Source organism: Pelmatolapia mariae, linkage group LG5, assembly GCF_036321145.2.
Source record: "Pelmatolapia mariae isolate MD_Pm_ZW linkage group LG5, Pm_UMD_F_2, whole genome shotgun sequence".
Lineage (NCBI taxonomy): Eukaryota > Metazoa > Chordata > Actinopteri > Cichliformes > Cichlidae > Pelmatolapia > Pelmatolapia mariae.
This window is the reverse complement of record NC_086231.1, coordinates 19,000,001-19,212,500: the sequence shown is the minus strand read 5'-3', so window position 1 is coordinate 19,212,500 and position 212,500 is coordinate 19,000,001. Positions and strand designations below refer to the sequence as shown.

At 40.9% G+C, this 212,500-nt stretch overlaps 10 protein-coding genes across 28 annotated transcripts in view; 6 read left to right on the top strand and 4 right to left on the bottom strand.

The window, feature by feature from the left end:
• LOC134627699 (uncharacterized) overlaps positions 1–4,620 on the top strand; it is a 10,362-nt gene extending 5,742 nt beyond the window's left edge. Inside the window, exons 11-16 of one of the 2 annotated variants that reach the window (XR_010093930.1) lie at positions 229–282; positions 366–420; positions 501–602; positions 761–799; positions 890–2,348; positions 4,517–4,620. Coding sequence is in view for 1 of the 2 variants with exons in the window: in XM_063474032.1 (XP_063330102.1) it covers positions 229–282; positions 366–420; positions 501–602; positions 761–799; positions 890–1,461 (822 nt within the window). In the remaining variant the exon portion in view is untranslated. Of the gene's footprint in view, positions 1–228; positions 283–365; positions 421–500; positions 603–760; positions 800–889; positions 3,010–4,516 lie in introns of those variants that run through there. The other variant, XM_063474032.1, reaches the window with a different exon arrangement.
• Positions 4,621–6,514: 1,894 nt separating this feature from the next.
• Positions 6,515–55,381, bottom strand: erc2 (ELKS/RAB6-interacting/CAST family member 2). Of its 5 annotated transcripts, none has more exons than XR_010093926.1 (21): positions 55,255–55,380; positions 49,740–50,547; positions 36,140–36,163; positions 29,713–30,147; positions 29,295–29,369; positions 26,931–27,086; positions 25,947–26,114; positions 25,310–25,477; positions 24,351–24,488; positions 22,241–22,381; positions 21,852–21,992; positions 20,296–20,331; positions 17,854–18,056; positions 16,032–16,154; positions 13,544–13,667; positions 13,288–13,448; positions 12,410–12,557; positions 11,224–11,832; positions 10,692–10,759; positions 10,400–10,573; positions 6,515–10,283 (listed from the first exon to the last, which is right to left on the bottom strand). XR_010093926.1 is itself a non-coding variant. In XM_063474031.1 (20 exons), the coding sequence occupies exons 2-19, from the start codon at positions 50,409–50,411 to the stop codon at positions 10,733–10,735; spliced, it is 3,549 nt and encodes a 1,182-aa protein (XP_063330101.1). In that variant the 5' UTR covers positions 50,412–50,547; positions 55,255–55,381; the 3' UTR covers positions 10,412–10,486; positions 10,692–10,732. The 5 variants fall into 5 exon arrangements, 1 of the variants encoding a protein (XP_063330101.1); XR_010093928.1 differs by lacking the exon at positions 16,032–16,154 and adding an exon at positions 14,040–14,051; XR_010093929.1 differs by lacking the exon at positions 16,032–16,154.
• A 9,538-nt stretch (positions 55,382–64,919) lies between these two features.
• Positions 64,920–148,668, bottom strand: bsnb (bassoon (presynaptic cytomatrix protein) b). 4 transcript variants are annotated; one of them, XM_065470847.1, is made up of 14 exons: positions 148,358–148,668; positions 139,084–139,474; positions 119,861–120,649; positions 84,834–85,598; positions 76,491–82,784; positions 72,394–74,479; positions 71,192–72,036; positions 70,793–70,904; positions 70,543–70,689; positions 70,335–70,390; positions 69,977–70,088; positions 69,181–69,382; positions 69,009–69,073; positions 64,920–68,271 (listed from the first exon to the last, which is right to left on the bottom strand). In XM_065470847.1, exons 1-10 carry the CDS (start codon positions 148,534–148,536, stop codon positions 70,350–70,352), a joined length of 11,649 nt encoding a protein of 3,882 aa, XP_065326919.1. In that variant the 5' UTR covers positions 148,537–148,668; the 3' UTR covers positions 64,920–68,271; positions 69,009–69,073; positions 69,181–69,382; positions 69,977–70,088; positions 70,335–70,349. The 4 variants fall into 4 exon arrangements, with proteins under 4 accessions (XP_065326919.1, XP_063330098.1, XP_063330099.1 ...); XM_063474028.2 differs by lacking the exon at positions 69,009–69,073; XM_063474029.2 differs by lacking the exon at positions 69,009–69,073 and having other exon boundaries at positions 72,394–74,476.
• Positions 148,669–151,744: 3,076 nt separating this feature from the next.
• On the bottom strand, positions 151,745–160,293 carry bap1 (BRCA1 associated protein-1 (ubiquitin carboxy-terminal hydrolase)). 2 transcript variants are annotated; one of them, XM_063474026.1, is made up of 17 exons: positions 160,082–160,293; positions 159,790–159,819; positions 159,641–159,695; positions 159,415–159,547; positions 157,910–158,029; positions 157,659–157,720; positions 157,396–157,538; positions 157,004–157,082; positions 156,784–156,907; positions 156,273–156,414; positions 155,998–156,173; positions 154,972–155,105; positions 154,391–154,854; positions 154,032–154,264; positions 153,757–153,849; positions 152,894–152,966; positions 151,745–152,544 (listed from the first exon to the last, which is right to left on the bottom strand). In XM_063474026.1, the coding sequence occupies exons 1-17, from the start codon at positions 160,116–160,118 to the stop codon at positions 152,411–152,413; spliced, it is 2,232 nt and encodes a 743-aa protein (XP_063330096.1). In that variant the 5' UTR covers positions 160,119–160,293; the 3' UTR covers positions 151,745–152,410. The 2 variants fall into 2 exon arrangements, with proteins under 2 accessions (XP_063330096.1, XP_063330097.1); XM_063474027.1 differs by having other exon boundaries at positions 154,032–154,261.
• Positions 160,294–160,714: 421 nt separating this feature from the next.
• Positions 160,715–174,442, top strand: rad54l2 (RAD54 like 2). 6 transcript variants are annotated; one of them, XM_063474020.1, is made up of 23 exons: positions 160,715–160,853; positions 162,379–162,486; positions 162,727–162,925; positions 163,074–163,377; positions 163,466–163,602; positions 163,699–163,842; positions 163,940–164,172; positions 164,293–164,475; positions 164,615–164,748; positions 164,823–165,019; positions 165,447–165,789; positions 165,898–166,075; positions 166,217–166,447; positions 166,557–166,675; positions 166,927–167,045; positions 167,325–167,424; positions 167,522–167,727; positions 168,128–168,303; positions 168,975–169,171; positions 169,262–169,446; positions 169,532–169,621; positions 169,704–169,799; positions 170,954–174,442. In XM_063474020.1, the coding sequence occupies exons 3-23, from the start codon at positions 162,778–162,780 to the stop codon at positions 171,964–171,966; spliced, it is 4,533 nt and encodes a 1,510-aa protein (XP_063330090.1). In that variant the 5' UTR covers positions 160,715–160,853; positions 162,379–162,486; positions 162,727–162,777; the 3' UTR covers positions 171,967–174,442. The 6 variants fall into 6 exon arrangements, with proteins under 6 accessions (XP_063330090.1, XP_063330095.1, XP_063330094.1 ...); XM_063474025.1 differs by lacking the exon at positions 162,379–162,486 and having other exon boundaries at positions 163,702–163,842; positions 169,707–169,799; XM_063474024.1 differs by lacking the exon at positions 162,379–162,486 and having other exon boundaries at positions 163,702–163,842.
• A 47-nt stretch (positions 174,443–174,489) lies between these two features.
• Positions 174,490–177,128, bottom strand: LOC134627099 (transmembrane reductase CYB561D2). The gene is made up of 3 exons (XM_063473031.1): positions 176,756–177,128; positions 176,635–176,672; positions 174,490–176,551 (listed from the first exon to the last, which is right to left on the bottom strand). Exons 1-3 carry the CDS (start codon positions 176,886–176,888, stop codon positions 176,048–176,050), a joined length of 675 nt encoding a protein of 224 aa, XP_063329101.1. The 5' UTR covers positions 176,889–177,128; the 3' UTR covers positions 174,490–176,047.
• A 4,293-nt stretch (positions 177,129–181,421) lies between these two features.
• Positions 181,422–189,043, top strand: rassf1 (Ras association domain family member 1). 2 transcript variants are annotated; one of them, XM_063474018.1, is made up of 7 exons: positions 181,422–181,552; positions 182,474–182,973; positions 185,171–185,295; positions 186,201–186,257; positions 187,844–188,135; positions 188,221–188,336; positions 188,415–189,043. In XM_063474018.1, exons 2-7 carry the CDS (start codon positions 182,682–182,684, stop codon positions 188,562–188,564), a joined length of 1,032 nt encoding a protein of 343 aa, XP_063330088.1. In that variant the 5' UTR covers positions 181,422–181,552; positions 182,474–182,681; the 3' UTR covers positions 188,565–189,043. The 2 variants fall into 2 exon arrangements, with proteins under 2 accessions (XP_063330088.1, XP_063330087.1); XM_063474017.1 differs by having other exon boundaries at positions 186,201–186,305.
• A 7,364-nt stretch (positions 189,044–196,407) lies between these two features.
• Positions 196,408–199,127, top strand: tusc2b (tumor suppressor 2, mitochondrial calcium regulator b). The gene is made up of 4 exons (XM_063473030.1): positions 196,408–196,557; positions 197,164–197,408; positions 198,110–198,230; positions 198,327–199,127. The coding sequence occupies exons 2-4, from the start codon at positions 197,260–197,262 to the stop codon at positions 198,390–198,392; spliced, it is 336 nt and encodes a 111-aa protein (XP_063329100.1). The 5' UTR covers positions 196,408–196,557; positions 197,164–197,259; the 3' UTR covers positions 198,393–199,127.
• A 3,420-nt stretch (positions 199,128–202,547) lies between these two features.
• hyal2b (hyaluronidase 2b) lies at positions 202,548–208,898 on the top strand. Of its 4 annotated transcripts, none has more exons than XM_063473027.1 (4): positions 202,548–202,674; positions 204,143–205,126; positions 206,099–206,188; positions 206,278–208,898. In XM_063473027.1, the coding sequence occupies exons 2-4, from the start codon at positions 204,173–204,175 to the stop codon at positions 206,665–206,667; spliced, it is 1,434 nt and encodes a 477-aa protein (XP_063329097.1). In that variant the 5' UTR covers positions 202,548–202,674; positions 204,143–204,172; the 3' UTR covers positions 206,668–208,898. The 4 variants fall into 4 exon arrangements, with proteins under 4 accessions (XP_063329097.1, XP_063329098.1, XP_063329096.1 ...); XM_063473028.1 differs by lacking the exon at positions 202,548–202,674 and adding an exon at positions 203,529–203,675; XM_063473026.1 differs by lacking the exon at positions 202,548–202,674 and adding an exon at positions 203,529–203,767.
• Positions 208,899–210,129: 1,231 nt separating this feature from the next.
• Positions 210,130–212,500, top strand: part of abhd14a (abhydrolase domain containing 14A) — a 6,747-nt gene continuing 4,376 nt past the window's right edge. The window contains exons 1-3 of the mRNA XM_063473024.1: positions 210,130–210,496; positions 211,223–211,503; positions 211,661–211,776. Coding sequence (XP_063329094.1) covers positions 211,241–211,503; positions 211,661–211,776 — 379 coding nt within the window. The 5' untranslated portion in view covers positions 210,130–210,496; positions 211,223–211,240. The remainder of the gene's footprint in view (positions 210,497–211,222; positions 211,504–211,660; positions 211,777–212,500) is intronic.

The following is a 212,500-nucleotide window of genomic DNA, read 5'->3' as shown; positions in this document are numbered from 1 at the left end:
GTGGTCTTAAACTTTTGATTGGGATTGTATGCACTATATCAGTTTGTTCCAGCTCTTAATTGAAAATAAAGGACATTTGCAATGAGTGAAGTACCAATATTAGTATCAATGTATCTGTATTAGACAAAAATAAAATATGCAGTTTATATTAACTGAATTCGAACTAAACCAGTGTCTAGCTGAACACCCTATTTTATAAACTAATAGGATTTGCAATTGTTTCATCAGGTGAACACATTTGTGTTTGAAAATGTACCCCTCCGGCCCTTGCCGTGTTTAATGGTAAAGTATTCCAAAATGTATAGACTTAGTCATACCTGATTCCTGCACAGAAGTAACTCCTTTGTTTTTATTTGTTTGTCCAGATGAGAGTAAAGGGAATGGAACATGACCTAGGTCCATTTTGTTTTGATGACAATGGTAGGTACATGTCACATTTTAAAAATTGTAAAAGAATAGCATTCTTCTATTTTCTGAAAAGGGATTTTATTTTTTCCTAGTTGCAGCTGGCAGGTGGCGCTGGAGTCTCCTAGCCACTGCTGTTATGCTGCTGGCTTTCATTACTGTGCTGTTGTTATGGTCCTTTCATAAATCTATCAAGGGTAAGTTTGAAAATTTTCTTTTCTTTTTTGAGTTAGTAGTCTAACAATAACATCACGTATTCACGGTGCAGCGAATCAGTTATTTGTGAAGAGATAAATATCCATGTAGTGATAAATCCAGTGATTTAAATTTACCTGTACTTTTCTTACTTTTATAGGATGGGTGTGGAGCTGGCAACACGGTGGGATAGTAAAAAGTGAGGTTTTTTTTCTCTACTTTCACTAAAACACACACACACATACACCCACAACAATACAATTCTGACATTACTTACTTTTCTCTAAAGTTGGTAAGATGCGTCATGTTGTCCTGCTGAGTCCCCCAGACGTGGATGATGCCACTTCTAAGTTGGTGTGTCAGATCGGGTCCACCCTCAGCGACAAGGGCTTCAGTGTGTCTGTCGACCAGTGGAGCAGGAGGGAGCAGTGTAATTGGGGGCCTCTGCCATGGCTGCATTCACAGCTGCTGGAGCTTAACAGCCTGGGTGGCCGAGTTCTGCTGTTTCTGACACGTAGAGCCTTGGAGAGAACCGAAGAATGGATGCACTGGAACAAAGATATTATCAACGAAAGCATGGGGTACAAAGAAAATGATCTACCAAAGCTGTGGTCACCTTATTCTGATTTGTTCACAGCCTCCCTGTTCCTCATTCAAGCTGACAAGCTCCTTGATAGAGCTGGTAAACGTTTCGTTCTGGTGAAATTTGATTCCCATCCAAGAGAGACTCACACCAGAGACAGGTGTTTACCAGAGCTTCTTCAGGGGCTGCCACTGTTTAGTCTTCCCTCTCAGACTCAGTCTCTCCTAGCTGAGCTAACTGTGACAAAGACAGAGAGAGGATCATATGGAGGAAGGTGAGGTACTCCAATGGCTAAAAAGGGACCAAGACCAGCAAGAAGGCATCATCGTGTAAATCTTTGAAATCACCCAAATGTACTTTAATAAGCTGTATTGCTTTTGTGTGTACATGAAGAATATGTTCATCAGAGTTGGCTGCCATGAAGATGATATGCTAATGAAGAATAAGACTCCCGACTCAGTGATAAGTGATACAAATGCAATCAACAAATTCCATACAGAAATCATAACCAATAATCTGTTGTTCTAAATCTCCACATACCTTCAAGCCTTATTTTTTTTAAAATCTGCTTAAGCAGAAGCAGCTGCTGTACCAGGACAGTGTATACAAACTGACAGTATAAACTAAGTCCTGACATGTCTTGAGAGGATTATCTCTGTACAGAAAGACAACGGCAAAAAATCTGGATGAACTAAGGTTCACTGTTCATTTTGGTCTTTTCGGGGATTTTTTGAAAGTAAGAACGGTTATAGTCTTATTGTCAACGCTGCAAAACTGTAACTCCTACAGACTAAAAATAACCGTGCACGGTAAGTCTGTCCACACCTGTCTATAAATATATTTGCCTCTGTTTTCGTTTTTTGTTTTTTGTTTTTTTGTTTGGTTTAAAAGCTAAAACACATCGAGTTGTGATTGGTCTTTGGAAGGACAGCGGCTCTTATTGGGCCAGTGTAAGGACTTACTGAAGTACTTGTTATAAGTATTACCACATTCCGTAAGAGCGGTGCCTTGGGACGAATATGTGCTCCGCCCGCGCGGGAGGTGTGGGTTATTCTCTGCAACCGAACACAACGCAGCCAACAGCCGGGTCATGTGTCAAGCGGGTCTGTCTTGGATTCACTCCTTTTAAAGTTTACTGCCCGTTTCACCCTATAGCAGCGCGAAGGTAACGAATACTCTTCATTTCAGAGTCAGTTTGTTGCTGGTCGTGTTGCCTGTTTTAGTGTCAGATTTTCTGTCGGCTGATATATTTTTTTTCAACGTGAAACATGAAGAACCAGAGACTGGCATCAAGGCTACTTTATATTTAGAAGCACGGTAACCGAGTACGTCCGGTTTCTTTTGGTTTTGTTTGTTTGTTTATGTTAATGTTCGTTTTTATATTGAACCAAACAGTGGTGGAACAAATAAATTAACTAAGAATAAGTTAATCTCCTTTATATGGAAAACCCTAATTAGGGCGTGTTAAGCAATGTATTGTGTTATCCCAGCCAATACTGGAGGTTTTATTTTTAGACTTTTTGGGAAGTAAAACAAAATGTATTAACTTTCTAGCTAACAATTTCTAAATAGCAACTTAATATTTTCTGCTCAAGTGTGGCGTATACTTTGCTACAGCTGCAGATAATATTGAGTACAATGTAAACAATGTAACCACTCTACTGGGCAAACTAGGTGATGACATCATTTCTAAATTACCACAAGCCTCTTTTTTCGGCATTTAGTTCAGTAAAAAATCAATTAAAAAAAACAAAACAGTCAGAACATATAAGACAACAAATACATTTGATATGATATGTCTGTGATGTTCCAGTAACTGTTGATAATAGCAGTTAATTGATATATCATTCAGAACTGTAGTAGTATTTTTGTGTATTTGTGTATTTTTAAGCAACCTTTGTTTATATGTAAAACTTTAATATATAAAACCTGTGTCAAAACAAAACAAAAACGTTCGTGTTATCTGTGAAATATTGTGAAGCAGTGTTGGAGACCATGAAATATAATTGTGGAAAATAACTGATATTGTCATGAAGTAAACAGATAAATCTCACTTTATCTCTACTAACACAAGCACCATTTCGTAAAGACATGGTATTTTGGAGCAAATTCATAGTTTCATCTTCTGGCCAGATGGGCATGAAGAATCTCCACAGAAACCTGCTTCAGGGTGTTTGTCTATGGAGTCTGCTGGCTGTTCAGGTGAGCAGTTGTCCAGATAGCTGCAGTTTGTGTTCAGGGCCAGAAAATGACCAGTGTGAGGAATGCAGAGCTGGATGGACACTCCATAATAAGAACTGTGTAGGTACTGTATACAGAGCTTCATTCTGAAGTCAAGACATTATCACTTATATATTTAATTTTTTAAAAAGGTGTTTTTACATTTTTAAATGTTGTGTTTTAGACATCGATGAGTGTGGCACACAGCTGGCTAACTGTCCTCCAAACAGTTACTGCTTTAATACAGAAGGATCCTTTGAGTGCAGAGGTCAGTGCCTTAGAGTTGGTGTTAAAGAAACTATATGTTGTATACTCATGCAAAAAATTGAGAATTGAACCTATTGTTCACTTGCCATCAGTGTGTGATTCATGACATCAGCTGCTTATTATTTGCAGCAGCTTAAGAATGCAATGCAGGCAGTGGATTAAAAAAAGGAAATGACCCCTCTTTTCTCAGGCTGTGACGTGGCCTGTGTGGGCTGCATGGGTAGCGGACCAGCACGCTGCAGAAAATGTGCTTCTGGGTACAGACTGACAGGGTCCAAGTGTTTTGGTAAATACAAGAGAATAGTTTGTGCATGATATATGCATGAGTTCCAAAAATGCTGGAACACTGTAAAACTGGCCTGTGCCATATCGTGTTGTAATAAAATACCTGGTATGATTCTTTCTCACAATATAAAAGTGTTTTGTTGTTTTTTTTCAATATTGTTGCCTTAAAAATAGTGAGCACAAAAATGAGACAAGCTCAGGCATGTTTGAAGAAAGAGCTTGTATGTCAGCTTCCAGTGAAAAGAGTACACTGAAAAAATATGCAAGAAAATTGTTCCCATTAGAGGTCAAAACAACAAAACTTGAGGCAAAAACACCATTGACTGCAACCGACTGACTGCTATGAAGGGGAAGATACTAGTAGCTGATCAAATGTGAACCAAAAGCAAACAAATGACTCTATAAAGCATCACTAGTTATATGTGCTAGTTTCACTCTATATGACAGGCAGAGCAAATAGTAGGTGAAAAATAATGATGCAGTTAAATGGTGGAAAAGTAGAGCTCCAAAGCTCTAGCTGCTTAAAAAGTCTGACCATTCTGATGCTATTGTTTTGCTCAGATATAGATGAATGCAGTGACCGTGTGCTTGCCTGCCATGGTCTCGATGAGATTTGTACCAACACAGAAGGATCTTTCCGTTGTGACTGCGCTGAAGAATTCATCCGCATGGACAGTGTTTGTGTGAAAAAGCAGTTGCCTCGTGAGTGCCACCTAATGTTAACCATGGACACTTACAAATACATGAACAGAAAATTTGCTCAAAGGAAACCAAACCTAATTCTTCTTTTCTCCCACCCTTCTCCTGCAGATTTTGAGGAGAAAGGTCTATTTGAGGATATCCAGGATGATGAGGTGGAGATACTGAAGCAGATGTTTTTTGGGGTGGTCCTTTGTGCTCTGGCAACACTTGCAGCAAAGGGAGATTTGGTCTACACATCTGTGTTTATGGGAGCATTGGCAGCCATGGCAGGTTACTGGCTTTCTGATCGAGGAGACCGATTGTTAGACAGCTTTGTAAAGGGACGTTAGAGTTGCAGACTTTTGCAAAGAGAACTTTACAGGAAATGGACAAACCAATGTGCTACCGCATAGAGTGGCCTGGAGTTTTGCATTATTTTGTATTGTGTGGAATATAATAAGTGCTTTTAAAAATTTCTTGTTTGTTAAAGTATATAAACTATTACTTTAAGTTTATGCTGCTTGTAAATGTGTTTGATGCAGGAGGGTGACATTTAGTGTGCCTTATCTTCTGCAAGACTGCAGATTTTTCTCAGACTCATTTAAAATGGTTTTCCATAAGTCAGTGTGTGATATCATGGTCCTTATGGAGTATGGAAAAGAAAATACATTTGTGCAGTGAGATTCACAAAAGGTTGATTCAGTTAAGCAGCTAAAGAGTTGAAGTGCATTTGGTGGTAACATCGTCTTATTTCTTAGAATAAAATTACAGATGTCTTGAATTCTACGTGCACATTGCAGTTTTAGTGAGTTTGATTACGGAGATTCAAGTAAAACCTGTTAAATCTTTAAAAGTATTGGCACAGGCACCCAGGAAAAAACTGACTTTCATGGTCTCAAGTATCTTTCTCACAAGGACATTAATGAAGCAGGAGACATCTAAATTCCACGGTGAATGTTGGCTCACTTTACACAAGTAAGAGCCAAAGAATCCAAACTAAAGGCCTAAACAAAGGGGGGAGAAGGTATCTTAGCAGAAGGCTTAGGAAGAAAGCCATGTGTTTAGATTATTATCTGTATTAAACAAACACATTAATGTTGTGCTCCTGCAGCAGTCCAAGGTAATGACCATGGGCAGTTTTCCATATAAAATGCTGCTGTTATTTGTATGTACTGCATTGGAAATGAGCCACGATTGGGGTTTTTTCTCTGTATTTGGAGCAGCCAAAATACAATGAGAGGATACATTCACCACCTTTTTTTTTTTTTTTTTAGGTACACCTGTCAGCTGCCGTTTATGCAAATATATAGTTGGCTAATGATTTAAGTGACTTTGACTATGTCAAGGTTGTTGTTGCCAGACAGCCTGGTCTCAGTATTTAACAAATTGGTGATCTATTTAAAAATTTCCAACATAATCATCTCTATAGTTTACAGACGATGGTCCAAGGCATGTGGACCCCAGCTCAGCAGCCAGACCCTGAACTTTAACATGTAGCAAAAGCAGCGATGAGCAGTTAGGCTGCTGCCTCCATTTCTACCTGTTCATGTTTCTGAAGTCAAAGTCTCTCTGTGCTGGTTTTCATCTTTGCTTTTTGCTGTCAGCACAAACTAAAGGAAAGATTATGTGTCCTCATTAGGATCCTGATTTGTGTTGGTGTATGGGAATTTGTAGTAAAGCTGTTATGTTCAATGCTTTCCATGTGCACATTTTTTCAAGGTATAAATGCTCAAATAAATACTTTACACACAGTTATTCTGAATCAGTCATCTTCAGTGAGCATTAAATCAGGTTTTAACCTTAAGAAGGTAGACAAAGTTTATGTAGAAAGTAGCAACTGTTTAAGTGATTTTAGTTGAAAAATCACAAACGCAGACAGAAAGAAAGTCACCTTTATTTGATGGATATAAACAAGCTGGCCAACACTCAATAGTAATATTCTGATACAGCACATACAATAGCAAACTGGGGCACTGAGGACAGCCTCCTATAGTTTTTATAAAACAAAACATTACAGAGTATCCATGCTTTTTTTCCCAAACTTACTCAATCTCACTTTTTTTTTCATTTAGGGACTTTCTCTTTATAAAGTTGTTTTTGTTTAGTTTTTTTTTTAAATAGTTGTATCTTGTGCATTCACACAACAACATACACGCACTCATAAACAAATAAATTGCAGTTATGCACGCACACATCCCTCTTTTCTGAATGCATTTACACCAGCAACTCCAAGAACATGCTGCACTCTCACAGAACTGCACAGGCTGTCTACTAAGGGGACACAGTAAGTGAGACACACATCACTCTCAAACACAACATCACACCGTCACAATGCACGATGCAGATGCAATTAATGTATGAGGAATGATGCTTTATGGGAGATTAGCTCACGTTCACACGAATAATCATTCAGCATGCTGGACACACATTTAGTTTGCTCCTAGGTTTTTACTGTACACCTCAAAACATTTACCTATACAAATAGTACAGTCTCAAACTGGCATGTTCAGTGCACTGAAACAATAGAAAAAATAAAGCTAACTTAAATACAAAAAAATGAATAATAAAAAAGTAAACATAATATTTGTTCCGTCAAACAAAAGCGTTTCTGGCATTGGTCACAGTGATTTGTTTAATCCAAAGTTTTCAGTGATATGCAGTAGAACAAAAACAACCTGTTTACAAGAATACAGTGAAAATGTAAGGTAGGCTTTTTTTTTCTTTTTTCTGAAGGCTTTTGAAAATTACCGGTGACTTTTCAAGTCTTTCTACACAGCTGTTTCTAGGCACCGATGAAGCCTTGCCTTCTCAAATCTGCCACACACTGAAGCGCAATGTCAGATTACTCTTGCGTCTAAGCTCAGGAAACCAGTCCCAGCCTCTAAGCCTTGGTGTCTCCGAAACCTTTTTTTGACACAACAGTAGAGAAATCGCTCTGCATAGAGAACAGGAGATTATCCTTACATCATCACTTTCAGTTGGCACATTATGTAAAAATCGACATGCATGGGCACAATTGAAACGTCGTCTACCATGTAAATCATATGTTACTATTTCATGGTAGGAGAACTCCCTACTTCAAGTATTCAGTAGATAAGGACCTGAAAATAGAGGATTCATACTTCATCCCCCTCATGGTGTAGTGAGAGGATTGTTGCTCCTCTGTCTGTCTGCATTGTCTTCCCTTTTGTTTTTTTTTAAACATCCAAGTCAGGATTTATCTTAACATTTGTAAACACAAACAGCAAAGTTTCACACGGTCTGTTGGTTCTTGGTTAGTGGATCGGAGCCGTAACGGTGGGAAGCAGACACATAAAAGATGATGCACAGATCACCTTGGAGTGATGAGTGAATGGAAAGACATTTATATACAACAACCAACACTTGGCCATAAAAGGGAGACACACAGGCACCATGAGGGTTAGAGAGAGGAACTGGGGATTGTAACAGTCTACTTCATTTTTCCACTATACTGTAACAATTTGTGTGCGCGTGTGTTTTTTTTTCTACTTGGTTAGCTGTCACAGTCACATACATCATCACTTCGGCTTACAAGACGACAACGACGACAAACACACGAAGGAAATGCATCCAGACAGAGTCACTCAAACCTCCGGTTGGGTGATAACTGTGATAGTCCTCTCACAAGTGCAAGCTTCTGACTGCTGAGTTCAGCAGACATAATCTCAATGCTACCTGTGCGAGCTGCAAAATTAAAAAAATAAATAAAGTCGCTGTTCAAAGTCGTCACCACAGGCAAAGTGGTCTTCAACTGAGTTGTTTTTCACATTAAGAAAGGAATGTAATAATGTCACCTTTTCTAAACTTCTAGATAGATTTGGATACACTTCTTTGTTTCCCATAAACTGTCCTAAAGCTCTTAATTTTTTTCTATTTGGGCTGTCCTGTATTTTCAGACAGGGAATGTTAACTTTGCTGCTGAGGGGGGTTTTCATATACAGTACAAATCAGAGGAAAATCACACCGCTCAACGCTCTAAATAAGACATTTCTCAGACCTCCAGCCAGATAGAAAAATAACCATGAAGAAAAAAGAAACATATATATATATTATATATATATATTTATATAGTATCTTGTCAGTTTGAAATGATTTTCTGACCACATATAGACACACTCTATAGATTTCTCTCTATATGTATAATATATGCATATCTATCATATGTGTACAGTTTTTACGAGGCACAGGCCACCTTGTTGAGAAGGAGAAAACAAGTCACTATGTTTGGGGAGGTCACACAGACTACTGCTGGAAGAGTACAAGGGAGAGGGGAGCAGGAGCATACTCTAGGTCAGACACTGGTGTGTCAGTGGCTCCAATAGACCTGCAGGATAAACATCTATTGGACACTGCCTTCTCTTTATAGTCTAGAATGATGCTTATAGTAGCAGTATTTGCTGAGGGACCTAGCATCTGTGTGTGGATCACAAACCCCTTTTGTCAAATCATATGTACAAAGAACTCCTTTACAGTTGTTTATGAAGCCCATTGTGGGATCAAGTCCCTTTACTGTAAAAGGACTAAAAGATGCTCTTTACCAGGTCTTCTCACACCGTTTAGTTTGAGCACCAGCAGAAGCACCATTAGTAAAAATTCCTGCAACACAGAGGAGGTGCATAGGTGCATAGTCTCAGAAATAATCTAAATAATCTGATCAATATATTCTGACCACTCCCTTGGCTGCTGTGATTGGACAATTAAATCATTTTGACTTGATTTAAGTAAGGATGGGAATGCATTCACTCTATGTTTACATCTGCATAGTTTATTTCTTTTTTTGACTACTTTTGATTAAAATGAGGTAAGATGAAGATAAAATCCAGTGCAGCCACAGCCTTAAGGCTAAAACTAGCCAGAGAACTGGAAGGCCCTGCTTGCGCAGCCACAGAAACCTCTTGATGTTGCAGGCAAGGCTCAAGCCTGTCATCAGTCAGATCAAAGCTCTTCCTTTTACCAACAAGAAATGACAAAAGAAACCCTAAAACCACTTAATCTGGATTGTGTGGAACATGCTAGTAAAGGGACACCACGTCACATTTAGAAATGCTGAAGAAATGCATGGCAGGTAAAAAGGTTAAAAAAAAAGAAAGAAAAGAAGAAGTCACTGCGTGCCACGGAGGGAAAATATAGCTCAGCAACACAATCTGATGATTACAACACGCCGAAGGTCATGACAGCCAGGCAGAGGGGTCAGATGTCACCAGGTGAGTCAGGAGGGCAGTGAGGATTGAAAAACCATGACAAGAGTCAGGCGGAGGAGCCAACCAGAGCCAGAGGAGTCAGTCAGGCAGGTGAAACAGTCAGCAAGACAACCATGATCTTGAACCAGTCAGAAGAAGGAGGAAGGAAGAAATACTGGGCTGACAGACAGTCGTGAGATCTCTGCTGGGTGGATCAAGAGAGCGCCGTTGGCCTGAACTTGTGACAGACAGGTGAGTTGACCTCGGTGTAACCTCTGATACAGTGCTCCCATGTTAATCACATGTCCAAGCAACAATTAGACACACACAGAACATCTCTTTCTCCATATCGTTCTCTCTCCTTCCACTTCAGTTGTGAATATCTAATGTTGTGTGAAGTGGAGTGTGTCTTGTCCTGTTCACACCAAGAAGAGCTCCCACATCACCTTAAACAGAACATGAAGGAGACAGTGGAAGTTTCAGTTTGGAAAGATTTTTTTTTAGTGTAATTAATATAATGTTCACTACAGCATGTCTATGTGTGTCCAAATGGGTGAAATACCTGCTCAGCTGTCAGTCTCTATGCATGACCTGCACACCTGAGTTCCCCCTCCTCTTCCTGGGAAAAAAAAGGTCCCGTTGCTGGGTACTGATTGAGTGGAGGTAATAAATATTTAGTTGGGTAGTGTTACAACATCATGGCATGGCTGTGCTCCTCCAGTAGTGACTGAATCATCTGAATTTGAAAAAAAAATACAAAGTCTATTTCTGACAAACATGCTGAGATTTTTACAAAACACCGCAGACTCTGCTGGCAAAGAAGTAAAATTAAGAAAGTCTTAAATATTTCTCACCCCTCAAAACAACATTAGAGCTTTGGTTGTCACAGCAAGGATTATGCCCAAATGCCCTCCTCGTCATCCTGTCGTTGGCAGCGTTATGCATGAGGAGAAGAAAGCAGCAGAAGCTGTTATGTTGCTTTTATTCAAAGCAACATGGAGAACTGGAGGGACTGAAACTGTGTCTTATTTATTAAGACCAACATCTGGTGACTGGAGCGATGTCAGCGGTTAATTCTTTGTTCGCTTACTGTCACAACTATTTCTCTACAACAGAATTTTAACATTGCATCTATTGTCCAACTATTGTGCTACTGTGTATTTGACAGTCTGTCAAAGCAAACTTCTAACCATCATGGCTGAGATTATCACAGATATCTGTGTCACATGTCACAGTATGTAGCTTGTGGCATTTGTTGGTCACAGTTATTAGATTAACTGAGTTTTAGGCCATTTTTATTTTTCCATATCAAAAAGACTTCAGTGCTGACCTTTGAAACATGTTGTAAATAGCATTTAATAACAGAGATAACATGTGTGATCTTACCTGGTCTGGGGAAGGGCGATGACCAGCATGCGGGGGTCCTCGGGCTGGTCCCCCGCGATGGTGGGGCGAAGGGTGACGTGGATGTTGGGCATGGTGAGGGTGTTGGGGATGCTGAGGGTGCTGGGGGTGCTGAGGGTGTGGATGTTGGGGGTGTGGCCCCTGTTGTGGAGGTCCGTGTGGGTGCTGAGGGTGAGGGTGCTGCGGAGGCAGATGCCCATGTGGGTGCTGTTGAGGATGCTGGGGGTGCTGTTGGTGAGGGTGCTGGGGCTGTGGAGGGCGTGGGTGCTGTTGGTGCTGGGGAGGTGGCTGGGGGTGCTGAGGATGTTGCTGGTGAGGAGGGTGAGGGTACTGCATCTGTGGCTGCTGTGGGTGTGGGTGTTGCTGGGATGCCTGTGGGTGCTGTGGGTGTTGCAGGTGCTGTGGGTGTTGCGGATGTTGCGGGTGTGGCGCGTGTGGATATGGAGTCTGTTGAGGGTGGGGAGCGTGGGGATACTGGGGCTGGGGCTGAGGTGGAGCATGTGAGGGCTGAGACTGGGGGTGGTGAGGAGCATGTGGATGATATTGCTCGTCTTCATAATTGTCGGCTATCAGCTTCATTCTGCTTTGTGTCTGTAGGAGGAGGGCAGAGGTCAGTGCATGACGCTCTGCAGTTGGCAGAAGTGAGGAGACTGCACACTTACAGTACATGGCAGCAACTTGTCAGTAACAAAGTAACTGTCGCTGTCCTAATTCATAACATAAAAATCAGGTTGTATTAAATAAGGCTTAAAACTACTGATTAAGATGAGCGACAAGTGTCACCTCCTACTGGCAGTTAGAAAGAATGTATAACTCTTAGACACATCTACAATGGCTTTAGACCTAGAGGCTTCCTCCATTCTTTATACACCGTCTGTGGTTAAACTACAGTACGATTCCAGGTGACCATCCACTGTTCAAGGATCAGTTTACGTGTTTCCAAGGTGACATAAGACAAAAACTAGAGACAGAAAAGTGGCCAGATTGCCTCTGCCAGAATTCTACATGTATAAATCATACTAGAGCTGTACACTCTGAACTTGTAAAGTGGTCATGCAGTGATAACCTTGTAGAAAACTGTTTAGCTGACTTGTGCAGCTACATTTTTTATTTTGGCAACAAGCATCGGCAGAGAGAAATTTCCTTGGAAGTATGCTGCAGTACTAACATGTTGTTTGAGCTGGTGCATCAGTTTGTCCCGCTCCCTCTTGAGGGCTAGCACCTCCTCCTGGGTCTTCTTTTTATTCGAGGCAGACAGTTCCAGCAGTGCAATATTAGCATCTTTCTCACTAATTGCCGCCAGCAGAGCTTGTTGTCTGAAAGAAAAACAACATAAAACACTACAGTAGTATCTCCAGAAAGATTTAGCTATCAGATAGAAGGCCTCACATTTGACTCTAGAATACTTTGATATACAGAGGTACTCATTATCGACTCAGTGAGTACAAGGTGCCCAGACCCTGCAACTGAAAAACAAGCCAAAATCATCACCCCAACAACACTGTGCTTTAACTGGTTATGAGGTGTTTGTACTGATATGTTGTGTTTGGTTTTTGTCAAATTTTGTGCTAATTATTATTACCAAACATCGCCATGTTGATCTCATTTGTCCAAAGGACAGTTTTTTCTTAAGATGCAGTTTTACGATGTGTGCTGCCATGTTCTTTGTTTGAGAGAAGAAGCTTTCTTCTGGCTCTCCCATACAAGCCATACTGTCATGAACTTCAACATTTAACAAGCTAACCGAGGCCTGTAGAGTCTGAGACTTGGGGTTATATTTTTCTGCAAATTCTCTAGACATTATCTGGCCTCAGGGTGAATGTGCAGCACATATTGACTTTTGTGTAGATTTAAGGAGCTTGTCTTCTCTGTCGGCTGTCTTCTCATAAAGACGGTGGGGAAGGAAAAAAGCAAATGAGCTGGATTACATTTTGAGAAAAGAAATTAATCCAAGGCTTAATTACAAGAACATTTTTTAAAAAGGAGGTTGAAAATGTAGGCCACCAATCTGATTCTTGCTAACAGCAAATCTCAGAAAACACTAACTTCATTTCAAGGATCTCCTCCAGCTGTTTCCTGCGTTCTTGTCTCATGTTGGTGAGGTGAGTGTCCCTCTCCTGTAAAGACTGCTGTGTGGAGGAGAGACGCTGCTTGGTGGCATCCAGCTCTTGCCTCGTCCTTTCTAGCGTGTTCATTAGCTCCTCCAACTGACGTTTGGGAAAATAAGGACACATATCTCATTAGGTAATTACTAAACTGTGTATCATCAGGGGTAAATATTTGTTTTATTCGGGTACATCACCTTCAAGTGGTGACCACCATCTATGGAGCTGTCCTTACGAGGGTCCTGTCCCAAGCCTTTCTTGTCACCTTGCAGCCCCAATTTGATGTTCGAACCCTTTTTAGCTTGATCTTTACCCCCTTGTCTGCAAAACCACAAAATTTGTGCATTTCCATTAAAAATAAATAATCTTGAAGTCAGTAGAGTTATATGAAAAATAGGTAGACTTATGAACTGGGTGCATTTTATACCCAAAACCACAACAAAAATGTGAAACACAAAACAAGCAAAGCCAGTACAGCAATGGGCGATCATGTCAAGTGCATTTTGAATGTATTCAGTTTCAAAATAGTACCGCTCATGAGATCACCAGGACAACAACAAAACATGAGCATCACAGATGTAGCGATAGCTTCATGTTAATTGTATTGCTGAGATAAATCACAGGTTTAAGCACCAGTGTTAGGATGGAGTTAGGAAGAAATGGAGATGTAATGGGAGCAGGGGCATTACTTACCTGGGAGCTAGACTGCAGATGGGGAAAGGAAAAGGCAGAAGACAAGGGGTTGATGGAACGAGTGGAGAAGACATTGGAAGCAGGAAATAAGAGAACACACAGGAAAGTAAAAAAACAAACAAAAAACAAAACAGACACATTAGAACCAGAACATAAAGAAACAATCACAAGAAAAAAGTACAGTGAACCCAGAGGAGATCACGCTGTGTTCATTGCTCATCAAACAACATGGGAAATTACAAACACGCCTGTGGCAGTCACTGCTCTGCAGCCTGACACAGCTAATGCAGGATGCACCTTCTCTGAAAACAAGGGCCCATGTGCATCTTCTGCCAAGCCTGGGAGTGGCAGACATGCATTGAGTCAGGCAAAAGTTAGCCGGGCAAAAATAAGAGGAGAGGACAGGTTTGAGAGTTGAGCAAAAGGAGAGGAAGCCAACGGTGGTTTGATCAAGTGGGCAAGAAGGGAGCTAGTGGGAGAATCAGTTATGGATGCAGGGTTGTTCAGACAGAACAGACCTGACTGAACTGACACACTTCAGGACTGAGGGCTCAGTCCAGACCCTACCTACTACAGCACCTCACACTGAGCGCGTGTAGACGTGGAGCACAGCAGCTCTATTCATGCAGGCCACTAGGGCTGATCTTTTCCTTTAGTATCTGGTAGAGCAAGCTAGGCAGGGCACATGGGGGCAGGTTGGGATGGAAAGCAGGAAGAAGGGGGCACTGGAAAATAGGGTCTGTCAGGTGGTGTTAATGGGATATGAGGGTGCAAGGGTGGCTGGGTCACAGAGGGTGACTTGGGGTGAGGCGAGCAGATGGGTGGCTGGAATGAGAAGGGGAAGCGTGCTCGTGGCAACAGCAAACATTAGCTGAGGGCAGACACTTATACAATAAGCTACTACAAACAACCAACGCCACAAAAAGACACAAAAGGGTGTATATTTGTGTGTCTTAAAGTGTGTTAGCAGGAAGCTATTTCCACAAGAACACAAGGAAGTATAGAATGTATAGCAAGTTCAAATAAAATGTAAAAAAAGTAAAGAAGTCAAAGCAAGTGGGTAAATCACACCAAGTTCTATAGATAAAGGTGCTGATGCGTGCATTATTTGCAGTATTAAAACATTTACAGTATATACAATGCATTTTTAGTTAGGGTTACAAATGACAAAATATTTGCTTTTAAAACTGCAATTTTTATATTGACAGTTTGCTGCAACACCGGTGTGACTGAATTTACTGTGTGACTTTACCAAGCATCACCACGGAAACACGCCAAAACAGGAATAAATGAGTGTAGCATGTGGCGCAAATAAATGCCAAGCAATATATGCCTATCTGGACATATATTAACAACATTATGACCTGATGATTTGCATTTATATGAAGTACAACCCTTGATCTTTAAGGTTTGAACTTCATATTTGCTTAAAATTTCACATGGCTCTTTAATTTGCTGTGATTGCTCATACAGCAAAATATTTGTGGACTTTTTTCCCACTTTATATCATCAGTGCACAGATAAATGAGTTTTAATGATGACTGCTGCCCCAAAAATAAACATGCAACACAAACTCCTTCTCCCTTACACGTGTATACATGCACACACACACACACACACACACACACACACACACACACACACACACACACGCACACACACACACACACACACACACACACACACACACAGTCACATGCATAGAAAAGCTCCTTAAATGATCAAAAAGCAGTCACGGACACAGATGCAGACTAGAAAGCAAAAACATTCTAAAGAAATAAAAGCAAAATGAATCCAGGGATCTTTGTATCATGTACGCAAGTAAAATAATGGACTAAAAACAGACTGTGTAACTCTGATACAAAGATTTTTGAATCCTTCAAACAGCAGGCAGACCCAGGCACACAGGTGAAACCAGATGCAGTTGCGGCAGTCGCGGTCGGAGACTTTAACCACGCAGCCAAGCCTTAAGTGCCAGGGCAGAGCACTCACTTTCCCAGGAAATCCCACACCATGCCCCCTATCTGCTGGGGAGCAGTGGACACAGAAGGGAGCGGGTCAGGGGGAGCTCTGCCACCGGGACGAGGGGTGGGGCGGGGGGCGGGGGGAGGGGGGCTGGTGTCAAAACAGAGAAAGATTTGCAAGGGAGATGAAGAAAAGATTTTGAAAAATCAGAATCAGATTTCAGAACAGAAGAGAAGTAGGTTGAAAGTTGATCCATGGCCAGGGGTAAAGAGAGGGGCAGGTGAGCATGGTACAGAAGAGAGAGAGGGAAATGGGATGGAGAAAAGTGGGTAAAGATGGCAAAAAAAGGAAAAGAAGACGCAATTAATCAAACACCACTAACAAAGTATTACGACATTAATCCTATTATGATCTGAGAAGGGAGTATATAAGTGTTTTTAACACTAAGCAGTGGCAGGGGAGAAGGGCTGTGTGGTCCTCATGCAGATCAACCAATCCCTATGTTAGTCTCATCTGTTTGAATCTTGTCCAGGTAAACGACAATGATCTCCTTCATTAGACAAACCAAAGTGCAAATAAACTTGCAGTACTGCTCCCAGGAGAGAACCAGAGAGGCCACCTGCTTTATTTCTGCACTCCATTAACTGAACTCAGATGACCTCTTCCGAAAGAGAAGTGACTGAGTGGAGCGTTGTTGATATTTATAAACAAAACCTAAACGTGTAAATCAAAACTGTGTGTACAGAGCGCATTATCCAATACCATCGAGTGCAGTGCAGTATGAGAACATCACAACTGAACATAACATGGAAACACTATGAAAATGTGCACAGAGCCACATGGAAATTTGCCCAGCATACGCCGAACACAGAGAACTGTAAAGCTGACAAACAGATCCATCCAGATCAAGAATAGACTGCTCAGAGCTACTCAGCACAAACACTGGCACACTGTATTGCTTATGGTAATACCATTAGAGAGTTGGGTAACCTAAATTACAAAATAACCTAATTTATCTGAAGATAAATGGGGTTTTGTTTGCGATATAGAGAGTAGCAGATTTAAAACCATCTCTTTATGCCTGGTTACTTGTTATGATGTGAAACAAGCCACAGAAAAATACATTTTTTTGTATCATACACAACGTTTTGAGCATTTTAGCCTTGGCCATTTTTTTCTTTCTTTCTTTTTTAGTGACGTAAAGGGGGACTCACTTTTCATGTATAATTTTACTTCCAGCAGATCTGACTGACTTGTTCTGTATTTGGGACGCTAATTTACAAAATTTATCTCATGTTGTAACTTATACGAGCTAAAACTAATAACACAGACAATAAACTCATGAAGAAAATGTCATTTTCATGAGGCCCTTTTCTCATGCAGTCCTTTACAATTGGATTTCTTTTTGAATTGGCCAACAGAAAGAATGGTGATTTAAGAAACACCTTTATTAGTGTCCTAAACCTGCTACATCCATCTTTTATATACAGTCTATGATCATACATGAAATAAACACACCGTATGTATGTATTGAAAAGTTTGTTTTTCCTTTTCTTTACTTGTTTTCTCCCAGTTTTTGTGTTTTTATATTCCCTATATTTATATTGTATATAAATATATTGACAGTTTTGCTCCAAAGCTAAGTGGAGAGCTAAAAAAATAAACAAAGAATGGATGTATCAGGCATTTTCAGGCAAACATGTTAAATTACCTAAGAGGTTTGCTAAAATTGCAGGCAGGTATGCTAATTTTATCTTCATAGATGTAACAATGGTCATAGAAAACAGAGTGTAAGTTAAAAGGGAAGGATTAAAGCAGTACAGGCTAATATGCAGTCAGAATTAGTTACCTTTCCAACTCAGCAATTTTCTTGTCCTTATCATTCTTTTCGGTTTCCACCTCTCGCAGGATGTCCAGAAGTCTCTCCACCTCTGCCTGAGCCTTATTGGCTTCATCTTTGTAGTAGCTCACCTCCTTTTCCAGCAGTTTCACCCGGTCCACATACTCTGGGTTCCCTCTGGAGCCCGACTGCTGCTCCACTTCATGGGCTTTCTGCATCAACATGCCAAGAAAAGACAAATACGAACATGTACACGCCCAAAAACACACAGTTAACAAAAATATCAACACAGTATCAACAAAAGTGTGAAGCGCAGAACGTTTTACTGTCAATGAAAGAGAGATACATACAGTACACTGTAGTCCATCAGTGACTTATATTATCTACGTCTCTTGCACTGTCCCTGTACTTTCAAATGAATAAAGCCGAGGCAAATGTTGTGGACGAGGGCATCATTACTGGTACTGGCTCATTAGTTTTAACAAAGCTATTATTTAGCTCCAATTAAATGGTCCATTGAGACTCCCGGTCACTTCATGCACATGGAGTAGAATACAGGACTTCAGGATAGTCTGTGAGAGTTTTGTATGTCTATGACAATAATAACAAATCATTATAAGTTAAGCACTGAATTGATTCACTGGCTATCAAAATCAGAGGTCTAGTTTTTGGACAGCAAGGACATCTCTCCACTACAGTGGTACACAGCACCCGAGACAATATACAGCCACATATGTTAACACATATCGCAGAGTTACACAGAGCCATCCACCAAAACACTGCAGTGATCTTCAACCACGGCCGATACCTTCGCTAACAGCACCACACTGAGACAAAAGAGAAGCGTGGCAACACTGATACTGACAACATGCACAAAGGTCGACCAAGTCATGCAAACCCAACAAAGCTGCACAGTCTTTGCAATTGTCAGTCCAAAGAATGAAGAAAGAGAAGCAAGGGCGACCAAGTAAATCTGTTCTAACTGTCATATTTTATGAATGAGGAACGATGCTAGAGTTTAGCTTAGAGGAGATATACATAATTTCATTTAAGACCCAATAATCCTAGTTGAAATTTATGAAAAATAACTACAACAGACAGTTATTGGACAACAAATTGCCCTCCATATGGCCCCTGCAAATATTGCAATGAACAGTATACTACAGAAGAGCATTTATAGGAGGCTATAGGAAGGAAGCACTTGACGATTTGAGGATTTTCCAGTTCAATTACTTTATTTATTTTCTGTGTTTTTATTCTGTTTTCCTTATCTATAACATTTGTTTAAGAACCTCTGAAATTGCCAAGATCCACAAAATACATGAAAGTGGATCAAGTCGGGGAGATGTCAATATTATAATTCACTGTCAAATAGTTTGATATTTTTGAGGATTTTCACAGAGATGCTAAAACACACTGAACTGAAATTCTGTGCTAAAAATGTAATATTTAGACATAATTCAATGACAAATATGTATTAAAGAAAGGTTTGTTCACTCTGTTTGCCTCTTTTAATTTTTTTCACTGGTTATAAGTGCACCAAATATGAGGAAACTTGAATGCCATGTCCTGTGACTTCAATTGCATAAAGTCTCTGAAAGTCCTAATGAAAAGTTTATTATTAATTTGTCACATTCCCCACATGAACGTCTATGACAAAACACATGTGTGCTGCATTTGAGGTCAGTGTAACCTGTACAATTCAGTGAATGTATGGGTTCCTGTTGCCACACAACTTCCCAGATGAGGCCTTAGTGACTAAAAACATTACCATTAAATGTAGCTATAGATACAAAATTTTACAAAAATGTAAAATTTGTTACATTTAAATGTTTTTTTGTGCTGTGGAAGAATATGACAGTTTATTAAGTATAACCACCGAAAAACTATCTACAAAGCCAAAACTTAAAAAAACAACAACTTCACACATAGTTAAAGCTAATGCAGTCTAACAGTCCTGCAATTAATCCCAGGTGTGTCCTTACATGACACAGTGTAATGAGGCTATACTAAATCATAGGAAGACTTTTACATGTAAAATGTAATTAAAACAAAGGGCAATAAACAGCTGTATAAAAGAAAATTAACCCTCATAAAGACAGAATTTATTGCAAGATTGTTGTTTTAGTTTGAGCTACATATACTTAATAAAATGGCAGAAGAATCTATATTGAGCACGTTCCAGCAGACTAAGTAAGCCTTCGGTTCTACATATATGCAGCACCAGTTTCACCACATATCACAAACAGTTACAGGATGAGCACAGTGCACAGGACTCTGACTGCAGCTCATTATATCAGTACAGTGCAATGAACAACATGCATCCTGGGTGGGTGAAAGCAGGACCTGTGCTGGGGTTTGGCACGATCACCATCTAGCATATTTCAAGGAAGTTATCAGTGTCCTCATGCTTTCAATATGTGCCTCAGAGAGCTCAGGAGAGGGACTTACAGGAGTGTTCATGTGACTGAATAGCTGCTCAGCTTGCTACATTGCAAACAGAGGGTTTGAGGAAGGAACAGGAGGGAGGCGGGGGAGTCCCGGGAGAGTAAATGTCAGGATTGAGTTTGAGCCAAAGAGAGAACAGCAGGATCAGACATGGTACAATACATGTTTGACAGATAAGTAACATAGTACACATGTTGTTAGGCTAACGGCAACACAACAGAGACAAACACAGAGGAAGAGATGATACAGCGATAGTCTCAAGAAGGAGAAGAAGAAGGCAAAGGGGGATATTTAATGACTGCCTGCTACTTGCAACATCCTTAAAAAGCATGGCTGCCTGTTACAGGAGACAAAGCACGATGGCAGCCATTAGCCTAATGAAGTGTGCTTTATATAAGGTCTGTTCACATTTCTTGTTCAGGTCCAAAGAAACAGCCTAATGAAGGATAACATGTTCTCAGAAGTGAGACCTCGGTATTCTTTTTTTTATACTGCTACTTTAATTTTTAAATGGGACAGAGCTTTCTTCACTAAATAATCTGTGATCATACCTAATCTTCCCTCAATGACACAGGCCAAGATCAGACCAGCAGGAAAATATGAACAGAGAAAATACACTGCACGTTAATTTGGCCAATCATTTCTACAAAAGGAAAGTATCCTTTTTTTCTTAAGTCTGTAACTGCTTAACAGTCTCCACTGAAGTGGTCCCTGAATTCACAATGAGCTCATTCCTTTCTTCGCAGTGGACACTCAGCTCTGGCTTCTTATCTACGGTTCAGTGCAATTAAAGAGAGACATTGCTACAGTCTTCATTCAGAGTACAGAAGCTCTCTGCAATTCAGACAAAGAGACATCCATAGAAAATGTTGCCGTACTAACTGCTAAAATGGTCAGCTTTCATCCAGACATTTCTGAAATCATCAGCGGAAAGTCATCATTTATATATGACCTTCAGAAAGAGTAGCATTAGGCTCATTTTTAAGTTCTTTCTTCACAGTGGAGCACTGATAGCAAAACAGTGTTAACCAGTGTTAAAGTCCAGAACATGGCTGCTGTCGAGCTGTTAAACACAGGTTTCCTGAGCACATGAAATTGCTTAACTTTATATAGAGATTGAATAGTACAATCAAAAGCTTAGCAGCAGCTCCAACATGAAACTTGTTGCGGTGTCGTTTTCCCAACACGTGCAAACCTGTATGAGTCTGTCTGGTATAATGCTAGCTTTACTACACTGTTTGACCCCAATTCAGGATTTCCGGCTTTTCCACCTTTACTTGATTTCCCTCTAACTGAAGCACAACAGATCTTTAAAACCAAAAAAACTGAATAATTAGGATTGGCTGCAAAAAGTAACTGTGTAAAAATGTGCATTAGATAAGCCTTCTTTTAATATAGATGGCTGTGGGAACCATAATCTGTAATTACTTCTTTCAAAACAACCTGCTAAAAAATTCTCTACAGGTTAAAAACTGTGAATTGCTCGTCTCTTAAAATCTAAATTAAAATTTCACATTATAGTGCGCGAGATGATTCGGTGGTGAGAGATGCACACCTACCTTCTGTAACTGTGTCTCCAACTTACTACATTCCTCTTTTTTCTGCTCAATTGCAATCTCCAGTGACTTGAGCTTTGAATCCTTCTTGAGGCCAGAGGATGCCAGGGATGATGCGTGTTCTTTCAGATCGATGAGACTGGACTGCAGGTGAGTCAGGACAGACAGTTAGCAGCGCTTCAAACCAGGCAGGCCAGCAGAGTGCCAGCATGTGCAACAAAGTTACAGCGCCTGAGGCGACTGCTTAAATGGCACCTAAAGTCCTACTGAAAGATAGTGTTTCAATATTTGCTGTGCATAAAAAAAGGTGCATGCTCTGCAGCAAAGAGAAGGACACAGTCATGTGTACACAGCCCTGTAGCCTTATAGAGAAAATCTCTTTGCTCACTGACCTCCTTTTCTGTTAGTTCTATCTGCAGGCTGTTCACCTTCTCCTTCAATTCCTTGTTCTCTTTCTTATATGATTCCACTTCTTCCAGTCGTTCTCTGTCTTCTCTCTCCCTTTGGTCCTTCAAACGCTCAATAATCCTCTCCTAACACACAGAAGCACAAAGAATTAAAACTCTTCATATGACTGAACGGTTAAGAGTCTATATAAACATTAAACTGCTGAGATGTTCATTTAAGATTGTCCCAGCTCAAATCAGAGATTTGTATCAGTTCATTCCTTTTAAAAAACAAATGTCTCTAGTTATGTGAAATTAATATCACACATGAAAAATACAGTTATTAAGAAATTAGACTAAAATTAAGCTAAAATGCTGAATCAAGCTAGATGCCGTGCCTGGAATTTTACCCCAGTGCTACTTTGTTATTTTTTCCTTGTATGTTTTTATAAATAAAGATGTAATCATCAAAATCTGGTTACCTAAAAATTGAATAAAACACTAGTGCAGGAAATAAATAATGATATCTAATGCAGCTAGAGGATTACATCAGCTCTTTCCTCAATTATACATAAATCTATGAACTGTAATAGAGTTACTACTGATATTTGGTGAGGTTCCACGATTTTTAGGAGGATTAAGAAAAGTCAAACCTGATGGAGCTTTTTAAAGCACCATGATGGGCTTCACAAACAGCCTTAGTGCAGAGCAGGGCACAGTCGCCCTGCTGTGACATGTGCCTTCATCTCTCTTCTTTGATATCAAGGAATGTAATAACAGAATGTAATAATAAATGTTTTAATATTTTATACTATTCACACTTCTGATCTCGTCACAATTTCAGAAGTTCTGTACAATCACTCCACAGCAACTATATGCAACTTGTAGTTGTTTAAAAAAAAAAAGAAGAAGCAGAAAACAAGAATTTTTACTGACATGGTTCATTTAGAGGAAAGGTTTAACATATGTGGGAATTTCACCAGCTACCAGCTGACTAAGCTTAATATGAACTCTGGAAATAAGAGGAAGCATTTCTGTTTGTGTCTCTTCAAATTCCCCTTATGAGCAACTCTAAAGTTCAAGTATCTATGACAACACCGAAGCTTACATTATTCTCTTTAAAGAGTGTAACTTTTACTAAATTAAATAAATAACTGTGTATTTCCCAACTGGTTGCAGGTTGTTGCTTGCTGTCGCTATAACAGGCCAATTCACTGGTTGTTAGGAACAGTGCAACTTTTCCCTGTTGAATCCAGAATTGGATTTAAAATCCCTTTCCTCGTATACAAGCTCTTGAATAATCAGATCCCAGAATCTGTGTCTCTTTTCTTTTTCCTCACCCCCAAACAGTCACAGCAGATAGCTGTCCGTCCCTGAGCTGAGTTCTGCTGGGGGTTCGATCCGTCCCACTGTCGACAAGCGCCTGCTTTTACGAAGTTGTCTTATTTTTTGGGGGGGGGGTTTCTCTCTAATATTAGCTTACAATATAAAGCACCTTGAGGTGATTGTTGCTATGAACTGGCACTATATAAATAAAATTGAATTGAACTGAATTTAATTGAACTGATGGCGAACAAGCTCCTTTTCTACTCTGTGTGGCACTTGCAGTGTGTTCAAGTTTCACTAGAGCCCAGAGAGAAAATGTTGCAGACAAGTTGGAGCCACCCATACAACCGCTGGCAATGTGCCAATCTGCTAGTGACCAAACAACCACAAGGAGGTTTTTGGTGCAGCATCCTCTTTGTGATCAGTGTCCCTTAGCGACAGCCAGCAACCATTTGCTAGTCAGTCAGGGAATACAAGTTTGCTTAGGACCATGTTACTGCGACCTAACAGAGATATAAAACGTCAGGAAAAAAGTTTGCTAATCTCAATTTCATCTGTCTTGTCGATAATGATGCTAATGTTTGGTCCTTGTGGTCTTCTTGAGAGCATACAAGAAAAAAAGAGGTCATTCACATCCTGGATTTTGAATGAATGATTGTCTGAAACAGTCACCTGGAATTCCTTCCACTATATACATCCTTTTGATAATATGATAGTAACTACAAACAGATAAAGTGTCACAGTTCAAACAGTGTTACGGGTTCTGTGGTATAAGGGTGGCGTGATCTACCTTCTCTGACAGCGCCTCTTCCAGGGTGGCCAGGGCAGTGTCTGTGTTACTGGAGTCGGTCTGCAGAGACTTGACCCTGTCCTTGAGGTTCCCCAGCTGCTTGTCTTTGTCCCGCAGCTGCTCCTGCAGGTTCTCAATCTGACTCAGAAAAATAAGAAAGAACAAGGAGCAAAACACACGATAAAAAGCACAATCTCCAAACCAGCGCAACATTTAAAGTCGGTATAGCTGCCATTTTTTTAAGTCTCTGAAGCTTAACACACTACATAAGCAACACTGTGTACAATGTGAGAAGAAATACATCAAAAACTATCAGACCTTTAAGTTTTGAAAAGCAGAACTTAATGTAAACCTAAATATATATTAAATTGCTATCTGAGTAGTGCAGGACTGACCTGAATTAAGGTATTTTATTTATGATAATACAGGAAAAAACAATGATTCATAATTAATAAAAATGATGAAAAAGATAAAAGTGCAAAGATGAGAGAGAGAGGGGGTGTGATCAGACACAAGAGAAGAAAAACAAAACGGGAGAGCAGGTCTGGGTGCGATATGGAGTAACACTCTGTGAGTATTTATAGCACACACACAAATGAGAGCCAGTGAGGCAGAAATATCTTCTTGCTTGTCTTTCTATGGGCATTTTCCCCTGAGAGCATGAGACTCTCTCACACTTAATGGACAGAGTAACCTCCCAGCTTCATATTTCCACAGAGCGACTGGTTTAGTCCAGGACACGGAAATGTGACGAAACAACCCACACAGTTGCTGTTCATTTCAAATTTGTGACTAAATCTGGAGTAATTAGACATGCCTCCACAATACAGTGTGTTGTAGACAAAAAATAAACAATAACTCAAAAGCAGAGTAATGTGGGCAAGCCAAAATTGTGGTTAAAGTGTATTTCCTCCCTTAAAGTTTCTACATGGTGAGGTCTTCTTTCCTTCCATTCTCACCTTTTTCTGCAGGACATTAATCTTCCTTTCTTTGACCTCAAGCATGTCCTTCATGTCCCTGATTTCTCCGGCGAGAGTACCCTTCTCCTCCGTCAGGTCCTGCAGCTGCTTGGTTTTCTTGTTCAAGAAGGATTCTTTCTCCTCCAGACGTAGACGTAAAGCGTCAACCTGAAGCACATTAGTACATGTCAGAGGAAGCACACAAAGTGGACTAATTATCCCAAGTGTAGCATTATAGTTAAAAGCACTTTGATTTAATTACTTATAGTAACCCTGGTGAAAAAAAACAAACCAAAAAAACCAAAGGTGCTGGATGAGTATTTATTAGGGAAGTATTCTAATAATTCATCGCAGTTCTTTATTTATTACTGCAGATCTGTGATGTTTTCTGGTCTATGAGCTGTGACAGTACACTGGGCAACAGTTTTTCATTGGTAGTGACCTAGGTTGCACTTCACTTACTACAAAGCTTTCAAAGCAAACACACTGCTGATATGATTTGCTGTAATAAGCCTCGGGCCCAGGGCGAGCCTATTGTTTGCTCAGTTTGGCTAGGAGCTTGAGAATGTTTGTGAAGCGATGTATTGTTAAGTTAATTTATTGTACGTGTACAAATAAGTTGAGCTTGTTTTATTACCTCCGTTTGCAGGATGGCAGCACGTTGCTCCTTGGCAGTGAGAGACTCTTTGAGCACCTCGATATGCTGTTTGCAGTCTGAGTTCTGGTTGTTGAGGGTCTCTAGCTTCGTCTGCAGAGCCAGCAGTTCTGACTCTTTCTTTGACAACTCCTGCTTCAACTGGTCAATCTGTACATGAGAGGAAGCAGATCATTTTGACCCACCCGTTACGTGAGCAGTGTAACAATTTCACGCTCACCAATGGGAACGGCGAGCTAGTCTGCACAGCTTTCGCACTATTTTCATCAACACGCTTCTCCCTCATTAAATATGCATTTGGGACTAACTCCCCTGCATTCATCATATATTATACATCATTTCTATTCATGATTGATGAAAAGAAGTCTAAAAATAGAAGAACAAAACTGTGGCTGGTCGCTAAATAGGGAGAGAAAACGTAAACACTCCAAAGACACGTACGCGAGCCCCAGAAAGTCACAGACACACACACCTTGACACTATCACAGGTTGTAGGTGGCTGTGCTTGAGTGTATGACTCTAACTCTGATATGCAAACACAACTTATCATCACGGACCGGTCGGAAAACAAGCAGCTGAAGTCAGTTCAATGAAAACAAAGCTTTCATTGTGGCTTATCTTATTTTAGACTTGTGTTTGTCTTGTGGCCACAGATTAATAAAGTGATGTACTTTTTATGTGTAATTAAGGAAGAAAAGTGTTTTCAAATGTTAAAGTGTGCGTTTGCAGAGTTTGCATTTTTCCCACTTTTGGCACGGAGCCTCTTTCAGATTTTTTGCCGACAGGACACTTTGCTGTTCTCACTATGTGTTAAAGTAGCTTATTTATGTAACACAACATTTTTCAGTACTCTCTCTTCTGCACAGCTCTGTACCATGAACATCATGCCTGCCATTTTATATTAAGCCATAGTTTAACAGCGTCAGATTTTTCTGCATCTGCATGCACAGTGCAGTTAGTCTCTACCTTCGTCTTCATAAACTTAGAGTGGTTCTTGTAGACCTCCATCTGTTTGATTTCCTCTTCTCTGTCCTCTGTGTTCAGTAAGCCGTTTGCCTTCAGCATTTGAATCTCATCCTCCAGATCCCGAATGTTGCGTTCCAGAGAGGCAATTTTGGTGTCCTGCACACAAACACGCGTAGGAGACACACCTCAAAACCAGGACTGGCATGTCCAAAAGTTGCATGCTGCAAATAAATCTGAGCTAAAGACAAGAGTCCAAGAAACAAATGGAGGGTAAACGATTTAAAGAGAAATACAGACACAGAGACTGAAAGGGGGGGAGGAACAGAAAGATATAGTGAGATAAGCCAAGAATGGAAAAAGCTCTTTGGTCTGACTGAGAGCAACTGCAGTATCTGTCGGTGAAATCAGAAGCCTTCTACTCAGCTCCGTGCGGCAGCTCGGAGGATTAATCACCATTGGGAAATATTGAGCGCACATCCAGTACGGCGAGATCAACCAGGACCGGAGAGAAACGCGCAGGGGGGAAAGGAAGAAAAGTAACAAGCCGTAGCTTTTGCCGTAGATGCTTGCAGATCAATGCAGAATCCAGTCTCTAGACTGCGACTGTGAGTGCAGCTTTAGCTTCACGGCTTTTTAAATAAATAATACAACGTCTTTAAGATTAGCCATGGTCCATCTCCCTCTCCAGCAGAGCATGGAGCAACCTTGTTGTTCTCTGTCTTTCTCTCTTTTTTTGTGTCCCTCCTTCTTTCCTCTTAGTGACTCTGAACTTATGAACTTATGGCCATTAACAGGGGCAGTGATAGCCCGCTGCAGAGGAAGGTGGGAAATGTGATGAGGAATGATGAAGTACCAGACAAGGATCTGAGGGGTTAACGTCAATGTATGAGCACTGCACATTGTACATGCACTTCGCCCTGCTGCTGCTGCTGCACCTCACCTCAGTCTCTGTGTTACGAGACGAACATCAATGAACTAACACTGCTGCAATCGAGACAAGACATCGTACCTTTAAAGAAGAGTGATTTTATTCCATCCACATGTAATCACTGGTACATCGACCTGGTCAGTAAATCTTGCTCTTTATTTCCCTTTCCCTGCCTCTGTATGCCTCTCTGTCTCTCTATCTCCCTGCATACTGGCCTCTCACTGTCATAAACAACCACACCTGTTTCCATGGCAGCAGCAGGCAGGCTATATACCGTGCACTGTCTCTGGTGAGTGAGGAGGAGAGGGTGGGAGGGATGTAGGGGAAGAGAGGGAGGGAGGATTATTCGTGCTTCCATCAGCATCAACACAGCAGTGGGAGAGAGGAGAGGGGGAGAGATGCAGGGTCTTCCTGCACAGCACAGGAGGAGAAAGGAGGCGGGACTTCCCCGCGCGCCGTATGAAAATCAACAGGATCCTAGAGCTTGCACATCACATGACTAGGCTGGGGCCTGCTCGGCACGGATCCAGCCGAGCGAGAGGGGCTGTGTCAGCTCGGCGATGATGTCATGATTTATTTTGAGGAAGTGATGTCAGGCCTCTGCAGTGAGGCTGGTGGTGTCTACAGTGGTTCATTGGATGAGCCTGATATCGCTAGTGTCACATCCAGCTGCTGTACAACATGCTTGTGTAAAGAGGGTGGGGTCCTTCATCCTAAAAGATTCTCCATATGGTATGTTTTGTGGAATTATTTAAAATCCAAGATGCTTTGAAGGTTCGGTTCCTCATCCAGCATGAAACAGAAAATTCTAGCTATCCTTTTATACACTTTTTTTTTTTTGCTATATTTCAGCTCAGTAGTTTTTCCTCAGTTCAGAAACCTTGAATGAAAATTTTAAAACAATGCTCTGGAGTTACAATACTCGCCTGCAGAAAAATGAAACTGAAATGATAGAGCTGGAGTCTGGGATGTTTGCAAACAATCTGTCATGCAGAATAGAAAACATCTTGTCATGAAACTGGTGTGGTGTGTTACTGTCTGGGGTAGCTGGCCATCTGTCAAGCGAGCCACAATAGCTGAAATGTTAAACAGTAATATTGACTCTTGTTTATGTTTGCACAACTGCTTTGTGAGCAGTACGTGTGTGTGTGTGTGTGTGTGTGTGTGTGTGTGTGTGTGTATGTGTGTGTGTGTGTTTGTTAGAGTGTGTCAGTGTGTTGATGATTGACTCAGCTGCCGACAATCACAATCACAACAATAGATTTGGCGGAACAGGTTTCCATTTAGCCATGCAGTGGCAAACATGCTACAGCTGTGAACGTCAGTCAGTTAGGTAAATACAAAAATACCATCTGGCTTTAAACAGAAGCAGTGAAGCGTAGTTGATAATGGGCCCTGCTGTATGTGTTTATGCGCAGGCTGTATGGGAGTCTTACTTTCATCTCTATAATGGTCTGCAGGGCCTTAGTTTTACTTGGGTCCTGATGCAGTTGATTTCTTCTGTGCAGTTCCTTAAAAAAAAGACAACAATTTGTAGCAGCGGTACAGCAAAACTGATCGTGGTCTCCAATGAATAGCTAGATTATTAAAATTTCAAAAGCTCACCTCACAATGCATAAAAGCTTTATGCTTACACATGCAAAATATTTCATGCAACTGCTCTTCAGTTCTTTTACTTCATACATTACATAATTGTTATGATGCAGGGATAAGCAGCAGAGAAGAGAATATTGATTTTGTGACATGCTGCACTGCCATCTAGTGACAACAAAACAAAAGAACAGTTTTTTTTTTACTCTAAAACAGTGAATGCAATGACTTAACATCATCATCTTAACCCTCGACATATACTACCTCTCGCAAATGGATGTTTTCCTTCTCCTTTTGATCCAGAATGACCTCCAGGTGTCCCAGTTGCGCCTCTGCTTCAGCAATGCGCCGGGCTCGTTCTTGCTCCTCCTCCTCGGTTGCCCTGCCCGGGCCCGGGGGCAGCCCTTTGCTCTGTAGCATCTCAAGCAACTTCTTAATTGACTCATCTCTGGCACCCAGGGTTTGTTTCTGGGTCTCGATCCTCAGTTCCATCTCCTCTAGGGTCTTTCTCAGCAGGAAGAGCTCCTTGGCCTGTCTATCATGTTCAGCCTGCAGCCGCCGGAAGTTCTCCTCTGTCAGCTCAATGGTGGTGAAATGCTCAGACCCAGAGCGGTTACCGCTCTCCTGCTGCAGCAGGTGGTTGAGGTCTCGCTGTGTGCGCAATTCATCCTGCAGAGCTTGGATGGTCATCTGAAGATGCTACAAACACACACACATATACAAACACACAAAGAGGCTCACCAATTATTGAAATTATTTTTAGGTATAGCTCATAACACAACATTACGTAATAACACTACACATGGGGATGAACAAACAATCCCACAGCAGGTCGATCATGGGGAACACATGACTTACCTTGGCACGCTTTTAGATTTTAGGTTTATTTGTTGAAAAAGTGTGAAGCACGGATCTAATTTAAGTCCTGACTGCAAAGATTTACAGTTGTTGGAGAAAATATCTTTAAAAATAATTCACAGCTCCAAATATTAATTTATTAGTCTGTAAAGGGCTTTATTATACACAGAAACACCCTGGTGCTCTCACAGGTCTGACTTTCACTCTGAGAAAGCAGGGACCAAGTGCATGTACAATAACATGCACATTCAACTTTATGTAAACTGCTACATATAAGTGAAGAAAGTGTGTAGATGAACTAAAAAAAAAAACTGAACACCATGAAATTTAATTTAATTCTAAATCTAAATGATCATAATCATCTGTATTCATCAAACATAAAGTGAAATATTTCAAGCCTTTTTTGTTTTAAATTTGATTATTATCCCCTCCGTGAATCGCTACCTTATCGTGGTGGAGGGGTTTGTGTGTCCCAGGGATCCCAGGGGCTATGTTGTCCGGGGGCTTTTGCCCCCTGGTAGGGTCTCCCATGGCAAATTGGTCCTGAGTGAGGGACCAGACAAAGAGCGATTCAGAAGACCCTTATGAGGAAAACATCGAGGGAACAGTTTACCCTGCCTGTGACAGGGTTACCGGGACCCCGCCCTGGAGCCAGGCCCGGGGAGGGTGCCTGAGGGCGAGTGTCTGGTGGCCAGGCCTTAGTCCATGGGGCCCAGTCGGGCACAGCCCGAAAAGGGGACATGGGCCCATTCTCCCGCAGGCCCACCACCCGCAGGAGGTGCTGTAGGGGTCGGGTGCATTGTGTGCTGGGCGGCGGCCAGGAGCGGAGGACATGGTGGACTGATCCCCGGCTACCAAGACTGGCAATTGGGACAAGGAATGTCACCTCTCTGGTGGGGAAGGAGCCGGAGTTAGTGCGTGAGGTTGAGAGGTACCGGCTAGATATAGTCGGGCTCACCTTTACGCATGGCTTGGGCTCTGGAACCAGTATCCTGGAGAGGGGCTGAACTCTGTCTCAGTCTGGAGATGCCCCTGGTGAGAGGCGGCGGGCTGGGGTTGGTATTCTAATATCCCCTCGGCTTGCTGCCTGTACGCTGGGGTTCTTCCCAGTGGATGAGAGGGTTTGTTCCCTGCGCCTTAGGGTCGGGGAGCGGGTCCTGACTGTCATCTGCGCTTATGCGCTGAGTGGCAGTTCAGAGTACCCAGCCTTCTTAGAGTCCCTGGGTGGGGTGCTGGAAGGTGCTCCACCTGGAGACTCTGTTGTCCTACTGGGAGACTTCAATGCTCACGTGGGTAACGACAGCGAGACCTGGAGGGGCGTGATTGGGAGGAACGGCCTCCCTGATCTGAACCCGAGCAGTGTTTTGTTATTGGACTTCTGTGCAAATCACAGTTTGGCCATAACAAACACTTTGTTCGAACATAAGAGTGTCCATAAGTGCACGTGGCACCAGGACGCTCTAGGCCGCAGGTCGATGATCGATTTTGTAATCATATCACCAGACCTGCGACCATATGTTCTGGACACTCGGGTAAAGAGAGGGGCTGAGCTGTCAACTGATCACCACCTGGTGGTGAGTTGGATCAGGTGGCGGGGGAGGACGCTGGACAGACCCGGTGCACCTAAACGCGTAGTGAGGGTGTGCTGGGAACGCCTAGCAGAGGCCCCAGTCCATGAGATCTTCAACGCACACCTCCGGCAGAGCTTCAACAGCATTCCGAGGGAGACTGGGGACATTGAGTCCGAATGGACCATGTTCAGCATCTCCATTGCCGAAGCTGCTGCATTGAGCTGCGGCCGCAAGGTGGTTGGTGCCTGTCGTGGTGGTAACCCCCGAACCAAATGGTGGACACCAGAGGTGAAGGGAGCCACTAGGCTGAAGAAGGAGTCCTATCGGGCTTGGCTAGCCTGTGGGACTTCGGAGGCAGCTGACAGGTACCGACAGGCCAAGCGGAATGCGGCTCGGGCAGTGGCTGATGCAAAAACTCAGGTGTGGGAGAAGTTCGGAGAGGGCATGGAAAAAGACTTTCGGACTGCCTCAAAGAGATTCTGGCAAACCGTCAGGCATCTCAGGAGGGGAAAGCGGTGCTCTACGTGCACTGTGTATAGTGCTGGCGGAGCGCTGCTGACTTCGACTGAGAAAATTGTCAGGCGGTGGAAGGAATACTTCAAGGACCTCCTTAATCCCACTGACACATCTTCTGGAGGAAGGAGGAAGCAGAGTCTGGGGATGAGGGGGATGACCCGCCAATTTCCGGGGGCAAGGTCACTGAGGCAGTTAAACAACTCCTTGGTGGCAGAGCCCCTGGTGTGGATGAGGTCCGCCCCGAGTTCCTGAAGGCTCTGGACGTTGTAGGGCTGTCCTAGCTGCCACGCCTCTACAATGTTGCGTGGCGATCAGGGGCCTGGACTGGCAGGCTGGGGTGGTGGTCCCCATTTTTAAGAAGGGGGACCGGAGGGTGTGTTCCAACTACAGGGGGATCACACTCCTCAGCCTCCCTGGGAAAGTCTATGCCAGGGTGCTGGAGAGGAGAGTTCGTCCGCTAGTTGAACCTCAGATACAGGAGGAACAATGCGGTTTTCGTCCTGGTCGCGGAACACTGGACCAGCTCTTTATCCTCTCAAGGATACTTGAGGGCGCATGGGAGTTTGCCCAACCAGTCTACATGTGTTTTGTGGACTTGGAGAAGGCATTCGACCGTGTCCCTCGGGGTGTCCTGTGGGAGGTGCTACGGGAGTATGGGGTGTCTGGCCCATTGCTACGGGCCATTCGATCCCTATACAAGAGCTTGGTTCGCATTGCCGGCAATAAGTCGGACTTGTTCCCGGTGGGTGATGGGCTCCGCCAGGGCTGCCCTTAGTCACCGATTCTGTTCATAATTTTTATGGACAGGATTTCTAGGCGCAGCTAAGTGGTGGAGGGCTTTCACTTAGGCGGCCTCAGAATCTCATCTCTGCTTATCACGGATGATGTGGTTCTGTTGGCTTCATTGGGTGAGGGCTTCCAGCTCGCACTGGAACGGTCTGCAGCTGAGTGTGAAGCAGCGGGAATGAGGATCAGCACCTCCAAATCTGAGGCCATGATTCTCAGCTGGAAAAGGGTGGGGTGCCCACTCCGGGTCGGGGATGAGTTCCTGCCCCAAGTGGAGGAGTTCAAGTATCTTGAGGTCTTGTTCGCGAGTGATGGGAGAAGGGAGCCGGAGATCGACAGACGGATTGGTGCTGCGGCCGCAGTGATGCGGACGCTCCAACGGTCCGTCATGGTGAAGAGAGAGCTGAGTGTAAAAGCGAAGCTCTCAATTAACCGGTCGATCTACGTCCCTACCCTTACCTATGGCCACGAGCTGTGGGTAGTGACCGAAAGAACAAGATCGTGGACACAAGCGGCGGAAATGAGCTTCCTCCAAAGGGTGGCTGGCCTCTCCCTTAGAGATAGGGTGAGAAGTTCAGCCATTCAGGAGGGGCTCAGAGTACAGCCGCTGCTTCTCCACATCGAAAGGAGCCAGTTGAGGTGGTTCGGGCATCTGACAAGGATGCCTCCTGGGCGCCTCCTGGGTGAGGTGTTCCGGGCATGTCCCACCGGGAGGAGGCCCCGGGGCAGACCCAGGACACGCTGGAGAGATGATATCTCTCAGCTGGCCTGGGAACGCTTTGGTGTTCCCCCGGATAAGCTAGAGGAGGTGGCTGGGGAGAGGGAGGTCTGGGCTTCTCTGCTTAGGCTGCTGCCCCCGCGACCTGGCCCCGGATAAAGCAGGAGAAGATGGATGGATGGCTGGATGGATTTGATTATTATGGTTTAAAGCTCATGAAAATCAGAAGTCCAGTAAACTATTAAAAAACAATTTGTAATGTAGAAATATTTAATTAATGGAATATATGTTTATATAAATACTCAGTACTTGGGAATCCTTTACCACTAATTACTGCATCAGAGCAGTATGACACGGTTGTTCCACCGCTGAGGTGTTACTGCTCGGTTCCTTTGATGGCGGCCTTCAGCTCGACTGTATTTTTGGGTCGGGTGTTTCTCATCTTCATCTTAGATTCTCTGCGGGATTCGGGTCAGGAGAGTTGGCTGGCTAATCATTTACAGTAATAACATGTTCATGGTAGCAGTTCTGGCACTGTGAGCAGGTGGTGCTTTTCTGCAGATGGAAGCATAAAGTGTTATAAAATCTCCTGGTAGATGTCAGTGTTGACTTTGGACTTGATAAAAAACAGTGGACCAAAACACCAACAACATCGGCTGAGGACTTGGCACCCCGAGTCATCACAGAGTGTGCGGACTTCTTACTGGACTTCAAACACCTTCGATTTTGTGCCTTTTCCACTCTTCCCCCAGACTTCAGGACCTTTGCTTCATTTGAAAAAAAGCACTTTGCACGTCTGTGCAACAGCCCAGTAACACTGCATCTGTCCACTCCTCGAGAAGCTCTCCCAAGTTCTTGAATCAACTTTTCTCACGATTCTCTCAAGGCTGCTGTCATCCCTGCTGTTTGTGCACTATTCCTACCACATTTTTCCCTTGAAGTCAGCTATCCACGAATAAGCTTCAGCACAGCACTCTGCAACAGCCAGCCTTTTCTTCCGTGCCCTCCTGTGGTTTACCCTCCTTGTGGACGATGTCAATGATCATTATCTGGACAACTGTCAAGTCAGCAGTTGGGTTGTGTTTGCATGTACTGAACTAGACTGAGAGATAGACATTATTTATACTGTGTGAACAGTATTTCACTCAAAATGAAATCTATATTTTTCTTTATAAAGACCTGAAATATTTCACTTTATATATGATGAATGTAGAATGTATCAAAGTTCACCTTCAATTTAATCACAAAAAAATGAACTTTTCACAATACTCAAATTTTCTTAGATGCACTAGATCTTCAGACCATATGAGGGACATTTTTAGAGCAAATCAGCGCAGATATGGTGAAACTGATGAGGATAATATGGGATACAAAATTTATCAACTATACAGATTTTTGTTTTAATCTAAGTGTCTAGGTGCATTTGAAGAGCACACTCTGTATGCATGGTTTCATAAATCTGCCTTTGCCTTTGTGCATACACACAGCTTTATGCATCTGCCACCAGGACACGAATACTAAAAGGTAAAAATATCAGAGGGGGCATATTGTTACAATGAAAACATATGCAAACTAAGTGTGAAATTTCCTGGTAGAGACTGGCTGGGTGGATGAAAACTAGTTAAAATATAAAATTAATGAACAGAAGTTACAGTATTGATACCCCGTAGGGACAAATCAGCCATCTGTTGAACAAAGGTGTGCATGTTTGTGAATTTGTCTGTCCGTATTACATGATATCAAAACTATACACCATTCACATTCTTTTTATTGATTGGTTTTGGGTCTAGTGGAATACCTTTAGGGCCCAGTTTCTGTCAAAAACTGACTTCTGTTGAAATTTTCTTCCAGCAGAGACAGAGAGTGAAGCACAAATTACTCTTTGCTCAGAAAATAGCTCAGTCAGGATCTGAAGGAGTGGAAAATATGTGAAATCAAACCGACTTCACGGGGAGTCTGAGGTTTTAGGTTTTGTTGTACTAAAGGAGCACCAGACATTATTACATTAAACAGAGTAATCGCTTTGTACTCTTAAAATGAGGAAACATAAAGACCAGGGTTCATAGGACAAAAAGGGAGCCTGAAACACTGAAAATATTTAACTATCTTCTAGGAGTTATAGGATTCATAGGAGAAAGGACTGTATGGTGCAAAGGGATTGCCAGGTGTCTGAAAATACACGCCACACTGAAGGTGACTCTATGTTGTGCACTCAGCACGTGGTGCAAACATAGGGACAAACCTTGGTTCTCCTGGCATCCAGCAGCTGCAGAGCATGGGCAGAATGAACAGAAAAACAAATGTATGGTGAAAACACAGCGTCAGAGCTTGATGCAACAGAGACGGATGATCAACATAAACAAGTCAGAGATTAAAATGAGAGCTGCCAGTTTATCAGTCCACAGTCAGTAGTGCAAATTCTTCTTAAAAACAGACATTTTGGCTTGTCATAGTAGGAAAAGCAATGGAAAAAAATAATCATTTTAATAGTGACAGCATTTAATTGATAAAGGATGCTTCAGAGTCCTGAGCTGTACTTCCACACTTACACATATGTGTGTTCACATTAATAGCTCTGTCTATACAGAGTGCTCAGATGGTGTACACATAACCATCAAAAAGTTAGGGATGGAATTCTGTACACTTCTCATCTCACTGCGTGCTGAGACTTACTAGAGCTCAGCTATTTCTTTTATTTCTGCTTTTTCTCTCTACAAGAAGTCAAAAGTCTGTCCACAGAAAAATGATGACTTTATCAGAATGACCTTTCTGGAAAGAGATGAAGAAAAGATTGGAAATGGCTTTTAAAAAATGACTTAAGCATTCTGGTTAGCAGCAGTGATAGATGTACAATTAATAAAAGCAGTGTAAATTATGTTATTAATAATGATAATGATGAGATGAAGCATTATTGTAGAAAACTGCAGCTATAGAGCAAATACGCAAAACATTACACCAGCTTTAAAAGTACATTTTTTCCTCTTGCAATCTTGCAGCAAATATCTTTTTTGATCTTTGTTAGCTTATTTTACCATTTCATCAGAACTTATTGAAATAGCAATGAACAGATTAACCACAAAGTCACTAGTTGCAGTTTTAATTTTTAATAATTACAGTGTAACTACGTTATAATATATGTAGTACAGCCACCTCTTAATATAAATACAAAATTATCATAAATGTCACAAAACCTTCTCATTTGGCTCAGTATCTGAGCACAGAACTGACATGATACTGTGTAAATATAAAACATGTACTCTTCCAGCCATCAGGGGGCGGTGTTTGTGTCAGCATTCTTGCAGGACTGCTGCCAAGCACAACTCCCTTCAGTGAGTCAGTGCTGTTGAAAATATAATATATAAAACAGAGAATGAGGCCAAACTTTAAAACCTGAACAGTCTCTTAGTGACAAACACTTTTCAACACAGTTGAAAAAGTTTTCTCTCTCACAGAAATATTAATTTGCTATGTACATAAAAACATGTTAGAAATATATCTAATTTTTTGAACATGTAGAGGTTAAATCTCTGCAAATACTGAAACCCAACCGTTTATTTCTCCTCACATACTTTCTTTCTTATCCTCCCTCATTTCTGCTCCTTTCTCCTAAATTACCTGCCATCTTGGAACTAAACTGCAAAAGCCAGTCCAGTGAATCCATTTACATAATTGCACTGTGGGTTAAATTGACTGCATGGCCAATAATCACAGCAGAACTGTGGAAGTTTCTGTGAGTCAGTAATGACTCAGCGGATGTTCCCTTTTTGGTCACCCTCTCTCTCACGAGTAGGCTTCTGTTTCGCCGCATATCCTAAAAAATTGCTTCCAGAGGTTTCACCAGAGTCGCAGAGAGATGCTAAGCTTCCCTCTTCGACTGACACCTGGTGCAGCCGGGGGTAACTGGCTGTCAGAAATCTTGTAGTGCGGAAACTGGAAATCCATTTGAGAGAGACCATAAACAAGGAGTCCGATTCAGCCATTTTAAGGAATATATCTATAAAAAGGAAGACTTTGCTATATTGGTTAATCTAGAGAAAAAAGACTGAGATTAAGTGGAATAAGTTTCTTAAAAAATCTGCCTTTGCAAAATTGCATTAACCTGAACTTTAGACCTAACTCTACTCTAGCAATCCATCCATCCATTTTCCTTACCTGTTTCTCAAACTGAGGCCTATCCCAGCTACCACAGGATAAGGCAGGATAGGTAGACAGAAACTTACTACAGGCCCATGCAAAGAGTAACCACTGTATGTGCTTACTCTTTAGCACTGTATTATGTAAGCACTGTACTGTGCACAATACCACAAGGCAGCTTACAACTAGAGATGGACCGATCCGATATTAGGTATCGGTATCAGTCCGATACTGACCTAAATTACTGGATCGGATATCGGCCAGAAATAAAAAATGTAATCCGATCCATTAAATATCAAAAAAGCACCTTACAAAACTTGCGACACGGCGTAACTCGCCTCATAACCGTAGCCCGTCGGAGCAGTGTGGTCACGTGATAGAACGGCTGTGTGTATTTGTAGCCTCGCTACCAATCCAGCATTTCATCTCCGAGGAAGTTATCCCAGAGAGAAGTAAAGCAAGTGTGTAAGTTCATCTCTGAATGTTTGTAAAGCGTTCCCATGTTAAGCTTAACAACCGATATATGGAGTGACTGCCTCTCTCTCCCTCCCTCTCCTGCCGCTACTTCATGAAACTGCTTAATGATCAGCTGATCGGCTTTTCTGTCGCAAGTCCGTCTCTCTTCTTTGTTTTTGGCCCACTTTGCACCAGAAAGAGGAAACCAGCGGCTGAACAACAGCAGCACGTTTAACCTTGATAAGCTGTTGTTAGAATTTATTTAATATTACTTTCTACACCAGGATCCTTTTCTACTTCGCTGACGGCTGGTAACTGTGCAGGGGCGGATCTAGCAAAGTTTAGCCAGGGGGGCCGATAGGGCATAAACAGGGAAAAGGGGGGCACAAGGCATACTTTTCTTTCTTATTCTCATTTAAAATGTCTAGCTTTTAATAAATAATTATCTGAATCTTACACCCAAAGTTTTAATCTGATGTAAAATGTATAGAAGTCCATTACTGTATATACTAACTGTTAAGTCTAATATACCCTAGTAAGCTATACTACTTTTTTCTTTGGGAAAGAACCATCTGTGAATTCTGAAATTCTGTTGAAGAAAGATGTTGAATCTATTTAATTATTCTTGAAAAATAATTTATTTCTGTGCATTTTTTTTCACACTGCATCAAATTAAAGTTGATTACGTCGATTAAGCATCATGAGGTGGAGAGTGGGGGGTGGTTCCCTATTTCTTTTTTTGCTGAGAGTTTGCAACCCTATTAGTTAGGTTGCTTAATATTTCTGTTAAGTACTCTTTAAAATACCACAATAGGAAGGATGAAGTAGGTTTAAGTTTATTAGATTGATCAGTATTGCTGAACTATGAAATATTTTGGGCGCAGTGTATTTTTTACATACAGGTATAACAGAATAGCTTTAGTGTTGTTTATTTAAACTTGAGTATGAACTTATACAAAATGCAGCAAGATATTAAAAAACAGTTTTATTGATTAAAAAACACACTATATCGGATTCATATCGGTATCGGCAGATATCCAAATTTATGATATCGGTATCGGTATCGGACATAAAAAAGTGGTATCGTGCCATCTCTACTTACAACTACAGTAAGTATTCAATTCAGTTGTATTTATACAATGCCAAATTACAATAAAAGTTGCCTCAAGATGTCTACTGTAAGGTAAAGACCCTACAATAATACAAAGAAAACAGAAAACCCCCCAACAATCATATGGCTCCCTATGAGCAAGCGCTTTGGAAAAACTCCCTTTTAACAGAAGGAAACCTCCAGCCAGGCTCAAGGAGGGGCGGCCGTCTACCACGAATGGCTGGGGTGAGGGGAGGAAGACAGGACAAAGACATGCTGTGGAAGAGAGCCACACATTAATAATAACTAATGAGAGGTGTATGAAGGTGTATGAAGACTTTAAAACTATATTTTGTCATTTTGACATCTAAAAGTACTGTTGTTCTATAAGAATGTGCACATGATGCTCTTTCTTCATAGCTAAACTATCCAACAAAGGCTCAGGAATCTCTGTGAAAATACTGGCTGATTTCTAACATCCTTAACATTTTTTAAAGAGTTCTTCTCCTTAGCAGGGGCTGACAGGCGGCATCAAATAGTTGTAGCTGTTGGGAAAATTTTAAATGTGATCCACAATCAAGCACCTTTTTCCTCAACAGCAGATGTCAGAGGAGCCAGCCAACCTCCCTTTGTGCCCTGTTTAAAAGCACTAGCATTCCTGCTCCACCTCTATCACTTGTTGGTTTAACAATAAGGTGTGACCTTTTCAGACTTATACTTTGCCTCCATAAATCTTGGAAGCAGAGGAAACTTCAACAGAAACTTCTACTCTGCCCCGCCTTATTATTCTAACCAGTTGCCCACAAGGATGGGTGTTTACTAGGATAGCTAAAATGTGTCTTGCAATGAGTAATAAAAACTGTTAAAGCTACTCTACCCTCAGAATTATATTCAAAGCTGGTGGCATTTAGGCGGTTTTACCAGGTGGCAAAGGAAAAAGCTGCGATATGTGTGGCATACTGTCTGTGTATGTGTTAAAGAATGTGGGTGTTTGCATCTGACAGACAGCTTTAAAGTGCTGACTCGGAGCAGCCTACTCCTCACTACGTTCCTAATCTTTGTATTGTATGTCGTGACAGCTGACAATACACAATTACACCCACACGAGGCAAGCAACTGTGCATCTGCATGCAGCTACAGGAAAGTTAGGCAGCAGAGTAAAGGCACGAATCTGTGAGTCAAGGCAGCACACACAAGTGTGCAGCAAGATTTTTTCTATGCAGCACTACTAAAGATTAACCCTTGGTAGGGGAATTTCATTTTGATATCTTTCAATATGGATGTTTAAAGCTGTAGGCGTGATGGTTAAACATATTAGATGTTCTCCTCATAGTCAAGAACAGCCAACTATAATACTCCAGCATCATTAAGTTTGATAAAAACCAAAGACTGAGGAGTGATCTTCTACACTTGGGCTTTGTTTAATTAAATGAGTGTCAAAGTGTCACTGTGAAGAATGATATGAAGTTCAAACACAAGATAAAATTATTCATTTTAGCAGTTAAACTGTGCTCTGATGCAGATCTGTTCACTGTTGATGTAATATGCAAAAGAAGAGCAAATAATTTATTGATTTTTTTATTTATGTTTCTAAACTCATTGATAGCACACTGTTTATTAGTAGTACTATTGTTATCATTTTTGCTAGTATTTATTGGATAATATAATGCAAAGTTGCCATCCACATGTTTATAAAAGTTATTTATTAGCTATAACCTAATAACAATTCAGGGTAAACCAATATACACTGGAAACAGCCACTGTTTTGTTTTTAAACCCTCTGAGCAATAAAATACAACACATGTTAACTTTTGGCTTCTTTAACCGTTAATGTATTAAATCATTAGATTCATAACCAACGCCTGTAAAACTGATGTATTTGAGTGCACACGGGGGCACACGTAAAGGTTTATGTACTTACTTCTGCTCTCTTTGAGATAACATACGGGGGTGGTGATTACCCCAATCCATCATCATCAAATGACAGAAGCCATAATGAGAGTGCTGCTATCTATTTTTTTTAATTAAAGTTTATTGTAACTGTGTTTGCAGCCATTTACACACACAAACACACACACACATATATACATATGGAGAGAGAGAGCGAGAGAGAGATAAATATATAGCCAGGCAAATGTGATGACCTCATATTTTTAGCTGCTGAGATAATATCTGTCCACTTATGATCACCTACTACTGTAGGCTACTTCATTCATCACTGGAAGTGAAAAAGAACTCTCCCACAGGTATATCGCACCTTTTCTCTTTCTGCTGAAAGTGTGTCTTGACAGCAATGGTGAGAGAGCACTGTTGTTTTTTGTGCGTTTTGGGCAACACAGTCTGCTGTCTTTATGGATAACCCTAACCCCACATGCATCCGTGGTGGCGTATCAGTAAATATGGGGGTGACAGGATTGACTGAACTATAGAGAAGATCTCTCAAACCTACCAACAGTTCAAGAGTGCAGGAAGCTGGTAATGACAGTTGTCTCTCAAGATGCAGTACATAGATTTTCAGCACAGGAGAAAATCATCAAAATAATTTCTGCACTCTTGAAGTGCGTAAGTGCGGACCATTTGTGCATTGACCAGTTGAATCACTGATTGATTCATCAACACTGCTTGCCTTTCATTAATTGTCAGCGCACGCCTCTGCTAATAATGATTTTCAGTCCTTGTTGTAGTTATGGAATGAGCCTACGTTTTCTTAAATGTTCACAAAGTCTATTTTTTGTACAATGTTGCAATTAATTAACAATATAAATGAATACTATAGATTTATGAGGCAGGCAGCAGAAACCGTGGGATTACATGCACCAGACATCAAAAGAAGGTTTGAACCTGTGACACAGTTTGTGTTTCTTTACTAATTCTGTGTTGGTAGTGTAACGCTGAGTTCATGGGCTTTAGTGTATCCATTAGGCTCAGGCTTATGTGCTATGAATAACAGCAAGTTAATTTGATACTTCTTTATTAAATCGTCTTCACACTGATGCAAAATAATGATGTACAGTCCCATAAGTAATGATGGACTGAAGTGGATAATTTCACGGTCATTTTGCATGAAAAATCCGCCAGTCTGTCTTTTACTGAAACGTAAAGGCTGTGTTTAATCTACAGGAATGCTGCCAAATTAATGTGCTCATGATATGGTTTTTAATCAGGCATGAATTAGAAAAACAGAACCGCGCATGAGAAAAAAAGAACTAATGTACATTTCTTTTAAATGTCAGTTTTTTACCTCCAATAATCTATGTTACATTAGAGGAAATAAATATTTGATCCCCTGCTGAATTTGTAAGTTTGACACTTACAAAGAAATTAACAGTCTCTACTTTTTATGAAGGTTTTATTTTAATGGAGTGAGGCAGAATATCAGGGCAGCATAGTGGTGCAGTGGTTAGCGGTGTTCCCACACGTGAATTGCATGGGATCTCTCCAGGTACTCCGGCTTCCTCCCACATTCCAAAGACTGTTAGTGGGGTTAGGTGAAATGGTGATTCTAAAGTGCCCTTCAATGTGAATGTGAGAATAGTTGCCAGGGTTTACCCCGCCTTACATAAAAGTTATAAATTCATTTGCATGTCATTGAATGAAATAATTATTTCATCCCCTGAAACCAAGCCTTTGGGAGAATTCTTGCTCCCACAGATTGGGAGCACAATCACAGATACTCCTGCTCTAAACCATCTTTGCATAAGACCAAAGAGTTGTCAAAGGATGTAAGAGACAAGATTGTAGACCTGCACAAGGCTGGAGTGGGCTACAAGACCATCAGCAAGAATTATTGTGAAAAGGGAGAATCTGCTGATATGATTATTCACAAATGGAAGAAATATAAAAGAACTGTCAATCGCCTTCTGTTTGGAGTTTCATGAAAGATCTTGAGCAGTTGGGACCACAGTCATCAAGAACACCATCCGTAACACTCCACAATGTAATAGATCGAACTCTTGCAGCACCTGCAAGGTCCCCCTGCTCAAGAAGGCACAGGTTCTGGGCTGTCTTAAGTTTGCCAGTGAACATCTAAATGATTCAGAGAAGCCTTGGGGGGAAAGTGGTCAGATAAAACTAAAATCGAGCTCTTTTGCAACAACTCTACCTGTCATGTTTGGAGGAAGAAAAAATCTGAGTATGACCCCAAAAACATCCCTCCCACAGTCAAGCGTGGAGGTGGAAACATTGTGCTTTGGGGCTGTTCTGGGTTTTTTTTATTTACCTTACAGGACAACGTCACTGCATTGAGGGGTCAATGGATGGGGCCATGTACTGTAAAACATTGGATGAGAACCTCCATCCATCAGGTCATGGATGGGTCTTCCGGTATGACCTAAAACAGGGGTCGGCAACCCTGGGCACGCGTGCCCAGGGTTAACTGATCTGGTTAACGACCATAGCTGGACTGGCCATCGGGCGTGATGGTGATTTTTTGTTTTCATGGGCCGATGTTTTTTTTGTTTTTGTTATTGTCGTTTTTGTAACGGTATAAACAATGAAAGGTGGTGTAAAAATAACTCAGTTGTTTGGTGGTGGCTATGGCAGAACTTTCACAGAGGCCAGCAGGTGGATGAGGGAAAGGGGAGACAGGAGGAGGAGAGACCTGAGGCGGCCGCCGGTCCGAGTGTCAGGTGAACTGAACTTCAGGTAAGAAGTTATGACCTGCAGTCTATCTGGGTCAGATATAAACCAAGTTTAGGTGGAGTTTATTTTCGTTGTGCTGACTTTTTACAGTCAGTTACAGTAACTCGTACTGCGTACTAGCTAGCACGACGGAGTTGCTATACAGCCAATGGCTGGGCGGGTGCTATGATGTTACTGATAGTGAACTTTATTTCATTCATAAGGTTGCCAACCGTCCGGTAAAAAACGGAATCGTCTTGTATTCAGAGAAAATATTACACGTTTCGTATTGAGCTGAAAAGGAACAGTTTGTATCGGACTTCAGCTAGAATGGAAAAAGACACAAAGCTGCAGTTATTCTGTGTGTTTACGCTGCACAGCTGCCTCTTCTTCTCTCATTCTCTCCCTCTCCTGTTGCTACTTAAATCATGAAACTGATCAATGATTAGCTGATCGGCTTTTCTGACGCAAGTCCCGTCTTTCTTTGTTTATCGCCCACTTTGCGCCAGAAAGAGGAAACCAGTGGAAGTCGCGTTAAACAACAGCAGCGCTTGATCAGCTGTTGTTAGAATTTATTTAATATTAATTTCTAGTATCAGCTGATGTTTGCTGGTGCCACAGCCGTAAGCCTCTGGCCATGATATAGGTTTGGATATGTGGTGAGAGGGAAACGGAGATGTCCTTACTGAATTATCAGAGCTGAACAGGTGATGGAAAAACAGGTTTACCTTTTAGGTGACATGAATGAGTTGAAGGGAAGTTATGAACTGTTTCTGAGAGACAAATAACACCAGGATCCTTTTCTAAGTAGCTGACAGCTGGTAACTGTGCAGGGGCGGATCTAGCAAAATTTTGCCAGGGGGCAAAGTAGGGCATTAACAGGGAGAGGGGGGCACAAAGAAATACTTTTCTTTCTTATTCTCATTTGAGAATACGGTGAGAGGGACGTTGCTCGCTGGCAGTTTTTTCAATCGATGTTGAAATTTCAACATTCCGACACTTCAAATGCTTCAAGAGCTGTTCGCTCAGCGCAGCATCAACACCGCGGAAATACACGGATACACCCGTAGACTTGAGACAGAACTCACACTCTGTGGGGGTCAAAGTTTGCAGAACTACAAACGCAGCTGGTATCCATAGCTGTGCGTGTTCATGGAGCTTGCATTTTCACCTGCTGGACATCACTACCTGACAAGTTTAACTGTCTTCAGAACATTGCAGAGGCCTTGTTGATAGTATTTGGCTCTACATATCTCTGTGAGCAGATTTTCTCTCACACAAAGAGAGTTATTGCTAATGCAATCATATGGCACACTGACTTCCTAGGAAATTTTAGATGGCACTCGTCATCAGAAAGGTTGCTGACCCCTGACCTAAAACATATGACCAAGGCAACAAAGAAGTGGCTAAAGAAGAAGCACATTAAGGTCATGGAGTGGCCTAGCTAGTCTCCAGACTTTGAAGCTTTGAGTTGCCAAGCAGCTGCCAAGAAACCTCAAGGATTCAGAGAGTGTCTGTAAAGAAGAGTGGGCCGAAAATCCCACCAGAGATGTGTGAAGACCTGCTGAGCAACTACAAGAAACGTCTTATGGCTGTCTTACAACTGTGGTTGCCAACAAGGATTTAACTTTAATGTAATTTTTTTTCTGAATTTCTGGTTGATATTCTGTCTCTCTCCATTAAAATTAAACTACCATAAAAATCAGAGAAGATTAGAGTTCATTTCTTTGCAAGTGAGCAAACTCAGCAGGGGATCAGATCATTCTTCCCCCCACTGTATTTTGACATGCTTCAGTGTAATGTATTGAAATAACAAGATTCAAGTATGTTCCTAGAGAAATGCAAAACTGCAGTGTCATTAATTGCGTGATTACCTTTTATTTTCTGGCTTGCATTCGTGCATATTTTTTATTACTTTACTTGTTATGATTTTTCTGCACTCAAATCTCTGCTCTGAATCTAAACTGATGCGATTCTATAGAAAAAGGAGACTGTAACATTTCACTCTCATCCTAATCTTAGCAGCCTTGCCCTATGTAAACTGCATTTTCATCTCATCTTGTCAAAATAAAATAGGGAGACGGCCTCCTCATTTCAACACCTTCCTGTCGTGTGGATGAGGCAGCAGCCATCTTATGTGCTCTGATGGAGAGTGGCAGGCACGGGAAGGATCCATGGACACTTTAAGCAAAGTGACTATTCACATGACGCTGACTGTGACATGACTCAACGTGTCATCAGTACTTTGCTCATCATGTGTGTATGACAGCTGCAAGCTTGTTTGCTACTTAATGAAATGGGATAAATCAACAAGCTGCACTAATGTACTCCGTAGTGGGTTCACCTGAGCCATGAATCATACATACAAGCAATTAACTATCCCCTCCCACACAAACACACCCTGGCAATTAAACTTCTGTGCACACATTTACAAGCCAGCACAACTACAAAAGGAAGTAACCGCTAATTAAGAATGCAAACACACCCGTCCACTCACACCCACTACAAACACACATATGCGGAATACAAGCATGAATGCTTTTTCATGAGGTATTTAAAATATACTCCAACACTCTGGTGAGATTCACAAGTTCACACTTGTGCTAACACCATGTAAAGATTGGCATCTTCCAGCATAAAATAAGCAAACATTGCACCCATGCACAGACACAGAGCAGAGGGACTGGGAAGCTCAGCCTCCATTTTTGTGAAAAGCATTGATGCAGGCTGACTGGGTGGCTGAGCAGCAGTGGTCATGACTCAGTCAGATATGGTATGCTCTAGCTCACATATTTGCCTCCAGCAGCTCTTCTCCAGCTTGAGAGCAGCAAAACATTTGGTGAAATGGAGTCAAAAAAAAAAACTGTTTTATAACGGCCTCAGCCACACTACATTAAAAATGCACAAAACAGTCCCAGGCTAATCAGTAATCATTACCTCCAGTCATGACCATCGAACGTTTTGATAAAAGCTCTGCAGGCTACGCTTGGTATTTCACTCACAGTGAAATCTCTGCTTTACAAAACAGACAAAAGGCAAACTCTAATGCCAGAGAGCATGTCTTTAAAAAGTTTGTCTAAAAAAAGAAGCACATCCTCCCTTATTCTAGATTTCGCAAGATAAATAATGCATGGCATTTGCTCAAGCTAATAGAGGCCCAAGGCACCTGATGCAACTGTAAAGAGTTCTGCAAGACAGACGTAATGATTGGCCTGAAATTACTCCATTATTAATGAAGCAATTTGCTCCTCACTCAGCCTCTGAACAAGCCCAGTGGGTGTGACCAAAGCATTCCACTGCAAGTATGCACTTATGTAAGGACGCCTTGCAGCCCAGAAATCAACTTAGAACAGACCAATTATAGTAACAAGGCACATCTGCCTTTTATTAGCTGACATACTTCATTAATGAGCCCTACCAGGAGGAACATAAATATCACTCAGTGCAGGGGATGACTATGGACTGGACAAGGCTAAATATATTTGTGGCAAGTGAAAACCTATTAAAGCCAACACTGTATAGCCTTCATGTTCTACAGGACCAATCAGCCACTGCAATGTCTGAAGCCAGGCTAAAAATGCAAACAGGACTCAGTACCTAATCACACTGAATGTAAAGAACTGCTTTGGTCCTGTCACTGACACCGCTATTAAACAGGCACATTTGCATACAAAACTTGTTTCGATGTTAAATCTTTGACTTCATCCCAATGCGTGACACAAACTCTCATCAGTAATAATGAAGTAAAGTGGATAATTTCACAATCTAACCAGACAGTCTGCCTACTATTCAAATACAAAGGCTGTGCATAATCTACACAACTGTTGCCAAATTAATGTGTTGCAAATGATGATATCATTTTTATTCAGGCGTGGATTCAAAAAACAAATCAAGGAAATCAAATAACACCACACAATTCTTTTAAATGTCAGTTGCTGTGCTCATTCACACCCCAAACAAGTGCCCCTTTGTTTTTTTAGGAATCATAAAGAAAGACAAGAATCAAAGTACACCTGCCCCACACCCTTTATGAGGGTTGCTAGCAGGTTTAGGCATCCAGCCTGTGACGCATCTTTCCCTTTAGCCTCATGACACTGCTGTAACCACAAGAATAAAAAGTGCAGGCCCTTTTAACTCCAGTCAAATCAGGTGCGTCCAAACCGATTTGTTTTTTAAAGGGTTGTTCTTATACATAAATCCAAGCCGATGTGCTGACAGACAGTCATGTGACGGTCCTGCTAACACTATCCTTCTATGACCTTGAAGGGTGGAGAGACACCGTCTGCTGCTTTGAGTAATGAATGCCCCACTGGCTGTTTGTTATTTTAAATCACATCTCAAACTGGCACAAAGACGCCAGCCGGCTGGTCATATTTAACCTTTACATCACTGAGGTATTCTTCAATTTGCTGCATCATGTCACAGCCTGCCACAAAAAGAAAAAACATACTGTACGGTTCAGTCTGGCTAGACAAGCAATACGCTGACCTACTCCACAATCTAGTGCACTGTATCATCAGCAATGACATATCCAACTGAACCGAGGGCTTTATATCCAAATGTTCTCTCCGCACTATGAGTCAGCTAACTGTTTCTAATTTCTGCCACCAAGGTTTGACATAAAAATGATTAAAATCAGGGCGAGCATTTTCTCAACATGAAAGCGAGCGCAGCTGGGGTTTTTTTTATCCACCTTGTTTTCTGTAGATATTTGTGCGCTGCACACACAGGTCAGTGGAAAAGAAGAAGACAGCTGCAGGTTAGCCTTTTACTTCATTAACTCCAAAGTGGGATGAAAGCTCTCTTAAAGTGAATGCAGTGAAGGCCAGATGAACAGAGGTAAACAGCGAGAGATGATCAAAGCCAATGCGAGTAAAGGACAGACAGTGGAAAATGAGAATGACAGTGAAAGAGTAAGACAGATAGAGAGTGTTTAAGAGTCCTTGACAATTGTCTCTGGGCCTTGTGCCTACTCTTGTCAGGCAGTGATTTAACTGGGCCATGACTACACCCCCACACTGAGGCAAGCAGAAAACCTTTTGACATCTCCCCCCTCTAGGGCCAATCTGCTGAACCTTTAAAAAAATCCACTAAAATTAAGCAGTGCTGCTTCTATGCTGTGTGCAGGAAGTTCAGTTTACCTGTTGGCAGCGCCACTGCACTTTTAACTTAATAAGCTCAGATTTCAAGTATATTGTAAAAAACTTGATTAGGGTTTTGTATTTCCTGTGGCTGAGGTGACATTGATTCTGCAGAGGAGTACTAGGAGAGGAGAGTGTCGGCGTGTTAAATATTTATGCACAGAAATAACTCTTTCCAGAAAGGTTCCCACAAGTATTGAAAAACATGACTGCAATAATTCTCTGAAATCTTGGACTGAGGATGACTGTGGTCTATTGCAGAAGGAGAGCGTGGTGAAAGCACAGTCACAGCTCAAAAAGGACAGTACGTGAAAAAAAATAGAAAGGCAAGAGACAAAAGCAGCAACTGAAATTCACTGCAGTAATGAGTGGATTATGACAGCTACGAGGGCTTGTCTCACCTGGTTCTCCTCATGAGTGACTCTCATTTGTTCTTTGAGGATTGACGTACGAGCCGCCTCTTCTTTCCTCATTATCCTCTCCTTCTTCAGTTCAGGACTCCAGAAACTCTTGATGCTGTTGGTGGAAGATCCCAACTTACTGTCCTTCAGGTCAAGCTCCCGTCGCAGCATCTCATTCTCCCTCTGCATCTCCCTGAGCTGGGCCTGCATCTCCAGCAGCTCCCCACCACTGCCCCGCACTGCCTGCCTCAGCAGAGCAGAGGGCACCCCCTGGTGGTGGTGGGGGTGCAGCATGGAGAGGGAGCCCAGGTCACTGTAAGACAGAAGGTCAGCATGAGGCAGCCCCACAGAAGCAATATTGGGACTGCTGCCCATGGCTGTGACACGTCCCCCATACATGGCCCGACTGGTGGCGCGACCCAGAGTCATAGTGCCTTTTGGGTAGGTGGCAGTGGAGCCCACGCCCTCGTGGTCACTCAGGTACATGGGCCCCGAAGTAGCATAGGCAGCGTTGAGGGACTGGATGTTCTCCATGGAGAGCGTCTTGCCCCCCGCACCACCCCCGCTCCCACTGTGTGCCCTTCGATGGCCCAGTCTGGGGGACCTTGGTAGGTGCGGGGACCGTACGGGGCTGCTCTCTACATGGCCTACAGCTCTGGCACTGCCGTACATGTCCTGTGATTCGGCGGTGTAGCCACCAGAGGGGTCCTTAACAGGGGCGAGTTATAATGAGACTGCTCTGACTCTTAGAACTGCACATGGGTGACTTATTTCATGTCTGAAAAGGTGGAGTAGATCAAAGTCAGATCTGAGGAAACAGGAGAGAAGCTTCTGTTAGATAAATAACCACTATTTGTACGTGTCACATGAAAGGCACAGCGAAACAAAGCATTTACTATTACAAAAAAAAAAATGAAAACACTGCATTCAGAAAAGAATACCAAAACAGACCTGGCCTGCAAAATATTACTATGGATTGAAAAAGAACTAGTTTTATCATTTATTAGTTCTTTTAGCAGCAAATTGTCACAATTTATGTGACTTACAGGAATCTCCCAGCATCCCACTGGATTTAGCACTGTCCAGCAGTGATGTACAGTAAATCCCATTAATGATCCCAAATAAATAACGGACTAATTCAAACACAGGAATAATATATCACATGCCCATTCACTGATGCTTGCTTACTGTGCAGTAGAGTGAACAATGACATCCATGGAAAATTTACTGAGATACTAAAGAAACATCTTTTAAAACATCTAAAGTCATTTTTTTAAGGTTTTTCACATTCTAATGATATTGCTTTAATTAAAACTAATAGGGGCTATTAGTTGTTTTGTTTTATTATATTAAGATATAATGATAAAGTACAGACCCAATTAGCAGTGTTGATTCCTAATTAGCTCCTCATGCGAGGAGAAAAATGTGTTGTTTGGAAAGTGGTTTTAATGAGCAGTTAGCCCATAACATGTCCCACATACACAGAAGCATGACCGAGCATGCTTGTAACAGTATGAAGAGCATCACAGCACATGAACACAGAGTATCACAGTGCATCCAACAGTGCAGTCAATGCAATATCTAAAGAAATTGAAAAAGACAGCTAACAGATTCCATGGCAAACAGAACAGAGTAAAGCCCTGCAGTATTTTATTGTCTCATAAACGGATAATTTAACTCACACAGTAATATTCACAATAAGACTGTAAAGAGTTTGGGATTGAACGTGTCTTTGGGATCAGCACAATGCTGAAGCCGTTATCTCTTAACTGCCTGTTGTTATGTGCAAACAGTAAAGTGTGGATGGTTGTCTGACTCTCTGCATTTTCCTGTGTTAGACTGGTGACCTGTCCATCCAGGGTGTACGCCGCCTCTTTGCCCAGTGTCATCTGGCATAGACTCCAGACTGCAATGAAGAAAATAAATGGATATTTTTTGGGTTTCATTTTTTGAACATGTGAAGGGATTAGTATTAACTATAACAGTAATGCCATAGTATGGGGCCTAGTTTGTTTTTTGTTTTGTTTTTTCAGAAATTAAAAGACTGTAAAACAAAGCAGACATTACTGGCTAAATGGGAGAAAATGATGTGGGAGAGTTAATTTTTAATGGGTGTAATAATGGATGTGTCATTTTGTGCCATCTTTAGTTTAAATATATCACAAGATGTATTGCACTTATAATTTATTTAAACCTGATATGACCCATTATGTCCTTATTACACCGTAGCTGATATTTGGGGTCAAATACCTTATATAACTCTATATAACCCTGTATAACCCTATATAAGACAAACGTTAACTGAGCTTATAGGCATTCAGTGTAAGTTAAAAAGAACCAGACTCTTTCATCAAAGTGTCTCCTTTGGTGACACTTGTTACGCAGATCCAGTTGCCATGGTGACTATGCCTGGGCTAACAAAGATAAAGCACCTCAGTCGTCTGACGTAACGGTTGAACACGTTTCAAAAAGGTCTGGTTAAAAATTTTTTTTTAAATGTTTAATTGTATATGCAGCACAAAAATTACTTTAGGGTATATTCTGCAAATAATTCCATTTTTATTATCATGTACATTCTTTTATTTTACTTTGAAGGACAGTTAAAATGACAATTAATGGCACGGTAGAGCATATCGACAGGTTGGGCAGCGTATGAAATTCAATGCGATTTTGGATGATGGGGACCCTCAGCTGCTTTCACCGAAGCTTCATCTGTAAATCAGCGCCCGCCCAGCAGCGATCACTGCAGCCAGGCTGAGGAAGTGGAACGAGACAGTGTCTTCTCTGCTAGTTGTATTAAGTAACAGGTGTCTGGAAACAGAACGGGGCTGGACAGATATATGTATATATTTAAAAAGGGCAAAAGCAAATCAAATGGAATCTGTCTAAAGGCTCGGACAGAGCATGCCTTCAGATATTTCATCCATATCCTTTAGCTGCAAAAAAACCCTCTTTTTTAACTTTACATGCTCCAAGGGACACGAGCAAATTAAATGCAAATTTCAAATATGCTGACATGTGCAACAACAAAGCCTGCTGCTGTTATCTTCAGCGGTCAGCTTGCTACAGCAGCTCTGTGAAGTCTGGTTGGTAAATTTATGGGGAAAAAAACCCAACATATCCAGCAAAAGACTGCAGAGAAGCATCTTTTAACAAATTAGCACTGTCCTGCTAATGAGCCTCATAATCATTATTTTTTTGCTGATAGATGACACTGCTCAGAGTTGAGGCATTAATGTGTCAGAAAATATCCAGTGAATCAGAGTTTGTTAGGAAATATAAATGCGGGTCTCTACAGAATTAGGATTCTTATTTTAATTTGACTTGTGTCACAAATGATGAGCCAACAATTCAGGCAGTGACTCCAGCATGTTTCTCCCTCTGTAAGTTGACCTAAAATGTGTCTTCTTGCCCAACGCTAAAGCTTTTTAGGCTATCCAACTTCCACTCCGAGTTAGGCATATAAACCACACACGCAGAACAATGCTGAGAAATGTTTAAAAAAACATACAAACACAGGTTTTGAAAGCACAATAGACTGCCACCGCTAAAGTAAACACACCAAAAGTGTGTCTTTCTCTGTCCTAACAGAAATCAGCTGCTAGTGATAAGGCTTTTATATTGCACAGTGTTCCCTGTCCACCATATGGCACATCCCAAGCACATCATTGTGCCACAGTCATGTGTTTCACTCCTTGCACTTGCAGTGGTGGAATAGTTGGATGGAAATCTGTAAATTGTGGTTTGGTCATAGGACTTGCAGTGTAAGATTGCAGATAGTGAAAAAATTCACACTAAATCATCCATTTAGTCAATTTAGTCATTGTTGTTTGTTTCATTTTAGTAGCTGGACTCAAGCAACAGTTTGTATTTCTGTTGGTACACTGGTACAGGGAGTATCTATGACAAATACCATAACGTGCTGTTCTACCTTATATCCTGTGCTATAAAAGACTGTGTGGGGGCTCGTTTATTGTTGTTATAACCCTTTTCTAAAGGAAAATTGAATCACCTGCATCCGAAGCACACTGCTGAGAAAGCCAGAATGACAAAACTGTCAAAAAATGGAAAAAAGAGAGTATCGTATTTTTGCAGAAACAGTGATAATATAGAAGACCCTCAAGAGATGCCAGCTGATGACAAGCCCAACTGCAATCATCTACCTTATATGGATAACAAAAGGTTCCATGACAAATCAGAAGGGAAATCAGAGCTTACTTCCATTATGACACCAAACTTGTTTACAGACTTTATTATCCAGGCTTTCTGCTGTGGGCTTATTATTGCGATCATAAATATCAAACACGCGTGTTTTTGGAGGGTTTGAAACATAGATTATGCCACTGAGGTGACAAACCTAACAGCAAATACTGTCACAGTATAACACAGTAAAGAAACGATCAGAGAGAAATGGTGCGGAAACAGCAGAGAGAGTACAGATGTCCCGAAACAAAGATTTCACCACAGGGGATGCTTTGGCTACCTCTGGGGTCAGGGGGAGTGTTTCCTATCAGGCAATCGTGACATTTTATGAAAGGCTGCACGGGGGTATTTTGTTCTTACCCTGATAAAACCGATGAAACGACCAGCCTACTAAACTATATGGAGCGGCTGTGGTAATGTGAGGTCAGAGCGCATGTCAATGGCGGACAAAGAAGGACATTTTCTATAAATAGACTGTCATATGGGCCGATAATAGTTAGTAATTCATGTGAAGGCGGCCAAGCACGCCAACCGGTTCCTTACGCGAGCAAGTGCAACACATGCAGCCTCCTCATCATGTATTCTACTACAGAGCCTTGACGCCCCCGAATGCCTCCCACGGACTTCAACGCTTGGATGATTAGATGAGAAAATGTAGATGTCCACTTATCCACCAAATTCCAGTATTTAAGGATGGTCCAGCTTATGCTTCAGGCTCCTAATGGAAGATGTCACGGGCGGGGGGAGGGAAATGTCAAACACCCCGATATCACGGTAGCCTTCATTAAATCATAAGCGACTATTTGGAGCTGAGGTGTTTCTTCTTATGTCGCCTTATTGACACTGGGTGATAGGGGCTACATTTAATGCAGCACAGTAATACAGGAAGGCACGACCGAGCAATTGACAGCTCACTGGGCCTACATTTTCGATAGCTCCAGCGTGGTGTGCATCTGAATACACCAATGAAATATTAGTCTAACCCGCCGTGGAGAAAGCGATTGAAACCTTTATTTTGAAAGACTTCGCTGCTCTATCGCGTCAACACGGCTTAAAAATGCAAATTCGTACGTATCAAGTGAGCACTGACTGGCTATGCAATCAGCCACCACGGAATTAGGAGGATTTCTTTCTTCTTCTTCTTCTTCTTTTTTTTAAGCGCACACAGCCTGTGCCTTTTTTCCCCGGCAAGTCGTTCTCGAAACCCTCAAGAAGGCAGGGGGAAAAAACCCTTCGCGCATGTCAGGCGTTCATTCTTCTGTAATGAAAATCACAGATCTAATGTGAGGTAAAATAAACGCACGGGCTTTACCTTTATCGATGTTAATTCCTCTTCTTCGCCGCTCTAGACGGCATCTTGTCGCCTCCATTCACCCGAGCAGCCTCTCTCAGCATCCTGCGCTGTCATTGGGCAGCGGGCACGCTCTCTCTCCTCCTCTGCACGCCAGGGAGCAGCATCACCACTACTGCAAGTGGCAGCTGGCGGGAGGGGATGGGCGAGAGGGATGCGGAGAGCGGCCTGCGCTGAATCTCACAATCTTGTTGCTGAATGGGAATCACTTACCGTTCCCACCCACATTAGTAGAAGTTATTTGGATCTTGTTTTATTTTATTTTGTTTGCATGTCTCCCAGTGGCAATAATAGCGCATCAAACCTGCGTGCACAGGGGCCCGGAAGCACTTTGATGCCTGTCTTGTACCTTCAGATTAGTAGCCAGTCTGCATGCCTAAGCGCCGGTCTAACTTTGTGCTGAACATTGGGGGGGGGGGTCAAGATTTCTGTCTAAATAAATAAATAAATCTGGGTAAATTCCTAGATGATTAAACATGCAACTATTTTGCTGGTAATAACTGAAATGAGTAAAGAAAATCAACAGCCTATTCATGCAAGATAATTCATAATTTTATTGGGGGGGGGGGGGGGGGGGGGGTTATACTGGTTGGGTCTGATTTTTGGGGGATCATAACCCCCCAACCCCCCTGGAAATTACGCCCCTGTGCCTAAGTGTCCTTGGGTAAGATATCGAACCCCAAATTGCTCTGCATTGCATATGCATTCATCAGAGTATGAATGTGTGTGTCTGTCAGATAGACAGCACTTAAGTGTAGAAAAATAGCGCTTGTATGAGTGGGTAAATGAAGCATGTTGTGTAAAGCGCTTGGAGTGCTCAAGTTGAGTAGAAACGTGCTATATAAGAAACAGTCCATTTATAAAGATATGTTAAGTAGCCCAAAAAGGCTGGATTGGTTATAATATAAGTACAATAACACAGAGTCATAAAGATACTTGAATCAGGTCATCAGGTCACAGTCTGTTTACCACAGCAAACAAAGATATCTTGTTTAAAAAACAAAAACCCCACTGGAAATCTTTTTTTTTTGTTTGTTTTGGTAGTCAATCGCTTTTTGGCACATCACGGGCAGTCCACCTTTACATGCTTTAAACTACCCAAAATACAAGTGTGGTGGTTAGTTGTCAGCTGCTGCATTTACAGTGGCTTGCAAAAGTATTCGGCCCCCTTGAACTTTTCCACATTTTGTCACATTACAGCCACAAACATGAATCAATTTTATTGGAATTCCACGTGAAAGACCAATACAAAGTGGTGTACACGTGAGAAGTGGAACGAAAATCATACATGATTCCAAACATTTTTTACAAATAAATAACTGCAAAGTGGGGTGTGTGTAATTATTCAGCCCCCTGAGTCAATACTTTGTAGAACCACCTTTTGCTGCAATTACAGCTGCCAGTCTTTTAGGGTATGTCTCTACCAGCTTTGCACATCTACAGACTGAAATTCTTGCCCATTCTTCTTTGCAAAACAGCTCCAGCTCAGTCAGATTAGATGGACAGTGTTTGTGAACAGCAGTTTTCAGATCTTGCCACAGATTCGAGATTGGATTTAGATCTGGACTTTGACTGGGCCATTCTAACACATGGATATGTTTTGTTTTAAACCATTCCATTGTGCCCCTGGCTTTATGTTTAGGGTCGTTGTCCTGCTGGAAGGTGAACCTCCGCCCCAGTCTCAAGTCTTTTGCAGACTCCAAGAGGTTTTCTTCCAAGATTGCCCTGTATTTGGCTCCATCCATCTTCCCATCAACTCTGACCAGCTTCCCTGTTCCTGCTGAAGAGAAGCACCCCCAGAGCATGATGCTGCCACCACCATATTTGACAGTGGGGATGGTGTGTTCAGAGTGATGTGCATTGTTAGTTTTCCGCCACACATAGCGTTTGCATTTTGGCCAAAAATCGCTTGAACAGTGCTCCGTGGGATGTTCAAGGCTTGGGAAATCTTTTTGTAGCCTAAGCCTGCTTTAAATTTCTCAATAACTTTATCCCTGACCTGTCTGGTGTGTTCTTTGGACTTCATGGTGTTGTTGCTCCCAATATTCTCTTAGACAACCTCTGAGGCCGTCACAGAGCAGCTGTATTTGTACTGACATTAGATTACACACAGGTGCACTCTATTTAGTCATTAGCACTCATCAGGCAATGTCTATGGGCAACTGACTGCACTCAGACCAAAGGGGGCTGAATAATTACGCACACCCCACTTTGCAGTTATTTATTTGTAAAAAATGTTTGGAATCATGTATGATTTTCGTTCCACTTCTCACGTGTACACCACTTTGTATTGGTCTTTCACGTGGAATTCCAATAAAATTGATTCATGTTTGTGGCTGTAATGTGACAAAATGTGGGAAAGTTCAAGGGGGCCAAATACTTTTGCAAGCCACTGTAGTCTGCTGCTTTCAGTAGTAAAATTGTGTATTTAATATTAGATAAAAGTACAAATTGCAATCAAATTATTATATGACTGTATTGCACTGATTACATATGATTATATTGCACTGACCTTTGTTTAAGTACAAATCAGTTTAGATCATTGACAAAATATACCTGAACACTTTTTTTATTCAACAAGTAGTAGAAAGTAACTCAGTACATTTACTGAAGTATTCTAGGGTTACTTATGTATAATAGGACTCAAATTTGTGTTTTAATCACCTTTTTCTATTATTAGGGCTTAGGCTGTGTGACAGCCTCAGCTCTTTATAGCAAAGCCCGTATGTTTCTGTGACCTATGATAGGCCACAGAATCAGGATCACTCTTGCACATCTGATCTAGTTCATTCTTTCTCATCAAGCAGAAGAAACAATCTGCTAGCATGAAAGTGGATCAAGTGCATTTGATTACATATTAATGTCTGTTAGAGTGATTAAAGCCAGTCTAGGTTTGGTTTACGTAAGCTACGGGGCTTAATCAGAAAATCCATAATAAAAAGTTGTAAATCAGTCTGATGAAAGGAAACAAACCAAAAAACATGCAGACCACCCTTGAAAACATGGTAAAGCTTGGCAATTAGCTTAGCCTTGCACGAAGCTCAGAAACAACAGGAAACTGCTACCATTGCTGTATCATAAGACATAAAAATCCACTGCATTGATCAGCAACTCAAGGCCTCATTAATTAACTTGAAATTGGTCTTGTTTAATGTAGTGAAAGCTTTAAGCTTTAGGCGGTTTCTGCCTCTGTATTCAGTCAGAGGCAGAAACTGTTTCATCTGGTGCACTGATAATCTTACAGCAACAACAAAACTTCGTGCAGTAACGTTTTACCATACAGACAAGAGAGTGATATTAATCTTCTCTAACTCTCCACAAACACAATAGGCATGCCCCCACACCCTCTTTAAAAAGCAGTCCTGAACTAGGACAGATAATCTTTGTTTTTAAATCAAACCACTGGAAGAATCATAGAGCCAGAAAAGCACTGACACATTGTGCGCTCTTTTATAAAACAGTATTCAGCCTGCCAGCATTATAAATCAAATTTGCCTGAGGGTAACCACGAATCCGTTGAGCTGCTCTGACAGAGGAACCTACGCTGCAGCGGAACTCAATCTAAACCCATGACATCATACACTGTGATTTTACCATGAGGTGAGTGCGTCCTTCACATGTGTTTGAACACACAGCCCTGAGGGCTTTTCCAAATCCGAACAATTTCCCCCTGGCTCCTGTCTTCCTCCTGTTCTCACCAGCCTTCAGGCCTCCTGGAATTACAGGGACTTTCTCCAATTTTACATTGTAAACACTGACGCTAAGTGTGCTTGACAGGGCCCAAAGGAGAAGCATCAGCATTTCTGTGTCCTGAACACACAAACACGCCAGCTCACATGGTCTCTCTGTTTCTGAAGCTCTTTATTTCATGCGCACACGCCAGTATCCAGTAACAATAATGAGGGGAAAAGAGGAAGCAGTAAAACACCCTTTGGGCATGTTGACTGAATAATCTTTTCTTCTATCTTTCTCTGATGTTTACATTATCATATCTCATAACCAGCAGGACCCCTTTTGTGTTGTGAGTGCTAGCCATAAGGTTTATTTGCCTCATGTGTGACATCAGTGTCACGATCAGTTTACTCAGTATTTAAGTGTTTTAGATTTTCAAGCTTTGTTGTTTTAAATATCTGATGTGATTCTTGGCTTACTTAGAATTTAGACTGTTTCGTGTATTTCCCCACTGTAGTGCCAGTGCTGTTCTCAGTCCTTTAGAGTTTAATTCCTCCTTCAGTGTGCCATCCTCTTTTGTCAAGTCTCCTGTATTAAGTTTATTCCTTTGTCTGTTTTCCAAGTTGTCTCACTTCCTGCTTTATTTTGATAGTCCATTGTTCCTTGTGCTTTACTTTTAGTTTTTCTTCCCTTCTCCCATCTTCTGTGATTTAGTTCAGGTGTTGCCTCGTTCTCTCCATCTGTTTCCACTTCGCTGATTACCCTTCTGTCTGTCTGTGTGTATGCAGTGCCATGTGTCCCCTTAGTCTTTGTTAGAGTGTCTGTTCTCCTGGCAGTTCCCATTCCCTGTGTGTGTTTTCTTGTAGCTCATCATTTCCAGTGTTTCCCTTTTTAGACTTATGTTTTACCTTATTTTTTCTTGTTAACACTCTATTACATGATTTGCTTTAAGATCACCTCTGCCTGCCCGAGAGTCTGCATTCAGGCCCTCCTCACAACACTCAACGCAGTCTGTAACATCCACAAACCCATGACAATCAGAGCAATCTCTCTTCTTAACTTTTGAATTAAATTAGGTGAGTTTAAGGCCACGATCCCAAAGAATTTGCATGCACGGGTACTGGTACACACTCCTACATATCTTAAGTATCTCACGCTGCCCAAAATACAACCAGCACTGCATTACAAACAATAATAAGTGCCACAAATCTAAAAGTACCTCAAAAGCTCCATCACTCCATCACAATGTGGAAAGTTCACAAGAAACCACTAAGTTGTGAAATAATTACAACAAGTGTATTAAAATTTATTCTGAAATGTGTTATGGAATGTAAATCTGTAACAAAGACAAATCTTATTTTAAAAACATGAGAAAGGAATAAAATAGAACAAAATGCCAATAGTGAACCACTGAAAAAGAAAACCGCCTGTATGAGACACACACACAGGAAATACACATGCTGCAAGGGTAATGAAATGAAGGTGAAACAAATAAGGGAAGAGCAGGTAGTCGCACAGACAGGAAACCCTCATGGGCAAGAAGGGAAGTTTCTTAAATGAAAAGAGAGCTAAAAATAAAATAGGAAGCAGTAATAAAACTGTGAGGAAACAAAACAACATTCATTAATGCATATGGTATATTGATGAGTAAGCTTTGTGTGTGTGTGTGTGTGGGGGGGGGCGGGGGGTTGTGTGTGTTTTTTGTTTATTTTAGCTAACATTGTGTTTTTAGAGACAGTGGGGTTTTTCTGTGACTTGTTCTGATAACTCTGTATCCAAACAATGGAAACAGTGAGACAACTGAATCAAAACTTAAACCTTGATTTTATTAAAATTGGTTTATCTCACGCTACAAAAAACCCCAGACACCGAGAGCCAAGTGCTCACGAACATTATAAAGTTTGTGTGAGCAGTTTCATTATTACCCAGAAAGGGGCCAGTGTTCAGCTGAAATGAACAATTAACTGATTAGTTGTTCAAAACATTGTTGTTGATATTGTGAGTTATCTTAACTGCTTACGTTTTTTAAAATAAACAATCCTAAATGAAAACTAAAAACAACCCTTTAATGAAACTTTGTGCTGATGCTCAGACAAAACAATGCATTCAAATATGATGGATTTCAGGGAATATTGGTGGGAATTTTTTCACCCTTCTTTATCTTTACATTTCTGGAGAAACCTGGAGTTTCGCTGAAAGCTGATGGGTCGGTGAAACACGGCTGTCATTCAGAGTAGCACTATGACATAAAAAATATCAGAAATGTCCTTTTTGAAAAGTTTTTAAAATCAGTATTTGCATTGATAGGAATATAAATAATTGTACAAAATGTCACCATAATAAAGCTGAGTCTTAACGATTTCTTAAAAAATTTCAAAATCGAATCCTTGGAATTCTTTTTTTTTTACATATTCTATTCAAGCAATATGTTTTTCTCATATTTAGTTTTTCTTGATACAGTCATATTGTCTTACATCAAGGCATCCAGCACCGTAACAATAATAATTTGAGTTTACTTTTAAGTCATCAATTTCAATTCTTAAATTAAAATTAATAAAACTTAACCAATCAATGGCGAAACAAAGTCATCAGTCCATAAAGGCGCACAGAGAAGAGTTGTTTCATTATTTAAAGGTTATGTAATGATGATGCCATGCATAGGACTGCGAGCGGGTAGGTTGAGACTGTGACGGGTGAGGGAGGAAACCCTGTTTATTTCATTTCAATAGCCTGATTAATGTTGGCATATTTAGGGCTGATAGGGTTATGGATCTATTTTTTGATGGTTTCAAACACATCAAAGTCCTGTTAAGCGTCTCCTCAGACTATAAAAGTTTTTCTGTACACTTTTCATCGTACACTTGTCTGGTTTGTTGTGTGTTTAAAAGATTTAGAAACAGGGAGTGCTGCACTCACAGGAGATTTCTCAGAAATGAGTAGCACGGTGAATCAGTTTAAATTTAAAGCCTCGATTCCTGTAATCTTTGAGCCCGTTGAGTGATCGTAACGGTGACTAAATTGTAGAATGAGTGGCCCTCACTTCTGGTCACCCTCTGCTTCTACCTCCATCACTTGAGGATGAGTCATAAACTGCTTCTCTCAGGTCATGGCTGATGTTAATAACTGCTTAATCCTTGGAGGCAAAGGCTGTCGTCATGGCTTTCAGGAAATGAATGAATGTGAGCGTACCAATTATAGTTTAATCATTTATCACATATGCCCTTAATATGAGGACACCCAGGTTAAGTGACCTACAGTATAACTGGGTTCAGCAATAACAGGCAATTAATCAGCCTGATGTATACAATCGTTCATCTGTTCTGCACTTAGAGACTGGATAGAGCTGGCTCAAAAAGCCTCAAAGACCACCTCAGCGAGAGAAGAAATATGTCCATAAGTTACTATAGAGCCCAGCAGTGTCATTTATGATGTTATGATGTTAAATGTGTCCCATTAGAACTCCCTAAAGTTAAAAAAAAGGCTGGACACCAGTGATGTAGAGCTGGCTGCTGGACTTGGCAATAAATCTTTGTTAGGAAAAAGATTTAGGAGTTAAAGCTTTGCGGCGCTCTCACTGATGGGTGATATCAGCTAACAGTGATTTTTTTAGTCTTGTTTTAACCTTTGTGGCCCTATGGCTACATCATCTGTATCAAAGAGTATATCTTCTGTGAAGTCCACTCTATGCTTCCTCCGAAGTATCAAAGACTTTGATAATAGAGGTCCTCGGTAATGCTGATTAACAGGACCAATAGATCCCTCACTGCTGAGACTTCCGTTTTGTTTCTAGCTGGACTTCACATTTATAAAAGAAGAATATATCTTTTGTATCCCAGAAAACATGTCTCTTCTTTAACATGCTGCTCATATCTTAAACTTTGGAGGAAATGTGATGGTGTGTGTGTTTTGTGATCAAAAGATCTTTCATTGTTGCATTTGCAGGTCAGCACAGAAACTGACCTCATTAAACAAATCATTGACCTTTTTAGCTGTAAAGTTGGGTGCAAATTCAGTTTAATCCTTTCACATCCCAGTGTAGTCTTTGACTGTGAAGTCCAGCACAGTTATAATTGACTACCTCTGAGTCAGGATTAGCATCAAGGGCGTAGCACTGAAGGATGAGTTTAAGGTTTCATCCTGTTTTGCATTTAGAGGGTTCCAGTTGGTTATATTATTATTTTTTAAGCTATTCTCTTGCTTTTCTATTCAGAAAAAAACCCCTGAAGTGTGATGATTAAACACTCCGAATGCATGAATACATTATTTCTATCTGCCTCTCCAAACTCTAAGTAATAAAGTATACTGCTCAAAAAAATAAAGTGAACACTTGATTATCAACAAAGTCGGTTAGACTTCAGGGATATCAGTCTGTTCAGCTGGGCAGCAGAAGCTGATGTGAATCAATTTTCTCCTTCTGGCCAAACTGTCAGAAAGAGAAGGTGCCATGAGGGCTCGCTGTCCTTTACTGGGACCTGTGCTCACAGGTAAGGTAAAGCTCAATTGGTATTCATCCAAGAGCTTTAGAGCTGGCAGGTGCACCACTGGTGTCCTGTTCTCTTCACACATGATGTTGCAGGCAGCATAACATTTGCCACGTCATGTCCACACCCTGTAACGCCTGTCACACATGCTCAGTGTGAACCTGCTCTCATCTGAACAAGGCGCCAATGGCAGACCTGTCAGTTTTGGTGTACTCTGGCGTATGCCAGTCGAGCTGCATGATGCTGGGCTGTGAGCACAGGTCTCACTAAAGGGTATCACGATTTTTTTTCAGTGCTCATGTGGAACTTTCAATTCAATTCAATTCAATTTTATTTATATAGCGCCAAATCACTACAGCAGTCGCCTCAAGGCTGTAACTTTCTTACAGTTTGGTCAGAAACGTACACACGAACAGTCCATTGGAGTTCATTCTCCTGTTCCTCCTTACTCCTTCTACAGCCCTGTACTTAAAATGAATATTTTAACAACATCATAGAGAGCTTATCCACAAGTGCACATTTTATTTATTTTTACTGTGTGCATCTTACATTAAAAATTAAAATGACATTGACTCCAATTCTCTATCACACCAGTTGAGGGCAGTCAAGATTAGGAAATGTGGGTGTTGATTTCTTACTGTGTGGTATGGCGAGCTGTTCAGTGGGTGGTGTTTTATAGTAAGGTGATGGGCAATTCAGCACATTGTAGAGTAGTACACTATTGTGCTGCACCGCCATCAACTCAAGCACAATTCAGCAACTTGAATGCACTGCAACTTCAAAACCTATTTGGAGGACCAGTAAGTCAAACAGCGTTGCAGGTGAGGGCACATTATACCTATAAGCAGGATTGAAATAAACAGTGAACTATTATTACATGGATGATAAAAAGCCAGGACACACAGAACAACCTGGTTTCTCAGGTTTCAGGTAAATATCTGGCACAATGTGCATTTGAAACACAGACCATCCTTTTCATAGTTTTCTTAACAAATTTTAAATCCAGCAGTATTTCCAAGAATATTTGTTATTAAAAGGTACATTCTTCAATCTCAATGAGAATATCATGAATAAAAATCAGGATCTTCATCATGTTGTATCCTTCAAACCGCGCAGATGACACGTGACAAGGGCACACGTTAGCGACGATAGAAACTGTAATCGGTTTGTTCTGACATGCACACATGTGCAGACTCAGTCACGAATACTCACACACTCACACCTCCATCTCTCCCTATGCATTGGCAAACGCTCCACTTCACACTGATCCTTCCTCTCTACCACCCACACCGGGATAAGTCATCCCTGCCTCAGCATGTAAAGCCTAGTCTTATCTGAACAGTATCATTGCCTTCGAGGGTCTTATTCTTGATCTTTTCCTCTTCTGGCTAGCAGCAAACCTACCGCACAACTTGCCTACAACTATGAGTCTATATCGGTGTCTCACATGCACATACTCACACAGAGACCCCAGACAGAAATCACAATATACTCCTTTTCTTTTTATTCTTTTCTCCATTTGGAAATTGCAGGGTCAATATTTTCATTAATCACATTACTTGACATGATGCACCAAAATTTTACTCTGCTTACAGGAATACACTGAATAAAACACAAGGTTTCACAATGGATACACGACTGACATTTTGCCCATTGCACTTACAACAGTGAATGACATTTTTCCAAATTTTTAGTTTCCTTTTTTTCCCGTTGCTTCCCTTCGTCACCTCGCGGATCACACCCACCAAACTAAAGACCTCCTGATAGTCTGACAAAGGCATTCTGCTCTGCAATTGCCATGGAGGGGTTTTTTTTCTCCTCATTTAACAAATACAATATGTATAGAAACTCCACAGAGACTGGATATGTTTCTGAATACAAGTTTTGTTCCACTGTTGTAAACAGTCAATACAAGTCAGCCACATACACTATGCTTATGCAGTAATAATGATCATCATCATCATTAGTTTCATCGTCATCATCCTCATTATTGTGATAATAAATATTCTTTTTATACACAAAAGTTGGCAGCAAATACGGCATGGGGATGCACATGACAGCCGTACTCGAAACTCAAAAGCTGTACAGAAGAATGACTTTATATTTACAGTAAGAATGTGAGAACGTGCCCGTCTGCCCTTCTGTTAATAATGTTCTGTTTAGTATCATGCGCCTCGCCGTCGCTCCTCACCATGTTTTTATGCAAGTCTTAACGTTGTTCAGATAGAGGCACTGTCACGCAACCTCAATATTCCTGTGTTTCATCAAGCATCGAGTGCTGCCAATCAGGCTTGTGCTTTCAAAATGCCATGCCCTGATTTGTGAATGACTGGCTGAACATTTTACTCATTTTTATTCTCTACGTTGGCCTGTGAACGTCAAGGTTTGTTAGGCAAACCTCGGTGAAATCATGCCTTACCATTTTTTTTCTTTTCTTTTTTTTTCCTTTTTTTAAATTCAGGTACAACTTCCAAGAATATAGTTTCTAATCATGCACCTTTCCAATGGCTTGGCTGCTGAGTGGGTTAATCAACAATGAAATATCTGATAGAAGCATTCCATTCATCCTTACAGGTTATACTGACACCCAATATGTACATTGACACATATTAATGAGGAGTGCTGACCATCTGTATCACAGGTTTTATAGCAGCACAGACAGTTACTGCAAGCCAAACACTGAGGAGCCCAGGTCAGCCAAAACGCACAAAAACTGAATGAGGGCTTAAGAACAGCCAGACAAAGCCAAGCAAACCCATGCTTCAAAGCAACATGATGGTGGACATTCATAAAACCGACAGTCTAACACAGTTTACCCTTTGGCAACAAGTCCCCCATGCGGGGAGTGAGGGGTCAAAACATGCCACAAAAAACAAAAACAAAAACAAAAAAACAAACAAGAACTCTAGTTCAATATTCAATATTCAAATTCATACAGACAAGTTGCTAAGTAAAAACGTTTTCAGTACTTTTTTTTTCTGCTTTCGTAGTTCATAATTCTCTTGTTTTCTTGTGAGTACAGTGATGATAATAAACTGTTTTAGGCTGAATCACTTCCAGGTTCAAAATGAGTCATTGCATAGAACATTTGAATTGATAATTGCTTTTGTCCTCTCCTGTATCTGTCTGTGTGTGTAGGTGTGTGTGTCCGCATGTGTGTACATGTGTGTCTTTGCACAAATAGAGGCAGTGGCCCCAGCTTGTTAGTGAGATCATCTCGTTGGTGAATTGGTAACCTCATCAATCAGCAGGAGGTTAACAGGTCTATTTGGAGAGAACTCAATTAGCCTTGGCTCTGAAGTGTAACAGGGATGCAAAGTGTGTAACATGTGCAGTATGTGTGTGTGCGTGTGTTTGCAGGAAATTGGTAGAGAGAGAAAGAGAGAGTGAGAGAAAGACAGAAAGAGAAAGTGAGAGTGTGTTCGTACCTGTCTGCATGCTCTTATGCATCTGCATATACCATGCATGTTTGTACACGGTACTGTGATTGTAAACCCTCTGACAAATTGTATTACGGCTAGTTATTGACAGAAGTGTCTGATAATACCCTTCACTACTATAAACTACATTTATGTGCTATATAGCATTTTCTGCATGCTATTGCTTTTAAAAATGAATAAGCAAATTAATTTGATGCGAGAAAACAGAGATTCAAATAAATACAAAGTGAAAAATAGATAATATAAATAAAAAGTTTTACCAAAGTAAACCACATAACAAAAAAGTCACAGAAAAGTGATTCATTAAATACACAAAACGACAAATTTACATAATTATATCTCTTGTTTTGTCTTATGTACATACAGTAGTATACAGTGTAAAAACAAATGCATGACAATATGAACGTTTTCAAACATATGAGGTATACAAGTAAAAACGTACCGAATAAGGCTCTTCCATTCAGTGAATATATCAGGCAAACAAAAGTGAAAAGAAACTAAAAGATGAGCCAAATCAATGAAAAGGATAAAGTCCCAGAATGCTCTGGGGCTGACTACAACGATGGCTTTGTGATGGCTAATAAAGAGCCGTGGCCATTCTTTCATTTGGTCCTCTCATCCGTGTGAATCTCACACATGTGGGCACACCGGTAGTAATTTCCCTTCCCTAAAAACCTACAGCTAATGACTAGCGGCATCTTCGAGGTGGTGAAAAAGTATTGATATGGGCTTCTTTTTTTTTTTCTTTTTTGCAGTTTTTTCATTTGTGCGTGCATTCTCATGTCCACATTTACACAATGCATTCTGTAGACACTGAAACAACAACAAAATAAAAGACAAATAAAAACACATTCAAAGACAGGGTCATTTTCCCTATACTGGAATGTACTGTAGAGATCAGAGAAACCAAGCCTTGAAGAGTTTTAGCGGCGTCATCAGGTTGGTCGTCATTGTCGCGATATGCCGGTTCTGCTCCAGGTATGTGGTGCCTTTTAGGGCTAAGATTGGTCTCTTTGGTACAAGGTAAAACCTATGAAATCTGACTTCTTTTTCTTGATTTTCCACCGTGTTTTGCATGAAAATACTCTGAAGGCATCAAAGTAGAATCAAGTATCCTTGAAAGACATGAGTGGTGTCACATTAAAATCCCTGTAGAGGGCGCTGTGAGGCTTTCTTTATTGAGCTGCTTCAAAGGAGGGACACGCAAGCATGAGCATGCTGACTTTCCCCTATGATATCCACCTGCCTCAGTTAGTGGGGCTTTTACTGTCACACAGATCCCAGGAGGACTTTTTCTTTTTTCTTTTTTTTTAAAAAAAAGGATGGGAGGTATGACTTGCTCTTTCCAGTTTGCCTCATCCTCATTATTATTGACCATTATCCACCTGAAATAGAGACAATGGAAATGTTAATGTTGGCAGAAATAAATGAAACCTTAATGCACAACAGATGCTAGTTAAATTAAAACAATACAGTTAAAAGACAAATACCAAAAATTACGTTAAAAAAAAGAACATATTTTTGTAAAAAGCAATCACATAGTGACAGAGATTAAAGCTTTCTTTCTTCTGTTCATGTCACGACGCAGCCTGCCCACCACATCCTCCTTCACATGACACTCCAGCCTATCACAGCCCTGTTGGTCCTGGCAGTAATTCACTGAGCCACTGGGTCTGGTTTATCTCATCTCTACATATCCCCTCTGACTCCTCAGAGTGGCAACCAACAGAGATGACCAACACGGTTGCTGACATCAATCCAAACTCGACCGCAGACAGAATAAAAGCTAAATGATAGATCTTCACTCAAATAAGCTTCAACTTTGTCCCTGCGTGAGTTTTAACACAGGCAAAAGAGAAAAAAAGCGAGCTTTGAAATCTGCTTTATTTGCACTTTTGCAGTTCTGCTCCATTGAGCAGAATTTGTTCATTCTACCATGTAATGAATTACAATGAGTCATGAATCTGTGTCCCTACATGTGCTCTTGTCTCTGTGTGTCTTTGCGTGTGTGCAACTAAAGCCACGCCACAGTTAGCTTTCGCTGGCTAATTATAGCCCAGTGTGCTTGGCCCAGATTATTGGAGGTGTGTTTAGTTAGGAGGTAAACTATTCTAGTGCAGACCTCACTTGCTCTTGGTTTCTGCCTCTCATCTCTGCTACACAAACTTCAAGTGGACAGTAACAAAACTGTAAAAAAAAAAAATGCACATGCAAAGAAAAGTTAATTAAACCAGCAACACAGGCATACATTCACACACAAGAACACAGATGTGCAGCATGTGAAAGTGACTTGCCGTTGGTCTAATGAGGCCTCAGATGTCTTCGCAATCATCATTCTGGGACCGTAGTTCTGTATAAGCCTCCACTTACTTTCAGCCCTCTGCTCAGGTCTCTCAACACCGTGCTGACGAAGCGATCGCCCTTATTTAATCCACTTCAGTCGTGCGCCCATGTCTGGGGAATTGAGTGCTGACAAGGCATCCTTTGATTCCACCTCTGTTTAGCAATTCGGGGTAAAGGAGAGGTACCGCGAATCAGTTCAAATATACAATCAAGATATTTAATGAGTCATCACTTCACTTGAGTCTTCTCATTATGCAAACATGGACTATGCTAATCTATGTAAATATACCCTGATAGAACACTTAATCCATTAATCAAAGTGCGACAGCATTTTATGTTTTCACAGCTTGGAGTGTTGGTGTACCCAAAAAAAACCCAAAAAACAAACCTAAATGCATAAAAAATACTACCAATGATCAATAGAATAACATCTGCTGCATTTACTACATACAAAATGATCAAATCTTTAAATAAGTTACTATTATGACATGGTTTTCGACTGCTTAGTGGTGCTTTGTCCCCCCCCAAAAAAATCAAAGTCAACCTGTTACGCTTCCCTTTCAAATATACACTGTTAAAATGTTGACGCTCATATTAAACATAACAAAATTTAAACAATGAGGCCAGTGTATGTGTAAGTATTTTCTTATTCAGCCTTTTTTCAAGCAGACGTTCAATAAATAAATAGATGGAGTGTTAAACCCTTTAAATCCCTTTCAAACTTGTCCTAAAAGTAGAGATACTCACTGATGCATTCAGCATTCCTCCCTGTCCTCTAAAAAGTGAAATGTATTAAAGCAGTTTCATAGGTTTTTCCAGTACAAAGCTACCAATCCAACTTATTTCCACTCTGCAAACCCTGGAAAAAAGCAGCACAGTAGAAACAAAATGAACATGTTAAATAATAACCACACACATTTCCCTTTTCTAAGCAGTAACTATTCAACATTTGGAAGTGTTCCATCATTTCTGTTGACAGATGTCAGCCCGCCATCATTTCTCTAACGCAATCCGTGCTTCTGCCATAACAGCTTGAAAAACAACAAAAATGTATACATTTTTATAATTTCAACAAGTCTCTTATTAAGAACTATAGTTTCATTACCCTCCTCTCTACAGTTCACCAGAATGAAGTGAACTTCTTCCCAAGGCCGGACAAAGCTGCAAGAATGAGAAAAGAGAAGAAGGCAAATATGAAAAAACAAGAAAATCCAAGAGCTTAGTTTTAGCTGTAATAAATTTCTCTGTTTTACCATATCATAGCAAAACTAAACCAACTCTATTTCAATAAATCAAAGTATTAATGAGAGTACCATCTCCCAGTTTTCCTGCTTGCTCTGCAGCTCCTCCTTGCAGGATTTTGGTGAGAACATTTTCCCCTTCAGCAGGTGCCTGGCCTGCTGCAGCGCTGCCTATACCTCCCGGTTTGCTACCGATCCCAACGGGGGCAGCCTTGGAGCCTGCAAACAACAACAACAAAAAATCAAAATAATCATGTACTGTGTGCCATGTTTTTGCCTGTGGCGGTGGTTATGACATCTTGACAGTGATACTATGACGTACCAATGCCTGTTAGAGGTGGCGTGGCTATTTTGGTAGGCTGAGGTGCTATTGGGATTCCTGTTGTAGGTTTCATTCCTGTGGCAGCTGCTGCAGGTGTGGCATCCATTTTTGCCTGAACAAAAATCAAGACAAATACTGAGTACGGGAAAACTGAAACTGGTGAGTGGATTTCTGAGTGAGTCACGTTGTTCTCACACTTGCATTTCAGCAACAGCATCAAACAACAGCTTTATCCATTATGGCATTTGAAACCGTTTTTGAAAGCTGAATAGGACACACCAGTGCAATTCATTGCTTCTGTGGATTATTTAGAAAACACAACTACTTAAAATATGTAGCCATAAAAACATGTCAGTTGTTGTATGTGGGGAAAGCAAGGCCAGGTGTAGCTCTACTTACCGCTGCAGGTGGTTGCCCTGCTGCCGACCCTACTCCAGGCTGTCGTCCCTGTGCTGGAGCTTGGCCAGCTTTTGGCTGCTGCTGTGCTGGTCCAGCCCCTGCACTTGTTGGTATAGGCTGACTGCTTTGTATTTGGCCTTGCTGTAGTGGTTGCTGCTGCTGCTGCTGCTGTTGCTGTTGTTGCTGCTGCTGCTGTGCATTCTGCTGATGGTGCTGCTGCTGAGCATGTTGGGTACCATCAAGTGGCTCCGAGCCTGGATGTCTCCCCGACTGGTCCTGCCCACCTGACCGCTGCTGTCCAGAATGGCCCTGAGAGGGCTGCTGTTGCTGTGGTTTAGGCCCTGTTGCAGTGGGATCCTGTCTCCGGGACGTTGAGCGATCTCCTTGTCCCCTCTGACTCCTTCCTGCAGTGCCATGGTGATGACCGGAGTCACGAGAGAAGTCTCCTGAGTTCCGAGGGCTTCCCTGGGCAGAACGGGAGTCTGCACCGCTCCTTCTTTGTAAAGATGAGGAGCTCCGGCCATCAGAACGGCCGGATGGGTCTTTGGGGTGTGTCCTGGAAGACCGAGAGGACCTGGAGTCTTCTGTGGAGTGGCGGGAAGAGGTGTGTCTGCCAGGGGTGCTGCTGTGGTGACGGTGGTCCCGTGGTGTGGAGGATGAGTGGCGTTGGTTGTACTCATCCTGTGGACCGTATTCCTCTGGAGGCTCGTCGTAATCATGGTAAGTATGTTTACTACGTCTGCCTGTGGATGAATGACTCCCACTTCCATGATGTCTTGAGCGATCAGAACGGGCCTCCCGTGGTTTCTCAAACCAGTCAGTCTCCTCTTGACCCAAATGATAGGCTTTTCAAAAATCAATACAGACATGATCAGTCAATGTCAGTGGTATTACATTGGCGGGTGGAGTAGCATGCAGACTGATGACATGCAAAATATCTGGAAAGCCATGCTCCATATTCCAGAGCCATGCAGATGTTTAAAAAAAAACAAAAGGAAAAAAAAGCAGCATTCACGGCCCACCTCATACATAAAAACTATGCATGCAAAACATGAATATAAAACATTTTTGGCATTGTTTGTCAAAGGAAAAAAATTAATAAATAAAAATAAAAATGGTGATGTTCTCCAAACTTGGCATGCAGTCTTTTCAGCACACGGTAGAGGAACAAACTACAGCACAAATAATTCAGCACCAGTTACCTTCACTGTCAGAAACAGCACAATGCATGTCATCTACAAGATAAGGGTCATCTGGTTTATAGACATGACTCCTGGGCAGGTCCTTCTTATGATGGTCCTGTACATCTGGAAGTGAATGGCTGGAGCCGTACTGGTTTCTCACGTCATGGGCTTCTGATATGCCAGAGCTTCTTCCCATGCCGACAGGCTTTCCAACCGGACTGAGCGGGCTCTCCTCTTCTGAATTCTGGCGCATAGGAGGCCTTCCACTGCGGCTGCTTCTTTGAGATCGCTCCATAGCATCTCTTTCATACGATTTACTCCGGTGCCCTGTGGCATCTCTGGAAGAAATCTTGTCCATACCATATCCTGTAGACCTGGACCTACCAGAGCTATACATGCGGTCCTCTTCCTCAAGACCTTCACGACTGGTGCCATAATATTTCTGCTGGTCGTATGCACTTTTCTTCATCCCGTAGGTTGCATCATCCTGAAGCTTCTTGGATCTGGACACCACTGTACAGGAACCCCCTGTTGATGTTGTCATTGTGTAAGAGGCAAGGTCAGACTCCACATCCCGTGCTTCTTCAATAGGGGAGAATTTCGAAATTTTCTGCTCCATTCCCTGCTTCCTGTGTTTACTACGTTTAGAGGAGACTACGGCAGGGGCAAGATTCTTGGAAGTTAATTTGTGGCTGCTAGAGCTGCTGCGTGATGAGTGTTTATAATCATCATAGTAATAGGAAGAGCCTCCACTCACTGTGGTGCCAGTGCGACTGTCCACTGTGGTCTGGTAACCTGTGGAACTTATAGGTTTGCCATAAGCGTCCACGGGCTCATCATCTGGTCTTCCATATGCACTTCCTCGAGCGGGGCCATTCTCACTGCGATACCGCCCTCCGACTGGATGACCCAGAGCATCTGTGGGTTGCCCACTGTCTTTTGTCAGTTCGCTGATGTCATCGATCATGACATAGTTCCTAGGAATACTCTGCTCTAAGTTAGAAGTGTAGAGACCATCTGTAGCGTAAGCAGATGTGGGGCTCTCCACAGAATGAGTCAGGCCTGGCTCAGGTGGGCGGTATTGTCCATATGCATTGCCATAAGCTGAACCATAGCTGCTATCTGGAGCTGATGTAGCCACGGATACTGCAGGGTTGCTGATGACCTCATAATTGGTGGGAAGCTTTTGTTCAAGGTCAGCCAAAGATGTTTGCCTTGGTCTTTGATGGACTGTGAGGATCTCAGCCTGGGGCTGATAGGAGAGGCCAGGCTGGTAGGAACTGTGAGTGGGATAAGGAAGGCTCTGTCCTGGCATAGGTTGAGCAGGTGAATGGAAGCCCTGGTGACCATGCTGTTGCATGCCAATCTCTGTCTGATAAGAGGACTGGCCATACATGCGTGAGGAATAAGTTCCCTGGTTCTGATATCCAGGGCCTGGTGGGGGATGTGGCTGGAATGTTCCAGGCTGGGGTGCAGAGGATGAAGGGTACTGAGGAGGCTGGAAACCTATCTGTTGGTAAGTGGAGCCTGGTTGCTGTGTAGATGTTTGAGGGTATGGATAAGACATATAAGATGAAGTTGAGGGATACTGGGAAGTTGCAGTGAGATCATTCGTAAACTGACTCAGTGGGGCAGTGCTGGGCCTTGTCAGCAAACCATTAGCGTCAAAGGTTCCAGTTGCAGCTGCCATCCTAAGGTTATTGAGCTCGCTGTCTGACATGTAGTCTCGGGCATCACCCATACATCGCAGGTAGGCCAATTCTCTCCTCTCTCTCTCCTTCACCATAGTCTCCTTTCGTTGCGTAATGCCTAGCTCCAAATAGCGTAGCTTGGCGTCAATCTCTTTTTCTTCTTCCTCCAGTTCAGCCTGCTGCTTACGAAGCTTCGATGACTCTTGCTCCACAGCTTTTAGTTCGCTCAGAAGGCCAGCCTTGGTGACACCCTGGGCGGGTCTTGGAGGGACCCTCTGGTGCATGCCAGGAGAGCTGTACATTTGTGCTGGAGTAACAATGGGAAGTGGAGTCTCCTCTGGAGGGGGGCTGGGGAGAGTTCTCTTTACTTTCCTCATCAGAGAGTTCTGCTGCTGCTGCAGGGAGGCCATCTGCTAGGAGGGGCAGATACACATCAGCAAACACGGAGCTATAAACAGAATGTGTTTATGTAAATTAAACTCATTACTGTACACTTAGTACTCATAGAGAAGCTGCACACATCTTCATCTCTACACCGAAGCGAAGAACTATTAAGCCCTGTGTTTTGTCAGACTCCTTGACGTTAATTGAGCTATGTACCATGAGAGCCTGAACTTCATCAGTATTTTAATTAATATGGTTTAATTTCATTATATTTATTAAAACGTTCCACTGAAGCCAGAAATTGTAATTGAAATTTTTCATGTTATGCCAGGTTAACAATTTTAAATAAAATGTTTAGAACTAAAAGTCAACACAGCACCTCTATATCACACTACATAAAAATGTTCAAATGTAACCATGTTGTTTATTAAAACAGTAATATTAAAACCACTGTTACTGCAATGAACTAAGCATTAGTCTACAAAGCTATTATCTTAAAATAACAGCTATTTTTCTAAATTTAGGGCCAATAAGGGTCAATGACAACATTTTTGATGAAATATAATGTTGAACAAATTCTGTGTTTTAGCAGTTTAGTATATGTAAAAATAAGCAGATAATGGTTAGACATACTTTTCAAGCTGACCGGAGAATAAAATGAAGAATAAAATGAAGCAAATGTCTTCTGATTTCACTCCAAATGTATTTTCAGAAAAATGCAAATTTTCCCTTTACTGCTTTGATAGTTGCTGTTGCTGGACTTCTTTTACAAGACATAAATATTTATGCGCCTCATGCAAGTAAGAACAGTCAAACATAACAAATAAAACACAGTTTAAAAAGATATCTATGCTAGTCTTTTACTTACAAAACATTTGTGCTTCGTTGATCCATGATGGAGGGTTTTTTTTTTAGTATCCACAAGAGAATCGAGTATTAAATGTTAACACTAAAGATTAGAGGTATGAATATGAAAAAGACTTGGTCTAACTGCAGAGCGATGTTAATTTACTTTGACCAGCTGCTAACAATTAGGGAGCGAGCAAGGCAGCGGTGGGATTACTTCACATTGTGTCTCCCTGTGGCAAAACTTTAGGGTTTACCAAAAATAGAAAACGTGGCAAATAGAGAGAGAGAAAGAGACAAACGGACTAAAAATGTATAAAGGGAGAAGATAGGGGAGGAGACGTAGCAGAAAAGCTTTTCTGATATTGCCATCTGCTCTTATGAGATCATTCTGGTACTTTGTCAATGCCAGATCCTGTGTGATTATCCATGTCCATGTCCACACAAAGCATCCTACGACATCCTGGATACATATTAAAGGAAAAGCCTGAACCTTTGACCTTGCAGTCAGGGGATATACGGGCTATGTTATGCAAATTAATCTAAGAACTGTTATAATCACCTTTATCCTTTGATGGAGCATTTCTGTCCTGATGGGACAGGTTTGACCAGTATGAAAATGATGTAGATCATATTCTATGGCTTTAAAAGTCTTCAAATCTAAATTGAGTTGATTTTCGACCAGTTTGTTGTACATTGCTCTTTACCTCCCTTTTTAAAACACCAAATGAATGGAAAATATTCTGGAAGAATTGTGTTCATCCTTACCATAAAATCTCAACCTTGGAAAATGAACTCCAAGGTACACTGAAGCTGCTTTGACAGCATATGTTGGCGTAAACTATGTGTGTGTGTGTGTGTGTGTGTATTTTTTAATTCACGTAATGAAGTTTTAGTTTTATAGTGTAGAAAAGCACTATGTGACTTCAAACAGCCCCCAAAAGGTGCTCCTTTTATTTGATTGTATCTGTGCTAATAGACTCTTTTAATTGTAGAATAAATTAGTTTTGAATGCGTAACACTAATAACCACACATTAGTTTAACTAATTTCTAAAGTCAGATTTGTCTTGTGATTATACTCTTCAAACAGGCATTTAAATTTTTAGAATTCTACTAGTTCTTTGTTGTGTATAAACACTGATATGTTACATGCATGATAAACTCTGTTTAAATAAAAGGTTATGATTTTGTACCTGACTGTTGGACACAGCTTGTTGGTGATATGGGGAGAACCTGGTCTTGACAGGGTCCTCTGATGTAGGACTGAGAGGCTTTGGATCCGACATCGAGCGCTGCACACTTTTTATGGGTCTTGGTAGAGTCTGGTGGCGTTGGGGTGACTCGGCAGTGAAGGCCTTTTGCTGGGGCGTTACGTGGGCCTTGTTAAGCTTCTCCTGTGAGGCAAATGTTGTCTCTAGCATGCGATGAGGAGACAGCGGAGATACAGGGGAGTATAGCACTTGGGGAGATTTGGGGGGCTGGCGAGAATGAGACTCATTCTGTTGCTGCTGATAGCCGATTTCCAAGGGGTCTGGTTTCCTCCTCTCAAACTTAACAACTCCTTGGAGTCTAGGGGAGATTGGGTCAGATGTGTTTGCTCCTACTATATGCAGACTTGTTGAGTAGGGGCTGATAGTTGTGGGCACACTTAGCTGAGGGGCGACCACTCCCTGGGAATGAGACTCTGGTTCTGTTTGGCAGGCCAGACTCTCTCCTTTGTGCGTTCTTTCAGGAGCCGCAATGTAATGTAATAGGTCAACCTTTGAGGTTTCTGCCACTGTAATGTGGATTGCAGGCGAAACCCTGCCTAGTTGGTCAGGTTCTGTTTGGCATGATGAATCATTTGTGGTCTGAATAGCTATGCTTGCAGAAACCACTTTGGATGATCCTTCAGATTTAGCCTCACCGCTAGATTCAGAGTGCTTGGATGCACGTGATCGCCTGCGCCTTACGGGCTGCTGGTCCCATTCTGCCTGGTCCTCCTCATCAGTCTGTACACTGCAGTCTGCAATTCGCCGAGTTCTCCTGCGCCTGTTCATGAATCTTTCCTCTCCATCTTCGTCATCTGTTTGCACACAGCTGTCTGTAATCCTTTTCACAGAGTCCTCCTCTGAGCCATCCCTCAGCCGAGGCATGGAATTCTGCTTTTTCATAATCTTAGAGTCAACCTGTTTGTCACTGCTTTTTAAAGACATTTCAGAGGCTGAACTATGAATAGGTCGAGCTGCCACCACAGCTTGGACCAGCTGTCCATCTTGCCAAAACTGAACACTCTGTCCATCTTGCTGAATAACTCTACCGCTTTGGTCACAAATAATAAACCCTTGAGGGGGACCTCCTCCAACAACAACCCCTTGTATAGCACCCTGGGCAGATGTTGCTGCTGCTGCAGCTGCAGCAGATGCAGCAGCAGCTTCAGCCGCCGCTGCTGCCGCTGCTGCCTCCACTGCTGCTGTCTTTTGCCTTTTCTGCTCCTCCAACTGCTGCTGGAGCTGCTGCTGCAATGACTGGATTTGCTCAAGCTGCATTCTCTGTTGAGCTAGTTGTTCCCTTTGCATAATGAGCTGCGTTTCGCGCTCAGCTTGCTGCTGCTGTAGGACTTGCTGTTTGATCGTCTGCAACTCTTGGATCTCACGCTGAACCAGGAGCTGTTCTTTTTCTCTGTGACGCTGAAGCTCCATACGATCTCTTTCAAGCTCCTCTTGCAGACGTAACTGTCGTAATTTCTCTAGTTCAACCCGTTCTCGTTCTAACTGCAGCATGTGCTCTTGTTGCTGACTCAGTCTCTCATCTTCCTTACCTTTCTGAGCATCTGTGGGTGGAGAAAGTTTGGAGCTTGGTGCTTGTGCAGAACCATGTGGTGGTGCTTGCGACTGACTTTGCGGCAAAACTAACTGTTGAGGCTGACTGACAGGTTGTGCTTGAGTTTGGGTTTGAGTGAGGGATAAAGGCTCAGTTTGAGCAGGCAACTGCTGTGCCTGCACTGGCTGGACAGTTGGAGGCTGGCTTTGAGCTTGAGAGAGAGCTGTAATACTCTGTGATGAGAGCTTAGCGTGGTCTATTTGATGATCAGCTGTTGTGTACATCCCGGTGGCAACAACACTTTGTACTGCAGTTTGTGATGGTGCAATTGTTGTAACTGTTTGTGGAGCAACTGTTGTTAAAGGCTTTCCGAGGTACATTGGAGTTTCTTGGTGGGAGCTGCTTACCACGGGCATACTTCCTGATGGTGTGGCAGAAGTTTGATATTGGTTTGGAGGAGGGTAAGAATATGCTCCCTGCGTGGACAGAGGCATCCTGGGGGTCAACTGAGGCAACCTTGTAAGACTAGCCAATGGTACAGCGGTTACACCTGTAGGGTACGGTCTGTAAATTCCTCTTGGCATGGGGCGCAGGACAGAGGCAGGCTGTGTAGTAATTGGCAAGGTAGAGGCAATGGGAGTATTTATGGTAGAATATATCATGCCATCACCTCCCCTCAAAGCAGCAGGGTACAAGGCGCGTATACTAGCTTGTCTAGCATTTATTAGATTTGTTAGGGTTTGGCCATTTGCTGTTGGTCTTCCATCTGGTCCATAGAGTAAATTTGCCCTTATTGATGCTAAGCTTTGCTGGAGATTTAACCTTGCTAAAGGTCCACCCCTTCCTGCCCCATATGGTAATTCTGCATTAGTTCCATACCGGTTCCCATACTGATCCACTGTGTTAAGAGCTGCACACATGCGACTGATCTCCCTGGCAGTGGTCGCACTATACTGAGCCAAATTGGAGTCCTGTGATACTGTTAGGTCACGTGAACTGTAGGCATAGTCTGAACTGATATTTGACATGGAGCCATATCGGCGAAGGGGTAACGAAGGGCCTCCAAGATCTCCTTGGTGACGCAAGTCTGTGTAGGAACCATACTGTGCTCCCATGCCAAGGTATCCACCTTCATAAACCTGATTTATACTGCTAAGATCTACTGCCATACCACCCTGGAGATTACTCTGGTAGTGGCTAGCATCAGTCATGGAAGGCAGATTAGTATCCGACATGGATGGCTGTATTCTTCCTGAGGGGACTATGGGTGTTTGGTATGCTTTATGTTCGTCTGTCATTCCTTGTGTAACTTGAGGCTGGTGTTGCTGTTGTTGGCTAATGCTGTAGTGAGGTGAATGGGGAGGATGGGCTGCTTGAGAGCTTTCAGTGGTCGTGTTTTTATCTGAGGATACTGTGGTAGACTTCTGAGTGAGTGACCCTGAACAGGAACCACCAAAGGGCAATTTGTAAACAACATCACAACAAGCCACCTGGTTTTCTGGTTTGATCTGTCCAGTAAGATCCAAGACCTGAGGAGGGGGAGGAGGTTCCTCTCGCTTTATCAGTTGAGTCACTGTGCCACTTTGTGATGGATTACTCTCATCAAGGTGCACCATCATCACATGGGGCTTACCTGTGGATAGGTTCATTACTGTTGGCTTATTTTTTAGTTCTAAGGCAACTCCACCGTACAATTCGTGGGGAACATTAGAAGCAGGAGCCCCAGAAACTGATGGTGGAGCCAGTGGGGAGACTCTAGGTATGGCACTAGCAGTCACTGCAGGCTGGGCACTGCTTGTCTGGTTCACTACAAGGTCTTTTTTTATCAGCAGTGGCTGGACTTGATTAGCCAAATTATAACGAGCAAAAGAGGAGTGCTGCTGGTGCTGCTGGAGCTGTTGTTCCAGAAGCTGTTGCTGCTGAAGCAGCTTCTGCTGCTGTAACTGCAGTTGTTGCTGCTGTATACCCAGATTCTCCAGACAGGCATCGATTTTGGGAATAGATGGGTCTGTGATTGGTGGCTTACTCTGGGTTAAACAGACAGCTGATCCAACACCTTGCCCAAGATCCACACGGTTTTGTAATGGATCTCCATACACGACAGGCTGCTTTGGTTGGGATATGAATGTTGAACCTGCGACTGTGACACTCACTGTGGTTGGCGTTGATACAGATACGTGTGGTTGCTCTTGTGCATTCAGGTTCATGATAAGAGGCTGCACTGCTGTGTGTCTACCAGCCGGCTGCTCTGCTCCTAAAGAGTATCGTCTCGTGTCAGAGGCAAGGGATGTTAGGTCCATTCCCTGGTCTGTCATTATAATTGGAGCTGGCCTCATTGGGGCCCTCAAATCCACAACATTAGTGCCAGGAAGTGTTTCACCCTGACCTACAACCTTTGAAGTGCCTTGAATATTTGAAATTTTACCTAGAGATATCTCCACAGATCCAGCACTTATACCAACATTAACTTTTTCAACATTCTGAGCCATCTGAGAAGAATGTTTCAGGGACTGTTGAGATGGGTGTTTTTGAGGTGATGTTGGCGAACTTGTTGAAGAGGGATGCGAGCTGTACAGTGTTTTACAACTTGCTTGTGTTGGTGATGACAAAGGTGAAGTGGAAGAATTTACAGTAAGTGGCTTGGCAGGACTAGTTGTTTCAGAACCGAGAGTTATCACCATCACGGGTGAATCTTGGGAGGACTGCTGTCGTATGAGACGTGGCGAAACTGCTCTTTGAGGTGCCTGAGCCCCATGGGATGCTGCAGCTGATGTAGGACCACCAGGCAGAGATGGCAGTTGCCTGCCGCCACTACTAGTGGATCGCACAGATGGGGCATGAGTTGGACTTTGTACTGGAGAAGCAGTGGGAGAGACTGGGGGGCTAGGCCCTTTGAAAAGGGAAAAGACTCTGGAGGTCAGGGAGGATGTTCCAGGGTCAGATGGTGCCTGTGTTGGCCTCTGGGAGCCTACCTTGGTGCCAGCAGGTACCGGGCCACCTGTTTGGCGATTTGTCACAGTATGACTCACAGCTTTTGTTGTGGCAACTCCAACAACACCTTCAATTTTGGCACTCTGTGTCATCATCCTGTTTTGTGTTTCTTTTGAGAGATGCTGTGCTGCATGAATACCTGGAATTCTTGGATCACTGCCTGTTGTAGAGAAGGACATAGGTGCAGTAACCTGTGTTGGGCTTGAGCCAGGGGTGAGTGCAGTTCCAGCTTCAAGATGATGCTTATCATCAGACTGAGAGGTACTTTTCTGCTGATTAACAGCGTGTCCCTGCCTCTGCATGAGCTGTGCTTTCTTCATCATCTCCTCGTACACTTCCTCTGCACTTTTCAGTGTTTTATCAGATGGTAAAACTGCTGTCTTTTCTGTTGGAGAGTAGAGAGAAGTAAAGGTTGGAAGGTTATACTCATTTCCTGATTTGTAAAGCTTTCCACCAATTATCTCAAAGCCTTCTGCCTCAGAGTCCATAGAAGGTGAGTACTCCGAACATGACGATCTGTGAAGTTCCTCCATCTCAGCAGCCTGCCTCAGCTCCTCTGTTGGTGATGCATCCTCGATAGGAGAGAGATTACTTGGAGGAGTTTTGGACCTTTCTCTGCGTCTTTGGGCTCGTAGCTCTTCTTTATCCCTTTTTGTTTTTCGGGCAGTACTTCTGATCCTCTGTTGCTCTAAATCTCTCATTTGCTCCTGTTCTCTAAGTAGTTCTTCCTCCTCTCTAAGCTCATCCTCCTCAGATGAGTCCTCAATGGTTGGCAGCAGGGGCCCATGGGAACGATGGCGAGCCTTTCTCTGCTGCTTGGCCTCCTCTAGTCGTGCCCTACGGCTAGGGCTGCTGTCACTGTCATCCTCCATGGATGACACAGATGTGGGGGATGTTCCAGAGGTGTAGCTGGGGGTGGTGGCAGGCAGGGTTGATGAATACTCTCCTTTAGACCGCTCCTCTGGAGACCCAGTCAGACTTTCCATCTCTAGCTCTGGTTCTCTTAGGTCATGCTCAGTACTGAGCTCCATGTCTCGATTGTAGCTGTTGGTGTTATTTAGCTCAATGGTTTTAAAGCGGCGAAGGCCTCCAGCGATCACAACGTCTTCTTCTTCATTTGCCTTATAAGCCCCTTCTGAAACCTTGGCGTCATCCTCAAAACTATTAGAATGATGAGAGAGTCGTCGCCTCTCTTTGTTTAAGTCTCCACTTGTTTTATGTGACTTTTTTACTTTCTGATTTCCATAATCTTCTAAATCTTCTTCATCAGCACTCATCTCCATAATTTGCCTCCTCATGTATTCTTCATCTGTTAAATCTTTATGTGACTTCTTCTGTCTTATTGGCAATGGTGAGAGACCACTTTCACTGCTGTCCTCCACGTAATCATGCCGAAGCTTACAACTGAGGTCATCTTCTGATTCATCTCTTGCTGCATCATCATCGGGACTGATGTCCTGTCCTACAGACAGTGAATGTGGCCTGTGCTTCTGATCTGAAGCACTCTTTGACTCCAACAGAGGTTTCATGGAGCTCTCCAGCTTGGTGATTTCTGAGGGGATGGAAGCACCTCTTTCACTGAGCTTGATTCCTTCTTCCCGAATCTGACCAGTAATTTCCCCATGAGAACTGGAGATGCCATCTGAAGAGTATCCAGTGTCACTTAAACTCTGAGAACTTGATTTGTTGGAATCCTAAGAAAAGAGAGGAAGAAGAGAAGAGGTCAGAAGCAAAAAAGACATACTTTTTCCCTGTAATTAATTAATGAAAAAGTATATTACAAGCTTCAGTGCACATCTTGTATCCAACTATTTCATCCAGCTCATCAGTGACATTTCTATGAGCATTTTTGAAATGCTTAGGAGTAAAATTAATTCACTACACCTAATAAAGATGAAATAGTCTCTAATAGTAATATATTAGAGAATAATTAACTTGGAAATAACATACCCGTAAAGAGACAGTTCACCCCAAAATAACAATGCTTGCTTCATGGCGCACAAAGCACCAAAAAAAGTTGTCTTGATACATGGGGTTTTTTTGGGTGGCAGGCAAAAAAGGTTCATTTGAAAATCCAGGAGCTATGTCTCTTTCTAGAATGTATGACTGCACAACTAAAAAAAGACCACCGACCTTGGTGGGAGTAGTTCATTCTAGGAACTATATTCTTTTTATTGAACTACACATGCAAATAAAAAGAAACTATACATGCTGCCACACTGTCACAACCACAAGCCTCACAGTACAGGTAGATGTGATGCAGGTGGTGGATGCAGTGGGGTAGAAAGAAAAAAACTTCTTTGTGAAAGTGATTAGTGCTGGATTCACTATTTATTTAGAGTAACCAGGTCATGATGTCGAGAAACAGACTTTATTAGGGTTGAGTTTTGAGCACCACTTGGTAAGTGGCAGTTAGCTCCTTGATATTCACCAAACTATATGGTGAAAAAAAGTGGGCAGCTCGTACTAAAACAGTTTAGATGGAAAGTCAGCACTATAGGCCAGAGGAAACATAAATTTGTCTTTTTTATGTGTGAACTGTTTCTTCAATCAAACAACCAGATATATTAACATTTTAGGTTAAAATCAACCCAAATATTTACACTTTATTTCTTTTTGGTTTTAGAAATTAGGCAAATTTGCAAAAGTTGCCATTTAGAAATATTTATGCATTTGTACTTGTGGGGAAAAAAGACCAACTTAATTGCAAAATGTTTCTGTCTTATAGAAAAGAAAAAAGAAAAGAAAATAATTAGTGTCATTAGTAATGAATTATTTCATAGTTTATTATGGCTGTTGACTGTATCGTCTTGATTTGGGTTGAGTTTGCCTTTCAGTATTATGTACACACAGATGGATAAATACACTGACACAGCATGACTATAACAGACAGTTGAACATACAAACATTTACGGACAAATGTCATTTGATTACATGCTTCATTGCCATCTTTGACGCATTCTCCATTGCATTCTTCCAATCGCTGAAGAATAACGAACATGCTTAGAATGCTTAAAATATCATCACGTGTCACATTAAACGAACACAAAAAAAGTTCAAGAAAACCTGCAAATAAAATAAAAGTGGACAAAACATGGCTGCAGAACGAAGGCATGATCTGAATGTAAGAAATGGCTTCTGAGACCAATGATGACGATCATAAGGATGAGGATGAGGATGAAAATGACATAGATGGTGATGCTAAGGACATCATGATGATGAAAAAAGTCCATTAAAAGGAAATCATCTCACTGCTAAGTGAAGGAATTTCTATATCTCTATCTGTTCTTTGCCTCTCTCAAATGTAGTTTCTCACATTTATTTTCTCCACACGAGGTGACCTTAAAGTTGACGTCACCCTCCTCCGTGCCTTCTTAATGATGTCACTGGTCTTGATATCATAATAATTCCTAAATAAAACACTGATGCTGACAACTACCTTTTCGTGACAGCACTACTCTATTTTACGCGAAAGATGTTATGATATAGCACCTTTAGGTAAAGATGTAATTATTTACAACTTAAACTTTGCTCAGGATTAAAGAGATAATGATGATGATAATGATGAGTGGTGGAACAGATGAAGTTATGAAAATTATAATACGAACATAAAATCATAAAGAGCTTGATAAGCACAATAATTAAAAAATGTAAAAAAAGAACAACTTTTAATGGAGCAAAATAAACAAAAAATGGTGACTCAAGTGGAACAGGTGAAGGCGAAGAAGTTGCAGGTAGCTCACTTCATGGTGTCTTGACTTCTGCGCATCTTCAGGTATCTTCGTGTCTTTTGGAGAAGTGACAGTCTCTGACAATGCCTTCTTTGGTGAGGCTTTGACGTCTTCTTTTAGAGATTTAGATGCAACTTTAGTCTTCTCCTGGCTTTGCGGCTGTTTGCGGGCCTGGTTGTTACCTGTGGGTTTAGACTGAGTAGGTATGGTTTTTGAAGGGGTGGAAGAAGCCTTGGCATTGCTGGGTGCAGCTTTACCAGGAGTAGGTGAAGTCTTGGCACCAGAAGGGCCCTTAGTCTGAGCAGAGGGCTGAGCAGATACCTTTGTCTGAGTCAGCCCTTTGGCCTGGCTCGGGCCCTTCGTCTGGTTAGCTGGCTGAGCAGGGACCTTACTTTGAGCGTGTGACTGAGTAGGACCTTTAACCTGACCAGGTCCCTTACTCTGAGCCGTGGGTTGTGTTGGACCCTTAGCTTGGGAAGGTGGCTGGGTTGAACTCTTAAGTTGGGCAGAACCTTTGGTTTCAGAGGTAGGCCCAGCCTGTTTCACATTAGAGAGAGGGCCACTTACTTGGGGACCCGCTGGTTTCTGTTGTTGTTGAGGACCTGTGGCCCTGGGCCCTGATAGTTGATTGGGCCCTTTCTGTTGAGGTGGTTGTTGATTGGCTGGAACAGGTGACCGGGGGGATGCCATGGGCTGTGGAACAGGAGCCGGAATATCTCCCAAGCTTCCTGACAGGGCCCGCTGTGTCTGGCAGTTCAAGCATAACCATTCTTTCTTCTGAAAAACAAAAAGAAGAAAGCAGGATTTAGCCATGAAGTAAAGAAATCAGATAGGAGAACATGATTTTGTAGTATGTACATCAGCAAAACAAATTATACACTAATGCTAGTAAAAGAAACAATTTGAATTTTCTGCCACCAACAAACCTCAGGCATGATTAGGTGCTCATAGTAATATTTTCCAAAACACACTACTGGATTCTTATTCCCGGTGATTGATGGGTACAAGCATAAAGATCTGTCTGTTAGTTAGATAAATTAAATCCAAGTCATGTTTCTTCATAAATGGTCACGGTGTGCTAAGGACATGCTATAGCAAGTCTGAACAACTGAATATTTGAAAGCCTGTCCAAACAAGGCCTTTCATCTCTTCAAGAAGACTTAATCATTTGACAGCATTAAGCACTCTCAAACAGAGTACACAGAGAAAGAGTGCAGCACGAATACAAATGAACACAACTGTTATTAGATTGGACGGGTGCAACAATCATCAGATCTTTTATGGAGCCCACAGCATCTGCAAGAGCAGCATTCACCCTTCACAGTCATCCTCGCTAAGCCCTATGTTTGGAAAGAGGAGTGTGACACTGTTAAAAATCTAGTACAAAAGCCATCACAGACAGGATATTAACATAAACAGATTCAATTCCAGGTCAACACAACACATTGATCAAACTGCTCAATGGAAAGAAATGGTTCGATTACAGGTAATGAAAGCTGAAAATAGAGGGGAAGGAACTATGTTTGTAACACAGCCTCCTGTTAATGACAATCATCTGTGCCTCGGGCCTGAAGAATGAGCATTCTTGTGTCACCGACTTGTACAACAAAACAAATAACCTCATAAACACCTCCATTGCTGATTACCATCTGCCCAAATAAATCATTTCTTTTATTGGTGTAATACTTCAAAAGCATAAATACAGAAGATGGAATTTAACAACATGCCCGGTAACAGCTAATAAATAAAACAATGGTGGTAGGTGTGCAGTGACTGTATCAGAGGACATCTTTACCGCGGTGCAAACAGTCAAGATGGCAGAGAAGGTTGCAAATAAAACATTTATTTTTAACGCACCCTTACATTTTCATCACACTGCAATGATCAAATGGAAAAGGGAGTCATTGAAGTCACTGGGATGCTGTCTTTCCAGTCAAATTCAATTAAGGAAGGTAACATTAAGAAGAGATCCTCCTGAGTTATACAAATAAATGAGAAAAGCCCACGTTCCACGTAAGACAAAGAGAGACTGACAGAGACTGACAAGCATTTAGTCAGCAAGAAACATCCTATCAGCACAGTAGGGATCTTAATCTAGAGACCCCAGAGGCCAGCATTTGATAGATATGTCTGTAGCGATAAGGTCTGTGAGTACAACAGTCTGTCTTCTTTATCATTTTATACAAAACCTGTTTAGAGACATTGACCCGGCCCTGTGTAAGGGAGAGACTGATTGTTCTTCTTAGTGGTCCTTGTCTGTCCTCTATTAGAGTCAGTGGCCACAATGAATGGTGGCTGCATGGTCATGGACACCCTATTTGAAAAGTAGGATTAAAAACAAACTATAGAAAATGTAGGTATACCAGTTCAACTGCTCATTAATGTGAAGATCAATTCAGCCAATCGCGGGGCAGCAACATCAGAATATAGAAGAAAGGTGACTTCAGTTACTTTGAATGTACAACTACTGTGATTTTCTCTCACAACCATCTTTACACAGAATGAAAAGAACATATCTAATGAGAGGCAGTTCTCTGGGTGAAAATGCCCGTCAGCGGTCAGAGGATAATAGCCACACCGCTTCAAGCTGGAAGGAAGGCAAGAGTAAGTCAAATAACCACTAATTATAATCAAGGTATGAACATACACAAAACATCGAACTTTGAAGCAGAGAGGCTACATAACCACAAGACCTCACTGCATGTCACTTCTGTCAGCTAAGAACAGGAAACTGAAGCTACAGTTCACACAGGCTCGCCAACATCAGAAAATAGAAGATTGAAAAAATGCTGAGTCTCGATGGAGCCTTTATTTAGCTTGAATCAACGGTTCAAGCTAGCGGTGGTATAATTGTGTGGGCGAGATTTTCCAGGCACACCTTGGGCCCCTACTAACTGATCATCATTTAAACACCACATCCTACCTAAGTATTGTGTTGCTGTCCATGTCCATCCCTTTATGATCACAGTGTACCCATCTTCTGATGACTGTTTCCATCAACGTGTCATGTCACAAAGCTCAAACCATCTAGTCAAAAGTGGGTTTTTAAACACGACAATGACTTCACTGTACTCCAATGGCCTCCACAGCCCCTAAATCTCAATTCAGCAGAGCACCTTTGGGATGTGGTGGAGCCAGGGATTCACATCATGGATGCTATCATGTCAATATGGACCGAAATCTCAGAGAAATGTTTCCAGCGCCTTATTGAATTTGAGAAGTGAAGAATTAAAGCAGTTCTTAAGGCAAAAGCAGGTCCAATCCAGTACTAGCAATGTGTCCCTAATGAAGTTGCAGTAAGAGTATCCTTCTGAGAAATCCTCATTTCTTAATTATGATTTAATATAATAAATTCCTAATATAATACATTTCTCATGCATGTATGATAGATAAATAAAGACATATATATCTTATACATGTTGACTGGAGGCAATGTGATCGTTTTTTAAATCCTGTTTTTCCATGTGGACACTTTTACTATCTGCTCAGTGTAACTGACTTGTGAACACAAAATGATGTACAAATAATGGTTAGTGACATGTTGGCGTAGGTGTTAGTAGACAAAGCTACAGCTCACATTTAACACAACAGGATGAAAAGGATGAGGAGGTGGATGGGAAAAGAGGAAGGAGAAGGTGGTGCTGTAAGAATAATGATGCTGTTAGTGAAGACAATGTCTATTCAGGATATAGGTATATAATATTTGCTATATTTAATGCTGTTACTATATGCTGTTTATAATAATATATAATTATTATTTATCTAAGCTGAATTATCATCTATGGGAGGCCACTAAAGCTAACATACTGAAATCTCTTCAGTATACCTACATGCACATCCCAGCAGACAGAGCAACAGTATAAAGGTGGTGAGACAGCAACGTCACTGTACATGTACATTTGTAAATGCAATAACAGACATATCAAACTATAGCAGGGTTTACCTTTTTTTCCCTTTCTGCATGCTTAAAAAATGCGTGTGATTTACACTCAGATATAGCCTTCCAGCAGATTCTTTCCACACTGCCAACCTGAAAACCACACTGCATGCAGTGTGAATGAAGTTTCATGGCTTTATAAACACGATCCCCTTTTGTTTTTACTGTTCTTCAATTCAGTTTGATTTTATTTATTTGCATTGCACCAAATTAAAACAACAGTTGCCTCAAGTCAGGCGACGATGAGCAAGCACTTGGTGACAGCGGGAAGGAAAAACTCCCCTTTAAAAGGAAGAAACTTTAAGCAGAAACATGCTCATGGAGGGACAGCCATCTGCCACGACTGGTTGGGGGTGAGGGGAGGTAGGCAGGATAAAAGACACACTGTGGAAAAGATCCAGAGATTAATAATAACTAATGATTAAATGCAAAGTGGTGGACAAACACACAGAGGGAAAAGATGTGCACGAAGAAGAAGCACCATCACTATATTTGCTTCCTTAAAAATCCCTTTTTGTATTTGTGGTGCGTTCTCTTTAGAATACGCATTTGGATATCTGCGTGTCTATGTTTATAACATGTATAAAACATCCATAGCTGCTGTGGCAAGTCTTATTTCATTTATTAAGTCAGAAAGTAGTTGGCAATTCTTTAAATGTAATTAACTTAAAGGAGTTTTGCATTTCATTGTCATCTTTAGCTAAACTTGTATGATGTTTTGTTGGTTTCACAATTAATTTTGCAAAAACAGCCACATTTCAAAGATGACGCCTAATCAGTCAGGGGGAAAAGAGCTGTAATAAGTGGCAATGACCCAGCAAACATGGAACCTCAATAATAACTCAATTATGCAACATGAGTGACAAATTATGCAACTCCTTCCCTCAGAAATGATGCCATTTGAATCATGAATAGTGTGAAAATATGCAGTGCATCTTGGTTAATGCAGCACTAACAATAGTGTGTGCTGCAATCAAATCACTTTTATTGTCACATCACATGTGCAGGTACACTGGTACAGTACATGTGAGTGAAATTCTTGTGTGCGAGCTTCACAAGCAACAGAGTTGTGCAAAATACAATAATGTAAAACAAGCAAAATATAAAAATGGCTAATCTAAAAAGTAATAAATATATGTACAATATGTAAAGGTATATACATTACTGAATGTGTATACTAAATATGTTTTTCTACGTGTGTGTGTTTGAGTGTGTATATAGTATGTATATACATGTTTTACAAATGAAATAAAGTAAACAATAAAATAAGATATATAAAATATACAGAGGTTGGTATGTGCAAAACAGTGGTATTTATATACAGTATGGAGTGCATAATGTTGAAGTTCCAGTAGTGAGGGTGAGGTGTCTATGAAGTGTTCAGCAGTCTGATGGCCTGATGGAAAAAGCTGTCTCTCAGTCTGCTGGTACGGGACCGGATGCTGCAGAACCTCCTTCCTGATGGTAGTAGTCTGAACAGTTTATGGCTGGGGTGACTGGAGTCCTTGATGATCCTCCCCGCTTTCCTCAGGCACCGCTTCCTGTAGATGTCTTGGAGGGAGGGAAGCTCACCTCCAATTATCCGTTCAGCACACCGCACTACTCTCTGGAGAGCTTTGCGGTTGTGAGCGGTGCTGTTGCCGTACCAGGTGGTGATGCATCCAGTGAGGATGCTCTCAATGGCACAGCGATAGAAGGTCCTGAGGATGCGGGGGCTCATGCCGAATCTATTCAGTCTCCTGAGAAAGAAGAGGCGCTGCTGCGCCTTCTTCACTGTTTTGTTTATGTGTACTGACCACGTAAGATCCTCAGCCAGATGTACACCAAGGAAGCGGAAGCTGCTCACTCTCTCCACAGCGGCGCCGTTGATGGTGATGGGGGTGTGTACTCCTCTGCACCTCCGGAAGTCCACTATCAACTCCTTTGTCTTTGCGACGTTGAGGGTGAGATGGTTGTCTTGACACCAGTGGGTCAGGGCGCTGACCTCCTCCCTGTAGGCCGTCTCATCACCGTTGGTAATAAGACCCACCACTGTAGTGTCGTCCGCAAACTTCACAATGATGTTGGAGTTTCTAGTGGCCGTGCAGTCGTAGATGTAGAGTGAGTACAGGAGAGGGCTCAGTACACACCCCTGTGGAGCACCAGTGTTCAGTGTGATGGGGGATGAGGTGGTGCTGCCCAGTCTGACCACTTGGCGTCTGTCAGACAGGAAGTTAAGGATCCAGCTGCAGAGGGAGCTGCTCAGTCCTAGATCCTGCAGTTTCCTGTCCAGCTTTGAGGGAACGATGGTGTTGAATGCTGAGCTGTAATCTACAAACAGCATTCTCACATACGTGTCTCTCTTCTCCAGGTGTGACAGGGCAGCATGGAGTGTCAGGGCTATGGCATCATCAGTGGACCTGTTGTGGCGGTATGCGAACTGTAGAGGGTCCAGTGAGTCGGGTAGTGCAGAGCAGATGAAGTCCCTGACCAGCTTCTCGAAGCATTTGCTCACGATGGGGGTCAGGGCTACGGGTCGCCAGTCGTTCAATGAGGAGATGGTGGAGGATTTGGGTACAGGGACGATGGTGGCCATTTTGAAGCAGGCTGGGACTACAGACAGAGAGAGGGAAAGGTTGAAGATGTGTATAAACACTCCAGCCAGCTGAGCCGCGCATGACTTGAGGACGCGGCCGGGAATCCCGTCCGGACCAGTAGCTTTGCGTGCGTTCACCCTCCTGAAGCACTTCCGCACATCCTCCTCAGACACAGTGTGCGCACTGACGTCATCCGCGGTGCGCACACTGTCCGGTCTCGTGGTGTTCGCTGTGTCGAATCTAGCGTAGAATACGTTTAGATCCTCACACAGAGAGGCCGTGGTCTGCGGTGTGCTGGTTTTCCCTCTAAAGTCTGTGATCGTGTTTAGTCCCTGCCACATACTCCGAGGGTTGTCAAAATGTTGCTCCACCTTGTCCCTGTACTCACGTTTGGCTGCTTTGATCGTCTTCCGGAGTTGGTAATGTGCGTGTTTGTAGTCCGATGTGTTCGCGGAGGCAAAAGCGGTGCTCCGTGCCGCCAGTGCTGTGCGAACATCTCTGTTAATCCAGGGTTTTTGATTTGGGAAGGATTTAACTGTTCTGGATGGGACGACATCTTCCACGCATTTTCTGATAAATCCGCAGACTGAGTCTGTGTACTCATCAATGTCTTTAGCAGCCACGTGAAACATTTCCCAGTCCGCGTGATCAAAACAGTCCCGCAGCGTAGACTCCGATTGGTCCGACCAACGGTGCACCGCCCTCAGGGTTGGAGCATCCTGTTTCAGCTTCTGCCTGTAGGCGGGCAGGAGCAGGATGGAGTGGTGATCTGATTGGCCGAATGGGGCGCGGGGGAGGGCTTTGTATGCATCCCGGAAAGAGGTGTAGCAGTGGTCAAGAAGCCGGTCTCCACGAGTGCTGAAATGGATGTGTTGGTGGAGTTTTTGTGAGACTTTCTTCAGGTTACCCTTATTAAAGTCCCCAGTCGTGATAAACGCCACCTCTGGGTGTGCGGTTTCCTCACTGCTGATCGCGCTGTACAGTTCCCTGAGTGCTCGGTCAGTGTCGGCTTGTGGGGGAATGTAAACCGCCGTAATAATCACTGCTGTGAATTCCCTCGGTAGCCAGAATGGCCGGCACTTAATCATCAGGTACTCCAGGTCCGGTGAGCAGAAAGATTTGACCGGGTGCACGTTCGCATAATCACACCAGCTGTTGTTGATCATGAAACATACACCACCGCCTCTGCTTTTCCCAGTAAGCTCCTGTGACCTGTCCGCGCGGTGCACAGAGAACCCCGGTAGTTGTATTGCGGAGTCCGGTACCTTGTCCGATAGCCAGGTTTCTGTGAGGCAGATCACGCAGCAGTCCCGCATCTCTCGCTGGAATGAGATCCGTGCCCGAAGCTCGCACAGCTTGTTCTCCAGAGACTGCACATTAGCCAGTAATAAACTGGGTAACGGTGGTCTGTTAGTGCGCCGTCTCAGTCGAACCAGAACGCCAGATCTTCTCCCTCTGCGTCGGCGTTTGCGGCCTCCACGGGCCCAGAACAAAGGCGTCTCAGGTGAGATGAATGGGGGGTCTGCAAACGGAGGGTCCGTGTTGCAAAACTTGAACTCCGGAAAGTGATGAGAAAGTCCATCTTTTATGTCCAGTAAGGTTTGTCGGTCGTACACAAGGAGACATGTGCTACTCGTGAAAAAATAAAGAAAAAGTAAAATTAAACACAAAAAACAGCTGTTGCTTGGGGGAGCTCGCGACGAGGCTGCCATACTCGGCGCCATCTTAAACATATATGTATGGGCAGCGACATCATTTTTCAACATTAAACAGGATAAAGTAAGAGCCTGGAAAACACTTGGGTGCACCAAGAAAACAAAAACCACAGTGTATGACTGTAAGGTACTACATTACTTAACTTCACCGACTCAGTTTGATAGTCCGAAACCCAACAGAGTGCCTCAACCAAATATAACACAGCAAAAATAGATGTGATGGTTACATTTAAAATCTATCTATAATGCGCTATTTTTGCTGGTGCTATTCCTCCGTACAAGATAAAACCTTTGTTAATATGCCCGAATCCTAAAGGAATCTGCTGTCTCAACTGAGACCACAAAGCGTGGATGGAGCTACTGGCATGCCAAACAGACAGACTTGCTTTGTTTTCCTATCTCTCAAGTGCTCTACTGAGAAGCTATATATAAACAGGTGCAGTGCTCTCAGAACTAGCCATCTGTGCTGGTTCTTTCACAACAAGCGACTGTGTGTTTGTGGACAGCTAGTACATGCTGGGACCAAGAGACAACTACTGAAGCTATGCAACAACAGCTACAGTGAAGACATGCTATATGAGTGTACCTGCATATACACTTATATGATCACACAATTAAGCCAGCTAATAAAATTTCCAGCTTCTGAACTTTTGATTCACGTCTCTAACTTTCTCAAAACCCCATCTAATCATCCTTTTTACCCATATCACTTAAATGAGATGCTGAATAATATTTCTTTTCTATGGAGACGTTTTCTCTTCCTGCCATGTTGGAAGTGCCAAACTCTCCTCTTTGCTCCTGAATCAGCATAACACCACTGCGTGGGTGAAAGGGAAAGAGGAGCAAGGCCAAACCGGAGCAGGGAGTAGCAAATTATTCATGTAGAATGCTTTAGCTTGTACAGCAGCGAGTGTTGTGGGCTGTGCTTCCCACCTCTACCCACACTGTGTGGAGAAAATCAGGTCCGTATAAAAGAGCGAGCCTCTGTGCTTCAGAGACAGCCTTTTAATGCGTCTTGAAAACAAAACAGCCAATTCACTGTGGTAGTCTCCAGCAGCTCGATAAATACAAATTAAACTGTAGCCAAAAACTACAAAAGACACAAGTAATGAAATGTCCTCTTTAAGCTGGAAGTAATTAATTCTGAAAACAGCTTTTTGTTACTTTTAACTGCAAAGAAACTGACATACCTCTGTGCTGTTCTGTTGTTTGCGTTTTTCATTTGCTGGAACTCTCATTTTTTTTAGGGGATTAAGTGTGTGGGGGTTTTCTCTAAGGACAGCAGGCTCAGTTTGTTAGTGGGATTATCCTGTTAGTGAGTTGATAACCTCGTTAAATGGCAGGTTAAGATTAAGTTATCTGATCAGTGGACAGTGTACTTAACATTCACTCTGATCGGTGATTCAGATTTAGCCAACAGGACTACACACTGATTGTAAATTTGTAATTACATGCACATAAAAAGCATTTAATGTTTGTTTGTATCTGCTAAAGCTTACATGTGCCAACAAGTGATTTTTAGCAATTCGTTGACAGAACACATGTTTTGAATACATTTTGGGATTGAACATGTGTCAATCCCAAAATTGACACATGTTCACTCGCTACACTATACACAGCAGCTGTCAGCACCATTTGTTTTACTGTGTTTCTTGACAAAATCTAGATATGTAAAATATTCTCATTCTCATTCTCATTTCTCTGTAAACCAATAAAAGTCACTGAGAAACCCTGGTGGTTATACGACAGAAGGAATGTGCACTGAAAGAGATTTGTATAATTACAAATACTGTAAAGTATGTACTGTAAGTATGTAATGAACACAGCTGTTGTTAGATTGGACGGGTGCAAGTATGATTTAAATTTAGACACATTTTTTAAGACTGCTCTCACTTCTAGCAATACTAGTATGTGCACACAGTTTGAGATTCTGTTTTATAGATCATGCATTTTTAAATAACTTGAAAGAATATTTTCTTTGATTGAAGTTTGTCTGTTTGTATATCTTTTCCAAAAATTTCAAATTCTGGGACTGAAAAATCAATAATGTCAAAGTCAAATTCGCAAAAACTGCACTTCCTGGAATGGCCACTTGAGGACAGCACCAAAAACCCTAACCCTATATCCCACAGATATGTCAAAATACCCATATTTACAGGAGAAATAAACATATATAGTAGCCTGGTACACAAAATAAATAAATAAATATGTTCTGTACCATTGTGTCTAACTTGATTTTTAAAAACATACCCATTTAAATTTTATTAAGGCTTAAAATTTGCGTTTGACAAAGTTTAAGCCTCCACATTCCTGTATGGAAAGATCAGCCCTAATCTGTTAGAACCTGTGATCCAAAATCCTTTAGAACACATTAAGGGACCAAGTAAATTTCACATTTTTATTAACTCTCAAACTCAGAAATGCTGCTGTAGAACAGGGTCACCTTGCTACCTGAACAGAGATTTACAGATCTTGGTAAAAGACAGCAACACGCTGCAGATGATTCACAGCATGAAAGTAAATAAAAACCTGTCAATGTAGACTGTTGTCTTAGTTTAATATGTAGGAATCAATTGTAGCAGAATATCTATTAATTCTTTCTTTAAATTTGTGCTATTGCATTTTAAAATGTTTCATATTCAGTATTCAAGTAAGACCATTTGTATTGTTCCATTTGACTGCTATGTTTGAGGATTTCAATTTGAATTACCATTACAAGACTAAATACTCAGAGAAATACAAAAATTTGACTGATGCAAAGTGGAAAAGGATATATGAACCTTTGCTTGCAAAGCTGCAAAAGCAACAGTGACTTTTTAACAAGCTTTGCACATTCAGGGATGGAGCAGTCGAGACCAGCTTTGTGATTTCACTGAAAATATACCCCAAGAATAAAGAAGCATTTGAGAATGTTCCCCTGCCCAGATGACCTATGACAAGACAACAGTATCATGGCAAAATATGTAATAGAAACACCAGTCCACCGGTCCATGCAGAAGTTGCATTAACAGCAGGGGGAGGTAATATGTTTAATTAAAGCCACAAAGTCGGTATTGAGCAAAAAATGTATGCAGTGCACTCTAGGGTCTTTAAGAAATTGTAAAGCTAGGTGGCTAATACGTATTTCCATGTAAATGTGTCAATAATGTCTGTTTAAACACTTTCCCATTATTATTTTCATGTTGGCGTGAAATAAAATATCTCGTTCTGCTGTTACTGCAGCTTACTGCAACTTCTGCATGTGTATCCTTTTCACATTTTGGAGAGGCAAAGCGTGAAATGGGCACTGTGGACAAGCGTGTCAATTACACATTTTGCCATGATATCGTGTGAAACGAGATCAATGAAAAACACCGCTGCAATTCTGGAGCTTCAGTTTAAAAGAAAGGCGGACAATTTGGCCTTTTTTCTCCTTAGCTCTGGACACATGCTGTAATGTCTGCAACATAGCCAAGCTACTCATCTTTGTACATGGGATAACAAAAGAGTTAGATTATGGAGGAGCTGGCAGTAAAGCACTCAATGACAGGGACTGCAACAGGGAATTCATGGAGTTCATGCTCAATTATGTTGGGGATGAAATGTAAGAAAATAGGAATGTTGATTAAAAAGTGCAAAAATATTGTTTTTACTATTCCAATTTCACATTTCTGTTGCCTATTTGTAACATCTACTCTTACCAGTAGAGATAAAAGTCATATAGAACAGAACTGAGTTCAGCTTCTTGGTGTGGCCCTCCACAACAGTTTCCAAATCTGGCCACTTTTGGCACAATTTTGGATTTATTTTTTTTTAGAAGTCTACAATCAAGAGACAATTTTTTTAAAATGTCTAAACAGAGTGTTTACAGCAATTTGTTCCTCTCAAAAACAGGAGGCCACATTAAACTTTTAAACAGTTTTTTAACAAATGAAACCAAAAATAATTTAATTAAAATTATTACAAACAACAAGAAATCCAACAAATAAATAAATAACGTAGAAAAGCACGCAAAGCTAAAATTAACTTCATAAAAATGATGGGTGATGTCACAGTGGATACATCAATCTTTTAATATTAAGTCTATAGTTTTCTGTTAGCACTGTGTGCTAAATGCTCTCGTGGCCACTTAATCATTCCTGAAAAAACAATAACTGTGTTGTTCCTGCCTTGCTCCACAGTTGCGGGTCTCTTTAGCATGTATTACTTAATATATTTAGAAAATCAAGGTGTAGGTAGGTGAGTAGTAACTGTGTGAATCGGACTCTGTCATGAGACAAAGGTGCATAGTGTGAACATGGATGCTGTAGTAATGTTTCATCCATCCAGACAGCTCACAGTCGGAAAAGCTGCCCTTTCACTGTCAAAATAATGAGCGATTGAACAGTGTAGGTTACCACAAGGAAAAGGTCAGACAGATTGATCCCATTCTCTTAGGTTGATCCCACTCTCACTGGAGGTTGCTGAGACATTAAAGCCCTGATCACTCGCACAATGTGCGTACAGCATTTTTGTGCATCTATGGCTGCAGATGCACAAGTCTGTATTGAGATTTTGGAGCAGAAAGTTACAAAATAAAAATAAAAAATCATGAAAAAAAAAACAACTTCTATTGATATTACACTCATATTTCAACTTATATTACCCTGACAGCAAACCAGTAATAGGGACCAAGACTTACAGAGTGCCTGTAAATGACAACTAAAAGTACTTTAATAGTGCTTTTTTTTATTGGTGGCTCATTTACTTAAGAAATTAGCTTTCTGAATTACATACAATTACTTACAATTGGAGAGATCCGGTAAAACTCAAAAAATGCAACTCCAGGCAATAGAAGGATTCTTGAAGTAATAAAAACCAATTATGAAGCACAAAAATTTGTCTTATTTTGAGACAGACTTACACAAAACAAGGGGGGAAAAGGCATCTCTGCAGAAAGTCTACCACAATTGATTGTGGTAGTTTGAAATGAATGCAATTATACGGATGTGGATACACTGAAGACCACTTGGGGGCAGCAGAAACACAACACTAATACTATATTGCAGAACTGGTGAAACTGGTTAGCAACCAGCTGAGCAGCAACAGCCCTCAACATTATCCAGATCATTGGCAGTTATTTTTCTGTTCATCTGGTGAATCAAACAGAAACATTTGCTGTCCTTTTAGTCTTGTTTTGGTCTCCACCAACTCCTCAATGCCTTTTCTAAACAAAACAACAAAACTCGGGGGCACAAAACAATAATGACAGGTAAAGCCATACCAAAAGTTTGGGAGCGATAAATCACTCTGGAGTGAAAAAGCTTTACCATTGTACATTCAAGTTTTCACCTGATGCACTGTTGACACAAAAATATGAATTTACAAGGATTTAAGTATAGCTTTGTTTTTCTCTGTAATAACAGCTCATAAAATTGTAATGAGCACTTAACTAGGACACCAAATGTGCAAAACAATGCTGGATTATATGAAACAGCACACTGTAGAGTCATGGTAAAAAACTATTCTAAGACCCAAGTAAAAATGTTTTAGTCCTTACCAGATCTTAATATTAGGTACCGGTGAATACAATTCAGATTAGTGGGGCTTTAGTTCACTGAGGTTTGCAGGTATTTGTTCATGCACAGCTCTGATAAGTTCCCACCACAGCATCGCAATCAGGTTGAGGTCTGGACTTTGACATTGCAACACCTTAATTAATTTCTTTTTCAGCTATTCTGTTGTAAATTTGCCACTGTGCTTGGAACCATTGGTTTGCTACATCAATTCCAGACAAGCTTTAGTGGTCTGACAGATGGCCTCTGTCTTATGATGACTGCATTAATAGCAGAAACACCTCACATTTCACTTTAGAATACTTTGGTATACAGAGGAGTTCATGGTCTACTCAATGAAGTGCCCAGGTCTGTGTCTGCAGAATAAACCCCAATCATCACCCCTCCACCACTGTGCTTAACAGTTCATATGAGGTGCTTGTGCTGATATGCTGTTTTTGGCTTTGTCAAACATGATGCTGTGCATTATGGCTAAGCATCTCCACTTTAGTCCCATCTGTCCAAAACATATAGTTCCAGAAGTCTTGTGATTTGTTTGTTTTGAAAACCTAAGCTGTGCTGCCGTGTTCTTTTTACAAAAAAGAGCAAAGCCTTTCCAGAAAGCCATACTTTTTCAGTGTTTTTCTAATGGCACTGTCGTTAGCATTCACATTTTAGCCAGCTAACTGAGGCCCATTTTGTTTTTGGTTTTTTGTAGTTTCTCTGAGCAGTACACAGTTTAACCTTGGGAGTGAATTTGCTGGGACATCTACTCCTGGGAAGATTGGCAGCTGTCTTGAATGTTTTCCACTTTCTGGATAATCTTTCTCACTGTAGAATGATGGACTTCAAATTGTTTAGAAATTTCCTTAAAACCTATCTCAGATTGATGGACAGAAACAATTGCTTCTCTAAGATCACTGCTGATGTTTTTTGACCTTGCCATTGTATTAACACACCTGAATGATCCAAACTAGCAAACTGCCGAAACTTCTGGTTTTATAGAGGTAAACACACTTGCTGGTGCATTTGATTAGCAGCTGATACTTACACTCTTAACTCCTATGGAAACACTAAGGGAGGACTTAGCTTTATCTTGAGTGTAATGTAATGAGTGTAATGTGGCACTTGTTGTTGTTTCCCTAATTTTGAAAAATTACTTTTAAACTGTCTGCTAATGTGGCTTTAAACTGGCGCTTGTAAGACCTTTTTAAAAAGGGTCTGCTTTCTATTCATAACAGCTGCAGATCGTTAATATTTCATCCTTTTTTCCTGTTTTTACCCTCTTTTACAAAACCAAGTTGACAATTAGTTTCACTTTGCATATTTTGTTTAATCTGCAAATGAACTAATGAGTGCATTCTCTAGCTTTCTAAGCTTTTTTGACCATACCAGCTTTCAAAAAGATGTGAGGAGAGTTTAAAAAAAAAGGGGGGGGGGGATCCATGAATTTAAGACTGCTTCAAAATCAGCCGTTCATAATTCTTTTTGTTTAACTGTACTGAAATAGCTATGTGTGTGCATGTAAATAATGTCAAACCTACAGACCAAGCTGCTGGTGAGGTGAGATATGTGTGGAGAGATTTAACCATCCCTACCCATGGAGGGAGCCAGAGTGTGCACAATTTCAAGGAGAGAAATGGAGCCCCTGTGGGAGCATACACACCCACACAACAACATGAACGTGCAGAGCTGAAAAACGAACAGTACACTCACAAGCTCGCATTCGAGCATCCTGCTAAATATTGCACTTAGAGTAGGCTGCGTGTTTAACACCAGGGTTTTTAATTTTATCCTGGCTCTGATTCCCTGCACAACTGGTGCTGACATCTGCACGCCCCTTTCCTACTTTACTTCTGACACACTTATACATGCACATCAATCTACTTTAATGTGCTGGACAAAAAGAAGAGAAACACATGCGCAGGCAGCACTGTGTTCAATTTACACAACTTCTGTATACACCTCTTACTGTCAGCCAGCTCCCAGCGGGAGTCTGTGCCCCACATGGTCTCTCTGCCAGGAACTAGAACACAAGCTGTGAGCAAGAAATGTCAACTGTCATTAGATGCATTCACACACCTCACTGAGATATAATATTTTAGGTGCTCATTACGAGAAAGAAACGAAAAGCCCTATCCCAGACATATCCCTATCCTATCCCATTTCAGGTGGCCATTCCTTGACACAAGTCCTGGTCTTTGAATGTTTAAACAGCACGCTGTGGCTAATATATAAGCAGAGGATAAAGCCTGACATTTGTTATTGTTTAGCAGATCTGAATTATAGTGACTGTTTCCAAGCCAAAACAAAAGCCGCAAAGGGGGAGGCAGTGGTAAAAGAAAGATACTAAGTTGTGCAAGGGAAGTGAGGAAGTGGAAGCATGACAGCTAGTATTAAATATTCTCAGAAACACAGTCACGCATCGTGTGTAATCCTCCTCACCAAAGTTTTATTTAAAAACGTCAAACTTTGCCTATTGTCTGTTACATATTAGTTATTTCCAAGTAATTCAACAACAGCTTTGACATCTTTCCCCATCAAAACTGCCTTGGTCACTGGCTGAATATAAATTATTTGTGACAAAGCAGAACAAAAGCAGTGGCCACATCAACTATCAAAGAAACTACAGAGTACTGAAATTCAAAGCGTCGCTATGTAGCAACAAAGGCAGCAACCGTCATAATAATCCTTCGCGTTCTGTGTCTCGCAGAGATTAATGAGGCATACGACGGAGGAGGTCATAATTAATTCGTAACAAGTGAAGGTCATGGGAGCAGAGGGTCAGTGTGAATTATTAACTAACACGTGCACAGGGGCGAGCTGCCAAGCAGGTGTGAACAGGGTGAGCCTACGTTGACTGGGGAAATACATTACACACAGTTTGGTGCCCAGACATGTCGACACACATATGATCAGTAGCAGCAAAGGTGTAATAAACCCTGAGACACATTACATATGCACTTAAATAACAGAGACTTATATTGAAAAAGTTTGTATTCAGTCTTTTGTGCTTTATATATAATTTATTCCAAGTAGCCCCATAGCAATAATTACATTATCTTCAAGCAAAATATTGATGAGACTCAAAGATTAGCAGGGCAATCTATAAAAGCACTATTAGTTTATATTTCTAATGTGCAGAGTCTGAATGAACAGCAGGTCAAGATACTAAGTGTGCAATGGAAAGCGTGACTGAGCACATGTCCCAGCAGTGTGCCAGGCAGTGCCACGACTGTGACATGTCAGTAAGAGTCAGCAGGTATATAGGTCAATCCCCTGGGACTCCTTCAATGGGGACACGTGGTGAAGCTTGTGGATTAGAGAGGAAATGAAGGATCATCTACTGAGCAAGCAGGACTCAAGTACAGTCACCGTCAGTCATATACCATCCGACACAGAGGAATGGTTAAATGGTCATGACAAGGAGTTTTGCAGGTCTTCACATTATGTTGCTCTGAATGAATGCTGTTGTTTCAGTATTACAAGGCCAAACATCTGGTGTCTAAGTAGTCACTGAGCTGATTTTAGATTTGGAATAAAGGCAAAGGTTATACTGAAAGTGTGAATGCTGAATGCTGTTCAAGTTAGAAAAATACAAGAAGAGACTTATATTCAATGTAAGATAGATGATGTAGCAGGACTATCCATACTTGAAGTACTGCAAGAGTTTTCTATTTGTAGACGTGAAATGTAATTTACACTTACAAATAGATAGTTATACTTTTTTTATTTTATACACTTTATAAGCTTTTTTATAAAATGACTGTCAGATCCGCTGTTATTGCAATGTCCCACTCAGCTAAGCAAATCCCAGAAAGATTAAATTCACTACCTAGCAACCTCGCTTTGACATTAAAACCAGCTAAGATGATGCACAGTTCACCTGTTAGAGCAGGCGCCCATATGAAAACAGGCTACTGCAGGGGTCTGGGCTTGAGTCTGCTCCAGACAATTTCCTGCATGTCATCCCCAGCAGACTGATTGGAATATGATTTGAGTTGCAGGCATGCTTTTATCCACAAAAGCACTGGATAAACAGATGAGTCAAAATGACTATTTTGTCCCCTGTGAACCATGAATGTGCAAGATTTCACGTTAGTGTCATGCAACAACCATTACTGTCAGTAAATGTTTTAATGTGGACACTGGTTGGATAACTGACTGAAAATAGCACTCATGGCTAGCCTGGCAGAGTCATGCTTAATGTAATTAAAGTAAATACAGCCAATATATCTATTTTTTGCATAGATTGTGAATTTAAGCAGACCATAATGGCTTAATAACTTCACCACTAGCTAGACAGTAACATGACCAGTGTACAAACAAGCACATTACCAAAGTGCTAAGAGTGCAGGATAAATGTTTTCCAAAACAGTGGTACTCTATATGGGAAATAACTTTCTATGAGAGGGGGACTCATGGCCTCTCCAGCAGAGTGTGTTGCTGCAGGACAATAGTGCGTCATCTGCAATCAATAATGTGTGTCTCTGCTGTCCCTCTGGGAGCTGCGCAGCACTAGGTCAGGTCATGTTTCCTGCTTTTTATTTACATATTCTGTCTGTTTCTATTCATGTCAGCAGGAACAACAGGTGCTTTTTTTTGCCCAGCACACATGCAGACTTATTTGATTGGTGAGGCGATCTTGCCTCAGCAGGGAGCTTGAAATACAAAAGTGTCCAAAATGTATGTTTTCAGGCACAAATGTGAGCAGGGGAATGTTACCATTACCCTTTTGCCAGGGTTTTGTGTGTGGGAATAAGCTTTTCTTTAGTATTACATGAGCATTTGAAAATTAGGTGTTGTGTTAGATGATGTCTGCTTTGCAGCAGTCATTTGAACATCGGATCTATGTACTCCTTATGGGCCACATTAATCTGCAGCATAAAGTCTTGTTCCATTCCACTGCTGATGACAGACAGATCTGCCTCTTACTCAAAACCTTAGTGTACTCAGTCTTAGTCATTATTGAGAGTGAATTATATGAAAACTTGTGACTCAGTAACTTTATCTCAATCAACGTGTCCGTAAACATAACTGCTTTGACACTACTTTTAAAACTACTGGCTATTTCTGCAAAACCCTACATAATAACCACAAATTCTAACTTCAAATGTGAAAAGTATTATAATTGCGCTATATTATTTTAGAGTCTCTACCTTATAATGAGACGACTGCTTTTGTGAACAGGTTCTATATAAATTGAATTGAACTGAATTAAAATGAACTATGCATCTCATGCAAAAGAAATCAATTATTGCTAGACTCTGTGAACTCTTGTTCTTAAAAAATGTTTTGTGTCAATTTAATATCCACAAACTAGCAACTGATTGAGCACTAAAAAGAATATCAGTGAAAGACACTGTGAGGTTTTGGCTTGTTCTGTGTTTCAGGGCAATTAAATTTTGTGAAAAATAAAGCATTGATGTGTAGTTTTAAAAAAACGTGCATTTTCTTTTCCTCTAAACAGTTTAATACTTTTCAATTAAAAACAAATACATAAAAAGGTAACCTTGCAGTGCAGGGAAAAAACCTAGGCATTGTGGGTCAGGCCATAACTGCAGGCACATCACATGGAATATTGTTCTGAGCTCACCAGCTTGTCTTCTGGAGTGCTGTGTTTGAATGTACAGCACTCCTGTTAAACTGTGGTATAAAATTACAAGTTGAGTGCCAAGGAAAGAATTTGCATCCAAATTAGAACAGTTAGTAAACGTATTAGGTGTACGTGTTTATAGTTTAAGAGATACTTCTTCAAGCATCACTTTAAGCATTCAGGAAAAAAAGGCTTGAAAAGTCCAAGGATTTTGCTCCTCTCAATTGGCCTTCCTTTTAAATGTGATCTTATATCGTCTTTTGTTGTGGCAAATCTGTAAGTGCTTGTGGAGACAGTTTTCTGCGACTACAGGATTTCGGTTGCCCTAAGCTCAGACTCATGCTGTCAAGCTCTGTGCTGCTCTGCCTGCCTGCCTGTCTCATTAGCTATAGCCTACATAGTACCACCAGCAGTGGAATGTACTTAGGCGTTACACTTCTCCAAGACATTTTTTACTTCTACACTACATTTATCTAATGGCACTAGTTACTAGGTTCTTTGCACTTTTTTCATATAAAACATATAAAGACCTTATAAAATATGCACAGATTAATACAATTCATACAAAAACAATCAACATAAATCAGATTTATTGTTTAGTCTATTGACAGATAGCTGTCAGTTGTTTTGATAATGATTTAGAGCAATCTTCCAACACAGCTGGAGCACAATTCCAATATAATTGATCTAATAATTGTAAAAATATTCCACAGGGCTTTTGCACTGGGATAAATAATACATTTAACTGTTAAGTGAATACTTCCCCCACCAATGACCACCACTCAATAGGGATCCCACCCAGTGATTTTAAGCGAGACACTGCTGGGTTAAGTAGTAGCTCAACCCAGCAAAGTGGTGATAATACATTATGTCCATAATGTGTCAGACAAAGATGTAATTTGTATAGTTTTGCTTCCGTATGCCACAACAGTGGATTTTATATTTAAAAAATTTGCATTTAATTAAAGTACAGCTTTAATTCAAGGAATTTATAAAATTTAGCATTGTTTGTTTGCACTGTTCAACAATTCTAGCCATTTTTTTGCATTATGTCTCCTCTTATCAGAGGCTCAGAATTAATTTAACTGAGTTTCACAGCCAGCCGAGCCTTGTTTATAGTTGATTCTGTTATAGCTTTACACTGTGAAGTGTAAACTGTCATTTTAAATAGGAGGAGATCATCATTAGGCTGAACAAACAAAATAAACCTATCAGGGATGCACTGACCAGTTCAAAAACACCAAAAGGCCTGAAAGATGACAGAAGACAACTGAAGAGTATGATGACAGAATTATTTTCATTTTCATGATTAAGAAAAATAACTTCACTAGATCTAATGAAGTCAAGAACACTCTGGGCGTGTTATTGTCAAAGTCTATAATCATGATACAACTTCATGAATGGAAATACAGAGAATTTATAACAAGGTGCAACCCGCTGGTTACAGTGATTCTAAAAACAGTTCTTTGGACAGAAGAAATCAAGATTAATTTGTACCAGGATGATGGGGAGAAAAAAGTATGATATATTGCATAGTTTGTTAAACATGGTGGAGGCAATGTTATGGCATGGTTTCAGTTTCAGTTCAGTTTCAGTTTCAGAGGCAATGTTATAGCATGGGCATGTATGGCTGGCTAATTGAAGATGTGACTGCTGATAGAAGTATCAGGATGAATTCTGCTCTCTGCTCAGACTCAGCCGGATGCTGCAAACTGATCGGACGGGACTAAACAGTGCAAACAGAAAATGACCCAAAGCACACTGCAAAAGCAGCCCAAGAGTTCCTCAAAAGAAAGCAATGAGATATTCTTCAGTGTCAAAAACAAGTCAGCTAACCTCAACCCACTGAGAGTTACTAGTAACAAGCAATAACAAGTGATGGCACCTGAAGTAAAGGTCTCTCAACATATCAAGTAAGTAATATTTAGTATGTTTATGTTTATTAATGTTTATTAAAGTGGTCACAAAGTCCTGTGCACTAAGTAAATAAATAAGAAACATAAATAAGTGCCATAAAAGTTAAAAATAAGTTAAGATACAGAATAAATTTAATTAACGAAAGTATCAACAACAAACAAAAACATGGCTAAACAAAAAAATTTAACTACTTTTATTAGAAAAGGAAGAAGCATGGCATTTGTACACAGGCCTTCGTTCAATGCAAATGATTTTCACCAAGTATTAAAACAAATAATTATAATTTCAAATTATTTTAGTCTGTCCAATTAATTTTGAGCCTCAGATAATAGGGGACTGCATACAAAAATGGCTGTGATTCCTAAATAGTTAATTCAACACCTCTATAAAACCCCTTGAATTAAAGGGGTGTCTTTGTGGTGGTGGTGTGTTTGTCCAACCAATTATGGACTTGACTGTATGTACACATTTATGCATCAATTATTTACAGATTAACATACAAAAATACAATTCAATCATCTCAATATATGTCTGGTATTCTAAAGACTGCAAATTCTTTTATGCGCAGACAGTTACAGAGCTCTCCACACAAATTTGCAAATAATTCTGCAACAATAACATCCCGCATACTCTCATTTAGTTTCTTACCAGCTTGTCTGAGATTGGTCATTTGTTATATCTTCATGAGGACAACACTTTTTTAATTTGCTCCTTTTTAAGAGAAATCAGTTGTCCACTTTGTGTTAAGCCTTCCGCTGAGAACTTATGTGCCTCATTTTCAACTTTTGGTGGACAAAGTAATTGTCAGGTCTTGTTTTCTTTGGCTTGTTTAATAAATAGGAGCACTCATTTCATACGGTGACCTACAAAAAGGAGTAAATTCCCTCGTGTCTCTCCTGAATCACTGCAAACTCTCATACTCGGCTGGCTCAGCCAAAATAGCCTGCACCACTTAAAACTCGTACAGAATGCTGTTGGAGGGATTCATCTTCAGGTTGATATAAACATGTATAGACATGGTGTCTGTACATGTTTATACATGTTTAGTACATGTTTATACATGTTTAGTGTTTTTATTCATATTTAATGCTTCATGGAAAGTCCTTTGCAGTAATAACTGGCCCTGCTGACTGACACAAAGACATTAACAGATGTTTTGTGCCTTCTTCAGTCCTCACTTAGTCTGCAGCTGACTGAAGGATTCACTGGTTCACGACTTGCTCATTCTCCTCCCCACTCTCATTTTCCATCATAACACAGAGGTTTGATTTGTTCTTTATTTTATTGTTTTTCTTTTAGTCTGTAGCACTTCCTTTCACAGTTTGGCATTTTTTTGTGAACTGCAGCTTGGCCTTTTGTTGTTTTTGATACTTTGCCAGACATTTTCTGGTGCATTTCCTGGTGAATCCTCCAAGCTTATAATTATAATGTCTTCTTTTAGTTCCTGACCAAGTGACATGTACATGTACATCTCCTACTTGCCTCCAATCACAAAGTGGTAGCTCTTCCTGTCTTATTCCACTTATCCATCTTTAGAAAAGAAACATATCCAACTCTTGGTTCTGGTAATTTTTTTTATTTAACAGCCGAGTGTTTAATAAATGTTTTAACTGTCACACTCTTGCCGCTGTGCAGGATTCTCAAATTAAAGCCGAACGTGGAACTCTAATGTAGTACCCATTATTTCATTTTCAATTTAATCTCCTGTAGCACAGACCCCGAAGAACAAAATGTCCACATGCTTACAGTATGAACTGAACGCATTGTAATATAAAGTAGGGGGAAGGACATATTTCTATAAAAAGCCAGTACAGTAATAATGCTAATCTGTCGCCTCCACCCCTGCTAAATATAACTCAATCATCGTGACAGATTCTTTCAGTCCACCTCTTTCATCCCTAGAGGACAAGAACAATCTAATATCCTCCTTCTTACACTTGAGGAATTGTAAGACAGCATTCAAAGGATGACTGAGGCTGTTCTGAAGGCAAAAAAGGCATCTGACTGTTTCATTTCTTTCGTTTTTTCTTTCCTTTCACAGTTAAGCCTTTTAGCCCAGCTCTGTTAATTTGCCCTGAGAATATTCAAGATGAATTGCAGTGTTTATCCCTCTGCAATCTTGCTTTAAAAGCACCCACAGCGATGCCATACAGCTCAACTTAGTTTAGTGAATGCACTACTCTCTGTGGCCAAACTGTCTAACGCAGTCAGTACAATAAAGTCTTTGATGTGTCTTATTTTCACCTTCCTTCACTACCCTCTTCTGTGATTGCGCAGCTATATTTCTTGACTTACTCACTGCTCTGAACCTTTGCAGGATTTAATCAGCAAACAGACTTAATGTCAGCAAGATAATAAAGACACAGAATTGCAGTGTGGCCAAATGAGATTAAGTGAGATGCATGTACTAGTTGATAAGCGTATAGTCTATCTGCGGTAGCATCATAGAGAAGATGGGTTATGCCATGAAGATTAAAGAGTCAGATGCGCATTTTGCAAAAGACCTCAAAGGCAAATAAAGAATAAAGGTGGTAACAAAAACAAAAGTCACACCTCTAACAGTATTTCTGTTTTCCAAAAATGTTAATCAAGCTGCTGTCAAGCAAACCTATTTTACACTGTGGCTGGCAGCCGACGCTAGTCATGCGTCTCATCTTGTCACATATGTCTGTCCCCAGGACAAGTTAATCAGGCTCTGTGCTAAGTCCTGTTTTATTTTAGATGAGTTTCTGTTACTTCCTGGAGAAAGCCACAGCTAGCAGTCAAGCAAATAAAATTTATGTACCTCACATAAGACCTCAAAACAAGTCACTCAAGCTGTAATCTATCACCGGAACATAGTAAGATGACAACTTTAATGGAACACGTCCAGCAGAAATATGTCTGCTAATTCTACAGTAGGCTCACGTGCAGGTTGATGAGCCATCTCATATGCATCCGTTTAGCGACTGAGTCTGCAAGGCAGTATGAAATGTGGCTTTAGAAATGTATCTACATGCTTTATAGATATGATCTGGCATAATTTAGATAGGACAGACAAGTCTTAATGAACAATTTCAATTAATGAAAAGATTCACAATGAGACACAATGTGTGCTTTACCTTAGCTGTAGATAGCCTGGGCTCACACAGGTTGGATTAGATAAGAAAATACTAAACTTGACACATGTGACAAAATGTCCTGGGGAGAAAGTTTATGTAAGAAAAAGTTGCAAACTTCTTTCTCATGATTATACATTTAAGCAATTCAAGAGGCTGATGTGTCCATATGAAACACAGTATATTAAATTCATTGCTTTCCCTGAAGCCTCATCAGGTACCAGTGGAAGGGTGGCTGTCGAGAAGCCATTCATAACGCTTTAAAGTCCAAACCATGAAAATTGAGTGTTTAGTGAACCTTCTGGTGAAAAGTAAAAAGATATATAACTTTGCAAGTTTAAATTTGTATCATATTTGCTACATCATGCATTTCTTAAAAATGTATTCTGTAAAAATGTACAGTGGGAAAAAGAGGGAAAAAGAAAAATCACATTAATGATGTAGGAGTCTCAAAAGCTCGCAAAAACTTGCGTCAAATATAATATACTTGATTTTAAAGGGTTAATGCAGGGAAACAGAGAAAGGGCTGAGGTGTGCCAACTTAGAAAACAACTGGACTGAAAATTAGTAGCAACAGATCTGATGCCGTGATGAATCCAAATTTCGAATTTTTGGTTTAAATCATCATCAATATGCACAGAGGAGCTCAAGAGAGAGGTACAACAGTAAGTGTCTACAGCCATCTGTAATGCACGGTGGAGGCTCTGATGGTTTGGGTCTGCATTTCAGCCAGTGGTTTTGGGGATCTGTTAAACTTTGATCCACAATGAAATACAATCTCGAAAGCCTGTGATTGGCAGTGGCTTCACTTTTCAGCATGAGGATGAGCCAAAACACGCTGCCAATGCAATAAAAGCATACGCGGTTAGAAACACACAGTGGAACACTATCAGTCATGAATTAACCTCCCTAGAGTGCAGACCTTAATGTTATTGAAACAGTGTGGGATTGGCAGCCAACATCCAAAGTGCTTTGAATGTACTTCAGGAGACCTGAAAAACTGTTCCTGATGACTTCTTAAAGAAATGACAAGAAAGTTTGACGATATCGCCCTCTGTTTTTCCCTTCTTATACTGCATTTACATGTATGTTTGCACATTTCTCTGCATCTATTTCCCATATCCCCTGGTAAAATATAGAGTCACGAGTGGTGGCTCAAGTCTTTTGCACATCTCTGTGGCATTCTCTGAACAGGGATCAACTCTCCAACGATCAAAACAGAAAATACAATATCAAAAAAAATATATATATCAAAAAAACACAGCTTCCATCTCCCTCGGCAGCAGAGTCCCGATGTCTTCATTAATGGAGACAGTGAGAACACCATTTGTTTAGAAGAGCCTAAAGATCCTCAGGCTGCTTTTGCTATACTTGTTGTTGGGATGCTGTTCAGGGCAGCAGCCCAGACCATCACTAACTGATCTGGTCATTTCCAGAGCTACCCGACAGCTGCAGCACTGAGAAGATTAGCAAGGGGTTAAATGTAATATCTGAGCGATCAGTGAGCTTTATCTCTTTCATTTTGTCTCTCAATCTCCCGCTCCCTTTCATTATAGCTTTCCCTCTTCCTGGCTCGGTTTTTGTGTTCCCCTGACATACAACCACACATTCCTGTCCTATAATCTCACATTTGTGTTGCCAGGCTTTTAGTATTTGCAGCCTCTAAGCATAGCGCGCATTCAGCTAACCCCTCCTTCTTTCCTAATGCTAGCATTAGGGAGCAATCGCATGACTGAGGTGCTGAGGGGAAGCGAGAGCAGGAGCACCAATGAGGCGTGTGAAGTGATGTGTTGAGACGGGAGGGCCCAGTAGCAGAGATGGGAGGACTGCACTGGCCCACCTCTGTGGCTCTGACAGCGAGGATAGACCCAACACTGCCAGACATCCCTGGAGCATAGCTAAAGCTAGTTAGCATAGCCATCAGGCCTTGAAGATGATGAGTTTTGAAGAGGTGATTAAGCCAGTGCCGAGGCCCCTTGTAGGCTTCAAAGCACATTTGCTTACAAGATAGGAGAGAAAGGGCATTTGAAGATAGAACCAGAAGGTCTGAAGGGGTAATTCAAGTTCAGTATGGTCCATGTGCTCCTCATGTAGTTATTCATGAAAAGCACTGATACCACAACCGGTGCAGCCAGAGCAAGTTACAGGTTAAAGCTGATCTCAAAGACATCTGGAGACAAATTTACGTTTGCAATGCGCAGAAATGCAGCAGAATAATGCGGAAACCAAAGCAGTCCCAGTCCTAGCTTCGTGCTAGACATTTTCCTCTTATCTTTTTCTACTTTTTGTTGTTCTTTTCTTTACAATCGGGCAAAACAATGTTGCCATAAAATGTCAAAAATCTCAAAAAGACTTGAATTCTAAAAGCTGCTCTGGGAGCTTTGCCTCTGGTTGTCTCCATAGATCTGCTGCATACAGAAGTTCAGGGGAAGAGTACGCAACTCTGTCTGAGCACAGAGCCTGGTTCCAAACACATAGTTCCCAGGGATGAGAGTGAGTGGCATTTAAGCCTTCAAACCAGCGAGCCATCTGTGCTGGGTGCCACATAATCTCAACAGGAAACAGTCATGGCTGTACACCACATCATCTTCAAGTCATCCACAGCACAGTCATACACACTGAATTTTATCATACTGTAGTGTATACTGTACTGATCATAATTCAAGCTAAGAATGTACCCATTTATTAGAAATGCAGGGTTTATGTGATTAAGAACAGGGTATTTCCCTCTTACAGCCTCTTCAATACTAACATGGTTATCAAACAAAGTAAGAAATGGCATTGTCTCAGTTTAATCACCCAACAAGGCTTACAGTTCTCAGATGGCACTTATTTGTGTGGGTGGATCTTTACAATGGTGTGTTGGGGTTAAGCTCTTTACTCAAAGGGACCACCAAACTCCCTCAAAATGGATTAGTACTATTCCCAACTAGCTCCCTCTACGACCTACCCCAACCCCAAATCCCCACTCAACCCCTTAACATGCACACAGAAACACATTCATCTCTGTGTTTCTTTTTTTCCCTCCGTATCAGCTCCTTTAAGTACTCTCTTATTATGTGCGGAGGTTTAAAAAAGCTCATCCTTCTGTTGTGGCTAAATAAATACAACACAGACTAAATCAAGAGCGCTGAGTACCCATGTTGCAATGTCAACTGCGAGCTATTCAACCAGAAGCAATTGCCAGTTCAATCAATGTGTCAACAGAAAGCAGTTCCCAACTCCTTCGTGTAGACACGAGGAAGAGGAATGCAAAAGGAACGAGGAGATCATTGAAACGCAAAGAGTAGGAGGGTGCGTGCAAAGATCCATCACGAAGTGGAAAATAAGACAAGAGAACAAAACAACCAGAGCATCACAATGAAGAATGACGTGTCAGCAGGACAGTTTTACTGTATGTATATGGCAAATCTAGCCTAATCTGCATATAGTCACATATGAGAAATGGATGAAATATCATAAGGTATCATAAGGTACAAGCAAGCATTGAGGTATTTCATAATATATATGTACTTTTAGCATAAGGGCCATTTTAAGCTGAGGAGGACAGACGAATAAGGTGCAATTTCTGTTTGCTCTGTGTGTGAGCATCCATAAAAGCACGTGTCTGTCTTTGTGGAGCTAGAAAGTACCAGATTCTACTAGCATTTTATAGTAGTTAAGTAACATAGTTCAGTATATGAAACCCTAACCCTTTGTGTGTACAGTAACTACAAAATAATAATGCTGTTGGTTGTCCTTACTGACTCCACATAAAACATAAAACAAATATTTTTATGTTGTAATTTTCAACAGCCAGCTCACAAATTGAGAAATTAAAACTGTAAATTCAGACCTCGCTGCATGTAGCTGTAATCCCCATTATCGTGTTTCAGTGGCTGTGATTAAGTCATATTCACTCCTACTGGAAACGTGCAGGCGTGAACGACATGTGCAAGATTCATGTGGACCTGAAAATTGTAATTCTTCCTCCAGAACCTATCTGCACTGGGTTATTCTAGGCACGCAGCACTTGCAGTATAAAGGAATATGAGAATATTAAAAGGCAGCGAGCAGCTGATCGAGGCCGGGTGGGTGTCTGAATCTGTGATGGCGTACCATCATCACTTTGGAAGCAGCCAGGCTCAGCATGGCAGGCTTGGATGCCTGATGCCACCAGCCATCTGGCTTTGGATGAGACTCCTAAGGGAGACACAGGCTGGTGCCAACCTTCAGAAAACACTTCCAACATGTTTGAGAATAAGAATGGTGTGTTCAGCTACACTGCCGCTCTGTGTGAAAGCAGCAACTGTGTTCCTGCAGTCCGGTGACACATTCGCAAATACTACATGTTCTACATATGTTCACTGTATGCAGGATGTGCACTCAAGGACACTGGGCTCCTGTGGTGAAAAGCCAGAAAACAAGACCAATGATTTGTATAACTCATATGAATTTCATTCATGCTTAGCTCGCAACACAAGTCGAATCAAGTCTTTTTTTGTATTAAACATATGTAGAATGCAGGTGTCTCACCAATTTCAGCTCATGACTCATGTACAGCCTAACTGGATCTTTAGTGAACCACAACAGTGCACAAATAAAAATAAAATACTTCCAAACTACATTCTTGAGACATCAATCTACTGTCATTACATGTGCATTAAAACCATTTGTAATGATTACAATTTACGCTGCTTGGGCTGCTGGTGGGCCAGATCCACTCCTCTGGTGGACTGGATGTGGCCCACAGTTCATATGTCTGACAGTTTTAACAGCTAAAACTGCTTCTGCAAATTCACTTCATGTGTGAGCAGCATAGTTTATTGTATCCTCTGTGGAAGGCGCATAAAAGGCGCCAATTTACCATACAGGTTTTGCAGTTAACAGACTGCCTTTTCCTCTTTACTGCCTTGCTACAGCTGTGCATATTAAAGAATGAGACTGTAGCAGTGTATACTATAAGAGTAAATACTCTAGGACCAGTGCTGGCCATCTGGGGTGTCCTTTCCTCTTTAATTTATATTGGAAATGCTCATGTAAGAAAAAAACAGAATTTAGGCAGCTTGTAACAGTTCACAATATAAGGTGATGTAATTCACTTAAGCTTTAGACAAGCTTTACTCTTCTGACCTGAAAAGTCCTAAATTTGGGTACGATAATGGTAACAGGTCATGTGTCTCAGGAAAAATTCTTCTTGTATTCAAAACTTTGTGCACACTCAAAACATATTACACATATGTGTGTTTTGAAATGTGTTCTAGGAATCCTCTACATACCAGGTCAAGCCCCTCAAAGACTGTGACTTTGTTAAAGCTGAATATACAAACATTGGTAACGGCAGTCACAGTCACAAAAAAATCAAATCTTTAGCATAAAAGATGAACTTTGCTGGACCAAAATTTTTGTGCTTTCAAAAGGTGGTCAATAGTACAAGTTAATAGCAAATAAGCTATAGCATTACTGGTGATAACGCAAACATGAGTTAGCCACAGAAAAACCAACAGAAAAAGCAGAACCAGCCACCTTCTCCTTTCTCCCTCTTGTCTCTCTCTCTGGTTACCAGCCCGTGTGAGGTATCAGCAGTGACACATTAGAGGATGGGAGGTTGTGCTACTTATTGAGATCCCAACACTGTATACCAGGTATGATATAGTCATAGTGATTATTATGATACATATTATGTTATTTTAGTTGATATATACTGGGGAAAGGATGTTGTACATAAACCTGTCAGGGAAGAGGAAACAACGAAGACCAAAGAGACGATTCATAGATGACAAGAAGGTCTGACAAAGGAGCATGGTAGGGATAGGATGAGATGGAAGCATTATCCAGTGTGGTACCCCCTAAGGGAAGCAGTTGGGGGGGGGGGGGGGCAAGGTCTGGTAAATATCATATGTTGATGTCAAAAAGTTGATTATTAAATTCTGACTTTACTTCAGCTTTTATTAATTCTGACAACACTAACCACCGTGAACTGGAACCAGATCCAAAATAGACCACAGCTGAACTTTACTTTGGTGACACATCACCAGGATGTGCTTACATTAAACACAAGTCTGTCTGATCTACCTCGATACTCTAGAAAATTAGAGCATTAACCAGCAGCCGAAAAGCCACATTCCTATAAAAGAAGGAACAACTCTTTCATAGAGGCCTGAATATTTGTGTCTAAATGTCCAAATACTTATCCAGAAACAATAACTAGTTTCAGGACACCCGCATTTATGCATTCTTGTCTCTCAAACACAAATACGCAGACATGCACACATGCATCAACACACACTGACCCTATGTGACATGTGGAATCAAACACAGCTCTCTCACTGCTGCACACTGCATGAACTATTTATAATGTTCTCCTTCACTGAATTATTGATGAGCTATGTTTTCTGTTTCTCTGCACTTTTCTGCAGTTCTGTGAGAAATTTGCCCCTTTTTGACTAAATATCCACTCTGGGCCTCTTTCACATTATAAACAATGGGAACAATTTTAAGCAAACAGGGTCGGATGAGAACATCTAACCAACCGTGGGGACGGGGGGAAAATAGGCATATGGGGTAAAAACACAATGAAATCATGTTGTTGTTGTTTTTAAAGTAATGTTAAAGTGAAAATGCTGGGAAGTCAGAGGTAATTTCTTATGTCAGTCACACCTCTACCTGTATTTCGAGTCATGAAAGATCTAAAGTATGGCATCCACTCTGCCGTGTCTGCCTCACTAGCAGACTGTGATACCAGGAGGAGAGACAGAAGCACAGAGTTATTCAGGAGTAAGGACTGAAATCCAGTGTACTGTGAAACAGATTGAGCAGCAGACACTCCAGTGAAAATATTCTATGTTCTATTTACAGCCAAACTCTGGGGAGATGACAATGACACGGGGGTTTGTTTTAATCTCCTTCAGAAGCAATAAAGGGGGAGAAAACGTCCCAAAACAAGGACATCTTATTTACTCAGAGCCACACATGACTTTCAACACTAATTGATGTGAAATATTCCGCAATGTAACAAACAGTTGGCTTCCTCTCACTAATTATCACTGATTCTCACTTTCCTCCTCCTCCTCAATCTTTCACCTCTTTCCTTCCTCTCCTCCTCCTCCTCCTCCATTCTTCCACACGTTCTCGCATAGACACTGGCAATCATCGTCTCATCGCAGATTAAAAAGGGGCTTGCTATTTTTTTATATAATGCAGCTCAGCCTAATTCGCTCTGGATGAATTATGCATTGTGTCACTAATAATGTGACGGAAAATATTTTTTTCTTCCTGAATGCTTCCAGCGTTTTCTGATTTCCACAGGCTAGAATTTTTTTTTTTCTCCTTGCAAGAGAATATGCATTTGATAAATCTAACAATCTGTTACCGGAGATGGTTTGGCATGACGTAGGCAAGCGGCTGAAACAAATAATTCAAGAGTTTTATAGTTCCAATGAATTTAGGTAAATTTTCTCTCTGCGTTTCCTCTGTTTGCCAATTTCTAGACACTGTACTTTATTTGTGTTTTCTCTACATGTGTCCCGCTTTCAGTTAATGTAATTATCTTCTGAGCTGTCAACACTGTAGGAACAGTTTATTCTAAGTTCTCTGTACAACTGTAGCAGGAAAAAGAGACATCTTCAGATAATTGTATCAGTAAAAACCAAACTGCTCCTCTAAAAAATATGATGCAATTAAATAACAATAAAAAAACAAAAGCAGAAAAGAAATATAAATCTGGTAATGATGTTTTTATAACATACACCAACAGGCTATTTCGTTACACCATGCTAATACCAGGCTGAACAATGTTTTACAATCAGACTTGCCTAAATTCTGTGTGGCATGGATTCAACAAGATAATGGAAATATTGCTTAGAGACTTTGGTCCATGTTGACTTTAGCCATCACGGTTGCTGCAAATTCATCCTGAGTCACTGATACAGTACATAGCAAGATGGAGCCATGCTTTCATGTTGTTTATGCCAGCGGTCTCCAACCTTTTTTGCGCCACGGACCGATTTATGTCCAACAATATTTTCACGGACCGGCCTTTAAGGTGTCGCGGATAAATACAACAAAACAAAACCAGTACTGGTACCAAAAAAAAGAAGATTTATTCATAACACACAGGAAAAAACCAAGGGAAACCAAGTTAACGATAAAAACGATAAATGCTAAAACCTGCTAAAAACCCTGAAAACCATAAATTTCACAACTAAGCCTCAACTCTCGCAGCCCGGTACCAAATGACTCACAGACCAGTACCGGTCCGTGGCCCGGGGGTTGGGGACCGCTGGTTTATGCAAATTTCTCACTCTACTAGCCAAATGTTGAAGCAGAAGTCGAGGCACATAAGACCAGACAACCTTTTTCCAATCTTCTATTGTCCAGTGTTGGTGAGGCTGTGTAAACTGTAACTACAATTTCCTGTTCTTAGCTGACAGGAGTGACAGCCAGTGTGGTCTTCTTCTGCTGCTTCAAAGTTTGTGTTGTGTGCTCTTCTGCATACCTTTATTGTAACAAGTGATTATTTAAGTTACTGGTTTCAGGTCAATCTCTATAAACCCTTGAGTTTGTTGTTGAGGAACATTCCAGCAGTTCAGCAGTTTCTGAAACATTCAGACCAGCCTGTCAGGCAACAACCTCAATGCCACCTTAAAAGTCATTTAAATCCTTCCTTCCTCATTTTAATGCTTTTTTTTAAACTTCTGCAGGTCGTCTTGACAATATCTACAAGCCTAAGTATATTGAGCTGCTGCCATGTGATTAGCTGATTAGATATTTGCAATAACAAGCAGTCTTGAGCACAAACACCTGTGCCTAATGAAAACTAGTATAACATAAATAACAGCAAACACTATACACAATAAACTATTCATAATTTAGTATTTCTTGTTTAGCTAAAACCTGATAAAGCTGATTTCGTTAAACTCAAACACAAATCAGCACATTGATAAAATCATAGTGTCACTGTATGCATAAAAAGTACATCACATCATTGACTAACTTGCTCAAAATTATTATAGCTAATGAGCAACACTGTCATGACATTGAAAAACTGTGTGGGAAGAGGATATCCAGATCTATCCAACCACCAGCATGTCAAACAGACAATAATTCTAGCATATGACAGTTTCTTTAATGTGGTAAAGGCTGGGAGTCTGTTGGACTCGTGCACATAGGGAAGGCAACCTTCTTTAGTTTTGTTACCACTGCTTAGTTTAAACATCTCCATAATGCTGACAATTCTCCTCCATGGCCTACCTTCTATATCAACATGGCTCAAACTTCGTGTTGTGCAAAAGTGGTATTTGATGCATCGTATCGAAAGTTTTACAATTACAACAGCACAGCATCCTTAACCCCAACAGCTTTGTTACCACATCCTTGAAAAGAAGAAAGAATGGTTACAACATTGTCGGCGCAAAGAAACACTAAAGTTTGGAGAGATTAAGAGAGGATGAGAAGGAGGATATCTGTGCCAAACAAGCTGTGGAAATCAAGCTGAGGAACCAAGATTCAAAGTACAAAGCCTCACACCATGTCCAAATGGTTCTCACCCACTCTGGAGCGACCCACCTGCCAGCTCACAAGGAATGACAACAAAACCTGTTCACAGATTTGGAAAGAATGCTGGATTGAGATGCAGGCTTAAGCCTGCAGAGCAGAAACACAACACACCTATTAACTGAGTTCCTCCTAAAAGAAGAGCAACGGCAGTCTGAAAGTTTTTGCAGACTCTGAGCATCTCAGCATCCAAGCATGAAAGGGATGGCTGACAAACAAATTATCTCTCTGTTTCCATAGCAATCTATGAATGGCCTGTGCTACTGCCTGTGACAACCCGATGCCTGTGAAGACAAGACTCGCCCATAAAACGCTAGCGCTCTGCAGCAAGCCTGTTATTACTGCTATCATTCAATTGGACTTGATTTGCATAATTAAACTCTGTTATTGCCTGGCTCTGAATGCTATTGTCAGGTCCTGTTCTTACCAACCAGACTCCCAGCATGACACAGGACAAGGGGGCACTTAAAGAAGAAATATACCCTCAGGTGACCCTGAGATATGACTAATCAATACTAAGATTATCCATTAAATTGAATTTAATAAGCCTCTGTTTCCTGTAGATTGGTCATTTATTTCTGCGTTTCTCCAGGGTAGTCACTGATGAGGTGAGTCACAGCTTGGACTTCACTCTGCTAACCACATGAAAGGCCCTGACGAAGCTGAACGAAGCAGGTCCTGACTGTGAAATAGAGACAGGCAGGAGAAAAAGGAGAAGCTCACAGGCTTATGTAAAATATTGTTTGTGCAAGCTGTGAAAGCTCCAAATATCAATGAAGAAATTTTATCAAGTTAGCTATTTATCATTTAGTTATCATTTATAATAATGCCTTCATAGCTCTGTGTTAAAGAATGAGAGTGAGAAAGAGTGGGTCATTCTTTAAAAAAAAATACCAAGGAACAAGAGAATCAGAGTCACGGTGATTCTCAAGGACAGAATAAATGCAGCAATTGCTTTCTATTTGACAATCCCTGGAGCCGCATGCTGAATTCGTACAAACAGTCATCCTCAGTGAAATAAAGCTGTTCACACCAAGAACACACCAAGATGACCTGGCAGCATCAAGTTGATAACAACCATTGTAGCGAGTATGCAACAATTCAGCGTTTTTCACAAAAACATGCCATTTTGTGTTGGAAATCAGAATCTTACCTCAACTATGTGTGGAGTGGGATTGAATCCACACATGTTGCACACTTGGGACCGGCACTGTGTGCAGGTGTTGTAGTTGGGTTGTTCTGCTGTGTTGCCTATGTTGAGATTTGTTTTACAGAGGGGACAAGAGGCTTTGGCCTTAGAGGAGTCCGGGGGAGCATGCTGTTGCTGCTGCTGAGAAGGGGGTCGAGGCCCTTGTTGTGCAGACTGAGGTCCTGAGGGTTTACCTGCCCCAGGTCCTGGACCAGGAGGTCCTCCTGGTTTGGGGGCTGGTTTAGGGGGCTGCTGTTGGGGTTGAGTAGTCTCTGATATCAGAGTGCTTGCTTGGTTGAGAAGGGACGCACCAAAGCCAAACAACTTCCCGAAGGTTTGCTCTGGAGGTGGGGGCTGTCGTGAAGGGGAGCTTCCTGCACTGCGTGTCTGGTCCTGGCGGGGGTGCTGGGGTTGGTGGGCGGGTGAGCTACGGGATAAATCAGGCTGTGATGGGGCCTTGGCCATCCCAGGGAGAGGGACTGCCCCTGGAGGCAGCCTTGCTTGCTGCTGACCTGCGCCAGCTGGACCAGTCTGTTTGGTAGGGCCAGGCACTGGATGGGCCTGCAATGGAGGCTGCGTCTGAGGAGGTGTATGTGTCTGAGGTGCGGGCTGAGCTGAAGCGTTAGGTTTAGGTTCTGGATTGGTTGCATGAGAAGGAGAGTGAATCTGTTGCTGACTCTTGGAACGTGGTGTGGTCATATCCATCCCCAGTGCTCTCTGCATTTGACAGTTTAGACATAACCACTCTTGGACCTGAAAAAGAAAGAAAAACAAGGCAATGGCAGTGAGCTACAGTATCTTGTTTTCACAATGGGGTACACTGGATACAAAAATAGAAATTCATTTAATAATCAGTTTCCTGCAACTGCTGAAAGAAGGTTGCATTTTTATCTTGCTGGCTACTGAGTGATTTTACCATGGTGCCACAAACTGATAGCAAGGAAAAGTCTTGCAGGCAGCCTGAAATGTCCTGCTGACAATCAAGCCTCTTTCTCCATTACTCCTCTACTTCACTATGTCAACATGCTCTCCTAGTAGCAAGCCTGACACCCCTGAAAAAAGAATGAAAGAATAAGCAGCTACCTCACAGACCACCATTACCATTTACTCACTAGATTCTCTTCTGCGAACTTTAATGCCACATAAAAAGTGATTCACTCATCACACATCACTCCGTGGCTGACAGGTTGCTGCTAGTGGGCATTCTGGCTTTCAGTTGTTTTGGTAATTCTCTAATCTACTTACCACCCCCTCATGTGTCAATCAGCAGTATCATTCGCTCCTATTGGTAGTCACTTTAATTTCTCACCCCAAAGTTATGAAAAGTTAAAACTGGAACCAGCCATTTTATTTAGCCTGTTGCTGCAACAATCAGTGCTCTGCCACTCGCTTTCAGCATGGAAGCTTCTTAACTCCGTTTCACCCACAAAGGCAAACACATGAATGTGCTGTTGTTGACTGCAAAAGCAGACACAACTAAGTCTTCATGTAAGCAAGAGAAAAGCTGAAAATTCACTGCATTCATTTATGACCATTGTGTCAAGTCAACAATAGAAACAGCATCACTGGTAGCATCTTGTGCAGCTAAGGTCTGATTTAGGTGCCTGCGATATAACCTGTAAGAGTGGCCGATGTTGTTGGTATGATTTTTTTTGTGTGTGGCTCGCGTCCGGTGTTTCATACATAATGCTGGCCGATAGAAATCAATAAAATGCGTGGACTTTTTCCCACCTGTGTCCCCACTCTTTACCGTGGTTGATTCAAGTTTTTCCACTTCTTTGTAAAGTCCCTCACATCCATTCCGATAGTTTCAGCACTCTCTCCAGGAATTTGCCAACTTATGTGTGTCCTTATATTGATGTTATTCCTTATACTGAGATGATGGTTGTTATTCTCTCACTGATATATTTAAAAACTGCTGTGAAAAAGTAGTCGGAAGTGAGCAGGATGAATCCACAGTGTGCCAACCTGACGTGTATTTACATTTTTAGGGAGGCGCACGTCAAGTTACAGCCTATGTTAAGTGCATGGTTCAGAGGGGTTTGCACAGAGGCAGTAGGTTACATTGTAGATTTCCCACTGAAGTATAAATCACTAGCAGTGTGACGAACATTACCATTAGCTTTTTTATAAAGTGACCACCAGAAACTATAAAAGCAAGGACTGGGTGTGAGTAACTGTGTTTTCATGTCATCCACAGTGATTTAGTGAACCATAAACTCCACTAGTCCAATTTCTCTTCACTCTCTAAAGATATCCAAGTAAAATGAACTAAAAACTGAAGAATGCTTGTATGGGTGTGAATGTGAATGAGTGTGTTGATCTGTTTATGTGACAGACTGGGTGCAGTCCTTTATCCAGTGCATGCTGGAGTAGCCTCCAGCCTGCTCTGAATGGGAAATATTGTGTGTGGAAAATGATTCAACCACAAAATAATTGTGAATGGTGTAAAATATCTCATTGAGGAAGGATTTGAGTATCCCCATGCCTCCGCATAGGCATTTATTGCTACCCATCACTTGCCCATAAACAAAATGTGTGTGAAATAAATCTGACAAATGAGATGAACTCTGGAAATCCTCAGTAAATCACTGCTGCCCCTGATTTTATAATCTTCCCTTCCCCTGTCTTTTCTGGGAGTCTCTTTCCTTTTTGCTTTCTCATGATTTCATATTTGCGTTACATAATGTGGAGAGCTCCTCATTAAAATCATTCCTCCAATCTCCTCGTGTTTCTCCTCTCTTTGCCTCTTGTTTTCATTTCTTGTTCACTTACTGCTTCATACACACACACAAAAAGGTGAAAGCCAGAAAGAGGCGCTAGTGATGCCACATGGCCATAGACTGTAATTGGCATCCCGGTGCTCTGACAGCTGCCACACTATTGTAACTGTCTTGGATTCGTGGTCATTGCATAATACCTTAATGAATTATAAATGAAGGCAGCGAAAGGTTGTCTAAGGGTTGGGGATCGCTTGGAGGTCTGGGCCTCAAAGAACAAGCTGGGAGGGCTGGACTGGGGTTTTTCTTCCTTAGAGCTTAGGGTCAAAATTGCCTTTCAGCCTGTGAATCTGGATTTCATAAAGATTTTAGTTCAACTTCACCTGAGAATTATTTGAACTCTAAGAATTTCTAAAAAAAGTGTAATGCTAAAAAAAAGCCTGCTTAGGGCAGTCTGAAAATGCTTTTAACTAACAGTCTGTCAGCAGAGATGTTCCTGCTCCATTATTCCATAATTTACAATACACTCAGCACTACATGTGGCAGAGTACACATCACAGCTGAGCAGACTTCAGTGTGGATTCCAGAGGAGTTGTCACATTAACCCTCTAAAGCTTGAAACATGAAATAATTTCCAGAAAACATTTTTTTTTGAGAATGGATTGTTTATTGACCCTTCTGACAAGTAAAGAAAATAAATAAACATCCATTTGCACACATAAGTTTTCATTTTAATGGCATTTTTTTTCCAATTTATTGCTTTAGCATGTGCTGTGCAATTTATTTACGTTTTCAGGTGGAAAAAAAATCCCACTGATGATGATGAAGTCTCAAAAACTCATGTATCAAATATCATACACTAGAAAGGGGTTTAACTTGCTAACTAGTTTGTGAAGTATACTGATAAAATATTTATCAACAATGACTCTACAAGTTTCCTTTTTAATAAAACTTTGTACATAAGCTGATATCAGCATATGATAAATGCAGTAAATGCAAAGATTTCATACTATTTTATGCATCTCTTGTATTTATTAATGCATTTCTAAAGCCGTCTGATATCTGCCTGCATGTATTAAATCAAGATTAAGCAAAATTGTATCATACTACTAGATAAACTGGAGGAAGAAAGACATAATTTAGTCACTTCACAATTTAGCTATGAGTCACTGGACCTCAACTGTAGTATTGCCCCACATATTGTAAAGCAGTGACTCACTATTATGCTGGGATTTCTGGTTGAAGAAGAAGCTCTCTAACTTAAACCCACTCATAACATCCAGTTTTGCTGAAGCCTGATCGGACTGCACTCATTTCATTGCACTTCATTATTCAGTTATAATTATTCACTATTTGAACTGCTGCAAAAAATGAGATATGGGTAGTGATATGACTCACATCTGTCAACGCAGGCACTTTTTTTCTGCCTTCAGTGGTCAGAATTCTAGTTTAAATGATGTAGAACTGAGTTTGTCATATTCAGCACACATTGAACTCACCATTAGGTATGATTACAGGTGCAATACAGCACCTACAGTAACTATCCTGATCTAGGCAGAAGTACAGTAGTGCTGAGCTAGACAGCATTTTCTGTAGCTGTAGCACTTGCTAACAGGCAGCTGCTTCCTCTGGGTGGAGAAAAAAAAACAACCAATCGGGAGATCATGTGTGTTAGACACTTCCTCTGGCTGAGCTGGCTGGTTTCCTGCAGGCTCTATGCGCACATAAATGCCATAAAATCCTATTCTGATCCAACTCTTCTACACAGTCTAGTTTTTTATCTGCCTTTCTGGATCAAATTCTGATTATGCAAAGAGAAGCTTTCAGGCTGTGTTAAAAGTGAAGGAAATTAAAAATCTATTCATCAGTTCACAGATGAAACACTCATCAGAAAACTACCACACATATTATGACAAGCACGACTGTGAGATTGTTAACATGATTTTACAGCACTGCTTTAGTCATCGGGAAGAACTTTAACTCTTCTTTGAATCCCTGCTGCTGCTTTCTGACCACACCTATCTGTTCTGGTCATTGTAAGAGGCATGGGCTTGAAATTTTCAACCAGATGGGGCAGTAATAGACTACATTTCACTCTGCTTAACGGTCATTTCTTAATAACAAGGTAATGCAGTTTTTAATTTTATATTTTCTTATTCTTATTGCAACAAAATCTTCAATGAATCTATCGCAATAGCTCAAAATTTGACTGTTGACTGCTTTTAAATGTTTAGCAACCACTTCACCTGCTTTACAGTATTTCTTTATCTCTTAAGTCAGTCATTCGATCAGTCAGTCATTCAGTAAGTCCGTGTAGACAGAGTAAGTCACAGGCTCAGCAGCACCTTAGCCTACTGCCTGGCTCACTGCCAGTTCCTGGTATAAGGAGCGATCAGGCCATGGTTTTCACTGTCAATCAGGGAAACTGAGAAGCCGGGTGCAGAGGTGAATCCTGGGGACAGTGAAAAAAGCCAACACAGCGCCATCTAACACTGGACACTTTATCTAATCAGAGACTCGTGTAGAAACTCCTATTTATATGACAATTATTGTTATTGATATTTTTTTTTCAGACACACTATTAGGATAATCATATAAAGCTCACCAAGGGGGAAAAAAACACTCCGGAAAAAACAAAGAAAGCAGCTGCGCGAAGGGCAAGCAGCTATTTATCAATTTCTTCATGTCTCTGCTTGCCTCCGCCTCATCTCTCCATCTCATTCCTTTCTGCGTCCCCCTTGTTATGAGGCAATCATGTGGATCTTTATGAAATCTGATCTGTATCAGCAAAAAAAAAAAAACACACACACACACAAGCACACTGCACACTCTGTCTCCTCCCCTGCCTCTCTATCAGTTCTCTTTTGCAGTCCTCCATCTTTTTCTCCTGCACTCATCTTCATTTCTCCTTGTTATCTGCATCTCTCACATCCCATCACTCCATCTAATTTTCTTCTTCCAGCTCCGTCATCATCTGTGTGTTTATGACGACTCTCTTCAGGGCCAGAAATTCATACCCAGCTAGTTTCAAATGAGGGTAAATTTCAGAAAGCTAACTGCCACACTGCCAGGTAAATGTTTGTACCAAAATAGTCGCGTAACAAAGAACTATGCTGAGAGTGTCTACCTCTCATTTACGAGTGCGTGCTTCTGTCTTCTGCTGTCTTGGAGTCTGACACATATACAGACGTTAGAAGATGTAACACTGCATACATCACACAGGTGCACAAAGTTTCCCTGTTTTTCTTCTTCGTGCGTTCGTTGACAGGTGTGAGACATCATGCCGTCCATCATTCCCCGGGAAAGCTGGATAACGAACGCGCTGAGACACATCCAAACTTTAGCTGACAAAGATGCAGATGAAGAAAGCAGCTTTGTCTTAGAGATCACAATGCAGTATCACCATGCGGTATGTACAGCAGCTGAGCAGTGCAGTTTGGGGATCGGGACACTGGGAATGCAGTGGTTTATCAATTCCTTGCAAATTGGGCCAAAGACATTGAAATTCCTCCCTATGCCTCGCTCCCCCTTTCTCTCTTTCTCTCTGTCAATTTGTCTCCCAGCCTCTGCTAAACTCAAACACAAGCAGCTCTACAAACAACTACACGAGAACAGTCTCAATAAAACACATCTGTTTTACTCCTGAATGTTACCAAGCAGTGAAACAAAGCTAATGAAAATCCTGAGTCATTGTTGGGGAATCGCTGTTAAATTTCTTTTCATGCATACTATTCACCTTCTCTCACCAGGTATACTGGTGCAGTGTTAGGAACGGCAGGGAGTCATGGTATTAATAAGTATGCGGGAAAGTAGTGCAGAGTGCATAACATTAAATCGTGATCTACAGTAGAGGAAATCGGCATGATATGATGAACGCTTGTGCACTGCAATGCAATACCGTTCCCTTGCAAAAGATTTGTCGCTACCTTTATGAAACTTTTAATAGTCAGTTCCTTTGAGATTTTGCCACAGAGAGATCTAGACTCCACTCTGCAGTACCGTTTGAGTCTACAGTACATCATGTGTCATTATTGTTACTTGAGAGTATTACTGAAAAGCCAAGAGCATTTCGATTTTAAATGTTTCTGTCTGGATATTTCACACACAGCCAGAAAATTAGCAAGATTTGCTGCGAGGGAAAAGTTTCTGTGGTCCGACAGGCCATGCAACAAATGTGCAATAACAGTGCAAAGTACAATCCTGTTTGATGGCAGATTAAATAATCAGTAGAAGGCCTAAAAGAAGTCACTGTTTGCAACACAGAGTCACAGAATTATACCAAATTGCTGAAAATGATCTTTCTGTGTGTCCAGTTCTAACAAGGACTCTATTAGGAAAACTGACTAAAGATTCCTGTGCAATTTTTCCATACAGAAAAGACTACTGTAAGATCGACTTTAACTGCAGTAGGTTATGGTGTAATAATTAAAACAGTGTCCCAGATTTAGTGTCTGGCAGTTCTCGTTGCAAAATATTTTGGTATATGCAAAATTCAGCATGAAGTGTCTCAGCTGGATTCCTGACCTAGTTCCCACTGTTTGTCCACTTAAAACCAGTCTATGATTATATCCAAAAGCACAGTGTGGAAAAACAGCCAACCAAACCCTGACATAAGTTTAACAGAATAATTATTTAGTTATTTGAACATACGTGTTCACTAAGGAGTTTGTTTGTCACTTTCTTATGAAATGATTTGCAGTAAATAGGATAAGAGGTTTGCAAAGAAAGGACAATTACTTGAAACACTGTATGTTAAAATGTTTATTTTTGTTAAAATAAAATCATCAGGGTAACATCGAAATGTCCAAATATAACTGTTTGGAAAGATTTACATTATCACACCTTCTGATCCGTGTTCTCTATATAATGGTGTATGTTTGTCATGTATGTGCAGTTAGGATCACACGTTTTTGGACAATGACACATTGTTTTGTAATTTAGCCTGTGCACACTGCCACAGTGGATTTAAAATCAGACAATACAAATGTGACTGAAGTGCAGACTTGAAGTTTTAATTCAAGGGGTTTAACATTTTCAGAGGCTCAAAAGTAACTGGACAAACAAACATAGCAACCAAATGCTGTTTCGTCCCTTGAGACACTCTGCTAGGCCTTAATTGAGTTGAGATCAGGTGACTGACTTGAATATCCCATTTCTTTTTCTTAAGAAACGCTTGGGTTTCTTTTGCGGTATGCTTTGGGTCACTATCCATTTGCACTGTAAAGCGCCGCCCAATCAGTTTTGCAGCATTTGGTTTAATCTGAGCAGAGAGTATAGCTCTGTACACTTCAGAGTTCACCCCGCTGCTTCTATCAGCAGTTATATCATCAATAAATACTAGTGCCCTGGTTCCACTGGCAGCCATCCCCACACCATAACATTGCATCATTTTCTTTTCCCATCATTCTGGTACAAGTTAACCTGTGCAAATAATTTTTTCCCCAAACAAAGCAGGCTCTTTTATATGTTTAAAGTCTAATGTGGCCTTCTTGTTATCAAATAGTTGGTTGTAACCACTGATTCGGCCCTTTGTTGTAAAACCCTCTGTATTTGCACTCATGAGGGTGCCTCTTGACTGTAAACTTTGGCAATAATACCCCAACTTCTTCAAGAGTGTTCTTGACTTGGTTAGATGCTGTGAAGTTGTTTTTCTTAACCAGAGGCGGAATTCTGCAATCATCCACTTTAGTTTAGTGGCTGTCAATATATAGAGTGGCCTTTCAGGTGTTTTGGTGTTGATAAGTTGCCCAGTGCATTCAGTCTTTGTAAGAATGTATTGTACACTCCAATGTCCTGGGTTTGAATCCACTATCTGGCAGGGGACCTTCTGTGTGTCTGCATGTTCTCCCCATCGTGTTTGTGTGGGTTCTCGCCACATACTTCCCATGATGCACTGAGGGTTTCTGTTTCACTCACGTTTTTCACTCACTATGTGTTTATACATCACTCTGCATTTAATCATTAGTTATTATTAATCTCTGGCTCTCTTCCACAGTGTGTCTTCATCTCGTCTTCATCTCCTCACCTCAAACAGTTGAGGAGATGGCCGCCCTTCCCTGAGCCTAGTCCTGCTGGAGGTTTCTTCCTGGTAAAATGGAGTTTTTACTTTCCAGTGTCGCCAAAATGCTTGCTCAAAGGGTGCCTTTATTTTACAAGATTAAGTGTCTTAAAACAATTGTTGTTGTGATTTGGCATTATATAACTAAAATTTTATTGAACTGAAAATAGCCTATAGGTCCAAATGTGAGTGTGAACGGTTGTCTCTCTCTGTGTGTTAGCCCTGTGACACGCCTGGTAACCTGTCCAGGGTGTGTCCTTTGGTAGCCTATGGTAGGTAGGATAGGTTCCAGCTCCCACCCATGGCCCCAAAATGGATAAGTAGATGGACACTCCCGAACTACCAAATCTCTCTGACAGGTTTATTTCAGATTGTCAGCCTCCTTCACTTGCATCAACATCTCTGTTTAGAGAGCTCCAGTGAACATCTAAAAAGTGCAAGTTCAACACTTGAAAACAACCACACATCGAACAGTCAATACAACACTTTTGTTAAAAACCTAGAATTAAGGCTATAGAATTATATTCAAATATTGAATATTTGATTTAAGAAACACTGTGGTTGTATGCGGAGGAAAAACTACAAAATTTGTGTCATTGTCCAAAAACCTAAATAGCCAACTGTGCATATCATACTGGCTAAATGGTTATTTGAATATTGAATATCTCCAGCTGCCTCCCTCTTCCCGCTCCACCACAATCACCCACACATGCAGGGCCTTGGGGTAGGGGTGTGTCACCAGGGTGCAGAGGAGGCATCCCCCCCTCTGTCCCCTTCTGGCTGCCTCTGCCTCAATTTTATCTCACAACTTAGACATTCACATTACTCACACTCTCATAACACATACATATAGGATCTTGGGGGTGGGCTCACAACACGGACTCCAAATTACCATCAGGGTGTACACCTCACCCCTGGCGTCGTTGCCCACCTCTCAATTTTAAATACACGTAGACATTGAGGGCTATCAGGAGGGGCTATGCGCTTACCTGCTGCTCTCTGGCAGGTAGCTCCATGCCCTCCTGGGTTTTAATTGCACCTTAGAACACATATACATCAACACTACATATGAGCGGGTAGAGGGAGGTTTGGAGTCTTCTCATACCCCGGTCTCTGCGGCCTGCTGGAGCGGGGGGGCTAGGAGGAGGAGTTGGCCGTCCGACTGGGGTCTGGTGTGTGGGGCCTCCCTGCTGCTGCGGAGTCGGGGCAGTCTGCTTCTCCCCACTGCAGGGAAAAGGGTAACACCACCTGGGTCTGGGTGCAGTTTCCCCCTCCAGGGGCAAGGGTACCTAGACCCGGTTCTTAGAGTACGCTTGGGGAGTGTGATTGTGTGTACAGTGTCTCTTTATGTCTGTCTCCACGTTGGTTGAGTGTGGAGTAATTGCCTATGAGAGCATGAGGGTGGGAATGGATGTTTGTATTTGAGTGTGCCTGTATGTCTGTGTCTATATGTCAGGTTGGGTATCAGACGCCACCTCTCTGGGGACATCTCAGGCCCTCCAAGGTTTGGAGGCCTATCTCCCCCCACCACTTCCCCTGCCGGTGGCAGACGCCCTCAGACATCGGTGCGTTGGTGGTTCTTTGTGTCCGGGGGTGGGCGTCCGGGTACACACCGGCTCACTCCTTGGTGGCTGCTTATCGGGGCCTGGAACCTGGGGCTCGCTCGGGCCACTTCGGGGGTGGGGTGCCCTCGGCCTCTCGGCCTGGGGCTCGGTCACTCAGGCACAGCTGGCTGCCGGCGGAGCTCACGGGCACGTCACTGCAACCCCCCCTGGCTTCTGCTCCGCGGCTGCTGAGTGATCCCTCATCTGGGACTCTCCTCAGCTCTTTCTGGGACAGTGGCGCGGCTGCCCCTCTGTTGGTCTTCCTTGGTCTCTTGTGGTCTGGGGGCCTCTGGATGTCTGGAGTTTTGATCTCCTCCATACCTGCTTCATGCCCTGGAGGATGGGACTGTGGCCCCCCACACCCTCTAGCAGATCATTACATTAAGGAACCTTTTAAATACAAGCGCGCTCATGCTCACAGGTGTACACACAGGTGATCACACACACAAACTACACCCTTTTTGGCTCCTACCTCAAAGCACACTGTGCGCTGTCGATCTTACGTGCTGCACAATAATGTTTAATATTAAGTATTTAGTGTTATATTCCCATATATCATTGTGATGTTGTTTATTCTATTACTCTCGTTTTCTTCTGCTTGTTTTCTTTTTTCTTTCTCAACAGGTGATCCAGGTGATCGATATATGTATTTTTTGTCTGCTTATTTTGTTGGTTTTTGTTTTTTGCCCTTTATCCCCGTCCCTCTTCTCCGCTGTTTTTTTTTTTGTTTTTTTTTCCCCCTCTTTCTTTCTCCCTTTTCTTTTCCCCTGTCCCGTATCTAGCAAGTAAAAATAAAAAAAATAAAATAACATAAACAATAAAAGGTAAATCAAATGGACCATTACGGCAAGGCTGGGATGGTCCATTTGGTAAAGTAAATCCGTTGGGCATCTTTCTTCGCCTTTAGACAATAATTCTGATGGCAAAAGAACCAAACGGGACAGGTTTTAAAAAAAAAAAAAAAAAAAAAAAAAAAAAGAATATTGCGTAAGTATATGTATTGTATCATGTAGGTTAGGGTGTCACCAAAAGACATGCACTCCATGTTTTTGTTGAAAAATCTGGAAAAACATTTGTTGACTAGTAGGTAGACTCAGAAATAAATTCATTTCAGAACATGTTTTTTTTTGTTTTTGCTCTGATGTTATTTAGCATCTTCAAACTGAAGAAAATTAATCTCTCATCAAGAGCAAGACACACAAAGTTTAACAGCTTCATGGAAAGAATAATTTAGAAGGATCGAGAGAAAAAAAGATCACATTTACTAAAATTAAGCAAATCTTGAAGAGATTCCCCTAAATGGTATTTTCATACATGATTTATCTCATACTCTAAATCTAACCAAATTACATCTTGATTTCCTACATTAAATTCTTCACAGCTCACCCATGTCAGACAGAAGCAATGCTGTCGTTCACTAAAATGAAACTTTAATAGAGATTCATGAAACATTCTCATTGTGTTACACTTTGCCAGATCTGAATGTCACTGAATCTCTTGTGCCACATCATCCAGAGTTAGAGGGGGATTAGAAAAGTCTAACGCTAAATATCTGAATTAATTTGAGGGGATTAGGAACCGTCCTCTGCCTCCTCTGGGGTATAATGGACTTATCCTTCACTGATATGACCATATCACTGTATTTACATTTATATAACTAATACAGTACCCACTCAAAATGTGGCTGTTTCAAAAGGCCAACTGCAGCTTGCAGCTTGAGTGAGTGATGAATTCCTTTGTTGACCGAGGAATGAGGCGTGTCAGCAAACACAGTGCTGATTCAGGTAGCGTCTAATTATTTACATCGATATTTGACAAAATCTAGATTGTATTTAATGTGTAGGCTAACTTTGCTTTGCAGTTTTCTCTATATTTGCATGTAAATGTGTGTGTATGTGTACTGTGATTATAAACAAAGCCCCTAAATAAGCCAGTGGAACAGAGTTAACACAGACACACATATAACATTACTGTTTTATCAAAAGGACACAAATAAGCACGGTATTAAACAAAAAACACCCCAAGTAAGCTTGTGAAGCAGAACTGCCAAATTAGGCAGGCGCTGCAGAACAATCAGCTAAAAATATACTTTGAGAACCATGAATGCCCACTAATAACGTCCCTGAAAACATACAGCAACATACAGAGAAAACTATTTTTTCTGCAATGCACCAACATATCAGCCAATCCGATTGCCTGTGTTGGCCTTGCTGACTGTTTATTGGGCAAATAGAATAACATCTGCTAATGGCAAATGTCATCTCACTAAACACTAAGTGCTAATGTGATGAAAATCTGAAAGACCTTAAAACTTTAAAACAGATCGCTTGTGTTTTATAATAAAGACTTATTTGTTTCCTTGGCACAAATGGATGGGAATAAATAGCAACAAAAGTCACTCCAAAAACAAACATGCACTATATAGACTAAAGTACTACACCTTACACCCATGCCCAGAAGCTGCCGGCGCAGTTTTTGTGCTGATGTTAATGCCAGAGGAGGTTATTGAGTCAGCAGAGTGTTGGTGACTTTTACGCACTATGAGCCTCAACACTCAGCAACCCCGTTCTGTAAACACTTGGGCTGAGTTGCTGTGGTTCCTGAACGCTTCCACTATGCAATAACACCACTCACAGTTGGTTATGAAATATCTAGGAGGTAAAAAAAAAATCATCATGAAGTGATTTGTTTCAATGGTGGCATCATATTACAGTATCATGCTCAAATACAGCGAGCTCTCTAGAATGACCCATTGTTTCCCAAATGTTTGTAAAGAAAGACTTCATGGCCAGTTGTTTGCTTTTACACACCCATGGCAATGGCACAGTAAACAGCTGAATTCAAAGATTAAGGGGTGTGCCCCAATATTTTTGTCCAAATAGTGCAAGGCCTCAGCTATGGGAAAAATTAAGAATTTTACTCTGCATCTCCACAATTTCTAGCAACATAAAATTAAAACTATAATAATATTTAACAGTACACATCCTTTCTTCTCCAGCAGTTCTTTCAGTTTGATTCCTTGCATGCTTGTTTATTATTTTGTTTTTGCTTAACATTTAGCTCTTGTGCTTAGTTTCAGTTGTAGTTGGTTTGATTTCCTTTTTATTTCTTATTTTCTTTGTTCCCGGTTGTTTTCTTGTATTCTGCGCTCTCAGTCCTTGTTAGCTTTTGATACTTTGTTACAGTTTGTTTTCTATGAGATCCTATTAGTCCTCTTTTGTGAAGTGCTTTATATTCTGTGTTTCTGTTACTCACTTCCTGTTTTACTTTGATAGTCATTTGTCTCTTGTGCCTTGTATTTACTTCCTTGTGTTGTTTTAATTAGTTGTGTCCACTTTCCTCGATTACCTGGCCTCAGTTCTTTGTAGCATCATACTGTGTACCTGCCGTGAGTGCGAGAGAGACAGTACGCCAGTGTGTTTGTGTTACTCCGACTAAATATATAATCCTCTTGTTTTTGTTACGTGTGTGGGTGTGTGTGGCACCTGTGTTATTCTTTTGGATTTTGGACCATATTTGCCTGTTTCTGGATTCATCATCAGTTTGTTCAGGAGTCTGCATTCAAGCTGCTCTACACCATATGACAAATTCACCTTCCGAACAGGAAGCAGACTGGTTGAACTCTATTTAAGAAATATAAACAGTCACACATATGCAGATAGACTCCTTCTTTTATTCCTTTTAGCTCAGCAAAAAACTCAAGTAGCCCTCAGTTTGAAGAACACAGTGCACTTTCTAAAAGTTTAGAAGTAATCACAAGTTTAAGGTCAAACTGGGATCAATACCATACCTGAAACACTCACAACCCACAAAGCTGCCTTCGAGCACACTTGAAAATTACAGAATGTTTACTCATGACACTATGGACAGCTTGCTCTCCCCGGTTGGTGTCGCTTGAGAAAATTGATTTTCAGCCTTGGGATTAGAACTTTAGAGCATTAAAGTCTATTTAAACAGTCCCATGTCTGACTGAGAAATGTAGTGTTTAACTGTAAGCTTGTGTACAAAAGACGTCCAGCTGTGCACCCAGTATATGCTTTCCTGATCAGTTTGTGGTCTCAGTTTCTAGTGTCAAGGGTAATTGAATTTAGCATGCCTTTTAGAGGGATGTTTGTTTTTTTCTTTTGTCAGACATATGACTAGCCAAAGAGTATGTAGTGAGCCTCAGTTTTTCAGTCAGGCCTGTGCCTCACTCATTGTGTCCAGTTTCAAAACCAAGATGGCAAAAATCCTCCGTTTGAAGCTAGAAAGTGGGCCTTCACTAACTAACAATGACATTACCGCGGTAAGCTTTTATATCTAGTCTGTGGTTTTCAGTACACAGTGTCTACGAGGCCAGTTTTTAACATTGTCTGCTGTTTGGTGCCTAACAGATGTAGCACAGTGGGTTTCTCTCTTTTTTATATACTGAACGTCTGCTTGTTTCATCTGATTACTGAAGCTTTTTGTCTGATCTTGATTGGAAACATTTTATTGTAGAGTCCAAATCGATATTACTGCTTTTGGTTTGGTTGCTAAATCTATCTACTGCAACTGTAAACTGTGGCCACCTACCTGCTATATTTTAAACTCGAATAAGGAGATAGAGTGCTTCTGTGTGGGAGCATTTGTTAAAACTGCTCTTTCAGCTTGTGGGATTGTTGATAAAAAAAAAGAAAGAGAAGAACCTCCAAGGCCTTTCTGAAACAAAGACTTTAAAGAGTCATTGTTTCATGATTTGTTTGAAGAACGTTTCAGCTCCATCTCAGGGGTGTGTCTTCATCACCAAACTGTATGAAGAAAAAATTTAGTTTTCAAAAGCATCTTAACATTGTTTTCTGATTTGTTTCTCCATTTTGTTGTTGTTGGGGTATTTTTTTCTCCCTACGCTGAATTTATGCAGAGATAGATAGTGTCAGTACGAACACTCTGGCTATTATGGTTAATTTATGATGATGCTTTTTTTTCTCCTCCCGTTCTGTCTCCTCCTGCTACCGCACAGCTTTTTCAACCAGCTCTGTCTCCCTCTCCCTCTCCCTCCTTCTTTCAGCTGTGGCTTCTCAGGACCGGGCCACCGTTGCAGACAGAAGGAGGGTAGGGTCTATAAATAGAAATTGGACCAATTATGAAGCAGATGTTCCCCTGTATGGTGGTGGGAGAACACTGTCAGGGGAGAATGTCTGTGGTATTCTCAGTATCTCTCTCACTGCTCTTGTTCTTTGTTGTTCAAAGCCTGCCTTTAGACTGTCTCATTTCTTGCCTTTCTGGCTTTCTCGTTTTCTCATTTCGGTGCTATCTACGTCACATCACATGTAAGTCTTAGTTCACGTGCACGATAGCTGTCATGCCTGAATTTGTAGCTATCATGTCTAAATAAAACTTGTCTTCTCAGCTTGACTGACAGCCACGTAACAGATGCGGTCTGTGAGATCCATTTGTCGCTCGCTGTTTACATCCAAATTGCATTACCATCAAGAGGTAGTTTAACACAGCTCTGACGTGCATTGCAACAATTATCTTCACCCCTCAAAGAGTGAAGAGAGATTCTCTTTACAAGATAATGTGGCTTCTTAAAAGAAAATCCAGGCTAGCCCGGCTATTTGAGTCTGTGCTCAAAAATCCAAACATGAAATCATCCACAGCTATCAAGACTTTAATCGGCACTGCCATCTTTCTGTGATTTAATGGGAAATCCTCTTCAATGACAGATTTTTGCTCATATTATCCTGATAATCTGGGGGACTTCAATGGGTGTCTGTAAACTATTTGCAGACACACATCTCTTGCACAAGAAGTGATCCATGACTAATAGTGTGTTGTCATCACAGGACTAATCCTGAAACTACAACGAATGCGAAAATTCTTCAGGTAATTTTTCACACAAAACACCAAATGTTCAAATGAAAACAAGATTATAATCTTAGAAAATCTCAAAACCTTGTTATTATACAGGACAGACTATTCCTAGGATGTATGTTTATATACAAATATTTTACTATTAAGAATCAAGAGAATCCCTGTGTGGATTTTGACACAGCGTTGCCATGGCTATCCTTTCTCTGGGCCAGTTCCCATCACTGTAATCGTAATTCCTGTCATCGTCATCTTCTGCATTATCATCACCTTGGTTGTCATCAGTTTCCCTGATGAGTGATAAGGCTGTTTTAGATATGCTGCAGTGAGGCTGAAGCCAAATCCATCCTAAGTAGGTTAAGGGGGTAAATCTTCAGGTCTCCAGAGGCTGGACATTTTCCCTCCCTGTTTCTCTCTCTCTCTGTCAGGATCTGACAAGCTCACCAAGCCTGAGCTGAAAAGCACCCACCTCCGCTGTTCTCTTTACTGCCATGCTCTCCTTCACTCCCTGCCATGATCTATTCTTTACTGTCTGTTTCCACTTTGGTCCACGCTTTTTTCTTTCTCATCTTTCCATTTCCCACTGCTTTCTTCTTCCAACTTTTGCAGTCTCCTCTCTTATGCACCCGATGCATACATGTCATCAAGCTTACACACACCCGTTGGGCAGTACATTTACATGCACGCATTTATCGTTCAAAAAACCTAAACATTATATTCTGCATCCTAATATTTACTCAGCCTACGGTCGCTCTGATAGCCTGTAGGCCAGCGTAACTGACATTGCATCTTGGCTTCAATTTGCAACATGACTCAGTGAAGTTGATTTGAAACTTTGTGACAGATGACACAGCCACACTTGACTCACAGTTACAGTGAAGCATGGCCTAATTCAAATTAGGCAAGTGATTTATTTTCAGATGAAGGCAATAGGCTTTCTTAGCTACCTGTTAACAGTGATGAGTGTTTAGACGCATATGAATGATTGCGAATGATGGGATAATGTGTTGTGCTCCTTTTTTTGGGATGATATAAGAATCTGTTCAGATTTTTCAGAAGAGGCTCTGGGCATGATTAGGATGTGCTTGTCAGAAAGGATGAATGTATGATATACAGGCATAATATACTTCACATAAGTGTTATGTAAAGATAGATTAGCTGAATAAACAACAGAGTTTGCTCTAGAGGTAAGAGCTTCTGATTTATTATGGTTAGTAGCGGGTGAATAATATATTACTATGCACCTTAGAAAAGCGCATACAACCAGGTCTTTGCAGATGAAAGATTATGAGCCCACCAAACTACTAAATACTTCACCTATCAAGAGAAATCATGGCTAGAGCAGAAGTTCACAGCTCTCAAACAACATGCATCTAATTCACATCTTGACTCCCATTCATTTGGTGCAATTCAACCCACGAGTCAGTCAGAGCCAACTTGATAACAATAGTCATCAACAGCATTACTCATAAATGTCAATGAGAAATGACATTCAAAAGACAAATTAAACCAAATTGTAGCACCTGAATCACCCACTTCAAAAAAAAATGCATACACCACTATGACGTTACAAAGGGTGTACAGGAAAAGACTGGCAGTGCAGCAGCCAGAGACCATGGCGACAGCTGGTGAAATAGCTGTTGGAAAGTGAGCAGGTACTGAGTTAAATTACTGATAACCCGTAGGAGCAAAGGACACCAATGACTGACCTCCACTACAGCAACGAGTGAGTCAGTTTGTACACTCACCAGCCACTTTGTTAGGTACACCTGTTCATCATAAAGAGTCAATCACATGGCAGCAACCAATCATGTTTAGGCATGTAGTCAAGACGACCTGCTGAAGTTGAAACTGTTGTTGTCTGATGGATGGGCTGGTCTGGTATGTGAGTGTTTTGGAATCTGGTGATCTCCTATCAAACAACCATCTCTAGGGTTTACAGAAAATGGTGCCAAAGGTGGCTGGTTGATGTCATAGGTCAGAGGAGGATGGAAGGAAGGAAACACTAACTCAAACAACAACTCATTACAACCAAGTGCAGTAGATCATCTCTGAACCCACAACATGTTGAACCTTGAAGCAGATTCACAGACTCCAACCAAAATTGGAAAACAGACGACTGACAAAACATTGCCTGGTCTGATGAGTCTACTATGATGAGTTTAGTCCCAACTAATGATTGTTGAAACAACACAGCCTCTTCCAAAAAAATTGTTGCTGACCATTTCTATCCCAATGGCTGCTTCCAGCAAGAGAACACTTCGTGCCACAAAGCTCAACTCATCTCAAACTGCTTTCATGAACATGAAAATGATTTCACTGTACTCAAATCTGCAGCACCTGTGTGATGCTATCATGTGGACCAAAATCTCTGAGGGATGTTTCCATCATCTTGTTGAATCTATGCTATAAAGTGTTAAGACAGGCCTGAAGGCAAAAGAGGATCCAACGTGGTACTAGCAAGGTGTACCTCCTAACGTCCCAGGTAAGTTTATACTGACAGGACTTTAGATGTGCTGTACACATATTTGACTGATGATGATAATAATACAATCATGCTACAACAAACAAAACCTGATGGTGTTAAGACTTGGTCCTATTTTAAAGCAGATCAAAATTACAAGGAAAATCTTGTGCTCAGTTTGTCAACATTAGAGAGTCACCCTCTTCCTTTTATTCTCTTTAGCTCTGAGGCAGTCTGCAATGCTGTATGCCTGAATTCATTCCAAATATGTTTGTGCAGTCGATTACACGGTTGCATTTTTTTTAACCTTTTTAGCAGTATTTGAGATGTTTTTGTTTCCGTGCGAATGCACCATGGCAGATGCTCACTACATTTGTAACTCCCTCACTGACAGTAACCGGGAATCAGATGAATTCACCTTTACTATGTGGCACTGGTCTGCTGTAGTGAAAGATAAAAGAGAACAATCCTTGAAAATAAAAACATCTTGGTGAAGCAGATCCACCTACCTCTGTTAGGTGAGGGTTTGGGTTGAAGCCACACTGGTTGCACACCATGGAGCGGCACTGCGTGCAGGTGTTGATGTTCGGCTTGTCATCCCCAGTGCCCATCAAGTCGGTGGTTTTGCAGACGGGGCACAGTTTGCTGCTGGGCATGGGTGCTATTTGAGGCACAGAGTAAGGGGAGGTGGGGACACTGCCTCGGTCTGGGGACGCAGAAGGGGACCTCCCAGTTCTGCTACTACCGACGTCCACCTGCAGACTCTTCCTGGCCACATGGCCCTGGCCCTGCTCTCCATGAGGCGCAGCATGCTGTGGGGTGTCATGGGAAGCCAACCTGTCACCTGTCCCATGACCGATCTGGCCGCCTGCTTTAGGTCCTGAGTCTGATGGAGGTGGCCTGTCACAGAGGTAAAGAGAACACAAAACAAGGTGTACATTAGATCTGTGTCCTAAGTTAGGAGTATAACCAATTTAACAAAGAGACTATTTTTTAACTGAGAGCCAACTGGGCATGGAAACATTTCTGTTTCTATTCGTCTAGGGATAGGAGAGGCTTTAGCTCTGAAAAAACTCGAGAAGCTTCTCAGCTATTCTCTCAATTACCCTTTGCAAGGTCAAGACTGAGTTTTACACACTTTATGTACATTTTACACTTTTAAAGTCATACGTTTTAAAAATCCTTTTCAGGTTCGCTTGCTGGAAATGGCTTTATGATCACTATATCAGACTGCACTGAAGCACACATATCTACTGTGTCTGTGACAAATAAAATCTTTGAGTCCAGTTAACGCGCTTATTCTTATAAGCACACATTTGCAAACACCCAGTCCATGCTATGTTTTACTCATGAATGCAATTCCATCTATTGCATAAACGAGAACAATGAAAACTCATTACACTCTCTGCTGGAAGTAACTACACGGGGTTACTAACTTTTTGTTTGTTTCTTTTGTTAACATGCAGAAACTTTAAGAAAATAACCACAGCAGCCTTTTGGAGTGATTGAAAGTACTGAAAGAAGAATGGTGAACATCATTAAGAGAAACGTGGTGTTTCTGGGTATAGACTTAGGAAAACAAAGGAACCTAACTTAGTTTTTCTGACCTTTTCCTTTATAATAAATTAGTATATATTTTAAATGCATTGCATTTGACTTTTTCTTAAGTGGGCTTTTATAGCTGTAACAGCTACTGAATAGCAGCAGTGCTTCTTCATAAAGGGCGCATTTTGGAGTCCTTCAGCTCTGAGATGCATTAGGCGCACATATCATTAAAAGATTGTATTGTGGTTCATGATGTGATAGCAGACCACTCAAAACAGTGGCCAGGAATAAATCAAATGCTCCCTATTTTATAGTGCCTCTTTCTGTAAAGTGCTGGTCTTTAAAGCTGGTCTGTTCTCGCCTCAGCATTCTGTTTGGGGTGGAACAAAGGTGGCGTATCAGGACTGTAAACTTTGGGTTTTCTTGCACACCCTGGCCTTCAGGCACTGGTGCCAACAGTTAAATAGGAGCGGAGGATTTCCACTGTCATAACAACTTAGACCTTGTTTTGTCATGGCCGTCATCTTCAAAGACAGTCGAAGCAGCAGCCCTGGATCCACAGTGAGGGAAGTGTGGCGATAATGGGGAGAATAAAGGAATTAAAATAGAGCATGTTAGCAATTGTGACTCATTGGCAAACACTTGAGTTGCTACAAAACTCTAACCTTGTTCAACTCTCTACAGGAGCTCTGTGTTTACTGCAGTGAGCCCATCGGGAAAATCTTTACTTTTCATCTATCGACTGTGAACTTGAAATTCACACAGTTGCTGACAGTCTATGGCAGACCATCACTTTCAGTCCTTCTGAGGCTAAAGTCATTCCTTCTCAGACATGGGATATGTAACATTGCTGGCTTCATTAATATTTCAAATGTAGGCATTCGGTCATTCATATGGGTCAGTTTTATGTTAATAATCCTCAGGGAACATTGACAGAGCAGTTACCAGTTTCACACAATATTATGTAGTATGAGCAAGATCTGACACTAAGTACACTAAGTAACATATAATGAATTTTTCTTTGATTAGCAGCTATAATGCGATAGTTGTTTTGATCACTATAGGAGCCACATTGTGTATGTGGTTATGGGAATAGATCCATACAAACTTGTACATACACATATGTAGCTTATAAACTACAGTTCACCTGCCTGAAGTGAAGTACATGATGTAATTTGCAGTGAGATCCTGATCGATCCTGTCTCAATGTCAGGGATAATCTCACATAACTAATTAATGAAGTACTGCTGTTGTGCTGTGTGAACAAATGCATGCAATTCTCTCACTCTGAATAAACACAGAACAGTGTTGTGTGCGCCAATCCAATAATGGATTTGACTCCATGCATTCAGACGTGTTATGTTGAAAAGGATACTTAATGTTATCAGGTGTGACTCGGCGTGATTGCCGCCACTGCCGCTGATTTTATGAAGGTGAGTATTCAGACATGAAACCCTCAGATAAATGAACATTTTTTAGTAGCTGATGCGTCTTACCGTTGATCCACTGTGCAGTCTACATTTAAGTCTATGTCAAGGTAATTTTCATAAAATAATTGCAATTTAAAACACCGAGGCGCTAAGTGGAGTCTCTTGTGGTTTATGTAAAGCCTCAGGCACCATGGCTTAATGAGAGTCAAAAACATAGTTTAAACTTGAGGACACTTTTTCAAAAGATTTCTTCAGATGTTTTCATCCATCAGTAAGTGGTAATCCACTGAGAACAACTTGTGGCTTTGTGGCGAAAGCACTAGAGATTGCTTCACAAAGTGGATAGTAAAACATTTGTGTGTTGCCAGTCTTTCGTGCTGGGGAGCCCCATGTGAAACTTTAGATCGCGAATAAGCAGAAAGATGATTAGATTGTCTACTCAGCCTTTATCATCCATGTGACAATATCCCAATGTCACATTAATTAAAAATTGAAATGCAAGACAATGAAAATCTCAGAGGAATTTTTTAGTATTACAGGAAATACTATTCCCTGAATTGCCAAGAATTAGATGGGAACATTTGTACCACTTTCATATGAGAAGAGTAATATAAGTTAACTGCAGAGAGAAACATTTAGCATACCTACAGCAAAAAACATGTAGGTGCTGACAACTTTTGGACACGTGACAATCACGCTGACTATGTAGAATAAAGCAAATAAGCCCCTGGTTACAGAGGCCATCTGTCCAACACTGGTCATGAGGCAAAAATTAGTTTTTAGGTTTTTTGCTGGAGGTTGACTACAATCACTGTGAAAGTGACTGTTGAAGCTCCAGTCACACAAGTCTACAGTCCACCCCGTAGCAAACGCCTGTTCCTAGGGCCAAATGTGTGTTCCCCAACTAGTTCCTGAAAACCTCCTTCTGATTGTCATATGAGTGAAGCACTCATCTGCAAATGCTGGCAAGCTCTTCAAGTTGTAGTAAAACTTTAAAAAGTACAACACAAACCAGAAATGGAGAAGCTTTGCCTTCAAAGTAAAAGTTGCGCCTTCTGAAACATGTTGTCTGCAGCGCTGAGCCACAATTTTTGCTTTGAAGGTGACCCTTCTCCATCTCATGTTTGCCTTTCACTTTTTGAAGTTATAACACCCTTGGGCTAGTCGTTAGTGAGTATTTTTTAGACAAACATGAAAAACTACACGCAACTGTGACAGTCTGCTAGCATCCATGCATCCATCCTCTTTTGTTTATCCAATTCAGGGTCGTGGGAGGGCTGGAGCCTATCCCAGCTGCCATAGGGTAAGAGGCGGGGTACACCACCACGCCAGTCTGTTGCAGTGCTAGCACCCAAAGCAAACAATTTCATCCAGCAACAGCCAGAAACCTCCAGGAAACACCTGCCAACCAGTTGGGGCACACACATTTAGCCCTAGCAACCGGTGGTTGTATCACATCCAATATGTCTGACAAATTAAGCATGATGTCACATGAGAAACCTCAGTTTGTACTGAAAAAATGCTCATGCTTTTTTCATTACCCTCAGACAGAGCCAGGCCAGCTGTTTTTGATATTTTCCCAAGCTCCAGGCTAAGCTAATCTAGCTAGTTACTTGTAGGTCCCTAATATTGACTAAACAGATATGAGTGTGATTTCTTATCTGTAGTACATCCTTTAGGTGCTTGCTAAAACACATGCAGTGGGCACTGACAGACTGGCGATGTAATGCGAGACAGGTGAGACAAAACTAGTTATGAAAATCCCGTCAATACTTTAGCACAGGAGTGTATCCACAAAGACTGAAAGTGCTGTTTGCACAGTGATGGCCATAGACATAGTAATTCAACTTAATCCACTATTAAAAATCCAGCATAAGAGTCATGGCTGAGAGCTTTTTGATCAGCATCTAACGTTCAAGTCGGTTTTCAGTTTAAATACAGAATAACATCAGCTCCCTTTAACAACAAATCAAAGCTTTTTTTTCCAAAACATAGTAGTCTTGGTGTTTTTGTGCATTTCCATCTTTCCTTCCAGCAAAGTTTCATGTAGTCCATGTTTTAACTAACAGTACTCATTGTCCTTATAAAAACCTAATTACTGGCCTATACAATATACCAACCCATTACATTGCCTTGAAATGGTTTACTGAACAATAAAAACCACCACAGCTATACAATAAACAGCAGGCATTCATTTATAATTACTTTTATCATTTGGATTAGAAATTGTCCTCACACTGACATCTGGTGTGCCAATTAGGTCCGTTGGTAGAGGGGTAGTCATCAGACTGATGTGTGCTTAATTTTAGCTGGATAAAGTTTCAGAGTCTATACAGTGGAGATGCTACAACAGCCACAACATTAAAACCACTCAAAGACGAATACTGACTATCTAGTCACACTACACTGCTCTCATAACTCCCAGGTCCCAAGTGTGAACAGTCTGATCCACAGAGACCTCAACTGGCAACTAACCGCGCCCAACAAGATTCCCCAGAGAGCCCATGTCCACGGCAAATCAGGACTATTTTTACAGCATGATAGTTTAAATACGTGTGATGTAGTGTATGTTTGTATCTGGTTTAGGCTTTCTCTCTGTTGGAAATGAACCTGTAGCTGAGACTTCTGAATGAAAAAACTATCATTGTGCCTCCCATTTAGCAGTATTTAAAGATCAGAGTAGAAAGGGTTAGGGTGATGAATGAGATGTGCACATGATTAATGGCATTATTTGATGCGAATGTCCAAATGCATGTTCAGTATATCAGTAAAATGTAAATCCACCATTAAGTATCTTTTTGTCGAAAAGCATCAACAACTATCGCACTTGTTTTTCAATCAGCGCCGGGTACGTCACATCAAAAAGAAAAAAGAAAGAAAGAAAATGTAACAAGGTTATGTTTATTTCCCAGAAGGAAACACTTACAGCTTCATAATTATCCAGCAGGGCAGATTTAATTCTGTCATGCAATGGCTGCTGGACATTAGACAAGAGTGTTTCTGCGTTTAAGTGAATCATCAGGGTTAAAGAGGAACAAAGCAGGGGTTGGCACACATTTAAGCAATTTCTGTAAAAAATTATATAAAAATAAGAAAAAGTGATTATTAGTTGTTGCCACTAACAACCAGAAATGATGTCAGACACAGAATGAATGATTTTCAATTAGTTTTTTTCAATTGGTCAAACCTGCAAAAAAAGCTGTGACAACAAGATCCAAATCAATGTTATAAAGCGTGTATTACAGCATCTCTGACAACGTTGCATAGTTTTGTTAGAGGGCACAGCACTTCTTGTTTCCATTATTTACACCACTCTTCATACTTTAACATCAGACAAGCTTGGCTGCCCCTAAAAAAATGATGAGCAGCCAAGTCATAGATGAGGGGAAAGCTTACTCTAGAGCCAACATATTCCCAATCTTGCTGGACAAATGTAAAAGTAGTAGTTGCAGTGATGAAACTTTTAAGTTTATCCTGCAATGCCTCACATCATAAATGTGAAACATGGTTCAGTACATTAAATGGCCTTTCCCAAAAAATCACGCAGAGGTTCCTTCAAAAAGCAACCTCAAAGACAGCACGCAAGCTGTGAGCTACAGCTGTATTGTGTTTTGTGGTGATTGTTACTCTGATGGCAAAACACATCCAGTGTGTAGTTGTGACTAGACTGGACACAGTGTCTGCGCTGCCAAAATATTCAACGTGGCATCCAAGTTCAGTTTCATCCGCAGAACTGCCCGAAAACACAAAGAAGATGGTACTTGACTTGGATATGTGGTTTTAGCCAGCTTCACGAGTAAAACGTATTTTAAAAAATCAGTTTAATTAATAAAATAAGTTTCTTGTTTTCTGAAAGTTTGATAATGCCGCTATTTTTTTCCATCTGTGAGTAATTGTGTTAAATAATCGCGATCTCATTATAGACAAAAATAAAATTTTTCGCCATAAAGTAGCAGCGCTGGTAGACATCCATTTTCTGTTTATAACAGTGTCATTAGTAAGGGTGGCAATGAAGAACTGGTTCCAGTTGAGAAATAATTAAATCTTTTGCCTCCCAGCTTATCAATTCGTTTAACAATGCTGGGTTGTTTTTCTGACAGCTGTGCATTGACTAACAATGATGTCAAGCTCATACTGAGTCTTCTTTTTTTTTTACTCGGTTACTATAATGTGTTCAGCCACAGAGATAATGTAACAATTGTGTTGATGCTGAAAAACTGTGTAGGACTTCTTATTTTCCACAAAGAAACAAATCAGGAATCAATAAGAGAAAAGGTGAAGGCTCTAACCTATAATCAGAATCAATAACAGTATTGGTAGCAATGATATTCTATAAATGCCCCTCCCTGGTGATAAACAATATGAACTGCTTTGCATTTGGAGTGTGCTCAAAGTCTCAAAGTCTTTGAATTTGAGTGTATCCATTACTTGTGATTGGTTTCATGCACTCTGCTTGTGTCTGGGTTCATAAAGTACCAGTATCAATACTCAAACCCGCATTTAATATCAATATCAGTTCTCCACCAGTTGAGTTGTTAGACTGAAAATAAGGAGATGCCAAAGCAGCAGGACACTGAGCTCATCGCTGTAAACACGAAATATTTGGAGCTTGTGTCAGACTGCCTTTCAGTTATGGTCAATAAGTCAGGATGACTATGCACTTAGTCAAAGCAGTTATGATAAGAGAAGAAAACTATTGTGGTGCTTTGTGAAGCAGAAGAGTGGCTCCCCTAGCTTCACAGACTCATACAGGGGCTCAGATAGAGTTCTCTAACTGCAGTAAATAAAATGTAAAACTGTCAGAATTAGTCCTAAAAACCTCCTACATAAAACTTGCTTTTGAATAAAGCTATATAAAGCATATTATACCCTTACTCATATTAATAGGCAAACTCATAAAATGGTGCACCTCATTTTCATTCAGATGAAAGTCTCCTATCTACAGTCTCAACCCAGGCGTTGTCTCATTATTTCTTAAACGCTCACAAGGTCTTTGTAAAGGAATATGTTAAGGCAAGATTCAGACTGAATGTGCAGCCACAATCTTAAAAAGACTGTTTAAATTAGCCATATGATATACTCTCTGTCTCTCTCCCAGCCGATTTCTTATAATGCCTCCCTCGGTCTTTTAGTACACTCAGTCTCTCAGCAGTAGACATCACTTTATGAGATACCTTAGGGTGGATACCAGAGAGAAATCAAGATATAAAAGAATCATGAGGTTACAAGGGAGCTATGAGGATTTAAACCTGTTCCAAAGTGAATAGACGGGATGAACGGTAAATGCTTGGACGAACAGAAACACGAAGAAGACTGGACATTATTAAAAGCATACGGTGTCCTTTTGCAGACCACACATATAAAGCCCACTAAAACTCACTGTGGAATAAAAAGAAGTTAAGCAGCAGCGCAATGCAAAAAAAAAAAAGGCATCAAAAACCAGACGTCTGTTGCACGAAGAAATCAGCACGTAGCTTTGAATATCAGGCTAAAATCTATGGAAAGAGACTGTAAGCAGGTGTGGCGAATGTAAGACGCAGCTGTGACTGTGACTGTGCATGTGCATATTCAGGTCTACAACTGCTGAACTGTATAATTAAGGCAACATCAGATCTTGTTGGAAGGGCAATCCCTCCCACACACCCACACAGAAAACACAAACCTGCAGGCTGCTACATGTGATCACACTAATGATTTGTGCTGGCTTTTGGGAAAGGCTAATATTTTATTAGCCGACATTGCTGTCAGTATAAGCCAGCAAGGGGTGGTGGGAGTGTGTTAGGGGAAGTAGGGGTTCATGTAGTGTATGTTCCTGTTAATCTGAAGGTGATGCTGTCACATGAGAAGCTGCCACAACGCCATAACGCGTCTGAGCTGAGCTGAGTGTCTGGGTTTCTTGTGGTGAGATGCGAGCCCCACTCTTGAGGAGAGGAAATCACTCTCTCTCTTTTTTTTCTCTTCTGTGCAGTACACAGGAAAGTGGAAAAAACAATTTTCACTGGATGCATATTGATTTGAGACTGAGACTGAGATCTGTTAACTGGGAAAGCTGTGGGTTATGCTCTCTGGCATTGCTTTTCCACTGACGCTGGCGATATCTAAGGGTAGCTTTGTCATCCTACAGACGTCTCCTTGCAAGGTGGAAGGTGATTTGTCATGACTCTCTATTTACTAGCACTGATGTCGAGGCATGTTCGGTGGAAATCAACATGTAATGGAAGCGATCGAGCCCTTCAACGTGAGATCCAGTGCACTTTGAATCATTTACAATTATTATTTATTTATCGCCTTAAGCTACATGGGCATATGCATATGTATATATATATATATATATATATATATATATATATATATATATATATATATATATATATATATATATACTTAACACTGCCTCACTACGTCGCTCTTTCATTCATGATACTTGCTGATGCCTCGGGACAGACACCGTGAAAACGGGCGTAAATTCCTACTTCAGACGTCTGAGAGCATATTTACGTTTTATTGATTGCACATCGAGACCGTTGCATATTAATTTTCTTATTAACAGGGCGGTGCTGCCAAAAAAAATTACAAATAAAAAGCATAAATTGGTCTGAAAAGGGGGGGGGGGGTAAATTGTGTTGACAGTGGTATTGAAATAAATAATTTAGCACCCATTCAAGTCTATCTACACGCAGTCGGTTGATCCTATATCTACGCTGCACATCGTTAGGCTACTAATGTACGCTACACACCACGTTGCCGTGTAGCCTCCCTGATTCCTCTCCACACTTTGGCGGAGAAGCGTCCTAGCTATTGCTGCTACCTGTTAATCCCCGGCCCGGGTCCAGCCCCACTTCCTCCGGCTGGCGCTCCATTGCTGGGCTTGATGAGCTGTCCAGAGTCCGGTGGTGCTGAAATGGAAGCCGGAGCCCCTGCTGCAGGGACGGCGGGGCCGGGCTGTCCCGCCTGTCCCTCACCTTCCATGCTGGCCTCGTTCCCCATCGCCTCGGGATAGGTCTCGATGGACAGAAACGATGTTGTAGATGGTTCTACAGCTGTGGTGAAAACTCAGATGAAACTCAGCGGTGCTCCCCTTCCGCCATCATCACCTACAATTCAGCATCCCGCACGGAGCACGCGCGCTGACGGAGAGGGTGAGGGAGCGCGCTGACGCAATGGGTGGTGACTTGTGTGGCTCGTACGTGCGCGTGCACGGTGGTCACTTATCTCAAGCGAGCCTCGAGTCACCACGGCGCAAATTCCCCTGGCCCGAGACCTCCAGGGCGCATGACTGGAGAGCAGTGAGGCATCCCTGATTCAGAGCACGTCGTTTCCTTTATGGACCGTTTGTTTAGTAACCTAAATGATGGAGACACCAAACAAAGCGAAGTGTGTGCTTGAGATGCTTGACTACTTTTTGCAGTTTCGCTTCTGTGAGCCTGCTGACAGTCAGAGAAAATAAAATAATACTGAAAGACTTCAAAACATTGTGTCAAAGCAGTTTCCAGCCAATGGTGTGGCTAGAAATAATCCAATATTATTATATTTGCAATGTTAACAGGAGATTTGTAAGACGGACAACCTCTCTTTTAATATTAGCTTTAAAACTTTCAGTACTACCTTAATTATGCTGCAATAGGTCTAGAGTACTGGGGGCTTCCCATGATGCACTGAGCGTTTCTTCTTCACTTATCTTTTTTCACTCACTGTGTGTCTATAGACCACTCTGCATTTAATCATTATTCATCTATGTCTTCCACAGCCTGTCTTTTGTCCTGTCTTCCTCTCCTCACCCCCAACCCATCATGGTAGTGGGCTGCCCCTCCCTGAGCCTGGTTCTGTCAGAGGTTTCTTCCGGTTAAAAGTGAGTTTTGACAAGGTGCTTGCTTATAGTTAGGTCTGATAGTTGGGGTTTCTCTGCATTACTGTCTTTACTTTACAAAATTAAGCACCTTGAGGCAACTGTTGTTGCGATTTGGCACTATATAAATAAAATACAATTGAATTAGCTTTCTTGCAAGACATAAAGTAAAAAATCCTGTTAACGTAATCCATCTTTTTTATTCAGCAAAAAGAATAAAATGATATGGAATCAAGCACTTGTACCTGAAATCAAATGAAACAGCTAAACCTCTAAAAATAGTTGCACAGATCTTCAGGAAGTCCATAGTGGGCCACAAGTGATTTGGTTATACTTGCAATTTAATTACATTTCTCTAGAGCTAAAGCAATTATTGTCATCCAGCAGACAATTAATCACCAAGCATTTCGGGCTAATCTTTCAAGTCATTTAAGCAAAAAGGCCAACTGTTCCCTGGAGCTTATAACATGTGAACTTGTTTGTTATCTTGGTCTTTTGTGATGTTTGGGATTGTGGTTTGTTGGACACAAAAAGGAAGTTGAAAATGAAAAGATCATTAAAATAACTCCTTGTTGCACCCAAAGGAGTAAAAACCAGGGCCAGAGTGCACCTCCATCTCTGTGTTAAGAGATAATAGGGTAATAGCATCATCAGCAAAGAATGATGTCACACAGTGTACTGCAATCATAGCTTTCCTGTTCTGCACTATGGTAGTGGTGCAGTCACTCCTGCATGTTAGTGCATCTCCATCCACTGGCCCTCCTTGCATTTAAAAAGAGGCAAGAGGGAGCATAGAAGAAAGAGGCAGATTGCAGAGTGTAGCCCAGTCAAACAACTCTTATGTATTTATATGCTTTTTATTTCAGCTTAATAGCAGAGTCTCTTCTGCTGTCTTGCTGCTTTCTGTTTGTTGTCACTGAGGACTTTTTGGAGTCCCCAGTGACATGAATGAATATAAGAGTCCTACATTTATTTGAGTAAATGTAAAACTGTGCTTCATCTAAGATATAAAAATGCATGAATAACACTTAAAAAATGAGAGTTTTACTACAGATCCAGTAGAGGTGAGTGTAATTTTATAAAAACCAACCCCAAAAAAGCATACTTCCATACAAATCATCTGTTAGAAGCCAGTGTTTTCAGTTAATTATAATTTTCTGTTAACAGTAAATATGACTATGACAACAGAAGGACATCTATTGATATAATGTCTATCATGTTTTGTGTTTACTGTGAAGAAGCTGGTTGCAGTTCTAAGTCTATGTCTCTGTAGCAAATCATCAGTGACATAACACACCGCAGCATGGATTTACTTAACTCAAACATCTGCTGCACTCAAAATGTGTGGCCGAGGGGTGTTTTTTTTTTCTTTAAACCCCACTCCCACATAGGTTACTGTGTGTGTTTGCTTCGCTGCTCTGCCATGAAGTCAGTGTTTATTACAAAGAGGCTCAAACATGTCCTAAGGTAAAGCCAGACAGCAGCTGAAAAACAAAATGAAACACAAACTAACATAAAATACCTGTCATGTTAAGACTGACAGTTTTACTTATGGGTGTAGTTCATGTTTTATAGATCAAAGACTGCTCACTGACTGCGATCATGAAAAACGAATGTATTTCATTTCATATGGGGGTAAAATAGAAAATAAAGCTGCTCGGTATTTTGAAGTGCAACAAAAAACTGTGGAAGAACACTGAGCTTGTTTGAGCAAAGACAAAATACTGATGCAACAAGGCTGACATTAAATATTTATATGAATAGAAATTTACATCTCAGACACTGTGCCACAACATAGTCTGACTGCAGTAAATCCAAAGTTCTATTCTGAATAGCTGTATTTAAAGCACAGTGTAGAATAACGGTGGGGATATAGCTACTGCAGGTGGGGTGTGGGTGACCACATGAAAAATGATGCCATTGTGCCGACCTTTATTTCACTGTAATTCAACCTGGATTATTTTCATTCTTTTTTTTATGTTTGAAAAAAAGAATGAAAGCCATTTGTCAGATTTTGAATTGGGTCACACCACAAAAGGTTTGAGAACCACTGGTCCACAGACAGAGACAGATCCACAGACAGATCTGCAAGGTCCCGCTCATCCCTGAATGATTGCTCTCCCTAGTGTGCATCGGCTGCCACTACAGTACATTTACCTTTGTCTGATAATTACTACCACTTTAACACCTCTTTCTTTATTGTAGTATGAATTGGTGAGCACAAAGAACTCACCTCAGTTTATAGGCAAGCCAATAAACAGATACGCCTCCAAAGAGACACTTTAATCTTTGCTAACCTTGAGATCAATTTCAGCTACAAAAATGACAATAACTTTGTTTCCTTTTTTAAATTTTTTTATTTTTATTATTTGCAGGACCTCAGGAGACAAACTGTACATATATATCCAGAGACCTTCGATTGAAAAAGACATTCCAGTGAAGAGAAAAACATGATGAATCAGTCTGTGAGTGACTGTGCCGTTGAGGTCTTAACTGTCCATATATATTACATTGATTACAAGTCTATTTTTTATGTTATATAGTGAAGTTGCTACACTGGATATGCTGAAGTGCTGAGAATGACTAAAACATAGGCTTTATTGTCCAAACATTCAATACTTTAAATACTTCATTGGCACTGTGAAAACGTCAAAGAGGGATACAACTGAGGAAATGCTGACTTGTTGTTACAAAAGTTTAGTGATATATAGAATTTTATAGAAATACAGAAGAAAAAAACATTTATTGTACTGACCACACAAAACTGTAGAGAATTTAAAAAAAAAAGCATCCAGCTTCACTTGGGACATGCCCTTTTTTTTCAGAGGCTTGCATATAGCAATGGCACAGGTGGAAAATGTTACATTAAGTCTAAAATAGCATATACAAATATGATAAAAGAAATGAACGCAACGCAGCAATAACCTGCCTTCAGGAGAATGTTTCAGGAGTGAAGCCCCGCCCCCAATCCCATGGTGATTGCTTGCTGCTCTCAGAAGTTATGATTGTTCGTGTTTACTGGCGTTTGGCTTTATAAGGTCGGGAACGTTTCCTTCTATCGGGCTTCCTCTGTTTGTGCAAGCGGCCAATGCTCACTCCCTGCCGACGACGCACAGATATGTTCTGCTCCACAAGGCTAGCCAACATGCCTGCACAGGAATACCAGCAAAAGTTACAAAAATACCAACACGGCGCTTGTGTTTTGTTTGTTTGTGTAGAAAAATGTGTACTTCTGACTGAATGGACACACAACTGAGTGCTTCTCATTTTGTTCTCTCATTCCTAAGATTCTTATTCTTAGTAAATACAGAAAAATGACTGACACTTTATATGAAGATATTCATAAATGTGGTAGGATTTAACTTGTACACAGTACTAATGACCACTGAGAATTTATGGAATATAAATGAAATCTCAAGAGTTCCTAAAGGCTGGTTTAGACAGGAAGGGAAAAGGAATGCAAGATAAACTGTGATGAAATATGGCGATCAGCTTTACCTTCTTGGGCCAGCATTGATATAAAGGTGCAGATAAACTCATCATAATTGTGGGTTCTTCTTTGATCATCGATCTGAACACATGGAGGAAAAAAGAGAGAGAGATATTTTGATTATAATTGAATTTGTTTTTAAAAATGAGTCAAATAAACGATGTTAAATTTCTGTGAAAAAGTCTTCAACCACCCCTGATTTGTATTAGATTTTGCTAAGAAAATAGTAAAGCAGTGCAGTGTTTTATTGAAGCATGTGCAGAATGCATGGAAATACAGTATATAAGGTAAAAACAGTCTGTTGAAAATCAATATTTGCTATGACCACTTTAATTTTTCAACACGGCCTGAACTCTTAGGCAGTTTTCTTGTAATGTCATGTAAAAAACAAAAAACAAAAACTGAAGCTCTTGTCAATTAGAAGCTTTCCAGATGGTAATACATGATGGATGAAAAGCTAAAAGGTACTATAGACGCTAACTGTTTAACCTCCCTCTTTAGCATTTTTCATAGATTCACCCAAAGAAATTGGAATTAATCATGTGTTTTTGTGACAGGCTGCTAGTAAAGAAAAGTTGTTTGCTATGTTTACACACAACACTGGATCATCCTTTGAGTTAGATGCCTTTTTATGCTTGAATGATTCATAGGTCAGTGTTAAGTGGCTTAAAAAATGAAAAGCAAAAAGTAACAACAAAAACAAACTCTTGACAATGGTCTGGTAAAAAAAAAAATGGACTGAAAGCCTTCAGAAAGCCACCACTTAAAAAAAAGAAAAGAAAAGCACAAGCTTTTTTTTGGCTTATTTGAAGCAACATATAAACAAAGGGACGGCTTGAGACTTGTCACAGAACTGTAAACAAAAACCTACTTTGTATTTCTTCCTCTTTTCCACCTCTTCCTTTAGATGCACCTCATAATTGGCAATGTCAGCCTCTACACACTTGAGCAGTGCAAGCAGCTCCTGCAAAAGACAGAAAAATAAGACACTTTGTGTGTTCTAACATACGTGACTGGCAACGGCTCATTAATTGTCAGCACAAGCAAAAAGAAAAGTACTGTGACATAAAAATAAGTTGTGGGGCTGGGTAAACATGAGTAACAGTGTACACAGTGGAATAAATCCTGGTGATTTTATGGACTTACTTTGGGTGAATACTTATCCCCAAGTGGCTTGCTGTCTGCAGGAGTTTCCACGGTGTTGAGCTTTTCCTTGCCTGGTTTCACCTCAGCTCCATCCGTGCTCCCCTCTTCCTTCTTCACCTCTGCAGACGGTCCCTCATCTCCTCCTTTCACGCCTTCCTTTCCGTCTGCCTGCTCTTTGTCTTTCAACTTCTCAGGAGTGCTGGGCCGCTTTGTGCCATCAGCAGCCGAATCTGCTGTACAGGTGACACATATGTTTACTTCATGTCTAAAATTATTTACATACTCGAACTGAAAGGATTACCTGAACAGAGGCTTTTAAACTACCTAATGTGAAGTCAGTAATGACCCTGTCTACTCACCAGATGGAGGGAGAGCATAGATGGTTCCATCCTCCTGTAGATGTAGCAGGGCTACACTGACAGAGGGGCCGAGCTCCCGTACGGCACGGTTATGTCTGGAGTCGAGCCTCAGCATCTCATCTTCTCCAAACAGCACGCGAGACAGATGGGAAGCGACCGGACTGGATGGGCGTGTGGCAGCCTGGGAGCGAGCCGGAGAGCGCAAGGGGGAGTTAAAGGCGCTGCCAATCTCAGAGGCTGTATCAGTGCTCTCATTGCTGGGTGTGGGGGAAGGTTGTGAAGCAGATGTGATGCAAATGCCCCCGGTGCGACCCTCAGTGCGGACAGACAGAGGTGTATTCAGGGCATCTTTTCTTTGAGCCTCCTTTTTTAGCTTCTCAGCCAAAACACTGAGGGCAATCTGGCTCTCCATTCCAGTCGCAACCCGTCCCGTCCTCGAGCGTAGGCTTGCCTTCCGCCTAAACCTAAAAAGAAAGAGTAACATTTACAAACACAGATTAAAAGAGCTTTAGCTTCAGGTCGGATCACAACAGGAAAAATAAAACAAAATCATCCGCCAGAAACTAATCTCCAATACTTGCCTGCTGGATGTTCCTGCAGAGCCAGTCATCTCTTCTTCCTCGTCATCATAGTCATCTTCATCATCCGAGTAAGGGGGTTGAGGAGGGCCTGGCATCCGAGAGCGTCCGACACCAGCCGCAAGATCTTCCTCCTCCTGTCAACCAGAGTGTTTCATAAAGTGCCACAAAATTAGCCCCCCCCCCCCTTTTTTTTTTCTTTTTCTAAAGCTACAAGAATGTTTTTAAAGGAAATCTAAGAGAAATGTAAAGGGCCTAAAATAAAATCTGTAAAGTAAGTTAAAAGTTTAAGGGCAGAGCTGGAATGTTTTTAAATAGCAGCAGCTTTTTAAATAAGGCCCAGTGTCTCCAGTGTGCTGGACGCACGACACTTTAGAGAGTGCAGGATGCAGAAAAGCAAGAAAAGAGAGAAAGCTTTACATAATTTGGCATAATATTGTTCCCATAATATTCGCCACCTAACTCTTGACTCTACTGCATAAAACAGCTAAATTGGAACCATTTCTATAACCATCCACATAAACTGCTACATAATTCACATTTCAAGGGAAAAGGGCTATAAACATATAACAAAAAATAAATAAATAAATAATCCAAGTTACCCTTTACCTTATAACGGCAAAGTGTGTAAACTGTGTGTCACTGTGATCTCATTGTTTGAAAAAGTTTGCTTGTTTTTTGTCACAAATTTGAATAAACTCAACGTCTCTGAGGCTTAAATCAGTGGCCGGACAAAAACAAACAAACAAACAAAAAAAAACAGTCATACATTACAATAAAAATATCTAAAATGGCCACATAGATGACTGCTGTTCATTCCTTCTTCTTCTCCTTTCAGTTGCTCCCTTTAGATTTCACACCAGCAGATCATCTGCCTCCATCTCACCTTATCTAAAGCATCCTCCCCTGTCACACCAACCCTCTACATGTCCTCGGTCTCTACGTGAACCTTCTCTGTGGTCTTCCTCTTTTCTGTGCTGAAAAACGAAAACGCTAATTAGCTGAACACTTCTCTGCCCCACTTCTTACCTGCATTGGAGACTTGGCATAGTTGTGGTTGTCCAGAAAGGCAGGCAGACGTTGAACAATGGGATTGGAACTAGTGACTTGCTGGGAACCTCCTCCGGTGGGGACTGGTGGTTTGCCCATGACCTTAGTGTTTCCTGACGAGCTAGTGGTGTCCTTGGACTGAACCCCTGAGTCGTCTGTTGTATATTTATGCTTCGGTTTAAAGTTTGAGCCGACTACACATTTTAAAGGAATAAATTAGAATGAAATAGCAGAAAGAGAGCCAACCACTTTACCTGAAGATGCGTGTTCACCTCCTTGGGATGTAACTGGGTCTGCATCTGCTTCTTTCTTGACTGTGACGCTGCTTTCATCTGGAGAGGAAGAGCCTTGCTGCTTCTTGTCATGGACAAGCTCGGGCTGGGTGAGCCGGATCATCTGATTGGTGCGACAACATATTTTAATTGCATTCTCGAAAGAAAAAACAAAAAAAAAAAGTCCATACATTTATTCTATGCGGGCTCTTCTTTTGGAGATCTTCCTCCCATTACAGCCGGAGGCGAGGGGGTAACCAGATTTTTGGGTCTCAATCTGTAGTATTGCACAGTACCTTACGGTATAAGGCAGCTATAGTTTACTGTACACCGATGCTGTAAAATTACACTTAAACATTTAGCCCCATGCATTTCTTTTAAAATTTTTCCCTTGGACAACAAAAAAAAAACAAAAAACTTGAAGGCTAATATGCTCTCAGTTAATTGGACTTTGGGGATTGTAATTGGCCTGCAATCAAACTCAATTCCTGACCTTCTGTAGACCCTCCAGCACAGTCTGTCGATTTCGTTTTAAAATTTCCAGCTTGGACTCGTACTTCATTCTGCGGTCAGGCACCACTGCCATCAGGTTAAAGCGGATATCATGGTATGGTTCGCTGAAAAAAAGCAGAGCAGCAGCATGAGAATGAAGCCTTAAGGGTGACTGTAAAGCTAAAGCACTGCTACTTGAAGCTAACTGATTTAGGACTCACCCAGCAGTGGCCAGTCCAATCCTCTCCATAATAACACGCCGTGCCTTATCAGTCCATTCCTCCTCTTCACCCCAGGGTCCTGAAATATTGTGGTGGGTTATAGTTCATTTAAACAGCAATTTCCATAAGGTGAGTGCTCAACAACAGCATGGTTCAGTTCAGTTAAAAAAAAAACTTCCATATGGAGAAATTAAAGGAGAGTCAATTTGTTTTGTTTGCATGATTACTTCAGAAAAGGCACTGCTTTATTTAAGACGCCAAGAATTCTCGGTTAGTGTTTGTATTTAGCATAGACTCTCAAACGACCAATGAGGTTATCCCTGAATTCAGACTCTTTAATGGATTAAAAAAAAAATAGAATAATGAAAGAAAAAAAGTCTCCCGAGTCTCACCATGGTCAATGGGATAAGCCTTGAGCCCATCAAGCTCAAAGAGGCGGTCTTTGATGGGCACATAGCTAACAAAGTGGAAGGCTTCCATGGTCCGCACTGCACTGATCCCGTTCTGTTTTTCTGGCAAGTGCCTAGGCTCCGGTCTCCATAGAAACACGGAAAGAGAGCTTGAGAAACTGACGAATGCACAAAGCTTGACATCTCCCACAGTGTGGCAGACCAATCACAGAAGATTTGAAAAGGAATCACTGACTGAAACCAACCTGGCATGGCTGTTATGTGCTCTGGCAAGCTCTGGGGCATTTCCTATTGCATAACCTTTGCTCTGAAATATACATAATTGAGAGTTACACATGACGATACGGAAGAAGCAGTTCACTGTTGACAGAAATGTAAAAATCATGTTTAGGTTACCTTAATACATCCCCCCACAGTAACCACAGTAAGCTACTTATATGATTTTTTTTTTTGTTGAATGAATAGAAAGGGCCAGTGAGTGAGAGGGACAACTTACTTCTGGACTAAAGCCTTTTGTAAAAGCTTTCATGCGACTAAGGGTGGTGCCAAGCTCAACTCCACTGCAGTTCAGAAGAACACTCAGCAAAGCATGGGTGGCGCATGAATTCGGTATCAGCTAGATATAAAAGTGACAATAAGCACATATGTAAAATTAGACCACCTTATTCTTTTTTTACTTTATAGTAACATATGAACGTGTAGATGTGGATTTTAAAGGGCTGGAATCAAAATGTATTAAAGGGCTTCTTTTGTTTTGGGTCACTTGTGATTGAATCCAGTTTTGAAGTTCAGTTTTTCTGTTCTGTGGTTTTGTGTGTATGTTATTTACAGGGTACTCTCTTAACAAAATTACATTTTTTAACAAATGATAAAATCTTTAGTTGATTAACAGCATTTGATCAAAAGAACAAAGATATAAAATATACAGAAAATATTTTAGTTAACTTTTTTTAAATTAAATACTAAACACAGCGAGCAGGCCTAACATTATGACCCTCTGCCTAGTATAGCGTTGGCTCCCTGACCCCCTGAAAGTGTGCTGTGGTATCTGGCACAGAGATGGCCTCAGACCAAGGTTAGTGGTACATGTCAACGTAACATCCACATGAATGGCAGGACCAAAGGTTTCCCAGCAGAACATTGCTTAACACATTACACTGCATCTGCTGGCTTGCCTTCTCCCTATCCAGACATCCACGTTATGTAAAAGAAAACATGGTTCAGAAGACCAAGCTCCCTTCCTCCATTGCTCTGTGGTCTAGTTCTGATGCTCTTATGTCCATTGTTGGCACTTTCAGTGATGGGAAAGAGTAAGCATGGCTACCCTGACTATTCTGCGGCTATGCAGGCTTTGTTTTGGAGATGCCCTGACCCAGTCATCTAGCGATCACAATTTGGTTCCTGTAAAACTCACTCAAATCCTTATGCTTGCCTATTTTCCTGCTTCTAACAAATCAACAATGGGGACAAAATGTTCACCTGCTCCCTAATAAATCCCACAAACTAACAGGTGCCATAATGAAAAACTAATCATTGTTCGCATGATCTGTCAGTGGTCATAATGTTATGCCTGATCGGTGTACATCTACATCTTATCTATTATATAAATAATGCAAATAATGCAATTTATGATCCAAACTTTGTTCGAGCACTAAGTTATATCCAGCTTTAATTAGCATTAACAAAAATAATTCTTTTAGTCAACTGCACAAAAAAAAGTTCATTTTTACAAGTTTACAGAAAATGTATGCTATTTGTCCTGGTTTTTGTAACTTAAATGAATAAAAATTAAATGACAAAAATTAAATAATTTTTAGTTATACACACACACACACACACACACACACACACACAATATAAATTAATTTTGCTCACCTGTGAGAAAGAACCAGTCTAGTTAGAGAGTGGGCAAACTTTATAGCTTGACACCTCATACGGAATTTAAAACAAGCCTAACAGCTTTAAATGTTGTAATAATACTACTACGAGAAAAGCACTCACCTGATGAGCAAAAAACATATCATTTACAATTTCCTCATCAATGACTGACGTTTCATCCACCAGTGTATTAACTTTCCTCCTGGATCTACGCTCCTCAATCCACTTGAAGAGGAAGATGAAGCCATAGACTGGGCTGAAAAATATAAATATAAAATACATGAATCCATTTAGACAGTTTGAGTGCTCAACCCAGATTTGCCCCGAATGGTCCCCCAAAATCACAGACCTCTGACATTTGCTTTGGAGATCATAGATTTCCTCCACCTGTACCCCCTTGACACCTACGAAATAGAAACACAAGGAAATAGCATGATTTGTTTTAGGAGGACTCCACAGATCTACTGGTATTCACTGCAAACCAGCACAGCTACTCACCGAAATCTTCCACCAGCAGAGTGAACAGTCCTGCAATTATAAAGCATTTAAGGTTCAATAACGAAAAATAAAAACAGACAACACATGCCACTTTCACTGCTATCCTCCCTCTCTATATTCAATGTTTCGCCCGTCTTTACTGACATGACCATCTTGCACAACACAAAGCCTATTGGCATCCTACTTGCAAAGGTTTTAAACTTGTATTAGTTCATTGAAAAGCTAAATTGTGCCTCTGGCTTCATGTGGGAGCTAACGTTAGCTAGCTACGCGGTCCGTCGAAATTGCTCACCCGGATCGCTCTCGAGCTCTAGCCACCCTTTATTCATATTTGCATCTATGGGCAGCAGACAAATATCTAAGAGGTTCTCCAGTCCATGTCATAACGTAGGGTGGAAATCTTAGCCGTATCCATTAACAAATCCGCTGTGTAGAGTCCTTAGGTAAACACAATAGAAAGAAGCCTCCTACATAATACGCGAACAAGAAACGACGGTTCGTCGCGAAAAACAGTCCGGCTGGCAACTTCCTGAGAGAGAGCAACGACGAGCGGTCAACCAGGCATGGCGATAACGTCTAACATAACATAACTCATAAAAACTACACACAGAATTGTATAAATAACAGCGAGTTTGATGCCATGATTTAAACCATTAAACCTTCAGGGAAACAACCAGGTCCCTGATTATAATAGTAGCGACTATAAAACCGCGACGTTTGTCCAAAAGCAGCAGTAGAGGACCAAAAATTGGGGGCATCTTTAATGTGAGTAATATAAACAGAACTATGGTCACATTAATAAGCTTACTGTAATGCGTAATATCCTAACCCAAAACTGCTAGTAAGAACGGATACCATGACTCCTGGGAAATCCGGCTAGTTAGTCGGAACGCAAGGTAGAGTAGTCTCTACGGGGACAGTATTTATGGTCACACTGGAAAAAATTGGAAATTAGCAACGTTTTATCAGTGCATTTACACAATTACCGTGCTTATTTGATTGAGTAATAGTTATATGCACTAAAATACTGGCTTCTTAAACAGCACAGTGTCCGCTTATATAAGGTAAGCTCAAGTTTACGTTTAAATTACGCGTCTTAGTTAGCCGAGTGTGTTAGCTTTGCTCTAATATGAGTTAGCATTAGCTGCTGGGACGTTACACCTACACAGTATTAGATCGCTATCTCGCCCCAACAGAGCAGTCGGTTCTGCAAAAAAAAAGCCGCTGCTCTTCCAGCACAAGTCACAGACGGGTCTCAGCCCGTCCCCCCCGCTGCCGCTCATGGGCCGTGGAGGTTACCGCTGACCCTCGGGGGCTGAAAATGCGTTTGTTGTTGTGTAATTAGCTAGCACATTGGTCTGCTGACATAGCCGACAAACAGTAACATTTTCTGTGGCTGCAGTAATGCAGCCCAACAACAAGCCGCCTGACGACAGGTGCTTGATGTTCATCTTTTTAAAAAATGCATAACATCTTGCAGAGGTGGCTGCAAGCTGTCGCCATCCCGGGCTTAGAAGTCTTTTGGAAAGAGGGGGAGGGGGTTCGGGGTTTTTCTCCCGTGTGAATGAATACTCGTATTAATTTCATCTATGGACCCGGAAGGTAATAAACAAGAAATACGAAAGCTGAAAACGAAGTATATGAGAACTGAACCTAATTTCTGTCCTCCAGACAGACTGTAAACACTAAACTTGTGAAGTTCTCCGCTATCAGACATCAGGTCTGCAGCCTTGACTTCACCTAGTGAACACGTTTTTTTTTTTTTGTTTTGTTTATTTATTTATTTTTTTGCAGAACTTAATAACAGTAACGGCTTCATTATCATTGAACATGTGCCGCGCTGTCCTCTAATTGTTGACGATCATTGTACGATTGAGTCTTTTAAAAACGTTTAATGTAGTTATGGCTTTTGGATAAAAGACGCACAAAACAAAATCAAACCTTTGTTTTTAATGTCCTGAAACGTCTGGGCTGCAGTTCAAACTGAATGTGTCAACAACGGGATGGCTTTTTTGTGATGCTCTGGGTTTTTCTTTTTTTGTTTTTTTTTGTTTTTTTTAGTTGATGTTAGCTATAAACCTCTTTTAGATAAGGGAGATGACCCTTTGGAGTGCTTTCTTCTCTACCGCTGTGCAGCTAACCACACACAGACACAGTATACTGAAATGTATAAAAGTATAATGCATAATGAAAGGACACAAGTTTTGGGGTGAGTCAAACTTATTGCAGGATTATTTAAAATAATTCAGATTTCTGTCTTAGATTTTGAAATAGTTGAATATGTCCTTTTAATGGCCGTTTTCTCCTTTGAATAGTGTTTATTGCTCTGTCATTGCAAGATTATGAGATGGAGAGAGGAACAAATCCAGGTTAAGTAAAGAGGAACCACAACTCAATGGCAAATAAAAATTTTTTACACTGTTTTAACAATATTTACTGTAAAAACATGTAAAGGTCTCTTTAAAATACATAGCTGCTCTTGGTTTGTAAATCTATGTCTCAAAGTGCACAGCACTGTGAAAAAGTACTTTCCATGTTTCTGATTTTGTTTTTTTGTTTTTTGTTTTTTTGCCCCATTCTTCTTTGTAGAATTGTTTTAATTCAGCGACAGTGGAGGGTTTTTGATCATGAACAGCCTGTTTAAGGTGATCCCAAAGCATATCGGTCTGCTTTAAAATAGTTTTTCACACAGGGCAGGTAGGTTTGGATAGCTTTCTTCCTTTAATAAAAGCATTTTGAATTTACTTTGGCTAATATATATTTTTTTAGATTATCTGAAACATGTATGCAAAAATCAGGAAGGGGATAAATACTTTTTCATGTCACTGTACATTCCACATGTTCTGGTTCCAACAATGCAGGGGATTTTTTTTTCTTTTTTTGCTAACTTATCACCTTTGTTGTAATGTAAAGATTGGATGTGCCTCATTATTGCAGGGCTCCTGATGAAGGTGTGCAGGTAATACTTTGAGAGCCCCGTAAGACGCCATGTCTGAAGAGGCAATTTCAGAAAGTGACCTGGAGGCCAGCCTTAACAGTGAAGAGGAGTATTTAGAAAATGAGGAAGAGGAAGACAATGAAGACATGGAGGAAGATGAGGATGAAAATGATGGAGATGATGAAGACGACAGTGTTGGTGTGTGACAAATTAACTTTGTGCTTTTACCTCTTAATATTCAGATTCATTTCAGGCATCAAATTCAGCAGTTTTGTTCTCTTAAGCCAAAGATCAGTAGCAAATATTAACTAGTATTCAACTTCATTACTGTCTGCTCCCTTGTTAGATCGACCTGCGAGTGCCCAGAGCCGGACAGAAACGGGTCAGGATGACAGGGACTCCACCTCAGCTACCTCCGGAGAGCCTTCCTCCGAGCCTCCATCTCAGCCTGCATCCCGCCCATCCTCCAGGGCCCCTTCCAGACCTGCCTCTCGTTCTCCAACAAGCCCAGAGAACTCGAGCAAGAGTGGGCCGCCTTCTAGCAAAACAAAGAAACAGAAAGCCTCTAAACTGAACAAATCCTCAAAGTCTCTGAAAGGCTCCAAACCTTCAAAGCCATCTAAGCCTGCACACATGAGGAAGAATATCAGGTACAATTATGTTTTCTATGATATCCAGGTATATTTCCTAATAAATCTTTGCTTGTGTGTAACTAGAAAGTTTTCTCTGTGCTTATAGAAAGCTGCTGAAAGAGGATCAGCTAGAGGCTGGAACCAAGGCTGCTCAGCAGGAAGAGATGGAGAGGCGGAAACGTCTGGAGCAGCAGAGGAAGGACTTTCCTACACCAGCTCCAGCTGTCCCAGACTCTCAACTAGGTGACTTTCTAAGACTGAATTGTAAACAGTATTTCAGTTTGGCAGCTTTCATAATACTCAATTTCTAAGTTTCCCATTCCCTTTCCATCTTTCCAGCAGTGGAGACTGCTTCAATTTTAGGAGAAGTGTCTCACTTAGTCCCTGGTCTCCTGGGCAAGCAGGATGTGATCTGTCTGGACAGCAGTGGTGAAGAAGATGAAAAAGCGGAGCCAAAGTTGCCCGGACTTCCCATTAGAGATGGTGAGATTGATGATAGTTCTGTGCAGTTGTAATTTCTTATTTCCAAGTTAATTTAGATGATACTAACCCAGTGTTTACTTCACCAATGACTGCACAGATGTAATTGAGCTCAGTTCTGGGGACGAAGACGCCCTGCAGATAAGCAGTGAGTCTGCTGATGAAGATCCTGATGGTGCCCATGGGACAGAGGAGAGCAGTGGAGCACACATCAACGATGATCTGAACCTGCCTGATGTTCAAGGTCGAGTGCTGGTTAATATCAATCACCCTGCAGAGGAGAAAGACATTTTCCTCGCCCCACAGCTGGCCAGGGCTGTCAAACCTCATCAGGTATAGCTGCCATTTCATACAGCTCATATGCTTGCAGAGCATAAACCTTTGGTAACATCAAAAAAAAATTATAGCCCAGCTTGTTTTATTGCTAAACCTTTTCTTTTCTTCATCTCTAAGATCGGGGGAATCCGGTTTCTCTATGATAACCTCATTGAGTCTCTGGAGCGCTATAATACCAGCAGTGGCTTTGGCTGCATCCTTGCTCACAGCATGGGGCTGGGCAAAACATTGCAAGTCATTTCCTTTATTGACATCCTGCTGAGGAACACTGAGGCCCACACTGTGCTTGCTATTGTCCCTGTGAGTAATCGGTGTATACAGGGTTTAAACAAACAAAAAAAAAAAAGTAGTTATGTAAGTTGCACATTAATGTTTCCTGAAATAACAGTTATGTTAGGATTAAAGTAACATTCCACATTTTTTGTTTCCTTCATACAAGGTGAACACACTTCAGAACTGGCTAACAGAGTTTAATCTCTGGCTCCCACCTCAAGAAGCCCTCCCCCCCGACACCGACCCCACATTCGTCACTGGCCGCACATTCAAAGTTCACATTCTCAATGATGAGCACAAGTATGTAACTTGGTAATTTGTGTGCACTGTGAAATATTTGAGCTGTTTAATCATGTTTACTATGTGACCTGCAGAACAACGCTGGCCAGGGCCAAAGTTGTGGAGGAGTGGTCTAGAGATGGAGGTGTGTTGCTCATGGGTTATGAAATGTACCGGCTGCTGTCCATGAAGAAGAGCTTTGTGATGGGCAAGAAGAGGAAATCAAAGAAGCCTGCCGGACCAATCATCATTGACCTGGATGAAGAAGACAGACAGCAAGAACTCATGAAAAGTAAGTACAAGTATAAGGAGCTGTTTGAAACTATACAAACATCTATGTAGATGTTCCTTGTCACTCTAACACTGTTTGAGTCACTGAATTGGACCTTATGACCGTGATCTGTTAATTGTACCCACGGCTATACAAGGAGTCATATTGTACTACTTTATGTTACTTAGCACAAGTTCTCAGGTATCTGTGACTGTGCACAGGACCCATACAGTGAGTGAACGTGCCTTTCTACCCATGCTTGTTAACATTAGCTGATAACTTAGCACTCCCTCATCTTATCTAAATAAGTCACTTAAAGCTCAGAAAAAGCTTAATGGCAGCAGCGATAAAGCTAAAGCCGAGACTTCTAAACGAGCCAGTGACATGCTTCCATCTTTTGTATGCAGTTTACACTTTCATCTGTTTAATTTTCATCCTTTTTCTTCAGGTATTGAGAAGGCCATAGCACGGCCTGGCCCAGACGTAGTGATCTGCGATGAGGGCCATCGCATTAAGAACTACCACGCCAGCACATCCCAGGCCCTAAAGAACATCCGGTCCAGACGCAGGGTAGTTCTGACAGGTTACCCCCTGCAGAACAACCTTATCGAATACTGGTGCATGGTGGACTTTGTCAGACCTGACTTTTTAGGCACACGCCAGGAGTTCAGCAACATGTTTGAGCGTCCAATCCTAAATGGTCAGTGTGTGGACAGCACTCCTCAAGATGTTCGCTTGATGCGCTACCGTAGTCACGTGTTGCATAGCCTGTTGGAGGGCTTTGTCCAGCGGTAAGCTTTCAGTCAGGCTCAGAAATTGAACATTGTGAAAACGAAGCATACTAATATGGAAGTTGCTTCCCTCACCACGTTCACGGGAGTGCTTTTTTTTGTTTGCAGACGAGGTCACGATGTGTTGCGAGACCAGCTTCCCACCAAGGAGGAGCATGTGATCCTGGTACGGCTCTCCCCCATTCAGAGGGCACTCTATACAGAGTTTATGAAACGCTTTCGAGAAGCAGGGAACACAGGCTGGCTCGGCCTCAATCCACTCAAAGCTTTCTGTGTTTGCTGCAAGGTAAGACTATGGATTTTTTTAAATTTTTTTTTACTAAAACCCCTGTTTACATTGGGGAGCTTTTTGTCTTTTTATTTCTCTCTTCTTCATCTTATCTGAGTTGCTAAGTCCTGTGTCATCATCATCATCTTCTCCATCTAGATCTGGAATCACCCAGACGTCCTCTATGAAGCCCTGCAGAAAGAGAATCAGGCCAACGAGCAGGACCTAGACCTCGATGACATCACTTCAGCTAGCAACCCTCGCTGCCCTGCACCCGGTGCTGGCCTCAAATCCAAAGTAGCAGACTCAAGCAACAGTAAAGTCAACAGCACCCTGCCACCACTCAATTCCTCTCAGGACAGAGCCAATCAAGTCATCACATATGAATGGGTATGTCACGAACATAGAGCTTGGCTTGACATTTTTAGTGTCACTGTTTAACAAACACACAGTTTAAAATATGCCAGCAGCATGCCTAAAGGTTTGTTCTATACTTTAGGCAAAGGACATAATGTCCAACTATCAGACAGGAGTTCTGGAGAACTCTGCCAAGATGGTTCTCCTCTTCCATTTGATTGATGAGAGTGTGAGGAGAAGAGACAAGATTTTGGTCTTTAGGTAAGTCCTCTGCCCCATGCACAGGGCATTAAAGACAAATCCACCAATAAGAAGCTTATAGAAGACACTGACTGCAGTTTGCCTAATTAATCTCATTTTTCTAGGTTTTCTGCATCTTTTCAGGTTACTTTAACAATTACCCCACATTCTGAACTTTCTTGAAAACAAACCAATTACTGGTCATAGCCATAAAAGTAAGCACACTTACTTTGCTTAGCCCTTACAATCTGTTTTTGCTGTATTTCCATTAGCCAAAGCTTGTCCACCTTGACGGTCATTGAAGACTTCTTATCAAAGAGACCCATGCCGCAGGGCATTGCCTCCACTGATGGCCAGAGCCAGAACTGGGTTCGCAACCTCAATTACTACAGTGAGTCATCCAATCTGCGCCCTCTGCAGAAAATGCGCTCTTCAACACTGAAACCTCAAAGTTGTGATTGCCTTTATTGATTTGGTGTCCCTGGCTGCAGTTTCTATTGTATTGGATTCCTCCACTCATTATATTCTTTTGTGGAGAAGACAATGTATTCTATAGGAATTTGATGAAAATGTTCCTAAACTGAGTATCTCTTCTTCACTTCACAAGTTAAAGTGTGTTCAGGTGTTTCACTGTAAATAGATGCTATACCCCTGCTTTGTGTGTCTGCAGGACTGGATGGAAGTACATCTGCCTCAGAAAGGGAGCGGCTTATTAATCAGTTTAATGATCCAGAAAACAGCTCAACACGGGTCTTCCTGCTTTCTACCAGGTATAAATCTCTGCATTCACTTCTTTTTTTATTCTCACCTTTTCTCATTAATTATTTATTTAATATTTATTTGTTATTCTTTTTTTGTGTATTTCAGAGCAGGCTGTTTGGGGGTAAATTTGATTGGAGCAAATCGTGTTGTCGTGTTTGATGCATCGTGGAACCCCTGTCATGATGCCCAGGCTGTGTGTAGGGTTTACCGATATGGTCAGAGAAAGCCCTGCCACATTTACCGCCTCGTCTGTGACTTTACCTTGGAGAAAAAGATCTACGACAGACAAGTCTCCAAACAGGGCATGTCGGGTAAGGGATGTCTTAATCTGAACAAGAGCTGTTAATCGTTACAGTGGACAGGTACTTCACTTGAGCCCTTATAAAAGCTCTGGTCTTGCCCCAGTTACACAGATCTAGAGACCAAGTAGCAACCATATACTGAAATGTGTGTTCCCTGACTGGTTGGAGTGTGCTTGTTGGTACTTGGTGGGAAATTGATTCCCAAAGCCAGAGTTATACAGGCCTAGAGACTGACCAGTGATCTAGTGATAGCAACGGGTTACTGGCAGTTGCTACCAAGGCACTGGTTGCAACAAGGTATATGGTGCTGCACCAAAAATCTTCTTGCCATTGCTTTGCTTTGTTGCTTTGTTACTAACATCGACTGGTATTTCTCAAATGCTGAAACTTTGTTTCTGTGTCTTTAAAGACCGTGTGGTTGATGACCTGAACCCAGTGCTTAACTTTACTCGTAAGGAGGTGGAGTCGCTGCTGCACTTCGTTGAGGAGGAGCCTGAAGCTGAGAAAATCCTTCTAGAATCCCTGGCAGTATATGAGCCAGTGATATCTCAAGCTTGTCAGCTTTATCCACGTCTCATCACCAAGGTACTGTTGCAATAAAGTTGTTACTTATATTCCACAGACTCAAAAGCACCTCCTATTTCAAAGTACGGTAGGAGGTGTAGTTAGTGGAATGTTGTGCTATGATATATTAAAAGATAACTGTCAAATTTTCAGATTTTGCTATTGCTTAAGTAAGAATATTAAAAAAAAAAGAAAAAAAAAAAGCAGTGGTTCTTTTTCTTATAAGGTAACTGTAAGTCCAATAAAAGCTCCCAACAAGAATTAGTTGCCAGCCAGCTCTCCTGCTGAGTTACAGCTGAACCACCAAAGACCAAAGTCTTAACTGTGCGGTGAATGAGTAAGCAAGAGAAAAATCTATCCATTTCTTAACTGCTTTACCAGTTCAGTGTCATATGGGGTCTGAAACCCTATCCCAGCTGTCATAGGACGAGAGACAAGGTACACCCAGTTTATCGCTGGGCAAACACCAGTTGGGATAGACAACCATTCATGATCACATTCACACTTATGGCCAATTTAGATCACCAGTTGACCTAATAACTCCTGATACTGTGTAAGGAGGCCATTCTATAAAAACATGGTACTCGGAGAGTCCTTTTTGACTGTCGAGCGTGTGTGGCATGTGAGAGAGCTGCCTCTTCATGAAATGCGGCATCGCTGATATTTGATTCAGTTTCAATTAATTTCAACAGCTACCTTTCCACCACGAGTCTCTGCTGGTGGACCGGAAAGAGTCGAAACTGACCAAAGCAGAGAAGCGAGCTGCTAAAAAGAGCTACGAGGATGAGAAACGAGCCTCTGTACCTTATTCCCGTCCATCATATGCCCCCTATTACCCAACCAGTGATTATCCGCTCACAAACATACCAGCATTTACCCAGCGTGGATGGTGAGTGCAAGTCTACAGTGTTTTGTTTTGCATTCATTGAATGTTTGTTTATATAAGTTTGTTTATTAAGTTCGTCCTTCATATTTGCAGGCGTCCCATGACACGGCCAGATGACAAGCCCGTGGCAAGTGTCAGGCCAATTCAGTCAACACCAATACCCATGATGCCTCGCCAGGTCGGCATGGGCATGGTTGGCTCCGGCTCTCCCGGCAGTCTCCCTGTCAACTTTCTCCAGAAAGCCGGTGTTTACGTGCAGAGGATTGTCACCACAACAGGTTATCATGATGTTTTTAAATGTTTAAATCACAGTAAATAAATAAATAATCAGATATTACATCCGCCATTTGTCTGGTTTCACAGATATAGTAATCCCAGGAGCCAACAGCTCAACAGATGTTCAAGCTCGAATCAGCGCAGGAGAGAGCATCCATGTTATCAGAGGATCTAAAGGTTGGTTCAGTGCTGTGTTAAGAACTCTGTGCATACAAACAGTCATTTAAACATCTCTCTTCTCTTACTCTTTTCTGCAAAGCAGGTACCTACATCAGAACGAACGATGGACGAATATTTGCCATTCGATCTGGAAAGATCAGTCGACCTGTAGCCGGGGGTTCTGCTGCTTCAAGAGGTAGGGGTTTTCCTCTTTTGAACATATTACTCTATATATATGTGTGTGTGTGTCTATATATATATATATATATATATATATATATATATATATATATATATATATATGTGTGTGTATATATATGTATATGTACATACATACTTTTTTTTTTTTTTTTCCTTTTCTTTTCAGATGTTTTGTCTCATTCATAAGACACAAGTATTTCTTATCTGATTAATCAGTGGAATAATCAGTAGAACACTTGATTTCTAAAATAATCGATAGCTGCAGTCTTACACTTAATCAAATTTAGATATTTCTCTTCTGGTCTGTAATGCTGTTTATCCATCCAAGTTGGGTGCATCACAGACACAAGGCCCAGGGAACAAGGCCAGAATTGACCTGGCAGGGACTCCAGTCTGGCCCATCTGATGTCATTGGAGCATCTAAAGGAGGGCATAAATATTGGACTTTTAACAGTATTGTTATATAGCATTTCCTACTGATAAAGACCTCCCCCATGGCTATTCATGGCCTCCTGAGAACCGAGGAAACGACTAACTTTCAGTTGGCTGGTTCTCACCAAAGTAATAGAGTGATAAATAAATAATTAGATGACAGTGAAAAACTGGAACTTTTCTATCTACAATAGAAAATGTAGTTTTGTTTTGCTTTGGGTTTTTTTTTGGTTTTTTTACAAAGTGTAGTTAATGTGCAGTTAAACTTCCTTAGTCTGATGGAAAGGGGAGTTTCTTTGGTCTGGCCCACTTAATATCAAAGTGGGTTGTATGTGGCCCTCGATGTAAAACAAGTTTGACATCCCTGATCCAAGTCATTTAGGTAAGACAGGGAGAGTATGTAGGACCTACTTTCTTTTTCAGATGTATGTCTGATTCTTTGAGGACCACAAGATTTCATCTTGTTCTATTATATTTAAGAGAAGTTGGACAAACTGGGGAACTGTAGAAAAAAAGGTGAATTTGATTTGAGGGTGAACTGTCCCTTTAATCAGTGATCACATTTTTGCAATGCACTACATCAAGTTTTTTAACAAGATTTTCAACTTATAACTTTGTCATTTTCTTTTCAGGATTGACCTTTCAAAATTAAATTCCCCAAAGACGGGAACTCTGTATAAGACTCCTGACATGTCTGCACTTCTGTCTTCTCTGCAGACACCCAGGGTTCGGGGATCCGACCAGTCAGTAATGGCTGTTCTTCCCCTGTGGATCAAAACCAACGTTCCCCCAACGGCGAGCAGCGACCCTCTTCTCCCTTAGGCACGGAGATTCTCAGAGAGCTCAGCCATTACACTTCATCCACAGGCGACGCTGCTGCTGCTGCTGGAGCAGGGAACGATTTGGCGTCGCCGTCAGACATGTCATCTGTGCCGTCGGGAGATGGAAATGCTTCACAAAACTATCAGGCCCGTGATCTCAGTAGGCTCGGTGACGACCTTCTGAGTTCATCTTTAGAGATGCGAGGCACCAAACGCAAGAGTACTGAAAGTCAGGGAAACGCACAAATGGGAGACAAATGTACTTCTGCTGCAGCTCATTTCCCTGCGCTTTCAGGTGGGCTCAGTTTTCCTCCAGTGGGTCTGAATTCTTCATCCCTACTTGGGAACCTTGGTCACATGAGTCACCCACTTCTAATGGCTGGTAGTGGTGGATCATCATTCCTACAAACACCAGGACAAACACTGGCTGACCTACAGACCATATTTCCCTCTGCAGGCACAGACCTACTGAGACAACCTGCCACAGGGAACGGGCACCTTCCCACCCCCTCCTCTTCCTCTCTGTCCACTATTTTCTCCTCTGCCTCTACCACCATTCCTATGTCATCTACATCCTCAGCAGCAACTTCTTCCTCCCTACCATCTGGTTCTCTGCCTCGGTACTTGATGAACCCCAACATGGCTGGCCTGCTTTCACCAAGGTTCCCCCTCACCTTCAGTCAGCCATTGCTCTCTGAGCCGAGGTTGTTCTCCACGCCTCTTCTCTCAGGGTCAGGGGGGTTTTCTGCACCTAACTCCAGCTCTGCTACATCCAGCTTCCTGTCCCATTTCAACAATCCCACTTCCAGCCTGTTGGGGGCAGCTCTGACCCAACCAGACAGACATCAAAGTACAGAGAACGGGGGTGACAGTTCAGATGATGATGTTATTGAGGTGACAGGACAGTAAGTCAGGAGTCTCAGAAAGTACTGGCAAGGCAGTTACATGCATACACACCTGTTTAACCTAAAGTGCATTAGGAATGGGAATATTTAAATCTTTTATGCAACTAAATCAACTAAATTCTGTTATACCCCCCCAAAGTTGCGTGCTATTTTCTGAATTTGCTCTCAGAATGCAAATGAAGAGAAAAAAGTGCAACTTGATTAGATTGAAATGCATAAATAATAAAACTTCTCAGGAAGGATTTATGTTAATCCTGAACCTCTTAAATAGAATGAAGTTACCTGCTTTGACTTTATTTGGCAGTGTTTCACTTATGACCGAGCAAACAGTTCCACTGTTCACTCGGTCATAAGTGAAACACATCTGAATTCCCATTTCTAATGATGTCATTAAATGTCACATATCAGGACGCTCACAAACAGCTCATACCTTATTGACTTTCCAGAGTCAAGAGTTACAAAATCCTCATGCTGACTGTCCCAGGTTGTTGAGCTGGAGCAGCAGAGCAGTGGGAACAGACCTTTGTCATACGGGGACCAGCCGAATCTTTCAGGGAGGCAAAACAGCCTCTTTGTGCTACGTTTTAAAGCGAGGCTACGCGTGCAGTTTTCTTTCCTCTGACTTTAAATGAAAGTGATTTGAAACTTTTTTTTTCATGGCCAGTTTCTTATTAAAAAGTGTAACAAAACTGGAACGCTACATGCCACAATAATGAGTAACACACAGTAGCTAATGGGTGGAGGGGATTGTGAAAATCCCCAATATATTGAGAGATGATCCTTCAAGGCTCACCTTTAACAACAGGAATTTTAGGCTTTCAAGCATATTTTAGTCTTTAGCAGTTTGATAGACATTGTAGCTCCCCTGTTAAAGGATATGTGTGATACTATAATTGAACATGTTGATACTTTGTAAATAAACAGTCATTATCATTGTTTATATTGCAAGTCAATACTGTGCAGTGTGTAGATTTTGGTCGTAAGGAAATGGTTTATTAATACGGTGACAGTCATCATGATAAACCCACCCTGAGGATGCTGGGGAAGCAAATTTCTGTTTAACTTTGTATTTTTTTTCCCTTAAAATTAAAATGAATGTACTATCATGCTAGCCTTTGATAACACAGGGGCAGGGACATGGATTTGGACTGTGTTCTTTCATTTTTAGCCTTAAATAAACACAAAGGGGTCTTCAGTCTTAGCATTTATCTTATTTTTTACAAATCTGTCCTACTGACATTTAGACCCTCGGCGCCAAACTCAAAACACAAATTTAAGGTAGATTTTGACTGAAAGCCAAAAGGAGCTCAAACCAAGGTTTAATGTTGCTAGCTTATTCGCAGAAGCCTGTCTTTTCTCCTCCATTGCAGTTCTTACTGAAGTGTCCCCACCATTTTGTTCATGACTACTCAGTGAGCTTACACTCAACATGTAATCTCAGCTGCAGTAACTGTATTAGGGTTTTTCTTTCTGAGAACAAACGTTACCTGAGCTATAGAAACCATTGCATTCATGCAGCCTGAGAGCATCAAAATGTCGCTAATGTAGCCACCAACCATCAAACTAGATGTAACTACCCTTTCGGTACAACCGCCTGTGACTGTGGCAGAACCGGGTCAGGTGATATGGTGGCCTTACAAAACTGACAGTGCCATAATGTGGTAGCTTTTCACCTCAGTGCAGTGCAGTGTAAGTAGCTTCTGTTAGTAGTGTCAGTCAGTGTAGATATGCAGTGCTTTAGGGAGTTTGGGTCTTCACTGTTCTCCGTAGCCTTGTGTTTCTGTGTTATCATGTCACCTTGAGCTAATTAGTTTTAGGAAAGTCGCTTTCCTCTGTTGGTAAACTAGGCTAGATGCAGTGCTTATTAGCCTTTAGAGACACTGGATAACCTGAGACAACAGATCATTCCCTGTTGAGTTACGTTACTCGTATGCGTTTTATTCTGGGGACCTTCTCTCTCCCCTGTTGAGTACTGTTCTTTTTTATTTGCTGCAGGCTTCCTCTGTCAGCTTGGATACTTTTTTTTTTCTCCCCCTCCAGTTTTTCTTGAACACATCTTGGGAACTTGTGATTTGGTTTGTTTCCAATTTGAAGGTAAAGCTAGCACTTTGTAAAAGGACCATATCCGCTTGTGAGCTGTACAAGGTACAAAATAACGACCCCGTGTCTTTGTTACGTCTTCTTGATCAGTTGGAAATGCTTTACATCTTTTGTTCTTTGGAATATTTCATTCATTTACAAAAAAAAACAAAACAATCTTTGGTGTTCACCTGGCAGTCGTGTCCCTCATTACACTCTAAATATCTGAAATGTATTTATTTATGATGGAAAATGTTGTTTTTGTAATTACATTTTTTAACTTTTTTTTTTCGATTTGTCCCATTAATGGCTGATCCAGTAAGATTTTCATACATGCAGCCTAAACCGAAGCAAAATATGACTGTGTTATCAATGTTATTTTAACAATAAAACACTCTTCTATTGCAGTGTCAATCATACACAAATACATTTATTTTAAATGCCATGATGCATCCAAACGTGACAGTACAAATAATCAGAAATGACAGGATCATCAGTAACCTGAGACGAGGTCAACGTTATTTCAATGTTAGGTCAATATACAGTATATTATGGGCTTTTACCCCCCCCCCCCCAAAAAAAAAAAAAAAATCCTAACCCATTCGATTTAAGTCCTTTTTTTTAAATGCTGTTTGTTCAGTCGTCAGCAAGACTGAGCGAAACTGAATTCTGTTAGCCTTGGAGGAGAGGTGGAGCATGGATAAAGGAAGATCCTATTACATTTTTGTGTAAATCCTGATGGTTTTTTTTTCCTTAAAATTATAAGACAGGACATTGGCCTGGGCAGAGGAAATTCTCTCTTTCGCATCTTTAAATCAGATGGCGCTCAAGTCACATGTCAAGCAAGAGACTAAAGCAGCAGTTAGCAGCTCTAATTACAGCCTGACTGATTTATCGGCTAACCAGTATTATTGTCCAATATTAGGTATTTGCTTATCTATAAATGAATGAAAACTTTAAAATTTTAAAAGACGGAGAAACACCCTTCAACTATATTGAGAGTGCTGATTTTGAAGAGGGCACTCTGCACCTTCCATGTTTGGAACACCACAAACACCAGTTGATCCGAAGAGAGCATAAACAAGTAAATAAATGGTGTGTGTATATATTCATACATGTACACACACACACACACACACATACACATATACATATATACATACATACATATATATACATACATACATATATACATACATACACATACATACACACATATACATACATACATACACACATATATATATATATACATACACACACATTATATCATTCTTTAAAATCCCTTATTGAATAAGTACTAGCTCCAACATTCCACCCTTTGCAAGCATGAGATCTATGTTTGTTGGTTTAAAACTGCAACATTTTCTACTTAACACAAAAACTTTGATCATTAAGTTAAAGCTAACATGAAGTAGCAGAAACTAAACAAGCCAGAGAGCAGCTTTGGTAGCATCTACCCCAAAATTAGAGGCCAACTGGTGTCAGTTTTTTTTTTTTAAGAACAATACAAATGCTGATAGTTGATATAAAAATCTAATATCCAATAAATGTGCCAATATTTTATTTTCTTTCAACATTTAACGTTGATGTGTAGTTATTTATTTACTCGCTTACACTCTTCTCGACACTCAAAATATAAAGGCTGCTTCCTCTGTCTCATCTTTAATTCTCATTTACTGGCTATTACAAATGTTGATAGTATTAAATTAGCAAATAGCTGATATTTGTTGATAACCCAAAATCCAAGAAAGACTACATAAGACATGACCTCAGTGTCTACAATTGCAGCTCTGGTTCCATGCCTATTGAAAAAGGATTTCATTAATCACACATAGTGCCTTTTCTTCTTCAAAAACAAATAAACAAACAAACATCAGGGAGGCTCATAGCAGCAAAAACCAGCACCTTTTGCCCTCCATGTAAATCAATTAAAAAAAACAAACATCCAACTCAATAAGTTTAATCTGTGAGGCTAGCTCATCTTAAGTTCTTTTACATCCTCATCAGGACTGGAACCGTTTTTTAGCCATGTAAGATCTGGAGACTTGGTTCATTATGACAAAGGCACTGAGCACCAGGCAGAGTGCTGACAGGTACCAGGTGTATTCTCTGACAGCTCCAGCAAACCACACAGAGCAGAGGCCCAGGAGCATGCTGGCACTGCCAAGCAGGTAGGTGATGAGTCCAGACGCCGCGTGGTAGCGCTTGAGTTTGGCGAGGGACCAGCCTTTGGCTAGAGAAGGATAACTGAGAGGCATTGCTGCCAAGGACTGCGCAATGACCACACACACCGTCAGCAGGCCAAACAGACCGTGCCACGAGGTGAAGTGGGGTTTACCACTCAGGTGTTTGTTATAAAAGATGGCAGCAAAGCCCAGGACTGCACAAGAAGCACAGAGGCCCTGCAGGAGCCGGTGAACACCACCTTTGGTTTTGTGTGAAAAACTTTTTATAGGAGAGCCCTCAGGTGAGAAGAGGAGTATAGCTTCTGTCATGAAGAAGGAAAACTGGAGGGAAAGGACATTACCTGAGTCGTTGGCAAATTTGATCAATTAAAGACTCTAAGAACATTTTAACTGTTTAAACTTACAGCTAGGGTCATCAAGAAAGGATGCCAAGAAAACCAACCTAAAACAAAACAGGAAATCAAATTAAATGCGATGCAATGATGGGCACTGCTGTAGAAATGTGTGATTACTTAAGGCACTCACTTGTACCAGGTCGAGAGAGAACTGAGATGAAGACAGCGAAGCCAAGGCAGATGAGGTGGGTCAACACAACAGACGCTGTTCTGGTAAAGCCATAAAGCCGAGGCTCTGATTCAGGCTCTTTCTTGTGAACCATGTCTTTAAAATTCACTCAATCGCCACAATGTGACCGACGTGAACTCGCCGTTGGTTGAATCAATGAGAAGCGGAAGTGACGATGGGCCAAAAGTCCTTGCGTTATCTTCTTTTGCTGCTCCACTGTTTTATTTAACAACCCGGCACAAACAAAAGCCTACATTAGTAATTTATTAACATGTCCCTTGTCATTACGTCAACACACGTCAAGCTTTGGTGTTTTCCGCCGGCGAGGATAAGACTTCCGGTTAGGTTTTTCAAAATAAAGTACGTTGGAGCACATCCACACAAACGTTCATCCGGAGGCTCTGTAACATGTCAGCTGATTTACCTGAATTTGAAAGCCCCACATTGTCAAATAATACAATAAAGATTTTCGTTATTAACATCTGGTCCGACTGTGTTAAATTTGACACGGTTCTTCTACTACTATTATTTCTTCTTCTGCTTCTTCTTTTTCTTTTCTTTTAGCTGCTCCCTTTATGGGTCAGACTCAGATTTATTGTCAAATCAGAGATTAACAAAAGTAAAAAGTGGGTGAAAAACTTTTTGTTTCAGAACAGATCAGCAGAAACACAGTGAGACACCACATTTTATATATGCTCAGATGCATTAGTAAAAGAGCATATGTCTGACATCAAAATAGCAATAAAAGTAAAAGTAAATTAACAGGTCGTAATTTATTCAGCAGCAGCTTTGGTAGTATCTACCCCAGCTCTTTTGCATCCTGGTCGTATGCCTGAGGATGCGTTTATAGTGTTTCCACATGATGATGATCCACTGTCGTTGACTTTTCCTTCTCGCAGCTTCATATCAAGCACATGCCCAAACCAGCGCAGCCTTGCTTCACTAACTCAACCTGAGCTGGTCTCACTACCATTTTGTAAGGGTCCCCTTTCATTCTTGCTGCCTGTCCATCTGTCACAGATCATCCCTGATACTCAACTTCATTATCTCTCTTATGCATTATTGTTTTAGAAGGTTGACCCCGGGTATTCACACTTATCCACTTTCACTGCCTCTGCTCCTTGCAGCTGTTACACCTGCTTCCCTCTCTGTCATACACATGCATTCTGTCTCAAAATTCACACGCAGTGCATTCCCCCTAAATATTGACTGAATTAGCCTCTCAAACATGTATGCTACACAGTCCTGCACATAAACACATTTATCCTTATCCTGAATTAAATCATGTAAGTAAATAAGGTTATACCATACCAGATGGAGCATTAACCTTGGGTGCTGCAAATGATCTATTGATATAGGAGCATCTCCACAAGAGTTTTCATAACAATCGTTTCCTTGGCTTGTCTGATCTGAAAAATACAGACATAATATTTAGTCCACCAGCCTAAGATCTGAGCTTTGTCTGATTAACGTGTAGTAGTCTGTGCAAAGACTCAGAAATAACTCAAATCCAAATAAAACGGCAATCTTGTTACATGGTAAAGCTTTTATTCTGAAACCGGAATTCCCACAATTCCTTTCATTTTATTCTAGCCAGCTTAACCGCTGGCTTCAGTTGCTGGCTGACGTGGACAGAGCATTGTAGTACAACCGCACCTCAAAAGTGCTTGAATACTTGCACGCGATTGCTGCCAGGCCCTTTAACACGTGGTCAAGGTCCTTGAAAAGGTGTATTTATCTCTAACAAAGTGGTTTTGTAGTTGTCGGTTATTGAGAAAATTCTGCACAATAAATTTAGGTGCCATTAGATGCATCCCTCATGCTATTTATTGCACAGTGGATAAGAAGTGTCATCTAAAGTACCTAAAGCATTTCCTCAGTTTATGTATATGTCAGACTAATGGCACCAGTTCCACACCCAGCACTCACTGGTCAGCTGCCTATTAGTTGTTGTGCTTCAATTACGCTCTAATAAGCTTGTGACTCTGCATGGCTTCCACACTTGCAGAGTCACAAAGAGCACAGAAAACAACAACATTGTCAGTCAGAGTATCTGTCTCCTCTCTCCGTCCTATACAATGCACACCAAACAGGGTACTGCATGCCTTCACTGTTGCAGGCTTTAAAAATGAAGCTTCTTAAAAGGTAAGCATAAGCAGTAAAGTTGCTTTTGCTTTTAGATACTCACATTGTTGGTTCTTTAAAGGAGCAAGTAGATTTAAATTAGTAGATAATTTAAAGGGTATGATGACAGAATTATTTCCATGGTTAAGAAAGACAATTCACAACATCAAATCAAGTCAAGAACACTGTAGGCATGTCATTGTCAAAGTCTATAATCAAGACACACTTTCATGAATGGAAATACACAAGGCTTACAACAAAAAACAATGGTTACACTCAGGAACAGGAAGTTTAGATTATACTGTGTTGGAGAACATCGAAAAGAGGCTGCACAGTTCTGGAAATAAATCTTTGGACAGATGAAACCAAGATTAACTTGTGTGGGATTGATGGGAAGAGAAAAGTGTGGAAAATGAGAGAAACGGCTCATACCACGTCATCTATCAGACATGGAGACAATATTATGACATGAGCATGTACGGCTGCCAGTGGACTCAGGTCAGCAGTGTTTCTTGAAGATGCGACTACTTATAGAACTAGAACTAGTAGGATGAACTTTGAAGTGCACAGGGCTATACTCTCTGTCCAAATCCAACCAAATGCTGCAAAACTGATCAGACTACACTTCACAGTACAAATGGATAATAGCTCAAAGTATACTGAAAAAGCAACCCAAAAGTTTCTGAGTGCAAAGAAATTAAATATTCTTCAATGGTCAAGTCAGTCACCTGATCTTAGTTCAATAGAGCATGTTTTCAGTTAACTGAAGAGAAAACTAAATGAAAGAGACTGAAAAAAAGCAAAAGACCCATTCATTTTTATTTATTTTTTTGCCTGTCCCGTTTGGCTCTTTAGCCAACGGAATTGTTGTCTGAAGGCCAAAAAAGATGCCTAGCGAATTTACTTTACCAAGTGGATCATCATGGCCTTGCCATATTGGTCCATTTGATTAACCTTTATTATAATTATATATTTATTTTATTTTATTTTCAGTTGTTACAGATGGGACAGAGATGACTGGGGGATAGGACAGGGAGAAAGAAAGAATGAAAGAAAGAGAGGGAGAGAAAGACAAACAGGGAAGAAGAGATAGTGAGAAAGGAGGGAAGAAAGAAAGAAAGAAAAACACCTGGATCACCTGTTGAGAGAAGAAAAAAACAGAAGTGAAAACAATCAAAAAAGAGCAACATAATAAATATAACACTATCACAATAAACTAGCTAACAGTAGATAACAGTAGATACTAAATATTAAATGTTATTGTGCAACACGCAAGATCAACAGCGCACAATGTGCTTTGAGGTAGCAGCCAAGAAAGGTGTAGTTTGTGTCTGTGAACACCCGTGTGTATACCTGTGTGGATCAGCATACTTGTATTCAAAAGGTTTCTCCATGTAACGATCTGCTAGGGAGTGTGGGGAGCCATAGCCCCGTCCCCCAGGGCATGAAGCAGGTATGGAGGAGATCCAGGCCCCAGACATCCAGAGGGCCCAGAGTACGAGGACCCAAGGAGGACCACCAAAGGGGCAACCGTGCCACCCTCCTGGGAAGAGCTGAGGAGAGCCCCAGATGAGGGGTCACCCAGCAGCCATGGAGCAGAGGCCAGAGGGGGTTGCAGTGACGTGGCTCTTTTTTTGCAGAGCCCAAAAGACCCATTCAAGTGACAGATTTCCATGACTACGTTGTACATGTACAATGACAATAAAGGGCTATTCTATTCTTCTATTCTATTTCTTCATTAAGCCATAAATTCCCTTCCTTTTTTATCTGTTCTGATGTTCAGAGCTGTGGACCTTTAACTGTGAAAACGCTGTTTTCTGTTTGGCTGGTTTTTAGTAGTTACTAACTGTAGAGAAATTATCTCACGCCCTCTTGTAGCTTCAGATGTGCCTTACTCCCACTTGTGAGAAACAGAGAGTGAGCGTGTGGGACATGAATAAATCATGTTATGGTATTCTAACATGCGTTTCTGGCCTGGGAGAATCTGCCATATTGGAGCCTGGAAGGTTTTTTTTTCTCTCTGACTGATTTGCCAGTTCAAGTGTCCCCAAATCAAAAATGAATCATTCTGTTCATTTCAAACAAGTATATCTATTTAAGCATATCTACTGTTTTATTATGGACTAAAAGATTATCATTAAGAATTAATTTTGTTATTCAGAATTAAACAGTTAAATTATTATTTTTTTAAATGATCGCTACTCTTTCTGATACAGCAACATTTATTAAATACTGGGCTTTGTTGTCAAAGGAATTTCCCAAATGAAATGCGTCATTCAGCAACAACGCAGAGATGAAAAAATAATAATAAACTTATTTAGTAGCCGTTTATATTTAATTTACGATCTTTTTATTTATTTTAACATCCTGCAAAAGCTATCATCAGTATCATCAAGAACAGATCCCACTTACAACTCCATCTAACAGTCGAGTGTCTGATGAGAACAGAGGGGATTCCTCTCAGTGTAGCTTAATACTCATATGGGATTATACGGTAATCCCACACCCACAATGTGCATGCGCAAACAGAAGTGCGTGCGTCGGACGAGGGACGGGTCGCTGTTAATTCAACGAGAAGCTGCGAACGCTCTTCAGATTCCCTGTAGAATAAGTGTGGGTGATAAAGTAAGCGAGGTAAGGTCATCTTCAACACTTTGTCTTTCAAAAAATACGATTTTTTGCTCGGGTGTGACTGTCAACTTGAGTTTGTCGTCCCGTCTCAGACTGCGGGATTAACTCCGTTACACGCAGAGCTGCATTAAGCAAAACAGATGACCAATGAAACAATAAGATGTCGTGAAGACTAAAGCATACATGACTTCGACTGGTAAACAAACCGATAAGACCCCCCATAATAAATAAATTGCATGGATGCTTATGGACGGTTACAATGGGCTCTTGTTGCCCTGTGTGAATAATTGCACCGTGTGGTGACCCACTTGGCAGACAGACTCCCGGGTATTCATATTCACGGCACAAAGCAGCTCCACAAGGACACTAATTTAAGGAGATCCAGATGAACCTGTGAGCATGTACACTTATTCTTCCTAGTGGTATTTGACTTTATTATTATTATTATTATTATTATTATTATCAGTTTCGGCAGCTCAGAGATCAACACTGGCAAGCAGTGTGCACATGCTGTCTGTCTCAGCTGAATGATGTATTCAGGTTCTTCAAAGTAAACTGACAATTATCAACAAAAAGTATGAGCCATGTGGTTGTTACTGAAGTTGCCAGTTGTTTCTGACATAGCTCTGTGCTTTCTGCATGCAATGATTGCTATTTTCCCACTTTTAGTGTCAATGTTTTGTCTCAAATATGCAGTTTGGCCTCACAGTCCTACAGAAAAACAACACGAGTTGTCCCAGGATTGTACAGGATTATACTTGTCGTCTTGTCCCACATTTTAATATAATCGTATCCTGGCATCAGATAACAAAGACTAATCTTTTGGTTTATTTTTTTTATTTGTAAAACCCATACAGTGCACATGCTGAACGCATGTTTATGTTAAACATATCCATTAACATTTTTGTTTTACCTGTCTTGCAGCTCCTGGGGACTTAGAGGCCATTATCACAGTGGACTCAATCAAATCTTGACCCAGTGCCCTTTTTTTTGCCTCACACACTATAAATTTGCAAAGCATGCAAAGGTGCATATATTTTCATCTTGAAAGGCAACATGCACCCACAATAGCTCATGGACAGCAAGTGCTTGGCTGACATATTGGCATCTGCGTCTCTGCATCGAGGTCAGGATGTCTAAATGTGAGCTGATAGAGCTGCAGGATCTCAGTGTAAATGATCCCATCGAGCTGGCCGCTCCAGCTGTCCACGTAGCCCCGTCGACTGGAAACCTGGGTCATCCCAGCCACTACTGTGTCGTCCGTCTGGTTGGAGATAACGTCAGCATTGAGGCCCCTGGTCATCACACAGGAGAGACTGGTGTGGGTCATGATTTCCAGCCCTACAGTCATGCACATCTCACCTGGTGTGACCTGTGTGGTGAATTCATCTGGGGGCTTTATAAGCAGAGTTTACGCTGCACCAGTAAGTACTTCCACAAAAGATTTGTTTACAGGATAATCCTGGTTATAATCTCTATTTCTCTCACTGTCAACAGTTCCCATGAAACAAACAAAACAAACAAGTAAATCCTGATAATGCAGATCTTATTCTTTCACATCACAGACCTCCATCATCCCCTAAACACAACTCTAGCTGACAGCCTGACTATAAAATCAGTCAGTCCCTCCAAGCGTCCACATCCAAAGCACAAAACATTTTCCGACAAATGCACTACTGATTCCTAGTAGAGTAAAGTTTGCTGAAAACTGTAGTCTTTTGGTGTTTCTTGCTATACACTCACCAGACACTTGGCTAATACAGCACTGGACCCACTTGCCTTCAGAACTGGTCCATGTGGAGATGATAACATCACACAGTTGCTGCAGATTTGTCCATGATCCAAAGCTTCCATTGCTCCACTTTCCAAAGGTGCTAAGGTTAGGTTGAGATCTGGTGACTGTGGAGGCCTACTAAGTGCAGTGAACTCACCGTCATGTTAAAAAAAACATGGTTAGATAGATAGATAGATAGATAGATAGATAGATAGATAGATAGATAGATAGATATTTTATTGATCCCACAGGAGAAACTGTTGTGTTACAGCAGTAGGATAAAGAATAAAAATAATCAAGTCTACAATAAAAACAAATAAACAACAAAATTAAAGTAAAAAAAAAAACTGCCACAGGTGTCTATGAGAAAAATGTATTTATACAGCACTAATAAAAACAAAAGTAAAAAGTAAAAAATGAAGTTATTCTTACTTTGACTGTTTTTTAACTGACATTGTGTGAGAGTAGTGCAAATTGCAATTAATAAATAATATTTACACTATGAATCTAAAAAAAAGAAAATAACTGCAGAATGAAGAGTTATACTACGCTTTTATAGAGAACATTGGGAATGGTCTCCTGAAGCCTTCTTTGTGGCATCAGAGCTTATTCAGTCTGAGGTAGAAGTGGCTCTGCTGCCTCTGAGGTGTGGAGTGGAGCAGGTGAGATGTTCTGTCCATGATGGAGAGCAGTTTGTTCAGTGACCTCCTGTCCTCCACTGACTCAAAAGCCTCCAAATTCTGAAAAAAATCAAATTCTGAAAATCCCAGTAGATCAGCGATGCCTGAAAGATTCAAACCAGCCCATCTGGCACCAACAACCACACCTTCAAGGTCACTTAAATCACCTTTCTTCTGCTTTCATTCTGCTGTTCTTTTGTGAACTTTAACAGGTCATCTCGATTGGATGATTAGATATTTTTGTGAACAAGTGGTTGATAATTTTATATAATAAACTGGCCTGTCAGTGTATATAAAAGTTATATATTAGATATTTGTTTTTAAAGATTCAAATCTTCCTAATGAACAAGTAAACTTCCCATCGCCCCATCTGCCGGGGAGATTAGAAGTAGAGAGTCGAGCGACAGAATCACAAATTCATTTTGTTCTTTTTGTGAAAGTATTTGAACATTGGAAATAGAAACAGCGTTATTCTTTGATTAATTATGTAGTATCCAGTCAGTAGTTTAGGGTTATTACATTAACTAGTGGAAAGATTTAATCATTACCCTTTTAAGAAGGTGCTGAAATTTAGATAAAGCAAATTTTAAATAAATAACTAAAAATATTGTGAAACTAAAGCGAGCACATCAGAGGGCAAACACAAGAAACAGACAACCCATATCCACACATATGGCCAATTTAGAATCATCAGTGGCCTTATCATCCATGTTTTTGGACTGTGGGAGGAAGCCAAAGCACAAGGAGGAAACTCATTCAGGCACAGGGAGAAAATGGCTACACAGGAAGCCTCCAGCCATTCATGAGGTTTAAACTGAGGACATGTGACGTATTCTTCACTTTCTGCATCACATGATTATAGGATTCATATGTTAGTTTTTCCATTCATTAGGAATTTTATCACACATTCTTTCCTAATCTGAAGGAAGCTCTGGAAAGCATCACATTTTGACTCCCTGTGTGCTACATGTAGAGCCGGGGAGCGTCTTTTCTTTTTGCCTTCCTGCTGCATGCAGCAGCGCGCTGTGAAGCGATTCGACACAGCCAGGTTTTTAGGAAGGGAAAACAATAACGACTAGAAACAACATGAGAAGAAGCTACATCGCAAGTCTTGACATATATCACCCTTTAGTGATTTATCGCTCTCTTTTCATCTCACTCTCATAGACTGCAGCTACACTTGTCACTACCGGTGCCGACCGTCCATCCAGCTGGACTGCATGACACATGGAAGTTTGTTAGCAGAGCATGCAGCTTTATCTGATGACTGCATCGAGACAGACACAAATGTGGTAAGAAAAACAAGAACACTATAATAGCAGTGTATTTGTGTAGACAGCAGTTTTCATTTGTATTTTTTCTATTTTCGTAGCTACAGAAAAATTTCAGTAGCTTGTTATTTATTTGTACAACTAGGATTTTTTTTTTTTTGCACAAAAATAAAGTGCACTTAACTCTTCCTACATTCATATGGAGTTTGGATGTGTTAGGCTCCCGGGAAAGCTGCAGCAAAGTATTGAATTCAACAAAAATAAAGCCATTGTTGTGGTTGTTATAAGTGCATTTACAAATATAGAAACATAAACATAGAAAACATTAAAATAATGCCGAGGTTTAGATTTTTCTCCACTAAAATCCTCTGAAGTATAGATGAACAATAACATGAGGGGAAAATTGTCACTTAAGATAATTTAAGCAGATCTCACTGGGAGTAGGTTTCCCCCTCCAGATGTCATTTTGGCGTTTTTACTGTCAGTGAGGAGCAAATGGTAATGGTGATGCTAGCAGAGCACTGAGTGACGTGCACCTCCAAAAATAATTATAACAGTAATCAGAAATCACTCTGAGCCTTTGAAATGACTTGTGGAAGCACAGCAAGCGACTCATCCTTTACTCAGGAAGCCAGCAGCTGGGAGATGAACCTGCATTTCACTGTGTGTTCATCTTTCTTTCACAGTAATGTACTGGTGAGGCTGTGCCATAGTTTATCAGGCTAATTATTTTTTGGTCAACTGTTTTAAGTAAATATTTCTTTATTGTTTTTTTCTGGCTACATAAAAAGAGCTTGTATTGAGCTGACTTTTATTTTCATACATTTGTTTTATTTCACCTTCCCTTTTTAAAGCCTAGTTGTGAAGGCAGGCTTTCTGCTCACTGTATTGTGGCTTATTTGTTGTTCTTTCCATTTTCTTTTCAGGATGAACAGATCGAGTTGGGTAAACAGGAGTTAACTGTTAGTGAGATTCAACAGAAGGTGAAGGAATACAATGCTCAGATCAGCAACAATCTCTACATGGTGGATGTGAGGAACTGAAAAAAACATTTTCATTGAGATTCACTTAAGCAAAAAATGTGCATTTTGATATAAATACATAGAGTTGTGGTCAGAAGTTTGAATACAGTCATTATGATTGTATGTAAACAATCATCAGTTCTGAAGGCTTCTTCAGAACTGAAGAAACCACTTTGTTGCCATATGTCTGTGAAGGTTCTCAGTCATCCAGGTCATCGTTGTCTAAGGAGCTTGGAAAGAAAAGTGTCTGGACTTGCTTTGTTGCCGGTCGCTTTCTTTCCAAGCTCCTTAGATTTTCTCTGATCCACACAGGGTTAAAAGTATACATACAAACTGTAATATATAGAAACACCTACGACTAAAAACTTCTCATTAGTAATCACGATTGACTACAATGGGTATAAAAAGCAAAAAGCATAAAAATAATTTGTTTTAAAAGCACTCATTGGAATGACCAATAGTCAGAACAATGGAAAAGTCCAAGGAACTCAGTGAAGATCCAAGAAGGACAATCCTAGAGTTACACAAGTTGGCGTCATTGGAGCCATTTCCAAACAACTGGAGATTCCAAGATCATAGGTTTAAACAGTTGAACAAATGAACAACTTGTTCAGATGTGTCACCACTTTTCCAAGGTCTGGATAAAGGAAAATCGGTATTAATGTTCATGAAGAACCTAGGAACTACCAACAAGGCTCAGCATCACTGTCCACAATGAAGACAGTTTGACACTCCCATGGACTGAAAGGGTTCTAACCATGAAAGAGGCCCCTGTTCCAAAATCAACACCTTCAAGCTCAACTAAAATTTGCAGCTGCTCACGTGGACAAGTTCGATCGTCAGCCAAGAAAAGATTGAGCTATTTAGCCACAATCACAAGAGGTATGTTTGGAGGAGTAAAGCTGAGGCTTTCAAACCTAAGAACACCATTCCAGCTGTCAAGCATGGTGGTGGTAGCATCGTGCTCTTGGGCTGTTTTGCTGTCAGTGGTACTGGTACATTGCACAAAGTGGATGGAATGATGAATAAGCAGCACTATCTCCAAATTCTTCAACTTCGCCCTAAATCAACAGCTAGGATACAACCGGATAGTTCAACAGGAAAATGATCCCAAACAAACATCAAAACTGGTTTTTGAATGGAGCAAAGAAAAAGCAGGTTAACATTAAGCTTCTGGAATGGCCTTCCCAAAGCCTCAACCTCAACCATACTAAGAATTTGTGATCTACCATTAAAAGCACCATGCCAGGAAACTAATCAATTTAAATGAACTCTACCAGTTCTGCCAAGAAGAGCAGTCGAATACCCAGCTAGAATTATGTCAGAACCTTCACAACATGCAAAGGGATATTTAACCAAATATTTGTGGGGTGTATGTATGTATATATGTGACCCTGTGTGGGTTAAAGAAAATAAATGTCTGACTACAACCACATCTCAGCATAGTTATGTAGATGTGTGAACATATTTCTATTCATAATATTTGTTGATAATGTATTAAACCTTTTAATTCCCATTTATATGCTATAAATCTGTCCACCCTTCAGAATAAAGATGGGTCCTACACTGGTTTCATCAAGGTCCACTTTCAGTTAGTTCGTCCCATTTCCCTCCCTCCTCCTCGTCAGAGTTTGAGCTTGATGCAGGAAGATGATTATCAGGGAAGACGGATGAAACGGCGGACATCATTCTACCTCCCCAAAGACGCTGCAAAGCACCTACATATAAGCTCTGAAACACGGGTACGAGAAGTCATCGAAGCACTGCTCAATAAGTTCACCGTTGTGGACAACCCGGCAAAGTTTGCCTTGTTTGAACGCACAGAGAGACAGGGTCAAGGTAGGATTCCTAATATTGCATTGTTCTTACAAACTAAAACAGAACCAATTGTTGAATTGTGAAATTCTGCTTCTCTTTCCTCTAGTGTACATGCGTAAACTGTCTGATGATGAGCGTCCTCTATACCTGCGCTTGTGCGCTGGCCCCAGTGAAACAGTTTTAAGCCTGGTTCTGAAAGAGAACGAGACAGGGGATGTAAATGTAAGTTTCCATTCTGTTCTGAGAAAGATAAACTTGTCAATATATGGTGCTTATACGGTGAATTGCTCTCTTTCACAGTGGCATGCATTTAGCTTTCCTGAATTGTGCAACTTCCTACGAATCCTCCAGCGGGAGGAAGAAGCACACGTAAGAGAGATCGTGAAGCGCTACGCTCTTGCTAGAGACATGATGAAGCAAGCCATGGCCCGGATGACTACACCGGGTTGACACCGAGACACTCAGCTTCACACTGGAACAATTAGAAGACATTCTTCCATGAAAAGTGTCGCTAAGAAATTTTATGTCATGGTAAAGGGGAATGAAATAGCTCAGGTGATGAAGTTGTATGGATAAGAGATTGGTAATAAAGCAGGGAGTTTGCTGTAATATTTAATGTGAATTACTTAAAGGTTCAGTTCAGGGTGATTTTGATCTAGTACAGCTATGAACTGGACTGACTCAAAACATATGAAATTGTTGTGGACTAATTGATCACACTTCTGTCTTTAAACATCATGCTGCTTGATTAGATTATTTAAAGTGACATGTTAGATTTTTCTTAGTTTATCTGGTTTATCATCTTATACTCAGTTTTCTTCATGTTGCTGTGATGTTTTTTAAAATTGTGGCACTTTAATCAGCCTCTGAAAATGAGTTGGGTAAGCTGAAATGTGTGGATATTCAGATGATCTAATAAAGTGTGAAAATGGCTGTTTAATATGAAACTTTTGATTATTTCTAACAGCGTGCCCGACTAGTGCTCAGCATGCCCGACTAGAAGGCCCATCGTGGGGGACCAGTAGTGTACACATGAATATTACACTCATATGTGATTGTAGAACATCTCATTCAAATGTAGGTATTAATATGCTGATATATCAGCCTTGATTCTTCTAGGAGGGCTTTTGACAAAGTCTTTTGAATGTGGCTGAGATTAGGCGTCTACACAACAAACACACCCATGTGGGCCCACAGTGGGTAGGCGTGGGACTGTATGGACAGGGCAAACCCACCCCTCATTGCATGTGGGCCCAGTTGGGTGTGTCCACACAGCAGTTTTATCCTTTGGAGACCCTAAATAGGCTTTCTGTGGACAGCCCACAATGTGCTTGCCTACAGAAAACCCATGTGGGCCTCATGTAGACTTGCCCATGTGGGGCCCAAAGCAGTTTTGTCTGTGTAAAGGTTTCTGTTGGCATCCCTTAGCAGCTTTGGATATCTGCAACCCACTGGTGATCAGATATGCCCTACTTCTCACCCTAAGTACCAAGACCTGCAGTGAGCTGTTCACTGTGGGTCACCGTTGCTGCCTCTACTTCTAGCATCTTCATTGTTACACTTGCCTCCCTCTCAGTCACATCCATAACATGCCATGTCACAAAGCTCGAAACATCTGAAACTGCTTTCTTGAACATTACAACACTGGACCTTTGGCATGTGGTGTAACTGGATATTGAAATCATGGATGGGCAGCTGACAAATCAGGAGCAACTGCGTGATGTTATCAACATGGTCCAAAATCTGAGGAATGTTTCTGGTGAATCTGTGCCATGAAAAATTAAGGCAGTTCTGAAGGCAAAAGGAAGTTCAGCCTGGTACTAATAGGGTGTATGTAGTAAAGTGTCCAATAACTGTATATGTGGCAAGGGGCAGTGTTGGGGAGTAACGGAATACACAGTGTTGGGAAGGTTACTTTTAAAATGTATTCCATTACAGAATACCGAATACATGCCCCAAAATGTATTCTGTAACGTATTCCGTTACGTTACTCAATGAGGGTAACGTATTCTGAATACTTTGGATTACTTAATATATTATCATGCTGTTTACAACTACGTGAATGTACTATTGCTGTGATTTATTACTGTTACTGAAGGTCCGCGGCTCCGAACCGTAGTAAAGGGACCTCTGACTAATACGGTGGGTTCGTGTCGGGTTCGTAGCTGAAAACTAGCTTTACTTTGTTGTCTGGGTCAACTTTGCTTGCGAGAGACAGAGAGAGGCGTTGAAAGGCTGCTCCAACGGAACTTATTGTTTCCGGAGGAAAACACGAACACAGCGTACAGTCGAGTCTTAATAGCTTACTTACAACTGGGCTCGTCAGGCACTCTTCTTGGCTGCAGTGGTTATTATTATATTTACATGCTTCCAGCTCCCGTTTTTGCTCCGTGACAGCTCGGACTTTCCTTTCTCTCCCTCCCTCGCTCACAGACACATAACGTGTATGGCAGTCCATTCTCGCTGCAGCACGGACTACACTGCCCATGAGGCTACATTCTTTAGGGCCATGCCTGTAGCATTCTGCCTTTTAGCTTAGCACAACAACGACAACAAAAAAGCGCTCTCTCACCCAGGAAACACGCAGAGAGAGAGAGAGCGTCACCCTGTTACCATGGCAACCGTAACGCTGCCGCCTGGAACAACAGAACGTAGCTGTCAAACAAACCCAAACAGTCGTGACCCGCGACAATATGAAACAGGAAAGTACCGCCGTGTAATCCATTTATTTCAACAAAGTAACTGTATTCTGAATACCACCTTTTTAAACGGTAACTGTAACGGAATACAGTTACTCATATTTTGTATTCTAAATACGTAACGGCGGTACATGTATTCCGTTACTCCCCAACACTGGGAATACATACATACATACATACTTTTTGTTAGTAGTCAACGGTGCAATAGACTTCAATATTTGAAATGTGCAATTCACTTGTAATCTTATTCCTATTTATTCTATTTATCCCTTTCATATATTTTATTTATATATATATCTCTGTATTTATATATGTGTGTATATATAATATTCTGCTTACGCTGTGTAACTTCTGTCGGTGTTGTGCTTTTGGAAACCGAATTTCCCAGAGGAACCCACCCGAGGGATTAATAAAGTCTTATCTTATCTTATCTTATCTTATCTAATTCTGCTAAATCATAGTATTTCTGCTTCTTTTTGGTATTTGTGATGAATACAGTATTTCTGTTAAAACATAGCATTTCTACTAAATGTAGTATTTCTGCTTAATTATAGTATGTCTACCAAATCATAATATTTCTGACACAAGCAGCGTGTGTGTGTGTGTGTGTGTGTGTGTGTGTGTGTGTGTGTGTGTGTGTGTGTGTGTGTGTGTGTGTGTGACCCTTTTTTTGGCAGCATCACATTGTAGGATATAAATTGAACATATTGAGACTGGGTGACAGGCATAGATCCTGTGTGTGTGTGTCCCTCTGTGCATATGCGTCCATATTTGTAATTGTGTGTATCTGCTGGCTGTTATTTCTCTTTGTTTGTTTGTTTTTTAAAAAATTTCTGTGAATTTTTCACTGGAACCTAACCATGTTCAGCATTTTTTTAGCTGTCCATTTTGCTTTTCCAATATTTTTACTTAAGTTATTTAGTATTATAGTATTTGAAAAAGTTTTTTTAACTTCTAATAACTTTACAGAAGTGTGTGTGTGTGTGTGTGTGTGTGTGTGTGTAAGAGAGAGAGAGAGCGAGAAAGAAAGACACACACAAAGACCCTTTTTAGGGCAGCATCTCATTGTTGGATAAAAATATAATATATTCAGACTGGTTGACTGGCACAGAACCTGTGTGTGTGTGTCTCTCTCTGTACATTTGTGTATCCATATTTGATTTTCTGTGTATTTGGTGATTTGTGTATCCATATTTGATTGTGTGTATATCTGTTGGCTGTTCTTATTTGTTCTTTTTCTAAATGTATCTTTATTTTATTTTTTTCACAGGTGAACAAAAATTAGTTTTGAGCGAACTTAACCATGTTCCTTTTTATTCAGCTTGTCATTTTACCTTTCCAATATTTGCACTTAAGTTGTTACTATTCTGCTCAATTATAGTATCTGTTCTAAATCATTGTTATTAAGCTATATTGTAGGATTTCTGCTAAATCATAGTATTTCTACTATATTATATTTTTCTTTCTAAATATAGCATTTCTGCTATAGAGTAGTATTTCTGCTATGTTATAATATTTGTGCTAAACTGGAGTATTTTTGCTAAAACATAGTATTTATTTAAAATTTTAATATTAATAGTACATTACAGTGTCTCTGGTAAATCACAGCATTTCGTCTATGTTGTACTGTTTTTCTAAATCATAGTATTTCTGTAATGTTTAAGAATGTTTGGCTAAATATATTCTTTCTGTTATTTTATACTATTTCTCCTAAATTCTTGTATTTTTGAGAAGTTATCGTGTTTCTGGTAAGTTACAATATTTCTGCTAAGTTCTGCTATGCTATTGTATTTCTGCCAAGTATTATGTTTCCTCTAAGATATTACAGTTCTGCTAAGTTACTACATTTTAGAAAAGTTCCATTGCTTCTGCAAAGTTTTTACAATTTCTGCAACTTTTCAGCTTTGTCAGCTAGTTTCAGCAGACAGCTTCAGCTTTAAAGCATCCACACTGCATTTTCGCAGGAAATGCAAATTTTTCTAGTTATTATTATTATTATTATTCTTCAGTTTCCGCCTGAAATTTTGCAGCGAATCTCGCCTCGCAGTTTTGAGACAAGCTTCATATATGTTACCTCATTTTGTGCGGCTGGATCAGGAATGGTGTGCTATGACTTTTGGTGTTTATGACTATTATAGTTTTTTAAATATTAATATTTTAGTGAAAATTTTCCCGCGCTTCTCTGCCAAACAGTTTTGACAATAGGGTTACATATGTTAGATCATTTTGTGCGGCTGGAGCTGGACTAGTATGGTATACACTTTTGGTGTTTATGACTTTTATAGTTTTTTAAATATTAATATTTTAGTGCAAATTTAGAAAGATTCTTCTTTTGGCGCCATAGAAACAGACTTCATTTGTGGTGTGTTGGCTCCATCTTTTGGTCCCACTGATACAAATTTCAAACTTCATTTGTGGTGTGTTGGCTCTCTCTAGTGGTATGCCGGGAGTAGTACGGCCTGTCTACCCTTATTTGGATTACCGTAATGATGACAATATCAACGGTGCGCACAGCGTCGCTGCTTTCAGGAGCCATTGGAATTTTTAAGGTTGCGCAAATCATTCAAAAGTTACGGTAATGCTTGGTGGAAAACTCAATATCCCACAATTCATAGCACGCCTCTGCCGAGTCAAACAATGGCGGCCATCACTTAGTTTTTATTTTCCTCTTAATACTGTTTCTAGGTCACAAAATAAACTTTTAAGATATTTTCAGGCGAGAATATAGGTGTGTAAACTTCAAATATCTGCTCATTTTGTCAAAACATCCCATATTAGCGACAATGTTCTGACGATGTCGTTTCTGCTTGAGGCTAGCTGGCTAGTGTGGCTAGCGCGGCTTTGCTAACAAGCTACAGCCGGCCTGGATGACAGTGAGAGCGGCTTACTCTGGTTTCACACCCGGTCCTTCGTAAAGTCTCGTGGTCACAGCTGGACTTATTTTAAATAAATAAATGATTTATTTATTTATTCATTTTAGTAACGGTATAAACAGTGAAAGGTGGTGGATTGGCCAGATGTAAACTTCAAATATGTGCTCGTGTTACCAAGACATCCCATATTAGCTCTGATGGTTTCGGTGCCTGCAAAGAGCTAGACAGCTAGCTAGCTAACTGGCTGTCTTTTTGACTCAGGGTCATAGCTGGACTTATTTTTCGTTTTTATGAGCCGATGAGGGTTTTTTTTTAGTAACGGTACAAACAGTGAAAGGCGGTGGATTGTCCAGATGCTGGTCGATGTGGAAAAAATAACTGAGTTGTTTGGTGGTCGCTGACGCGGAGCTACAACCGAGGGCAGCTATCCACCGGTGTGTGTCAGACAGAGCATGCAGGGAACGAGGCGGCGAGGCGACCGCCGATCAACCGGTGGTAGATCGTGGATCAGGGAAACCGAAGGCAGGAGAAGCAGGCGGCTGCCGGTCAGAGCGTGAGGTGAACTGAATTTCAGGTAAGAAGTTATGAACTGCACTCTATTTGGGTCAGATATAAACCGAGTTTAGGTGTAGTTTGGTGGAAACCAGGAGATGACCTTACCGAATCATCAGAGCTGAACTGGTGATGGAGAAACAGGTTTACCTTTTTTTTAGGTGACATGAATGAGTTGAAGGGAAGTTATGAACTGTTTCTGAGAGAAATAAACACCAAGCTCCTTTTTTATTTAGCTGACAGCTGGTAACTGTGCAGGGGCGGATCTAGCAAAGCTTTTGCCAGGGGGCCAGGTAGGGCATCTTACAACCAAAGTTTGTATAATAATACACAAGATTGGCTGTAGACCATTGTTAATCATTCAGAACACTGTGTAAAAATAACAAAAAACAAAAAGTGAATGCAAAAGTGCATAAATATTTATTTTACGTGATTGATGTGTGTGGCGGGGCGTGGTCTGCAGTGCCGCTGCAGAGGAGGTGGACCCACCTGAGCGGCATCTGCAATCACGCCTCTCTGGCGTAGTCTGTGCTCTCTCGGCTGTTTTTTGGGTGTGTGTCAGGCTGTGTGTTGAAAAGCTACAGCCGGCTGTGTGGGTACACCAACCATGTGTGAAAAGTGGTCCATAACGTAATGCTTCAAAGCGTGTTCATGCAAACATTGTCGGGTCTGCCGTGGTACAATGGGACTTCTGCTCATGAAACTATGTGCACAGCGTCTGCAAATTGGGGCTGTACAAAGTCACTTCATCTTTACCCAAAATTGTAAGCTGTCATCTGTGAGGTGCGAGCGGTGTTTGTTTTTACCATAGTTCATGGTGGAGAATGGCTGCTCTGCTGAGTTTTGCTCTCTGTAGCTGTATGAATGGCAAACTACACTGTTTACCAGCGGCATAGGCACACTTAAAATTTCTTCTGAAATTTTCGCTTTCTAGTTGTTGTTGTTGTGCTAAGCTAAAAGGCAGAATGCTACAGGCATGGCCCTAAAGAATGTAGCCTCATGGGCAGTGTAGTCCGTGCTGCAGCGAGAATGGACTGCCATACAGTTATGTGTCTGTGAGCGAGGGAGGGAGAGAAAGGAAAGTCCGAGCTGTTACGGAGCAAAAACGGGAGCTGGAAGCATGTAAATATAATAATAACCACAGCAGCCAAGAAGAGTGCCTGACGAGCCCAGTTGTAAGTAAGCTATTAAGACTCGACTGTACGCTGTATTCGTGTTTTCCTCCGAAACAATAAGTTCCGTTGGAGCAGCCTTTCAACGCCTCTCTCTGTCTCTGGCAAGCAAAGTTGACCCAGACAACAAAGTAAAGCTAGTTTTCGGCTACCAGCCCGACACGGAACCCACCGTATTAGCCAGAGGTCCCTTTACTACGGTTCGGAGCCGCGGACCTTCAGTAACAGTAATAAATCACAGCAATAGTACATTCACGTAGTTGTAAACAGCATGATAATATATTAAGTAATCAAAAGTATTCAGAATACGTTACTCTCATTGAGTAACGTAACGGAATACGTTACAGAATACATTTTGGGGCATGTATTCAGTATTCTGTAATGGAATACATTTTAAAAGTAACCTTCCCAACACTGGCAAGGGGTGGCTATACTATTGGCTCATGAGCACGGGTGTCAAACATAAGACATGGGGGCCCAGCAAAGACTCCAATCTGTCCCAAAGTTTGGCTTTGGAAAATGTAGAGAACAGAAATTTTAGACTTTTAGTTTTATTTTCATAGGTTTTCAAGCTTTTCCTATTGATGAAGACCTCCATCTTGGTCATACTACACCAAAGTAATTCAGTTATAGATTTATGTAATTTGGCACATTTACTTCTTATAGTTTAATCCCAAAGAATTGTGCTGATCTTTTTTTTTTCCATCTACTACAGCAGCATTTCTTTATTATGTAGAAAAAACAGAGAGGTGCTGTTGATTAGCATTTCTTTTTTTATATTAAGCTATCTCAGGAATTAAATGTGTAGTTAAAATTCTATACACTTGAAAAAAGGGACAGTTTCACTAGTTCGGCCCACATGAGATCAAAATGTACAAGTCACTAGTACAGAAAAGAAAATGTAGAGACTACATTTTCTTTTCGGTTTCATATTCCTGTCCACGTGATGGCGTTAGCTCACCACAGCGTCTCTGCACCAAGCTTCAGAGGGAAAAGACAGAAGAAGAACGTGGCCGTCAGATAGCATAAACAACTTAGCGTAGCTTTGTGTGTTATGAGGTCTGTGCTTGTACAGAATTAGCGAGCCAGTAACATAAATTCATCAAAGAGAATTTCTTACCTCCGAGCATACTGCTGCGCAATTTAGGTATGTGTTCCATTAAGCTAAAGCGACGAGGAACGGCATGAACTGTTAAATCAGTCCATGCTAGCCCATGGCGACGTCAGTAAACGTTATTTTGTTTAGGAACATGTTGACCTAGCTAATGCTAGTAATAAAGCTAATGGTGATGTTAGCAGACGGTACATAAAGTGGCATAAAAGCAGCTACGATTAGTGCAGCCGGGATAAGTTTCTCAGCACTGTGGTGACAGACTGATCTTGGTGTCGGGAAAGGCTTGCTAGCTAACTGCTATGGCTTCAAAATGTTACCGAGTCTTCTACTAGACAGATAGAAGCAGATATTCATGTTGTTGTGTTTGATTTAAACTCCATATCTAACCATTTGTAATTCGTGACACCGAAGCGTGACTGCGTGCGCGATTTTTGGCTGCTGTGTTATTCTAGCACTGTCATGCTGCTGGCCTACAGCAGAAAATGATCATAACTGAACTCAGTCCGGGCTTGTCTTGTTTAAAGAAAAGTCAGGTCTCGGCCTTTCTTAAAGTAGCATTTTGTAAAAATAAATAAATAAGTGCCATTATGTTTTGCCTGAAAGCAGCTAAAGCTACCCTTTATTTGCCACTTTTCACAGGTGTCACACCCTGAAGGCACATTTCATCTTGTACAGTAACACTGTAGCACCACTGGCAGCCTCGGGACACGAGAAAATAATGTGCTGCAGCTGAAGATGGGAGGTAGCGGCTCCAAATCCAAAGGATTTTGGCCTTTTTCTGGCTCAGGTAGTTCAGACGATCCAACCAAAGATGGAAATGAGCAGACACTGGCAAGAGTTCGAAGTTTCCCGGGTGCCACTCCTTTTGTCTTTACAAGAAGAAGGTAAATGTAATGTCGTCATACACCAAGACACTCATTTATGACATTGTTGTTGACTTGTGTTGTTTTTAATTAGCAGTCTGTGGGCTTTTGAGTAGACTGAGGTTCCAAATCAAAAGCAGTGCTCTAAAATGATTGTTTCATGCATGTTGTCCAGCCTTATTTAAACTGGGCCATGTATGTGTGTGATGATTTTGCAAAGATTTTGAAAAGTTTAACAGCAACGTGATACAGTGTGTACTTTCGGAGGGGGGAAAATGTAAAGAATGGTTTAAAATGTTCTTTGTAAAAAAAGTTTTCGGTGAAAACAGAGTTACACATTCACCTTTGGCCAACATTATTGAGAGAGAAAAAGATAAAGTCCTAAGATTTATGGTGTTTAACCAGCAAATCACACCAGATCAGCTGACGTTGTTCTCCCTGCTAATGTGTCCACTATTTTTATTCTCCACACTGTATTTAGACTGGACACAAGCAGACTTTAACAGACCTGTAGTGGTTTTAACTACCCTCTTACGCACCACTTTTATACTGAGCTGGTTGTTTGCTTTTCATTTTGTTTTGGGGTTTTTTGTGTTCTTTGTGGTACACAAATTAGAGTATGTGGACCAGAAATATTTACACAATCGTGCGCAAGAAGCAAGCTAGCTTGTGTGTATTAATAATAATTACTGTGCGCAAGTAATTTTGTGTCTTTGCTCCAGCTCAATGTTCTTTGATGAAGATGGTGACTTGGCCCATGAGTTCTACGAAGAGACGATTGTGACAAGAAACGGCCGTAAAAAAGCGAAGCTGAAGAAGATTCAGAAAAACCTCACACCTCAGGTGAGGAAATTAAAATTTTAAAGCAAGACTTTACACACTAACACCAGATCTCTGTAGCATGTGTCCAAATCATTTTATTTTCTCGTGTCCTCACAGGGAATTATAAAGCTGGACCATCCATGCATCCATGTAGATTTCCCAGTTGTCATCTGTGAAGCCTGACAATGTCTGAGGAGCGTCTCGGACTAGCCACTGTGTCAACTCCGTCCTTCGGCTTCCACTGCAGATGGAAGCCCGAACCACCTTTCAAAATAACATGATCTCTTGATATATTTGATGCCCTTATGTGGACAGGCTGATGCATTGTGTGCTGAGCCTCTGCATGTGATCTGTTTTTGGCTTGTGTGCAGTTAAGACACAGAATAGGTCACCAGTGGGGATCTAGAACGGTGCCAAGCTGGGGAAAATCAGTTTACAGATCTTGGTATGTGTGCATGTAAGTGTGACTGTGTGCAGATTTGGGATGACACATGACTGAGGCCTGAATATTTAGCAGTAGATCGTCTTCTGGTTTGATTCATAAAACTCAAAGATGTGAAGGAGAATGTAATGTTCTTCCCTCCAAAGGGGTCTGAGCAAGAGTTGAAAAGTTGCCAGTGCACACTTACGTTTTTTGACATTATGACTCGCTTCATTATGCATGGAACAGGATCTACTTATGGGACAGCCCAATGAGTTGACAATCAGTGGCTCACAAACCCTTAATGTCACAATTTAATGTTGGAAGGACTGGCTTCAGTGACCTCAGAGCCACAAGATGTGCACCGCAGCAGTGAGTCTAATGACAGATCCTGTTGTTTTCTTTGCTGGTTTGACATACAATGTTTAACTTTTAATTTATTATAACTGTTTTTTAATTACAAAATAAAATGCTGAATTAAATCACATTCCTTTTCTGTATCCAAACTTTACAGATGAACATTTCAGTGTACCGTAACTTCACATAATCACAGTTCATTATGAAATGTTCCAGTAAAAATCAGTAAGAGCAGTGAAGACAAAAGAAGATTAACATGGACACTTGTGTTAATCTTTTTTTTTTTGTGCTTTTTTTGGCCCTAGACAATCGTCAGGGTTTCTATATTAACAGTGATGGATAGATAACTACAGTTTAATTACACAGAGGTCATGGTGGGAAATTAAGATCTTCTAGCAAAGGGAGGGGGTTAAAGCTCCTGCCATATATGGTAACCACACCTGACATTTGTAATGTGGTTAGCTCTTGGAATTTAGACCTGCATGGGAATGGCATCAACTAATCTTGGAAACTATTCAGGTGCCTTCTGGGAATGTGGAGTCATGACTATAAAGCCATCAGTCTGGCCCTGGTGGACACTGCATTTTTCATGAGTTTTAATACAAGTAATCACATTAAATTATGTTATTAAAGGTTTTAAAATATTTCAAATTTCAAGGATTGGATTGGAGTACTTTTAAGTTTTCAATAGTTTGACTTGCCAAGGCTTTGCTATCCTGTTTGAATTTGACTTCAGTAAAAGAGTCAATTATTTAAAGAAAGATGAACTTTTATATAACACTCAAAGCTCATAGAAATTATTTGCCAAATAATCCTTTATATAACAGGCAGTTGAATCTTTCTACAGAGTTTTTAAACACTAAAATGAGCTGAAGGTGGATGTGTATTTGAAATGTCGCTCTTGACCTCCACCTGCAACAAAATTAGGCACTTGTAGAGGAAATTGCGATGGCAAACCAGCACCTGGAAGTAAAGCGTGTATAAGAGCAACTGCTAATGAGTTATGGATGAAGTTAAGACAGAAGTAAAGACTATCAATGCAATCACCATGGGAAAGAGTTTTTTGACAAAGCTGTCTAATATTGCTCTTCTTAGAGGATAAAGAGTTGAGTGCCAAAATCCACTACACTTTATTGCTTTTATGAAGTGTCTCTGCTGCAGTCTTTGGGCTTTCCGCCTTCCCCCTCTGTGGGTACGTACTGTTTTCAGTCTGGGGGAGACATGCCATGTTATTACTTTTTTGTTGTTCGTTTTCTCACAGCTGAACAAATATAAAAGGCCACGAGGTGAATTGCAGTCTCAGGATTAATGAAATTGACTCAGCAAACCACATATCCTCTGGTTTTGCTTACAGGTCACATGACATTTTAAGCCATGCAGTAATGTCAATATATTCTTTTGTCTTTTTAAAGGAGTATTTAAATTATTCCACCTTCTAATAGATATATCTGACAGTCTTTTCGTAAGGTATAAGTAATAGCACAATTGGGTTATAAAGGTCAAGAATGAAAATATGTGCTTTGTTGTTATAAGCATGTTGATGAGTTTTTCTATAAAAACTCTTTTCAAAGGAAAAAGAGTCAATAATTGAGATTGTGGAAAATAACTGGGTGGATTCTGATTAGGTGGAAAACGTGCACCTCAGTCTAGTTTACATTTCATTTGTTATTGCTGAATACCTGACACAATAACAATCAGAGGTCACAAGCGGCAAAGTGTTACATGTTACTTGGAGTTTCTGGTGGACACATTAAAAATGCTCTTTTGGAATAATACATTTTGTGTTTAAAGGAAGAAAAAGAAAAACACAGTTTCAACAATGTTCTTATCAAGATGTGTGGAAAGGGGCACCGAATGCAACGGGAAACAGTCTGACAAGGGCAAAAAACGAGGACAGGACTATTTTTATATTCTGCGGACTGATGAGTGACATGACACGAGGCAAAAAAAGACAGGTGGAAGTAATAAATGCTACGAGACAGGAAGACTTAAACATGACACAGACAGAGTGGAAGACAGAGGGAACAAGCCCAGTGATGAGAAGGAGAAACAATACCAGCAAAACAATAAGATCAAAACAGGGACCAGAAACTCTGTAAAGTGTAAAGTAAAAAAGTAAAACTCAAAAGCTTTAACAAAAAAAAAACAACTTTTACATTATTTTATACTTTTAAATACATCAACTTTAAATACAGCAAATATCCTACTAACCAAATGTATTTAAGACTAGCTGTGCTTTAGAACGATGCTAATGGGGTTCCTACCAAATACATAAACAAACATATTATTTCAAAAATTACAGTTTTACCTTTAGTCTTCTGGCTGATAAAGAAAGGAGAGGTAGAGTTTACTGGACACATAGCTAATATTAAATATACAAATCAACAGAATAAACAGCTTAAGAAATTAACGTTTTAGCTGATTTTAAACTGAATTTATGCGTGTGTGTGTATTCAACTAAACAGGCTCTAATTTCCACTTCTACATATTGCAATGCTAAAAAAAATCTTAGAGCTCTAGACTAAATGTTTATTTGTATTCATAATGGATGGTGGGTGCTGTCACTTTGTTCCTGCTCAGGCTCCTCGAAAGCTGCTGTCTTTCTCTGAGCTCTCACCGTCCTGCTCTAGCGTCTGGCCCTTCTCCACCTCCTCCCCTGATACTTATACATCTGACTCCCCTTCTACAATTTTGAGTACAATCCTTTCTGTCTCACTCAGCATTCTGCTTCCTGAAGTATGGGCGTAGGTTGAAAACGGGACTCCTGCTGTCCGCTACAAAGAACACCAAGTGAAAGATTTATTTCAGTACTAAGTTGATGTTAATAATCTCATATTTAAGATAGAAGAACATTTTTGGCAACACAAAGATAATATCTGCAAAGACATCAGTTAATCTTTGTTGCTATAAAAAGTGGAAGCTGCAATGCCGGTCACTTTGAAGAAAGTCAGTGTTGTATGTTGGTCAAATCACCGCAAACAAAAAGCTCAAGCTGTCCTCTTGACAGCTCAGGAGGACACGTATAGATTGCATACATTTTTATTGAGAAAGAGGTCTCAGACTCCTGTTTCTCACAGAGGAGACTGAAAACTATGTTCAGATGCAGCCTAGCAGGAACCCACCACTTACAGTAATCTGATTTAATTAGCTGAAAGGGAGCAGCTTGTGTGTCTCCAAGTGTCACAGTAAGTATTAAATTACTGTGATATTACTTACCATGATCCTGACAACATATATCAGGATCCTCGCACTGGATTATGGATTGTTTCGCAAAACCCAATGTGTTTGTGTGAATGTGGCCTACCCATGTAAAATTTACACTTGATTCATGTAAGACCCAGCAGGCAGAAATCCTGTTTGAGAAGTAAAGTCACACCACTGTGTTTTAGTGATGAAAGTAGCTTCCTATATTAACTCCCACGCTTTAAAATTAAGACCAGGTAAGAATATAAAGTGAGGGGTTTGCACTTGCATGTGCAACTTAGTGGTTAAGAGGTGGGGTTTCCTGGACATTTAAAAAGCAATGAACAACTGTTTTTGTATACTCTGTTAGACAGATCTCTTAGGAGAACTTTCTAGACTCATGGCACAGAGCACAAGGACTGAGCTGTATTTATTTTTAACAAGTGGACAGCTTGATTGATCTACTTTCATTTGGAGATTATAAAGTAAAAGAAAAGACTGCTGGTAAGACACATAATTACTACTCTTTTAAAAATTACAGTTTTAAAAAGAAATTGAAGGTGTTCACAGCAGTGCCATAGCACTTTTTAGTGTTTAAAAAAATGTTTAAAAAATATCTTGAGATGTATAACTGATGCTATCAATTATATTTTAATGCAGGGTACCAGTGCACATGAGAGTTTTTCTCGCTCTAAACTGCCTAACAATTCAAATCAACCTCACTGTAAAGGTGACAAACTAAGCCTATAAACTTGAGAGGTCACCATTTCCAAAATTTAGTGTGATCTGCAGGTCATTTAAGCTAGTTGATGAAAATGCATCAATCATCTATAGTGCATATCGATTTAAATACACTATATCATAGATACTGGACTTTTTTTAAGCAAAAACTTTCGTATAGTTAATCTTTTTTAGTTTGCATTTATTAAGCTTTTGTTTAAACAAAAGGAAGCAAAATAACCTTTCCATGCCACTTGGGAGTGCTGCAATTCATCCATTCAGGTTAGGGTGATAATCAGATCTAAATCAGGAGCAAAACACTAGATTTTAATCTAAGATTCGCTTTTATCAGTGAAACTTCCTTCGGGGCAGAACTCGAAGAACAGGCTAACTTGATATTAATTCACGAGGAGGGGGGTAGGTTTTACTGCTATGTACATTTACCCTCAGATTCAAGCCATATGAAGCTGTGATCATGGTGAAATTTTTTATTCTGTAAAGTAATGTAAAATGATAGAAACACTGTTGGGAAGATAAACGGGAAAACGTGGATAAAATACGTCTTTCAATAACTGAACACCCCCCTACTCAGGAAGTGAATGCAGTGAACTGTTGTTGCTCAACTCACCACTCCTGCCATGGTCTGGGAGAATTGATTAATTAGTAGTCATCGATATGCATAGAAAAAAGTGAGGTTATTCCTCACATGGCAGGGCAGTGGAAAATAACTTACCCGACGATTACATGAATGGAATAAACTTAACTCCTCGGCTTCAGCGGAACAGGTTAGAATGGACACGAAGAAGAAAGCCGTTAGCTAACTTAGCACGGTAGTCCGTTTCAATGAAACTTTGAGCTAACGGCGAGGCAACGTTCGGTAATGTATTTTTTTAAGTATATATATATATATATGTATTTATATATATATATATATATTAACATTTTAACATTACATTTTCTTTTACCAGTAGCCTATTTAGCTATCCTCCCACAACTATTTTCAAAGTAAGTAAAAGTAGTTTTAATTTCCTTCCTGAAGAATAGAGGAAGTTTTTTGTATTACTTTATTTGGTATTATTTGGAAATACAAATGAGTAATACGGGGTAATTATGTAGTAATAGCTCACAGAAACCTTGCAAGCAAAGCAAGCGAGCTTTGCTTGCAAACGATTTCCATATCTATATATCTAAGATTTTAACTATTTCGTTTAGGTTTTGGCTGAATTTAACAAAACTGCTTTGTCTTTCACAGACAAAGAGGGGTGAAGGTTGAGCTGTAACCATGGAGGCTGCATTTCACCCTTTCTTCACCACAACTGGCCAGCTGCCCTGGTTGCTTCTGACTGTGTTTACATCGTGGACAGCCTTTTGTTCTGCAGATATAAAGCAGACAAGAAGGCCATTATATACCCAGAAGCCAGTTCTTCTTGCCTGGAATGCCCCAACACAGGAGTGTGAACCACGACATAGAGTAACCTTATCTTTGAGCCAGTTTGACATTGTAGCGACCCCCAATGAGGGCTTTGTGGGGCAAAACCTTACAATCTTCTATAAGGAACGTCTTGGGTTGTATCCCTATTATAAGCATGATGGCAGTGCGATGAATGGAGGCCTTCCACAGCTTGTCAGCCTCACCGAGCACTCAAAAAAGATGCCTGAAGGCCTTAAAAAATACATAAAAGTGCCAGGGGCAAAAGGTTTGGCTGTTATTGACTGGGAGGAGTGGCGCCCTATATGGGTCAGAAATTGGGATGCTAAACTTATCTATCGAAATAAATCCTGTGCAATGATAGCCAAAAAGAACCCTACTTGGACCTCAAAACAAGTGGAGAAAGTTGCAGAACAAGAATTTGAGCTATCGGCTCAAAGATTCATGCAGGAGACTTTGAAACTGGCCAAGAATATGAGGCCCAATCAGCTGTGGGGCTTCTACCTGTTTCCAGATTGTTACAACCATGACTACATCAAGAATGGTCTGCAAAACTACACAGGCCATTGTCCTTCTGTGGAGATGGACCGCAATAATCATCTCAACTGGTTGTGGATGGAATGTACAGCACTTTTCCCATCAGTATACATGGAACCTGTGCTACGCTCAACAAGCCAAGGGCGCCTTTTTGTCCGGAACAGGGTGAAGGAGGCAATGCGCCTGGCATCTGTTGGGGATGGATTAGCACGTCCTGTTTATGTTTACACCCGACCTACCTATATCAGTCAAACGACTCTCCTAACTGAGGTTAGTTGGCTAGAACAGCATTTTATCCAAGACGATTACACTTTGATCAATACAAGTGTGATTTAATTTAGATTATTATTATTATTCTATTTACATTATGCAACAACACACAAGCAAACAAAGCCAACATTAGCCTAAATCTGATGAACATAAATATACTTTTTAAAAAATAAAACTATACCCTCTGTTTCTGCCGGAGACACACCAATTTGTTGTCCTTCAGCACAAACATCTTCAGGGTCTCAATTTTAATGTTTTGGTGGAGTTATTATCCAAATGTCCTGCATTCTGAGAAATAAGAACAGAAAAACTAGACAAAAATTCCAAATACCTAATTATAAAAGCATAGGTTTTTTTTTTCTATAGCATTCATTTGTTCTTTTGAGTGATGTTCAAATCACTACCCAATTCTTTTTTTAATCCTGTATAGCAGTCCAGGAAGGTGAGTGGATTTCCAGTTTTTAAATATCACTTTTTAAAAAAATAGCAACTAATATGTAATATGTACAACTCAGTGGACATATTGTAACTTGAAAAATCCAGATGGAAAGACTATTTAATTTTGTGCCATAAACAAACAACACCTAAAGAGAGATCTTACAGTTATTTCCTAACAAACAGCCAGGGGTCATTATTTGATTCTATTTGATTCTTTAAGACGGGTCAGGTTAGGTGTGCAGAGATAAAGTATTAAATGTAGACTGTTGTATGCATTTTATTCTGCTAGAGTAGGAAACTGGCTCCTGCATCTAACTTATTTGACTGATTTACTCTAAAATTAAATCAGTATTTATAGTCACTTACACCTTCCATATACAGCTGTTAGGAAATCTCATTCAACTGGCAACTAGACATTAGTACTAGATATAAAATGTGTGTATATTTGACTGTCCTATTAAAACACAGGTTACTGTATGATTTCACTGAACAGCCCTGAACTGTTTCTGTCAACTTTTTTTTTTTTTTTTTTAGACAGATTTGGTCTCCACAATTGGTGAGAGTGTTGCACTTGGAGCTGCAGGTGTAATCTTCTGGGGCGACACCTCTCATGCAAGCAGCAGTGTAAGAACAGTATTTTCTATGCTTCTTTGATGCTGAACTGCTTGGTGATTAGTGATAAGTCAAGATAACGTTTCTTTTTTGTCTTCCAGGCCAACTGCTCAACCCTAAATGATTATCTTAAGGGACCGCTGGGTCGGTACCTGCTCAATGTGTCCACAGCAGCAGAGCACTGCAGTCGTGTGCTATGTAATTTCAGCGGCCGCTGTCTTCGCAGAATATCGGACAGCGATATATATCTGCATCTCAGCCCTTCAACACACAAGATAACTAGTCAGAGTGGCCAGCTCAAGGTTACAGGAACGCTCAGCCAAACTGAGAAGACTTTTTTCCACAAGCACTTCCAGTGCCAGTGCTACAGTGGGTACAGGGGTGATGAGTGTACTTTGAAAGAAAAAGAGCCCAATAGAGCCTCCTCTGTATTAGGGATTTGGCCTCTTTGCCTTTTACTTCCGCTCGGACTCCTTACTCTTCTGCATTGAGAAAACAGAGACTAACTATTTACTGTTTCAGCGAGCCTAGAAGTGGACAGTTTAGACTTTTATGCATAAATACGGAAATTATATTGATGCATTGACAGTACCAAGTAATCTGAGACCTCCCCAAGCTGCAGGTTTTTGTCCTGGCATGCAAACCGATGGAACATAAATATCTGTGGGTAGCAAGTTGTTGCTGCAACTTGCTACCCACTTGGGTAGCACAACTTTAACAGACACTTTACCCTACCGCCTATTGGTGTTGGCCAGAGGGGCCGATGACGCAATATGGCAGCCTCGCTTCTGTCAGTCTGCCCCAGGGCAGCTGTAGCTTGCCTCCACCAGTGTGTGAATGTGAGAGTGAATGAATAGTGGAATTGTAAAGCGCTTTGGGTGCCTAGAAAAGCGCTATATAAATGCAATCCATCATTATAACAATGGGCTGAAATTAATATCCTACCACCAAGATTACCTTGTAGAAAATCATGTCTAAAATCAGTCTTTTCTCAAGGTAATCACCAGATAAATGGATGTTGAGTAGCTTTACAGGACCTTAGTGTAAATGTTTTACTGTCTCCATAGTGAAGAGAAGCCAAAGATATCTATTTTTGAAAGCTTTTTTTATGATTGGTGTAACATCAGAACAACAACACATGGCTTAAAGTAGAAAAAGTGGATAAAAGGGAACAGACGCACATATATTTACAGGTTATTGGTGCCTCACGGCAAAACAGACACTATATTATAATAGTATTATATAGTATGAATATCGAGCTCTTAAGTGTCTTATAAATGAAATACAAGCCAGTCTTAAATCTCTTTTGTAATTTTTTGCTTATAGAAACATTAAGGATGGACCTGCTCGTTTTCAGTTCAATATTGTGCCTTAACAGGGCTACAACCGGCTCTCTTTTGCAGTTGCAGGCTTTATGTCCTTGCTTTATATTAATATAAACTCCATCATGGCTAACAATTTTATTATAACCGAACAGTGCAGAGCAAATACATACATGCTACAAGGTATCCATCAACTTAAATGGATATCACTGTGAAAACAGGTCATAAAACATTAGGAAATATATCAGACTGGCAATTTAAACACAACTTGACACTATAGCTGACTGTAGTCTACACATTTTCCCAACAAGCCAAATAGCCCCCAGTTTGATCCTGGGAAGACAAAACGGATCCCTTTAGGGTTTCATCAGGAAGGGCATCCGGTATAAAAAAATCTACCAAGTCAAACGTGGAGCTAACGGCTGTGGCGACCCCTGAAAGCAGGGAGCAGCTAAAAGTTCAATATAACTGATTATAGCTGATTTCAGCTTGTGTCTGATGTACTGGAATAGGCTATATGTTCGCTCCATTCATAACCAAATGTACAGGATTGTTTTGAAATTGTTTGCAACTGTCTAACTGAATATTAGCCGACTGAAAAAAAATGTTGTGTCAAGGATCTTGCCGGTGATACTGTGTGAACAGCAATTACTGTAAGTACAAATTCAGAATTGTTTGTTCCCAATATAGCTGAGCAGTTGCATGTTTTATACAGTAGGTACTAGGTTCAGTAGCTAAAATGAGTTATGAAAGAAGGCAGCAGGTGGTTTTTCACAAACACGGTAGTCTCAGAATTGCACAGCTAGTGTTGTTGGATTGTGATGTTATATGTACTTATATTGCATAGGTCTTCAAGTTCTGCACTTTACTTTCATGCAGAGTTGGACTGGGTGTCATTACATGTCGTGAGGGACGAAACTGAGTGAATACTGTCGGTGCATGACAGTGCTATAGTGGCTTTTCACGTGTAATGTGTCACATTGGAAATACTCTGTTTCACTGTGAATCTTGCTGAAAATCAAAGGGTTGCCTCGATGGTTGTTATGTCTCTCTCCATCAGCTTTCATCTTATTTTTTTAAGAAGTATCCAAAATTTTTTAAGTCTTTTTTTTAAATAATAAACATGATATTCTTTTACAGCAAATGTTTCTCAACATATTATTTCAAATAGTATGCAAAAAGCACAAAAATAAAGATCTTGCACAGTAAAACTTGATTAGAACGAGAACAAGAAGAACGTTTTCAACTATTTAAAGCAGATTTTGTGATTCTGTGATCAGTAATTATGTTCAATATTAAGATATAAATAATGTAACTGAAATGTACTGGTTATTGTTTCAAAGCAAATTAACAAAATCAAAGTGTTCTGTATTTAAAACATTTCATATTCGTCTTTTGCATTAGAGAATTACATTATTAAAATTTCTTTATATATGATTTGTTTGTCTGTTATTTCTTTACTCTTAGCAGAAAGGAGGTTCTGCTTTGTCAGGGAGATTCTGAGCGCAAAGTCATATGAAAAAGAGCTTTTAGAGCTACCTTTAGCAGCAGTCACTTGAAGTAAGCATTTTCTGTGTTCTGTGTGACTTTAACAGTTTGTCATTAAGGAAATTTGGGAAACTTTTCTTTACATGGTTGCTTCAGTTCATAGCTTCATTTACGGGCAGCACTCTTAAGGTCTCACAACAGCATTTCAATCAGATTGAGGTTCATGGTTGACTCAATGTTTGGATTAATGCTGTTTATTATAGTCAGGTCCTGTGGCACCAAAACAAACCCAAATCATCACTCCACCACTGTGCTTTAATTCATATAAGAACACAGGTTAATTCTTAGTATGGAATATTTTTAACAGAAATGACAAGTTCTGGTTGTGCATGAAATACATTTCTTTTAGGACAGCCTATCACAATTGACTTGCGATTCAAATACATAAATGTCATAAAGATTTAAAGAGTTAAGTTTGATGTGAGATAGTACTAAAAGTATGGTCTTGAGTTTGGGGGTATCCAGGTAGACATTCGAATTACATTTCAGAGATATGACGTTGGTTTATGGTTTCATCTTCTTCTTTTTTTAATTTCATGATGCTATTCTGTTTTTACCCTGTTTTATTTTTACTTTATTTAACTTGAGATGTTTTAGCTTATAACATCGTCTTAATATATTATAGTCAGTATTTATTTTATTTTATTTTTTTACTTATTTAATATTGAAAAATATTATTGTAAAAATTTTACTTGATTTTACTATTTGTTTCGTCATATTGTGTTTTATTTTATTGGAAAAAAAATACTGTACTTATATGCCAGTCTTATGCCAATCTTGTTATAGGTTGTTTTTTACAGCGTCTGGGATAAATGCCGTGTACTGTATTTTACTTTAAAGCTTAACATCCTTTTGAGCACTCAGTTACACTTTACATTTATTATTATTTTGTTTTATTTCATTTTTATTTCTGGCAGAGCAGCAAGCTTTGTTATGTTCATTTTCTAAAAGTAAACCAAGTATCCAAAACCTTTAAAAAACAAAAATAATTCACTTCTTCGCTTTCGGGAAAGAAACTTTCAACAGGAAGTGCCGTTGAGATTAGTGTTATGTGCAGCTCTTAAAGTGCTCCGACGAGAAAAAGTCGGTTTAAAATCGTGGTAGATTTAATTTATATCGGACAAAAATTCTTTATAATGCGTTTGCGTCTACTGTCTTTCTCGTCTGTCGGTTAATATCTAGTCTACTTTGAGTTTATCGGCAACCACTCGTTCATTGACCGGGTAATTGGTTTTACTTTGTTAGAAGAATAAAGATGTGCAGCTGTCTTTAAGTACAATTTCTCCTCTCACTTTGAAAAGCTAAATTAGCCATCCAAACGAGCAGCGAACCGAAGCCTTTCAGCAACATTTCCCATCACTGGCAACCAGCAACGCCGAGGACAATGACGATAGAGAAGAAAGCCTCGCCCCTCCGTCACTGAACGTGTTTAATTACCTCCTCTGTGTCGGTATGTTGCTGCATAATGCAGGTCGCCTCCCGCTGCGTCCCATTGTGCGTGTTTAGCTAGTACCGGAGCAATACAATTAGCTGGTGCTAGCTGTCATTTTTATTTGGCTCGATTATATTGGTCGTCTTACTGTTTTGCACTGCAGCACCAAACAATTGGAGTCCCTAATCCTGGCTGTATCTAGGTTTCTTTGTTCATTTGTTCATTCTGTTACCTTGCAAATCCACCCGTCACCAAACATTTTTGTCCAATTGACATTTATTAAGCACCTTTAGAGTGAACAGTGTCTCATGCGGGGTGTGCAAGGATTATTCATTTGCAGTCTGTCTCAGCTTGCATTTAGATGATTGTTTCCAAAGGATCTCACCTTCAATCTTTTAAGGAAAACCAATTCACTTCTAAATGTTAATGTCCACCCAATTAAGTGAAGAACTGCCAAGCAACAAACACTTTTTTGGTAGCTTTACATTTAAAATTTTACCTGTCAGCTCTATTTATTATATGTGAAGATGAAAATCAGCTGTGTTTATCAGCAATGTGACAGTAAATACTTTAACAATACAGGTGAAGTTTGCAATTTGTAACCACATATTGTGCAAGTAAAACCACAGGTTTGGGTACTAGTCCTTTCATCCATTTATACAGTGCCAGACGAATAGCACTATTGTGTGAACCGGAACAATATGAAGGGCTTTCAAACAATTTACTGTTTGCCGCTTTCTCTAGATCTTCCATCTTGAGGAAATGAATTTCTTGCGTAATCGTCTCGTTGTTCTGGGCCTGGTGTTGTTGGCCACGTTACTGCTCTACCTTCTGCTGCCATCCATTCGCCAGGGCAGCATGGAGCCATCCCTGGAAGCTCAAAAAATGGGGCTAATGGCCACCCCTCCTCCTCCACTTCCAACTATCAATGTGTCTATTCGCACCGGACAGCTGCCCGGAGACCCCCCGCTGTTCTTCCGAGAAGCTTTACCAGTGGATGGAGCTGGACGGCAGATACTGCCAAGGTGAGCTTATCTGAGGATATAGCATGCATTCCAGTTTTAATTAATAGCAAACCAATTTACAAAATTAGTTAATAAACCAGATGGCGATGGTGATTATCACAGGATTGGTTTGTGTCTGCTCTAAAATCCCGGTTAACACAGTTATGTGTTTGTGCAGGCTGCAAATTGTCTTATTGCATGGTCAGGCATTCACATCCAAAACCTGGGAAGAACTTGGTACCATGGCCCTGCTGGCAACTAATGGATATCAGGCCTTGGCGATGGACCTACCAGGTAGAACTTAAGTTGAATCACACGTCACAAGCACTAAGAATAGTGTCACTAGTGATGATCATCTTGCTTATTACAAGTATTTGCTATCGGAAACAGTATATTAGTTACAAAATAATTACTTAAGTTTAATTATACAGTAAAACAATAAAACAAAGTTTGCACACTATTGGCTATTCCTGAGTTATTTGAAAACAAAATTATATTCACAATAAGAATTCAGTCAGTAAGTTTTATTAATGTATTGAGTTTATGAGTCGACTGACAGCATACATTTAAAGTAAAAAGTAGGCTACAGCAGTTTTCTCATGCACATTTTTGTAGTTATTCAATAGTGCAGTTGGTTTAGCAAGCTCCGGTTTCATGAGTTAATAGCACACTCTTGTGGTTAAAAATATTTTTACCTGCATTGTATGATTGCAGACCTTGAAGCTCACTTCAGTCTAGTTTATCATACTCATGCTAGCCGATATATGAGCACAGATGTATGATTACGTATGTTATATGGATTGTTGGTACTCACTTTGTGATTAAGTACATTCTTTGGGAAAAGGGCTTAAATCTGGGTTGATGTAAGCAGGACAAGCCTTACTTGAAATTTGATGTTTGCATGTAGTTTCCAACTCTGCTCCAAATCAAGGTGAACTGAGAAGCGGTCTGAGCAACCAGATTAACTAGAAACGCCTAAAACGACAAAAGGGAAGGCTGGAAAACACTTTAAAAACCC

Excerpts from the sequence above, each read along its gene's own strand:
- LOC134627099 (XM_063473031.1), bottom strand. The coding sequence starts at position 176,888 with ATGGTTCACAAGAAAGAGCCTGAATCAGAGCCTCGGCTTTATGGCTTT. Across the intron at positions 176,673-176,755 it reads TCTCTCTCGACCTGGTACAA|GTTGGTTTTCTTGGCATCCT; the intron begins GTGAGTGCCTTA and ends GTTTTGTTTTAG. Across the intron at positions 176,552-176,634 it reads CTTTCTTGATGACCCTAGCT|TTTTCCTTCTTCATGACAGA; the intron begins GTAAGTTTAAAC and ends CTTTCCCTCCAG.
- bap1 (XM_063474026.1), bottom strand. The coding sequence starts at position 160,118 with ATGAATAAAGGGTGGCTAGAGCTCGAGAGCGATCCGG. Across the intron at positions 156,908-157,003 it reads ATTGGACTGGCCACTGCTGG|CGAACCATACCATGATATCC; the intron begins GTGAGTCCTAAA and ends GCTTTTTTTCAG. Across the intron at positions 152,545-152,893 it reads ATCAATGCTGGCCCAAGAAG|GCATGTTGGCTAGCCTTGTG; the intron begins GTAAAGCTGATC and ends ATTCCTGTGCAG.
- hyal2b (XM_063473027.1), top strand. The coding sequence starts at position 204,173 with ATGGAGGCTGCATTTCACCCTTTCTTCACCACAACTGGCCAGCTGCCC. Across the intron at positions 205,127-206,098 it reads AAACGACTCTCCTAACTGAG|ACAGATTTGGTCTCCACAAT; the intron begins GTTAGTTGGCTA and ends TTTTTTTTTTAG. Across the intron at positions 206,189-206,277 it reads CCTCTCATGCAAGCAGCAGT|GCCAACTGCTCAACCCTAAA; the intron begins GTAAGAACAGTA and ends TTTGTCTTCCAG.
- tusc2b (XM_063473030.1), top strand. The coding sequence starts at position 197,260 with ATGGGAGGTAGCGGCTCCAAATCCAAAGGATTTTGGCCTTTTTCTGGC. Across the intron at positions 197,409-198,109 it reads TTTGTCTTTACAAGAAGAAG|CTCAATGTTCTTTGATGAAG; the intron begins GTAAATGTAATG and ends TCTTTGCTCCAG. Across the intron at positions 198,231-198,326 it reads AGAAAAACCTCACACCTCAG|GGAATTATAAAGCTGGACCA; the intron begins GTGAGGAAATTA and ends GTGTCCTCACAG.
- rassf1 (XM_063474017.1), top strand. The coding sequence starts at position 182,682 with ATGTCTAAATGTGAGCTGATAGAGCTGCAGGATCTCAGTGTAAATGAT. Across the intron at positions 182,974-185,170 it reads GCAGAGTTTACGCTGCACCA|ACTGCAGCTACACTTGTCAC; the intron begins GTAAGTACTTCC and ends TCACTCTCATAG. Across the intron at positions 185,296-186,200 it reads TCGAGACAGACACAAATGTG|GATGAACAGATCGAGTTGGG; the intron begins GTAAGAAAAACA and ends TTTTCTTTTCAG.
- erc2 (XM_063474031.1), bottom strand. The coding sequence starts at position 50,411 with ATGTACGGCAGTGCCAGAGCTGTAGGCCATGTAGAGAGCAGCCCCGTA. Across the intron at positions 22,382-24,350 it reads AAGAGGCGCTGTCAGAGAAG|GAGAGGATTATTGAGCGTTT; the intron begins GTAGATCACGCC and ends TCTGTGTGTTAG. Across the intron at positions 11,833-12,409 it reads TGCACCAGCTCAAACAACAT|ACACAAAGCAGAATGAAGCT; the intron begins GTTAGTACTGCA and ends CTCCTCCTACAG.
- bsnb (XM_065470847.1), bottom strand. The coding sequence starts at position 148,536 with ATGGGGAACGAGGCCAGCATGGAAGGTGAGGGACAGGCGGGACAGCCC. Across the intron at positions 139,475-148,357 it reads CCCGGGCCGGGGATTAACAG|GCCACCTCCATCAGACTCAG; the intron begins GTAGCAGCAATA and ends CCTCTGTGACAG. Across the intron at positions 72,037-72,393 it reads TGCTGTTTCTGACAGTGAAG|CCTATCATTTGGGTCAAGAG; the intron begins GTAACTGGTGCT and ends ATTTTTGAAAAG.
- rad54l2 (XM_063474019.1), top strand. The coding sequence starts at position 162,778 with ATGTCTGAAGAGGCAATTTCAGAAAGTGACCTGGAGGCCAGCCTTAAC. Across the intron at positions 165,020-165,446 it reads ACAGCAAGAACTCATGAAAA|GTATTGAGAAGGCCATAGCA; the intron begins GTAAGTACAAGT and ends CTTTTTCTTCAG. Across the intron at positions 166,676-166,926 it reads GACAAGATTTTGGTCTTTAG|CCAAAGCTTGTCCACCTTGA; the intron begins GTAAGTCCTCTG and ends TATTTCCATTAG.